Genomic DNA, 288,358 nt, shown 5'->3' on the forward strand with positions numbered 1-288,358 from the left:
GGTCTGTTTATTAATGGTGCTGAAATTGATCAATTTAATATTATACAAGTTAATTGGAAGGGAAATTGAGTGGACTACTAAATTAATTATTTATGATAATTGGTTAACTAGCAGCAAGTATTGGAAGAACAGATAGGGGAGGATAGAGTGAAAGCCAGGTGAGGATAATTGGGAACAACTGTGAGGAGTATACTGCGAGTCCACTCCAAGTGAGTGCAGATGTTGGCCCAGGGGATTCCAGTGCTCCTGGGGAGGGGAAGATATGACGGTGGGAATAGACAATTATATAAGGGAAGGAGACAGAGACAAATCAGTGCTCGGCCACCTTCCAGTCTATTGCCCATCCCAACGGTGGCAGGTAGTGGGCCTAAGAGGAAATGCTCGTCTCCGTCACTGGTGTTATGCAACGCCAGGTCCATTAATAATAAGACCTCGACCCTTAAGGAGTTCCTGCTTAGGCAGGACGTGGACCTGGCTTGCGTGACCGAGACCTGGGTGCGGGATGGAGAGACAGTAGCTCTCTCCCAGATGACCCCCCCAGGTTACTCGGTCTTTCACCAGTCACGGAGTAACGGGCGGGGGGGAGGGGTGGCATTACTCATACGGGAGGCTTACTCCTTTAGGGCTCTCCCGGCCCCAAAGATCGATGGCATCGAGTGTGTCGGTCTGTGGTGGGATGTTGGAGAGGGGTTGGCGATCTGGCTGGTGTACCGTCCGCCTAACGCACCAGCCAGCGCCTTACCATCACTATTGGAGGCAGTGGTGGGCTGGGCATTGGAGAGCCCAGGACTTATGGTCCTGGGTGACTTCAATGTCCATGTCGACGACACGGCCTCCACTCAGGCGATGGACCTAGTGTCTTCCATGGCGACACTAGGACTCTCTCAATTTGTCACAACACCCACGCATCAGGCCGGACACACACTAGACTTGATCTTTGCGTCTGGGATTTTGGTGAACGATATCGCAGATGAAGCGGTCCCATGGTCGGATCACCTAGCCCTTAAGGCCCGTATGGAGATGCCGCCCCAACCCTGTATGGGCGGAGAGCCTATTTTGGCTCGCCTTCGGGGCCTGATGGACCCGGAACGGTTCCAAACGGCCCTGAGGGACCCCTGGCCCACTGGCGATTCCCTCAATGACCTGGTGGAAGTCTGGCAAGATCAGCTATCCAGGGCCATCGACGAAATCGCACCCCGGCGCCCTCTGCGCCCTCGTATGAAGCTGGCTCCATGGTATACCTTGGAGTTACGCCAGCTGAAGCAAGGGCTCAGACGACTAGAGAGGCGGTGGAGGCATACTCGGGACGAAGTGACAAGAACATCCTATAGAACGTTTATGAAGTCATATGAGATGGCAGTCAAGACTGCAAAGAAACAATACTTTGCAGCCAAGATTGCATCTGCAAATTCGCGCCCAGCACAATTATTTAGGGTAATTGGAGATCTTACAACACTGCCACAAGGCAAACCAAACGTTAGAGAATTGGAGATAGGCTGTGAGGCATTTGCGAAATATTTTGCAGATAAAATCTCATCACTCCGCCAAGACCTACCTATCACATTAGATACAGTAAGTCAGACTGAGGCTCCGCGCCTGTCTTTGGATTTACTGCTGGACCACTTTGACCCACTCAGCCTGGAAGAAGTTGATGGAATTCTCTCCGCTGCTCGCCCAACAACATGCGATCTGGACCCTTGCCCCTCCTGGCTGATTAAATCTTGCCAGAGGGAGCTTAGATGTCCTTTACGGGACATCATAAATAGATCCCTCCTAGAGGGGCGTTTTCCAACGCCTCTGAAAGAGGCCTTGGTCCGCCCCCTCTTGAAAAAATCAACAGCAGACCCGGCCGAATTGGCGAACTATCGACCGGTGTCTAATTTACCATTTTTAGGTAAAATCATCGAGAGGGCAGTGGCGTTGCAGCTACAGAGATTTCTAGATGACGCTTCTGTCCTAGACCCGTGCCAGTCTGGCTTCCGACCGGGCCACGGGACGGAGACGGTCTTGGTCGCCTTGGCAGATGACCTCCAACGGCAACTGGATCTGGTGTAGCAGTGCTGATGTTATTAGATCTGTCGGCTGCATTTGATACGGTCGACCATCGGCTACTGATCCACCGCCTCGCCGACATTGGGGTTAAGGGGTCTGCTTTACAATGGCTCTCCTCTTTCCTCATGGGTCGGGGACAAAGGGTGGCGATCGGGGGTGAACGATCCCAGAGGCGCACACTAGATTGTGGGGTGCCTCAGGGAGCAGTCCTCTCCCCGATGTTATTTAACATCTATATGCGCCCCCTTGCCCAGATTGCCAGGAGGTTTGGGCTGGGCTGCCACCAATATGCAGATGACACCCAGCTCTATCTGCTAATGGACGGTCGGCCCGCCTCCCCCCCGGAAGGCCTGGATCGGGCGTTACAGGCTATCGCAACGTGGCTTAGACTGAGTGGGCTGAAGCTGAATCCGGCAAAGACAGAGGTTCTCTGTGTGGGTCGCGGCGCTCCAGGGGGGGAAATATCCCTCCTGACCTTCGATGGTGTGCAGCTAAAGGCGGCGCAGCAGGTGAAGAGTCTGGGTGTCTTACTGGAGCCTTCATTATCAATGGAGGCCCAGATAACAGCCACTGCCAAGTCAGCATTCTTCCATCTGAGGCGGGCAAAGCAGTTGGCCCCTTTCCTGGAGCGTCGGGACCTAGCAACGGTGATCCATGCGACGGTCACCTCACGATTGGACTACTGTAACGCCCTCTACATGGGGCTGCCTCTGTGCCGGACCCGGAAGTTACAGCTAGTGCAGAACGCGGCGGCCAGGCTGTTGCTCGGTCTCCCAAGATGGGAACATGTACGGCCGGGGCTACGCGAACTGCACTGGTTACCGATTGTATACCGGGTCCAGTACAAAGTGCTGGTTATCACCTTTAAAGCCCTATATGGCCGAGGACCAGCCTACCTGAAGGACCGTCTCTCCCCGTATGAACCCCAGAGAGCACTGAGGTCAGTAGGAAAGAACAGACTGACTACCCCTGGGCCAAGACAAATTAAACTACAGAACACTCGCTCTCGGGCCTTTTCGGCCGCAGCCCCACATCTCTGGAACCAACTCCCAGAGGAGGTGCGGGCCCTGCGGAACCTTGATCAGTTTCGCAGGGCCTGCAAGACCACCCTTTTTAAATTAGCTTATGAATAACTGAATTATACCGACAACGAAGAAAATCCGCCATCAGCACCAACTAGAAGAGCGTCAAGGATAGCGTTATAATATGTTTAGTTAATTGTTTTAATTAGGTTTTTAAGGTTAATTAATGTTTAATTTAATGTTTCTAATGTAACTGTTTTATTGTTGGTGCACCATTGGTCACCGTATTGTTAGCCGCCCTGAGCCTGCTTCGGCAGGGGAGGGCGGGGGTACAAATAAAAATTTATTATTATTATTATTATTATTATTATTATTATTATTATTATTATTATTATTATTATTATTATGTTGCACAACGTTTTACAAATTCCTCCAAATCTCTAATGGCACAGACCACAGTGGTTGGCAAAATTCTGGCATGTCAGGGATGCAGCAACTGAAAGTGACATCAAAAACCTCCCCCCTACACCTCATTTCCTGCTGCAAGAATAGAGCAGAGCCAGTGGGTGTGGGAGATTGCAAGCTGCTGTGGATACCTTGGCAAACCCAGGGGTCATTTTGTAGAAAAATAGGTGGCAGAGCTCATTAGCATAACTCATTAGCATACCCCTCCCAAAGCAACCTGATGCAAGAAAGGAGAGCCCTGGGTGAGCAAGGCCTGCTTGAGCTAGCTAGAGACCCAGCCAGCCCACACAAGCCTCACTTTCCTGGGGCTCTCCTGGGCTGCCCCCCCTCTTCAGTCAAAAGGCCAGCAAGCCACCCGCTGCACAAAATCACATAAGAAGTCAAGAAAGGGTGACATGGGCTTCTCCAGGGGTTAATGGCTGCTGGGGTCGTGGCAAAGCCCCTGGTGACTGGCTGGCTGCCCGCTCTCCTAATCCAGGGATTGTTATGCAGGTGTGCCTACTGTTCAATGGACAAGGTAGGTGGGGAGAAAGAGGGGGACCCTCAAAAAGGTTCAGGAGCTGTGCTCCTGTGAGCTCCTGCTGAATCCGATGCCTGAGCAAACATATCCTAAATCCTGGTTTGTTGACCTGTGACCTCTTTGTCGTTATATTTGAATGACACTCAAATGCCACAGAACTTTGCTTTTGGTAGCAAACACTGGCAATTAGTCTCCGCTTTGAGTTTCCCGTCATTCGTTCCAGAGTACGGAAAGGGTCATAAAGCCTCTGAGCTGAAGCTAAGAAGTTCTAGGAACATAAGAGAACATAAGAGAAGCCAAGTTGGATCAGGCCAATGGCCCATCCAGTCCAACACTCTGTGTCACACAGTGGCCAAAAAATCTAGGTGCCATCAGGAGGTCCACCAGTGAGGCCAGGACATTAGAAGCCCTCCCACTGTTGCCCCCCCCCCACCAAGCACCAAGAATACAGAGCATCACTGCCCAAGACAGAGAGTTCTAACAATAAAAAGGCAAAGGTAGTCCCCTGTGCAAGCACGTCGTTTTCGACTCTGGGGTGACGCTGCTTTCACAACGTTTTCACAGCAGACTTTTTACAGGGTGGTTTGCCATTGCCTTCCCTGGTCATCTACACGTTCCAACGATATGCTGTGGGTAATTGCCACTGATGGAACTCTGCTCCATATGCTTATCCAATCCAACAGGACTAAAACAGGACTGTTTCCAGAAGGTCCTTTTGCTCCACCATGGCTTCCAAACAGGAGTGGTCTTTTTTCTAATTGTCTGCACGACATCCTGATGCATTCATATGTTGTCAGGCTTTGCCCCCCACCTTGCTGTGATCTCTCCCAGTCCTGCTTTGTGAGGACCTCTGCCTGGAACCCTGAAGAGCTGCTGCCAGTCAGAGTAGACGATACCAACCTTGACAGGTCAACCATCCGACCAAGGATAAAGCAGTTACACGTGCTGGTGGATTGTCCCGATTATCAGTATTTTTAAAATAATAATAATAATATAATAATAATAAATTTATTTTTGTATCCCGCCCTCCCCCGCCAAAGGCGGGCTCAGGGCGGCTCACAGACATGGCATTCCATGATTCAAATAAAACAATATAAACAACAATTTTAAATATAATAAATTACATAAATAACTTAGTTAAAAATAGATAAAATAGGTGCTATAAAATACTATAAGTCATAATATACACAAGATGGCTAGGTGGCTACAAGTCGGTTTAGCCAGGTTCTGTCTCAAAGGCAAGCTGGAAAAGAAATGTTTTGCAAGCCCTGCGGAATTGGTTCAAGTCCCGCAGGGCTCGCACCATCTCTGGAAGATGATTCCACCATCGAGGGGCCATTACTGAGAAGGCTTGCTCCCTGGTTATCTTCAGTCTAGCCTCTCTTGGCCCAGGGATTGTTAAAAGATTTTGAGAGCTGGATCTCAGTGCTCTCTGGGGAACATATGGGGAGAGGCGGTCCCTTAGGTAGGCAGGTCCTCGGCCATATAGGGCTTTAAAGGTAATGACCAGCACTTTATAGCGAACACGGTACACAACCGGCAGCCAGTGCAGATCCCGCAGCCCAGGCCGCACGTGTTCCCACCGTGGTAGTCCCATCAGCAGCCTGGCCGCCGCGTTCTGGACTACCTGAAGTTTCCGTGTTCGGTATAAGGGCTGTGTGGAACGAAGTCTGAATATGTCACAGCCAGTGTTCCCTCTAAGCTGAGTAAGCCTCCAGCTCACACATTTTTGTCTTAGCTCAGGAAGGATAACCCGGGAGCAGAATAATTTATGCATTTGCTCAGAACTTCAATGCCAGTAGCTCACAGCGTTAATGCCAATAGCTCACAAAGTAGAATTTTTGCTCACAAGACTCTGCCGCTTAGAGGGAAAATTGGTCACAGCATGTATTCCCCCAACAGTTCTCCACTCTATGCTGCCATTGACACACTTACTACTTGCAAAGGTGTTCTGCTATTATAATTATATCGGTAGCAGAATGCACAAAGGCTTGTGCAGCAGAGTCATCTGGACAGTGTGTGTGTGAGCGAGAACAAAGTTACACAGAGCCATTTTATATTTGCAAACTAATAAGAGTCTTTTCATTTTAGAAGAAGAAATTGGATTTATATCCCGCCCTGTACTCTGAATCTCAGAGTGTTCACAATCTCCTTTATCTTCCTCTCCCACAATAGACACCCTGTGAGGTGGGTGGGGCTGAGAGAGCTCTAACAGCAGCTGCCCTTTCAAGGACAACTCCTGTGAGAGCTATGGTTGACCCAAGGCCATTCCAGCAGCTGCAAGTGGAGCAGTGGGGAATCAAACCCGGTTCTTCCAGATAAGAGTCTGTACACTAAACCACTACACCAAACTGGCTCTCAAGAGACAGAGTCTCTAATCTAGTCTAACTAGCTAGATGGATGGAGTGCCAAGAGGGGGAAGTCATGGCATTGTGTGGAGAGCGAGGCAGAAGCTGGAAGAAAGAAAACTTCCCCTAAGAGTAGCAATGTATACTTCAAAGGGTTAGCATGAGAGAGAAAAGGAAAGGACAGATTCAGGCAGACAGCCGTGTCGGTCTGAAGCAACAGAACAAGGTTAGAGTTCAGTGGCACCTTTAAGTCCAACAAAGTTTTATTCAAGGTCTGAGCTTTTATATGCATGCACACTCCCTCAGGATGTTTATTGTCCTAGCCTGTCTTTCTCTCTGACTCTCTTGTAGTCCTCCTCTGTAGCCAGGGGCAAGAGACAGTGCAGAAATGCTTCACTTCAACAATTATCAGTTCGTTCCATGTCTACATCTGCTATGTGCCAGGCCATCAATCCTTCCACGTCTCTGTTAGCAGCAAGGCTGGAATGGGAGAGAGAAAATAAAAGAACTGTCACATGGTTTTCTAGTAACTAAAGGTAAAAGTAGTCCCCGTGTGCAAGCATCAGTCATTTCTGACTCTGGGATGACGTCGCATCACAACGTTTTCACAGCAGACGTTTTACGGGGTGGTTTGCCATTGCCTTCCCCACTCATCTACACTTCCCCCCCCAGCAAGCTGGGTACTCATTTTACCGACCACGGAAGGATGGAAGGCTGAGTCAACCTTGAGCCTGCAAAAGGGATATACGTCACATCACCTAAAGGAGACAGGGACCACGACACAACACTGAAGACTTCATTCCACTGAGACACTAGGAGCAAAACAAAGTTCAAGTCAAGGGGCACCTTGAAGACTGAAAAAGTCTGCACCCTTCTCAATTGTGGAATGCTGACAGTAGTTAACTGAGACTCTGCTGTTGTGCTCCATCCATCTCCATCTGTTACCTCCATGCTTGAGAAGAAACAGATGGAGCGTAACAACAAGGTCTCAGTTAACTATGTTGGAACTCCCTGTCTGAGGCAGTGATGTTCTGTATTCTTGGTGCTTAAGGTAGGCACAGGGTTCTAGTGTCCTGGCCCAACTGATGGGCCTCCTGATGGTACCTGGGGTTTTTGGCCACTGTTTGACACAGAGTGTTGGACTGGATGGGCCATTGGCATGATCCAACATGGCTTCTCTTATGTTCTTAACTACTTTCAGCAGTCAGCATTCTACAATTAAGAAAGCTGCATCTCCTTATCTCTTTCCAATTTTGATATATTTATTTCCTTCCCTATGTTTTCCCCTGCAATTAAATCAAAACAAATGGTGACCTTATAAAACTATGCTTGTTAATCCAATCTGCATCTGTTAAACGCCTTTTATTATGCTTATGCTAACTTGCTGCTCACCTTCTACCTATCTGTATGGACTGCCAACTTCCACTGAAATGTATCTGAAGAAGTGTGTGTGAGCACATGAAAGCTTACGCCTGGAATAAAACTTTGCTGGTCTTAAAGGTGCCACTGGACTCGAACTTTGTCCTGCTGCTTCAGACCAACATGGCCGCCCACCTGAATCTAATCAGGAACAAGTCCACCAGAAAACACAGACTTCCCAAACTCTTCATTTTAAATAACGTTACCTAAACTTATTAACAGCTCATTCATTAATAGCAGATTGATATTAATCTGATTAATGATCAGATTGATATTAATCTGAATAATGATCAGACTGACCCCATGCTCTTTAGTATCCTTCCCTGAATAGTGCTATTGTGGGATCATATCAGAATCAATTTAAATATGTTCGAAATGTGGATTCTTCTGAAAGTAACTTCGCCAAAGGGGTCAATACACTCCTCCCTGTGTGTCATGATCCCAGTCTAAATTCTTGAGAACTGAACAGGAAACTGGGTGTATTTCTGCCCTAAATGAGTAATATTTGTTCACATTTTTCTTCCCACGTTATCTCTTCTTTCTTGAATTCTGCTCTTCCCCCTTTTTGTACAGTGTAAACATAGCCTTCTTTCCCATCATTTGAAGAAAAATCCCATGACATTTTTGTTTTTGCATTCTGTTCCAAGATGAAGTTGTTCCTTCCAATGCACTTTGTTGTTTTTCAAGGTTTCCTGGGCAGAGACCCGTCATGCCACACCCCAGTTCCTAAATGTCTGATTCCAAGACACAGCTCTCCTCCAAAGTTTCTAATCAGCATGAACCCATCTTGGGGTTCCAAAAGACTCTAAGCTAAGCCAGGGATCCAGTCTAAGCCAGAGCTATGCTACAACATACCCCCAGAGGAATAGATTTGACAACTCAGATTCCTTACATGGGGACTTTTAATCTGGCTTCACCATCTCACCATCCAAGTGGGGCACTTTTAACCTCCAGTGAAGACAACAGGACATAGCTGAAGGCTACCAGTGATACCAGAGCACAACACCTCCAGTGCAGACTTTGAGCCTTTAAATTTCTATTGTCTATAGATCCAAGTGGGCAGCCGTGTTGGTCTGAAGCAGTAGAACAAAGTAGGAGTCAAGTGGTACCTTTAAGATCAACAAAGATCAGAATGTACGGTTTCGTGCTTTCCAAGCATCAGACGAGGAATCAGGAATGAGAAAGAAATGCCCTTTTTTTGGCCCAGGCTTATAACAATAGAGTGATTAACAGACATTCTCACATTTTGACATATTACTGTTTTATTGCTTTCTCATACTCATGCTACCCAGATCAAAGGTTTGCTCAATTTGTTAAGTTTACTATTCTGTCACTGGATCTTAAATTTGTGCCATTTTGCATTCTAAACCACTGCCTACCAGCTATATGTAGCTCTGCTCACTGTACCTGATTCCTCGTCTGATGAAGTGAATAAAACTTTATTGGTCTTAAAGGTGCACTAGACTCCTACTTTGTTCTATTTCTATTGTCTGTAAGCAAATATGTAGGGCTTGAAGCTGAGCGAGCACACGTACATATCAAGCAACCTCAGTCTTGCCTGAGATCTCTCACTGAGAGGTCTTCCAGCAGAACCTGAAGTCTTCCTGCTCTGTGGATTCCAATATCTGTTATCAAATACACACCGCTCCACTCTGAGAGGACTAGTATTAAATAGTGGGTTCAATGCATGAAGAGGTGAGTTTGCAGTGATCAAAGCTCTTTATTGTAATAACAGCATGGCGGTAAAGGTAGTCCCCTGTGCAAGCACCAATCGTTTCTGACTCTGGGGTGACGTTGCATCACACCGTTTTCACGGCAGACTTTTTATGGGGTGGTTGGCCATTGCCTTCCCCAGTCATCTACACTTCCCCCACAGCAAGCTAGGTACTCATTTTACCGACCTCGGAAGGGTGGAAGGCTGAGTCAACCTTGAGCCGGCTACCTGAACCCAGCTTCTGCCGGGATCAAACTCAGCTAGAAGGAGCAATACCTTCTTCTGTGCTCCTGAGTCATGCACAGAAGCTTAGAATGCAGCCAAAATGAAAGCAAAACAAAGAGTCACAGTGACACAAGCGGATCTACTCAGGGGTGTCAAACTCATGAGGGCCGAATCTGACATAAATGAGATCTTGTTGGGCCAGGCCAGGTTGGGCCAAGCCATGTGTGTACCTATTTAAGATTAGGTAGCAATGATATAAACTTTTTAAAAGACACAGACAAACATGATTAAAGATTTAAAAAAAAAAACCTTTAAAATAAAACATAAAACACTAGCGCTCGTTGGTCTTAATGGTGCTTTCTTTGTATTTCTCCAATGGGATCCAGGGAACTGGGCAAAGGACGCTCTGGCTCTTTCCCTCCCTTCCCAGGTGACCAGGAGGGGGAGGGAAAGATGAAAATTGAGGTTTTGCTCTGTAGCTCTTGTGTGATTGAGCAAGCCTTGCAAAGCAAGCTCTTACGCAAAAGGAAGCAAAATATAAGGAGAAGGAAGCAGATGACAGCCAGTTGCTTGGGGGCCTGATTCGGCCCCCGGGCTGCATGTTTGACACCCCTGGCTTACATCATTCAAAACGTATTTCCCAAGAAGGGTGTAACGGTAACCAAATGCAAATGTGGACTTCCAATTTCAACACTGGGGAATTTTTGATCTGCAAATATAGAACACAGCATGCACTCGCCCTCTCAGCTTCCTTTGGAGCCAAAACAGAACAAGTGAGTCAGCTAAGAATGGACAGCATTGTGGTAACGGAAAGTGAAGCTGAATCCAGGCAAGAGGTAATGCTGATTGGGAAGGCTAAATCAGCTTGTCCTGAGATGAAGTAAATGTTCACATAGTCAGAGCAGGTTAAGAGCTTAGGGGTGTTCATGGACCCAGCCTTGCTGCTGAAAAAGCAGGCTGGCACAATGGCCAGAAACAGGGCTTTTTTTGTAGCAGGAACTTCTTTGCATATTAGGCCACACACCCCTGATGTAGCCAATCCTCCTGGAGCTTACAGTAGGCCCTGTACTAAGAGTCCTGTAAGCTCTTGGAGGATTGGCCACATCAGGGGTGTGTGACCTAATAGGCAAAGGAGTTCCTGCTACAAAAAAAGCCCTGACCAGAAGTACCTTATGAACATATGAAGCTGCCTTATACTGAATCAGACCCTTGGTCCATCAAAGTCAGTATTGTCTTCTCAGACTGGCAGCAGCTCTCCAGGGTCTCAAGCTGAGGTTTTTCACATCTTTTTGCCTGGACCCTTTTTTGGAGATGCCGGGGATTGAACCTGGGACCTTCTGCTTCCCAAGCAGATGCTCTACCACTGAGCCACCGTCCCTCCCACCTTCTATCAGCTGTATCTGGTTTGCCAACTTTCTCATTACCTAGTCTCAGCTGGTCTGGTCGCACTGATCCATGCTTGAGTGACCTCAGGGTTGGATTACTGCAAAGTGCTCTATGTGGGGCTGCCCTTGAGGAAAACCCGAAAACTACTACTGGTCCAGAATGCAGCAACCCGACGGCGGTCAGTGGCTAGCTGCAAGAAACGTCTGCTGTCCATTTTGAAACAGCTTCACTGATTGCCAGTCTGTTTCCAAGTTCAATTCAAGGTGCTGGTTATGACCTTTAAAGCCCTTCATGACCTGAGACCAGGGGTGGAATTCTAGCAGGAGCTCCTTTGCATATTAGGCCACACACCCCTGATGTAGCCAATCCTCCTAGAGCTTACAAGGCTCTATTTTGATAGATCTAAATGGGCAGCTGTATTGGTCTGAAGCAATAGAACAAAGCAGTAGACAAGTCACACCTTTAAGACCAACTAAGTTTGATTCAGAATGTAAGCTTTCGTATGTTCTACGCAGACTTCAGCAGACAAAACTGGAATGTCAAGCCATCCTTAAATTTTTTTTCTCATGGCAAACTATAATGATGTTATAACCTCTTGAGATACTAATGCCCTTCATTTAAACCCACAATTAAAGCCAGAATGACACCCAGATTTATGGCACTTCACAGCTATGACATCAATCTGCTTTTTATCACCCTCCACTGTTGTTTCAGCCCAGTTAACAACACTAACTAACAAACACAGACCCCAATTTGTGATTCTTTTAATCTGCTAAAAACATTCCCATGACTCTTCATACCAGCTCACTGCCCACTTTCTCTATATTGAAGGATGGCTTGCCATTCCAATTTTGTCTGATGAAGTCTGCTTAGAGCATACGAAAGCTTACATTCTGAATAAAACTTAGTTGGTTTTAAAGGTGCCACTTGTCTACTGCTTTGTTCTAAGGCTCTATTTTGTAAGCCCCAGGAGGATCGGCTACATCAGGGATGTGTGGCCTAATATGCAAAGGAGGTCCTGCTAGAATTCCACCCCTGCCTGAGACCCATATAGTGGAAGGGCTGCCTCCTTCCATTTGTCCCTGTGCAAAAACTACAGTCATCAGGCAGCCCTTAGGGTGGCCCATCTGGCAATGACCAGAGCCTGGGCCTTTTCCATCGTGGCTCCAGCTCCATGAAGAGGTGAAAGAGACCCCCTCCTTGGAGATCTTTAGGAGGCACTGCAAGCCCTGCCTGTTTGAACAACAGGCATCTTTTAAGGGGGGGAGGGATTTAAAGCTTGTTATTTTGTTTTTGGTTTCAGCTGGGGATGCTTAAACTATCATTGTAAGTTGCCTTGAACCAAGGGGAAAGGGAGGAGAGAAATGTTATAATTAAAAAAAAAATGAAAAAAGTTCCAAAGAAATAAAAAAAAAATTAGACTCTTTCTCACAGGCAAAGCTTGGTCCGTGCATTCTTTAGCTCTTCACTAGAAAGGTGAGCTCCTGCTTCCCGGAGGAGCTGTATTACTTCCATGTGCCTTTACGGGAAAAAGGAATAAAGTTTCAGAAAACTCAGATTCAAAGTCCAGAGGTTCTCTTGCTTAATAAGGCAATCGGAGATGTGACTTGACCCTGATCCACATTCAAAGGGAAGCAAGCCAGGATCTCCTTCTTGATGAGGAAGGAGTCCTGTGCTCAAGGGACACTTGTCACAGACTGTTTACTCAGCTGAAAATAATGGTACCAACAACTCAGCAATGTTAACTCAGCAATGTTAAAGATTGTAGATCTTCCCTCCTTTCCCTCTCATTCACAACCATCAGTGCCTTCTGCTGAGGACCACTGAATCTAGCCCTATCTGTCAATTTATCAATTCCTATGGAAGGGATAAACCATACCTGTAAACTGTGCATTGAAGGTATGATTGGATTACAAATACAGTTAAAAAGATCAAGTATTCAGTAGCTGAACATACAATGATGACCGAAGATGCCCCTCATCTCAGGAAATTTTTAGTTCTAGGGCTAGCCCTGAGTTGTCCAGTGAACTCTCCATTTGCCCTTCTTCATTATCCCATTATGTTATAATGTTAAAGATGATGATGATGATGATGATGATGATGATGAAGAAGATAGATAGATAGATAGATAGATAGATAGATAGATAGATAGATAGATAGATAGATAGATAGATGATAGATAGATAGATGATAGATAGATAGATAGATAGATAGATAGATAGATAGATAGATAGATAGATAGATAGATAGATAGATAGATAGATAAGAACATAAGAACATAAGAGAAGCCATGTTAGATCAGGCCAATGGCCCATCCAGTCCAACATTCTGTGTCACACAGCGGCCATACACACACACACACACACACACACGCTGTGGCTAATAGCCACTGATGGACCTCTGCTCCATATTTTTATCTAACCCCCTCTTGAAGGTGGCCATGCTTGTGGCCGCCACCACCTCCTGTGGCAGTGAATTCCACATGTTAATCACCCTTTGGGTGAAGAAGTACTTCCTTTTATCCGTTTTAACCTGTCTGCTCAGCAATTTCATCGAATGCCCACGAGTTCTTGTATTGTGAGAAAGGGAGAAAAGTACTTCTTTCTCTACTTTCTCCATCCCATGCATTATCTTGTAAACCTCTATCATGTCACCCCGCAGTCGACGTTTCTCCAAGCTAAAGAGCCCTAGGCGTTTCAACCTTTCTTCATAGGGAAGGTGTTCCAGCCCTTTAATCATTCTAGTTGCCCTTTTCTGAACTTTCTCCAATGCTATAATATCCTTTTTGAGGTGCGGCGACCAGAACTGCACACAGTACTCCAAATGAGACCGCGCCATCGATTTATAGAGGGGCATTATGATACTGGCTGATTTGTTTTCAATTCCCTTCCTAATAATTCCCAGCATGGCGTTGGCCTTTTTTATTGCAAACGCACACTGTCTCGACATTTTCAGTGAATTATCTACCACAACCCCAAGATCTCTCTCATGGCCAGTCTCTGCCAGTTCACACCCCATCAACTTGTATTTGTAGCTGGGATTCTTGGCCCCAATGTGCATTACTTTGCACTTGGCCACATTGAACCGCATCTGCCACGTTGACGCCCACTCACCCAGCCTCAACAGATCCCTTTGGAGTTCCTCACAATCCTCTCTGGTTCTCACCACCCTGAACAATTTAGTGTCATCCGCAGATTTGGCTACTTCACTGCTCACTCCCAATTCTAAATCATTTATGAACAAGTTAAAGAGCATGGGACCCAGTACCGAGCCCTGCGGCACCCCACTGCTTACCGTCCTCCACTGCGAAGACTGCCAATTTATACTCACTCTCTGCTTCCTATTACTCAGCCAGTTTTTGATCCACAAGAGGACCTGTCCTTTTACTCCATGACTTTCTAAGGAGCCTTTGATGAGGAACTTTATCAAAAGCTTTCTGGAAGTCAAGGTAAACAACATCTATCGGGTCTCCTTTGTCCACATGTTTGTTCACCCCCTCAGAGAAATGTAACAGGTTAGTGAGGCAAGATCTTCCCCTACAGAACCCATGCTGAGTCTTCCTCAATAACCCGCGTTCATCAATGATGAATAGATAGATAGATGATGGACAGATGGACAGATAGACAGACAGACAGACAGACAGACAGACAGACAGACAGACAGACAGACAGACAGACAGACAGACAGATAGATAGATAGATAGATAGATAGATAGATAGATAGATAGATAGATAGATAGATAGATAGATAGATAGATAAACTGGATTCACAATAAGAGTATTTTCAAGGCAGCTTGTAACGTCCATTAAAAGAATTGTAATGTCCATTAAAATGTCCATTAAAAGAGTTGGGATAAAAAGTTTAAAAACAGTAGCATAAAAATACATAAAACAGAAATAAAAGCATTGATAACAGAGAAGGTGGATCAAAATATACAAAGGTAGAAGTACCCTAGAAACACTAGCAATAAAAATAGCAGGAAAAACCATGAGAGAGAAAACATGGCAATATTGCAGTTTGTATGCAGTTCATATATAGTTTTTAATAATAAATAGTATAAATAAAAATAATAATGATAATTTTATAAAGTGAAGCCAATGTATGATAAGTAGGGGGGATTTTTTAAAAGTTCGTTTGAACATCGAGCAGTGTTGTGTTTCCCTTTTTTTCTACCTGAATTCAATGGCATTCATCAAGGGGGTTGCTCTGTACCTGTCTTTGGCATAAACACTTGCCCCTGTCTTTAACAAGTACTCAACTAGTTGTATGCGCCCCTCACTTGATGCGTTAAGTGGGGTGCGGCCATCATAATCTTCACAGCTCAGGTTTGCACCCTGAAAAAGGGATATACGTCACATCACCTGAAGGAGACAGAGACCACGATACAACACTGAAGACTTCATTCCACTGAAACACTAGGAACAAAAGAAGTCTGTACCCTTCTCACGTGGAATGCTGACGGTAGTTAACTGAACAAAAGAGGAGTCAAGTTGCACCTTTAAGACCAATTTAGTTTTATTTAGAACGTAAGCTTTCGTGTGCTCTCTAAGCACACTTCATCACAGAATGGAATCCGGTACAGTGAGCAAAGCCACACATAGCTGGTAGTCAGTGGCTCAGAATGCAAACTGGTACAAATTTAAGATCCAATGACGGTATAGAAGAAGAAGAAGAAGATATTGGATTTATATCCCGCCACTCCGAAGAGTCTCAGAGCGGAGTAAAATTATCTGGTAGGGAGTGGTTTAGAATGCAAAATGGTACAAATTTAAGATTCTTAAATTTGTACCATTTTGCATTCTAAACCATTCCAACAGTGATGGAATCAGTGGAAATTCCATATCTAGTTTTGGATGAGCAGCCTGGATAGCTGGGAAGACACTTGACAGTAGCTGACAGATGTAAGAGTCCTGCAATTTGTCTTATCTTGTTGATAGAAACAGTCTCCCCCAGTGTGTGGAGAAATCACCTGAAGGCTTGGAAATGCCCGGAAACTGTTGTGTAATGTTGGGGCTTTATCAACACTGACTAATTACAGTTATTTGACTTCTTGCCTCCCCTCCTCCCTCTGATTGTTTCTAGGAACTACTAAATAAAGAAGAAGAAGAAGAAGAAGAAGAAGAAGAAGAAGAAGAAGAAGAAGAAGAAGAAGAAGAAGAAGAAGAAGAAGAAGAAGAAGAAGAAGAAGAAGAAGAAGAAGAAGAAGAAGAAGAAGAAGAAGACGACGACGACGACGACGACATTGGATTTATATTCCTCCCTCCACTTAAGAGTCTCAGAGCGGCTCACAATCTCCTTTATCTTCCTCCCCCACAACAAACATCCTGTGAGGTGGGTGGGGCTGAAAAGACTCTCACAGCAGCTGCCCTTTCAAGGACAACCTCTGCCAGAGCTACGGCTGCCCCAAGGCCATTCCAGCAGGTGCAAGTGGAGGAGTGGGGAATCAAACCCGGTTCTCCCAGATAAGAGTCCGCACACTTAACCACTACGCCAAACTGTTTGTTTAATTGAATGATGAGTCTCCTTTTTGTGCAGCAAATAGCCCTTAGCCCATAGCCGGATTGAAGAGCTTTATTGGAGTGGGTTCCTGGAGTGGCAACCTTCTTTACAGTTGGATCCCAAATAACGTGTCCACATGCATGCACTACTGGAAGCTTTAGGACAGGGGTGTCCAACTTTTTGGCTTCCCAGGGCCACATTGGAAGAAGAATTGTCTTGGGCCACACATAAAATATACAAACACTAACGATAGCTGATGACGAGCTAAACCGGGTTTGATCCCCCACTCCACCACTCACACCTGCTGGAATGGCCTTGGGTTAGCCATAGCTATTTCAGGACTTGTCCTTGAAAGGGCAGCTGCTGTGAGAGCCCTCTCAGCCCCACCCACCTCACAGGGTGTCTGTTGTGGGGGGAGAAGACATAGGAGATTGTAAACCGCTCTGAGTCTCTGATTCAGGGAGAAGGGCAGGGTATAAATCTGCAATTCTTCTTCTTCTAAAAAATGTCCATGCATAATTTCTGTAATATCCGCCACCACATATAAACAGAAGGGGGGGGGGGAAATCAGTAAAAAAAACCACAAGGAGGGGGGGGATCCTTTGCCTGATCCCAAATTCTGTAGCTGCATGCTTCTCTCTGCACTGTGTTTGTTTCTTTCAAATAGGTGAGGGTGGGTTCCTTACACAAAGTATCAGTGGGCACTTAGGTTAGCAGGAACAAAGGGAAGAGCATACTGCCTATTTGAAGGTGTGAGGCAGTCTGTGAGAGGCTCTGCTCCTCCCTCTTCCTGATTTGTCATCCTCCCTGCAGCCTGTCCCAGCCCAATTTAATCCAGCATTCAGTCTGCTTAGCACCAACAGGTGATACAAATCAGGGGTCCAGAGGGGGCTGGGGGAACTGAGGCTGCAAGGGGGCCTATGAAAACTGCCAGGCAGGAAGGCTCCTTGGTAGCTATGGGGCTGGGTGGAAGAGACGTTTGTTTTGCTCCATTCCCAAACCATGTCTCTAAATTTCCAACAAAGGGGGGAGGGAAATCATTGCTCCCTCTCCATACCCTCTCTCAGAAGCCTGGAGCAGAGGAGGGGGGAGGTAGTAGGCAGATTTTTTTTTCACACCAGCCCCTGCTTCCCAACTGAAGCTGGCTTTTTGCTGACAGACACAGGCCTACTTTTAAAGCTGTCCTGAGTGCAGAAGACTCACTGTCAGGAGCAAAGGGGAAAAAAAGGAGGTGGGAGTGTCCTTGATTTGTTTTTAAAGCAGGAGACCTGTTTTTTCTACATGCTTTTTTAAAAACCCAAAATAGTCCAGAGGATCTCTTGCTTAATAAGACAGTCGGAGATGTGACTTGACCCTGATCCACATTCAAAGGGAAGCAAGCCAGGATCTTGCCTGGGGTGTAGGTCTTGATGAGGAAGGAGTCCTGTGCTCAAGGGACACTTGTCACAGACTGTTTACTCAGCTGAAAATCAACAGTTGAAAACAATGGTACCAACGACTCAGCAATCTCAGCAATCGTAGCATATGGAAGACTGCAGATCTTCCGCTTTTCCCTCCCATTCACAACCATCAGTGCCTTCTGCTGAGGACCACTGGATCCAAACCTTCCTGTCAATTTATCACTTTCTATGAAATGGATGAACCATATCTGTAAACTGTGCATTGAAGTTATGAATGGGTTACAAATCAGAACATAAGAGAAATCATGTTGGATCAGGCCAATGGCCCATCCAGTCCAACACTCTGTGTCACACAGTGGCTAAAAAACCCAGATGCCATTAGGAGGTCCACCAGTGGGGCCAGGACACTAGAAGCCCTCCCACTGTTGCCCCAACAGGAACCAAGAATTCAGAGCCTCACTGCCTCAGACAGAGAGTCCCATCAATATGCCGTGGCTAATAGCCACTAATGGACCTCTCCTCCATGTTTATCCAATCCCCTATTGAAGCTGTCAGCACCACTTCCTGTGGCAGTGAATTCCATGTGTTAATCACCCTTTGAATGAAGAAGTACTTCCTTGTATCAGTTAATACAATTAAAAAGATCAAGTATTCAGAAGCTGAATATACAATGATGACAGAAGATGCCTCTCATCTCAGGAAATGTTTAGTTCTAGGGCCAGACCTGAGTTGCCCAGTGAACTTTCCATTTCCCCTTCTTCATCATCATCCCCACAATGGTTATTATGTTGTAATGAGATAGATAGACAGACAGATGATAGACAGACAAATAGATATAAATTAGATAGATTAGACACATGGACGGATGACAGACAGACAGACAGACAGACAGACAGACAGACAGACAGACAGACAGACAGACAGACAGATAGATAGATAGATAGATAGATAGATAGATAGATAGATAGATAGATAGATAGATAGATAGATAGATGGATAGCTAGATGGATGGATGGATGGATGGATGGATGGATGGAGGGAGGGAGGGAGGGAGGGAGGGACGGTGGCTCAGTGGTAGAGCAATTGCTTGGTAAGCAGAAGGTCCAAGGTTCAATCCCTGGCATCTCCAACTAAAAAGGGTCCAGGCAAGCAGGCGTGAAAAACCTCAGCTTGAGACTCTGGAGAGCCGCTCTGGTGGCTCAGTGGTAGAGCAATTGCTTGGTAAGCAGAAGGTCCAAGGTTCAATCCCTGGCATCTCCAACTAAAAAGGGTCCAGGCAAGCAGGCGTGAAAAACCTCAGCTTGAGACTCTGGAGAGCCGCTGCCAATCTGAGTAGACAATACTGACTTTGATGGACTGAGGGTCTGATTCAGTATAAAGCAACTTCATAGATAGATAGATAGATAGATAGATAGATAGATAGATAGATAGATAGATAGATAGATAGATAGATAGATAGATATACTGTATTTACAATAAGAGTATTTTCAAGGTTAATCAGTTAGGATAAAAAGTTTAAAAATAGCAGCATAAAAATACATAAAACAGGAATAAAAACACTGAGAACAGAAAAGATGGATCAAAATATACAAAAGTACCCTAGGAACACTAGCAATAAATATAGCAGAAGAACCATGAGAGAGAAAACATGGCAATATTGCAGTTCGTATGCAGGGCATATATAGTTTAATAAAAAATAATATCAATATAAATAATAATGATAATTTTATAAAGCGAAGCCAACGTATGATAAGTGGAGAAAAGTTTTTAAAGTTCGTTTGAACATCGAGCAGTGTTGTGTTCCCCTTTTTCCCTACCTGAATTCAATGGCATTCATCAAGGGGGTTGCTCCGTATCTGTCTTTGGCATAAACACTTGCCCCTGTCTTCAATAAATACTCCACTAGTTGTATGCGCCCCTCACTTGATGCAACGTGAAGTGGGGTGCGGCCATCATAATCTTCACAGCTCAAGTTTCCACCCTGCAAAAGGGAAATACGTCACATCAGCTAAAGGAGACAGGGACCACGACACAACACTGAAGACTTCATCCCACTGAGACACGAGGAGCAAAACAAAGTTCAAGTCAAGGGGCACCTTGAAGACTGACAAAGTCTGCACCCTTCTCAATTGTGGAATGCTGACAGTAGTCAACTGAGACTCTGCTGTTGTGCTCCATCCATCTCCATCTGTTACCTCCATGCTTGAGAAGAAACAGATGGAGCGTAACAACAAGGCCTCAGTTAACTGTTGTTGGAACTCCCTGTCTGAGGCAGTGATGTTCTGTATTCTTGGTGCTTAAGGTGGGCACAGGGTTCTAGTGATGGACCTCCTGATGGCACCTGGTATTTTGGCCACAGTGTGACACAGAGTGTTGGACTGGATGGGCCATTGGCATGATCCAACATGGCTTCTCTTCTTAACTACTTTCAGCAGTCAGCATTCTACAATTAAGGAAGTTGCATCTCCTTATCTCTTTCCAATTTTGATATATTTATTTCCTTCCCTATGTTTTCCCCTGCAATGAAATCAAAACAAATGGTGACCTTATAAAACTATGCTCGTTAATCCAATCTGCATCTGTCAAACGCCTTTTATTATGCTTATGCTAACTTGCTGCTCACCTTCTACCTATCTGTATGGACTGCCAACTTCCACTGAAATGTATCTGGAGAAGTGTGTGTGAGCACATGAAAGCTTACGCCTGGAATAAAACTTTGCTGGTCTTAAAGGTGCCACTGGACTCGAACTTGGTCCTGCTGCTTCAGACCAACATGGCCGCCCACCTGAATCTAATCAGGAACAAGTCCACCAGAAAACACAGACTTCCCAAACTCTTCATTTTAAATAACGTTACCTAAACTTATTAACAGCTCATTCATTAATAGCAGATTGATATTAATCTGATTAATGATCAGATTGATATTAATCTGAATAATGATCAGACTGACCCCATGCTCTTTAGTATCCTTCCCTGAATAGTGCTATTGTGGGATCATATCAGAATCAATTTAAATATGTTCGAAATGTGGATTCTTCTGAAAGTAACTTCGCCAAAGGGGTCAACACACTCCTCCCTGTGTTTCATGATCCCAGTCTAAATTCTTGAGAACTGAACAGGAACCTGGGTGTATTTGTTCACATTTTTCTGCCCACGTTATCTCTTCTTTCTTGAATTCTGCTCTTCCCCCTTTTTGTACAGTGTAAAAATAGCCTTTTTTCCCATCATTTGAAGAAAAATCCCATGAAATGTTTGTTTTTGCATTCTGTTACATTGGGTTGCCAAGTCCCTCCTAGCAACTGGGGGGTAGGGGTGGGGGGGGGGGCTTACCACGAGTGACAGGGAGGCCCAGCTAATGCACAGCGACATGTCTCCATCACGGCCAACATGACTCAGAAGTGACATCATCTAGGAGACGCTCTGGTATTCGGGTGAAAACTCTATGGTGAATCTGGCTTCTACCATAGAGTTTTTGCCCAAATACCAAAGTGTCGCCCTGATGTCCCAGATGTCATTACATCACTTCCAGATCACCGGGGCAGTGATGTAGACACATCACTGCACACGGGATGGATCTCCCTCTTTTCCAGGGTAAGTTCCCCCCTCTCCTGCCAGCCAGCTCAGCAGCAGCAGGGAGGTGGGTCTTCGCCATACAGGAAGGTCACAATTACAGGTCTGGGCTTTACCCTGAATAGGCTTCATAACTTATATTTACCACTTCTTCAATGGCTTTCAAGGCATCCAGATCACCAGTTTTAGCTGCAGCGCATGCCAAAGACGGAATTAACGCTCCAAGCTCCTACAAAATCAAAAAGGGGTTAAAAACAGATCATTTAGTGTATACTAAACATCAGAATGACCCCAGAACTATCAAGTGAGTGAAGTGTACCTGGAAAACATACGTGCAATTTTCTCTTTTGTCATATAATTTTTTTAAAAAAATACTAGATGTGCATTGAAAGGAACACAGGCATATAGAGCATAAATCCCTCCAAAACCCAATAGGTTGGTGTAAAGAATGAGGAAACTCGTGTGTATGATTTTGGGTTGTGACAGCAGGTGCAAGCCTTCCTTGATTTCCTTGAGGGAGTTAAGTTAGTCTGAATCTTCACCCTTGCAGGATAGAGCTGGCAGCTGTAGCGAATTAAGTGGGGGGTGGCTTAATAGGCAGGTTTGAGGTGGGGAGACTCAGAGTCACAGCAGAACTCAGGGAAGGAGAGCTGGGAGGACACTCTTGGCAACCAGGTAAGAGTCCTGGAATTTGTCTTATCTTGTTGATAGAAACAGTCTCCCCCGGTGTGTGGAGAAATCACCTGAAGGCTTGGAAATGCCCAGAAATTGCTGGGGCTTTATTGACACTGACTAATTACTGTTATTTGACTTCTTGCCTCCCTTCCTCCCTCTGCTTGGTTCTGAAGAACTGTTTGTTGAATTGAATGAAGAGACTCCTTTTTGTGCAGCAATCAGCCCCCAGCCCACAGCTGGATTGAAGAGCTTTACTGGAGTGGGATCCTGGAGTGGCAATCTTCTTTACAGTTGGACCCAAAAAAACGTGTCCGCATGCACGCACTAGTGGAAACTCTAGTATTACTCCTTGTTCTCTGCTTGTGCTAATTGAGAGCAATTTGTACCCCTGTTACCCTTTCTCCATGCACAAGATAGAGTACAAGGTAGCCCCATTACCCTTTCTCCATAAAAAGATACCCTTTCCCCATGCACAAGATAGTTACCCCGTTACCATTTCTCCGTGCACAAGATAGAGTACAAGGTACCCTCATTACCCTTTCTCCACACACAAGATACCCTTTCCCCATGCACAAGATAGTTACCCCTGTTCCCATTTCTCCATGCACAAGATAAAGTACAAGGTACCCTCATTACCCTTTCTCCACGTACAAGATACACTTTCTCCATGCACAAGATAGAGTACAAGGTCCCCCGTTACCCTTTTTCCATGCACAAGATACCCTTTCTCCATCCACAAGATAGTTACCCCTGTTATCCTTTCTCCATGCATAAGATAGAGTACAAGGTACCTCATTACCCTTTCTCCGTGCAGAAGATACCCTTTCTCCATGCATGAGATAGTTACCCCAGTTACCATTTCCCCATGCACAAGATACACTTTCTCCATGCACAAGATAGTTACCCCCGTTACTTTTCTCCATGCACAAGATAGAGTACAAGGTATCCCGTTATCCTTTCTCTATGCACAAGATAGAGTATAAGGTACCCTGTTACCCTTTCTCCATGCATAAGATAGAGTACAAGGTATCCCGTTATCCTTTCTCTATGCACAAGATAGAGTACAAGGTACTTTGTTACCCTTTCTCCATGCACAAGATACCCTTTCTCCGTGCACAAGATAGTTACTCCCGTTACCTTTCTCCATGCACAAGATAGTTACCCCCCCTTACCATTTCTCCATGCACAAGATAGAGTACAAGGTACCCCCCTTACCCTTTCTCCATGCACAAGATAGAGTACAAGATACCCTCATTATCCTTTATCCATGCACAAGATAGTTACTCCCGTTACCTTTCTCCATGCACAAGATAGTTACCCCATTACCGTTTCTCCATGCATAAGATAGAGTACAGGGTACCCCGTTACCCTTTCTCCAGGCAGAAGATACCCTTTCTCCATGCACAAGATAGTTACCCCCTCTTACTATTTCTCCATGCACAAGATAGTGTACAAGGTACCCCCATTACCCTCTCTCCATGCACAAGACAGTTACCCTGTTACTCTTTCTCCATGCACAAGATAGAGTGCAAGGTATTTCTCCCAACACAATCTCAAAAGCAAGCTGAACAGAATAATTGGAACTACCGCTTGTATTTTCCATGGGTGGAAAATGCTATCAAGTTGCAGCTGACTTATGGTTTTCAAAACAAGGAGAGGAACAGAGGTGGTTTGCCATCGTCTGCTTCTGTTAGGCAGCCCTGGACTTCCTTGGTGGTCTCCCAACCAAGTACTAACCAGGGCTGACCCTGCTTAGCTTCCAAGATCTGATGAGATCAGGCTAGCCTGGGCTGCCCAGGTCAGGGCATATCCCATTGCACATTGTTCTTTTAACTGCAAAGCTAGCAAAGCACTATATGTTACTTCATCCATCGTGCCAAAGTTTGCACAAGCAGAACTGTGCGATGTGCATTTTGTTTTTGGCTCACACATTGTATATGTGACAGATACAGCACCTATCCTACCCAAGAGTGATTATAAGATTCAATACCCTTATTGCAGTTATTAGAACCACAGAAACGTACACCTTCCACATTTAGTGAACTCAGGCTACAGGGACAAACCTGTCAATCATCCTGTAGAAATGCTAACACCTTTGTCAGTACATCTTCCTGTAGTTTAGGAAGGAAAGGTCCCCTGTGCAGGCACCAGTCGTTTCCGACTCTGGGGTGACGTTGCTTTCATAACGTTTTCATGGCAGACTTTTTACGGGGTGGTTTGCCATTGCCTTCCCCAGTCATCTACGCTTTCCCCCCAGCAATCTGGGTACTCATTTTACTGACCTCGGAAGGATGGAAGGCTGAGTCAACCTCGAGCCGGCTACCTGAACCAGCTTTCGCTGGGATCGAACTCAAGTCATGAGGAGAGCTTAGGACTGTAGTACTGCAGCTTTAGCACTCTGTGCCACAGGACTCTTATTCCTGTAGTTTGAGCCTACTCCAATGCAGTAGAAAAGAGCAAGAGTCCAGGAGCACGTTAAAGACTAACAAAATTTGGATCTGGAGATGAGCTTTCGGGAGTTGCTTCTGACTTCTTCAGATACAGCAAGAATGTGAGTCCATTTGTCCTATACATTGGAAAGCAAAGTGTTCAGATGCCGAATAAAAATAGCAGGTGAATGACAATAGCGGGCATGATTGGCTTAGATGTGATATGCAGAGAGGTAGTAGGTGTGCAGAAATCAGCATTAGTCATGAGACAGGAAACCCAGGTCTTGATTCAGTCCAGGAGGATGCATTGTCTTGATCTTCATTATCAATTGCAGTTCAGAGCCTCTCTAATCTCCCTTTGAAATTACTTTGTAAGAAAACTGCTATTCTTAGGTCAGCAACTGAATGTCCTGGAAGATTTTTGAATGTTGTGATTTCTAATGCCAGACTCCTGTCCATATATTCATCGCCATAGAGACTGGCCTGTTTGTCCATTGTAGAGGGTGGAAAGACATTAATGACAGCAGATGGCATAAATCACAATAGAGGATGAGCAGGAGTAGGAACCTGAGATGGTATGGCTGATGTTGCTGAATCCACTGATGGTGTTACTAGGATCTAGAAGGCAACGTTGGCATATTGGTTTGCAGCAGGTCTTGGTGCCAGAGTCCATGTTACTGTTAAGTAGTTTATCATTGTGGGTGAGAAGTTGTTTTAGGTTAGAAGGCTGTCCGGAAGCAAGAAAAGGTCGGAGCCCCAGTGCCTGTGTGAGGGAGGTGTCACTATTACTATCCAGCATGGGTTGTATGCCATTAATAACTCGCTTGAGTTGTTGTGAGCTGTATGCAAGCACATATGTACGCTGGACTCCCACTCTTTTCTACTACTATAGACATACTAACACAGCTATCCATCTTGACCTACTCCAACAGTGAATAAATTCTCCACATACCAGTCCAAACAAATCCAAGCCCATCCAAAATTAGAAGAACATGCCATTGAGGAGCAATCATCTCACGGTGGCCCCATCCACAAGGCATTCCAGGAAAGAGGAGCAGAGGTGGCTTGCTATTGCCTTCCTTTGTGTCTTCTTTGGTGGTCTTCCATCCAGGGCTTTTTTTGTAGCAGGAACTCCTTTGCATATTAGGCCACACCTCCCTGATGCAGCCAATCCTCCAAGAGCTTACAGGGCTCTTAGTACAGGGCCTACTGTACGCTACAGGAAGATTAGCTACATCAGGGGTGCGTGGCCTAATATGCAAAGGAGTTCCTGCTACAAAAAAAGCCCTGCTCCCATCCAAGTACTGACCATGGCTGATCCTGCTTAGCTCCCAAGCTCTCCCGAACTTGCTTTGTTGGGCTAACCAAGTTGCTCATCCACAGGGGTCATTTTGTAGGGGAAAAGGTGGTGGAGCTCATCCAGGGATTGTTATGCAGCTGTACCTGCTATTCAATGGACAAAATGGGAAGAAGGAGGTGGGGCTGTCAGAAAGGTTCAGGAGCTCTGCTCCTGTGGGCTTCCAATGAATCCGAGACCAGTGATTCCGCCACTATTGGAATTGCCTGGTTTGACAACCAGACTTATGCTTGCATAAGTCCACACGATCTATTTACCTCTTTGCAGTTAAGACTTAAAAACTTGGTGATTACTTTAATGAAGTGGCTATTTTTTAAGGAGCTTTGGGCTCCTGTGAGCGTGGAGGACATTTCTCCCCTAAGATTGTCAGCCAGCATCTGAGGGAAAAACAAATAAACAAAATATACATTTTTTAAAAAATCAGGAGAAGAAATAATTTCCCTTAAGCCTTGTGTTAATAACCCCAGCGTACAACTTACTAATTTGTACGCTGCTGATGTTCTTCTACTGAGGCTTTGCAAAAGTTCACTGAATTATCCACCTCCTTTAAAATTAATCTATCAACAGAATACAGTTATCCAGCGAAGTCAGAAGCTAGTTCAGTTGGAAGGGACCTTCATTAACTCTTTCTGTGCAGAAGGACTTGCTCAGCAACAAGAGCAATCGGCCTTTGCTTGGATGTTTCCTGCACTGTTTGAGTCCAAATGGACTAGCCCCATGCTCCTGGACCATTTGACCTTCCTAATTTGCCCCTGCCTTTTCTGTGCCTTTTCCTGTTCTTTGCTATCCTTCTGAGATGGGGCAACTGGAACTGTTCAGAGTGTTCTAAATGGGGCCAGGGCCAGCTCGCCCACTAGGCAAATTAGGCATTTGCCTAGGGCACCAGCAGGGCGGGGGACGCCAAATTGGCCCTTTCCCCCTCTCCATGCCCTAGACAAATCCCTATTTTTTATTTATTTATTTATTTATTTATTTATTTATTCGGGATTTGTATCCCGCCCTTCCCACGAGTGGCTCAGGGCGGCTTCCAACAATAACAATTTAACAATTTAAATATAAACAATTAAATACTTCACATTTAAACATTAAAACCAATACATTTCAATTCATAAAAACAATGCAGCTTAAAACCAATAACATATCATTTTATATAAACAGATGGACGGCCAGTTACGTCAGGTTCCATCCCGGCTAGGTGTATTTTGCATCTTCCTCCACCCTGAGGGAGGCAGCGGGCCATGAGTCTGCCTGGGGCACCATGCACCCTAGGGCCCGCCCTGTATGGGGCACATTTTTCTATATTGGCATTGCAGGTGTGTTTTCTAATGAATTCAGACAATGAATCTGCCCTTTTCTCCATCGCTGTATGAATGTTATCAGAGAACTATATACCAGGTCCCCTGAGATCATTCTGCTGCATGGCTCCTGTCCCGACATGGTCCTGACTTTAAAAGTCATATATATATGGGCATCCCTAGAGTCCTGATTCTATCTTCCTTTGACAAGTATCAGCAGGGCTTTTTTGGTAGAAAAGGCCCAGCAGGGACTCATTTGCATATAAGACCACACCCCTGATGTCACCATTGCTTCACATAGGGCTTTTCTGTAGAAAAAGCCCAGCAGGAATTCATTTGCATATCAGGCCACACCCTCTGACACCAAGCCAGCCAGAACTGCATTCCTGTGTGTTCCTGCTCAAGAAAGCCTTGAGTATCAGGGCTTTTTTTTGTAACAGGGACTTATTTGCATATTCGACCACACCCCCTGTTGCAGCCAATCCTCCAAGAGCTTACGGGGCTCTTAGTACAGGGCCAACTGCAAGCTCCTGGTGGATTGGCTACATCAGGAGGGTGTGGCCTAATATGCAAAGGAGTTCCTGCTACAAGAAAAGCCCTGACTTGATCTTGCAAGCCAACAATCCAGTTCATTGGGGTTTGCCATTTTATTTTTGGTTTAATTGCCTCATTATTGTTAGCCATGAGGAAAAGATGGTGTGTAAATGTTTTAGGAAATAAATACATTTTCCATGAAACCCAAGTTGCAGCATTTTCAGGACGATGAAGTCAAAATCAAAAGAGAAGAAATAAATTGATAATGTATTGTTGACCTTCTTCTTCTCCTTCCAACTAAGATGCTTCTTTCCGAGCACGTAAGACAGTTTTGCTAAGGATGCTTCAGGCATCATGTCGCCTCCTGAAATTACTCCAACTTGTGCAAGATCCTAGAAGCAACAACAAATGAGAGTCTAATATAGCGGGTTCTATGCATGGCAGAGTCTCAGAGTAAGTGATAACAAGCTCTTTAATAGGAATCACACAGTAAAAGGTCACAGTACAAGACTGGTGTTGGGGCCCATGGGCCGAACTTATATACATGTCTGAATTCCCGCGCAAGCACGTTATTGGGTCATTCAAACCAGTGGGGGCTTGTGATTGGTCCTGGGATGCAGGGATTTGAATCCTACAGCTCTTTGTTCCCAAGTCCCCAAGCTCAGTCCGTGTGGCTCCAATGAGCCAGGCGGAAACACCCAAAGTCTTCCCTTGAGTCCACATACATAACAGAGAGCTACAGTATAGGTAAGATGATTAACATGGTTGGGTACACGTGAAATAGAGACAATACAGTAGCCATGGTTATATACCTAAGGATGATCTGGAAGAACCCCTCTTCAGTCAGACCCAACAACAAAGCACAAAGATTGCTATGTCTCCCACACACAAAAGGGGCTGAATCTTTCCTATGGTCCCTCACCACAGCAGTCCTCGGGATGCCAGCCTCTAGGTGGGACCCCCAGAATTACAGCTCATCTCCAGACTACAGAGATAAGTTGTGTTATATATTTGCTGTGTTATGTATTTGCTGTGCTCACTGTTAGTAGGCCTGAGTTTAAGGCAGGCACTCTTTGCAAACCAGGATCCTGAAGCCTGCAAGAATTGGCCAGTCAGCATGTAACAACTTGTAACAAACAGATGCGAATGAAGGATTCTGGAGTGAGCCAATAGGAGTAACTGTTGCCTGCTAGGGGGGCATGGCTAGCCATGGCCAGACTGTATATAGTTCTCCCTGAGCCTGTGTTTCCTCTTGCAATAAAGTGTTCTTGATTAATTCAGAGCTGGCTGAACTCACTTTACAATAAGTTGCCTTGGAGAAAATGGATGCTTTTGTGTGTGGACTCTGGCACTGTACCCCACTGAGGTCCCAGACTGTTCTCCTCAGGTTCCATCCCCAAATCTCCAGGAGCTTCCCAACTAGATCTGGCAGTCCTACCTCCTATCTCTTGCCAGTGGCCAGAGAGGACCTGCGTTAAATACTGGGTTCAATGCATCTGAGTAAAACAGGAGCCATACTTTATTGAGAACTACATACTAAGACAACATGGCAGGGCTCTGACCCCGCTTATATACGTGCACCAAGAACCACCCCCCAGATCCCCATACCCAGGGCTCTTTTTCTAGCAGGAGCTCCTCTGCATATTAGGCCACACACCCCTGATGTAGCCAACTCCAAGAGAAGAAGAAGACATTGGATTTATATTCTGCCCTCCACTCAAGAGTCTCAGAGCGGCTCACAATCTCCTTTATCTCCCTCCCCCTCAACAACACCCTGTGAGGTGGGTGGAGCTGAGAGGACTCTCACAGCAGCTGCCCTTTCAAGGACAACCTCTGCCAGAGCTATGGCTGACCCAAGGCCATTCCAGCAGGTGCAAGTGGAGGAGTGGGGAATCAAACCTGGTTCTCCCAGATAAGAGTCCACGTACTTAACACTGCACCAAACTGGCTCTCTTAGAGGAATCTTAATATAGGGCCTACTGTAAGCTCCAGGATGACTGGCTACATCAGTGGGGTGTGGCCTAGTATGCAGAGGAGCTCCTGCTAGAAAAAGAGCCCTGTATACCAAATCATGGCAGTCAAGCTTCGCGCCGTAACTGTTCATTGGTTCCAAACTCATCAGGTATCCCAGAGTCCCAAGCGTTCCCACAGTAGCCCACGCAAAAACTACCTGCCAAACATCAAGTCCAGTACCTAACAACCTGGCAACTCTAATGCACCCCAGCCCTGGGAAAGTCAATTCCTTTGGTTAAGGAACTGCCATGCAAGTTGGGAAGGGGGCCATGGTGAGGCGGGCGAAGCAGGCCAAAATGGTACTCCCCTCCCTCTTTTGCAAGTGCCAGCTCCACCAGTACAAAAGACAGGAGAACGATGTGTTCCCCTCCCCCAGTTGCGCAGCTTCAGTTCTTTATTCCCGGTACCTGTCCAGTTGCATAGGTCAACGCCACAGAACCCCGCAGACACTGAGTGCAATTAAGGATCACCACATTCCTCTCTGTGGCCTGCCTCAACTCTTCCAGCAAATCAGGGCGGTTGTTTGGAGCATTTCCACAGCCATAAGTTTCCAGGACGATCCCTTCCATTGGCGGCTGAAGAAATGCCTTCACCTGTTCAGATGGAGATAAGAAACAGGGGCATGAAAAATAAAACTCACATTAAGGAATCTTCAAAAATGTTTTGCAAAAAAATACAGCTAATGTGTATCTGGCCTGACCTGGATGGCGCAGGCTAGCCCAGTCTCGTTAGATTTAGGAAGCTAAGCAGGACTGGCCCCAGTTAATGCTTGAATGGGAGACCACCAAGCAAGCCCAGGGATGCCACACAGAGGCCAGCAATGGAAAACCACCTCTGTTTGTCTCTCCAGGGCCAGCTCTAAACTGTCTGGCATCCTAGGCATGGTTAACTTCTGGCGCCTAGGATCCCCAAGTTACTTTGGGGGCACCCAATTTGGTGCCCCCCAGAAGGCCAGCGCCCTACGCAATCACCTAGTTTGCCAAATGGCAGGACCAGCCCTGTGTCTCTTACCTTGAGAAGAAGATGATATTGGATTTATATCCCGCTCTATACTCTGAATCTCAGAGTGGTCACAATCTCTTTTACCTTCCCCCTACCCACAACAGACACCCTGTGAGGTGGGTGGGGCTAAGAGAGCTCTTACAGCAGCTGCCCTTTCGAGGACAACTCCTACAAGAGCTATGGCTGACCCAAGGCCATTCCAGCAGCTGCAAGTGGAGGAGTGGGGAATCAAACCCAATTCTCCCAGATAAGAGTCTGCGCACTTAACCACTACACCAGCACTTAACCACTACACCAACCCCTCCAGGGTTGCCAAAAGTCATCCGTTACTTAACACCACTTTCCACCAATGTGTATATAGCGTGGTGGATCTTACCCCTATCTTCCCACTCCATTGAGCAAAGTTTGAAGCCTCCACCTAGTAGCTTAAACAATTTGCCTTTCTACAAATTAAGTCACTCTTCCTCCTTAGTCTGGAGACGAATCATAAGTCAGTAGCAAGGTGTTTGTGCGCAGATGGTCCCTGTAGGATTCCAGGGCGTTTTCAAGACAGTAGCTGCCTTTCCAGTGAGCAGGCTATCATGCTTTTTTTGCATGTGTTTGTTGTTCACGTGCGCTGAGGCACTGCAAACAGGAGATGATCACACTGAAGGAAGTTCTGGATTCCCCTTTCCACTCACAGTAGGTTCCCTTTTCCCCCTTTGCATCTGAAGATATTCTGCCCCTCTTCTGATGAAATGGCTCCAAGGGGTTTTTTTTTGCTATTGAATAAGAATCTGTGATTATCAGTGGTTTCAGTGAGGATTAACTGAGTTGCCTAGCCAGGCATGCCTTTTAATTTGACCCTACACCTTCAAACCATCTGCGCTACATATGCTCATCAGATTTACCCGATCTTGCTGAGAAAGACTAAAGAGTGATACTAAGATGTATTTGAAGATTGCACCCAGGGACATGCGATAATTTGCTCCGGAGTTTGAATTAAATAAAGAGGGCAAAGATTGGTTGTTGGTGCCAGCCCTCCTAATGGGGATGATTGCTTGTTTCAGGTGCCTTCCAACCAGGCCTCAGATTCAGCGGGAGCTCACAGGAGCACAGCTCCTGAACCTTTCTAAGAGTTCCACCTCCTCCCCACCTACCTTGTCCATTGAATAGTAGGTGCAGCTGCATAACAATCCCTGGTTGAGCTCCACCACCTATTTTTCTACAAAACGATCCCTGTTTCCAACACTAAAATGTTTTGCTGCTGGCATGCAATTTTTTTTAAAAAAAACTCACCCAAATCCACCCTTTTTAGGGGTTTGGGCAACAATCTTCAAGGCAGGGGGGGAAATGTTCAGATTTTGAGGACAAGACTTTCTTGTAAATTAATTTCACAATGAAAATAAAAAGTGCAGGAGAAACCAGTTTTAAAGGGAATGGGAAGGGGTTGAAATGGAGAAGAACTGGGACAGTAGTGGGATGTTTACAAAGTTGTCTAACCCAAGGGAAAAAATGGTAACATCAGGAAATGAAAATGGAACTTTAAGGCAGTCTGGAAAGTGCCCAGGTCATTGAGAAATCTGGATTTTAGGGAAAGGCGATGCAGTGCAGATGATGAAGTGAAGAGCACAGGCACAGGCACAGGCACACATGAACGGAAAACAGTGCCAACCAGAGAAATTCTGCTCACATTAAAAGTGGACAAATCTCAATGTTATTTGGAGTTTCCCAACACTTCTTCAAGATGATGAAATGATGCATCCAATATAGTTTGAGGTGGACCCTATCTGTACAGAAACTAAACTCCTGGGAATGTCTATGGATTATTACAGCCTTTACCAGTGGTTGATGTAACAGTTTAGTAAGTAATCTATTTGTTGGTTTTTCATCAAGATTTTCAAAGCCACTAGTAAATGGCCAATGCGTGGGAGTAGGCCAAGTAGACGGCCGCCTAAGGTACCATCTGGTTTAGCGGCGCCCTTTCCTCATGAGCAGCGTGTGCACTCCTTGGAGTCTGCCTTCCCCAATGGAAAGCAGGGTCCATGGAGTGCAGACGCTGCCCCGCTGGTTTTGCAAAACGGCGCCTATGCAGTGGGCTCATTGGAGCCCAGCAAGGATAAATGAACCAATTGTAAAAGCTGAAGAAAAACCAATTACAGATTCTAAAAACTGGCTCCTGATGAAGTTGTCTGCTGCCACTCATCCTTCCTAGTCTACTTGAACAGAGCCCTGGGGTGGGAGCCATAGCTCAGTGGTAGAGCATCCCTCTCGCATGCACAAGGTCTTGTCCCTGGCACCTCCAACTAAAAGGCTCAAGTAGTATTCTCACAATTTTTATTGCTTAATCTCACAATTTTTCTAAAAAAAATTAAAATTTAACATAAAAAAATTGTAATTAAAAGTGTAATTAGTTTCAAGTTTCTTCATTTCTCCTACAATTCTGGGTTTTTTTGTTGTTGTTTTTTTGGGGGGGGGGACTGGTGGGCAGCTCAGCTAGGGCATCAAAAACCCTAGCACCAGCCCTGCACTGGTATGTATAAAGATATTTGAAACTTGTGAACCTCTATCCTTTAAGATGACCTTCTGGAAATTATAGAAATTTTCCTTCAGCAGCACCTGCTGGAATGGCCTTGGGTCACCCATAGCTCTGGCAAAAGTTGTCCTTGAAAGGGCAGCTGCTGGGACAGCCCTCTCCAGCCCCACCCACCTCACAGGGCGTCTGTTGTGGGGGAGGGGAAGGTAAAGGAGATTGTGAGCCGCTCTGAGACTCCGGAGTGGAGGGCGGGATATAAATCCAATATCTTCTTATATTTGAGGCAGTAATCGATCTCAATTTGCCTGCTCAAAACTTTACAATACATCTGTCTTTTGGAATGTAATTATATTTCAGTAAAATCTTATTTTAAAAGATGATGAAATGATTACTGGCATAGATGCTGTAAAAAATTTAGACAGATCCACAGGTGTCTGCATCAATGCCCTCACTAGGCATAATTTTCCTTTAGCAGCACTACATAAAAGTGGAAGAGTGGGACCCAAGGACCCTGTTTTTTATTTGTTTGTTTTCATTTCGTTTTTGCTCTTGACTGCAACTTGGCCATGTGCCTAGGTCACATTTGGGGAGGGAGGCACGCACGGTGGCAGCTGTAATCCCTGGGAAGATCCTCAGCAACCCCACGTTCCTATTCATATCAGTGTGGACCTCAAACTTTTTCATGGTATTGGCTCGCCATACGATTCCCCAGTCAACTGTTAGAAAGAAAATAAATGGGGAAGAAGGAAGATGAAACATTACGGAGTACCAGAGAGTACCAGCACTGCAAAGAAAAAAGAAAAAATCCATACACAGTGTCTAATTAGAGCAAAACACCCCTTGTTTGAACGGGAAGGAGTTGCAAAGGCCTCCAGATGTTAAGTTTCAGTGGAGGCTACTGGATCACCCAGAGGTACAAAAGGGCTTTTCTGCACGAGGTTTTCTCATCAGTTTTGGCCCCTCATTGCTACAGTTTATCAGATTGAATGCTGGGGTTTCCTGCAATCATATCATGTGAGCATCTGTGATTACCTGCTGGTTTCTGATTAAGCTCATGGTTCAGGTCTCCTTTGCAGACCTTTATGATTTAGGAATTTTGAGGCAATTTTTTTTGCTCATATATACCTTCCCATTCCTTGAGATCTAGTACAAAGTACCCCCATACTCCAGAAACCCTGGCTCTTTTGTTCAGTGATAAGGATCCTAGGAACACTCTCTAGCAATCGCAAAATTTGTCCCAGTCCTTTTAGCTCATAGAAAAGAAAGAAAGAAAGAAAGAAAGAAAGAAAGAAAGAAAGAAAGAAAGAAAGAAAGAAAGAAAGAAAGAAAGAAAGAAAGAAAGAAAGAAAGAAAGATCTGCTGCTCAAGATTTGTGAATCCATGAGCTTCTAAGGACACAGAAGGACAAAGGATCTGCAATGGCTGAGTATTTGATGTTTCCATAATTTATTAGTATTGTAACCAAAATGGTCAGGGCATTCTCAGTGTTGGCCACCAAATCAGGTGCATAGCTGTCTCTTAAGAAGTAGCTGACTCCTGAGAAGTTCAGATCTTGTCTTATTAAATTCTTATTGTCCAGTTTCAAATCTTGTCTTATTAAATGGGTTTCAGAGACTCTGCTTCTGTGGTTTTCTGTGGATAACATGCCTGCTAGGTTGAATTTATTAGATCTGTATCCTATTTTGTACTAGAGTCCCAAAAAGCAACTTGCAACATTTATAAAATACTAGCAAATCTATTTCATTTTTTTTCAGTTTTAAGATTAAAACTATAAAATAGACTGACTCCTCGAAAAAGATGTGCATGGGGAGAGAAGACCACCAATTGGAAATACATATTCTAAAAGGCTGAATGTAAAAAAAAAAAATAAACCTCTTGGGGAAACTAAATCTATCAAAAGTAAATTTTTTAAAAATCCTAAATATGGAGAAAATTTAGTTCCTCTAAACCAGGAGTCCCCAGCCTTTTAAGATCGTAGACAATGTTGTGACAAATCTGCACAGTCAATCAGGACTCCGGTGGCCAATCAGAAGCTGAACTGAGCAAAAGCTCACCTGGCCCCACCCACTTTCTAGTGCCATTTGGCAGCCACAAGAAAAGGTATCAACACACACCAACGTGCCCCCGGGCCTCATGTTGGGGTCCTCTGCTTTAAACTCTGTGGAGTGTCAAAGGAGAAGATAGAGGAACAAGCAGGCCCTTTTTTTGTAGAAAAAGCCCTGCAGGAACTCATTTGCATATTAGGCCACACCCCTGACATCACCATTGTTTTACACTCAGCTTTTTTATAGAAAAGGCCCATCAGGAACTCATTTGCATATTTGGCCACACCCCCTGATGCCAAGCCAGCCAGAACTACATTCCTGTGCATTCCTGCTCAAAAAACGCCATGGAAACAAGCAAAGCGACAGTATCTTCACTAGCCTTCTGCCCTCTTCTGTCTCTTATTTGCCACAGAATTGTTTCTGCTTATAGTTGTGTTCTGATCAATTTTATTGATTCTTTACTTGCTGCTCCCCACTTTCAGACAAAACATGGTAAAATAGTTTTTCTGAATGAACAAAAGATAAAAGGACTCTAGACAAGGCCTCAGATAAATCTACCCGACACTAAAACCACACAAAAATTAAGAATTGTCCTTTCAGTGAGGTCCACCATCTCACTTACTTTTGATATCCACTTCAGCATTTGCAAGGGGAGGCAAGTTGGGTGAGGAAAAGGCATCAAAACTCCCAGTGTCCACCTTGGTTACCCGGTTTCCCCGGTACAGTTTATGGTGAAAATAGAGGCACACCTGCATGGAACATTTAAAAAAATAGCCTTGAGGAGGCTTTTTTGGGTTGCCATCTGACAAGGAAGGATGGAAGGAAGGAGCCCAAATGCTAAAACATTAGTCAAAAATTGTGAGGGGTTGGATCCCAAAGGAGTGATTTTTGGATGCCCTAGGAGGCTCCTTCTGCCACTAGCTCACCCCTGATGCCACCCTACTTCCCACCTTGAACCCAGGGCACGCTCTCTCCCTCTTTCCTTGTGACAATCCAGGAAGTCCTATTGGGCAGGCAGAGCTTGCCAGCCTCAAAGTAGGGCCTAGAGATTTTCCAGAAATACAACTGATCTCCAGATGACAGAGGCATCAGTTTCCCTGGAGAAAACTGCTGCTTTGGTGAATGGACTCTGTGGCATTCTATCCTGCTGAGGTCCCTCTTCTCTCTCCTCTGCCTTGCCCAGGCTCTGCCCCTAAATCTCCTGGTAGAAAAAGCCCAGGCTGAACTCGTTTGCATATTAAGCCACACCCCCTGACACCAAGCCAACTGGAACCATGTTCCTGTGCGTTCCTGCTCAAAAAAAGCAAAAACTCTGATCTTTTGGATTTCCCAATCCAGATTTGCCAACCCTTCTCTAAGAAAAGAGAGAGAAGGAGCGTTAAATAATCTTGTTCCTAGAGGGTGGAGTGGGCAGGGCTTTTTTGTGGCAGGAACTCATTTGCATTTTAACCCGCACCCCCCCTGGTGTAGCCAGTCCTCCTAGAGCTAACAGTAGGTCCTGTACTAAGAGCCCTGTAAGCTCTTGGAGGATTGGCTACACCAGGGGGTGTGGCCTAAAATGCAAAGGAGTTCCTGCTACAAAAAAAGCCCTGGCAGTGGGAAAGGAGGGAAGTGACTATGGATGACAGCCCCTTCTGGAGTTGCTGCTGGCCTTCTTTTCATTCTTCACTTGTCCTTCATTTATTTTCTCAGCCTTCAGCTTTTGGTCTGACCTAAACCTGTAAGGCATCCTATAGGATAACACTGAATAAACTAATATGGGGAGCTGTTTTAGTCTGTCTGGAGCAGGAGAAAAGAGCAAGAGTTCACCACCTGAAGAAGTGAGGTACCTGAAGATCCCTGAAGAAATGAGCAGTGACTCACAAAATCAAATATACGAATAGTACGATAAATACAGCCACTATTTTAAAAAAGAAGAAGCAAGCGATCATGTGAAACAAGCAGCACAGAACATGATCAACAACTGACCCATCCCTGTCTTATAATCTTATGTCAGAAATGCCCGGGCTTCAGTTGCCTCTGAAAAGGACAAATAATTAGGCCTGGTTTACTTGTCCGACACAAGATGTACAGCCTCAAAATGCAGGTAGGTAAAGTTGCATTTTTAATGCTTCCTTATGTAGAAAAATATCCCTTCAAATTAAAAATTACTACCTAATGGAGGAAGGTTATAGCCAACTTCCTCAAAGCTGTGCTAGTTTTCCACTCCCACTTCTGACTTACTCCATGCTGTATTGGGGGTCTCTTAGGAGCAGCATGAGGGGAAAAGTGAGGAAGCTGCACTCCCTTTTGTGAGAATTAACCAGTGGCTCCAATCTAGGGTTGCCAGATCCCCCCCTGGCAACTGGCTGGGAGTGGAGGAGGATTTACCAGGAGAAAAGAAAGGCCCAGGCCACATCACTGGTGTTTCACAGGAAGTGACATCATCATGCCAGTGTGATGTTCTGGTATTTGGGCAAAAACTCTATCATAAAACCAGCTTCTACCATAGAGTTCTTGCCCAAACACCAGAGTATCACCTGAAAGAGTATCACCTGTGATGATGTCACTTCCTGTTCAATGCCAGCAAGGTGGCCTAGGCCTTCCTTTTTCTACTGGCAAATCCCTCCCACCAGCCAGCTGATTGGCAGCTGGGGGACAGGACCTGGTAATGGTGGACCCCCTCCTCCATTGGGGGGGGGGGAGTCTGGCCACCCTACTCCAACCCCGTGGTAGAGCAGGCCTAAGGTATACCACAGACCGTATCACTAAATCCTGCATTGTGACTCCATTCCTTCTCATTTAACAAGCCATAGCAATAGAAGTGCCAGCTCTGAGTTGGGAAATCCTGGAGATTTTGGGGGGTTGGAACCTGGGGAGGAAGGGGTTGGGGAATGGTGGGCCTCAGTGGGCTATAAGGCCATAGAGTTCACTCTCCAAAGCAGCCATTTTCTCCAGGGGGACTGATCTCTGTCACCAGGAATTCAGTTCTAATTCTGGGAGATCTCCAGGCCCCACTTGGAGCTTGGCAGCCCTACCTAGTTCTCCTTTCGAGAAGAGAAAGCTGTAAGATACAACAGACCTCAGGGATGATGAACTGTCCAGCAATCAGCAGCGCCCCCAGCAGGTTGGAACGCCCATCGTTCCTCAGTTCATAAATAGGAACCTAGAAAGCAAAAAATGAAAAAATGCCTCACAGACAGCAAAATATACTTTTTAAAATGTAACGATTTTAAGCCTCCAGACTGGGAAAACAAAGCTCCAATTCATGGAGGAAGAGTGCAGCAGTTTTATAGGAGGACTCATCGTGATCCTAACCAAGCATTGTAACAGGAAAAACAAACCCATGGCATACTGGGCCCGTTACCTGAGATCCTGTCAGGACAATGGTTTTACCAACGTTCTCACACATGAAAGATAAAGCAGCAGCTGTGTAGGCCATCGTGTCTGTCCCATGAAGAATCACAAAACCATCGTATTGTTCGTAGTAAGTCTAGCAAGTCAAATACACCGACATAAACCATCTTTTAAAAAATAATAATAATTAAGAATTTGGCTTTTGAATAAACAGACACATTACTATACAAAATGGCTCGATCGTGACTCTGTTCATTAAAATGTTGAAAATTTAATATTTTAAAAAAATAGTGTATAACTTTCATGACCCTTACGATAGAATGGAATTTAAAAAAAAAAAAAAGATCAAAACTGGATAAATTTATAATCTAAACAACCACACCTGCTGTACTAAGGGTGCCAAAAGGAAATTCTAATATATTTATCAAAGATTTGATAAGTAAAACCAACAAAACAATATATTAAATACCGATAACATTTTACAAAACATAATAAAATACAAAAAGGCAGGGGACAGGATGGAATCCTGACTATGTAGTATGATACCTCAAGATCTTTGGCAATTTTAGCCCAGTCTTCAGTTGTCATGTTACAGGAATCAAGCAACGGTGAATATTCCAGAATTCTGTAGATAATTCTTTTCTTTCTTTTAGATAGACTGAATAAGGCAAAACATAAATAAATAACAAACACACAAACCTGAATACACACAACTTCTTCATTCTCGTAATCACACAGTTGCACCTCCAGCTCTGGAAGCATCTACATTCTTGGACAGGTTCACACTGGAGTTGCCAACCTCCAGGTGAGGGAATAAAGGTTATTAAACCTCTGCAAAAACCAGCCTCCAAAGATAGCCTGCTTCGGCGGGGAGGGCGGGATATAAATAAAAGTTTATTATTATTATTATTATAATATACAAAGTTATTTACTGAAATTGTTGTGATACGCTACGCAGTTGTACTTAGTCCGTTTCGTATTTGCTTTGACAAGCTGTACACAAATAAATAACAGTAACCATACACGACGTATGTCATGTAGGGTTACTGTTATTTATTTGCGTACAGCTTGTACAGCTAAGTACAACCGCGTAGCGTATCACTTCTTGTGCCTTGCTGTACGGAGAAATATCGTCTGGAGCGTTGGTCTCCATGGAAAACTTCTCCATTGGAATTTCTACCTGCACCCATTGGATATTAGAGTTGGACATTAGTTTGTTTTTTGAGTGACTTTGGGTGAAGGGGTGATGTTCCTTTAGTGTCTCTTTTCGTATATTTAACATGCCAGGAAATGTTAAAAGCATTTTTATATGCGACAATTTTAGTAAATAACTGTATATCATTGGAGGCTGGTTTTCGCGGAGGTTTAATAACCTTTATTCCTGCTCCATTATCCGCATTGCTCTTTGTTGGTTGTACAACCTCCAGGTGAGGCCAAGAGATCTCCCAGAATTAGAAAATCCCCAGGCAACAGAGATCAGTTCTCCCTGGCAACTTTGGATGCTGGCCTCCATTGCATTATGCCCTGCTGATATGCTTCTCCTCCCCAAACCTGTCCAAATCTTCCAGGTATTTCCCCACCCAGAGCTGGCAACCCTAAATTAGTCCTTCAACATGCACAGGGCTGATGCTTTTACTTACGGAAGCACCAAGGTGCTGTCTGCAAACTCACAGGAATCATAGAGTTTTGTTTCCTTTGCATACTCTTCATCATGTAACATGGGCATTTTTTTCAAGGCTTTGACTAATTTATTAGCCTCAGGAGCAAGCCCTGGAAACAACATACAATGAGAAAGCCATTGGCTCAATACCTGGTTTTACTTTTTCATAGAATAGTGTTTCCCAGACAGAGGAGGAAGAGGAGTTTGAATTTATACCCTGGTCTTCGCTCGAAGTCACCTTACAATCTCCCTGCCCTTCCCCTCCCCACAACAGACACCCTGTGAGGTAGGTGGGACTGAGAAGGCTCTTTCAGGAACTGTTCTTGAGAGAACAGCTCTGTTGAGTACTGTGACTGGCCCAAGGTCACTCCAGCAGCTGCATAGGGAGGAGTGGGGAATCAAACCTGGTTTTCCCAGATTAGAGTCTGCACACTTAACCACTGCACCAAACAGGCCTTTAGCTGCACTGGCCATAGTGGAAACTGAACATCAGTCTGGACCATATCAGAGCAGTTGCTCGACAGACCGATGCAAATGACTGATAAACTTGGGAAGAGACAGATCCCGGAGAAAGAAGGCATACCCAAGAGAGAAAATGGAATCATCAGAGAATCTGGTTAGTGGAATACTAACACTAATTTATTTTTTTAGGAATGAGAGGGCTAATCAGGATTATTCCAAAAGTGTATTTCCTGTCCCTCATTTCTCCCCACATGAAAGGGTATTGGGGGATTCTCAGGGATTCTTATAGAATGGGTGAAGATCAGTATTCCCTCTAAGCTGTGTTGGTGTGAGCTAGCTGACAGATTTTTAGCCTCCAGCTCACACATTTTTGTCTTAGCTCAAGAAGGATAACCCCAGAGTGAAGTAGCTCACCACTTTAATGCCAGTAACTCACAAAGTAGAATTTTTGCTCACAAGACTCTGCAGCTTAGAGGGAACATTGGTGAAGATGTATAGAACCCAGTGGGGTCAGTCAACAGAAAAGGGAGGGGGAAACCAAGCTGCACAATAAACCATGCTTTATTGCAGGGACTTCCTGTTATCTAAACCTGAGGCATTCTGCTATTCAGAACACATTTCAGCACTTAGCAACGACATTGAGTCATGTCCTCTCTGCAAGATCAACACCACCTGCTAGCTTTAGAAGCAAGGGTATTCTGCCAAAGGGTTAAAGTTACCCAGGATCTCTCTTCCCCACAGGCTTCCAGCAGTTGTCCACTCACCTCCACCGCACTCTGTGCCCCCCATGCCAATGGTGCCCCCAGTGCTGAGCACCAGCACCCAGGCTCGGCCTTCTTCTGCGGTGGGCCCAGTCTCTGGCGAGCCCCACAAGCTCTCATGGCTCAAAGAAGAGCTCCTCAATCGCTGGAGCCGGGGGGTAGGGGTTGCGGCCATATTCTCTGCCCACGGGAGAATCCACCTGCACAGTGGATCCCCCCCCCCGCCTCCTTTCTAATATATCTGTGCCCTTTTCTATTTTTATCCCAAACACATCCGTCTCTCATCTGACATTTAAGCTTAGGCTGTGATTTCATTCTGGACTTGTTGCTGCCGCAAAGGGTTGGCAGACGATTTGCCGTTATGTGAACTCTCAGCCCGCAAACCTGTGCAATAGAGCTGTAATGGGAAACTCCAAGAAGGAAAGTCCCCGAGGGGCTGGAGAAAGGACTCCGTTTTAATAAATTATCCCAAAACACTGGATCATGTATTTCAGGCCTTGCCAGCTAAAAAAGAACCAATAGTTTTCACCATCACAAAGTCATTTCACATGGTATTAAAACACATTGCAATACTCCACAGATTGCTTTCCAGTTAAGAAGTGCTGTATCTGTGGCTGTCTCTGTTGTCTGCAAAGAAAACATGGGCCAGCAGTGTTCCCTCTAAGCTGCAGGGTCTTGTGAGCAAAAATTCTACTTTGTGAGCTATTGGCATTAAAGTTGTGAGCTAGTGCATAAATTATTGTGCTCTGGAGCTATTTTTCCTGAGCTAAGACAAAAATGTGTGAGCCAGAGGCTAAAAATCTGTGAGCTAGCTCACGCTAACTAAGCTTAGAGGGAACACTGGGGTCAAGTAAACCCAGTCAGCACAAACTAACAATCACCAGACCCCAACTTGTGATTCTTTCAATCTGCTAAAAAACATTTCCATGCTTTTGCATATTAACTCACTGTCCACTTTCTCTATATTCAGGACTGCTTGCCGTTCCATCCTATAGTCTGATGAAGTGTGCTTCTAGCACACGAAAGCTTACACTCTGAATTAAACGTTGTTGGTCTTAAAGGCGCAACTGGACTCCTGCTGTGTTCTGTGAGCCAAGTAAGCATCTTGTGAATCATCTGCTACGATTCTAACTCTTTAACTGTCAGATATTTTAGGATGAATGTTGCATGTTGAGATTTTTACATGCACAGTTAGAATCACAGAGTTGGAAGGGGCTATACAGGCCATCGAGTCCAACCCCCTGCTCAATGCAGGATCAGCCAAAAGTATCCCTTTAATTTTTAAATAGTGCATTCTTTTTGCTGCTGTGTACAGACTGACTTTTACCAGAACTCTCCTACTAAAAATAACAAGCAAGCAACAAGAGGAAGCCATGGGAAACACACGTGCACACACAGAGCCAAAAGGCTCATGGCTGAAAATTATCGGCAAGAAATCATTAAACAATGTAAAGAGTATAATCATTCAAAGATTCCTAAATACATACTAACAGGGCTTTTTGAGCAGGAACGCAGTTCCGGCTGGCTTGGTGTCAGGGGATCTAATATGCAAATGAATTCCTGCTGGGCTTTTTCTACAAAAAGCCCTATGTCCGGGGTGGCCAATGGTAGCTCTCCTGATGTTTTTTGCCTACAACTCCCATCAGCCCCAGCCAGCATGGCCAATGGCTGGGGCTGATGGGAGTTGTAGGCAAAAAAACATCTGGAGAGCTACCGTTGGCCACCCCTGCCCTATGTGAAACAGTGGTGACTTCAGGGGGTGTGGCCTAATATTCAAAGGAGTTCCTGCTGGGCTTTTTCTATCAAAAAAGCCCTGCATACTAATAATTTCATCATGTGGTTTGTTCCTATGGTTTTCACTTTGACCCAATAAACTCCCGGTGAGCCCGGGAGTCCACAAACCAGCCGTTCAAAACCAATTCAGTCCACTGCAATAATTCCAATCATTCTGAGGCAAAGTCCAGTGCCATTCTTCAGCGATTGTCAGTGGCATCAAAGCTAAACCCCAAATCCATGAGTTGATCACAGGGCTGCAAGCTGGAGACAGCCGTTTCACACGGAGGCTTCATCAGACATTCTTATAGGGGTTGTGCAAAGTTTCATATTTGAGGTCATTTCTTGGCTGAATGGGGATTCGAACCCTCACTCCTAGCTGGCCACTCTGACCACTGCTCCACAGTGCTTGTCTGTGGGAGACACTAACAAGCCACCACTGCTAAAAAAACATGCAAAAGAGCTCCTGCTAGAATTCCACCCCTGGCAAAAGCTTCAGAGAAAATAAGAAAATAGGGTTGCTCCCTGGCCGTCAGTGACAATGCGGGTGTGGGTAGGGTTGCCAGATCCATGGTGGGAAACTCCTAGAGATTTGAGGGTGGAGCAGGGACCTCAGTGAGGTTTAATGCCACCCTAGTCCAAAGCATCCATCTCCTCCAGGGGAACTGATCTCTGTAGTCTGGAGATGAGCTGTAAATCCAGGGGATCCCCAGGTCCCACCCGGAAGGTGGCATCCCTATTAGACTAAGCTCCATGTTTCAAATCAACAGAACATAAGTACATAAGGGGAGCCATGTTGGATCAAGCCAATGGCCCATCCAGTCCAACACTGTCACACAGTGGCCAAAAAACCCAAGTGTCATCAGGAGGTCCACCAGTGGGGCTAGAAGCCCTCCCACTGTGCTCCCCGCCCCCTGCCACAGGCACCAAGACTACAGAGCATCACTGCCCCAGACAAAGAGTTCCAACAATACGCTGTGGCTAATAGCCACTGATGGACCTCTGCTCCATATGCTTATCCAATCCCCTCTTGAAGCTGGCTATGCCTGTAGCTGCCACCACCTCCTGTGGCAGTGAATTCCACGGGTTAATCACCCTTTGGGTGAAGAAGTACTTCCTTTTATCCATTCTAACCCGACTGCTCAGCAATTTCATTGAACGCCCACGAGTTCTCATATTGTGAGAAAGGGAGAAAAGTACGTCTTTCTCTACCTTCTCCAAAACAGAACAAAAATAACTACAATGAAAGTAAAAGCAGAAATTTTCTTTGGCAATACAACAGTACAGTACTAGGCAGAGTTACACCTTTCTGTTGAAGTCAATAGGCTTAGAAGGGTATAGCTCTGTTTAGGATTACACTGTTACTTAGGAATTAGTACCATTGAACTCAATAGAAATATCAAGGGGATTTTTATCTTTCCTTTTGGTTCAAGGCAGCTTACAACAGTAAGGCTGCATATAATATTTGTTGTTATTTAGACCTGTTAATTGCCCCATCCCAGCTCACACTGGGCTCTCTGAGCGATATACAGCATATATCATAAAAACATCTAGTCTAGTTGGACTAAATGACTCTGTAATTCTATGATATACAAATTAAAACCTGCATAACAAATTAATTTTAAAAATCTTCCAAAAATTGCAGTTGGCGCCCTATGAGGTTTTTGTTTGTATTCTGGACTACCAGGGCGTCATACTGGGGTAGGGTAGGGGAGAAAAACTTACAAAGTGTCTGGGAGTCAAGTAGAAAAGGGGAGGTGCTAGCCGATGACAAATGGTTGCTGTCCTCAACCAAAGGCTTGGTGGAACATCTCTGCCTTACAGGTCATGCAGAATTGTATAAGATGATGATGAAGAAGATATTGGATTTATATCCTGCCCTCCATTCTGACTCTCAGAGCGGCTCACAATCTCCTTTATCTTCCTCCCCCACAAGAGACACTCTGTGAGGTGGGTGGGGCTGAGAGAACTCTTACAGCAGTTGCCTTTTCAAGGACAACTCCTACAAGAGTTATGGCTGACCCAAGGCCATTCCAGTAGCTGCAAGTGGAGGAGTGGGTAATCAAACCTGATTCTCCCAGATAAGAGTCCGCACACTTAACCACTACACCAAACTGGCTCTCTTTCAATTTAAAACCAAAAACAAAAGAACTAGCTGCACAGAGGATTTTTTGTGCAAATATATTGTGTTAAGGTCTTTTTTAAAAGGAATAATTAAAAAATGATTACATATCCCCAATCAAACGTGATGGGCAGGTGAGCTATTGAGGTCTAGATACCTAGCTGTATCTCATTTTTTGTGGTTTCCGAAAATCTGCCCGGCATACTATGGATTCCCACTTGATACATGTGCTTGGAACTTAGATCCAACTCACGTACTTAAGAATTATTCATGTTTATGCGTTCAGTGCAGGGAATCCCAGTGTTCCATATTGCTGCTTCAGCGATTAACCTCAGGGTGAGGCCTAGAGTTCTCCCATAATTCCAGCTGATCTCCAGGGCACATAGATTGGTTCCCTTGGAAGAAACAGCAGCTTTGGAAGGCGGGCTGTATGACATCACATCCACAGTGGACAGCTTGCCCTCCCTCAATACAATTGTAGAGTATCGGACTCAGCGCAAGCGCCGCGCGACCTGAGGGCGCACTCAGGTCGCCGTGCGCTGCGCGGGAAAAGCCCCGCCAATCCAGACCAAGGGCGGGAAGTTTAACTGGCCAGGATTGGGCTGGCCAGCGAAGGGGATGTTCCGGGATGCATGTATAAATTAGCGGACCCGGCTGCATGTATAAATTAGCGGACCCGGCCGCCAACCGTCAGCGTCCCCTGTTCTGTAATGTACCAGCGAATAAAGAATAAGCTTCCACCACGGCTCGTCTCCCAGTACATTACACTGGCGACGAGGATGGGATCTAGCTAGGTCCGGCCGCCCGAGGGGAACCAGACCTGGCCGGAGACGAGGAAGGTGGGGACCGCAGGACCGCACAGCCCGCCGCCACCATGGCGAACCCGAGTGTAACGACGGGCCATCTTGCGGAATTCAACCCGGAGCACCCCGAGAGATGGGAGACCTATACGGAACGAGTCGCGTGCTACCTGCGGGCGAACCTGATCGACGACGACGACCGAAAGAGAGACGTCCTGCTGAGCGTCTGTGGAGAAGAAACTTTCGAGATCGCACGCGGTCTCTCCGCTCCGGCGAAGCTGACCGAGAGGACCTACGGAGAGGTCGTGAGGCTCCTCACGGGCCACTTTTCGCCCCAACCGTCCATCGTCGCCCGCCGGTTCCTCTTCCACAAGAGGGACCAGAAGGCGGGGGAGACAGCGGCGGTCTACCTGGCGGCCCTTCGGCAGATCGCCGGAAACTGCAGTTTCGACAAGAGGGACGAAGCCCTGAGGGACCGATTTGTCTGGGGCCTCCGGGACGAGCGACTACAGCAGAAGCTCTTCGCAAAAGAGGAGCTCACCCTACAACAAGCCTTCAACGAGGCGACGGCGTTCGAAAGGGCCACCAAGGCGTACGGCCAGCCACGTGGGGAGGCAGTCCACCAGGGAGAAACGGAGCCGGAGGACCGAGCAGAGGAAGAAGCGTTCCAGCTCCGGCGGCCTCAAAGAGCGGACACACGGGCCCCCGCGAGACAACGAGCGACGGAGAGGGCCACCGCCACCACCGGTTCCCGGTGCGCCAGCTGCGGCGACCCCCACGAGCGGAGGGACTGCCCGTACCGAAACCTGGACTGCCGCAGCTGCGGAAAGACAGGCCACATCGCCCGGGCTTGCCGGGCCAAGAACAGCCGCCGCCAACCGTCAGCGCATCACGACTCCATGGACACACACACGACGGCATCCACCAGTCTGCAGGTATTGAGCTTGCCCCTCTCGGCCCCAGACAAGGTCAAAATGTCAGTCCTAATCGAGGGCGCCCCCTGCATCATGGAAGTAGACTCGGGGTCCTCCATCTCTATCATTTCGGAGGAAACCCTCAAGAGACTATGTCCCAGCCGCCGCCTCCAAACGAGGCCAGTGGACTTCGTACTGAGGGACTTTCAGAAGAACCCAGTACACATCGTGGGGTGGGCCCGGGTGCATGTAGAAAGAGGGGGTTTTAAGGGGCCCCTAGACATCCTAGTGGTCAAGCGCCAACTGACCACACTCCTCGGATTGGCTTGGTTCAAACCACTGGGGATCCAGCTGGTGGGGGTGGACCACGTGCAGACCAGCCATTTCGACGGGGTCTGCCGGGAGTTCCCAGAGGTTTTCGACGGGTCCCTGGGGAGCTACAAGGGCCCGCCCATCACCCTACCGATCGACCCTATGGTCAGGCCCATAAGGCTCAAAGCGAGGCGCGTTCCGTTCGCCCTCAAACAAAAAATAGAGGCAGAGCTGGACCGCCTCACAGCCCAGGGCGTCCTAGAACCGGTAACGTATGCAGAATGGGAGACCCCCATAGTAACGCCGGTCAAGCCCAACGGGGAAGTAAGGATCTGCGCTGACTACAAGTGCACGATAAATAAGGCACTGCAAGACAACCCCTATCCAGTCCCGGTAGTCAGCCATGTCCTGGCAGCACTAGCCGGGGCGAGGGTTTTTGGGAAGCTGGACTTAGCACAAGCATACCAGCAACTGTCGGTCGACGCTAAGACAGCGGAGGCACAGACGATAGTGACCCACAGGGGTGCGTTCAGGGTTAAACGGCTGCAGTTCGGGGTTAGCGTAGCTCCGGGGATATTCCAGAGCATAATGGACTCTCTTCTCAAAGGGATCCCCGGAGTTCAACCCTTCTTTGACGACGTTTTAATCGCCGCCCCCACCGATGGAGAGTTCGGCTGCCGCCTGCGAGAGGTCCTCAGACGGTTCCAAGCGGCGGGGCTGAAAGTCAAAAAGGAGAAATGTTTGTTGGGAGTTCCGCGGGTGGAGTTCCTGGGGTTCGCCGTGGACGCGGCTGGAATTCACCCAACGGCAGACAAGACCAGGGCCATAGTTCAAGCCCCTGCCCCCAAATGCAAAGCAGAACTACAGAGTTTTTTAGGTTTATTGAACTTTTACCACGCATTCTTGCCCCACAAGGCCGCCGTGGCGGAGCCGTTACACCGTTTGCTAGATAAACAAGCCCCGTGGGTCTGGGGTAAACACCAAGCAGCGGCGTTCCAGGCGGTGAAAGACCTCCTGGTCTCTAACGCGGTACTTCATCACTACGATGAAAACTTACCCCTGATCCTGGCTTGCGACGCCTCTCCCTACGGAGTGGGAGCGGTCTTAGGGCACCAACTCCCGGGCGGGGGAGAGGTGCCAATCGCTTACTACTCCAGGACTCTGTCCGCGGCAGAGAGGAACTACGCCCAGATCGATAAGGAGGCCCTGGCGATCGTGGCGGGGGTGCATAAGTTCAACGACTACCTCTACGGTAGGCGCTTCACCATCGCTACTGACCACAAGCCGCTCCTCGGCCTCCTAGCCCCCGATCGTCAGACCCCCCAAATTCTGTCTCAAAGGGTTTTAAGGTGGAACCTGTTCCTGAATTCTTACACGTATACGCTGATACACCGCCCCGGTAAAGCAATGGGTCACGCAGACGCCCTCAGCCGCCTCCCGCTACCCGCGACGGACCCAGATCCCGCCCCGGCACACGGAGTGATGCTCATAGAGTCGCTCCCCGAGCGCCCCCTGCACGCGAGCGAGGTGGCTCGGGCGACCGGGAGAGACCGCGTCCTCGCACGGGTCAGGGACTGGGTGGGAAGGGGGTGGCCCTCGGGCAAAGCGGAAGAAGCCTTCCGGCCGTTCGCGTCCAGGAAGGACGAGCTATCGACACACAAGGGGTGCATACTCTGGGGTAGCAGGGTGGTGGTCCCCCCCCTTGCGCAGGCAGGTATTGGAGGATCTCCACGAGACCCACCCGGGCATCGTGAGAATGAAAGCCCTGGCACGGAGCTACGTGTGGTGGCCAGGCATGGATGAGGAAATAGAAGGGTGGGTAAGAAGGTGCCAACCATGCCAGGAGTCCAGACCCAACCCGCCGTCCGCCCCGACCCACAGGTGGGAATCGAACGGGCGGCCATGGTCCCGCCTCCATGTGGATTTCGCGGGGCCGCATCAGGGCCAGATCTTCTTTATACTGGTGGACGCATACACGAAATGGTTGGAGGTAATTCCGGTGGCCTCGACCTCCACCGCAGCAGCAGTCCGGGCGCTCAGAAGGGTCCTCTGCACACACGGGATCCCCGACACACTAGTAACGGACAACGGCACGGCATTCACCTCCCGGGAATTCCGGGAGTTCACCGACAGATACCTTATAAGGCACATAAGGTCCGCCCCATTCCATCCAGCCACCAACGGCCAGGCGGAGAGGATGGTGCGGACCACCAAGGAAGCCCTGGGCCGTATAGTACAAGGGGAATGGGACTACCGCCTCTCAGCCTTCCTGTTCCACAACAGGATCACCCCAAACCCCATAACCGGTTTCAGCCCCGCAGAACTGCTCATGGGGAGGAAACTGACCACTCGTTTAGATAGGCTACACCCGGACAGGGCGCCAGAGGTCCGCGGGACCCCCGAGGTCAGGGAGGCAGTGAGAGGGTTCTTCCCGGGCGATCCAGTGTATGCGAAAAACTTTTCAAGCGGCCCCGAGTGGTTAGCGGGAAGGGTTTTGAGGGTGACAGGCTCCCGGTCCTACGAGGTAACCACCGCCGGAGGCCAGGTGCTGAGACGGCACATCGACCAGCTGCGCCGCCGCACCCCACCCGAGGAGTCAGCAGAGGGAGAAAGCAGGGAACCGCCGGTCACGGTACCGCCAGAAGAGGCGCCGCCAATACAGGAGCTACCAACGTATGATGCCCCCGGAGCCGCGGAACCAGAACCGGAGCCAGTACCCGACGCGGGCGGGCAACAGCCAGAAACGGCGCCTCCCACATCGGGATCGGGCCCCCCACCGACGGCAACCCCGAGGAGATCAACACGGGAGCGCCGAACACCAGGGTACCTAAAGGACTATGTCGTTTAAACTAGGAGGGGAGGAGTGTAGAGTATCGGACTCAGCGCAAGCGCCGCGCGACCTGAGGGCGCACTCAGGTCGCCGTGCGCTGCGCGGGAAAAGCCCCGCCAATCCAGACCAAGGGCGGGAAGTTTAACTGGCCAGGATTGGGCTGGCCAGCGAAGGGGATGTTCCGGGATGCATGTATAAATTAGCGGACCCGGCCGCGTCTCCCCTGTTCTGTAATGTACCAGCGAATAAAGAATAAGCTTCCACCACGGCTCGTCTCCCAGTACATTACAACAATATAGTGGGTTTCATGCATCGAAGAGGCGAGGTGGTAGTGAACATCAGCTTTTTATTGAGTACAGCATAAGGTAGGACTGCACTTCAAGCCTGAGGAACTTGGTCAATGGGGCCAACTATATACAACTCAGGGTTCCCGTGCAAGCACGCTATTGGATCATTCAAACCAGCAGGGGGCCTGTGATTGGAGCAGGGCAGCAGGGATTTGGATCCTGCTGCCCATTGTTCCCAAGTCCCCAAGCTCCGTTCATCTGGCTCCAATGAGCCAGGCAGGAACACCCGTTTCAGTCTCCCCTTGAGTCCGCATACACAACACTCAAACTCCTCCCTCCCCAGGAACCGCCTCCCAATCTCTAAGAATTTCCCAAGCCAGAGTTGAACAGCTCTAATAGGACTATCAAGCATGGAGCTATTTTTTGCAAAAGAACTGATAAGGGCCTGAATTGGCTCTAAGGGTTCAGCCAATCCAACCTGTGCAGATTTGGATGTGTTCCCTGCTCGTTGTGGGTCACTGTTGTTGCTAATAACGGTGGGAAGAAAAATGTTTCCACATCTGTCCTGCACCCACTTTCCTGACGGTGTTTGTGGGATTTGTTTCATAGCTCCGATAGGGGAAGGCACCGACAGTGTGAATGCCTTCAGACCGTTCACAATGGCATTAAAGGTGACCTGCTGTATGGCAGGCTGCAGGGACGCAAGCAAAGCAAACGAGGGCAGCGTCCAACTCAATCAGAAGGAAGCAGAGAAATAAGGAGAGACAGAGGCCCACAGGGAAAGGGCTCACTTTCAAAAGGAAGGCTCCCCAACCCCAACCCCCCTCCATGCTTCATAATGGCAGAAAGGAAACAGAGTGGAAAAAGGACTTGAGTTACCTCATCCTCCCACACCTTCACCTCTAAGGCTCAAGACGGATGTGAGATTTCTAGAACCGTAGGGCTGGTTTAAGATTGCATCTATGGATGGCATTTTGGTGCAGGCCTCCAGATGACTTCTCTAAGCAGTTTCGTGAAAGCATGAAAACAGTGAAGCCGGCAAACTGCCTGTCACACACAGTGACATTTCCCTGCGTAAGATATAACGTAAGAGATACCTGCTGGATCAGGCCACTGGATTATTGAGCTCAGCATCCTGTTCCACACACTGGCCTGCCACTTTAAGAACATAAGAGCCCTGCTGGATCAGACCAGTGGTGCATCTAGTCTAGCATCCTGTCTCACACAGTGGCCAACCAGTTCCTCTGGAGGGCCAACAAAAGGGCATATAGACCGAGGCACTCCCTTGATGTTGCCTCCTGGCTCTGGGATTCAGAAGTTGTGTCTCTGAATGTGGAAGTTCCCTTTAGTCACCGTGGCTAGTAGCCACTGACAGACCTCTCCTCCATGAACCTAATTCCCTTTTAAAGCTTGTCTATGCCTGTGGCCATCACTGCATTCTCTCACAGTGAAATTCCACATTTTAATCACCGGCTGTGTAAATATTTCCTATTGTTTATTCTGAATCTACTGCCATCAGCTTCATTGGGTGCCCATGGGTTCTAGTCTTTGGGAAGAGGGAGAAAAAGCTGTCTTTGTCAAGGAGAGCCAGTTTGGCATAGTGGTTGAGTGTGTGGACTCTTATCTGGGAGAACCGGGTTTGATTCCCCACTCCTCCACTTGTACCTGCTAGCATGGCCTTGGGTCAGCCATAGCTCTGTTGGAGAGCCAGTTTGGTGTAGTGGTTAAGTGTGTGGACTCTTATCTGGGAGAACCAGGTTTGATTCCCCACTCCTCCATTTGCACCTGCTAGCATGGCCTTGGGTCAGCCATAGCTCTGGCAGAGGTTGTCCTTGAATGGGCAGCTGCTGTGAGAGCCCTCTCCAGCCCCACCCACCTCACAGGGTGTCTGTTGTGGGGGAGGAAGGTAAAGGAGATTGTGAGCCGCTCTGAGACTCTTCGGAGTGGAGGGCGGGATATAAATCCAATATCGTCGTCGTCTTTTTCTCTGGCAGAGGTTGTCCTTGAAAGCGCAGCTGCTGTGAGAGCCCTCTCCAGCCCCACCCACCTCACAGGGTGTCTGTTGTGGGGGAGAAAGGTAAAGGAGATTGTGAGCTGCTCTGACTCTTCGGAGTGGAGGGCAGGATATAAATCCAATATTTTCTTCTTCTACTCTGTGCACAATTTTATAAACATCTATCATGTCTGCCCTTAGTCATCTTTTTTCTCAACTAAAAAGTCTCAGACTCTTCAACATTACCTCATAGGGATCATCTTTAAGTTTAAAGAACAAAGTTTGATTCAAGTGGCACCTTTAAGATCAACGAAGTTTAATTCTGGGTATAAGCATCCATGTGCATGCACACTTCTTCAGATACTTGGTTGTATCTGAAGAAGTGTGCATGCACATGGATGCTTATAACCAGAATTAAACTTTGTTGGAATTAAAGGTGCCACTGAAATCAAACTTTATTCTGTGGTAGCAATAGTAAGATTATCATTCTACTCTGGAGCATGTGTGGAACAGCAAGACAATAAAATTACTAAGTAAACCCACAAAGCCCACCAGGGGGCAGCAGATTTCCAGAAATGAGGTACAGTAGGATGACGGTATGTGATTGGTCTGGGAGGATATAGGGCTTTCCTGCCTTGTTTTTTCTTCCCGGAATGATTTAAATAAAGAAGATTGAGATTGCGCTTATCCATCTCATTTTTTAGCTATTTTATGCGGGGTCTATGTTTTTATAGTTACCAATTAGCTTTCAGAGTGGGAAATGGGTTTCACATACTTTTAAGTTTTATAGATAAGGAGATTTCTTCTCTCATTATGTCTGTTTTATTGACTTTTGTTGTATTGTATCCTGTTTAGTACACATTGGTACCCTGATATATGTATTCGTTTTTGAAACTTTTTTTTTTAAGTCCCAAAATACAGATTCCCTCCAGAGCCAACAGCTATTGTGAACCTTGATGAATCTGAAACTTAAAAAAGTACTTAAATCTGAAATTTAAAGACTGAAAAGAGATTTCCAGGTAGGTGGACCGTGTTGTATCGAAGTATGGATGTATTTCCTTGTCAAAACTCTAACAAGCAGGGCTTTTTTTGAGGAGGAACACATAAGAACTCAGTTCCAGCTGGCTTGGCAGTAGAGGGTGTGGCTTAATATACAAATGAGTTCCTGCCGGGCCTTTTTACAAAAAGCCTTGCGTGAAACAATGTCAGGGGTGTGGCCTAATATGCAAATGAGTTCCTGCTGGGCTTTTTCTACAAATAAAAGCCCTGCTGACAAGTGACTTGAAGAGCCAGTTTGGTGTAGTGGTTAAGTGTGCGGACTCTTATCTGGGAGAACCAGCTTGATTCCCTGCTCGTCCACAACTGCTGGAATGGTCTTGGGTCAGCCATAGCTCTCGTAGGAGTTGTCCTTGCTGTGAGGGAGGAAGATAAAGGCGATTGTGATCCGCTCTGAGATTCGGAGTGAAGGGCGGGATATAAATCCAATATCTTCTTCACAAACTCTTGCCAGATTCTAAAAAGTCCTGTGTAACAATACTTAATATATCAGAACAAGTCCTTAAGCCAAGTCAGCTTCTCTGGAAGTCCGACTACTTAACTTTAAATAAGAGAAAGATCCTCTGCACACGCTACACAAAGATTTTGGGAATCAAGGGACATTTTACACTTGGACATAAGTTTTTCAACCACATACATGGCAGGAGGCTGTGACCAAAACCAGGCTCTTAAGCCTGGTCTAATTCAAGCACCCAAACTTTTTTTTGGTTACATAGTTATATAGAAAATTCATCTTCTGTCTTTGCAGACCGCCTCAAGGCAGCTCAAAGCAATCAAACAAAACCCAACAGGCAAAAAAAGAGAAAAGAACATATCAATAAAACAAACCAAGGTAACATTATAACTAGAATGCAAGCGTAACATTTTAGACATATTTGGAAGTATAGTTCAAGATGGGTAGCCGCGTTTGTCTGAAGCAGCAGAAAACTACCAGAGTCCAGTCGCACCTCAGAGACTAACAAGGATGTGTCAGGGGGGGAGGAGCTTTCAAGAGTCCCTGCTCTGAAGAAGTGAGCAGAGACTCACAAAAGGATCTACTCTCCCAAAAACTTTGTAAGTCTTTAATTGGTCTCTTGCTCTTGTCTACTGCACCAACATAGAGAAAAGACCCTGAGACTTAATAGAATGTAGCCCCCTCATCTTCAACGCCACTATGGGGGTCAAAAGCATCCGTGCTCAGCAGTCAAGGAGTTTGTCCAGCAGAGCTCCATCCCACAGCATTTGGTTTCATCGAAAAGCCCCACCCAATCGCCCCCAGTCACACACATGGCATTGTTAACACAGAGTCAGATGGCAACAAGCTTAAGACTTCTGGGGGCACATGTGAGAAGTGCCTGTATCACCCCAGCAGCAGTGAGGGTAACTTGAACACATGCAGCTGCCTTATACTGAATCAGACCCTTGGTCCACCCATCAAAATCAGTATTGGCCAGGGCTTTTTTCTTTTTTTTTTTTAGAAAAAGCCCAAGAGGAATTCGTTTGCAAATTAGGCCACACCCGACATCCCCATTGTTTCACGTGGATTTTTATAGAAAAAGCCCAGCCAGAACTTACTTGCATACTAGGCCGCCCCCCCTGACATCCCCATTGTTTCGCACAGGAATTTTTTTGGTAGAAAAAGCCCAACAGGAATTCATTTGCATTAGGCCACACCCCCTGACACCAAGGCAGCTGGAACTGTGTTCCTGCTCAAAAAAAGCTCTGGTATCGTCCACTCAGATTGCCAGTGGCTCTCTGGCAGGGGTCTTTCATATCCCCTATTGCCAAACCCTTTCACGGGCAGAGCCGGATTATCCATTAGGCAAGGGAGGCAATTGCCTATGGGCCCCGCCCACTTAAAGGGCCCCATGCAAATGACACAAATCTATCCCCTCTCCACTCCCCAGGCTTGGCTGCTGTGCTGCTGTACAAGACAAGGGAAAGCAAGGCAACAGTTTGTAACCACAGTTAGGGGCCCTGCCTCCACGCACAATGTCAGCCTATACCCAGGGTGCTACGCCAGCATGGCCCTCCTCTTCCCACTCAGCCCGGTGCCTGACTCACCAGGCTGTGCAGCCTCCTGGCTGGTCTCGTGAGGTCTGGTGCCAGCGGGCAAGCAGGCCGCACACGTGGCGTGCGAGAGGAGGCACAAGGCAAATCAACGACGCTCACACCCGCTGTGCAGTCACAAAAGCCGGGAGCCTCCTGCCCCTGGCCTCGTAAGCTCTTGGAGGACTGGCTGCATCAAGGGTGTGTGGCCTAATAGGCAAAGGAGCTCCCGCTAGAATTCCACCCGTGGATCACAACTAATTTAAGGTGCCCCAGGACCAAAGGATGTTCAAGGCAAGAGATGAGCGGCGGTGATGGGCCATTGCCTTCCTCTGCAAAGCAACCTGCTTTCCTAGGCAATCATTCATCCGAGTGCTGATTGGGACCAACCATGCTTAGGCTCCCAAGCTCTAGCAAGCTAGTTTGGGTTATTCCAGTGGCTACTAAGCTCTAACTGCCCCAACCGACGCTAGCCTGATCTCATCAGATCTCAGTAGCTAAGCAGGGCCATCCCAAGTTAGCATCTGGATGGGAGACCACCATGGATGGGAGACCATCCCAAGTTAGCATCTGGATGGGAGACCACCAAGGAAGTCTAGGGTCACGACACAGTGACAGGCAATGGCAAACCATCTCTGAATGTCTCCTGCTTTGAAAACCCCAGGAAGGGTCACCGTACGTTGGCTGCTACTTGACGGTGCTTTCCACACACACCCTCCGCTAACTCCCCTGCTCCAAAACCTTGTATTGCATCATGTGAAGTGATGGTATCGCTTTACTCTGCTCTGGTAAGACCTCACCTGGAGTACTGTGTTCAGTTTTGGGCACCACATTTTAAGAAGGATATAGACAAGCTGGAACAGGTCCAGAGGAGAGCGATGAAGATGGTGAGGGGTCTGGAGACCATGAGGAAAGGTTGAAGGTTGAAGGGATGTTTAGCCTGGAAAGGAGGCGGCTGAGAGGTGATACGATCACCATCTTCAAGTGCTTGAAGGGCTGTCCTATAGAGGATGGTGTGGAACTGTTTTCTGTGGCCCCAGAAGGTAGGACCAGAACCAGCAGGTTGAAATTAAATCAAAAGAGTTTCCGGCTCAACATTAGGAAGAACTTCCTGACTGTTAGAGCGGTTCCTCAGTGGAACAGGCTTCCTCTGGAGATTGTAGGCTCTCCTTCCTTGGAGGTTTTTAAACAGAGACTAGATGGCCATCTGACAGCAATGAAGATCCTGTGAATTTAGGGGGAGGTGTTTGTGAGTTTCCTGCATTGTACAGGGTGTTGGATGAGATGACCCTGGAGGTCCCTTCCAACTCTATGATTCTAGGTTGTTGATTTCCGATGAAGATAAAACAAGCCTGAAAGCAGCTTTATTAGATCAAACTGTGAATGCTGGAGTTTAGTAACAAATGGTATTTTCAAAAGGCTTTTCCAGAGGGCTAGGAAAAGGCTACACGATTTTCCACTTTACCGTGTGGATGGAAAACAGCAAGACAAAACTGATTCAATCTAAGTGGATATTTTGCTAGGGAAAAGTACATATAATTTTCAACACAAAATCACCAAGGCACAGCTTATGATGTCTGTTTACTTTATTTTTGTAAACAAAACTAGAAGTTGTTATACATCTGGTAACAGGAAAACAAATAGTGTAAACGTCACACTTGATCAACTGGCATATGTTAATTGAAAGGCAAAACAGCCAGACCGAAAGACAGAGACTTAAAAACACAAACTCCTTAGCTGGATTTGTCAGTTTGATCATTTGAAGAACAGTTAAGCAGAATCTTCTTAGCTACAGCCAAATGTGCATCTTCTTAAACCTTTAAGGAGAAAACCAAAGGCCAAACTAAGCAAGGCAGTGTGGGTAAAATCACCCATCTCTTTAGATTTTGTTAAAAGTCAGTAGTGCGTCTGTGCAGGGTGGGGGGGGGGCAAGGGGACAGAAGATGAATGATTTTGGACTGATCTAAGGCAGTTCAACACATTTCCAGAGGTGCCATTTGCCCCAGTAGAAGCATAAATTTCCCCCTTACTGGATAACAGTGCTTCAAGGGGGCCAAATTCACAGAAGGGCCAAATCCTCTTTTCTCCCAGGACCACCATTCCTAACAAATCTCTCTTCTCTCCCCCCCCAGGCCCTCCCCCCAGCTATTTAGAAAAGTTTCAAGAAAAAGGAAATGAAAGAAGATATTGGCAGATCCAGCTTTTGCCCCAAGTAATCCCAAATTCAGGTACAGTGCACATACTTGGGTTTTTAAGATCAAAAAGATGAAAGGGGGGGGAGGGGAGAAGATACAAACTAAGAACTTCAGATGGATCTCTTAAAACATTTCTTGCATTCCTTTCGTCTTGCTCTTGAACAAAGATGACTTCAAAACCAGTCAACGTTCTGAACTTAAAAATGCATTTATTAGGAAATAAATCCTGCCAATTTCAATGGGACTTCCCTCCAGTAAGTGTACCTGGGAAGCAGAGACTCAGGCATTCAACAGAATCAAGTTATGCAACTGGTAAAGCAACGTGTTGGTTCGTCTTGTGTCCTGCACTTCAGACTGGTCAATGACAAACTCTGTCTTCAGCTGATGAAAAAAAAAATTGGAAAGATTATTAACCAAATGCCCAAGTGTTAAAAAGGTCATAGCAAGCAGTGAAGATCTTTAAGTTCTGAGAAAGAAAGCCCATGGTGAGGAGGACTGCGATATCAGGAAGAGATCATAGCTTTATGCAGGGCTTTCTTTGTATCAGGGACTCCTTTGAATATTAGGCTACACTCCCCTGATGTAGCCAATCCTCCAAGAGCGTACAGTAGGCCCTGGAAGAAGAACCCTGGAAGCTTTTGGAGGATTGGCTAGATCAGGGGGCGTGTAGCTCACAACTTTAATGCCATTATCTCACAAAGTAGAATTTTTGCTCAGCAAGCCTTGAATTCGGCAGGAGCTCACAGGACCGCAGCTCCTGAACCTTTCTGAGGGTTCCCCCTCCTCTTCCCCACCTACCTCCCCACCACCCTTTCTCCACTCCTTATGTGATTTTGAGTGGTGCGTGGCTTGCTGGCCTTTTGACTGGGGAGGGGAGGCCCAGAAAAGCCCCAGGTGAGTGAAGCCTGCTTGGGCTGGCTGGATCTCTAGCCAGTCCAAGCAGGTCTCGCTTGCCTGGGGCTCTCCTTTCTTGCATTGGGTTGCTTTAGGCTGGTGGGGGGACAGCATATGCTAATGAGCTCCACCACCTATTTTCCTACAAAACAACCCCTGCACCACAGCTTAGAGCATTGGATGCAAACCGTTCGACAGGCATTCAAGGCTGCTTGGCATGAACCGGGCAGACTTTGTGCACAGTTGCCACCTTTGAGCACAGTCGATTCAACCACGGAACATGTTCACAGCAAAACCTGCAGCATCCCTAATCGCAGTGTCATGTTACTTTTAAAAGTCATTAATTGTTTTGGCAAATCTTACCTGGCCCCACTCATATGGCTTTGCATACCACTTAGGAGGAATTACTTCCCGAGGCTTAGATTTGCAAATCAAGCTGGGGGAATACAAAAATAACGAGTAAGAAACACACAAATAAAAGCCCTCTCCTTATTCAGAGAACCCATTATAGCTACCAAATGCTGAGTGAATGAGACCCAATGGCATTGTATTTCAGGATCAATGTTTACAAGAATCATGGCACAGAGCTTTCCTTCTGCAGATGAGATCTGGGCTGCATCCATGCATTGCACTATTTGCTGAAAGTAAGACTATGCAATGTCTCTTTATACAAAGCACACTCAGACTTCCAGAAGGGACGGTAGAGCTAACACTTGGATAAGGGCTTTCTGCAGACTTCTTTTGGTCACTTGTGTGCCCATATGGCTTCATTTTGCTCTTTTTCCTCCCATGTTTTGCTCCCTCTAGTGGTCACTTAAATATTACATCTCTGTAGCTCCAGAGAATTTCCCAGCACGTTGATGGAGGGAAACACACCAGAAATACAGGAATGTAATATCTTAGCTGGAGATGGAGAAGACTCTTGAGAGTCCCTTGGACTGCAAGAAGATCAAATCAGTCAGTCCTAAGGGAAATCAACCCAGACTGTTCCCTGGAAAGTCCGATGATGAAGCTGAAGCTCAAATACTTTGGCCACCGAATGAGAAGGGAGCACTCACTGGAGAAGATCCTGATGCTGGAAAAGACAGAAGGCAAAAAAAGAAGGGGACGGCAAAAGATGAGATGGCTGGACAGCGTTACTGATGTAACAAACACGGATTTGAGCAGACTTCGGAGGATGGTGAAAGACAGGAGGGCCTGGCGTGACTTCGTCCATGGGGTTGCAAAGAGTCGCACTCGACTGTGCGACTGAACAACAACATCTTAGCTATCACTAAAGGGAGCAACACATGAGCAGAAGAGGGAGGGAAAAAGAAAGCAATATGGGCATACAAGTGATGAAGAACAGAGAATGCAGAAAGCCACGGTCAGACCATTGATCCACCTGGCTCCAGTACACTCTACTCTGACAATTCTCCCAGGCATCAGGCTGAGAAAGCTTTCCCAGCACCTGACATTTAGATGCTTTCAAGTGCAGACTGCATAGGGATTGATTCTGCAAGTGATCTTGGGTTTGAATCCCTTGGAGAGCCAGTCTGGCGTAGTGGTTCAGTGTGCAGACTCTAATCTGGGAGAACCAGGTTTGATTCCCCATCCCCTCCACTTGCAGCTGCTGGAATGGCCTTGGGTCAGCCATAGCTCTCGTAGGAGTTGTCCTTGAAAGGGCAACTGCTGTAAGAGCTCTCTCAGCCCCACCTACCTCACAAGGTGTCTGTTGTGTGTGTGTGGGAGAAGTTAAAGGAGACTGTGACCGTTCTGAGATTCAGAGTGTAGGGTGGGATATAAATCCAATTTCTTCTTCTTCCTTATGCCATGGAAGCTCGCTGGGTGATCCTGGACCAATCACACACTGTCAACTTACCTCACAGGGTTGTTGTGAGGATAAACAGATGAGAGGAGGAGGTAAACTGCTTTGGGTCCCCATTGGAGTGAAAGTAAATAAATAAATTAAATATATGTTCTACCATTACAGGAGGGAAGGATTATGCATACTTTAAGGTAAAATACAGGGAGGAAGAAGTGGACTCTCTACCCCGCCCCTTCAGCACTTGGGGCAGACCCAGGTTCAAAGTATTTACTTTGGGTGTGTGACCCCTTTGAATGTGAACCCACAACACGAAAGAAAAGTGGCTGAGATGCAGGAGGAATGAGGAAGGGAGGGAGAAGAAGAAGAAGAGGAGGAGGAGGAGGAGACTGGATTTATACTATGCCCTTCACTACCCAAAGGACTCTCAGAGCGGCTTATGATCTCCTTTCCCTTCTCCTCCCCACAACAAACACCCTGTGAGGTAGGTGGGGCTGAGAGAGTTCTGACAGACACTGTCCTTAAGCAGAACAGATTCTGACAGAGTTATGACTGACCCAAGGCCATTCCAGCAGCTGCAAGTGGGGAAGTGGGGAATCAAACCTGGTTCTCCCAGATAAGCTCTGCACACTTAACCACCACACCAAACTGAGTGAGGCTACACACGGGGACTGTATGAAAGTACCTATGGTTTGGATTAAGCTGTTGGGCCCACCAGTGGCCTAATCTGCAGTATCGTGGCTCTGTTGAGAGAGCAGCATCACACTGACATTATCTATTCAGGCCATCCTTGACCTCCAGTGCTAATGTTTGTACAAAGCATGGAATGCACATGGATGGGCATTCATTCCACTACAGATATACATCCTAGCTATTTTTAGAAATGCCTCGACAAGTCGATTCCTACAGACTCGCTGCCTGCCATCTCCTGTCTCCCCGAACTCCACAAAATGCAGCAGGGATATATTTTAATTCATTCTGTCCAGAGCTGTTTTTCAAAACGCACATTCTCCTCTTAAGTAGTGGCGACATATGGTAAATACAATTAATTTAAAACACTGCAGAAAAGGACGAGACAGATTTGCCCTGCATGCATAATGATGTATTATGTATTCAAGTATTTTGTTTTTCCATTACTGTATTTGGCAAAAAAAACAAACAACTGCTTTGGCTTTTTAAAAAACACAGCATCGGAGTGAGTGGAAACATTTAAGATCAAGTTTTTTAAAAAGGGTGTGTGTGTCAGAGAGGACCACAACTGATCATTGTCTGTTGTGGGGGGTGTCTGTTGTGGGAGAAGATATAAGAGATTGTAAGCTGCTCTGAGTCTCTGATTCAGAGAGAAGGGCGGGGTATAAATCTGCAATTCTTATTATCAGAACAATAATTCATCAAAAGATCCAGCGTTACAGAAGGATATCAGAGACTTGGAGTTTAAAAGATAAGGAAGTGACCTCTGAGAACACCTCCTGGTCTATAGCCTCACTTCTCATACTTAGGGCATAAAGTAGCGGTTCTTGACCTTTTCAGTATGGTGGCCCACAAGTCCAAATTTACTCGGTACAGTGACTCATCCAAGGCTGATCCATGAGTTTTTAGCGCCCCAAGCAAACTATGACCTTGGCACCCGTCTAGCTCAGCATTCCATTTTCTAGCGGCTTAACCAGATGTTTTGAGAAACCAACAAACACCACACAAAGGGCACAGCTGCCCTCAATATGAACCCCAAGCAAGTGGCATTCTGACACACGCAAGCTTTGACATATGGAAGTTAGATTCCAGCCTCTGACTACCCCCCTCCTTCTCCACTACTGTCTCTAATAAGATTTGGAGAAACTCAATCTAGTAACTGACAGGACCCATTTTACCTGATCAACGTGTATATGCAGTGAAGGAAAAAACACCAACTAGTATATGATAGGGATGGCAGATCCCACTAGCTTGCCGGTGGGGCGATCCTGATGCTGCCCCAGAAGTCTTCTGGAAGTGACATCATCACGTCGCCAATGTTGCATGTGTCACTCTAGGTTTTGGGTAAAAACTCTATAGTTTTTTTTGCTGCAAAACTATAAAGTAAAAACCAGAGTGTTGTCTTGCAATGTCCCCATGCAATGACATCACTTCAAGGTGACATCATCATGTCAGGGACGTTGCATGACAACATTGCTGCTCAGGTGTTGAGTTTCTCCCACCAGCCAGGTGGGGGCCTGGGGATTGGAGTCCCCCCAAAGCAGGGGAATCCCTGCTGGGAACTGGGGGTTAGCAACCCTAGTATATGACATGGAAGATACTATTTCAAGAGTCTGATCTTGGTTTCCAAAATACAGAAGAGAGCAATGGAAAGGACAGGGGCAATCATTAGGAAGGGCTGGCCCGCAACCCACTTTCAGAGGCTTCATGACCCACTTCTGGGCCCTGACCACAGTCTGGGAAACACAGGCATAAAAAGGCACTGCCAAGAGCATAGCAGGCTTTTCCACACTGGGTTTTTATTCCAGCTTGGCTTCTGTAACTGCATCAGGATTCAAGAGAAGACCCCCTGTGCTCTCAACGAACGATCACTGTCAGGGCTCATTTTGTAGCAAGAGCTCCTTTGCATAGTAGACCACACCCCTCTGATGTAGCTAATCCTCCAGCAGCTTACAGTAGGCCTTGTAAGAAGAGCCCTGTAAGCTCCAGGAGGATTGGCTACATCAGGGTGTGTGTGGCCTAATATGCAAAGGAACTCCTGCTACAAAATAAGCCCTGACCAACGTTAGCAAAGTGGAATCTGCAGAACATAACCCACAGTCACGAAAACTAAAAGTGGTCCAACAAATGGGAAAAAGGCTAAGGCAAAAAAGCTTACCTTAACAGGTTCTGGCGAGCCTTGTTCTGTAAATCAGCAATTCTCTCTTGACCCAAATGTAACAAGCCGTTAGGGCCATCAGAGACTAACTTGTTAATGGACTTTCTTAGGATGTTTATCTGTGAACAGAGAGGAGCTGCGTTTGAGAACACTTAGACTGACAGCCAAATAGAGAAATGTTAAAAAATGAATTTATTGTCGAAGAAGACTGCAGATTTATACCCCACCCTTCTCTATGAATCAGAGGCTCAGAGTGGCTTACGATCTCCTTTATCTTCCTCCCCCACAACAGACACCCTGTGAGGTGGTGGGGCTGAGAGAGCTCTCTCAGAAGCTGCCCTTTCAAGGACAACTCTGTGAGAACTATGGCTGACCCAAGGCCATTCCAGCAGCTGCAAGTGGGGGAGTGGGGAATCAAACCCGATTCTTCCTGTTAAGAGTCCACACACTTAACCACTACACCAAACTGACTCTCCCAGCAAGTTACGCGGAGGAACAGTGGCTCAGTGGTAGAGCATCTGCTTGGTAAGCAGAAGGTCCCAGGTTCAATCCCTGGAATCTCCAACTAAAAAGAGTCCAGGAAAATAGGCGTGAAAAACCTCAGCTTGAGACCCTGGAGAGCCGCTGCCAGTCTGAGCAGACAACACTGACTTTGATGGACCGAGGATCTGATTCAGTATAAGGCAGCTTCATATGTTCATGTTCAATGGTTAGTGTATCCAACTACAATCCTAGTTCTGCTTCCACTGACTCCATGCTGGGCTATTCCCCTGGCATGTGCCACTAGTGGGATATTTGCCAGGTTGTTCATTTTTAAAAAAAATCAGTTAGTGTGTTGCTATTGCAGAAACCACCTTCACTGCTGAAACCGGCCATCAGCTATAGCTGATATTGTGTGGTGTTAAGAAGAAGAAACTGGATTTATATCCCGCCCTATACTCTGAATCTCAGAGTCTCAGAGCAGTCACAATCTCCTTTACCTCCTCCCCCCCATCCCCGCCCACAGACACCCTGTGAGGTTGGTGGGGCTGAGAGAGCTCTCACAGCATCTGCCCTTTCAAGGACAACTCCTGCGAGAGCATAAGAACATAAGAACATAAGAGAAGCCATGTTAGATCAGGCCAATGGCCCATCCAGTCCAACATTCTGTGTCACACAGCGACCAAATATATATATATATATATATATATATATATATATATATATATATATATATATATATATATATATATATATATATATACACACACACACACACACACACACACACTGTGGCTAATAGCCACTGATGGACCTCTGCTCCATATTTTTATCTAACCCCTTCTTGAAGGTGGCTATGCTTGTGGACGCCACCACCTCCTGTGGCAGTGAATTCCACATGTTAATCACCCTTTGGGTGAAAAAGTACTTTCTTTTATCCGTTTTAACCTGTCTGCTCAGCAATTTCATCGAATGCCCACGAGTTCTTGTATTGTGAGAAAGGGAGAAAAGTACTTCTTTCTCTACTTTCTCCATCCCATGCATTATCTTGTAAACTTCTATCATGTCACCCCTCAGTCGACGTTTCTCCAAGCTAAAGAGCCCTAAGCGTTTCAACCTTTCTTCATAGGGAAGGTGTTCCAGCCCTTTAATCATTTTAGTTGCCCTTTTCTGAACTTTCTCCAATGCTGACCCAAGGCCATTCCAGCAGCTGCAAGTGGAGGAGTGGGGAATCAAATCCGGTTCTCCCAGATAAGAGTCCGCACACTTAGCCACTACACCAAACTGATTCTCTGTTTGGGCCAGAATCTGGCAGAGCCAGGTTTGAATTCCCAGTCATGCCATGGAAGGTGAGTGACCCTGGGCCAACCACTCTCTTTCAAGCCTAACCTACCTCACAAGGTTGTTGTGAGTATAAAATGGGAGGGGGGAGATTGATGTATTAGCCACAAGGTATAGATGGAACTCTCCTTCTGGGGCAAGTGATGCTCTGTATTCTTGGTGCTGGGGGGGGGGGCAACAGTGGTAGGGCTTCAAGTGCCCTGGCCCTACTAGTAGACCTCTTGATGGCACTTGGTTTTTTTGGCCACAGTGTGACAGAGTGTTGGACTGGATGGGCCATTGGCCTGATCCAACATGGCTTCTCTTATGTTCTTACGATATAAGCTACCTTGGGGGTCTCCACTGGGGAAAAAGAGAATGTTTAAGTGAATTCAATAACTACATAAATCTGCCAATCTGTTACAATCCAAAAAATTAATGCATTGTTGGGTTGTTTTTTTTACCTGCGTTATATCATCAGCGTTAATCTGCACATCAAATGCAAGTTCCATGTCATGTTCTGGAAAGACTGGGGTGCCCAGAGAATGGTTCCATCCCAGGCCACAAAGGACACCAACATACCTCCTCCTGGTCTCATCAACCCTAAGCAAAGTACATCACATTTAAAGATGATGATGACGATATTGGATTTATATCCCACCCTATACTCTGAATCTCAGAGTCTCAGAGCGGTCACAATCTCTTCTACCTCCCCCCCCCCACAACAGACACCCTCTGTGAGGTAGGTGGAGCTGAGAGAGCTTTTAACAGCAGCTGCCCTTTCAAGAAGAACCTCTGCCAGAGCTATGGCTGACCCAAGGCCGTTCCAACCGCTGCAAGTGGGGAATCAAACCCGGTTCTCCCAGATAAAGAGTCTGCACACTTCACCACTACACCAAACTGTCTCCCAGTTTGGCCAGCCGTACAGAAAATACATCTACTTTTTGAGCCGATAATCTGGGCAAACCTAATGCTTAACCCTAGCCTAGGGCTTTCCTCCTAACCAAGGCTAAACACGAGGGCGACGGGAAAGACGAGAGGTGCCCCATTGCTGCTTTGGTATGTTCAATAAGGTTTCTCGAAGACCAGGAAAGGAAGTTGTCCGAGCGATTCATTTGTTATGTTGATGACTGGGTTAACGCACAGAAGCAAGAACATACCTAAGATTGATCACGGGAGCAAACAGCATGCTAACCAAAGCCGGTAGTCCTGGGATACGAGGCATGATCGAAGTCTCCCTCAGAAACATGGTAGATCCTGTTATCGACAAGAACACATAAGCCTGACGAAGGTAAACCAACGACACGAAATGGAATTATAAAACAAACGAGTGATTGTTTTATCACCAAGCTTGCTCAAAGCCGCTTTTAAAATATCTACCTGTGGCGTTTACGGAGATGGATGCAGCAACCAACATTTGCTGAAATGAATCCTCGGGAGCATCATCGACGATCACGGAGTTGATGCTCTTTTTCTCTGCCAAGACAGTTCTAGGCGGAGGGGAAATAATAATGACAACAGCAACGACGATGATAACAATGTGTCTTCAAATGGCAGGGGACCCCCAGCGACCCCAGGACCGTAGGGTTTTCAAGACAAAACATAAGCAGAGGCGGTGTATTGCCCATAGTTCTAGTGATTCCTACGAGCGATAAATTGTGGCCAAAGAAATGCAGCTTTATTCAGCTTTAACGATGATAACAAAAGCTCTCAAAATCCTCTGGCTGTCCCTGGGTTAAAATGAGGCTAGGCTTAATTCCACCAGAGCAGGAGCCTTCTCGGTTGTGGCCCCAATACTTCGGAACACCCTCCCAGGAGCCGTCAGGGTCCTGCGGGATTTATCGCGCTTCCGCAGGGCCTGCAAGACTGAACTGTTTCGGATGGCATAATACATCTAATGGGAGAGGGCTGCCGCCACATCTGGATCTATTGCGCTTCAGTACTAACTGCCTAGGATCTGTGCGCGTGAGAAAGAAAATATTACACGATCCGCCTAAAGTAGCACCATTGCCATTTATCTGATCATTTTATTGTCTCAATATTGCTTTTGTTTACCGTCTATTTTATGTTGTTAGCCGCCTTGAGTCTGTATAGAATGGGCGGGATATAAATATAACGTAAATAAAATAAATAACAGCGAAAATATCTCCCACCCAAGTGAGCTTTATAAGGAGAAAGAAAAGTCTACTTCACAAGGCTAGCAGTCTGTCCTGGAAACTAGGCTGGAGTGCAGAGTTTCTCTACAGCTCGCACACAGCTTACATGGGGCTGCCCCTGTGCCGGACCCGGACGTTGCAGCTAGTGCAGAACGCCTCCGCCCGGCTGTTATTAGGGCTCCCTAGACGGGAGCACATTCAGCCGGGCCTTCGGGGACTGCACTGGCTGCCAATAATATACCGAGTCCGGTACAAGGTGCTGGTTATTACCTTTAAAGCCCTATATGGTCTAGGACCTGCCTACCTTAGGGACCGTCTCTTCCCATATGTTCCCCAGAGAGCACTGCGATCTGGTTCCCAAAATCTGCTCGTAATCCCTGGGCCAAAGGAGGCCCGGTTGAAGTCAACCAGGGACAGGGCCTTCTCAATAACAGCCCCTTGCTGGTGGAACCAGTTACCAGAAGAGGTCAGGGCCCTGCGGGATATTGGACAATTGGTTGGCCTATAACTGACCGGTCCCAAGCCACCAAACTACCAAAATACCGAAGGAAGTGTATAGATGGTATGTTGTGGGACTGATGCACTGTTTTTAATGTTTTAATGTTTTAACTTAACTATGTAAACTGCTACTATATTTAAAATGTGAATTCTATGTTAGAATCTCTGTATTGTAAGCCGCCCTGAGCCCGCTTCGGTGGGGTAGGGCGGGATATAAATCAAATAAATAAATAAATAAATAAATTTGTCCTCCCTAGCTGAGGCCTCTTCTCTCCCAAGCTGTCTTCTGTGCTTGAAGCCATTCTCCCTCTGCCACCTGAAGCTGCCGCTGAAGCCGCTGCCCTCTCTCTAAAGTTGCCTGCTTCTTATCTACACAGCTCTCTCATCCCAGGTGTTCTTCATTTACAGTGCTGTGTAGGATTTAACTCCCTGCTGCCCTGGGACTGCCATTCACATACAGAAGGGCTGTATGGCTCATCACTTATCTCCTCATGTAATTTCCACTACAGCTGGTTAGCCACTGTCTTCCTCTGAGTAGCAACTACAGTCTTCCTTGGTGGGTCGCCTGTCCAAGTATTGACCGCAGCCAACCCTGCTTAGCTCCAAGTCCTGAGACGGTACCGTAAGAGTTGCCAAATGAACGAATGAATCTCTTCAATCCCATGGCAGCCCTAATAAAGAGGTTACAACGATCCAGCAGAAGTTTGGATTCGGTCTTGCTAGACCTGGTTGCAAACTCCAAGCTTGGCCCTGAATGAGGCACGCTTCTTCAGCTGAGCTCGAGGATTCCTCCTTAACAGGTGTGGGTTTCCAGAACTTCATTCTGGAAAACTATCTAGAGCTGAAAGAAGGGCAACTGGGGCCATGGAGAGTTCGCACAAGAGCTCTGTTACTAATATAAATGAAGACGATCTCATCTGGACCATCTCAAAAATTCAACTCCACGCTCACGTGAGCTTCACATTCAATATTCCAGTGCTCTTTGAACATAGGCTCTTCCCCAGGGCTTTCTTTGTAGCAGGAACTCCTATTCCACGTGTTCCTCAGAGAGTACTTAGATTCGGAACACAAAACTTGTTATCGATCCCTGGGTGAGGGAAGCAAGACTGAAAATGATGTGAGAAAGAACCTTCTCAATTGCCGCCCCTCATTGGTGGAACCAACTGCCTGATGAGGTCAGAGCCGTGTGGGACCTGGCCCAGTTCCGCAAGGCTTGTAAGACGACACTGTTTCAGTTAGCGTTTAACTGAAATGCTGACCACCACCAAGACGCTACACCCAATGGATGCTAAGACCATTGAACGCCATCTTAAATTTGTATCGAAATCAGCACCAAATTATTTTAAACTGTTTAACGCGTTTAATGTGTTGTGAGCCGCCCTGAGCCTGCTTCGGCAGGGAGGGTGGGATATAAATCCAATAAAATAAAATATCAGGCCACACACCCCTGATGTAGCCAATCCTCCTGGAGCTTACAGTAGGCCCTGTAAGAAGAGCCCTGTAAGCTCTTGGAGGATTAGCTACGTCAGAAGGTGTGGCCTAATATGCAAAGGAGTTCCTGCTACAAAAAACCCCTGCTCTTCCCCACTGCTCCATAGTACAGAAATGGTGGCCTTTCATGTACCAATTATTTTTCCAGCAGAGACAGTTTAGTCATTAAGGGCACAGGGGAAATTAACTTGTCACTTCTGAAACAGGCACACAAACCACAGGCAGGCCCATTCTTTCGAGGCAGGAACCCGACAGGCACAATCCTTTGTGTGCAGAGATCAGGATTCCCCTGTTGAAAGCGAAAGACTATCTCTTGCTGACAGAGAAGCTCCAGAGACACACAGCCATCCTCCATATCCAGAAATAATCACTGGCTGAACAAAGTGTATGTTTTTGCTGCCATGGGCAAAACCCCCATATTTCTAGCTGCATCTCAAAGAGTCAGGGATGGCCATTCCCAGAGGCGGAACAGGAAAGCCCCACGTTTTCCCACGAGACATGCCGGGACGCCATCCTACCTGAAACGGGAGATCCTGGTCATGCTGCTGACCTTCAAGAAGTACGGATTGAATGGGCCAAGCAGGACCGCCTTTGGGAACAAGAGAAGGAGGCACGAATCAAATCAACGTCTGAATGTGTCTTAGTAAAAGTATTAGCAGTGAAGTCTAGAGGACTGTCTGTGGAAAGGCTGGGAGGGGTCAGGGAACAGTGGAGCTTCTATCCTTGTGGAAAAACTGGAGGGGGGGGGGCCTTAAAAAAACTTGCCCTTTCCTAAATCCTTTAACCTGGATCCGATTACAGGTGATCCACGTACATTCCGCCGTTACTGCTGGGAAATATGTTTGGCAGCAGAGTACCGAGTATAATGAGAGAGGAGGACTGGTTCTTCACGAATTGCTCCACCCCGTTCTGCTCCTGCTTTCCCTGGCTCAGTCAATAAATTCCCACCAGTTGCCGCGATGGCGCATCTTGACACCCAGCTCCCTCCAATATCTCTCACAGCTTTCAAAGCTCTATAAAAACAAGAGCAGGAAGCCACAAGGAAAATTGGAGAGAGCTGTGGATCAAAATGCACCAGTGTGGCATCTGGGTGAGGAATTTATCACTTGAGCTGGGGAAAGCAGAAGCCTGGGGTCAGTTCTGAGCTGGAGTCAGTTCTGCTCATGAGCATGGATGAGGGGGAGGGACTTCAGCCTTCCCTCCTATGCTGTTTTCTCAAGTCAAAGTCGAGGAAGCAGCTTGGGAGGGAAGGCTGAAGCCCTGCCCACCCCCCACCCCCGTCCTCCCTATGCCAAACTCGCAAAAACTGGCCTTGCAACGCTTGGAAACAGCAAGGGAACAGCTGACCCAACCCGCATTATACATAATATTTAGTTTAGCTCCCAGCAGTCACCTTGAGACGAAGGGAGGCTGACTGAACCTCCCCTTCTAACTGTTTTCTTTAGAGGAGAAGGAAGGCTTCCTTTTGTCACTATGGAAAGAACCTCCACGCCAACCAACCCCCACATACAGACACTTCACTTCTCAGAGCCAGTCTGGGCCATGGTCACACTCACCATTAAATCCATCCCTAACCCGTTGCTATTATACCCCGCAGCTTTTTTACAACGAATTTCCTGATCAGACATCCCTCCATCCTTCAGTTCTAAGCAGCGCTGGTCCCGTCACTGGTTGATCAGAGGTCTCAACCGGACTTCATTTTTTGAGATGGCATTCCATTTAAACACCCAGAAAAGAAGGGGAAGCCCAGGAGCTCTCTTTGCTGTGGAGTTTAAATGGGGGGGGGGGCACGGCAACTCTCTTTCTGTCTCTCCGCCTGGCGGGGAGACAGCAAAGGTGGGTGATCTTCCTCCCCCCCCATTTCAACACCCCACCGTGGTGTTTAAATGGGGGGGGAGCACGGCAACTCTCTTTGCTGTCTCTCCGCCTGGTGGGGAGATGGCAAAGGTGGGTCATCTTCCTCCCCTGGCAGGGAGACAGCAAAGGTGGGCGATCTGCCTCCCCCCTCCCCCATTTAAGAAAGCACCAGTCGTTTTCGACTCTGGGGTGACGCTGCTTTCACGAAGAACATAAGAACATAAGAGAAGCCATGTTGGATCAGGCCAACGGCCCATCCAGTCCAACACTCTGTGTCACACAGTGGCAAAAATTTTTATATATACACACACACTGTGGCTAATAGCCACTGATGGACCTGTGCTCCATATTTTTATCTAAACCCCTCTTAAAGGTGGCTATACTTGTGGCCGCCACCACCTCCTGTGGCAGTGAATTCCACATGTTAATCACCCTTTGGGTGAAGAAGTACTTCCTTTTATCCATTTTAACCTGCCTGCTCAGCAATTTCATCGAATGCCCACGAGTTCTTGTATTGTGAGAAAGGGAGAAAAGTACTTCTTTCTCTACTTTCTCCATCCCATGCATTATCTTGTAAACCTCTATCATGTCACCCCGCAGTCGACGTTTCTCCAAGCTAAAGAGTCCCAAGCGTTTCAACCTTTCTTCATAGGGAAAGTGCTCCAGCCCTTTAATCATTCTAGTTGCCCTTCTCTGGACTTTCTCCAATGCTATAATATCCTTTTTGAGGTGCGGCAACCAGAACTGCACACAGTACTCCAAATGAGACCGCACCATCGATTTATACAGGGGCATTATGATACTGGCTGATTTGTTTTCAATTCCCTTCCTAATAATTCCCAGCATGGCGTTGGCCTTTTTTATTGCAAACGCACACTGTCTTGACATTTTCATGGCAGACCTTGAAGTTTTCATGGCAGACCTTTTACGGGGTGGTTTGCCATTGCCTTCCCCAGTCATCTATACTTTCCGCCTCAGCAAACTGGGTACATATTTTACCCACCTCGGAAGGTTAGAAGGCTGAGTCAACAATTGCTGGCGCAATGATATCATTTGGAGTGGGCTCTTGTAGGGAAGCGCATGTGCGCTTGCAAGGAGTCGGCTACAACAGAGTGTTCAAACATAGAAAGTTGGAAGCATTCTTATTCCGGATTTAATGTACTATCAAAAAAGTCCGCGTCTCAGTCATGGCAGTTCGGGACATGAACGAGCCAACGACCATTGCCAGATGCTGATGTTCGGACAACCGCATAAAATCCGACATGCATCTGGCTTTCATCCATGCCCATCTCAGTTTATGTGTGTCTGACCTGGGCCCTGGTGTAGTGGTTAAGTGCGCAGACTCTTATCTGGGAGCACCAGGTTTGATTCCCCACTCCTCCACTTGCAGCTGCTGGAATGGCCTTGGGTTTTCAAGGCAAAGTTCTTCCAGAGGCGGTTTCCCATTGCCTGCCTTTGTGTAGCGACCCTAGATTTCCTTGGTGGTCTCCCATCCAAGCAGGAAGGACAGGTTTCTTACCTGTAACTGATGATCTTCGAGTGGTCATCTGTACAGTCACACATATGGGTAATCCGCAGGATCGGGCCCGACCTCGGAGAATTCAAAGCAATCTTTAAGCGTTAAATTTGGCGCGCCTTCTCCTCGTCCTGGGGAGGAGGCACCGTCTGCGCATACCTGGACGAGGGGGAGGCGCTAGCCCACTCAATTTCTTGCCGCCGCCGAAAAGGTGGAAAATTAAAGTTGAGGAGTGTCCAGCAGTGGGGAAGGCTGGGTGGGTATGTGTGACTGCACAGATGACCACTCGAAGATCATCAGTTACAGGTAAGAAACCTGTCCATCTTCATCGTGGTCTCTGTGCAGTCCCACATATGGGTGATTAGCGATCTATTCCATCAGGAGGAGGGTGCTGGATCTGCAAGAGTAAATCTGGTTAAGAAAGGTAATAGAGAGTGAGGTACTCACGGTAAAGAGTGGAGAACCATTCAGTCAAAGATGGAACGTAGTACAGCCTGCCCGAAAGATGAGTCACGCCTGGCACGAACATCAAGTGTGTAGTGCGAGGCGAAGGTAGATGGGGAGGACCAAACTGCAGCAGCACAGATGTCCTCTATTGGGACGCCTCTCAGGAAGGCTGACGAGGTAGCGACGGCTCTGGTGGAGTGAGCTCTTATGTGCTCCGGGACTGGCTGTTTCGCTAATTAATAGCATAATTCAATGGCAGCGACAACCCACTTCGAAAGTCTTTGGGTAGAGATTTTACTGCCCTTGTTATGAGTTGCATAAGCAACAAAGAGTCTTGGATCTTTACGAAATTGTCTAGTCCTGTCTATATAAAAGGCAAGGGCTCTACGTGCGTCCAGGTTGTGTAACACCCGTTGACCTGCATCCGAAGGATTTTGGAAGAAAGCCGGAAGGGTTGAGGGTTTCCCTAGATGAAAGGGTGAGACGACTTTAGGCAGGAAGGTGGGATCAGGGCGGAGAACCACTCTGTCATGATGGAAAGTGGTGTACGGTGGATCTGCCCTGAGTGCACAGATGTCACTGGCTCTCTTGCCTGTAGTGAGTGCAGTTAACAGTGCCGTTTTCCAAGATAGCAGATGAAGAGGGATAGATGCCATAGGCTCGAAAGGAGGCTTCATGAGTTGGCTTAATACGAGAGAAAGGCTCCAAGTCGGCAGGAATTGTCGAGTTGGGGGGTGTAGGCGAATAATGCCCTTGAGGAAAGCTCTTGTAGCATGGTGGGAAAAAACTGTCACGCCTTCGATGCGAGGATGGAAAGCAGATATTGCTGCAAGATGGACCTTCAGAGAGGAGTAGGAAAGTCCAGCCTTTGAAAGCTCTAGAGTGTAGGATAGAACCTGAGAGATGGTAGCTCGGGCAGGGTCAAAGTTATTCTTGGAAGCATAGACAGAGAAACGTTTCCACTTTAATGAGTAGGATTTTCTGGTGGAAGGCTTCCTGGAATTCACTAGGATGTGACGGACATCGTGAGGAAAGTCTAAAAACTGATTTTCCAGGCCGTCAGTTTCAGCGGAGCTGGGTTGTGGTGCCAGACTTTGCCGTGTTGCTGGGATAACAGGTCCTGTACTTGAGGGAGCTGAAGGAATGTGTTGTTGGACAGAAGCAAGAGGGTGGTGAACCAGGGTTGACGTGGCCACCAGGGAGTTATTAGGATACAGTTGGTGTGGTCCACTTGTATCTTCTGCAGGACTCTGGTTATGAGAGGAATGGGAGGAAAGAGATAGTGAATTGCTCCTTTCCAGGATTGGAGAAAGGCGTCCCCTAAGGAGAGGTGGGACGGGGGCCCTCTCATGTAGAAGCGGGTGCACTGGGCATTGGACGGGGATGCAAACGCATCTATCTCCGGGGTGCCGAAGACCTTGAAGACCAGTAGGAGGTACTGTTTGCTGATTGACCACTCGTGGTCGTTGACCAGTTGACGGCTCAGGGCATCTGCCTGTACGTTCTCGATTCCTGGTAGATGGACTGCTGTGAGAAAGATGCCCTGGCTGATGCACCAGTGCCATAGGGTCAGTGCTCTCTTGCATAGCCTGGTGGAGGCGGTGCCGCCCTGTCGATGTAAAAGACAGTGGCTATGTTGTCCGAGGTTACATGGACATGGGAGTTCTGTAGAGATGGAAGGAATGACCTCAGAGCTCTGTGGACTGCTAGAAGGTCTAGGCAGTTGATATGGAGCGAGCTTTCGTAGTTCGTCCATTGGCCTTGAACTGTGAGGGCTCCCAAGTGGGCTCCCCATCCCCACTTGGAAGCGTCGGTGGTGACGATCACGGAGGGAGGTGCCTGTTTGAATGGCATTCCCACAGAGAGGTGATGTTGTATCGTCCACCATCTTAAGGATGGGATGATGTGAGACGGAAGAGTCAGTAATATGGACTGATGCTGCCTCTGAGGGTGGAAGGTCCTGATAAACCATAGTTGTAGAGGGCGCATGTGGAGCTTTGCAAAGCAGAGGACTGCAGTGGTAGCTGCCATTAGACCTAGCATTTTCTGGTAGATGAGTGCTGTTTGGGAGCGGTGAGCGATAATTGTGTTGGCTAGAGACTGGATGCTGTGTATTCTGTCTTGAGGCAGAGAAGCTGTTTGGGAGACCGTAGAAATATTTGCTCCTATGAACTGTATTGACTGAGTTGGGATTAACTTGGACTTTGATGTGTTGACTTGGAGGCCGAGAGTGGCTAGAAGAGAGAGAGTGGTGGAGACGTCCAGTTGGAGTTGTTCTCTCGTGGGGGAGACGATCAGCCAGTCCTCTATGTACGGAAAAATTGATATTTTTCGTTGACGCAGAGCTGCGGCCACCACCGCCATACATTTGGTGAAAACTCTCGGCGCCATCGAGAGACCGAAAGGGAGAGAGCGGAATTGGAAATGTTGGTCCCCGATGGCGAACCTCAGAAACCTTCTGTGGTGGTGAGTGATGGTTATATGGAAATAGGCATCCTGTAAGTCTATTGATACCATCCAGGCTTGTTCTGGGATAAGAGGCAGGATTGACTGAAGAGTAATCATGCGGAATTTCTTGTAGGTGATATGGAGATTGAGCTTGCGGAGATCGAGGATAGGGCGGAGTCCCCCATCTCTTTTCGGCACCAGAAAGTAACGGGAGTAGAATCCGGTACGATGATACTGAGGTGGTACCGGTTCTATCGCACCCTTGTCCAGCAAGGATGAGATTTCCGTTTGGAGAGGTATGGAAGGTGGTGTGGTGATGAATCTGTGATGTTTCGGGGTGGATCTGAATTCTATTGTGTAACCCCTGTGGATGATCGCCAGGACTCATGAGTCCGATGTTATGGACTCCCATTTGGGGTAAAAGGGTAGGAGACGGATGTCTGAGTGATGGTGTGGCTGAAACAGAATATCTGGACGTCTTAGGGGGGTAGGGGAGTCAAAGAGACTGTTTGGTGGTAGGAGTAGTCTTCTTTGATGTTTGTGGGTGAGCCCTTTGTTGATATGGCTGTTTGGATTGAGGAGGCTTACGTTTCCATCCTTCTGGTTGTCTAGGAGATCTTGAGTTTTTATAATTGTATGGTCTCCAATTTCTTTGCTTGGCAGGTTGAGGTTGAGTGACTCCTAGTCTCTTGGCTCTCTTACAACTATCGTCTACGTTGGTGAGGATGTCATCTGTGGTGGCATTAAACAGTCCAAGACCATCGAAGGGGAGATCCTCGATCTTGAACTTAATATCTGGTTGGAGCGAAGAGGATCTGAGCCAGGCATGCCTACGTAGAGCTATGGCTGAGGCGAGAGTTCTTGAGGAACATTGGGCAGCGTGGCGTGCTGTATTAATTTGTTGCTTGCACACTCTGGCAATCTCTTGTAGGGCGTTGGCAGCTGGTTTCTGTGTCGCCTCCGGTAAGGAGGGGATCAGGCTGTTCAGATAAGATGTCAGGTTAAATGTATAGGCTGAAAAATATGCCATGTAATTGTGGATTTTAGTCGTGGCAGTGGTGAGAGAGTAAATCTTCCTCCCGATGGTGTCTAGTTTCTTGCCTTCTTTCTCCGGAGGCACAGGGTGTCTGGTTTGTTTAGATTTAGAGGAGGAATGAACTATCATAGAGTTCGGTGCAGGGTGGTTAAACAGAAACTTAGATTCTGGAGCATGGACCTTGTAGAGTGCTTCGACCTTTTTGGAGGTTGGTGGTACCGATGCCGGCTTGTCCCAGGCTTCCTTGAGAGTTTCGAGATGAACGGGAAGCATGGGAAAGGATGAGCCAGCAGGAAGGTCAGCATTCACCAGGTCATACACAACGTCAGAGACTCTGGGGGCATCAGAGGCGAGTTTGATATTAAGCGAGTTGGCCATATTAGCCAAAAGGTCCAAGTAGGATTTAGGACCTTCAGAAGGCGATAATTCTGCCGGTTTAGCTATGTCAGAGAGTGGAGAGTGTGGGTCCGAAGTCGAAGAGTGAGAGGAGTCGGATTGCTCAGCTTCGGAGTCGATATCGGGTTCGTCCCGAGGTTTGGGCGGAGGAAGGGTAGGAGGCTGTTTCTTTGAAGCCGAAGAAGTGGACCTCGCTGGAGAAACCGGTTTGGGCTTAGAGATGTAATGAGCCAGTTCTTCTCTGTATCGAGGTCGATCCTCATAACAGGGGTAGCGTCTGTGTGGAGAGGATTCGTAATATCGAGCTCGATGATTTCTGTAGGCTCGATCATGGTGTCGAGGAGAGTCTTGTCCGAAATCCTCACAGTACCTAGGCTCTGCCGGACGATAAGAGTCTAGAGAGGGAGATCTTCGATGTCTCCGACGGTCCCGGGGAGACGGCGATCTGGACCTCGAAGGGGAATAGTAATAGTAACGTTCCCTATGACGGCTTCGGGATCATTGTGTTCTAAGACGGAGTGGTACCTCTTTAGGAGTCGAAGGTTCCCTGGCCAGGGAAAGAGCCAGCGGTTGTGGAGGTACTTCGCGAACGGAACGTACGTCGAGAGTATTGAGACGCTGGCTTTTAGGTGAGATGGGTGAGTCAATGTCCAGTATTTTCTCCGGTGGAGAGCCCTGAATCGAAGGTGATTTAGATGAAATACGAACTATCTCGAGCGGCGTAATGGCTGGGGTCGAAGTCGATCTCGAGCCTGGCGAAATAGGGATCGAGGCGGTGGAGGTCGTCATCGGGTTCGAAGTCGAAGGTCTAGATTCAGAAGACTTATGACCGATCTTAGGCTTCTTCAAAGTTTTAAGGCCGGTCGAGTCCGTATGAGTCGAGTCGGATCGATGGCGCTTTTTGGCGTCATCAGATTTTTTAGAACGTTTTCCGGTCTTAAGCTTACAGGGAGCCCGTGCCACGGAAGCTGCCGGCTGCGCCACTCCCGTAGTAGTTAGGGAAGCTGGCGTAGATTGTTGGGCCGCGTGAGACATATCTGGTCGGAGAGAGGATTCCAGAAGATGGCTCTTGAGCTGCGCGGCGCGGTTTTTACGGGCCTGCTTGCCGAACGGAATACAGTGATGGCAGGTATCCGTACGATGCGCCTCAAGGCACAAGGAATGTCCGTCAGAAGACGGGATTTTAGCAGAGCAGCGAATGCAGCGTTTGAAGGTGATTTTGTCTCTTCCTTCCATCCGCCCGGAGGGGAAGGGGGAAGGGGGGGTAGAGAAGGGAAAGATCAAAAATAGCAAGAGTTTTTTTTTTTATAAACGATACCAGAAGAAGGTGTAAAGTGGTGAAGAAGTTGAAGGAAGCTGGAGAAAAACGTTGAAGGTAGATTGCGATGAAGAAGTAGGAGACTCAACGAGGTAGGTATGATCCGGACGGCGGTAAAAAAGAAACTGAGTGGGCTAGCGCCTCCCCCTCGTCCAGGCATGCGCAGACGGTGCCTCCTCCCCAGGACGAGGAGAAGGCCGCCAAATTTAACGCTTAAAGATTGCTTTGAATTCTCCGAGGTCAGGCCCGATCCTGCGGATTACCCATATGTGGGACTGCACAGAGACCACGATGAAGATCTAGGGCTAACCCTCTTTAGCTTCTGAGATCTGACAAGGTTAGGCTAGTCTAGACCATCCAGGTCAGGGCTGCCTTTAAAAGGGGATTGTACAGATTCATGCAAAAGATGTTCACCCATGGTTTCTAGTCCTGGTGACTAAAGATAATCTCCACATCCAGAGGCAGTAAAACTCCAAAGACCCATGTCAAGAAGGCAACATTGGGGAAAGGCCTTGAGCTGTTACCTTGTTGTTGGCCCCCTCAGAGTAACTGGTTGGCCTCTGTATGGAACAGAATGCTGGTCTACATGGACCACTGGTCTGATCCTGCACAGCACTTCTTATGTTGATGCGTATGCACAAGTTCCATTTTCATTGGACCCTCCCATGTATCGGATAAACAAAGTCTTGCTTAAGCAAGCTCCTGTGGCAACAACATATTAAGCTGTGGCATTTTGTGTGTCTTCCCCAAGAACTTCAGACAATCTTAAAAAGGCATAAAAGGTAAAGGTAGTCACCTGTGCAAGCACCAGTCATTTCCGACTCTGGGGTGACATCGCATCACATTTTCACGTCGGACTTTTTATGGGGTGGTTTGCCGTTGCCTTCCCCAGTCATCTACACTTTCTCCCCAGCAAGCTGAGTACTCATTTTACTGACCTCGGAAGGATGGAAAGCTGAGTCAACCTTGAGACGGCTACCTGAACCCAGCTTCCGCTGGGATCGAACTCAGATCGTGAGCAGAGAGCTCGGACTGCAGTACTGCAGCTTTACCACTGCACCATGGGGTTGGTAAAGGCATAGCTAGATTCAAGCCCTGTAGTACCTTACAGAAGCAACAAAATTTTGGGGGTAGAAGCTTTCAATGCTCAATGCTGATCTGATGAAGGGGAGCTTTGACACTTGAAATGCTGTTCATCACTTTGGGGCCAGGCAGCAATGTTTCTCCAGGCCAGTTTGGCCAGGGATCCTGGCGGGGTTTTTTGCCATCTTCTGGGCATGGAGCAGAGGTTACTGGGTGTGTGTGTGGGGGGGAGGTATCTTTGAATTTCCTGCCATTGTGCCGGGGGTTGGACTAGATGACCCTGAAAGTTCCTTCCAACTCTATGATCCTATGAAAAATTATAATCTGAAAATCTTGTTGACCTTTAATGTGCTACTGGACTCAAATCTAGGCTGTTTTCCTGCAGACCAACATGGCAACCTGACTGTCAGGAACAAGTTCCTGACAGTTATGGCCTCAGTGTCTTACTGCTGTTTGTATTGCTGGTATTATTATCCTTGCTCGTTAATGGTTTACAATTATTTCACTGTATCTTAGCCTTCGTGATTTACTAACCACATACTGTAATTTTAATCACGAGTACTAACACCCATTAATTTTCTTTAGGGATTTAGTCTTTCATGTGTAGTGGGCCTGCAGGTGGAAGAGGACTGTGGGGAAACAGCTCTAATCTGGTCTCCCTGGGCAACGCTGATGTGGACCGACCGGAAAGGGAAGAGTACTTGAAATGTGACTTTGATGGGAGATAGCCAAAGAATAGACTTTATATTAATTCAAATAGCCACAGCTTATCGTTAGAACTCTCTGTCTGGGGCAGTGATGCTCTGTATTCTGGTGCTTGGGGGGGGGGGGATAGTGGGAGGGCTTCTAGCTTCACTGGTGGACCTCTTGATGGCACTTGGTTTTTCTGGCCACTGTGTGACACAGAGTGTTGGACTGGATGGGCCGCTGGCCTGATCCAACATGGCTTCTCTTATGCCTGATAACTTTTGATCCATTTCAGTCTGGCAAGACCTGGTCTTGTGAATGCTTGCCATTAACGTTTGCTGCAAGCCTCATCATTAAAAGCTTCTTTCAATCCAACCTAAGAGGCCTCGTGATTGAACTTGGGCAAAGCCTTAACTAAAAGGCATCAGCACTGCACAAACGCTGACTAACGGCTAACCAGACTCGCTGCTCCATTACAGATCATGCAAGCACAGTGCATTTCATTCAGATGCCATTTCTGTTCCCATATTTCTATGAAGGTAGAGGAGGCCAAGTTTCGACAAAGTCAGAAGTTGCCAGCTTTCAATGCTGATCCTATTAACGGATTTGGATGGAAGCACAGCCTATGTCCTGCAATACTAACTTTATCACACGGTTCTGAAACTGAAAAAAAAAAAAAGCCCTATCTCCTCAACTCACCTTGCAGTTCGGCGCCCCGAGCCTGCCGATGGTGCAGCTATCCAACAGCGCTCTAATCAGGCGCTCCTCTTCTTCCTCCCTTGAGTTAGTCTCAGCACTTGTGACGCTATTTCCCTTGTTCGTATCCGGCTTCGCAAACAGCTCCTTGAGAGTTTCATTGCTTAGCTAAAGAGAAAAATTAAGACAGGTACATGCGGGAAGAGAAAGAATGTCGAAGGCACCATTAGAAGTTTTCCCTCTTTGTGGAGGAACCGAGGCCAACCTGGAGTTGGCCATTCCGAAAGGGGGCCTGGAAACTTCTCTCCCCAAACCACTGCTAAGAAGCCCTCCTCCACCTACTGGTAAGAAGCCCTCCTACTGGTAAGAAGCCCTCCTCCACCATCCCTCCCCAGTTCAGGATAATGACAATGACATGAGGGGAGAAATAGCCTGTTGCGAAAGATCGAGAAAAGCAAGATTCAAGCCCAGTAGCGTCTTAGAGACAAACAAGATGTTCGGGGTATAAGCTTTCAAAAGTCAAAGCTCCTTTCGTTAATATCTGACAAAGGGAGCTTTGACTCTGGACAGCTTATACCGTGAAAATCTTTTTCGCTTCTAAGGCACCACTGGACTCAAATCTAGGGCGCTTGGCCCTTTTACGACCATCGTCAACGGAAGACAAGACCTCATCAGTGGAAGCATGAAAGAGGCCCAGGCCGTCGAAGGGAAGATCCTCTATCTTCTGCTTGATGTCGGGTTGAAGATTGGTGGATCTTAGCCAAGCATGACGACGCAAGGCAACTGAGGAAGCGAAGACGCGGGAGGAACAGGAGACCGCATGGCGAATTGAATTAATCTGTTGTTTGGAAACCCTGGAGAGCTCAGAAACCAGGGCTGATGCTGTTCTCTGAGAGGAATCAGGAAGCGAAGGTATCAGTGGTGTGAATTGGTTCGCCAGATTAAAAGTATAAGCAGCGAAATAAGCTAGGTAATTGTTAAGCTTCGAGTTGGTGGAAGCAAGTGTGAAGATTTTCCGTGCCAAGGTGTCTAATTTCCTCCCTTCACGATCTGGAGGCGTGGGATGTCTGGAGGGCTTGGTCTTCATGGCAGAATGAACAATAATAGAGTTCGGAGCCGGATGTGAGGCGAGGAACTTAGCGTCGGGGGCATGGACTCGATAGAGGGAGTCCAGCCTCTTTGAAGTGGGGGGTACTGAGGCAGGCTTGTCCCAAGTCTCCTGAAGACCCTCCAAGTGCACCGGTAACATAGGAAGCAAGGACCCGGGCGGAAAGTCTGACTGCACCAAGTCATGTACCATGTCCGACACTTTGGGGGAGTCCGCCTGGAGAGGTATTTTCAGTGCCTCCGCCATCGAAGTAATTAGGTTGAGGTACGCCTTGGATGCATCCGACGGAGAGAGCCGGAGCTGTTGCGCAGGGTCGGAAGGGATAGATGGAGAGTGGTCTTCCGAATCCGAAGAGGCTGGGGACTCCCTGCCCGAGGAAGAGCCCGCCGTGGAGGGGGAGGGTGGATGAACGATCGGTTCCGAGATGGGAGCTGCAGGCTCCGAGGTCTTGGGAGGAGACCGAAGTCGAGAATCCGGGGCCACGGATACAGTGGCAGAAGCAGTGCGGGGTTTGGTCACGTCTCGGTACCGAGGGTGCTCCCGGTGTTGACGCGAGGAGCCAGCCTCTTGCTCAGATGATAGGAGGCGGTTAAGGAGTCTGGGTGAGTACTCGAAATGGCTTCGAGGGTCACGAAGTCGAGAAGGGCGGTCGAAGTGGAGTTGAGGTGAGTCCTCGCGTCGGGTTGAGCGTGCGTAACGAGGCCGAGGCGAACCGCCATAACGGATCCTTGGAGTAGCGGGATCACGATGGTAGTAAGAGCCTGACTCCTGATATCTATGATGGACGTCCCAATCGGAGTGCGAACCGGAATGGTGACGAGACCGACCCTGTCGAGGTGAGGGCGATCTGGAGAGAGGAGAGTATTCATATCGCCGTCTGGAGTAGTAATCTTGCTGTTCAAAGTAGACAGAGGAACCGGAGTCGTGGCGGCTACGCGGAGAGCGTGATCGGATTCGAATCCGATGGGAGGAGACTTGAGTTGCCGATTCACGGTACAGCGGAGAGAGTGCAACGTCGTGGAAGGAGTCAGGTCGCAAAGATGGGCGTAGGTAGGTCTGTGTCGGGTCGGTGGTACGGTCGGGTTCAAGGATCTCAGAAGGAACCACGCTATGTACTGAAGGTGATCGAGATCGAATCGGAATCACCTCCACGGCCGTGGAGGTGTGAGGTGTAAGCCGAGGCATGTCGGTGATGACGTCAGCCGGGGTCGACAATTCGGACGGCAGAAGTGGTTGAGTCGGAGTCGATTGAGCAGTCGAGGCCATGGTGTTACGGGGCTTTATGGGCGCCGAGTCCGCCGATTCGGAATGGCGAGCCGATTCGGAATGGTGAGGTTTCTTCGGCGCCGAATCCGAGTGTCGAGGCTTCTTAGGCGCCGACTCCGATTCGGAATGACGCAGTTTCTTCAAAGACTTGCGGCCGGTTTCGGCGTGCTTCGAAGGTCGTTTCCCGGACTTGTGCGTCTTTTGAGACTGAGGCGCGGCCGGGGAAGCCGAATCTCCCGCTCGAGGTGGGGGAGGCGGCGAGTCGGAGGTGGGCATAGCCCGCAAGGACCGTTCTAAGAGGAAAGCCTGTAGTCGTGCAGCGCGGTTTTTGCGTGCCTGCTTGCCAAAGTTCGCACAATGCGGGCAAGCGTCGACTCGATGGCCTTCCCCGAGGCAGAAAAGGCAGTGACTGTGGCCGTCTGTGGTGGGGATTTTAGCCCCACAGTGCCTACACTTTTTGAAGGTAACCTTCCCTTCCATACGCCCCGGACGGTGGGGGGGGGGGGAAGGGAGGGAGGGAACGGTAGGAAAAGGAAAAGAAAAGCGCAGAAACGGTGTTTTTTTTTTTTTTCGTTTTTTCAGGACGAAAAAAAGGGGGAAGAGAAAACGATACCAGATAAAGCGGAGAGTGAAGGCCAAGAAGGAGATGAGCTGAGGAGAAGACGAGCTAAGGAAGAGCGCAGCGAGGAAGGTGTTGTCCGGGCGGCGGAAAGGAAGAAACTGAGTGGAATGGGCACTCCCCCCCCCGCTCCAGGCATGCGCTGTCGCTGCCTGCTCCCCAGGGCGGGAGGGGAGCGCGCCAAAAGCGCTATAGGCGAGCTATTGGAACTCCGAGGAATGGATTCATTGCCTGCGGCAAGACCCATGTGTGGGACTGCACAGAGACCACGAAGAAGATCTAGCTGTTCTATTGCAGACCAGCATGGCTACCCCTCTGGAAGTATCAAGAAAAGCAGGAGACTCCAGCCACAAATGAACTACTTCTTTACATGGAGAGTGATTAAAATGTGAGATTTGCTGCCAGAGGATGTAATGATGGCCACAGGAATAGACAGCTTTAAAGGGGGATTAGATAGATTCATGGAAAGTAAGTCTAGCAATGGTTACTAGCCATGGTGACTGAGAGGAACCTCTGCATTCAGAGGCTCTGAATCCCAGAGCCAAGAGGCAACAGGATGGGAAGGTCTCAGCCTCTATGTCCTGCTGTTGGCCCTCCAGAGGAACTCAGCCCCAGTGTGAGAGAAGATGGTGGACTAGATGGACCACAGATCTGATCCAGCAGGGCTCTCCTTATGTCCTTAAATGAACCAAAAGGACAAAAAAAGAGCTTTGTAAGCTCTTGGAGGATGGGCTACATCAGGGGTGTGTGGCCTAATATGCAAAGGAGCTCCTGCTAGAATTCCACCCCTGCAAATAACTATTCTCTGGGAAGTTTGGACTTTGGAAAATGGCACAGTGGAAAGGCAGAAGCTCCTCCTCCTCCAAAGCTGCAATTCTCAGCTGAACCAGTCTCCTGCAGAGTTTCAAAATGACATTCTGCTAGACCTGACTCACCAATAAAAGCACTGTATCATTTGGCCTTACAACAAAACACAGCCTGCCCTTCTTGGTTAACTCTTCCCTCCTTCTGGTTCCACATTAAAAATAATAATAACAAAAAAATTTAAAAACCACCTAGCTGTAGTAAAAGTTAAAGAAGGTAAGGCATACTTTTGATTCGTAGGAGTCTTCCGACAATTCTGCATAGCATTCTTGAATCAGCACGTCTCGGATATTCACAACATCCATAATCCCAGAATGCCGGTATACATCCACATGCAAGATACCGTGCACGACTGAAAAGACTTTCACCATCAGTGCATAGTGGTTAACCAACGAAGCAAACCTTTGGCTCGCTGCATAGCTCCACTGCTCTCCACATACCAGAGATTGTGCAGAAGGACGCATTCTGCGCACCTTAAATTCCAAAGCCTAAGGTGCACAAAAAGACAAAAATGTTTAATTTCCCACCCTGGAAAATGGGGGCGGGGGGGGGGGGGAATATGCAATTTAAATGATTAAAGAACTTGATTTTTTTCCTGCTTTTTAAAGAACTCATCAATTACGAAGAAAGGGCGGAACTGCTCAATTCCTACTTTTCCTCAGTCTTCTCTTCTGAGGGGAACGGTGCTCAACATGGCAAAAACAGAACATATAAGGAGGGTATGAAGTTCCAACCAAGGATCAGCGTAGGGGTAGTACATAAACACCTAGTTTCTTTAAACGAAACTAAGTCCTCAGGGCCAGATGAGTTGCATCCAAGGGTTCTAAAAAAGCTTGTGGATGTAATTTCTGAGCCTCTGGCTATTTTTGAGAATTCCTGGAGAACAGAGGTGCTGGAAGATTGGAGGCAGGCAAATGTCGTCCCCAACTTCAAGAAGGGGAAAACGACCCTTGGCACTTACCATGAGGGGTCCTTCTCCTAAGAGGACAGGAGGACATCTTGGGTGTTTTCCCACCGTCCAATCAGGGAGGCAGGAATCAAAAAGATCTTCCCCTTCCTGTGACTGTGGGAACCACCCCTCAGTTCGGGTGACTCCGAGAAGCAGTACGAAAAACCTAACATCTAATAAAAGAAAGAACTTCTCATGCGAACAGTTAACAGTATGTCAGCCACAACTGCCTTAACGCGGCAGGCTGACAGTCAAGGTAAACCCTAAAAAGGTAACGAAAGAGGAAAACAGGTCAATGTCAATGAGCATAAGTGGTAGACAGTACCAGTATTAGGGTGTAGTATGAAAGAATAGGAACAGGCTGCCCCAAGGTAGGGCAATAGATGGGAGGGCAAGATGTCCTCCTGTCCTCTTAGGAGAAGGACCCCTCACGGTAAGTGCCAAGGGTCGTTCTCCCTAAGAGGCGGAGGACATCTTGGGTGCTCCCAGAGCAGTATGTTAAGCAGGGTGGGGTCGCCCTACTCGGGCAGAACGTGCTGAAGGATTCGCCTGCCGAAGGCCGCGTCTGCTGATGCGTAGGCGTTCAGTTTATAGTGTCGAATAAAGGTGGATATAGATGACCACGTAGCTGCCTTGCACACCTCCTCGACAGAGGTGTTCTTATCAAAGGCTGCATTGGCAGCTGAGCTTCTGGTCGAGTGTGCCGTGATTCCTTGTGGAACCTTGAGGTGTAACGCCTTGTACGCCTCCGTTATGCACTGTTTGATGGCATAACTGATGGCAGACTTGGACATTTTCTGTCCCATTCTGGGCTCTGCCACGTTGACAAACATGGCGTCAGATTTACGGAATGTCTCTGTCCTTACCAAGTGGATCTTGATTGCCCTGCGTACGACCAAGGTATGCCACGTGCGCTCCTTCGGGTGCTTAGGATCTGGGCAAAAGGATGGTAGGTTAATCTCCTGGCTCTGGTGGAACCTAGAAGAAATCTTCGGGCGGAAGGTAGGGTCCGGATAAAGAACGACCTTGTCCTTGTGAAACACGCAAAGCTCCTTCTTGACCGACAGTGCACCGATTTCAGAGACCCTCCTGGCCGAGGTTATTGCCACTAGGAAAATCGTCTTCATGCGCATTATCCTTAATGGCACGGACATTAACGGTTCGAAGGGTGGATTGGTTAGGGCCGAGAGCACCGTATTCAGTCTCCAAGTGGGAAAGCGGTGCGATTGTGGTGGAGAGCTCAAGGAAGCCCCTCTAAGGAACCGCCGGAGATGTGGGTGAGATGGTAGATGTACGCCATCTACCTGCTGGAGCACTGATGCCAGGGCCGCAACCTGTCGTCTGAGTGTAGCTGGTTTCAGCCCGGACTGAAGGCCGTCCTGAAGAAATTGAAGGATCCTAGGGACAGTAGGCTGTAGCGGGTCCACTTGCTTTCTCCTACACCACCTGTGGAAGGCCTTCCAAGACGCGTTATAGATCCGTGTGGTGGATTCTCTTCTGGAAGCTAGAATTGTATTGGTCACGTCGCTAGAATAGCCTAGATCTAGCAGTGATCTCCTCTCAACTTCCACACGGTCAGACTCAGCCATTCGGGATGGGGTTGCCATACTGGTCCCTGCGATAGCATGTCTGGTTGAACTGGCAGGTGGAGAGGTTCTTCTACCGACATCTGCTGAATTGAAGAAAACCAAGGACGACGCGGCCACCAAGGTGCAACTAGTATGACCTCGGCCCCCAGCAGCTGATCTTCCTGAGCAGCTTCGGGATGACTGGTATCGGGGGAAAAGCGTATAGGAGGTCCTGCGGCCATGGAGATGTTAAGGCGTCTGTGGCCTCCGCCCGACTGTGGTAGTACCTCGTGAAGAACCGAGGGAGTTGGTGATTCTGGTGAGACGCAAAGAGATCTAGTGCTGGTGGGCCGAAGTGGTCCACTATCTTCAGAAACAGAGCCCTGTTGAGAGACCACTCCCCTGCCTGGATGCTCTCCCGACTGAGCCAGTCTGCTTGAACATTGCAGGACCCTTTGATGTGCTCCGCTCTTATTGATTTTAGATGGAGTTCCGCCCATTCGAATAACTTCGCGGCCTCCTTGTGGAGGGGACTGGACCTGGACCCCCCTTGATTGTTTAAGTAGGCTTTCGCCACTATATTGTCCGTTCTCACTAGCACGTGTTGCCCCGAAACTTGGACCTGAAAGTAGAGTAGTGCCAATCGTATGGCCCAGAGCTCCAGAAGGTTGATTGGAAGGGTCGACTCCTTGGTTGACCACTGGCCCTGTGTGGGAACCTCGTTGAGAGTTGCCCCCCAACCTGAGAGGCTGGCGTCTGAGAACAGTTGTAATTCTCTCTCTGCGGCGTAGATTCTTCCCTGCCGAAGGTTGGTGGTCTTGGTCCACCACAGAAGACTCTCCTTGACCTTGATAGGTACCGTCAGTGAGATGGAACGTCTCTCCATGATGTGGAGTTGATAGGGTCGTAGAAACATCTGTAACTGCCTGGTGTGAAAACGACCCCACTGTATCGCTTCGAGATTCGAGATCAGGAGGCCCATGAGCCTTGCTAGCGTCAGGAGCGTCGATGATGATCCCTGAATCACCTGTTGCACCAGCGTCCTGGTCTTTGAAACCTTGTCCTCCGGAAGGAATATGGAGTTCAAGTTGGTGTCGATTATCATGCCCAAATGTTCCAGTCTCTGAGTCGGATGCAGTTGGCTTTTGGATAGATTTATTAAGAACCCATGCTGTTGAAGGCAATTGACAGTGCGCTGGACGTCCAATTCTGCATCCCTTCTCGACGAAGATCTTATCAACAGGTCGTCGAGATAGGGGTACACGTGGATTCGGCTATCGGGTTCACCAGGAGCTTGGTGAACACCCGCGGCGCCGGCGCCAGGCCGAATGGGAGGGCTTTGAATTGGTAGTGTGATCTGTTCACGCAAAACCGAAGGAATCTGCAATGCGCGGGGAGTTTCGGAATATGCAAATAGGCCTCTGTTAGATCCAGTGATGCCATGTAGTCTTGATGACGTAGAGCTTCTGTAAAGGATCTGATGAACTCCATTCTGAAGTGCCGAAGTTTGATGTTCTTGTTCAGGAATTTTAAGTCCAGGATCGCCCTCCAGTCCCCATTCCTTTTGGGCACTGTGAAGAAAATCGAGTAAACACCTTGATATCTCTGATTCAAGGGAACTTGTTCTATAGCTGCGATCTCTAGGAGGTGGTCTATAGCCCTGAGGGTAACATCCCTCCGACCCGGGTTCGAGCGAAGAGGAGAAATAATGAAGCGGTCTGGGGGTGAGCGCTTGAATTCTATCGGGTAGCCCTGAGAAACAATGTCCAGAGTCCACGAGTCCGCCCGCGACTCCCTCCAGGCTTGATGGAAGTGAAGCAAGCGGCCCCCTACTGGGATGTGCTCCCAGTCATGCCTTACTGGGCTTGGGGCCCTTCTCAAACTTGTCCGATCGGTTGGGCTGGTTCCTCTGGAATCGGGGGTTGGAGAAGTTTTTGCGGAAAGTTTGTTTGGGTTGACTCCAGGATTGTCTTCTGTATTCTTGTTTAGGCTTGGAGAAGCTGGTTGAGGAACGAAAGGAGCTAGGGCCGAACCCCCGTCTGTCGGAGCGTCTCAGAAACTTTGGCATTGCCTTCTTTTTATCTCGCGTCTCCACTAGGATCTTATCCAGTGAGTCCCTGAATAGCTTCTCTCCTTGAAAGGGATAGCCGGACACAATCGACTTTGAGTGGGTGTCAGCTGGCCAAGCTCTTAGCCATAGGCCCCTTCTCGCGACGGTGTTGGCTGCCATAGCCCTGGCTGAGAAAGAAAGGGAGTCTAGGGAGGCGTCCGCTGTGAACTCTGCCGCCCGCATGAGTCTGCTGGTGCCTTCTAGAACCCTCTTATCCGTGTCTGGTACTAGTTGTGTTAAGCGTCTGACCCACACTATTGCTGCCCTAGCCACAATAGAAGTAGCGGCAGCTGCCTTGATGGCCAGGGCTGTAGCCTCGTGGCTCCTCCTCAAGGCCAGGTCAATTTTCCTGTCCCAAGAGTCACGGACTGAACCCTGACCGTCCTCAGCTAGTAACCCTTGGGACTGTAGGGCTGCAACAGGAGCATCCACCAGGGGTACCTGTAACATGTCGTTAGCAAAGGGGGGAAGTTCATACAATTTCTTGACAGAATTGGGAACCTGCTTGCTGACGCTTGGCTTAGCCCATTCTGCTTTGAATTGACGTTCAAAGAATTCTGGAAAGGGGAAGACATTGTCCGAAGAGCGGTACCTCGGAAAGAACTCTGTGTTCCCCTTGGGCTTGTTTTTGGGATTAGCCAAGGGACTAGTTGTCTCCTGTTCATCGGGAGACCCCTGAAGGTCCAGTGCAGCTAGCACTTTGGGGAGAAGAGTTTGGAACTCCTCTGGTTTGAAAAAACGTGAGGAGGGTTCTGGCACCGTAGTGCTCTCTATTTCTTCATCTGAGAGGAATTCGCCCTCCTCCCGTTCTCCCTCATAAGACTCCTCCGATAGAGCCTCATATTGTGGCCTCTCACCCTCCAGGAACTCGCTGGCAGAGGAACCCCTTGGAACCTTAGAATGCCCCCTGGATCTCTTGGGAGATGGGGATCTGGAGGAGGAAGCATGGCTAGGGGACCTTGGTCTCTTGTGGGTGGCTGCTAGAACTGCAGCACCTACAGTCTGCTTTATAGTCTCTAAAAATTCTGTAAGTGAAGAAGGTCCCATGGTGGGTACGTTACCAGAGCCCCTCTGGGGCTGGTAGGTCTGCGGAGCTTCCTGGGTTGGCTGGTCATTGAAGGCGTTGGGGTCTCCCGCCTGGAGATTGGCATCCGTCGTCCCCCGCCACTGGAGGCTGCCGGCCTGCCAGTCCACTTCTTTTCGCGCCTTTTTGTGGCGCTCAAAATGGCCGTCGTGGTCGGGACGCAGCTCTGAGGAAGCCTCCTCGGCTGCAGAAGAAGACCAGCGCCACTTCCTTTCACTCTTTCTGCCCCTACAGGGCACGTTGCCGGCAGCCGAGGCAAGCCCCAAGGTCATGCCGGCTCCGGGAAGAGGCCTTTCGGCCCCGCGCGATGCGTCGGGCGGCGAGTCGTCATATAGGAAAGGATCTCTCCCCCGACGTGCCATCTGGCCCCTCTTCGCGCCGCGGCTTGCACTTCACTCGCGGTTTCCGCGGCGCCGCTCCTCTTGCAGAGGGAGAATAGGAAAGGGGGTCGGGGAGGAACAGAGAAGACGAGAAAAGCTGGTGAGTGAAGAGTAGAAGGCTGTAGGCTTCAGATGAAGAACGGAAAAAAGGTAGCTTAAGTAGATTAGGATAGGAAGGAGAAGGAATGGATCTGAGGAAAGATTTTTTTTTTTAAAGGAGAATAGTCCACTCTCAAAAAAGAATAGGAGCCTATTCTAAATGCTAGCTCTCCCTGTTGAGGCAGGAACAGAACTGAGGGGTGGTTCCCACAGTCACAGGAAGGGGAAGATCTTTTTGATTCCTGCCTCCCTGATTGGACGGTGGGAAAACACCCAAGATGTCCTCTGCCTCTTAGGGAGAAAAGAGGATCCGGGTAACTACCGACCCATCAGCTTGACGTCTATACCTGGAAAAGTTTTAAAACAAATCATCCAACAGTCGGTCCTGAAACATTTAGAAAGAATGGATGTGATTACTAAGAACCAGCATGGGTTTCTCAAGAACAAGTCATGTCAGACTAACCTGATCTCTTTTTTTGAGAAAGTGACTACCTTGTTGGATTGGGGGAATGCTGTAGACATCGTTTATCTTGATTTCAGTAAGGCTTTTGATAAGGTTCCACATACTATCCTTGTTGACAAGTTGGTAAAATGTGGTTTGGATCCTGTTACCATTAGGTGGATCTGTAACTGGTTGACAGATCGCACCCAAAGAGTGCTTGTGAATGGTTCCTCAACCTCTTGGAGAGGAGTAACAAGTGGTGTACCTCAGGGATCTGCCTGGGGCCTGTTTTGTTCAACATCTTTATCAATGATTTGGATGAAGGAATAGAGAGAATGCTTATTAAATTTGCAGGTGATACTAAATTGAGAGGGGTTGCAAACACAGAAGAAGACAGAAACAGGATACAGGATGACCTTGACAGGCTGGAAAACTGGGCTAAAACCAATAAAAAGAATTTTAGCATGGATAAATGTAAAGTTCTGCATTTAGGTAGGAAAAATCCAAAGCATGGTTATAGGATGGGAGAGACTTGTCTTAGCAGTAGTATGTGCGAAAAGGATCTAGGGGTCTTAGTGGATCATATGCTGAACATGAGTCAACAGTGTGATGCAGTGGCTAAAAAGGCAAATGCAATTTTGGGCTGTATCAACAGAAGTATAGTGTCCAGATCACGTGATGTGATGGTATCGCTTTACTCTGCTCTGGTAAAACATCACCTGGAGTATTGTGTTCAGTTTGGGGCACCACATTTTAAGAAAGATATAGACAGGCTGAAACAAGTCCAGAGGAGGGCGATGAAGACGGTGAGGGGTCTGGAGACCATGAGGAAAGGTTGAAGGAGCTGGGGATGTTTAGCCTGGAAAGGAGGTGGCTGAGAGGTGATACGATCACCATCTTCAAGTACTTGAAGGGCTGTCATATAGAGGATGGTGTGGAACTGTTTCTGAGGCCCCAGAAGGTAGGACCAGAACCAACGAGTTAAAATTAAATCAAAAGAGCTTCCAGCTCAACATTAGGAAGAACCGTTAGAGCGATTCCTCAGTGGAACAGTCTTTCTCAGGAGGTGGTAGGCTCTCCTTCCTTGGAGGTTTTTAAACAGAGGCTAGGTGGTCATCTGACAGCAATGAAGATCCTGTGAATTTAGGGGAAGGTGTTTGTGAGTTTACTGCATTGTGCAGGGGGTTGGACTAGATGACCCTAGAGGTCCATTCCAATTCTATGATTCTAATTAAAATTTGTTAATTAATAAAATAAGTTCCAATTCCAATAACCTTTAATGGTGTAACAATAGCTTACAGAAAGGAATGAGCATACGATCTGCCCAGTTTGGTGCAGTGGTTAATTGCAGTGTTCCCTCTAAGATGAGTTAGTGTGAGCTAGTGCACATATTTTTTGCTTCCAGCTCACACATTTTTCTTAGCTCAGGAAGGATGAACCCAGAGCACAATAATTTCTGCAGTAACTCACAACTTTAATGCCAGTAACTCAAAACTTTAATACCAGTAGCTCACGAAATAGAATTTTTGCTCACAAGACTACAGCTTAGAGGGAACATTGGTTAAGTGTGCAGACTCTTATCTGGGGGAACCGGGTTTGATTCCCCACTCCTCCATGTGCAGCTACTGGAATGGCCTTGGGTCAGCCATCACTCTCGTAGGAGTTGTCCTTGAAAGGGCAGCTGCTGTAAGAGCTCTCTCAGCCCCACCAACCTCACAGGGTGTCTGTTGTGGGGGGGGGGAGGAGGTAAAGGAGATTATGACTGCTCTGAGACTCTGAAATTCGGAGTGGAGGGCAGGATATAAATCCAGTATCATCATCTTCTTCCATATGTCAAGATAAAACAATACAGATACATCGAATTGTAATGCCAATTGATAATAATAATAGGGATAAAAAGGACAATAATCTTAACCTTGAGTATCAACATACAACAAAAAATGAAATTTTGCAGTAAAAGGGCTTAACAGGGGACATGATTAAACATTAAAAAATAAGTTGCTTTTTAATCAAAGTGGCACAGCGAAAAAAAGGTTAAAATATAAAACATCAACACCGAGAAAAATAAAGCATCATTCATCTCAAAAACAAAACCAAATGAAAAACTGACAGAACAAACGATAAGAAAAAATTAACCTATTTCAGATTTCTGCAATCCAATCCCTATTGCTCTGTTTAAGTTATGCTATAATCCACTTTTTTAACTACTTGCAAAACTCTTATAAACACAAAGCAAACCCACAGTCTCAAGGAAAAGGCATCACAGGGCAACCACCAAAAAGGACCTGCTGAATGTTTTTGGCCAATTATGACCTTCCCGTAACTTGGAAGGCGGGCCTCTCCGTCTGAAATTAAACTTCAGGGAAGGGCAGTTCAAGGAAAAGAAAAAAAAAACACTACCTGGAAAGGAAGCTTTCGAAGGTGATCCGGAATCTCTCGTAGGTGGTCCAGCGCCACTTTGGATCTATTGCCATAGTCTACATAGAAAACCTGTGCAATAAGGCAATAGCAGCTTAAAGACTGACACATCTTTCAAAACACAAAAGGAAACGGTCATGTGGCAAATGCAAGACAGCAACCTCACACCTAATAATAAGAATTAAGTGCTGTCAAGTCATAACTAATTTAAGGTAACCTCTCCTGGGACCTTCAAGGCAAGGCACGGCACAGAAGTTTGCCATTGACTTCCTCTGCATAGCAACCCTGGTCTTTCTTGGTGGTCTCCTAAATACCAACCATGGGAGACCTTTACTTAGCTTCCAAGCTCTGACTAGCCTGGGCTATTCAGGCTCCTACAAATCTTTCCAAGGAAGCCTGTTCCACTGAGGAACTGCTCTAACTGTGAGGAAGTTCTTCCTAATGTTGAGCCGGAAACTCTTCTGATTTAATTTCAACCCACTGGTTCTGGTCTGACCTTCTAGGGCCACAGAAAACAATTCCGCACCATCCTCTATATCAGGGGTCCCCAACCCCCAGGCCATGGCCTGGTACTGGTCCGTGGAGCGAGGCAGAGGCGCCGCCCTTTCACCCGGCCAGAATCTCAGAGCGAGGCAGAGCAGCCCTGCCGCCTCTTCCACCCTCCTGGGACCTGGACAGATGAAAGAGGCAGTGTGGCCTCACTCCGAAGCACCACCTCTTTCATCTGCCCGGGTCCTGGGCGGATGGAAGGGTCAGTGCGGTAGTGAACTCTGCCTACCCCTCATTTAAAGATCCCCATTAGGGGTAGGGATGGGGCATAGGTGGTGGCAGCAAAACCCCCAGCACCGGTCAGTGAAAAAATTGTCTTCCACAAAACCAGTCCCTGGTGCCGAAAAGGTTGGGAGCCACTGCTCTATACGACAGCCCTTCAAGTCCTTGAAGATCATGATCCTATCACCTCTCAGCTGCCTCCGCTCCAGGCTAAACATGCTCAGCTTCTTCAGCCTTTCCTCATAGAACTTGGTCTCCAGACCCCTCACCATCTTCGTTGTCCTCCTTTTGTCTATATCCTTCTTAAATTGTCTATATCCTTTTAAAATTCTTCCTTCTTTATAAAGTTTATGATTTGATCGCAAGTTATATTTATTGTAGTTTAAGAACCCAGATCAATTAAAACATACAGGCACACCAGCATTAAGAATGAAAAGGATACCTCGACACTCTCCCCAGACACATACAAGATCTGGGCTCTGTAGAATTTCTCATTTTCCCAGTCTTTAAATGGCGCCATACAAACCAAGTCCGGATAGGGACTGATCGACAGAGGCTTCAGGTTTAGCTGGTTAATTTCTGCAGACAGGTTTTTTAATAAAGTCATATTTTTTTCATCGATTCTGTAACCCCAGAAGTGTCCAACCTCCACCACCTGAAAGAAAAATAAGTACTCTGTAACCAGGCTTCAGATTCAGTGGGAGCACACAGAAGCGCAGCTCCTGAACCTTTCTGAGAGTTCCACCTCCTTGTCCACTGAATAGTAGGTGCAGCTGCATAACAATCCCTGGATGAGCTCCACCACCTATTTTTCTACAAAATGACCCCTGCTTGTAACAATATGACTTTGAAACATTCAAGTACCAGAAATGAGACAATTCTAGAAGTCTCCTAAGGAGGAGAGAACCTGGCAGGATTCAAGACACAGCTCCAATATGCCTTTGGTTACGTTCACACATCCCACAGTTGTAAAAGAAGAGTCTCGGAGCAGCTTACAATCGCCTTTATCTTCTCCCCCCACAACAGACACCCTGTGAGGTGGGTGGGGCTGAGAGAGCTCTCACAGAAGCTGCCCTTTCAAGGACAGCTCTGTGAGAGCTATGGCTGACCCAAGGCCATTGCAACGCTGCAAGTGGAGGAGTGGGGAATCAAACCCAGTTCTCCCAAATAAGAGGCCAACACTTAACCACTACACCAAACTGGGTTGCCAGCTCCAGGTTGGTAAATTCTGGTAGATATAGAAGGTGTAGCTTGAGGAGGGTGGGGTTTGGAGAAGAAAGGGACTTCCGCAGGTTGTAATGCCATAGACTCCACCCATCAAAGCAGCCTCCAGGGGAGGCTGATACATGTCATCGAAAAATTAACTGCAATTCTGAGAGATCCTCAGGCCCCACCCGGAAGTTATATCAAGAAAAGCGGTGGAAATTACCTAACTGAAGTCAACAAAAATTACAAATTGTGCAAACTCTATTTCTCAGTACAATACAAACTGCAATAGTCGATCATACAAAATTTTAATCAATGCATATCCATCCCATAAATAAAAAGGTAAAGGTTGTTCCCTGTGCAAGCACCAGTCATTTCCGACTCTGGGATGACGTCGCATCACGACGTTTTCACGGCAGACTTTTTAATGGGGTGGTTTGCCATTGCCTTCCCCAGTCATCTACACTTCTCCCACCCCAGCAAGCTGGGTACTCATTTTACCGACCTTGGAAGGATGGAAGGCTGAGTCAACCTTGAGCCGACTACCTGAACCCAGCTTCTGCCGGGATCGAACTCAGGTTGTGAGCAGAGAGTTTGGCTGCAGTACTTGAGCTTTACCACTCTGTGCTGTGCGGCTCCTATTCCATAAACCCAAAGGTCCATATTCAGTTCATTTAAATATAGGCCCACCTTTCCATTTCTGATCTTCCTTTTCCTTCTCTTTAATAGAGCAGAGTGCTTGTGTGATCCCCATTCTCAATAAAGATGATTTATAAATCCAAACGTAGTCTTATCTCCTTACTATTTATGGTGCCCAAACAGGCACCATAATTCCTTGCAGATTTGCAAACCCAGAAGCCAGCAAAGACAAGGCAGAAGGAGCTGAGAATGTTGTAGGCAACCTCAGAGCTTCAAAGGGTGAGGACAGGAGGGGGAGGAGGGGGGACAGAAGAGCCCTGGGCAGGCTGGGTGTGGCCCCCAGGCCGTGTTTGACAGCCCAGAGTTTGATCTGAAACAGAAGGGACTGACCCATTCCCAAACGCTGAAGCCCAAACCTCCTATTTTCAAGCCGCAGAAGTATAGTTTTTAATATAAAGACATCCCTACCTCTGTGACATTGATCGACAAATCAAGGCTTGCAATGGTCTGCATTTTTTCTGAAATGCTGCAAAATTTTTGCATGGGAGCCACTGTGTGCTTCTGAAAGTCCACCTTCACACTAGTCAAGGAGAAACAAGCACAACAACAAATACATCAGGGTTTTGTTTTGTTTTTTACCAGGAACACAATTCCGGCTGGCTTGGCATCAGGGGGAGTGGCCTAATATGCAAGTGAGTTCCTGTTGGGCTTTTTCTATACAAAATCAGCCCTGACAAACATAACATGCTCCTTCTTTGTGTGTATGGGGAAGACAGAGGGAGGGAGGAATTCCTTAACAGCATCAGTCTACACATCAAAAGGACAGAGGGAGAAGAATAAACAGGGAGGAAACCCCCTCCCTCCTGGGCACTGAGGTTAAGAGACAGCATGTGGTCCTTCTCTTCCAACAGTGTGTTCACAGTGGAGACTATATATGGGATTGTACATTCTCATTTTCTTTGCTTGAATGTTTCTGCAGCTTCAGGAGATGGGAAAGGTTCCGTTCTGCATGTGTTTTGTGCCCTCTAGTGGTTGATTCAATATTACATCGGTTTACATCCGGCAAATCTCCCTACAGGTTTTTATGCAGGAAGATGAAAATGCACAAAACCGCTATTATCTAGCATACGTGGAACTCATTCACAGAGTCCAATCCTGTGTTTCACTGCATTCACTTGAAGTGTAATTCAAATAATGAATTATTTTTTAAAAACCTGTCTTGGCATTTGGATACTGTACAACCTCATTCAAGCAAAATTCAGTGTTCACAGTATATAATTCAGCACACCCTTCTCTTTCATTTTTTAAAAAGATGTTTCTAGTCCTTATTACTATAATTGCCTCAAAGGGTATGGATGGTGTCTAACAAAAACCTCCAAAGCCACATGGTGAGCCAAAAAGAATTTTCAGTGGGCAAGGCTCCAGTACTACACTTAACCTCATACAACTAGCAGAACAAATTATGCAAACTAAGGCACTATAAGGACGCTTTTGGTTCATTTGCAATACTGGTTGCAAAACCCAGGCTTGTCTTGGGAACACACACCCCCAGCTGTGAACTGTTCACTAAACACAACTAAAACTGAAACACAAATCACTGCTCGTTCTTTCCAGAACCCAACCCATTTACATGATACCATACCGTGCGCCCCTAACTATCACACTTGATTCCATGTCCATTTTCTCTTCAATCTCTTCTGAAAAATGTATATTAAGTTCAAACCGATTACGTAGTTGTGCCATCTTCAAGGCTATGTACACAGCAGGAAGTGTCTTAAAGTGTTCGGTTGGATTCCGGGAAAACTCAACAAAAGCTCTGTTTAAAAACAAGAATTTGGGAGAGGTGTGTGATCAGAACTGACGAAATAGTGTGACAGTCCCCATAATGCTTCTAGAAATGAAATATAATTCCAAAACAAAAATTCTGCTGGGAAAATTTCAGGACTTTTCCACTTTAGAACATTGCACCGTTATTATCTGAAGCATAGAATTTGTAAGCAAAGAACAGCTTATGACTATCCACTTTATCTACAAATGTAGTCATCTTCAGGTACTTCTAAGTATCCCTTGAAGAACTGAAGGTGGCTTATGTAAAACATTTCTTATATTCATATCACTGGCTGAAGAAAGTTGTGATATGCCTATTTAAATTTTTTAGTACCGTAATGTAGTTTAATGTAGTTAATAGATTTTAATCATTTAAGTGTTATTGTTTTACATTTGTAACCCAAAATCGTAATTTTAAATGATTGTTAGCTGCCCTGAGTCCACTTGTGGAGAGGGCGGGATAAAAAAATCCAAGGTAAATTATAAATATCATTGTAAAACAGCCCAGAAGTTATCACCAATCTTTAAATATGTTAAAACCTTATTTTGACAGGGGTAATTTGGTTTTAATTGCAAAGAAGGGAGAGTGTGCGGGAACTAAGTGTCAACTAGATTGGCTAGTTGACACTTAGATGCTTTGATGGTGAGACCCGCATCTTTCACTCATTGTAACACAATGGCCACATGCTGCAAGTGTTCCTTCCATGTAGCACTGTAAATAGAAATATCGTCAATATATGCAAGAGCAAATTCTTTCAGTCCCACTAACATCTTATCAATTACTCTCTGAAATGTGGAGGGAGCATTCCTTAACCCAAATGGTAACACAGTAAACTCAAAGAGTCCCTCTTTGGTTACAAACGCTGTTTTCTGCTGATCCTTAGGATCCATAGCTACCTGCCAATAACCTTTTGTCAAATCTAAGGTGGTAATAAAATTGGCAGCTCCAATTGTCTCGACCAACTCGTCTATGCGAGGCATTGGATACACATCCGGTACTGTGATCTTATTCAGTCTTCTGTAGTCCACACAAAACCTCATGGTTTGTCCGGTTTGGGTACTAGGACTACAGGTGAGGCCCACGGACTTTCTGATGGTACAATCAAACCTAATTTCAACATTTCTTCTACCTCCTGCTGTACATACTTGGCATTCGGGCCGGCCACTCTATATGGTTGGAGTGCTACACGCCTCGAATCCCCTGTGTCAATCTTGTGACACGCTAAGTTTGTCTTCCCTGGTACATCTGAAAAAATTGTTTTGTACCTTCCCAATATTGTTTGTAATTGGCCTCTTTGTTCTCCAGTAAGAGAAGGGGCGAACTGAACCTCATTAATGGTCTCTTCCTGGGATATTTTCCCCCAACCCGACAATTCAGTTCCCGCACACTCTCCCTTCTTTGCAATTAAAACCAAATTACCCCTGTCAAAATAAGGTTTTAACATATTTACATGGAACACTTTACATTGTTCACCATCTTCACTTAAATTCACTACATAGTTCACGTTGGAGACCTTATGGGCGATGGTATAAGGTCCCTCCCAGGCCACATCTAACTTGTTCTTCTTCCTGGGCTTTAAAACCAGTACTCTATCTCCTGGCTTGAACTCTCTGTCTCTGGACTTGGAGTCGTACCACTGCTTCTGCCGTCGTTGCGATCTTCTCATGTTGTCTGCAGCAGCCGTCCTCACCTCCTGCAGATGCTGTTGTAGTTCGTGTAGGTAAGAGATGACATCTGTCTCCTGGATGTCCTCGTTCCCGGACCACGCCTCTTTCAGAACATCAAGGGGTCCTCTGGCTTGCCTTCCATACAACAGTTCAAATGGACTGAACCCGGAACTTTCTTGGGGTACCTCCCTGTACCCGAAGAGCAGGTGTTGCAACCTCTGGTCCCAATCGTTGGGATGCTTGTATGCGTAAGTCTTTAGCATATGGTTCAGGGTGCCATTAAACCTTTCATTGAGCCTATTTGCTTGTGGGTGGTATGCTGTAGTGGTCACATGCCGGATTCCACAATATCGATGCCAGCACTCTAAAACCAGCAAGCAAGCAAACCTGATATTCGTGTACTATCAATCTTAGTAGACTATAAAAGTTGACTTACTTGGTTCCGTCATAGGAAATAGATTTTACTTGGCCACACTGTCGAAACAGCGACTGCAGTTGTTTATAGTAGAGGAAGCCATAGGGGGGCACGCTCTTTAACTGTTTAAAACAAAAAGAGATGACTATAGATAGGTACCATGTTGGCATTTCAGAACATGTGAATCTCTGGGTATGCCAATATATATGCACAGCTTCAGAACCTCACCATTTAATTGACACTGGTGAGTGAGTGGTGATAAAAAATTTGGATGGGCTATGGAAGATCCAACTCTTCCCTTCCCTACGTAGGAAGATCTGACTCCCTGGTATATAGTCCACTAGCACCCAAGACTGCTACAGACTTACAGAAGCCATGCTTCCCCCAAGTGCAGAAAAGGGCAACTAGAATGATTAAAGGGTTAGAACACCTTCCCTATGAAGAAAGGTTAAAGTGCTTAGGGCTCTTTAGCTTGGAGAAACGTCGACTGAGGGGTGACTTGCTAGAGGTTTACAAGATTATGCATGGGATAGAGAAGACAGAGAAAGAAGTACTTTTCTCCCTTTCTCACAATACAAGAACTCGTCAGCACTCCATGAAATTGCTGACCAGTCGAGTTAGAACATATAAGAGGAAATACTTCTTCACCCCAAAGGTGATTAAGACATGGAATTCACTGCCACAGAAGGTGGTGGCAGCTACAAGCATAGACAGTTTCATGAGGGTACTGGATAAACATATGGAGCAGAGGTCCGTCAGTGGCTATTAGCCACAGCATATTGTTGGAACCTCTGTCTGGGGCAGTGATGCTCTGTATTCTTGATACTTGGGGAGAGCACAGTGGGAGGGCTTCTAGTGTCCTGGCCCCACTGATGGAACTCCTGACAGCGCTTGGGGTTTTTTGGCCACTGTGTGACAGCCACTGGACTGATCCAACATGGCTTCTCTTATGTGCTTATATTTAATCAGATGCATTCTGGGAGTTTCCCCACTTAGAAATTTAATTTCCACATGCCATAGTCCCAACCTAAGTCAGGCTCCCGAGTGCCTGGAAAAGGAGTTCCCAGCATGGAATTCCAGAGACAATGCTGATCCAAAGTCCTTGTGAGGGTCACGTGGACTTGTAAACATTGACAGCAGTCCCTAAGTCTTCCATCTACTGAGTTTTCCCATCTCATCTGTCCATGGGTTCTGTGTAAGCTTTCTCTTCATCTCCTTTTTGGCTTTTCTGCAGCTTCCTATCTCCTTGTAAGCTACTGAGGAAGAGTATCTCAAACCAACGATCTCAACAATCAACCTCTACCGTGTTACCATCTGTGCCGCTCATCATCTGTAGCCTCTACAAGCCTGGTGCTTAGTTTCTTAGATCCCACCTTAACTACAGTTTCAGCTGTACAGATAAGATTAGAATTTCTATAGTCAATCCATATACAAAAGAACCCCCTTAGGTAAGCTCCTCCATTAGCATGTCACAGCCTAGGAAGCTCCCATAAGATAATGACTCGGCCCTACCCCACCTGACTGGATAGATATAAATTACCTGCCTACCAACTTCTTCTCAATTTGACCCAGAGAGAACTCCAGTTTCTGGGTGACACCTCTGAGGATGCCAGTCACAGTTGCTGGCGAAATGTCAGGTCTCACAATACCAAGACCATGGCCACACACACAGCCCAGAAAATCTACAACAACCAGTTTCAGCTCTGTCTCTAAAACTCTGAGGCAAACGACATGTTATCTTTTCTAACATGCAGTCTCTGGATTCCCTGATCCCACTTTGACTGAGATAGTCAGGCATCAGGTGGGAAGGAACTCATTTCCCAAGCACAAGGAAGAAGCCGTGTGAGAGAAAAGATTGAACACCACCCCCCGCACCCAATCCCATAATCCTACATGGAGCTTCACAGCAGGGAAAATATGTCCACTTGCGGCAGTTTCAACTTGGTAAATGGCATGGGAGGAAAGGGTGAGGAGGTTCCTTCTTCCATTTTATGCTCTTAAGGTGAATCAGGCCTCGACACATTTGGGAATGTTAGTTCCTCCACATCACAACTGTCTGTACACGGTCCCCTTTTGCACCATATGTAATATTAAGTGGTATCTGACTTGTTCCTAGGCAGAAGAAGAAGACTGTAGATTTATACCCTGCCCTTCTCTCTGAATCAGAGACTCAGAGCGGCTTACAATCTCCTATATCTTCTCCCCTCACAACAGACACCTTGTGAGTGGGGTGGGCCTGAGAGGACTCTCACAGCAGCTGCCCTTTCAACTTCTGCGATAGCTATGGCTAACCCAAGGCCATTCCAGCAGGTGCAAGTGGAGGAGTGGGGAATCAAACCCGGTTCTCCCAGATAAGAGTCCGCACACTTAACCACTACACCAAACTGGCTCTCCCAGGCAGTATTTCCTGAGCTTCCAGTTATAGAAGTCACCATCTAAACAAGCACTGAGCAATCCCATTAACAAGATAACAGGGGGGGGGGGGGAAGGAACCCTCCTCAAGAAGCAGACAAACTGTCAAGCTTGAAGACCAAGTCCCAGATTCTAAAGTTTACTGAATGAGATCGCACCGATCTACCTTACAAGGGTTACTGGGAGGACAAAGCAGAAAATGAGTCACATCTGCCAACCTGAGCTCCTTGGTGAAAAAGGAAGATTAAACTAAAGGCCAAAATAAACGATATGTACAGCCCAACTCACAGTCAGATGAACACTGAGGGAATTCACCTTAAATTTGAAGTTTTTATCATTGTACCTCATGGGTGATCACCAGAGCTTTTTTTGAGCAGGAACGCAGTTCCAGCTGGCTTGGTGTGAGGGTCTGTGGTCAAATATGCAAATGAGTTTCTGCTGGGCTTTTTCTACAAAAAAGCTGTATGACACAATGGTGACATCACAGCCTGATATGTAAATGAGTTCCTGCTAGGCTTTTTCTACAAAAAAAGCTCTGGCGATCATGTAGTAGTAATGCTTGTTTGCTCAGTGTTGCAAACAGGGGAGAGAGTGCTTCCAGTTTCCTTCCTGTGCCATTTTTGTCAGTGGAAACAGCAGCAACAACATGGGGCAAAAAGCCCCCCTCCCGTGTCCCTGTTTCCTTTGGCAAAAAATGGCTCAGGAAGGAAACTGGAAGCTCTTCCTCCCCCTTCACAGTGTTCCTGTACAGCACCCAGCGAACCAGTGCTGTCTAAGGTGAGTTTCCCTGATCTAAATCTGTGAGTTAGGTTGTATACCAGAGACCCAGCTCACAAACACACATGAACCTGCCCTATACTGAAACAGACCATCTGTCTACCAAGGTGAACATTGTCTACTCAGACTGTCAGCAGCTCTCCAGGGTCTCAGGTAGAAATCTTCCACATGATTGATTGCCCTTTTGACTGGAGATGCTGGGGTTTGAACCCAGGGCCTCCTGCGTGCCAAGCCACAGCCCTTTCTACTTGTGTTAGGCATATTGTGTATTTTGGCCCTGAAGCACAAAAGAGTGCAAGCCATAGCAGTGGTTATCACATGCAGACTGGGTTGCTCAAACGAAATTAACCTACCATTACTGTCGTTTTGGGATCTTTGCCTGACAGCTCCCTGGCAGCAACTTCTTCATCACATTGCCCCAAAGCAAAATAATTTGGGTAGAAAGCACCAGCGATGATAACCTGAGGAATCAGAGAAAACAAACTGCTGGAGTCACAATTCCCTCTTACAAGCCCATTTTCTCCACTGCGGGGATGTACAATTGATTGGGAATCAGAGCAGGCGGAAAAAGCAACCCCATTAAACTGCATTTTTATTATCTCACCTAAGCCACCCAGGGGATTCTTCTAAACAGGAGGACAGCGTAGAAATCAATTAAAAAAAAACTACATCAACCAAATGATCCCACACTAGTTTCTCTTGATGTTTTGTGGTTCTCTGAGGCACCCTGCACAAAAAAATGTATCCCCCTGGACCACATGGGCCCACAGTAAAGCAGCACTGACAGAAATGATATTGTGCTTTTCCTTATTTCTCTAGTAATTGGGATGGGGCTCTGCGGAAACAAGCACACCAGGCCCAGGATAAAAATAAGAGACATTTTCAAGTTCTTGTATCCTTAATTACAAAAGCGCATGGACACCAAATGCTCATTAGATTAACATAAAAGCTACCCAGAGGAGCACTGAAGGGTTGTTGTTGTTTTTTAACTGTAAAGTCTTACGGATCTTTAGCAGACACTGGCTTTCTGCGAGTTGCAGTCCGTACAGCTAAGTGCGCCCGATACCTGCAAAATGAAGCGCTGTTTGTACACGTAGTCGCGGTCCATGGCAGGGGGTTGCGGATTAACATGCATGTTGAATTCGCTGATTCTCCTTTTTAACTCCTCATACAGTTCAGCCACCTAAAAGAAGTTTTCACTCTAGCATTAGCCATAATTTTGCAGGTTACCAAAGTACACATATGAAAGATTGCTTGGTTAAAGAGAAAAAAGGAGAAAGCACTTTGCATTTACCAGCAGTCAGGCCCTCTCTTGCCTTCCAACGAATGTGCCCCACCTGCCTATACATTATTCTTCTGCCCACCACCCACAGTCACAGCTGCTCATGCTGCCTCCATGCCCTTTTCCTGATGGTGCCAGGTGGTGGGTGCCGCTAGGAGTGCTTTCTGCACCACCCACATTTTGAAATTCTGTGAACTTGAGGACCAGGTGATAGAAAACTGGACATTTATTTGGGACTCTAATTACTTACACCAAGGTTCTCTCTTATTGTTCCATTGTGTTAGGGTATGTTTATGAGTGTGTAATTTGATGAGAGTGTGATATTCTATTTGATATATTTGTAGAATTTTGGTGACACTGATTCATTTGTTTGAGGCTGGTTTTCACAGAAATCCTTGGTTAATCTCTAGTCACTCTCTGCTGTGATTCTCTATTGTGGTTGCACATGCTGAACAGGAGCAAGCAGCCAGGCCTAGTTAAGTCATGCTAGTCAGGTGGCATCAAGTCACCCCGCCAAGGGTGCTGCCAGGCCTAGGGTAGCCAATCTCCAGGCAGAGGCTAAAGAACTCTTGGTATCACAACTGAACTCCAGACAACAGATCTCTCTCCCCATCCTAGAGAAAAGAACTGCTTTGGAAGGTAGACTCTATGGCATTATATTCAGCCAAGGCCTCTCTCCTCCCCGAAGTCTGGTTTTCATAGATTCCACCACAAAATATCCAGGAATTTCCTGCCAACCTGCAGTTGGCAATTGTAGTCAGGACTGGGCCCAATGAGTTCTCCCTCAAAAGCCAAAATAGGCCTGGGAAGGGCCTCCTTCCCTGTCTTTTACTGAGAGAACCAAGCTTGGTTGCATTTTACTGACAGAAGCAACAGCTTCTGTTGGTTGCCTAGCAACAGCTATTGCCTACTAGCTTCCATAGTGGCTCAATGCTCATCTGCCCTGGGTCCGGCAGTGGGTGGGGGACAGGGGAGTCAGCCACTAGGAACACAGAGGTGGTGGCTGGTGCACGATGGGCCAATGGTTTCTTGAGTGCACTGGTTTCAGTGCACCTATCAGTCAATGTGAGCACTCCATTTGGTCACCACTACATGGAATTACTAAGTAATAATGATAATCATTGTATAGCAGTGTGTGTAGTAGAAAAGAATAAGCGATTGGATCTATACCCTGCCCTTCACTCAGAGTCTCAAAGCAGCTTACAATCTCCTTCCCTTTCTCTCCCTACAACAGACACCCTGTGAGGTAGGTGGGGCTGAGAGAGCTCTCAGAGAACTGCTCTTGAAAGAACATCTGAGAGAACTGTGACTCACCCAAGGTCACACCAGCAGCTGCATGTAAAGGAGTAGGGAATCAAACCCGATTCTCCAGATTAGAGTCCATTAATCCTAACCACTACACCATATGAGCTCTCAGTTTAGCTAGAGAGCCTACAATTGTCTTGGCAGCCAGAAGTTCTTTTTATATATTAAAAAAATCCCTGACCTGATTCTTTCCTTCCTTTCCCTCCTTCCCTCCCTTCCCCACCTACCTACCTACCTACCTTCCCCTGGCCCAGGATAGGCCAATCTTGTCAGATCTCAAAAGCTAAGCAGGACAGGCCCTGGTTAGTCCTTAGATGGGATACCACCAAGGAAGTCCAGGAGTGCTACACAGAAGCAGGCACTGACAAAACCTCCTCTGTTCATCCCTCTCACCTTTAAACCCACACGAGTTGTCGTAAATCAGCTGTGTGAGATAAATGGGGGGGGAGGGGAGAACACGGGAACGGAGCTGGAGGGAGAGACACAAGACACCTGGTTAGCTTACCTCTCGAATTCTTTTTATATGAATATACTTGGAACGGCCCCAATCAAGTTCATCCTGGGGGGAAAAAACCCTGGCAATTATTTTTTTAAAAAATGCTTCTTGTAGTTCACACACACAAAAAAACCCTATAGCAACCCTCCCTCTCCAGAGAGCCCTTCTGGGATCTATCCAAGAATAGATTCATATGCCTCCACCACTATTAGAAGTGTTGCAGTATTCTGGCATCAGGAAGTAAGCCAGCTAACTGTGGTGTGCCACTGCTCCCTCCATACTGCGGAGATTCTCCCTGCCCCGGCCGCAAGATCATCTCTGCCCACAGACCGATACATGGAGGAAATTTCTACATGGTCACCCCGTCTTACAGGACAGCCCAGGCCTCATAAGAAGAACCTACTTAGAAGGAATCAATCTGTCTTCCTAACCTTTAACTTTAAAAAAAAATGTCAGGGAAAGAAGGTAGGTGGGAGAGAGTCACCACTAAAAATCAACTTTCTGGTCTCACAATTAAACAGACCATGCTGAGCCCTAAATCGTAAAGCAGAGCTAACCTTGGGATGTCTGAGCTTTCCTTTTTGCCTGCTTTCCTGCCACTCCTGAAATTAACAGAGAGAGAAAGGATTTAATGTATACACAGTGATTTGTACTTGAGAACAGAGACTCTAAAGCAGCGGTCCCCAACCTTTTTGGCACCAGGGACTGGTTTTATGGAAAACAATTTTTCCATGGACTGGGGAGGGGGGTGGATGGTTTCACGATGATACAATTGTGCACTTTATTTCTATTATTACATTGTAATATATAATGAAGTAATTATACAACTCACGGCCCGGTTGCTAACAGGCCACGGATCGGTACCAGTCCACGGCCAGGGGGGGGCGGGTTTGGGGACCCGTGCTCTAAAGTGCAAGGAACACATCAGCACAGGATTTTTACAAACAATCCTCTATACAAAAGCCAGTCATCCAGTTCAGTTTTGCGCATGCACAGTCCTTACAAATGCAGTCGTTTCCCATGTCCCAGCTTGCCCTCTTGCTCCAGCAGAATCTCGTTGATCGGACACGCAAACACACACATAACGCGGAGCAAGCCAGTGCTGTTTAAATATTAGCAACTATCTGCCACAATCTGCAACAACCATATCTCCCTCCCAGTTATCAGCCAGATGGCAACACAATGTGAAAACCTTTAGGCTTGTTTAACCTTCCCTGGCATCCCTGCTAGAGGTGGGAGGGTGGAGGGGTGAGATTACCTTAAATGCCATGACGAGCGCAATGCAATCGCTCTTGCTGTTCCCAGAAAAATGCATTTTATTCCTGCAAATCAAGAATTGGTCACAAGAGCTTTTAAAAAGGTGGTGCGTCGCCTAGTTGTTGTTTAAAACATTATTGCTTTTAAGTATTTGCTAACATACTTTTTTCAAAAAAATGAAAGAGTAAGGTGTCAATCACGCTATAAGACACAAGGGAGTCAAGTCACATTTCCAATATTTTTTTTCCGCCAAAGAAAAAAGAATCAACCTTGGCAGCAGGCAGAAAAGATTAGCATGTACTCTGAAAGTTAAAAATATTACTGCTGCCCTCAAAGTTAACTGGGCAAAAAGTTTTAAAAGTTGCAAATCAAAGCACACGAGGTGACCCTGGCCCACTTAATTTCAGAGGGGAAGCCATGTTAGACTTTTGCTGGCAAAATTAACACGAACCTTGTGGTGCCTTAAAGACTAACAAGATTTTATCCCAGCACAGCCATGACCTGGATAGCCCAGGCAAGCCTGATCTCATCGGGTCTTGGAAGCTAAGCAGGGTTGACTCTGGCAAGTACTTGGATGGGAGACTTCCTTAGAATACCAGAGACAGGAGACAGTGGCAGGCTTTATTCAGTCACCTCTGAATTTTCTCCATGCCACCAGTAGGGGTCAGTCACCAGAACTTCCAGGTGCATGAACATAAAAATACAAAAAGAGGGGGGGGGGTTATTCCATAATAAACTTTTGTGAACTAGAGCCCACTTTGTCAGATATGTGTAAAGGTAAAGCCAGTCCCCTGTGCAAGCACCAGTCGTTTTCGACTTTGTGGTGACGTTGCTTTCACAATGTTTTCACGGCAGATTTTTTACGGGGTGGTTTGCCATTGCCTTCCCCAGTCATCTACACTCCCCCCTCAGCAAGCTGGGTACTCATTTTACCGACATTGGAAGGATGGAAGGCTGAGTCAACCTCGAGCCAGCTACCTGAACCAGCTTCCGCTGGGATCAAACTCAGGTCGTGAGCAGAGGGCTCCGACTGCAGTCTTGCAGCTTTACCACTCTGCGCCACAGGGTTCTTCAGATATGTGTAGTGAATCCTTACTGTCAGAAAAAAGTCCCTGACAGTTATTTCTTTGCTGTTTGTATTGCTGGTGTTATTATCCCTGCTCATTAACGGTTCACTATCATGTCATTTTATTTCAACTTTCATAATTTACTAACCATATATTGTAATTTTAAGCACAAGTACTAACACCCATTGATATTCTTTAGGCAGTTTATATTTTATATGTAGTGGGTTGTTTTGGGCCTGCAGGTGGGCTGCAGGGAGACAGCTCTAATCTGGTCTCCCTGGGCAATGCTGATATGGAACAAGTGAAAATGGAAGAGCACTTGGAACGTGACCTCGGTGGGAGGTAACACTGAGGCCTGAGAAAGGACTTTATATTAACTCAAAAGACTTCTGGCGGGCATGGGAAAGAGGGGAGCCATTATGTTGTAACCTACAATTGCTTGATGACTTTTGATTCATTTCAGTCTGGCAAGACCTGGTCTTGCAAATGAAGAAGAATTGCAGATTTATATCCCACCCTTCTCTCTGAGTCAGAGACTCAGAGCGGCTTACAATCTCCTATATCTTCTCCTCTCACAACATCCTGTGAGGTGGGTGGGGTTGACAGGGCTCTCGCAGCAGCTGCCCTTTCAAGGACAACTCTTGCGAGAGCTATGGCTAACCCAAGGCCATTCCAAGTGAAGGAGTGGTGAATCAAACCCGGTTCTCTCAGATAAGAGCCCACACACTTAACCACTACACCAAACTGGCTCAAAATGCATGCCACTAATGTTTGCTTCAAGTCTTATAATTAAAATCTTCCTTTGAACCAACCTAAGGTGCCTTGTGATTGAACTTAGTATATAACAGGCGTGGTGGAAACTGCTGTCAAGTCACAGCTGACATGGCAACCCCATAGGGCAGGGGTGGCCAACGGTAGCTCTCCAGATGCTTTTTTGCCTACAACTCCCATCAGCCCCAGCCAGAATGGCCAATGGGTGGGGCTGATGGGAGTTGTAGGCAAAAAAACATCTGGAGAGCTACTGTTGGCCACCCCTGCCATAGGGTTTTCAAGGCATGAGAACATTGAGAGGTTGTTTGCCCTTGGCTGCCTCTGTGTAGCAACACTGGTTTTCCTTGGTGGTCAAGTACTAACCAGGACCAACCCAGCTTAGCTTTCAAGCTGTGATAGGATTGGGCTAGCCTGGGCTATCTAGGTCAAGGCATATATCTGTGTTGTTGTTCAGTTGCACAATCAAGTCCAACTCTTTGCAACCCCATGGACAAAGTCACGCCAGGCCCTCCTATCTTCCACCATCCTCCAAAGTCTGCTCAAATCCGTGTTAGTTACATCAGTAACGCTGTCCAGCCATCTCATCTTTTGCCGCCCCCTTCTTCTTTTGCCTTCTGCCTTTCCCAGCATCAGGATCTTCTCCAGTGAGTGCTCCCTTCTCATTCGGTGGCCAAAGTATTTGAGCTTCAGCTTCAGCATCTGACCTTCCAGGGAACAGTCTGGGTTGATTTCCCTTAGGACTGACTAATCAACCCAGACTGTTCCCTGGAGGGTCAAATATATATATATAGGTCATATATCTGTAAACATCATTAAAAATATGTGCGTGTATAATACAGGTGCAAACATAATTTTAATATCCTGGTTAACACTGGAGAGGAAAGACTGGCATATCCCCATCACTCCTCTCTTAGCCTAATTTAGTAGGTTTAGTAATTCAGTAGGTTAGAGAGAGGTTGTTGTGAGGAAAAGTGGAGGAAGGAGAAGACTGTAAGCAAACCTTGGCCAGACAGCGCATGGACTCTAATCTTGGAGAGCTGGAGTTGATTCCCAACTCCTGCACTTTGGGTCAGCCACAAGTGCTCAGCAGAGCTATTCTCTCTCGCAGTCCCACCTACCTCACAGGGTGTCTGTTGTGAGGAGGGGAAGGGAAAGGAGATTGTAAGCCGCTCTAAGACTCTGAGTGAAGGGCAGGATATAAATCCAATCTCTTCTTCTTGGAGGGAAGGTCAGGATAAAATGAGACAGCCAGCCAGTATTTTTTAAAAAAACAAAACTGAAGGGGGTGCCAGTAAGAAGAGGCACTCTCCTTCTCTCACACACAAGTGGGAATACGTCTTCTAAGATCATGCTCACTGTGATACACGAAGTTATGCCACTGCCCACAGTACTACTGTTTTTATTAATGTGCACATTTAGTCAATTCACAGGAATAATCCATTCTCTTTAAACAAGGGACAATCTAAGCAAAACTACCTGTATCCATCCAGATGTTGTCTGAAAGGTATTGCAAAGAAGTTGTTCAACGAAAGGGCTGCAGCTGTTGAAGAGGAACAGAAGTTTAGTTCTGAGCTTATGGATCTTGTTTCCCTTTCACAAAAAGGACCCACCAGACCACTTACAGATATTAATCGGACAATAGCTAAATCATGTAAGTTATCAGAGAAACAAATATAATGATTTTTAGTGTAACATATGGGGCAAATCGTCAAGGAAAAACCCTGAAAACACAACTTATTTGGATATTTGTCACAAAATAAACTTTATAGGAGTTGGTCATTAGCTCTTCAGCCTCAGTCCTAAATTTCTTCCCAGAATACAGCAGAGCTACTGGAGGGCAGCACTCAAAATGTTGAATTGCAGAGAAAATGCATCGTTCCCCCTGCAGCTGGTATGCTGTTTGTTACAACTATAAATACTGTATGGAAGGTGCCCATGAAGATGTCTCAGTCCATACTGGACAGGGCCTATGATGTCACTCGTGATTGTCAGGTTTCCTGACAAATTGTTCTATTGGTCAGGTTTGCATTGCATTGCCCTGTATTGATCATTCAGTTGCATTGCCCTGTATTCAATGTATTGATCATTCACTGCATTCGCTCCCTTGGTCATATACTCATCGTATTGTCTTGCTGTGTATTTACACATTCATTCTGCACTGTAGCGTCTGCTTGTTTGCAATGTTTTCCTAAGTGTTTCAGGAGGGCGGCTATCGGAGTGGACTGGCAATCTAGTAGTTATGGCAATGCCTGGAATTAGCAGAGTAACCTTGAGCACCCAGGAAAGACGTTCACATCAAAGCCTAGGAATTGTAACGGACTTTGGGGGGAGCTTAACTTTTGCGCGCCTTTTTGTTTCCTATATTACTTGACTTGTTTGTACGTAAGCCAAACTCAGCAACGGCCTCTTGGCAGAAGGTCATTGCTCTGTAACTGATTTCCATTCAAACTTAACCATCTTCATATGTGCTTGGCTATCTTGGGTCAGTAACTGGCCAATAAGCAGACAGTAACTGGACAATAAGCAGACAGATTAATTACACTTACGCTCAACCTTGTCGGCTTGCTTACCTATTATGAGACATTCTTCCAGACACCCAAAGACATTGCCAAGGACTATCAGTTTGCCAAGGTGCTGGTCTACAGGTAATTGTGCCAACACTCTTCCCAGGAAGGTCAGCTCTCCATCGTAAGGATTGGTGTCGTCAGAAGGGGCACCAACTGCAAGGGCTCCTATCTAAAAACGAAAGCGAAGGAGGATACTGATTTATCAACAGCCAAGAGGGCTGAAATTAACTTTTTTGCTTAGAAAAATAAATATTCAAACATTACTCCCACAAGCTAATACTAAGCCTAGACAGCTTGTAAGCTACCAAGCTAACCAGGAAGCTATTCAAGTTGTGATCATGTGGAACATCTCAGTTTCCAGTGCGTTATGTGGCCTTACTCCCCAGAAACGCTGTTGAAATGTATTTTGTGCTTCTCTTGTTTTGTTTTTTATGGCATGGCAGGTATTGTAGGTGTTTCTGGCTATGGACCCTACTTGAAGTTCACCAATACAGTCACACCATTTTTTCCTTCAAGGGCTCCTATCTGCTTTGGCGATTGCCCAGTTAAAACAAGACCACCTGGTAAGACTAATTACAGCTGTCTTAGCTGACAAAGGTCATCTCCAGGGACATTATTTCCAGTGCTCCCACCAGCTGAAGCTAAGTGCATGGCACTGCCAAAAATTTGAGACTCTCTCCCCATGGAGATTCTGTCTCCCTTTGTCATTGTCTTCTGTCGGCAGGTGAAGACTTTTTTTGTTTGGCATACTTCTCCAACCCAGGTAAGATTTTATTGTCCCTTAATCCGAACAAGCTGGGTTTGATTCCCCACTCCTCCTCCACATGAAGCTTGCTGGGTGACCTTGGGCCAGTTACAGCTCTCTCAGAACTCTCTCACCTGTCTGACGTGTCTGTTGTGGGGAGAGGAAGGGAAGGCAATTGTAAGCTGCTTTGAGACTCCTTCGGGTAGAGAAAAGCAGAGTATAAAAACCTCTTCTTCTTCTTCCCTTCTGCCTGCTTGTGTTGTGCTTGTATGTTTTTATTGGCACTGATATATATCTTTATCCCTCTCTCTCTCTCCCTTTAATGCTTGGCTGTTTAAAGACTTTGAAACCTTATCTGGGCAGAAAGGCATCACATAAGTGTCTGAAGTAACAATGTCAAGGGCCCTGTGGTGCAGAATGGTAAAGCTGTAGTACTGCAGTCCTAAGCATTGCTCTGCTCACGACCTGAGTTCAATCCAGGTGGAAGCTGGGTTCAGGTAGCCGGCTCAAGGTTGACTCAGCCTTCCATCCTTCCGAGGTCAGTAAAAAGAGTACCCAGCTTGCTGGGGGTAAAGTGTAGATGACTGGGGAAGGCAATGGCAAACCACCCCGTAAAAAGTCTGCCATGAAAATGTTGTGAAAGCAACGTCACCCCAGAGGCAGAAACGACAGGTGTTTGTATGGGGGACTACCTTTACCTCTTTTTTTTTTTTAACAGTGTCAAGGAGAAGTGCCTACCTCCTTGAGCAGTAGAACAGTGCGTTCAATATCACCGATAGTGGGTGGAGTAAGGGCTGTCGCCAGCAAAGCTCTGGGCTCCCCCATGTCAAGCAGCTTTACCTTCAGCACAGTATTCTCCAATGGGCAGCGCTGACAAGATGAAACAAAATGGTAACCAGCTGACAAAATCCAGTTTAAAAAAAATTAAGCGCATCAGGCTTTTGTTAAGAGTAGGGATGGGCACAATCCACGTTTTTGTGGTTTGGCTCAGTTAGTGGTTGAACAACGAACCAAACCACAAACTGATATGCCAATTCTGGAACTGAATTGGTTCATGAACCGTTTAAACCGAACAGCTGAGCAGCAGGGAGCTCCCTGACGCTCAGCTGTTTTTCATGAAGAGCAGAAAGGAGGGGTTTAAATGTCTGAGTAATTTAAACTACTGCTTTCTGCTCTTCACGAACTGCATAAAAATTCATGGAAATTCATGGCGGCTCTTCAGTTCATGAACAATGCTTCGCAAACCACAGACCAGTCAAAATTCATGATGAATTTTAGTTCATGAGCCACTTCATGCCCATCCCTAATTAAGAGACTCTCCACAGTCAAGCAGATGGTGGGGATTGCCAAATGCTGTCTACACCAAAGTATACAATACATGAAATGTGCATCAGTATTAGTTCAATGATTGATTTCTCTCTTTCAATAAAAAGCATCAAAGGCTGAAACAAGAAGCAGAAGAACAAAAACGGCTGAACTCTTTCCTTCTTGTAATTAATTAATATAATTAACTATGCTTCACTATAAGTACTTTTCCAACTAACAGGGGGGCTTATTTGGGCTCTTTGTACCCCAAAGAGCTTTTCTTTCCTGGAAAGAGAGGTGCCAGAACTCTCAAGAAGGAAATGAAGGAGGAACACATGGGTGCCCCTCATGAACTTTTGAACATTTTTTGAGAAGTTTATTTAAGTTTATTTGATTTATATCCTGCTCTTCCTGCCGAAGCAGACTCAGTCAGGGCGGCTCTTTGTTTCCACAATGAGGTTCTGGAACTCAATTCCACTGCATTCCCCCAGAGGGAAATGCCCTGTTTATACCTTTTTCCATGTAAGGAGAAAAAAGTACAAGGTAAGAAATTCTGAGCAGACAGGAAAAGAGAAAAATGCCATCTTCCTTGCCCCTCAGTTCTTCCCTTGAAACTACAGTGTTCCACAACTCCTTTTTGGGGGCAGGGGAAGACTTTCCATTTCCTGGTTATCATTTCATCTGGCCCTGTGAACTGAAAGAAAGACTGTTGCAAAACTCTGTTATCTAGAAGGCACACAGACGTGGGACCTTTCTTATTTTAAGAGTTCACGAGTGGAATAAAAATTCAGATAGTGATCTGAACTAATACGAAGTGAAACGTGTAAACAAATAAGAAGCTTTACACGGCATGTTTGTATGTTTCCGTGACATATAATTCTGCCTGGTTATTAATTAAGCCAATATAACAAAAGGTATCAGGATCAGATATGAACATATGAAGCTGCCTTATACTGAATCAGACCCTTGGTCCATCAAAGTCAGTATTGTCTGCTCAGACTGGCAACGGCTCTCCAGGATCTCAAGCTGAGATTTTTCACGCCTATTTGCCTAGACCCTTTTTGGAGATGCCAGGGATTGAACCTGGGACCTTCTGCTTACCAAGCAGATGCTCTACCACTGAGCCACCGTCCCTCCCCTCCTTCCTCCTGCATCATCACCAACTTTATTGCCACGGGTCACTTCCCCGTACACAGAGGTTACTTTTTTGTCATCAAGTAGCAGCCAACTTATAACAACCCTGACTGGGTGTCAAGGCAAGAGGCAGGTAGCAATAGCTTGCCTCTGTGTAGCAACCCTAGACTTCCATGGTAGTCTCCCATCCAAATATTAACCAGGGCTGACCTTGCTTAGTTTCCAAGATTTGACTAGCCTGGGCTATTCAGGTCAGTTGTTACTAACCCATTAAAACTATGGAGCTAGCCCTGAGAGAATGGTCCCAAAGCAATTTGGCTGTTGCAGGTAAGCTACAATCCTAATTATTGGTTGCACCTTTCTAAGTGCACTGAAGTCAATGGCTCAGAAAGACGAGGATTTGCTTAGGATTGCACCATTGGTACCCCAACATCTTGGACAGGAGGTTAACTGGGAGGCAAATACAGGCTCCTCTGCTTGCTCCTTGCATACGGAAAAACTGGAAAGGTTTTCTGAGAGCTGGAGGTCATAATGATAGCACATTATGTACACTCTTTTTTCAGCATCGTCTCTGAACAAACAGCATTCATAGACTTTTGAAGCATGACCAAAACCTCCAAAACCTGGTTGACCAGGAATGATAGCGGGATATGGGGGAGGGGGGGGTGAGAGGGAGATGAGCATTCTCATCATTAGCAATAATGGTTGCATTATACCACCTCATACAAAAAACTACACATCCGTTCTCAAATACACAAACACTACAGGTAACATTTACCGCCATCTCAGGAACAGAGCTCTCGGGTATGCAGTCTGCCCAGAAGTCTCTGGATACTAGCCTGTAGCAATATCCTTTCGAAACACGACCTGCACGACCTTTGAAGAACAGAAGCAGAATATGCAATTTGTAGGTTGCTTTTACCGCTTAAACTGGCATCCATGCATTTGCCTATAGAAAAATAGATCTCTGACAGGCTAATTATTACTTCCAATGTGCTATTAAAACTAAGGACGGGCATGAACTGAATTATAAACCAAAGTCTGTCACGAACGGGACCAGGTTTGTAAGTCTACTTGGTTCAGTGACACATCCAAGGCTCGCCAAAGGTTTTTAAATGCCCTAGGCCAAGGGTGGCCAATGGTAGCTCTCCAGATGTTTTTTGCCTACAACTCCCATCAGCCCCAGCCAGCATGGCCAATGGCTGGGGCTGATGGGAGTTGCAGACAAAAAACATCTAGAGAGCTACCGTTGGCCACCTCTGCCCTAGGCAAATTATCACTTCGGCATCTATCTAGTTCAGCATTCCATTTTCTACAGCGGCCAACTAGGTACTTCTGAGAAACCAACAACCACCACCCAAAAGGTGCCAGTTCCTCCCACCAGTGTTCCCTCTAAGCTGAGTTAGTGTGAGCTAGCTCACAGTTTTTAAGCCTCTGGCTCACACATTTTCGTCTTAGCTCAGGAAAAACGGCCCCAGAGTACAATAATTTATGCAGTAGCTCACAACTTTAATGCCAGTAGTTCAACTAAGTAGAATTTTTGCTCACAAGACTCCACAGTTTAGAGGGAGTATTGGCCCCCACTACGAACGTCAAGCAAGAGGCATTCAGACTTTGCAAATGGAGGTTACATTCTGGCCTCTAACCGCTCTTCTCCTCCTCCATTACTTCCTTTAATCTCCCCCCCCCTAAAATTCTCAAAAACTCACTCTACCTACTTGATCAACATGTACATGAAGTGAAGAAAGAATGCCAACTAATGTATCAGGAGGAAGTTGCTGTTTCCAGGGTCACATCATTGTTTCCAAAAAACAAAAGAGAATAGAAAGGGCAGAGGCGGCTGTATATATGTGTGTTCCTTTAATTGTTATATACAGGGCTCTTTTTTTGAGCAGGAATGCTGGTTTGGCATCAGAGGGTGTGGCTTAATATATAAATGAGTTCCTGCTGGGCTTTTTCTACAAAAAAGCCCTGGCTATGTATGCACATTCCTTTATCAGTTTCGCAGGGCTTGCAAAACCACCCTCTATCAACTCACGTTTAAGATGGAACCCGGAAATGACACCTAGCCATCTTATACATATATTGAACTGTGGCACTTTATTTTGTAGCTGTTAATAATCTTAATTGTTTATTTAATTTAATTGAATGTATTTAACTATTTTAATTGTCTTTTATTGTAATGACTGGATCTTAGTGTAATCATGGTGTAAACCATGTCATGTAAGCCGCCCTGAGCCCGCTTTGGCGGGGGAGGGCGGGATATAAGAATAAAATTATTATTATTATTATTATATTATTAATTGCTGGTAAGCTACAGTAGAGAAAGGGGGGTGGAAAGAAGGGGATAAGTGAGTGAGGTGATTGGCTGGTGACTGAAAGAGTCTGAGCAGAGCTAAGAAGTGTGTGTGGAGAGAGGGGGAGAGAGAGAAGTCAGTCAGCAGTTAACTCTCAGCAGAGTGTCAGCAGTTTTGACCGTCAGCCGTGGTCAAACAGCAGTCTGTAGAGTCTGAAACCACAGCCTCCTGGTTAGAAACCCAGTTCATGCTGTGATATGCATTAAAGTTTCTAAAGTAGAGATTGATAATACTAAGAGGACGTATTAATGGCTAAAGAGAGTCAACCGTAATACTGTCAAAGTAGCATAAGAGTATGAGTGAAAGAAGGAACTGAGAGTGAGAAGTGTTAGTGAAATGAACGAGTGTGACACCTCAGTTAGTAGTTATTCATTTTATCCACTGAAAATATAAGTAGATGTATATCCTGAAACCGATATGATTTCTGCACAAATGAGGTTTTATTTTGTTTTCATGAAGTGTCAAACTTATTTGTTATTCATCCTCTCATCCTCAGGGCCACAATGTTCAACAAAGAAGCCTTAGGGCAGGGGTGTCTTTGCCAGGCTTGCTCAACTGCACAGGAGCTACAGAGCAAAGTTCCTCCCTTGAGGAGGAAGTGGGGGAAGGAGAGCTTGCTTTCCCAGGCTCTCTCAATTGTACAGCAGAGATACTGAGCCAAGTTTCTCTTTCTTCTGTTAAGAGAAGCCATGTTGGATCAGGCCAATGGCCCGTCCAGTCCAACACTCTGGTCGTTTTCGCACTTAGCATTTGCTCCCCTTATTCCACGGCGCAATTATGTCCGGCTCATTTTCCTCGTTTTCGCACATGGACTCATTTGCGGAGTCGCTTTCCATGAAGCCCCGGCTCAAATCGTTTTCCCACTGGCATCGACTTGAGTTCGACGCCCTGTCAATCATTTTTTTTTTTAAGCGCAAGTCTGGTTGCGTAAGGACATAATAACGTAACATCGAGCAGTCACAGCTGTTCCTTCCCCTTCTTTTCGTGGACAAACCGCATCACGTGTGCTGCTTCTGCTTATGGATTGGCTGCAGCTGTAGTATCCTCCACAGCCCTTTATGTATTAACAGAAGCATTCACATTGGAGAATCCTAGCACTAGATTCCCCCCCCCAAATTCTGAAGTTGCGAAATATCGCAATAACGAAGAGAGAGAAATCGAGGGGGTTGTGTGTGTATGTGTGTGTGGCAGCTTCTTCCTTTCCCAGCCTCGCTCCCTCCCGGGTGGCGAAGCTGGGATTTCCTCCGCGCTCTTCCCCCTCCCCGGCTGGCGCTTGCAACGGGGACCTGACTGATTCCTGCCGCCAGAGCTCCCCCTCCGCCCCATTCTCTCCTTCCCCTTCTGTGGCGCGTGTGAAGAGCGAGCTCGCGTCTATTTTCTAACCGAGTGGAATGTAGCCAGGGAGAAGAATGCAGGACTCCAACTTCCCATTTTATACATGGCGATTTTGTGCAGGTCCAGAAATCCTGGTGGCACAGCTGAGGGAGGCATTGCCTTTTTAAAACACACACACATGAACGCTTTGGCCCGTGCCGGCACTAGATTCCCCCCCCCCAACAATGTATAATGTAGTTGCGAGATAACGCAACAGCGAAATAACGCAACTAAAGTCAATAATAATAAAAAAAATTCTAACGAAACCAATTGAAGTGGCAATTGAGGCTATTCCAGGAGGGTTTTTTTTTCTATTTGTTAATTTCGAACTATCGCTATTACGCAAGAAATATGAAGTTTAAAAAAAAATGGCCGTGCGGGCACTTTTGGGAAGCGCCGCGAACGGCTGATGATTGGCCAAGGGGGTGGATGGGGTGGGAGGACGGAAAGGGAGAGGGTGACGCCCACAAAGCAGTCGATCCGGCATGGATGGATTTCCCACAGCAAACTCCGAGGAGTGGATCCGGAGGTTTTCAAAAACTCCGGAAGCATGTTGAAAAACATACTCCGGCGTGAAACCCCTGAAGCGCTGGAGCAAACCGCAGCGCCGGAGCAACAGGTGCGAAAACCAGGAAAAGATCCGGAGGTAAATGGGGTGCTACGCCGGAGTAAACGCTAGTGCAAAAACGCTCTCTGTGTCACACAGTGGCAAAAAATTTTATGCATACACACACACTGTGGCTAAGGCTCAACAAGCCAGTGAGGTAGATTAGGCTGATTGTGTTTGTCTGTGTTCTTTATAAAGTTTATATCTGCCCTACCTGGCATTACATTTTGTGACGCACATGGCCCAGCCCAACACAGTCACGATACAGCCCTCATAACAAATGAGTCTGACACCCTTGCCTTTGGGCTTGGGCACAATTCCATGGAGAACATTAAATAAAGGGTTTGGAATTAAATTCCTGGTGGGAGCATTACATACGTTAAGAGGAAAGTCATGCCAGAAGCCATTAAGGAGGGCTAGCCAGTGACCCACTTTCAGAGGCTTTGCAGTTCACCTCTGGGTCCTGACTAGAGGTGTGCAAAACAAAAACAAAACAATCAGGAAAAAATCAGATTTGGGGTTATTTGGGGCTTTAAATTTCAGTGGGCAGAATATCTCCGAAAAGCAAATTTGATAGCCAAATCTGATTTGGTAGATATTCGGCTATTCCCAAATATACGACCCCATTACACCCTATGGGCCATTGAGGTCAATGGCAAAATAGGGTAAACTGAATGCCAGCTGGGGTGGAGGGGGTTTGAGGTAGAGGCTCAAACTTTGAAAAGCAGCTGCAGGAGCCTCTCCCTCACAGAACCCCCAAGTTTCAAAAAGATTGGTCCAGGGGTTCCCATTCTATGGGGCCCCAAAGTGGTTGCCCCCCTTTCCTATTGTCTCCTATGACGGGAAAAACTAACACAGGCAGCAGTCAGATTCTCCTAGGGCATCTCTGCAATGGAAATCAACCGTGATGAGGATGCTTATTTGCAATAACCATAGCAGTGCTATGTGCCCAGCAGACAAAGTGCCGCTGTGGCAGTGCCAGTGCCACACACAAGACCTTAGTTCAAATCTGAGAATCTCTCTGAATTACAAACCTGGGGGGGGGGGAGGGTTCCTGCAAGAACTGCAGCACAGAAACACTGCACTGAACGCAGCAGAGCCCTGTGCCAACCTACCAGTGAGCAGCCCAGTGGCACAACCTACCAACCACTGCCCAGCATCTGAACTCAAGTGCACTTGTGACCTGGGGTATACTGAAAATTAAATGGGCACAAATCTGAAATCAAGATTCACAAAACTAAGCAACCTGTTTTACTGCAACATCATTTTAGAAACAGACTGGAATTTCCTCACTTCTATTAACCCTGCCCTCCACTCCTGTTCCAGTCTGTTTCTGAAATGACGTCGTAGCAAAACAAGTTGCTCAGCTTTGATCTTTGTACTATCTGTTTTCAACAACTGTTTTAGGTATTTATACATAATTGCTTAATGGTCTTGGGAAATTGTTGTCTGTGACCTGCCCTGAGTCTGCTTATGTGGAGGATGGGATACAAATCAAAATAAACAAATAAATCATTCAAATCCAAATTTGCATAGGCCTGCCTTTTGAGTGAGCATGTGGGGTACAGAACTGCTGGATAGCATTTTGGGGGGAGGGGAGCCCAATATCTGAAATCTCCCATCAACAAATATCTTACCTCTCCTCTGATTACAGCTGTTTTTAGAAGTCCAGCACAGCCGCAGGCTTTGATAGTTGGTGTCTTCATCACAAACCAGCATTCTGGTTAGGCAGAAATCTATGACTGCGGTGGGTTGGGGGGGGGGGGTTTAAAAAAAAAAAAGGAGAGGGGAAAAGAGATGTTTCCACATCACAACTAAAATGTTTATCAGTTTTATATAATTTAAACAGCTATCAAACTTTTAAAGGACTACAAGCAACAAAGGAAATTCTAAACACAAACCCGAAATGGGATGTTCTCAGTAATCGGCACGGGCTTGGAAACAAGCTTTGGAGTTTATCTTCCCCCTGAAAACACAACTTAAACTCTCCGATTATTGGAACAGAAAGACCAGGTTTTTTGCATTCATGATAAGAGAAAAGTGAGTAAATGGAAGAAGAAGAAGATATTGGATTTATATCCTGCCCTCCACTCCGAAGAGTCTCAGAGCGGCTCACAATCTCCTTTACCTTCCCCTCCCCCACAACAGACACCCTGTGAGGTGGGTGGGGCTGGAGAGGGCTCTCACAGCAGCTGCCCTTTCAAGGACAACCTCTGCCAGAGCTATGGCTGACCCAAGGCCATGCCAGCAGGTGCAAGTGGAGGAGTGGGGAATCAAACCCGGTTCTCCCAGACAAGAGTCCGCACACTTAACCACTACACCAAACCGGAATAAGGCTAAGCTAGACCTTTCTCCATGATGGGCTTGTTTACTACATGCAGGGATTTTAAGGGGGAACCACTAATAAGTCTGGACTTCCCAACTGCAGCCTGAAAGTTCAGTCCATTTCAGACAAATGAAGCTGTCTCCACCCTTTTTGAGCCTGTGGGCACCTCTGGAATTTCAGAGGGGGTGATTAGCATCATCCCAAAATGGCTGCCACGGAAGGAAGAGCCAAACCCGAAATGGCTAGTACAGGAGGCTGAACAAAATGGAATATGTTCCTGGTCTCTTTGCAAAAGAACTGCAGGGCAATCACACTAAATGCATTAAGTTGTCTTATTCAGAGACTATGTTTTCATACACTATGCTTCTCCTTGTTATGTTTTAATCAGAATCTGGTCGTTGGTCCTAAAACATTAGTATTGTCTGTACTCTGTCTGGAAGCATGGTCCAGCTACTGGGAAGACAGCAAGCCCAGAGAAGGAAGCAGATAGGTTGATATTCCTGAACATATATCTCCACTCATGCAATCGCCCAGTTCTATGGACTCTAAGACTAGAACAAATTTTCCTCTCTGCTTCACCATCAAAACTGAAATGGGGATGGAACCACACACTAGGTAAGGGAAACCAGGTCCCTGCTCCTCATCTTTATCCTCTATGGACTGCAGCTGCTATTACAGCTCTGAAAAACTCTTTCATTAGAATGAGGACAGCCAATTAGAAGACCTGCCTTATGGAGACCTCACAGGTGTTCTGAAAAGTCTGGCACACATCATGATGGGGAAACGAGTTAGAATCCAGGGGTGATGGAATGTGGACTATATCACTTTAGGACAGGATGGGGGGGGGGGTGAAATTTTTTGATTGTACCCAGTATTTTACAAAAAGACTCCTTGCTAGTAAAACAAATCAGGATCAACAAATGGGATACTAGCCCAACCCACTCCCTTTTGTATTAAGTCTATTTGTAGAATGCTATTTAATTATTACAAAATGTGACATCTGAGTCTGAAGTGGTACAGTCCGTTCTAACACCTCATTTCACTTCATGAGGAGAAGCAGCTAACATCTCAAATATTTATTCAATTTAGATCCTCAATTTGCAACCATAAGGCCCTCAACACAGCTTACATTTTAAAACAATATTTGTACTACTTCCTCTACCCAGTATAATTATCTTCTTTTGGCTGATTCGGGGAGCTCTCTGTTTCTCCACCGCAGATGCCTTCAAAATGGCAGTTGCTGGGTAATGTAAGCTCTAGACTCTTCCTCCCAAGACTAGAACGACTGCGAGTAGATCTCAAATGTTCTGGAGAACGAAAGCAGATCTAAAACCTCACAGGAAGTATGTCCTTGAGAGCCTTTCTGAAACCCAAATGGCTCCTGCTGATGCCACCCCAAATAAATTGTGGCGGAAAACAATGTGATTGAGGTGACATTCTCTCTCATCCCTGGGCCATGCCTCACCAAGAACCAGAATTACCACAAGGGTCAGGAACTGGTAACCCTGAAGCGACAATCAGAGAGCACCAGCAAGGGCCCCCTGGAACAACCCATGTCAAAGCCTAGGTGACAAGATCAGGCAGGACAAATTGTGTGTGGGAAGGGGTGGAAAGGCCTCAAAGGTCAATCTAGACGTCTATTATTGTTCAAACTCATTAAGGACAATGTAAAGAAGGAGTGGGTGGCTACCCCAGGAGAATAAAGCACAAACTGAAGAGACTAGGGAGGGCTGAATCTGATGTCTGCGTAATGAACAACTCTGGAATAATGGTGGTAGAAAGTGCCGTCAAGTCGAAGCTACTAGACTTCACTGTTGGAATATAAGATTACCAAGCGGATACAGTCACAGCAGTGAAGGAAGCAATCGCCTATACTTATTTTTCACCTATGGCAGGGGTGGCCAAACTGTGGCTCGGAAGCCACATGTGGCTCTTTCACACATTGTGTAGCTTTCGAAGCCTTCACTGCCCCATCCACTGCTCCACTCCCACATGAGAGCAAGTTTGGTGTAGATGAGAGCCGGTTTGGTGTAGTGGTTAAGTTTGCGGACTCTTATCTGGGAGAACCAGGTTTGATTCCCCACTCCTCCGCTTGCAGCTGCTGGAATGGCCTTGGGTCAGCCACAGCTCTGGCAGAGGTTGTCCTTGAAAGGGCAGCTGCTGTGCGAGTCCTCTCAGTGCCACCCACCTCACAGGGTGTTTGTTGAGGGGAGGGAGATAAAGGAGATTGTAAGCCGCTCTGAGTGGAGGGCGGAATATAAATCCAATGCCGTCGTCTTCTTCAGCTGACTTGGAGAAGGCATTTCTCTCTTTAAATCTCTTTTCCACACCAAGCCAGCCAGTGGCTTGGAGAATGCATTTCAAGTTAAAAGTTGCTTTCTTTCCATCCATCTCTTCTTCCCCAACTTCCTTCCTTCCTCCCTCCCTTCAAGTCTTGAGGCTCTCAAACATCTGATGATCATGTCTTGCAGCTCTCAAACATCTGATGTTTATTCTATGTGGCGCTTAGGTTAAGCAAGTTTGACCACCCTGGACCTATAGGCACATTAACTTCATTTTATTGCACCTTAGTTTACTACAGAGAGGTGCTCATTGGATCAAAGCGAAAGAAACAGGTGCTTGAAAAGAGTAGGCCATATTCTGATACAACACGGAATATTCACAGAGACTTCACAATTCCTCCGCTTTGAGTCCTGCTGAACGGGAGCAAAGCGCAACACAAGTAGTTTTTAAGAAATAAATAAGTACAGATCTCCTAGTTCAGCCTGCAGCCAGTGTGGTATAGTGATTAGACTGTTAAGTCTAGGATCAGGAAACCAATACTCAAAGCTGACCTTTTTATGAAACCATGGGTGACCTTGGGCCAACAGTTATTCAACCTCACCAGGAGAAAGAAAACCATGTTTGTTAATTAATTAACCGATTTCACGTGATTTGTATTCCATCCTCCACCACAAGGGCTCAGGGCAGATCACAACAGAACAATAAAATGATCGAACAGTTTCCATAAAATCTGAACCAGTTTAATATTCAATGATGGCAGCCCAATAAGATCCCCAGGCACTGGGTTTATAACTGTCTGTGAACTTAAAGGTTGAGATATTAATAAGAACATAAAAGAAGCCATGTTGGATCAGGCCAGTGGCCCATCCAGTCCAACACTCTGTGTCACACAGTGGCCAAAAAAAACAGGTGCCATCAGGAGGTCCACCAGTGGGGCCAGGACACTAGAAACCCTCCCACTGTTGCCCCCCCCCCCCAAGCACCAAGAATACAGAGCATCACTGCCCCAGACACAGAGTTCCAACAATACATTGTGGCTAATAGCCACTGATGGACCTCTGCTCCATGTTTATTCAATCCCTGTGAGACTACGTAACATTGAGACCAGACCACACCCATAGAACAGATGGTAACACAGAAGATATGACGACCAGCCACAGTGGGTTAGAGCAGGGGAGGCCAACAGAATTTGACACCTGCAGCTTCAATTGAAGGCGTGGCAGAACAGCTCCATTTTACAGGCCCTGTGAAATTGTAGTAAGTCCTACAGGGCCCTCATCTCACTAGAGAGCATGTCTGGAACTTCTTTGAAGGGTGGAATACAAAACATACTAAACGCATAAGGAGGAAAACGGGGACGGCAGTTTGTGAATCAAGAAAGTCTGGTTTTATTTACTACCCTCAGAAACTAGGTATCTGCACCTTCTTGCGGGCTACATTTTCCAGCCATTGAAAATGGACTCGATGCAGAGCTGTTCTTCTGAGGATAAGCTCTTGAGGAGAAAGAAGCTTCTGTCCGCCAAAGCGCCTGTTACGCTGTAATGCTGCAGCTGAGAATTGATCGGGACAAGGGCATGCAACTTTTGCCTCACGGCTGCTGTGACAGAGGTCACAGGAACACTGCGAACAAGGCCTGGGGCTTCTGCCAACGCAAAGGTCAACCCTGATACTCAACCAACAGGCAAGCGCCTGTGAGCGGGAAAATGTGAAAAGAAGCGCCTTCCCTTCCTCTGAGGGACAGAGAGCTCCCTTTGCCACGCCAACCCAAAGGTCTTCATCTTAGATTTGTATCTCTTTGCATAATTGTTTAGATGCTTTGTGCCTGATGCAGCTGCTTAACCCCGAGTTTGCCCCTCCTCAGGCTCAGAGACCAAATATCTGCTCTGCAGCCCTCAGAAGTTGGTTTTGTTTCAAAAAAACCCTTTGCTTTAAATTTTTTATTTGAAAGGAACGTCATGTTAAAAAAAATAAGTATAAGTTGGTCCTCAAAACAGGCTTCTAGTTTTGAGGGCTATGAACACCTATTCCTAAGTATTGAAAAGGCATTCCCAAATCATTTTTTGACTGTTTTAATTATTGAATGTGAAATTTTATAATATTGTATGGATTTTAATTGTTTGCTGTGGTTTTATGCTGTGAGCCGCCCTGAGCCTGCCTTGGCGGGGAGGGCTGGATATATAAATCAAATAAAGTAAGTATGTATGTATGTAAAAGCAGCAAGTCTGTAAAAGCCTTCTCCAACTCACAGTGGATTTAGGATTATTTATTCTCTTCACTTGTACCTCACCTTTCTACCCAATGGGGACTCGAAGTGGCTTACATCATTCTCCTTTTTCCTCACAACAATCCTGTGAGGTAGGTGAGGCCTAGCAAGTATGCGACTGGCCCAAGGTCACCCAGTGAGCTTCCACTGCAAAATGGGGATTTGAACCTGGATCTCCCAGATTCTAGTCTGACCACTATAACCAGGGCTTTTTTTGTAGCTGGAACTCCTTTGCATATTAAGCCACACACCCCTAATGTAGCCAATCCTCCAAGAGCTTACAGTAGGCCCTGTACTAAGAGCCCTGTAAGCTCCAGGAGGATTGGCTACATAAGCGGGGTGTGGCCTAATATGCAAAAGAATTCCTGCTACAAAAAAAGCGCTGACTATAACCACTGCGGCACACTGGCTTTCTTACCGTAGTGACAAGATATACGAGATGGGTGAAGATTTACACATGCTAACTTTTGTCAAAGGGTCCATAACTGTTGCCTATCATTCCTGACATTTCTCCTTTTCTGACTTCTACGCCTTCAGTATCTGCAGAAGTAGAGCCCCCAAGGATGGCATTGGGAATTATGCAGATTGCAAGAATCACAGCAAATTAAAAGACTATGCGTGGTTTAATCTGAACCGTTATTGCTAAAAGCCATAACACTCTCTCAGCACAGTATATGAGTTTTCTTGGGGCAATATATATTTTTCAACGATATATATATTTTGCACAAGGTACATGCTGTTCTAGCTCTGAACAGGACTAAGGAGAGAGTTATGAGAAAAATTCAATCTGTATCGCAGCTGGCCTCTGCAATAGAGAGGACCCCAGGAACCTTATGTTTGAAAATTACTACTAGTAAAAATTGTGCAATTTATTTATTTATTACGTTAAGCTTATATCCTGCCCTCTCCACAAGCGGACTCAGGGAGGCTCACAACATCACATCACAATGGAAGGATTTTAAATGCTGGAATATCAATACATGATAATATGAAAGCAGAGGAAGCAAAGAAAATAAAGTATTTTCATGAACATTAAACGCTCACCATATTTGACATCGGGAACAGTTACAGAACTCTCAGCTATGTTTGTAGACAGAAGGATCTACAAGGATTTAGAAAAAAATTAAATATTCAAAGAAAGAAAAGTTTTTTAGTTGTAGAGTCTGGTAAGTGTTGTCTGAGTGATTAATGCCAACAGAGGCGCACAAACTGATTGAAGTGTAGAGAAAGATTTATTCAGGAATTAGCATACTTGATAGTGCAGAGCAGGGTTTTTTAGCAGGAATGCAATTCTGGCTGGATTGGCATCGGCGGGTGTGACCTAATATGCAAATGAGTTCCTGCTGAGGTTTTTCTACAAAACAGCCCTATGTGAAACAATGGTGATATCAGGGGATGTGGCCTAATATTCAAATGAGTTCCTGCTGGGCTTCTGGGCTTTTCCTACCAAAAAAGCCCTGGGGGAGATGGAGGTGAGTTTCTAGCTACATCACGAGCTGAGAGAAATGGAGATAGAGACCTATGGAGCTTCTGAGAAGAAGCGGGATACTGCCCGAAGAATAGCAATCTGAGTGATGATTATCAGGTAGGATAGTGCTGACCTCACTATCTTATCTCCAGGGAAGAAGGCAGTGGATGAAGTTCCACTTGTATCCTACTGCCATCTGTAAAGTGCCAAGCAAACATAAGCACTTACTATTTAAAAGGTTTTTTGCATCTCGAAAGGGGTGGGGAGAGAATGTAGGAGTCTGGTGCACAGTCTTCTGTTTATTTTTTTTACTGCTTTTCTCTACATAACTGTTGCTGGTTTTGCCCATTGCACCGTCCATCCCCCAACCAACATGCTGCATGCACTACTCCACTCCACCCACCCACTCCCCATTGCCCCTAGCCCACCTACCCACCACAGTGCCACCTGAACAGTTTTTAGGAACTCACTTTCCGGTAACCAGGAACTGGAGCCAAAAACACATTACTCTGTTCTTCCAGCGTGACACTGGAATGGAGTGGGTAGACTTGTAATCTAAGAAAAGACAGTTGAGAAAACTCTTGTCTTTAATTCAGCTCAGTAAGTTGAAAGGCATTCCCAAAGCACCTGGCTGAAAAAAAATTGAAAACTACAGCCCTAAAAATAATAAGACAGTAACAGGTAAATAAACCTTTAAAAATGTTAAAATAAAACATCTGATTGAAGGCCATCTGGAAAAGACAACGTAAGCAGGGCACTGCTGGATCAGACCAGTGGTCCATCCAGGGGTGGAATTCTAGCAGGAACTCCTTTGTATATTAGGCCACACACCCCTGATGTAGCCAATCCTCCAAGAGCTTACAGGGCTCTTTTTTGTAAGCTCATGGAGGATTGGCTATAGGAGGGTGTGGCCTAATAAGCAAAGGAGCTCCTGCTACAATTCCACCCCTGGGTCCATCTAGTCCAGCATCCTGTCTCAGATGCTGGCCAACCAGTTCCTCTGGATATGCAACAGCAGGGTCTTCCCTTGATGTTGCCTCCCAGCAATGGTATTCAGAGGTTGATTGCCTCTGAATGTGGAGGTTCCTCGTAGTCAACACGCATGGGAAGGCAAGCATATTTACAGAAGAAACTCAGAACCTGGAAAGTGACGCCACTTCAATGTTCCCTCTATTTTTTTTTTCTCTTTTGAGCAAAGCATTTTACATTCTGAGCAGAATGTAACGGCTCTAATCTTAAAATGGGCAGTGGGCAGTGCAAGACCCTGCGGGGCCGCTACTAAGTAGGGCTTTCTGTGTCAACGAGTGGCCGCTCACCCACGCAGCTTAGAGGGTGTGTTCAATGTATGGGTTTTTTAAAACAAAATTATACCACTGTTCAAAATAATTTCATTTAAATGTCTGCAGGAATGCAGCCTGCAAATTATTATGTAAGGCAAATTATCATGAGCAGTTCTGGGAATAATGGCTGTGGCCTTTTAAAACAGAACACATTCAACAAGTAGAACTAAATTCATGGCTCGAATTCAGCAGGAGCTCACAGGAGTGCAGCTCCTGAACCTCCAAGCCAGGGTCTGCATGCAGTGGGGAGGTCTCTCCCCGCTGCACACAGATCCCAGAGCATATGCAAATGAGATATGCTATTGAGCTCCTGCACTTTTTTTTTTTTTTAAACAAAACAACCCCTTGACTAAACTGATAACAGAAAGTCTGTGAGAGGCCAAAATGAGCAACAGGAAGAAAAAAAAGAAAGAAAGCTGTTTATTTGTTCATTTTGTGGAATGTCTAAAGGTACAGCCTGTACTAGTTTTTGAAGAGGGAATGTTTAAAGTTTAGAGAAATGTACCGACACAATAGCTGCATATTACCTTCATATATGCTTTTTTAAGTGCCGGAAGGTCTACAGAGAGTGGGTCAAAATGAATGTCCTGGGGAAGGGAGCTGTGCAGTTTGGAGGCAAAAGGATTTCAAAAAGGCCTTCACCTGAGTCCCCACTAAGTGTACTTGAAACAACATGGGTTTATGCAGGGGAGGAATCCTAGCAGGAGCTCATTTGCATATTAGGCCACACACCCCTGATGTAGCCAATCCTCCAAGAGCTTACAAGGCTCTTTTTTTGTAAGCTCTTGGAGGACTGGCTATCAGGAGGTTGCGGCCTAATATGGAAAGGCGTTCCTGCTAGAATTCCACCCGAGTTTCTGTAACAAAACCTCCTTGGGAGGATTAGAGCTGCCATACTCCTGGTGACACTTGATCTTCCACTATTGTAACTGATCTCCAGACAACTAAGATCAGTTCCCTTGGAGAAAATGGCTGCTTTGGAGAATGGACCCTATGGCATTATACAGTGCTGAGTTCCCTCCCTTCCCCAAACTCCGCCCTCCCAAGGCTCCACCCCTAAAACTTCCAGGTATTTCCCAACTCAGAGCTGGTAACCCTGATGATACTGATGATACAGTCAGGAATATATCAGTGGAAGTGGCTTTTCAGGTATAATTTGAACACAAGAGCTTTATATCTTAGAACCAGCATTCCAAATTGAGCTTGGAAACAAATGACAACAGAGCCTTGACCCCTCCCAAAATTGGTTCTGTAAAATTGTAATAAAACTATATTAATAATAATATTTTATTTATATCCCGCCCTCCCCGCCGGAGCAGGCTCAGGGCGGCTCACAACATATAACAAATACAAATTACAATATAAAACATTGTCTCAGTACAATATATATAATTTGCTAATTAAAACCATTATAATTAAAACCATCAAATTACAATTAAAACTAACATTTACAGTGCTACGTTCTAGATGTTCTCCTCAGTAGTTTATGATGGCCGTATATAGTAGACTAAAATCCACATTAAGCGAAGGCCAGTTGGAAAAGGGTAGTCTTCCTTCCCCCTCTTCCTCCAATTTCAACCCTCCCCCTCCCCACTTGAGCAAGGAAAGAGAGAACCTGCTCTAGTTCTACCGAGTTAGAAACACCGCCCCTGTGGATTTCTATGTCAAGCCTGAAACAGATTGCAACCCACCTTTTATGGACCATGTTTGTAAGCAGTTCATGCATGTAGTTTATTTCTGCCAAACCTAGAGGATAAAAAAAAAGCAGCAACAATTTATTTGAATTGCTAAACACTGATGAAGGAAAACTAGGCTGCACCCTGCAATGTGCCAACAGAACAAAAAAGGAAAAAATACCAGGTGATAGATGAACATATGAAGCTGCGTTATACTGAATCAGATCCTCAGTCCATCGAAGTAAGTAACCGTTTTCGCACACAGTTCACCTCGCAGTCACAATCATGTTCCCTCCACAGCGTCTGGTCAGATTTCCCACCATCTGCGCCGAAGTTACAGGAAGTGCCGCAGCTTTTGCATAGCAAACGTAAACCGCTAAAACCCAGTTTACGTTTGCTACGCAAAAGCCGCGGCACTTCCTGTAACTCCGGCGCAGATGGTGGGCAATCCGACAGACGCTGCGGAGGGAACAGGATTGTGACTGCGAGGTAAGCTGTGTGGGAAAACGGTCAGTATTGTCTACTCAGACTGGCAGCGGGTCTTCAGGGTCTCAAGCTAAGTTTTTTCACACCTATTTGCCTGGACCCTTTTAGTTGGAGATGCCAGGGATTGAACCTGGGACCTTCTGCTTACCAAGCAGATGCTCTACCACTGAGCCACCGCCCCTCCCCATGACTGATTTATTATACAAAGTCCCTACATGTTTTGCCATGCAGACTTCGTCAGGGGGAATTTGAACATCCACCTAGTGGTGGAACTATAAATATTCTGATTCCCACTGACAAAGCCTGCACGGCAAAACGGGTAGGGACTTTGTATAACAAATCAGTCATCTGTCACCTGGCATTTTTTCCTTTTTGTTCTGTTAGTTAAACACTGCACATTTATTCTGAGCTATTAAAGAAGAAGACGTTTTCACAGTCATCCAGGAGGTCCTTTATGTGCAAGCAATTCTCCTACTACAAACATTCAGTTGTCTCCTAGTTGGTTCCACAGAAATTGTTGCTTTGATGCTCCAACAAAGTGCCTGAATTGTGGCTTATATCTGTATTTCCCATCTTGGCTATCAGGATTGTGTTACCTCCATTTTCTTCAGTTCTCACACAACTGGCGTAGGTCAATTATTCACTAAACCTTAAGGGAGAGAGGAGAAGCCAGGGATGCGGACAGATATATTTAAATTTAGATGAAGGGAGAGGATACACACACACATAAGAAAGTTTACAAAATTATATAAGGAACGTCAAATGTGATCCCTCCCCATGACTCACAAGAAACCTCTTGAGAAGCCATATACAATATAAACAACTGATCTTGCCTGATGGGGAGAAAATGGATAGACAACTCCCTCCTCACCAAAAAATACTAGAACCCGCGGGCACCCAATAAAGTTCATGGGCAGTAGATCTGGGATAGGTGAAAGGACTTTCCCCACAAACTAGTTTCAAGTCTGATCAAACCTTAGAGACCAGCAAGCTTTTTGGGGTATAAACTTTTGAGAGTCAAATCTCCCTTCCTCAGATACAAGAACTTTGATTCTTGAAAGCTTATACCCAAAAAAAAATCTTGTTGGCTTCTAAACTGCTACTGGACTCAAATCTAGCTGTTCTACTGCAGACCAACATGGCTACCCTCTGAAACTTTCCACACACTGTTTGATAAACTTGTAAAACTCGATGAGAGAACGCAGTGATGACTGTTATCTTAGGTATTCTAAAAGAGGGACCAGACATGCACATGGAGAATAGGTCTATCAATGGTTAGCAGCTGTGATGGATCAATGGGACCTCGATGTTCAGAGGCAGTATACTTCTGAATACTAGTGCCGGGGGACAACAGAGGAGTGGAATACAAGAGGAAAAACAAGATGATAAGCCAGTTGATTTATATCCAGCAGGACTCTTCCTATATGGGAGCGAGAGGTTATCTGAAGTTTTATTTTATATGTCTTAGATTGCAATTTTTTTATTGATTTTGTAAGCCACCCTGAGCAGCATGGAAAGGTGGCATAGAAATATTTAAATGCATAAATAAGGCTTTTAAAAATGTATCTAGGCCTGAGAAGCTTTTTTCCCCTAATCCACGAAGCCAAACAGCTGCCAGCAAAAGATCCATCTACTGTTTTATGCAGGCTTGGCTAACCCGGAAGCATTCTATCAATCACAGGGACTGATAATTCACATCACTTCCTCCAAGGCCTAAGCATGTGCAAACCATGACAGCTTAACCAGATTCTCAGTCTGAAACTTTCTGCTTCCTGTTTCAAGTCCTAAAGTGTACCTAGGAGCAGGACTTTTTCTGAGCAGGAACACACAGGAACGCAGTTCCGGTTGGCTTGGCATCAGGGGGTGTGGCCTAATATGCAAATTTCCCACTTCCTGCTCCGCAGGGCCCCTCTGGAGGTGCCTGGAGCAAGCAGCACCTGGGACAAATGTCCCCTCTGCCCCCTCCCCAGATCCAGCCCTGGGTACGAGCTTTCGCGAGGCACTGCTCACTTCTTCAGATACCTGTATTTGAAGAAGTGAAGTGTGAGCAGTGATGCATGAAAGCTCATACCCTGCCACAAATTTTGTTAGTCCAGTACTACTGGACTCTTGCTCTTTTCTATACTGAAGTAGACATTTTAATAAAGGCAAATGGCTGGTTGTCAGAAAAAAAAATTCAGAACTTACCTGGTAAGAACACCAACACACTGCCACGATCTGACATAAGATCCAAACAGTGTTGATCCATCCTGATATTCAAAAGGTACAACTTGGATTAATTTCACACTACATGGCTTAGAAAATAGATAGACTGGCCACTAGAAAACAGTTATTCATTAATTTTTTTTAGTTGCCACTCACCCAAAGGGACTTGTGGTAACTTACAACATTAAAACCAATAAGGTATTAAAGCAACATAAAAAACAAACAGCAAATATAAAATATTAACATTAAAATATTAAAATACATGGCTATCACTATACTGTTGCTGTTATTCAGTTAATTGAACAAATGTGTTTTTATCAGAAACACTGCTTTTAAAGATCACATGCACAAACACTAAAAAAACTAGAAGCCTCCTACAACCATGCCGGTAGGAAAAGTGTACTTACTCTACTGTGCAGAGTTACGAGCGTTCACTAAACATCATTTGTTCTCCTGTATCTACTTACTATATGACCACTTACGCTTGGTCCAAACTAGAAAAAACTCTGTACATGACAAAGAGGAAGGTAGAATAGTACCAATTCCACGGGATCAATTCTAACAGACTTTTAAAAACATACTCACACAGAGTAAACTTTCAAACTGAGTTCCCATAAGATAATGTTTTAGATACATAAATAAGTTTTCAAAAAGTAAAGGTAGTCCCCTGTGCAAGCACCAGTCATTTCTGACTCTGGGGTGACATTGCTTTCACAACGTTTTCACAGCAGACTTTTTTTACGGGGTGGTTTGCCATTGCCTTCCCCAGTCTTTTACACTTTCCCCCCAGCAAGTTGGGTACTCATTTTACCGACCTTGGTGTAGGACGCAGATTCAGATTTGCATTAGAGGATGGACAGAATGCCAAAGAGAAATGCACTAATCCAGATCACAGAACTCATTATTATTATTTGCTCTAACTACCTTGCACTACCGTTGCATTTGAACTGTTACCTTCAAAGTATTATATTTGCAGGGCTTTCTTTAAAAGTACATAGTGCTTTATCTCGCTCTATCCCAGGCCTGAAGTGGTCTGGAACAATGGACAATAGGCCTCTCTATTAATAGCCCTTGCTAAGCATAATATATATAGGAAAGAAAACACATTTCCCTAGCAAGAGAACATTATCAGAAGTCTGTTAGCATCCTTTGATAAGGGAAGCGTTCCTCCCTGCCTCAAGGAAGGCCCTCCTAGTCTGAAAGGAGCCATCTCGCCCACGCAGTAGAGATTGGGAGTACTGACACATTCTCTGGAACGAAACCAGAAACCGGGAGGATGCTGGATGCCTGGAAGACGGGAGATTGGAAGTAGAGAACAAAGACCTCCCTAAGGAATTATCTTACCCTGGTAGAGACGGGTTTCTTTAAGCCAATGGGACACCATAAAAGGCCAAGAGTGAGGATTTGTAACCAATCAACGAGACCTGCTTCGTTATCAGAAACTGTATAAATATGAATTATATGCGCAAATGTGGAAACAAGACAAAATACCAGAAGTAATGGAATGGACTCTGAAAGTCATGCACTGGAGTGAAATGGACAAACTTACAAGAATCTTAAAAGAACAAGATTTAGAGAAATTTAAAAACCACTGAGGAAAGTTTCAAAAATACATTAAAAAAACAATGGAACGTTAAAGGACATTTGGTGACCTTTGACAAGGGTTAATTTTTAAAGAAACGATATATGGATTACAGTTTAAAAAATATGATTACTGAATTATAACTTTTTCTTTTTTTTCCAATGATTAAGAAGAAATACTATGAAGATGGATTATAATTATACCTTTGGGTTTTTCGGAGAAAGATTCTTTGATAAGAGTTTATTACCTTATAACTAATTAGACTAAATAGTAATACAGGGACGTTTGCTAAGGGGGCATGCACTGTTGGGGGGTCACAAAAGGGGGGGTGGAGAAAATGTTATATATGTGTACTAAAATTTAATGACAAATGATGACACGTTATTACAATATATTACATTACCATAAATTGTTTTAAACAGAAACTGTATAAATATGCTATGTTTTGTGAAGATGAGTTTGAGGAGAGACGCAGGAAAGATGGTGGTTGTCACGGCTGGGGCCGGGTCAGGCAAAGTCCAGAGGCAGTCCAAGGTCTGTAGCCAGCAAGCAGGAGTGTCCAAGGTGCCAAATCCAAATCACTGTGCAAGTATCGCAGGTCCAAGGTCCAGAAGCCGAGGTCAGGGAGTCCAGAAGTCAAAAGCCAAAGTCAGGGAGTCAGGAACCAAAGTCAAGCCGGAGTGGATGCTATAACGTCAGGGAGATGACTAGTTGCTTCCACAAAGCCTCCTCCCAAAGCCCACAGCTATATAGCCCTCTGCTGGCTGTTGCCCATTTGGGCTAATTGCTGGCTCTGGGAGGCAGCCAGGATCCTGTTACAACTCAAGCATCCTTGCTCTTAAGAGGGCCAGAATCCTCTCAAAACTCAGGACTCAGGGAGCGTCTTGCTTGTGAGCGTGCCGCCCTCCTCCGATCCCTGAGGTCCTGACGGAGGCAGTCACGCACACGAGCCACCCGAGAGGGCGAGGCAGGGGGGCTGGGATCTTCTTCAGCAGGAGGCAGGGGTACTGGTGCAGGTGGCAGGGGCACAGTTTCCTCGGCAGACTCGTCTTCCTCTGCAGGGTCCCCAGCACCCATGACAGTGGTATAGAGAGATCTGGGTCTTTCCTCCTGCCACTAGTGGTAATAAAGGAATCTCTGGATCAACTCACTTGAAACTCTGGCTGTTGAGTCTCTTAATTTGGGCTGCAGGGACTCAACTCTTGGCACAGATGGTGTGTGCAACATCGGAAGGATGGAAGACTGAGTGAACCTTGAGCCGGCTACCTGAGCCCAGCTTCCGCCAGGATCGAACTCAGGTAGTGAGCAGAGTTTAGGGCTGCAGTGCTGCAGCTTAACTTTCTACAGTCAGGTACAGAATTACTCTCGGCCCTGATTAACAGATCGGGAGTGCAGTGTAAAATTTGACACATTCCCCTGTGAAAGAACGAAGTAAGAGTCCGGTGGCACCTGTAAGACCAACAAAGTTTTATTCAAAGTGTGAGCTTTTGTGCGCAAGCACACTTTGTTGGATAATGAAATGGAACTAGAAATATCAGGTGGACATATAGAGGGTGGGTAGCAAACCAGCATGCAAAACAGTGAAGGTGTTTTAACAGATTCCTCTCCCCACAACAGACACCCTGTGCGGGAGGTGGAGCTGAAAGAGCTCTGAGAGAACATGTGACTGACCCAAGGTCACCCAGGAGGCTTCTTGTGGAGGAGTGGGGAATCAAACCAGGTTCTCCAGACTAGAGTCCACCACTCTTAACCACTATACCACATTGGCTCTCCTGTGAGGATTAACAGCCATGCCGGGTCCCTATTAGGGAGAAACATGTGGTATAAATGGTTAGGCCTCCTATTGCAGACCCCCTGTTCCTCAAGGGTCCACTAACTCAAGGGGGGGGGGGGATTTGGCAGGCAAAGCAGGCGACAAGAGGAGGAGGGAGGCCAGAAAGTTGCTTTCAGGAGTGTGGTTGCACTTGCACAGTTTTATTTTATTCATTCGTTTACTTCATTCATACATCCAGCTTTTCCCCCCACTGGGGACCCACCATTCACCTCTTTACCATTTTATCCTAACAATCAGCTGAGAGAGTGACTGGCCCAGGGTCGCCTAACAAGCTTCCATGGCAGAGCAGGGATTTGAAACTTGGATTCCCAGGTCCTAGTCTGACACTCTAACCCAGGGGTGGCCAAACTGCAGTTCAGGAGCCACATGTGGCTCTTTCACACATATTATGTGGCTCTTGAAGCCCCCACTGTCCCATTGGCTGGCTTGGAAAATGCATTTAAAGTTGCTTTCTTTCCATCTCTCCCTCCCCCCTCCCCATCTGTTTGCCTCCCTCCCTGTCTTTCAGCTCTCAAACATGTAACATTTATTCTACATGTCTCTTATAGAATCATAGAGTTGGAAGGGATCTCCACAGGGCCATCTAGTCCACCCTCCTGCACAATGCAGGAAACTCACAAATACTTCCCCCTAAATTCACAGGATCTTCATGGCTGTTCCACTGAGGAATCACTCTAATGGTCAGGAAGTTCTTCCTAATGTTGAGCCGGAAACTCTTTTGATTTAATTTCAACCCACTGGTTCTGATCCTACCTTAAGTTAAGCTAGTTTGGCTACCTCTGCTCTAACCACTACACCACACTAGTTCTTGATAATGTAGGAGCCAAGCCACTGCATCCATGTCAGAGTCTGTTAGAATGGCTGCTTTCCACCCCTCAAAAGGAGCTACCAGCAAATTAATTTTTGCATCAGGAACTGAGGTTTTAAAAAAAGAAAAAGTACAGCATTTGTTCTAATTTCCACATTCCGGAAAGTTTAGTGTTATAAAACCCCATCCTCAGTCAATGGAAAACAGTATTTAAAATTATTATTTTAATTAGAAGTATTGGTTTGGATACTATTTTATTCCTTTCACAAGCCACCCAGAGTGCTTTGTAAGCAGGGCAGGGGGATATATGTCTTCCGAATACATCATCTGATCCTTTTTGCTGGTTTTTAAATAGGACACAGAACTCCATTCTGACAAATTATGAAGATAAATCCCTCTGACAAAAGACATTTCCCAATTACGATCCTTACTGAGAATTTCTTGAAGAACTACCGCTGGCTGGCCTCATTATACCAGAGTACAAAATAAATCAGTTTTAGAGAACAGCAAACAGAGTCCCTTCACTTCTGAGGAACTATTAAAGCATGACATAAAATGCCATTGATATTATCTCACTTATGTGTTAATTGATGGCAGTCCAGAAGCAATGATGTCTAATGTAATGTATAAACTTTACACTTCACAGCACAGGCATAGAGTTAGAATAAATGCTACATTTAAAAAAAAATACTATCGGAATGGGGGAAGTAAGGCTTGATAAATATAAACTACTGGAGGTGGTTTTTTATTGGTAAAAATAGAAAATGTGATCAGGGAAGATACATATTGGAAACAAAAGCACAAAGACTTCAAAAAGCTACAGACCAGACTGAAAAATAGCAAGGGCATTACTCTGGAAATCAGAATAGTACAAACGTGTTCAGTCCAGATGTGGAGGTCCAGGTTCAAATGCCCATTAGGCCACAAAAACCCCTGGGCAAGTTCAGGATACTGACCTTTTCTCAGACTAATATACCACACAGGATTATTCTAAGATGATGATAACAAGCTAGAGCATCACGCAGCATCCTAAATGCCTTGGGTAAAAACTATGACACAGCGTCCACAATGTATTCAAATGGAAGTTTTAACTACATTTAAAGTAAAGTTTCAGGAGGTTTTAGCTCCTGATGGGTGACCTTACAAGCAATAGCCTGTACAGAAGTGCTAGAACAGCAGCCTTCAAAAGGGCCACAGAGTCCTTTCAGCTCTGACCATTTGCTCTGGAACCCCCATACTTGTTGCAGAGGATTCTGGGACACATAATAGGGCACAAGTTCACATGAGGCACTCACCAGGCCTACTGGGTTTCTCACAAATCCCCAATAGGCATCAGGGTTTCCTTGAGCATAGCTTAGAAAATCACCATGTTAGATGGGGTTGCCTGCTCTGGGTTAAGAAATATGTGGAGATTTGGGGGGGTGGGGCATGAGGTAGGAAGATCCTGGGTAGGGGAGGGACCTTGGCAGGTTATAATGCCATAGAGTCCACCTGCCAAAGCTGCCATTTTCTCCAGGGCAGCTGATCTCTGGAGATCAGTTGTAGAGATCGCCAGGCCCCAAACAAAGGTCAGCAAGCCTATTCACACAAGTAAACAGACAGTGAATGGAAAATACTTACAGCAGCTGTTGAAAATCTAGAAAATTGATCAGCTTTAGGATGGCTCTAAGGTTTAGGGTGGTTCTATGCTTTGGGGTATGCAGTCCCAGATAAAGAACTACATTAAGACCATTTTCACGGCTGTAATCTGAATGCTATTAATCTCATTTACATATTCTCTTGTCTCCATGACACTAACGGGAGGGGGGAAAGCTAGTTCAGAGATACCAGTTCATCCTAACCTATTATCATTATCACCACCATCATTATGGCTTTTTTTGTAGCAGGAACTCCTTTATATATTAGGCCACGCACCCCTGATGTAGCCAATCCTCCAAGAGCTTACAAAAAAGAGCCTTGTAAGCTCTTGGAGGATTGGCTACATCAGGGGGTGTGGCCTAATATGCAAGTATGATGATGACTGCGGATGATTGATGATGATGATTTCCCACCCTCCCCACAACCATGCTCAGGGCAGGTAACAACAATTGAAACATACAAGTTAATAAATATATAACATACAAGTTTTAAAAGATTTAAAACCAACATCACAAAACTCCATTTCCAGCACCCACAAATGCCTCTGACAAGAGCAGGGCATATGATGATTAGAATGAGATCTCTTTAAAGAGGGCAGTTCTCCCAGGGAGTATAGGCAGGTATAAGCCGTAGCTATTTTATACAGTATTTTGTTCTGACAAAATTAAGTCAGAGATATATGGGCATGGGGGGAGAGTTAGGGGGAGAGAGAAAGCACATCAAACATTTTCATGATACAAAGTGATTGTTTGTGTATGAGGGCTTTTGTCTCTGTTTGCTGTTCTGTGTCATGGCGCAGCTCAGGCACACAACCATCAACATTACTACAATTTTTTTAAAAAATACACAAAGTCCTTCCAACATTTGAACTGCTTGTAATTATAAGACAGTCCACCCCTCCTTTTTACCAAGTTATCTTCTCCCTGATGCATATTTTTATTACCAGCCTAGTGAATATGATTTCTACTTGGGAGCCGTCATGATTGAAAATTCCTTTAATATTATGCTCTAAATTTCTGTGCATGCCTACCCAGATGAGAAACTATGCTGCAAAATGCTACAGCACGAAACAAAATCAAATTGCTTTAATCTGTTCTGCACTCTGAACTAAAACGGACATTGAGCATAAAAGCCAGATCAGAGAAACAAGAGAAGCTCCAACAGCAAGACTTTCTGTGCTGCATCTCTTTAAAATGGCTCTTAGTCCATTATGATTATTTCATACTACACATACAGAGTTTTGCCCTGCCGTAATGTAACACTACACTTTCATCCAGTATGGCTTGGAGAGTCACCCAAGCTGTCCTTGAGAATCTTTTAAATATCAAAAACAATTTTTTAAAGAATAGTCAAATCCAGCTGCAGATTCATCCAAGCAGAATTCAAAGAAGTTATGCAGAACCAAAACCGAGCACAGAACAAATATCGCAACATGTCTTGGAATGGAAACAGTAGGACTGTAAAGATCTGTGTTGCTTGATTTGGACTTTAGTGTCATAGTAAGATGATTTCTTAATGCATAGAAGAGGAATATATTTCAGGGGCCACATGCCGAACAAAGACCTCTCTTCCTAATTTCTTGCACTCGCCCTTGATCAGTATGGTTTTTAAAAAAAAAAAAATCAAATGGAAGGTTCTTCCTAAATAAATATTACTATAAAAATTACACATAAAGCCGCAGTGTTGTGTACTGGACTTTATGTTTGGTGGGAAGCTTTTGCACGCACCCGGGCAGCAGCGGGAAATGCTAGTGACATTTTGATTCATCTCAGGATTTGGACGCTAGCAGTAACCAATGAGCAGTCATTGTGCGAAACTTGACTGCCGTGATGTTCTTATTTGAACTCCAATGCATCAAATCCAGTATTTAACACTGGCGACCAGGATACACAAACCTACTTGTCCAGAATGGGAACTGAATGGAACAGGTCATTTAGCTTTGAATAAAGCCAAACCTAAGAAGAGACGTTTTGGAGCAGGCTAGGAAGGAATTCTTAATGGGTTTCTGGCTAGAGAAAGATGACACTGGCCACAACACTACTGATTACAGATTCCTCAGGTCCTGGCACCTCATAGGCCAACTATTGTCCCCAACCCGCTTGTTGGGGTAACCAAGGGCAGAGGGGTCGTATTCCTGGAAGCGCTGTCAGTCCTGAGGATGGCTGTCCTGTGCCCCGGAGCCCCTGATGGGACTCCCCGTTTAGTCATGCAAGCAGACCACCCTGTGCATGTTCCTAAACTCCGCAAGAGGCAGGAAACTTAGCTTGTCTGGCTCCACCACTAAACCAAACCAAAGGAACCTGCAATACTTGCACCAATACAGTTGAGAATCCACAAGTCATATGTCATTGCCCTCTGTGGGGCGGTATACTCCATCCAGGTGGTCTGTAAAGATCACCTGCATTGTGGGAAAATTCCAGGCACTCAATCAGCACAAACCATGGGCTAGAACAAGGCCGAGAGTGCCCTAAAGAGGCGCACTCCATCCAGCTGACTTAGGGCAAAAGTCCTGGATGTTCTCTAAGCTGCAGAGTCTTGTGAGCAAAAATTCTACTTTGTGAGCTCCTGGCATTAAAGTTGTGAGCTACTGCATACATTACTGTGAGCCGGAGGCTAAAAATCTGTGAGCTAGCTCACACTAACTCAGGTTAGACTGGCTCACACAAAGCAAAAGTCTGTGTACCCCACCCATTCCATGATGGGCTGACCTCTGGGGAGGGCTGCAGGAAGCTGCTTGAGAGCTGACTGGCTGACAACGAGTGCTGAGTCCAAATGTCCCAAATCATCCTTGCTTCCCCCCCACCCACGCACAAATGGCCCCTCTGGCCTGTGGCTGGAAGTCTGTGTAATAAATTGCAAAATGCACAGGTATACACTGGTGCACCCCATTCCGGGTAACAACTAGTTTAGACTTCCAGCTTCTCCTCAATCCCACATATATGCTGTTCAGTTTGGGTCAGCATATGTAGGGGCTCAGCCTTACCTGGGAACCATTTTCCTGATCTGAAATTATTGGGGGGGTGGGGGTCAACGTTAGAGATACCCATATTTATCCTAGGGGTGCTGGTCAGACATTGCAGCAGCTCTGGATCTGCCAGTCCCATGCCTGAGCCTGCCTCAGCGGGGAGGGCGGGGTATAAATAAAATTATTATTATTATTATTATTATTATTATTATTAATTATTATTATTATTATTATTGATTTCAGCCTGATCAACCTGTATATTTGCTTACTGATTGCATTGTCTTCTTACAAGATCCTAGCACGAATACACAGGTATGTGGGGTGAAAAAACCAAACCAGGGATCACTCCATTCTTTAGAGCTGTGGAGAAAAGCCATTTTGGCTGGTCTTTCACTGGGAGTTGGCTGAAGGAGTCTATTAAATTCTAAGCAGGCTTTGGGCCTAGTCTCTTCCTCCTCCCCTCCCCCTCCTGTCTGGAACCAGCAATTCTGGGGGGAGCCTCCTAGAGAGACAGAAAGTCCTTGAGGCTTGCCTCCCAGAATGCTGCAAGAGAGGAACTGGATTTTATATTGGAGATTTTGGGCGGGAAAACAGACAGCAGTCAGTCAGTTCAGTCTTGGAGTTCAGTTAGCTCAGAAGGTATGGTCAAGCTTGCAACAGTCCAAGTAAGGTGTTCTGCCCTGCATGTCATCTAGTTACGGCAAGTATTATAACGGAGAGAATGAGTGGTTTTTTCCCTGATTTGTTTCTTCTGTTCACTATTTTAAAATACATGTACATAGTTATATCCTGTACATAAATATTTTGTGTAAAGTGGAGTCCTCTGTGCCACATAGTTGCCCCAACCACTTGGAATGCTAGGAGTGGGTTGGGAAATCCGTAGTGTGGAGAGAAGTGGTGAAGCAGATGGTTGCCAACTCTCCAGGGGAGCCCCAAATATTCACAGGAAGGTGAGTTCAAAGGGAGGTTTGGAGGCTGTCCCACCTAACTAGCACCCTGGACAGGGACAGTGGTGGCAGCGAATACCCTGAGGCAGTAAAGTGAAAAAGCAGGTTAGGAGGCTGTCCCACTTAACTAGCACCCTGGATAGGGACAGTGGCGGCAGCGAATACTCTGAGGCAGCAAAGTGCAAAGGCAGGGCCGGGGGCAGCTAGCCGACGCAGGACTGGTCCACCACGAGAGCTATCTCTCTATTCAACTGGGCAGGAAATGACCTATCTTAAACTAGAAGCTCTGTCCCTTTTCTTCAGCGAACATCCCACTCCTTGCCACCTTCCCAGTCCTCAATCGGTGCTAAAGCAAATTCTCTTCAGCAGTCAGTTCCCAACTCTTTTTCTCAACTGACGCTAGCCAATAAAAGCCTTTGGAGCAGCCTGTCACTCAAAGGCATTAATCCTCCACAGGCATTAATCCTTCACAGTCCGTCACATGTTTATACAGCTCTTATGAGCTTTCAAAGCACAGTCCGTCATGCACACAAAATTAGCGTTCTCCTGCTATATGAGCTTCTTGCTTGCAAGCACTTTTTCCATCTGAAGAAGTTTCCTACCTGAACTGAACAATCTAAAACCAGGATTTCTACTTGACTGCTGTCTGTGATTAAACTAGTCCCCAATTTCCATTCAGCACGTTGCACGAGTCTGCAACGTGCCATCAAGACTATATAAAGCACGGACCATCCTGAAAAGGGTGGAGCAGCTTGGTAATACAAGCCTTGGCTTAGCTCTGCTCTCATTTTATTGAAATAAATTTTATTTTCTTCCTCCTTAACCAGACTTTGCTGAGTGTTTCTATTGGGCTTGAGGATCTGAGGAATCTGAGGAACAAGCACTTGTACAGAACTCTAATCTGCCAGCATCCAAATTCCATTCGTTTACCAAGGAAACAGGCAGTATTTAACAGCATCTTACTTGTTCTCCTTCATTTCCAGCTCGTCAAACCACTGGATCAGGGCGACAGCAACTTTGTACATCTCATTTCGTATCAGTGGCTCCTCGACAACCAGTTGAGGAATCTAGGGAGAGAAAACAGTTTAACTGCTGGGTTATTCACAGCACTTTACCAGCATGATGCACAGAACCAGGGCTTTTTTTTGCAGCAGGAACTCCTTTGCCTATTAGGTCACACACCCCTGAGGTAGCCAATCCCCCTGGAGCTTACAGTAAGCCCTGTACTAAGAGCCCTTTAAGCTCTTGGAGGATTGGCTGCATCAGGGGTGTGTGGCCTAATAGGCAAAGAGTTCCTGCTACAAAAAAACCCCCTACAAAGACCACAGAAGTGACTGGCAAAGAACAACAGAGATGGATGAATGGAATCGGGCAAGAAAATGGAAGTAAGATGAAGAAGAAAGTTAAGGAAAAGCTTTGGTAACGGACATAATAAAAGGTGGGTTTTTAGAAAAAAGATAAGCCTCCAGGGAGGAAAGGGAATAAAAAATGGATTTACAAACTACTGCGGCAGCATGGAAGGGTCTGCAGTGCTTCTCCTGCGGGGATGGGGAGGAGGACGAGATTGAATTTTGTTATGTGTGTGGACTCAAGGGAAGACTTTGGGTGTTCCTGCCAGGCTCATTAGAGACATACGAACTGAGCTTGGGGACTTGGGAACAATGGGCTGCAGGATACAAATCTCTGCAGCCCTGGACCAATCACAAGCTCCGCCAGTTTGAATGACCCAATAACATGCTTGCGCGGGAACCCAGGGATGTGTGTAAGTTTGGGCCCATTGGCCTAGTTCTAAGTCTTGATTATGCAGCCTATACTATGCTGTAACAAATAAAGAGCTTGTTATCACTCATACCATGGCTCATCGATGCACAGAACCCACTATATAATAGATATATACCCCCACCCCTCACCACCTGAAGGAGTCTCAGAGTGGCTTACAATCTCCTTTCTCCTTCCCTCCCCACAGCAGACACCCTGTGAGCAATGTTCCCTCTAAGCTGTGGAGTCTTGTGAACAAAAATTCTACTTGCGTTAAATTGCTACTGGCATTAAAGGTGTGAGCTACTGCATAAATTAGTTTGCTCTGGGACCATTTTCCCTGAGCTAAGACAAAAAATGTGTGAGCCAGAGGCTAAAAAACTGAGTTGGCTCACACTAACGTAGCTTAGAGGGAACACCGCCTGTGAGGTAGGTGGAGCTGAGAGAGCTTTGACAAAAACTGCTCAAGAGGAACAGCTCTGTGAAAACTTGCGACTGACTCAAGATCACATCAGCAGCTGCAAGTGGAGGAGTGGGGACTCGAACCTGGTTCTCCCAGATAAGAGTCAGCACACTGAACACTACACCAAACTGGCTTGAGTTGACTTAAAAGGTGCCTTCGAAGAAGAGGCCACCCAGCCACCCGGCAGGACATTCCCACATTGACAGCGTTCTTCAGAATCATGGGTGGCACTGGCTTGGGAAGGGGGCTCCCATGGCTTTCCCCATTACCCTGGAAATTACCCCATTACAAAGGAAAGAGCAATACTACACCAAGTCCTACTCTGCTGGCACAGCATGATAACCCAGTCTAACGGTGGAAGCAACTGCGTGCATAGCAGGGCAGAGATATGAGGGGGAGGACAGTAACTCAGGGTCAAGAAGCACGGAGATGCCAGCAAACAGAGGAAATTGCATACTTAGCTCACAGGATATGATATCCTGTAAAGTAGAAGCCAGAAAGGTTAGCGGGAGACGGGATACAGGGAGGACAAAGGGCAAAACTAGACACATGCAGGGGTTTTTAGCAGCAGGAACTCCTTTTCGTATTAGGCACACACCCCTGATGTAGCCAGTCCTCCAAGAGATTACATTAGGCCCCGTACTAAGAGTCCTGTAAACTCTTGGAGGACTGGCTACATTAGGGGGTGTGGCCTAATATGCAAAGGAGTTCCTGCTACCACAAAAACCTCTGGGCACAAGTGATGCAAGTTGGGTTGGGTGGCACATGTCAGATTGAGGAACTAATGTTCCTCAGGGCACCAAAGCCCGAATTGGTATGGGAGTGAAGTAGAGGTGCAAAGGGGGAGCCTCCAGCTATTCCTCCTGCACCATGTTCACAAGCCAACACGGTCACAGAGGAGGGGTTGAACCACTGTGTGACTCCGTGTAGAGTGACTGAAGCACGACATCCCACAGCAGGCAAAAAGGGCCCTCCCTGACCATTCCATCTCAGGAAAATGGCGCAGAAAGGAAGACTGAAGTCCCACCTTCCCTCTCCGTGTCCAAAGCCAAAGCAGGCGCTGGGGTACTTGGGAACTTTAATCCTCTGATGTTTGCAAGTCAGGACAGGGGATGCCTGACCAGACTTGTGTTACAGATATCATCAACTTTGGCCCTTTAAAGAAGTTGACGCAGGCCCAGATGTTTCTCATTAGTGAAATTCTATTAGCTAATGCTTGCTCCGCTTCTCTGAGTGCTGAGAAGCTCCAGAGGTAGCATCAATCCAGGTTGGTCCCCTCTAGAGTAGAGCAGGCTGGAGACATTGTTGTACTGTTTGCTTTAATAACAGATATACAGGTAAAGCAAAGGTAGAGGTATATCCAGAAGCAACGGAACTGTTCCAGTGTCAGATCCCAGAAAGAAACTGCGTACCCTTCAAGGTGCTTTATCTAACTTACAGCAGATTCCGTCTCTTCCAGCCTATCAATTGCATTTGCTTTCCGTACAAAGACACACCTGCCCTCCAGCCAGGTGGGAAGCTCACCTCTTCCAAGCCCCTCATGGACACCTGAACAACCCATTTACTGAAGTTTCTTACGGAATACGGTGAGCCATGCTCTCACTGTGTCACAACATGTCAAAAACCAGAAAGTTACAGTGATTTCACATCACTTCAATGTGGCTGTTTGAGGTGACAAAGCAAATTTTTCCACCCATGCGCAGAAGACAGAACAGCTGCAAAGTATATTTTATTACCAATTAAATTCCTGACACTATCCAAATTCAGTGCTTCTTCCAGGGGGATGCTGGTGCGATGGCATGGTTAGAGTGTCAGACAAGGATTTGTGAGATCCAGGTTCGAGTCCCCCCTTCAGCCATGAACCTGGGGCCACGCATCTGCTTCTTAAGTCTATTCCACTTCACAGCATTATTGTAAAAATACCATGAGGACAGAGAACCATACAGCCTTCCCTTGGAGGAAAGGCAAGATAAAAATGTACCAGAAGATGGAGAGACACCCATTACTATGATTTTACTCTCATCCAAAGTTCCAAAAGTGATTAACTGTTTCAGCAACACAAAGAGAAAAACTCTAGTCAACAACAAAAATAAGCAAACTAGGGTTTAAAGGATCCTCATTGATTCCATTCCTTTGTTAATGTTACAATGCTGAGATACCACAGTAAAACAAATTCACACTGATTTATCTGTATGTTCACCCTTCACATCCCTTTACAATGGCCATCATCTTGAAAAGCTGATGTGCACATTCATCAGAACAAAGTGAAAGCCCTGTGCAGCACACTCCAAAGAGATATGAAAATAAGGTAGACTGCATTTCCACCAACTACAAAGCTCATACTGCAGCTCTCATTAACCCCAACTACAAAGCTCATATTGCAGCTCTCATTAACCCCAACTACAAAGTCCATGTTGCAGCTCTCATTAATGTGTGTGTACTCATTCTTCCATTAAGCTTGTTCTTCCTTTAAACAGTACACGTTTATCTCGAAGCAGCAAGAGCATTAGCCTATGGCTCTTTGTATAAAGCCTGCAGGATCATCTTCTTCAAGCAATTTTCCACTCTTCAGAGTAAAGTCATCAGCTGAAGTTCCTCGGCTTTGAGAGCTTTCAGATCTCATCTTCTCACCTGGCTGAAGTGCCTCTGCTGTCCTCCTTTGCCATCCCTTAACATGATAGAGCTGCCACACTGCTTTATGAAGGAAGGCTGCGTTCTGACAAAAACGAAAGTCCACAAGTTTTAACACAACTGTCTGAAGCGAACCCATCCAAGTCACAACTGCTCCTGATGAACTCCGTTTCACCCTTTATGCAGCTTTTGTACTGATACAGTAGAAAAATCGAGGGAGTGGATGACAAGGAAACAGAGTGAAACTGAGCAAAACTCTCCTACCTCCCAAGATACCCCAAAATATAGTTGCTGTCCAAACCAGCCACTGAATTCCCAGATGAGATCACAGTCAATTAATGTATATAGAACTGGGGTGAGTCCTACTCCATTCTTCCACTCCACAGAGCAAAATGTATTAATAAAAATATTTATACCCCACTTTCCCTTTTGGTTGCATTTGAAGCCTTCCTTCAACTTAAGTTGGAGGAAGACTCATAGGAAAACTGCTGGATCCCCCCACTATGTAGTCTACTGGCATGTGCTTCCCAGAACAAGCCATGCATATACTGTATTGTCCAAATCCTTAAACCAGGGGTCCTCAAACTACGGTCCGCAGGCCAGATGCAGCCCGCTGAGGACGTTTATGCGGCCCGCCGGGTTATGGCAAAATTAGACCGGAAGTGACATTCGACCTAAACTCGCGTTAGCAATGCACACTTCCGGCACTGGGCTGAGGCGGCGGAGACAGAGTGTGAGGTGATACCGAGGTGAGGTGAGTTCCCAGGCCGGGGTGTGTGGTGTGGGGAAGGGAGAGAGATGCAGAAGACGGAGAACTGACGGCCCACGGCCTTGTACAGTAATGGCAGTCCGGCCCTCCAACAGTCTGAGGGACAGTGAACTGGCCCCCTATTTAAAAAGTTTGAGGACCCCTGCCTTAAACCAAAGCATTTCGCATGCACTATTAAAACGAGTTAAGACGCCACACACATAACTACAGTTGAAAATGGCAGCTGTGCATCTAGTCCCTCCTCCCTAAAATTCAATTCACATTGTCCTTTTCTGTATTTCTGCGCTCCCTCCCGATATCCTTTATTGTTTGCTGATAAAATGATATATGGTAAATTCTTCTAGATAGAAGCTAATCAAACTGCAGTTTTCAGCAGCAAGTCATGCATTTTCCATTCGCAGCGCGACTAAACCCCAGGTGAATTCATGATTCGAACCAGGGGTGCTCTCCAGCTGAAACTCTTAGCTGCTGTGCTATACAAGTCAACAAGGAGAAAAATAGATTTCAAGGACAGCACCTTGCAAGTAGCTTAAACACACAGCCACACGCTTAAAGCTGCAACTGTCTTAAGAAAAAGAAGAAGACTGAAGGTTTATACCCCACCCTTCTCTCTGAATTAGAGATTCAGAGCGGCTTACAATCTCCTATATCTTCTCCCCCCACGACACCCTGTGAGGTGGGTGGGGCTGAGAGAACTCTCACAGCAGCTGCCCTTTCAAGGACAACTCCTGCGATAGCTATGGCTAACCCAAGGCCATTCCAGCAGCTGCAAGTGGAGGAGTGGGGAATCAAACCCGGTTCTCCCAGATAAGAATCTGCACACTTAACCACTACACCAAACAGAAGGAAGGGAAGGGAAGGGAAGGGAAGGGAAGGGAAGGGAGGAAAGAAAGAAAGAAAGAAAGAAAGAAAGAAAGAAAGAAAGAAAGAAAGAAAGAAAGAAAGAAAGAAAGAAAGAAAGAAAGAAAGAAAGAAAGAAAGAAAGAAAGAAAGAAAGAAAGAAAGAAAGAAAGAAAGAAAGAAAGAAAGAAAGAAAGAAAGAAAGAAAGAAAGAAAGAAAGAAAGAAAGAAAGGCAGTACAACAAACAAAGGTGCTCATCATCCAAGGAGGAATAGATGAGAATGTTTAGAGCAGCGGTATCAAACATGCAACCCAAGGGCAGCTCAGGTCCCCAGAAGACTCCTATCAGGCCCACCAGCAACTCACTGTCATCTACTTCCTTCTCTCAATCTTCCTTCCTTCTGCATCACAGCTTGCTTTGCTAGGCTTGCTCAATCACATAGGAACTACAGAGCAAAGCCTCCATTTTTTTTCCATTGGCTGACCAGCACATGAAGCAACTTCTGTACAAAAGCTCGTAATGCCCAGCCATTCCATATTTTCCCCTGGGTCTTAGGTGAAAAGCATTGACCATGAGATTTCTGTAATGAATGTCAATAAATCAAAAGTAGGTTTGCAACTAACAGATACACAACTGAACAACACCCGAACAGCATACTCAAGGCTGCTACAGCACAGACATCGTCTCCAAATTTTGATGCAATAATTCAGAGCAAGAGGTGTCAGTTATCAGAAACTGTTACATAAACAAAATGTTGAAAGAGTGCTAATCTTTTAAGCACATTTTTATTTTTATTTTAAAACAAATCTTTCTGCTTGCCTGTGTCCTTTATAAAGTTTACGTCTTCACTACCAGGCGTTACATTTTCTGACACGCATGGTCCGGGCCCCACAAAGTCCCATTTGTGTAAGATCCGGCAAATGAGTTTGACACCCTTGGTTTTAATGAATAAATAATCCAACTTTAAGATGCCACCATTCAACACTGGTGTAACAGATGAACATGGCTACTCCTCTGGAGTCTACTGAACTTACCCAACAAGGATCATAGAATACGCATTACTGCGCATTGTCCTTTGGAACATATGAAGCTGCCTTATACTGAATCAGACCCTCGGTCCATCAAAGTCAGTATTGTCTACTCAGACTGGCAGCGGCTCTCCAGGGTCTCAAGCTGAGGTTTTTCACACCTACTTGCCTGGACCCTTTTTAGTTGGAGATGCCGGGGATTGAACCTGGGACCTTCTGCTTACCAAGCAGTTGCTCTACCACTGAGCCACCGTCCCTCCCCAAGAGGAAGAGAAAAGGCCTTCTGAGTACTGGTGAGAATGCCATCTATTTTAAACACTTTTACACTATCTACAAATCTGGGTGCAGAAACCAAAGACATATACCATAGCTGTGGTGGTGGACAGTGCTGCCATGTTGCAGCCCAGTTATGGTGACCCAAAGGCTTTTCAAAGCAAGAGACACTCAGAGGTCATTTGCCACTGCTTGCCTCTATGCCACAATCCTGGACTTTTTTGGTGGCCTCCCATCCAAGTACTATGCAGGCTGACCCTGCTTCGCTTCCAAAGATCTGAATACTTTCTTAATACTTTCAACACCCTATATGGAGCTACTACTTCACACTCAAATCTGATTAGTTAGTGCAGCATCTCTTTCTCTTTGTAGTACAGCAATGGTCCCCTGCTAGCTTTCTGGAATTCAGCTTGTTTAATGTACTTTACTCCCTGACCCAGATAGTCCAGGCTGGCCTGATCGCATCAGATCTCAGAAGCTAGGGGCAGAATTCTAGCAGGAGCTTCTTTGCATATTAGGCCACACACCCCTGGTGTGGCCAGTCCTCCAAGAGCTTACAAAAAAGAGCCTTGAAGGATTGGCTACATCAGGGGGTGTGGCCTAATATGCAAATGAGCTCCTGCTAGAATTCCACCCCTGTCAGAAGCTAAGTAGGGTCAGCTTAACTTGTATGCAGGGGCAGGCAATGGCAAGTCACCTCTGTACGTCTCTTGTCCTGGAAACCACAGAAGGGGTCACTGTAAGTTGGCTGCAACTTGACAGAGCTTTCCATCACGACCAATGGACTTTAATAATGTTCATTTCACTGTTCTGATGATCCACAAGGACTGACTCGGCTTAGCGGTGGTGGCCTTACTGCACCTGTGCCCGCCCATCCATGGGACCTGGCTGCTGGCATCATGTGACCTGGTGTCATGTGACCCGGGGGGGGGGGTGACTGTGCTACCACAGGCACAGTGAGGCCACTGCTGTCAAGCCAATATAGTTCTCGTGGACTGCTTCCTGCTGGTTGTGGAGGCAGCTCCAGGGTGGGCTGTCCAGCTCCACGTTCCTCCAACAATGCCACTGCTATGGTCAAAGAGGAGATGCATTTCAGTTGAAGAACAGACAAGGTCACTTTATGTTGTTGGGGGGGGGCAGGAAGCAGCTGCACGCTGAGTCACTTCCCTCTTGCCTTTCTGAATGGGAAAGTGGGCCCTCTAGTCCTCCAGCCCAGGCTGAGGAACGGAAAAAAGGCAGCGGCTACAGGCAACCTGACAGGTTCTTTTATTTTAATTTTTCAAGATTTTTGTGACATCAGAAGTGACATCATGCCAACTGGTCTCCCCCCCACCACCACCACCTGAAAAAAATTCTCTAGCTACAGGCCTTCTTAGCCTTCTGTTTTGCTAGGCTCAGGTTTTGTCAGAGAGAGATCTTGGGGCCGTGGTAGATAACTCACTGAAAATGTCAAGAGTGTGCGACTGCAATAAAAAAGGCTAACATCATCCTGAAAATTATTAGGAAGGGAATTGAAAACAAATCAGCCAGTATCATAACGCCCCTGTATAAATTGATGGTGCGACCTCATTTGGAGTACTGTGTTCAATTCTGGTCACCGCACCTCAAAAAAGATATTATAGCATTGGGAAAAGGTTTAAAAGATTATGCATGGGATAGAGAAGGTAGAGAAAGAAGTACTTTTCTCCCTTTCTCACAATACAAGAACTCGTGGGCACTCCATGAAATTGCTGAGCAGTCGAGTTAGAACGGATAAAAGGAAGTCCTTCTTCACTCAAAGGGTGATGAACACATGGAATTCACTGCCACAGGAAGTGATGGCAGCTACAAGTATAGCCAGCTTCAAGAGGGGATTGGATAAACATATGGAACAGAGGTCCATCAGTGGCTATTAGCCACAGCATATTGTTAGAACTCTCCGTCAGGGGCAGTGATGCTCTGTATTCTTGGTGCTTGGGAGGGGCAACAGTGGGAGGGCTTCTAGTGTCCTGGTCCCACTGATGGATCTCCTGATGGCACCTAGGATTTTTGTTTGTTTGTTTTGGCCACTGTGTGATACAGAGTGTTGGACTGGATGGGCCATTGGCCTGATCCAACATGGCTTCTCTTATGTTCTTAATCTTTCCGTAGAACATCAAATTAACATGACCTCTTGGCACAGAGAATAGGATCGTTCTGTGGTTCTGGAGAAAAACAATTCTGGAGAAAAACAACTCTAAAAGGGAGGTAAATGCTTTCAAGAACCACTGCCGATAGCATTTTATGCAAACCTTGAGCTTGAATCCGAACCCACTGTGATGCATCAGCAATAGACGAGTCTGAATTAGAACAACAGGACTTAATTACGTAAACAATAGGATTTTTAAAACTGGAAAATGAGATCTTACAATAAGGAGCTATTTGACCTGTACCAGATGGCTCAGCACCAGATCTGGTGGCCCCTTTTCATTAACATAGTACCGGATTTGTCCCCTAAGTCTTTGAGGACAATTTTTTTTAAAGTTATCAACCCTTTAGTTAGTTCCCTAATCATCAAAGCCATTCTCTACCTGACTTTCAAAACATTCTGCCACAGGAGCTGATCCAGTGCTGTTCAAAATGCATGACTTTGATGCATGACTGCAAAAAAAAAACCCCTCTCCGCCTCCTTTTTCTCAGGAATTCCAAGGGTTTTTTCCGCTCCCCCCTTCAATGTATTTCACTGTTCCTGAATTGCCCTAAGGTACAAACACAACAGCCTGTACCTTCGCATTTGCTCTTCCCTGCTAAACAAGCAAAAAGGATGTACAGCCACAGGAAGGGTGAGAGAGGGATGAAAATACAGCGGGAAGATTTAAAAAAAAACAACAACCAACAACCCACCCTTAGAGGATTAACAGTTAAATATGTGTGATCTTGAAGAAAAATAAAATCTGAAGGATCAAAACTCTTGTGCACTTTCACGATGTTGGAGGGGATGTCACAAGGTAGGGCAAGCTACTGACTGCAGAAACAGAAGTGCAAACGACAGATCTAACCTGAAAGTAAGAAAACTTCCTGGCTCTCTTTTAGTGCCCACCCCCCATCATCAAGAACCTTTCACAGACATCACATATTATATAATCTCTCCCTCCATGCCGTACATGGGAGTTGACATACCACTAGCACTTATATGAACACTGACAGGCAATTGTTATAACAAGAGTATTCCTTGAGGTTTTTTAAAAAACATATCTCAGGACTTCAGCAGCTGTATTCCTTTGATCGTCACTGCGTGTGTAAGCTAATGCATCTCCTGATGCCCCTTCCGATAAATTATCGATTCACTTATAAATCTGCATTAAACTGACAGTCTAGATTTTTAAACCCAAACTGAGAGAATTTTCTTTTAAAAAAAAAGGGGGGTTAAGAGAGGGAAATCCCTAATTTGCACCTCATTGTGATGACACAGCACTACGAGCAGGACACGCTTCTAGGAAACAGATGGTTTGTGTTTTGTTAAGGATGAGAATCTGTCCGGTTGCAGATAACCAACAGCCATTTCAAGCATTAAAAGCATCTGTAACCCCTCCTTCTTAGAAGGCCCTCAAAAAAAAAATACTCTGTGCATGACGAACACACATATGAATACATGCAGATGCTTTATAATGAATCAGACCCTTTGGCCCATCAAGGTCAGTTTTATCTACCCAGATCAGCAGCGTCTCCAGGGTCTCAGGCAAAGCTCTTTCCAAGGGTTTTTCCCCCTCCCCCCTTCAATGTATTTCACCGTTCCTGAGTTGCCTTAAGATACAAACACAACCGCCTGTACCGTCGCATTTGTTCTTCCCTGCAACTCCTCCCTGCAAACTGAGAGCCAGTTTAGGTGTAGTGGTTAAGTGCGCGGACTCTTATCTGGGAGAACCGGGTTTGATTCCCCACTCCTCCACTTGCACCTGCCTTGGGTTAGCCATAGCTATCGCAGGAGTTGTCCTTGAAAGGGCAGCTGCCATGAGAGCCCTCTCAGCCCCACCCACCTCACAGGGTGTCTGTTGTGGGCAGAGAAGATACAGGAGATTGTAAGCTGCTCTGATTCAGAGAGAAGGGCGGGGTATAAATCTGCAGTCGTCTTCTTCTTCTACATCACCAATTGCCTGATCCTTTTCACTGGAGATGGCAGGGACTGAACTCGGGGGCCTTCTACATGCAAAACAGATATGCTTCCACTGAGTCACGTCTCCTCCAGACCATTTCACAAATTGTGCTTGACAGTCTGGAAGCCTTTATTTTTGCAAATAAAATAAAACCACCAAAAAAGAGAGAAAGGCTTCTGAAAAACTGGTTTGCTCCTTTTGAACAGGTTCTCAGTTCAGGCAATGCACTTGAAAGCGTTTCCTAGAATCATAGAGTTGGAAGAGGCCTCCAAGGCCATCTAGCCCAACTCCCTGCACAATGCAGGAAACTCACAAAAAAAAAAAAGGTAAAGGTAGTCCCCTGTGCGAGCTTCCACAATGTTTTCATGGCAGACTTTTTACAGGATGGTTTGCCATTGCCTTCCCCTAAATTCACAGGATCCTCATTGCTGTCAGGTGGTCATCTAGCCTCTGTTTAAAAACCTCCAAGGAAGCCCACCTGAGCAACTCCAGACATCAAGCCAAACAAATCTTTTAAGGTCATGAGAAGCCATCGTGAATCAGGCCAAGGGCCCATCCAGCCCAACCCTCTGTGTCAATGGGTGGCCAAAACCCAGGAGCCCTCAGGAAGCCCACCAGTGGAACCATTTGTTTCTGATCGGAATGATCCAAAGCAGGGCTTTTTCCCTGCAGGAATCCTCAGCAGCGGAGCTCCACCTGGACCAGTCAGGGCTCCAGCTGGCCCGACCCGCCATGCCACATGCTCCCATGCCAAGTGGTGTGGTCTAATACGCAAATGAGTTCCTGCTGGGCTTTGTCTACCAAAAAAAAAGGACTGATCTAAAGTAGAGGGAGACTTGATGGAATTGAGATTGAATTTTGGTTTAGAATCCCAGTTCGTAAGCAGGAAACAAAAGAGCAATTTGTTCAAGCGCCCAGATCTGGATGTCACAACAAATTGTGGCTTACTGCATTCCTGGTTTGCTGTTTTAGCACTTTGTGCATAAGAGCAGCAGAGGGAGCATCTGAAGGCAGCCAATATGTTGTAACTGCCGGCTGGGAGGATAAAGAAAAATGCTGGGAGGGATGGCCGTTAAAAGAGAATGAAGTATTTATTTAGGAAGCTACATTACCAGAGGTGGGGAGGAGGAGGAAAAGGAAGAGTTGGTTTCTATATTTCACTTTTCTCTACCTTACGGAGTCTCAAAATGCCTCACAATTGCCTTCCCTTCCTCTCCCCACAACGGTCACCTTGTGAGGCAGTGAAACTGAGAGAAGGAAGAATTGATTTCTATATTTCATTTTTCTCTACCTTAAGGACTCTCAAAATTCCTCACAATCCCCTTCCCCTCCTCTCCCCACAACAGTTACTTTGTGAGGCAGTGGGACTAAGAGTTCTGCGAGAGCTGTGACTGGCTCAAGGTCACCCCAGTAGGTTTCATGTGGAGGAGGAGTGGGGACCCAAACCTGGTTCTCCATATTTAGAATCCATTGCTCTTAACCATTACTATAAGCCACAGTGTGTGTGTGTGTGTGTGTGTGTGTGTATATGTGTTTGTGTGTGTGTTTGTGTGTGTGTATATGGATGTATGTGTGTGTGTGTGTATATATACACACACACACACATATTGGCCACTGTGTGACACAGAGTTTTGGACTGGATGGGCCATTGGCCTGATCCAACATGGCTTCTCTTACGTTCTTATCATGCTGGCTCTCAGGAAGACTGGGATGAAGCAAACAGGCATTTTAAGGACAAACAAAATACCTGGCCCTGCTCACTTTTTAAAAACACTTGGTGGGCCCCAAGAAATGTATTAGTGGGTGCTATGGCACCCATGGGCTACCTTCTAAGACAATTATCACTGTGTCCTGAGAGATGCTACACATAGGTTATGCATATAATGTATTCAAAGGACAGGAGAAACAGGTAAATCATTAAAAAGTTCCAAATACTGAACAGACTCCTCTGTAAGGTGTTGTCCTGGTGAAGCAGGTTCTACAGTCCAAATCACAATGTACTCAAAAAAGCAACGTACAGCTTTCCTTGTGGCTCAAGTCTCCACACTCATATCATAAAGACAAAAATACAATGTGATTATTTGCCAGAGCCCTTTGTCAGGTAGGTTTGCTTTCCAAAGGGGCAAGCCTCTCATTAAAAAGCCCCTTGCTCCAATAAATGTTACACACAGAAAGAATTTTTCTTAAGGGGATCCCAATGAGAAATTTCCAGCAGCACAGCTCACTTGATTCAATGTCTTGAGTGTTGTCCCCAACACAATGAGGACCTCTGATCAGGGCTGGCCCTAGACTGTCTGGAACCTTCGGCAAAGCTAACTTCTACCTCCTCCCTCCACCCCTGCACAGATAACGTCACCAAGTCACATGGGGGGGTACCCAATTTGGTGCCCCCAGAAGGCCAGCACCCTAGGCAATTGCCTAGTTTGCCTAGTGGCAGAGCCAGCCCTGCCCGATATCATAAAATATAATAGTCAAGCCCTATTCAGGCAACAAACAAGATGCAGCACTATTCAGGAGACCCTGTACAGAAGAATAATGTCTTTAATCCTTTCTCTGCCTGCCAGACACAACACCACTTCTCTGCTCCCAGTCAATACCGACCCCTCCGCCAAAAGCGGATTTAAAAAGAGAGAGAGAGAGAGGTGGCTGGGAATTAAAGCCATGCAATTTGCACGCTACACCTAGATGCACCGAAAGCATGAAAGAAAGGACACAAAATAATACAGACTACGCAAAAGGACAGAGAACACAAAAGGAAGCACCCAGAGCTTTTTTTTTTTAGCAAGAATGCACAGGAAGGCAGTTCCAGTTGGCTTGGTATCAGGGGTGTGTGGCCTAATATGCAAATGAGTTCCTGTTGGGCTTTGTCTACAAAAAAGCTTTGTGTGAAACAATGGTGATGTGGGGGGGTGTAGCCTAACATGCAAATGAGTTCCCGCTGGGCTTTGCCTACAAAAAAAGCCTTGGAAGCACCCAATACAATTTGGCAGTCAATGACCAAGGGGGCAGGGAAGCAGAACTCCATGTTAACTCTTTGCCATACCCTGATGTGACGGAAGATCGGCTTCAATTCATCCAGATAGTATTCTTCAATTGCGTGGGGCTTGCCTTCCACTTCGAACATGTAGGCAGGACATAGTTTGTTGCGAACTGGAATAGCAAAATAGTCAGCAAACTCCTGGCAGTTGATGGTTGCAGACATTAGAATCACCTAAAAAAGAAAAAAAAAACGGGAAACCAGCAAACCCGATTTATGATCCACAGAACTCCCAAGATGAGGTTTAATTCACTGGGGAAGAAAACCTGAACTGTCTTCTTGGTTTTCGATTACAAAGTCCAAGTTAATACAAGAAAAACTTAGTAAGCATCTTCTGGATTCATAAGGGAATACAGTGCGCAGCCTATGTTTCTGGAAGCAACCAAATACGGCCCTTTAAAAAAAGAGAATGCTGTATTTCAGTTCTGGAGGGACTGGTGGGACTCTAGAATAAGCAGCATGTGAAGGGAATGGCAGGCAAAAGATTTTTAGAAATGCTTTACAGAAAGGAAAAGACAGTCTATTTATTTACAGCATTTATAGCCCACCTTCGTGCCCAATCAGTATCATCAACACCAGGGCCAGCTTGCCCACTAGGCATTTGCCTAGGGCACCAACAAGGTTGTGGTGCCAAATTCGGCCCTCCCCATGCCCTCTAGACAAATCCCGTTTGTCTCCTCTGTCTCCGGCATGTCTTCTTCTCTTCCATCCGCCTGCCCCTTCCTCTGTCCCCTCCTCCGTCACCCACCCCTTTCCCACCTCCATTCCCACACCCCTTACCCACATCTTCCCTGTCACTTGCCCACCTGCCTCTTCCTCCACCAGCCCCCCCCCCACCTCTGCAGCTTGCCCGCCCACCTCGTCCCCGTCACTTGTCCGCCTGCCTCTTCCCCAGCCTCCTCCTCCCTCCCTCCCTCCCCCACTATTTCAATGCCCAGGAAGGGACGGTGGAGTGGCCATGGATTCTTGGGCTACTTTAAGCCCCCCTGCCGATCAGCTGATCAGCAGGTAAAATGGTGCCAGAGGCTCACGGCTCCTATGCCAGCCCTCCGGCATGATTGCTATTCAGTGCGGGGTGAGGGGGCAGCAAGCAGTGGGAAGGACAAGCTGCCGAAATAGTGGCCACGGCCACCATCTCCCCCCACCCTTTCTTCCTGGATTGCATGGGATGGAAGGAGGCAGGAGATGGAGGCAGCAGTGACCACTCTTTTGGTGGCTTGTACTTTCCACTGCTTGCTGCCCCCTCACCCCACACTGACAGTGATTGCACCAGAGAGCTGGCATAGAAGCTACAAGCCTCCAGCACCATTTTTCCCGCCGATCAGCTGATCAAAGGGGGGGGGTGGCTTTCTCAAGTTCACAAATTGGTCCAGACACAATACACACACACAAGCTGAGGTGACATCTTGATGTTACAAAACGATGAGTTGAAGCGCTTTGATTTTCACATCTGGTTTTGCATAGCTGCTCCAGAGGATCAGACTGAGGATCAACCCAGATGAGCTGAAGCGCTCTGATTTTCACATTTGGTTTTGCACAGCTGCTCTAGAGGATCAGACTGAGGGATCAACCCAGTTAAAAATCCATTTCCCGCTCACCTTCACAAATCGTGAATTGGTGCGCAACAGTTTACGAACCACTAATAGCAAGAAATCCATCTCTTCTGTGCGCTCGTGCACCTAAAATGAAAGAAAGAGAACACAAGTAGAAAGTCAGCTTGCTTTAATTCTCAGAGCCCAATTTAATATACAGTGTTTACAATTTTCCTAACCACCGTCTGCACCTACCTTAATGCTAACCATGGTTAGCTTTAAACCAGTGTTATTGGGGCTGGAACTCGCCTGAAGGTTCTACCAAACACTTTGCTGAGCTTCAGGCTCCATAATAATAGCCACCTGGATTCTGGGAGGAGGCCAATCAGGAGTCATTGGGGCAGCCCTTGTACCTATAGTTATGTGTGTTGGGTTTTGGGTGAGGTTATTTGCATGTATATAACCAGGGCCATTGACCCTTCCTGTCAGATCAGTTTCTCTATTGCAATGCTGTAATCACTGACTAAAGAGCTGAAATCACTCTCTCATGAGCGTCCTCCTGCATCGAACCCAGTACTTTTCACAAAGCTTGCAAATAATTAAAGGTCACCTGAAACCCTGAGTTAGAAAACCAACTGTGATGAGTGTACCACAGCAACTGTAACTTTTTACTTTGGTGACCTTCAGATGGCCCATTTATACATGCTCACTTATGTGCAGGAGAGGAGGGAGCTTTCAGGATCTTCTGTAAATCTGCTTAATAATAATTCAAGTTTGCAAGACAGTAGTTGTTACATTCTATTTGTTACACACAGGGAACTCATAACAAATGAGTTCAACATCCCTGGTGTAACCCACCCCAAACAGCTGTTTCCAAGACAAGAGGAAAAATACAAACGCTTTCTAATAATCAACCTGTAATTTCAAATATGTAAATTTCCAGTGCCTAGAAGACTGGCTAACAAACACAAATGATCTGGAAGATACCTGGTACCTGTGGTCAACCCATTTTTTAAAAAAGAAATGCACATGTAACACCTCCCCCCCCCCATAATACATTTTCCTTCTTCACACTGGAAGTTGGGTTTCCCACCGCACACCCAGAGGTAACATAACCTCTCACGTTAGAAAGTGATGGCCATTTGCTTTTTAAGAGCATTAAGGTTTGAGGATCCAAGTATTTATCAGAGTGAAGCCCTTTTGGGCAGTACAGCAAAGAGATGAATTTTAAGCATCTCCTAAGGAGAAAACAAACAAACAGCCAGACTTAATCTGATCTTTTTTTCCCTTTACCCCCCAAAACTTACCTCGTCTATGAAGATGTGAGTGAACTCTGCAAGGCTTTTGGCCGCAACTATTTTCCGAAGGAGAACTCCGGTCGTCATGTAAATCAATCTTGTGTCATTTGATGCCACTTTTTCTAAACCAACCTAGAAGAACATCAGAGACCACGCTTGATTTCAAAAGTCTTTAGAAGCTAACGTGGGGGAAAAGTGAACATGCGCAATATTCCCGTTGCTCACATTTCAAAGTGTTAAATAGAGCCAGTTTGGTGTAGTGGTTAAGTGTGCGGACTCTTATCTGGGCGAACTGGGTTTGATTCCCCACTCCTCCACTTGCACCTGCTGGCATGGCCTTGGGTCAGCCATAGCCCTGGCAGAGGTTGTCCTTGAAAGGGCAGCTGGTGTGAGAGCCCTCTCCAGCCCCACCCACCTCACAGGGTGTCTGTTGTGGGGGAGGAAGGTAAAGGAGATTGTGAGCTGCTCTGAGACCCTTCGGAGTGGAGGGCGGGATATAAATCCAATATCATCTTCTTCTTAAATATGAATCCAGGTAGCAGGAAGGGTGGTTTGAAAGACAACACAGTCTCAGGAGTCATGTTATGTCAGGGGTGGCCAAACTGTGGCTCGGGATCCACATGTGGCTCTTTCACACATTTCAATTCAATAATTTTTATTGGCATGATATCGAACATAACAGGGAACCAATCCATCCATCAAACGGCAATTTGCAAATACATTAAGTGCCTCCTAGATGATAGATATAAAAAATTTGCAACACTTTCAATTACCAATTGGTTCCGAGTTGACAACAAGAAGAAAATTTTATATTTGTCAGGCTTCGCTGTTTGCTCACTCAAACAGGGATCAATGAGTATGGAGCGCAGGTCAGAGTAAAAAGTACAGTTTAAGAATACATGTTCTAAAGTTTCTATCTCTGGACACGCACCAGTGCACAGTCTGTTGGCATAGGGAGTTTTATGGAATCTTCCAAGAGGTATTGCAGATAGTAGCACATTGAACCTGTCTTTCACACATACTGTGTGGCTCTCAAAGCCCCACCTCCCCGTCAGCCAGCTTGGAGAAGTCATTTCTCTCTTTAAATCACTTCTCCAAGTCAAACCAGCTGGCAGCTTGGAGAATGAATTTAAAGTTGTTTTCTTTCTACCTCTCTCTCCCTCTTCCCTCCCCCCCCAGTCTATTTTCCTTCCTTCCTACTCTCAAACAGCTGACATTTATTTTCTATGTGGCTCTTGCATTAAACAAGTTTGGCCACCCCTGAGTTATATAGTTTGAATTGGTAACATATGATTTTTATTAATAATCTCCTCTTGTTTACTGCCAGGAACCCCGTGGCACAGAGTGATAAGTTGCAGTACTGCAGTCCAAGCTATGCTCACAACCTGTGTTTGATTCTAGCAGAAGCTGGGTTCAGGTAGCCGGCTCAAGGTTGACTCAGCCTTCCATCCTTCCAAGGTCAGTAAAATGAGTACCCAGCTTGCTGGGGGTAAAATGTAGATGACTGGGGAGGGCAATGGAAAACCACTTTGTAAAAAGTCTGCCAAGAAAGTGCTGTGATGTGATATCATCCCATGGGTCGGTGATGACTCGGTGCTTGCACAGGGGACTACCTTTTACATCTATTGTTTACTACAGTGGTATATGATTGCAGGTACTACCAATGCAAAAAAGCAACTAAAAGGTTTAGAAACAACAAGATTTCTTGAGATTAAAGAGAAGCTTTGGTTCACAGGCTGTCAGCTTCCAAATATCAGTGCCAGGAGGAAACATCAAAGCAAAAACCAGTGCCAGAAAGAAGGCCTCAGCCTCTATGCCTTATTGTTTGGCAACTAGTAGGCCAATGTGTGAAACAGGATGCTGCATCAGGCAGACCACTGGCAATACTCCCTCTAAGCATGCAAATAACCCCACCCAAAACTCATCGCACACAACTATAGTTTCACAGCTGGCCTAACGACCCCCTGATTGGCCACCTCAGTTTCCTTTATTCTGAAAGGAATCCCACAGCATGGTCTTCTTTTCCTCTTAGGGAGTCAGTCCAGTTTCTATCTTGCTATGCTGAATTCTCTGAACAAAGAGCTGAATTCACTATCTCCTGAGCGTCCTCATGCTTCGAACCCAGTACATTATACAAACTTTCAGTGCCACTACCAAGATGGTCCTTTCTTAGGTTGCCACCCATGTAGCCTCAGATCACAGGACGTGGCTGAACATGTAGCACAGAGGTCCCCAACCTTTTTGAATCTGTGGATACCTTTGGAGTTTGGACACAGGGTGATGGATGCTAGTATAAAACAGCAGCCGCTTTAGGCAGAGCCCATCACAACATTTCAGGGAGTGAGGTTATGGAGAACTCTAATAGTTAACTCTTTTAGTATTTCAGGCAGAAGCTCTGCTTAGCGAGACGCCTTTTTAAAATGAACATATTGTTCATTTGCTTATGCAAAGCCTACCTTCAGTTAGACTGAACACCTTAATGCTGTGGTGGCGGCGGCTGCCAAAGCAACAATTGTCCCAGTGCAAGGAATGAGAAAGGGAAAGGGAGGCGAGGAGAGATGCATTTTCCATCTCAGGGTCCCTGAAAACTTCAAATTGTGTACACTGCACAACCGTACCTGGTATCCTACAAGCTCCCCCAGAGGCCATGACCGTTGCTTGCTGATCCACCTTGCGATGCTGCTGGCACCAATCTTCCTGGGCTGAGTAACCACAACGTTGCAGTAGAGAGAGCGTTGCGCACAGCGATCCAAGACAAACTGAGGAAGCTGAGTGCTTTTGCCGCTGCCAGTAGCTCCGCGCACAATTACCACAGAGTTGCTTTCAATCAAGGAAATGATCTGAATAAATCAAAAATTTTAGAAGATTAAAACTTACCGACACATCAAAAAGTTCACAGACCACATCTAAAAAACAGTTCCTAGTCCATTTTTGTCCTCTTTTCTACATTTGAACACCACCTCAGTTTCCTTTATTGTGAAAGGAATCCCACAGCATGGTCTTCTTTTCCTCTTGGGGAGTGATTAATAGTGATGGGCAGGGCTTTTTTTGTAGCAGGAACTCCTTTGCATATTAGGCCACACACCCCCTGCTGTACCCAATCCTTTTGGAGCTTACAGTAGGCCCTGTAAGAAAAGCCCTGTAAGCTCTTGGAGGATTGGCTACATCAGGGGTGTGTGGCCTATTATGCAAAGGAGTTCCTGCTAGAAAAAAAACCCCTGGTGACGAGTAAGAAAGGAATATTTCCAATGCTTCCGAGTGTGTACTGAACTGGCTATTTCTTTGGAGACTCAATTTATCCTACATGATAAAAGGAATTTGTAACATTTCTTAACTATGACAAATATCTTTTCAACAGCTGTGGTTCAAGAAGGAGGCGATTTCACTCTTTAGCTGAAGGGAGGAGGTGAATGTGAGTCTCCATGAAAAAAAAGTACAGGTTAGATTGGGGTCTCCAATGTGGTGCCCAGGAGCCTGCCAGCATGATTTCTGGACCACAGCAAATGTTTTCAGAAAGAAGATGAAGCCAGATGGTTCTCCTCCCAACAGAACTTGTGACTGGCTATTGGAGATCTGATCAGCTGTGCAGATTAAAATCATGTTGTTTTTGGTGGCGATTGCCACCAGTGTTGGTTTTATTCGCTCTCTCACTCCTCATTCCTACCATATTTTTTAAAGTTACTCCTCTTGTCTCCTCACTTAGGCTTTCTCTATGTGTCTTTGCACACACATGCAGGTTTAGAACAGATAAAAGGAAGTACCTCTTCACCCAAAGAGTAATTAACACGTGAAATTCACTGCCACAGGAAGTGGTGGCGGCTACAAACAGACAGCTTCAAGAGGGGATTGCGTAAACATATGGAGCAGAGGTCCATTAGTGGCTATTAGCCACAAGGTACACTATATCTGGGGCAGTGATGCTCTATATCCTTGATGCTTGGGAGGCCACAGTGGAAGGGCTTCTGGAGTTCTGGCTCCATTGGGGGACCTCCTAATTTTCATGTTCACGCACACTTCCTCAGATACATTGAAATGGAAGTTAAAAGTTCCATTTCAACGTACCTTAGGAAATGTGCGTGCATGCAAAAGCTCATACCTTGAATAAACATTTGTTGGTCTTAAAGGTGCCACAGGACTCAAAATTTATTCTACTGCTTCAGACCAACATGGCTGCCCACCTAGGTCTATCTTTATAGGTGAGGAAAGTTATACATTTTTCTATGGGAAAAGCCCAACAGGAACTCATTTGCATATTAGGCCACACACCCCGATGCCAAGCCAGCCAGAACTGCGTTCCTGCTAAAAAAAAAAGCCTCAAGACACATTTTTTTCCCCAAATTCCTATCACAGATAATCAATACATTGGGGAGCGGGAGAGACAATGGGGAGAATGGTCACAGTTCAAATTTACAACATCAAGATTCGAACCGGACAAACACTATTTACCTCTTCCTTGCACTTTAATATGGGTAAATTGGGGTATGTGTAATTGTCAACTGGTTTGCACATCACGGCGTTGGATTCACTCTGGGATGGCTGAAGTGGAGCTGAAAATAGACACACAAAAACATAACCCCTCCCAAGTATTATTATTATTATTATTATTTATTAGATTTATTTATCGTCTCATTCTGGCCAGCGCCAAGCTCTAGGTGATGTACAACGGCATAAAATACATATAAAACCATAATGCTCTTCCAGGGACATAATGTCAGAGTCAGACTCAAGTTTTCAAGATGGACACAACAATTCAGAGAAAACAATTCCCAAGAAGGCAACCAATGGTCACTGGGAATAAGCCAGCACACAGAGATGAAAGGACACATGACAATGCCTAAATTAAGTAGCCCTGTTCCTGTTGGATATTGTAACTCTGAATGCAAGAGGAACTGGGGAGGAGGGGGTAAGAGAATTCTCTCACTCAGGTACACTTGGCTGTTGGCCCCACCCTCTCATCAGGTAGATGTTGAGCCCTTTGGCCACTGATTGCCTTCTGTTGCCTCTTATATCGGACCTCACCTCTCTCTTACCTGGGCTTGCAGCTACAGCAAGTTAAATTTTTTGAAGTTAATCTGTTCACAATATGTTAGAAGTACATACTTCATGTAAGACGTGCTTCTATTTTTGTACGTAAAATTTCTTTCTCTTCTAACCACTGGAGTCAGATCACCTTTGTAATTTGTTTGTACAGCATTGTTCCCTTAACCAGGAAGCATGCAGAATTGGGGATACTGTGAAAAAGCTTTTGTGCTTCCAAGACAAATGACTTTTTTTAGCAGTTAACCTGAGAGTCTAAACACTACAGTAATTGGAAGAAGTGAGCAGTGACTCACAAAAGCTCCTGCCCTGTCACAAATTTTGTTAGTCTTTAAGGCGCCACTGGACTCTTGCTCTTTTCAAATGAGGAGGAGGAGGATAAGAAGACTGGATTCTTGCTCTTTGCTACCAACGACGATGGATTTATACCTCACCCTCCACTCTGAATCTCAGAGTGGCTTACAATCTCCTTTACCTTTCTCTCCCACAAAAGACACCCTGAGAGGTAGGTGAGGCTGAGAGAGCTCTCACAGCAGCTGCCCTTTCAAGGACAACTCTGCAAGTGCTATGGCTGACCCAAGGCCATTCCAGCAGCTGCAAGTGGAGAAGTGGGGAATCAAACCCGGTTCTCCCAGATAAGAGTCTGCACACAGCCACAGGGGAGCCCCCAGAGGGCTCCGATCAGGTCCCCAAGCAACTGCCTCATGTCTGCTTCCTTTTCCCTCTCTCTTGCTTCCTTTTGCATCTCAACTTGCTTTGCAAGGCCTGCTCAATTGTACAGGAGCTACAGAGCAAAACTTCTATTGGTTTTTTCTATTTTTTCTATTGGTTGAGGCTCCTCTCCCTCCTGGTCCCCTGGGGAGGGAGGGAAAGAGCCAGAGCTTCCTTTGCCCAGTTCCCTGGATTCCACGAGAGAAACGCAAAGAAAGTACCTTTAAGAACAAATGCTAATGTTTTAAGCATGTTTTAAGTTTCTTTAAAAATCTTTGTGTTTATCTGTGTCCTTTAAAAGTTTCTCTCTCTGCTACCTAATATTAAATAGGTACACACATGGCCCTGCCCGACACGGCCCAGCCCAACAAGGTCTCATTTATGTCAGATTCGGCCCTCCTGAGAAATGAGTTTGACACCCTTGCACTACAGCAAACAAGTGACATCATGATGTCAGGGGAAGCACTCCAGGATTTGCAAATCCTAGAGCACCCCTCCTTCCAACTTCATGACAACGCTGGTGTACGCCCTTATTTCTTCTGGCACTAATGGGCAACTAACACATTTTTTCTGAGAGGTCTTCTGTTATAATAGAAGACCTTGCAATTATTCTCACATACCCATCATAATGAAGTCTTGCTCTATCTATAAAGCATCTGAAATTATCAGTTGCTTATCATTGGTAGCAAATATTGTTCAGATAAGATAGCCAAGACAGCATTTTGCCAAAAAGAGTCAACAAGCACATTCTGTTTTCACACTGATGTCTTCCTGTTCTGTACAGAGAATCTAATGAGACTGGGAAATAATGGTTGCACCTTCTGTTCACTGTATGGCATGCATTGTTCAGAGTTGAGCTTGCACAAGGTTTGGGGATTTTTACTAAAATCAGATCCTTCACACAATGTATTTTGCTTATCCTGGTTTAGAGGAAACTATAATCTGGATCTGTTTCTATTTGATGCATGTTTTCATATACAGATGCAGGAAAAAAAACCTTCACTTTGAACTGGGATTTAATTGGACTGGCGCCTCCTTGCCGAATGCTTAACATTCACCGTTTTCTCCACAATTCCAGCGCTCTGCCAGCAAAATGTGGACTTTATGCAAGCTTCACCCACACACACAGCCTCAAAATCTTTTACCCCTGCTGATATAACGCTCTACTGCTTCAATTATTTCAGAATACAGATAGGATTAGACAGCAGAAACGGTTGGTGGACTTGGCCAGCTATTTTTACAGCCCCTCTCTTGTAGACAGAATTTCTCATTTGAAACGTGAAACACCAAAGATCGGCTTTCATTTAGGCACTCGAGTTTTCAGGGCTGTTATCCTCACTTATACATAACAACTACAATGCAGACTGACCCTCAGTCATGTGACAAACTAAAGGCATGTAAAGTTATAGGGTTTTTTTAAGGCAGTCATATATAGATGAAGCTGTCATACTGAAAAGTACTGGGTTCAATGCATGGGGAGACTCGGGTAGAGTTGATCAAAGCTCTTTATTAGTTATTAAACATATGAACATATGAAGCTGCCTTATACTGAATCAGACCCTCGGTCAATCAAAGTCAGTATTGTCTACTCAGACTGCAACAGCTCTCCAGGGTCTCAAGCTGAGGTTTTTCACGCCTATTTGCCTGGACCCTTTTTAGTTGGAGATGCCAGGGATTGAACCTGGGACCTTCTGTATTATGTATTGAACATAACTGATCAGGCCGCATGGCGAGCGCTATGGACGGCAACCCCTGGGTCCCTGGATGTAGCTCGCCAGTCGCCCCGCCCATCAAGTTCTGTGGCGGGAAGTCTGACCGACCAGGATTGGCCTGGTCAGAGGAGGGGGCTGTTCCGGGTAATGTATATAAGCGGGGCCCGGCCTGCGTGTTGGCTCTCTTGTAATGGGCTACTGAATAAACTATGTTGCCTTCACACCGTCTCGGTTCTCAGTACATTACATTCTGCTTACAAAACAGATGCTCTACCACTGAACCACCATCCCTTCCTATTACAGCATGGCAACGGTTAAACTAAGACTGGAGAACTGGGCCAATGGGGCCAACTATACACACTACAAGTTCCCACCTTAAAACATCATTGGATCATTTGAACCAGCAGGGGGCTAGTGATTGGTCCAGGGAAGCAGAGATTTGAATCCTGCTTCCTATTGTTCCAATGTCCCCAAGCTCAGTCCTAAAGGCTCCAGTGAGCCAGGCAGAAACTAGCAACCCACATTAGACGCAGAAACACATACACAACACATACTGAATCAGATCCCCTGGTCCATCGGTTAGAGATAGGCACAAATCAAATTACAAACCAAATTTTGTCACGAATCAGGCCAGTTCACTGGACTGTGAACCACCCATGAACTGACCCGGTTATTGGCAGGGATGGAGCCAGGATTTTTTCTCCTTTGGGGGGCATTTAAATATGTCAGGGGACAGGCGATAGGGCAGTAGGCAGGTGAGCAAGGAGTCTGCTGTGCTGCTTGTCTGCATTGCTTCAGACCAAAATGGCTGCCCACCTGCATATGGTTGATGATCATCATTATTATGAGACCTGCCTGGTACCAATCCTAAAGAGGAGCCTGCAGGGTTTGATTTAGCATGGCTGGAGCCGTCCTTACCTTCATTTAGCAGAGTGCTCCTTTTGAGCTTCAGCACAGCAGCGTGGCCTAGTGTAATGGTTACCACACTCTCTCACAAACTGCACAGGGAGCCTTTGCTTTAAGTAAAGAAACCAATACTGGGGATTTATTTAAAGAAACATAAAATACAAGTGTGGTGGAGAGAAAGAGTGACTATCTATTCTAGCTAACGATGGATGGCTTTGGATTGATAGTAGCAGGCCCGGGGCTATTTATTTTATTTAAAATATAAAATCTAAGATTACAAAGATTAAAATGGCAGATTCTGCCTCACAGATGTGACCTATTGTCCAAGTCCAACAGATCTTGTAGCGCTGAGATGGAATGAGGGGGGGAGGCCGGTAACAAGTGACGCTCACTGTCTCAGCTGAAAGCCTGGCAAAAGAGCTCTGTTTTACAGGCCCTGCGGAATTGAAGCAGATCCCGCAGGGTCCGGATCTCCAGGGGGAGCTCATTCCACCAGGCAGGGGCCAAGGCCAAAAAGGCCCTGGCCCTCGTTGAGGCCAGATGGACGGCTCTGGAGACGGGTATTACCAGAAGTTGTTGGTTTGCTGACTGTAAGGACCTATGGGGCTCATACAGGGAGAGGCAGTTCTAAAGGTATGCTGGCCCCTGGCCGTATAGGACTTTAAAGGTAAGTACCAACACCTTGTTCCGGTACTCAATGGGTAGCCAGTGCAGTTCACGCAGCACAGGATGGATCCATGCCCATATAGGCAACCAAGTCAGCATCCGTGCAGCAGCGTTCTGCACCAGCTGGAGTTTCCGGAGGAGGGTCAAGGGCAGCCCCACATAGAGAGAGTTACAATAATCTAGCCTGGAAGTAACCATTGCATGGGTTACTGTGGCCAAGTTGTGGGGGTCGAGATACGAGACCAATTGCCTGACCTGCCTCAGATGGAAAAAGGCCGATCTGGTAGTGGTGGTAACTTGGGCCTCCATAGTTAGAGAGGCATCCAGAAATACCCCCAAGCTCTTCACCCTCGATGTGGGCATCAATGGAGCCCCATCTAAGGATGGGAGCCTGATTCCTGATCGCAGCCCCCTATAACCTAGACACAGCACCTCCATCTTTGATGGATTCAGTTTCAGCCGGCTCTGTTGCAACCAACCAGCCACGGCTTGCAATGCCGTACCCAATTCCTGTGGGGCTGAATCCGGGTGGTGATCCATTAGCAGATAGAGCTGGGTATCATCTGCATATTGATGACACCCCAGCCCATACCTCCGGACGATCTGGGCAAGGGGGCGCATATAGATGTTGAATAACGTTGGGGATAGAGTTGCTCCCTGCAGCACACCACATTGTAATGAGTGCCGCCGGGATAGTTCACCCCCAAGCGCCACCCTCTGTCCCTGACCTTGGAGAAAGAAGACCATCCATTGTAGAGCCAGCCCCTGTATCCCTGCATCAGCGAGGCAGTCACTTCATGGTCAACCATATCAAACGCTGCTGACAGATCAAGAAGAATCAGCAGCGCTGAACCGCCTCGATCCAGATGCCTCCGGAGATCATCCACCAAGGCGACCAACACTGTCTCCGTCCCATGGGCAGGGCGGAAGCCGGACTGGAAGGGATCCAGGACAACAGCATCCTCCAAGAAAGCCTGAAGCTGCGTTGCCACCGCCTTTTCCACTACCTTGCCCAGGGATGGCAAGTTTGAAAGTGAGCGGTAGTTTGCTAGGACCGTAGGGTCCAGAGACGGTTTCTTCTGGAGAGGACGGACCACTGCCTCCTTCAAGGCCCCTGGGAATGCCCCTGTTGAGAGGGACAAGTTGATGATCTCCCTCAGGGGGGTTCGTATGCGTCAGCTCCAGGCTTTAATCAGCCATGACGGACAAGGATCAAGGGGACAAGTGATAGGTTTCACAGCAGCCAGTGTCTTGTCAACTTCATCCTGGGAGAGCAGGCTGAAATGGTCCAAAACTGGACCTGAAGACGGGCAAGGGGCTTCCAGTTCCATTATTGTATCAATCGTGGCTGGAAGGTCGCGGTGGAGTGACAAGACTTTATCTGCAAAATAATCCATGAAAGTCACACAGCCTATATCCAATTCCCTAGCATTTGGCATGCCCTTAGGCAAAGATGCTAAAGACCAAATTAATCTAAATAATTGAGCTGGGAGCCATTTTGCAGAAGTGATGGAGGCAGCATAGAACTCCTTCTTTGCTGACTTCGTCGCCATCTCATAGGTCTTCATAAACGATCTATAAGATGTTCTGCGCCCCTAGGTGGAACCCCACTCTTCTGTCCTCCTGTCGGTATTTTCACACGCGCAAAGCATGCCGCCAATGACGTCACAATGACATCACTGTCACACACACACCCCAATTTTGCCGAGGCAAAGTCCGGAAGGGCAGCAGGCATGTTTAGAGCCAGGCTCTCAGTGCACTCACTACCATACCCCTCCCAACTTTGCTGAGACCTCCCGAGCCTTGGGAAGTCTCGGCAAACTCAAGATGCAGGGCGTGGGGAGAGGGGTTGCCTCGCAGTGCCCCTAGGCCAGGTGGTGCCCTAAGCAGTCGCCTACTAGGCCTACTCCCACGCCCCGGCCCTGGATAGTAGGTCATCTGCTTAGTTCAGTTCCGGAGGAGAAGGAAGAAGAGGAGGAGAACAAAGAGGAAGGGAGTTCCCTGAGTAACATTCTACTGGTTAAGGAGGATGAGTGAAAGCAAAGCAGACAGGAAGGAAACTGATATTGTCCTAGCTATTTAGCTTGTTCTATGGTGTTTGTAGTCTTGGAGGACTAAGCAAGAGACATCGCCAGTCTGTTCTTCTAACAGAGCTGAACCCAGCTCACTATGTTGGTAGAAAGATTTTTTTTAAGTGGGGGGGACAGGGCAAAGAACCATAGGAACCCTGAGCTCCTCCTTGTAGTCTGGAGTTCCTGCAGCCATTGTAGACGTTATTTGAGATTCCTCTTAGTTGCTCCCCCCCCACTCTTTAATAAGAAGAAAGTACAAAACATAACATCCTCAGGACCACTTCTTCCCGTATGAACCCCTCCAGGCTCTGAGGTCTGCTGCTCAACAACTCCTCATAGTCCCTGGTCCTAAGGACACCAGGCTGGCTTCAACGAGGGCCAGGGCCTTTTCAGTCCAGACCCCTACCTGGTGAAATGAAATGAGCTCCCTCTGCAGATCCTGGCCCTGCGGGACTTATCAAGGTTCTGCAGGGCCAGTAAGACTGAGCTCTTCTGCCAGGCTTTTTTTTTTTTTTTTATGTCCAAAAACTTTTTTATTGAATTTAGTAAACATACAAATAAAGCAATCAATGACTGTATCTGCAATCATTCTTTGTGTATAAGCATAGCATACCAGTAGAAAACAGAATATATATATATACACAAAATACAAACAAAACAACACATACATACATTCACACATACATACATACTTGGCAGCTGAATTAAAAAATAAGTACTCTGTCCATATGTTAATTACATCAAATTAATAATGTCATAATATCTACCAGGAATACATGTACGCATCTGATCTACAGGACTAAAAGAAAATTTAAGAAATGGAAGCCACTTGTACATCAGAGAATCATTACCTTCTGAATTATTTATATTGCATAAACTATCTGCTATCTTGTCCATAGCATAGACCTCCCAGATTTTAGCATACCAGGCTTTAACTGGAGGAATATTGGGAGATTTCCAAAATTGGGCTAACACCATTTTAGCAGCAGCTAGTAAAAGGGATATCAGGGATTTATTGAGAGAAGTAATAGAAATACCTTTCCAACAGTCAAGCAAAATGAGTTCCAATCTTAAGGGTAAACTATAGCCCGTGATATCCTTGATTTTTACCACAATTACTGCCCAAAACGACTGCACCCTCGGGCAAGACCACCAGCAGTGTATAAATGTGCCCACCTCTCCACAATTTTTCCAACATTTGGAGGATTGATTTATCGCCATATGGCTTAATCTCTGAGGTGTTAAATACCACCGGAACAAAATTTTTTGAGTTTGTAATTGTATATTCAATGATTTTGAAACAAACGAAGGAGATGACCAGATTTGTTGCCAAACATCCTCCTGAAAATTAATTGAACTATTCCTTTGCCAAATTTCTTGATAGGATAACAAATCAACAGCATCAATGTCTAGCAAACCCTTATAGATAAATGAAATCAGTCCCTTCCGCTTTAAAAAAGGAGATTGTAGCAAGGATTCAAAGAAAGTAAGAGATCGATTGAAATTGTATTTCTTTGAGAGTGATGTCACCAAGTTGTTAATTTGCAAGTATTCAAACCATGGGATTTTTGTCCCACCAGTTTTCTCTTCTAAAGATTTTTTGTCGAGCACTTTTCCATTGGACAAAATATCCACAAACCTATAAAGATTATATTTTTTCCAAATTGGAAAAGACTTGTAAAAAAAACCCGGTTGAAACCAAGAAACATCCATAAAATGAGATAGTGGAGACATAGGAGGGGCTAAAAAGAGGCGGCGTTTGTCCCAAATCTGAAAAATCTGCCAGGCTTTTAATTAATCCAGCAGGCATCCTTTGAAAGTCATCACTTCCCCCAGCATTTCACCATTATGGTGTTATGCTGTTAGCCATCAGCCGCATGCTGTTTACCGCCTATGTCTGAAAGTTTACTGTGCTGCTTCTGTTTTGTAATATTATTCTGTTTTATGATATTATTTTAACTCTGTTTGTTGTAAGCTGCCCTAAGCCCGCTTGCGGGATAGAGTGGGATATAAATCTAAAAATTAAATTAGATTAAATCAAAATACCATTCAAATTAGAAGAAATTACATCAGAAAATCACCCAGCTAAAATGAAATAGTCCAGTGACTTATGTAGTACTCCAACCCATTTAAAATTTCTATTTTACACCAATATCTTTGACCAGAAGATCAAGCTGTCCCGTGGCGCAGAGTGGTAAAGCAGCAGTACTGCAGTACTGTAGTCTGAACTCTCTGCTCACAACCTGAGTTCGATTCCGGCGGAAGCTGGATTCAGGTAGCCGGCCCAAGGTTGACTCAGCCTTCCATCCTTCCGAGGTCGGTAAAATGAGTCCCCAGCTTGCTGGGGAGAAAGTGTAGATGACTGGGGAAGGCAATGGCAAATCACCCCGTAAAAAAAGTCTGCCGTGAAAACGTTGTGAAAGCAACGTCACCCCAGAGTCGGAAACGACTGGTGCTTGCACAGGGGACCTTTCCTTTCCTTGGGGAGGGACGGTAGCTCAGTGGCAGAGCATCTGCTTGGTAAGCAGAAGGTCCCAGGTTCAATCCCCAGCATCTCCAACTCAAAAGGGTCCAGGCAAATAGGAGTGAAAAGCCTCCGCTGGAGACCGTGAAGAGCTGCTGCCGGTCTGAGTAGACCAGACTGACTTGGATGGACGCAGGGGGGTCTGATTCAGTAGAAGGCAGCTTCAGAGGTTCTTTGGGTCACTGCTGTGAGGGAAGCTTTGTGTTGAGCTGAAGAGGACAGAGATCATGGAAAGGGGGTGGGGGGTGAGAAAAAAAGAAGGAAGATTTATTCATATTGCACAGGAAGCTGCTCCACAAAACAACAAATGAGCAAAGAAATTGTAGGGGAGGGACGGTAGCTCAGTGGTAGAGCATCTGCTTGGTAAGCAGAAGGTCCCAGGTTCAATCCCTGGCATCTCCAAAAAGGGTCCAGGCAAATTGGTGTGAAAAATCTCAGCTTGAGACCCTTGAGAGCTGCTGCCAGTCTGAGTAGACAATACTGACTTTGATGGACCAAGGGTCTGATTCAGTATAAGGCAGCTTCATATGTTCGTATGTTCAGGAGGGATAGAGATATCCTTTAACTGTAAATGAGCCATCCAAGTTGTAGAGAAAGAAAATTTCAGCAGTGAAGGGAGGCAGCTCCTCCCAATAAACGGACAGGCAGAAATGAGGAAGAAATATATGTTCAAAACTTTGTACCTTTTGCCTCACTGTCCCCCTTCAGCTCCATAGCCTGTTCATGCCGGTTGCCAAGCAACCAGCAACTCTAAGATTTCTGGGAAATGTAGTTCCAAATTTTACCCCGGATTTACACATACTTCAGACATGGAAAGGAAAGAACTTACAGAAGCAATGTTGAACTCTCTATGGCGGACTGGGCTGAAATTGCAGTGCATACTCAGTTGGGAGGAAATCTCACTGAATGCAATAGCACTTTCTTCCAGAGTACAAGGAATGTATGTAATAGCCTAGCAACAGGTCAGAAGTAGGGTAGGGTGTCACCATGCAAGCACAACGAAAGGATTACTGGGAAGGCGAAGTTGTGAGGTGTAGACAGTTAAGCTGGGGGCATGGCCACGTGGGATAGGGCGGCTGCCCACCTGCATATGCCCATCATTGCTACAGGCTATGTTATTGGTTTGTTTGGTTTGGGTTCATGGGCCAGACATGCTGGCACTCAAGACAATGGTAGGTTGCAGCAGCACGACTCTCTAGTAAGCTCAGAAGAATGCCTTCTGAGTTCACTTACAAGAGTGCCATGACTTCCGGAGGGGGGGGGAGTTTGATGCAGAGGAAGGAAGCTGTCAACAAGAAAAAGGGGATAAAGTGGTTGCAGAAGTCATGCTGGCTGGCAGATCATTGGAAGTGGTAGGGGAAGGCCAGGAGATGCAAGCAGTGAAAGAACGGGGTCTCTAGCACCCCTATAAGGTGCTTTTGCAGGGGAAAAAAGGGGAACGGGGGGGGCTTGCTCATGGTAGCAGCAAAGGGAGGGTCAGGAAGTGGACTCCTGAATATTGGAGAGGGTCACAGAATCATAGAGTTGGAAGGGACCCTCCAGGGTCATCTAGTCCAACCCCCTGCACAATGCAGGAAACTCACAAATACCTCCCCCTAAATTTACAGGATATTCATTCATCCTGGTGCCCAGGAGCATCTTTTGGATACTCAGTTTGGAAAACCGAAAAGCATGTGGAGGTTCACAAACCATGGTTCATAGTTTCTCACGAACCGTCGCTTTCCCAGTTCATGCCCATCCTTAATCAAGATCAGTATTGTCTACTCAGACTGGCTGCTGCTCTCAGGCAAAGGTATTTCACATCATCTACTACCTGGTCCTTTTAACTGGAGCTGCTCGGGATTGAACTGGGACCTTCTGTACGCCAAGCAGAAACTCTACCACTGAGCCATGGCCCCTCCCCTAAATGCTTTCATCCCATCTAGTGTAGGGGCTAAACACACTATTTTGAAAAAATGGCGTGCATACCACTTAACATACAGGGAATGTGGTGTTGTAGCTGGACCTATGGACCAGCATGTTATCTGGCTTGGAAGCCTCTGCCAGCAAAGGCATTACAAAGAGGTCATCAAGGAAACTGCCTCACAGCTCTGGCCCCACTGGTGGGCCTCCTGATGGCACCTGGGTTTTGGCCACAGTATGACACAGAGTGTTGGACTGGACGGGCCATTGGCCTGATACAACAAGGCTTCTCTTATGTTCTTCTGTCGTTGAGGGGCAAAAATCCACTCCAGTCTTATGCATCATCAGTGACAAGCCTGAATTGCATCCCTAGACTGTCTGGCACCCTAGGCAAGGCTAACTTCTGGCACACACACCTCACTGATAACCAATTCTCAAAAACAGATGAATTGTAGTGCCAAATTTGGCGCCCCCAAAAGGCCGGTGCCCAAGGCAATCACCTAGTTTGCCTAGTGGCAGGCCCAGCTCTGATTGAATCTGAGCTGGTCTAGGATCCATCCCTTCTAAGACTTAGAAGTATGTTGTAGGATAAAAGAGAAAAGGAAGGAATGTTTAAGCTCCTCAGTATCTCCTTTGGGAAGAAGTGGAGTAGAAATGAAGTAAATAGAAATCCGCTAAATCAGGGGTGGCCAAACTGTGGCTTTTCAAGGGACCTTCTAAGATACAGTACCTATGTTACATGGGCAAGCAAAGCAAGATACTTAGTCATCCAAGTGGAACCTGAACAACCAAGTATTATACTCGGAATGAAGGGAATTTGTAAATATTAATGCAAACACTTTGGAATGTCTTTTTTTCTTTTCTTTTTGAAGCTAAGACAGAAAGTCTAGGGAGATATTTTGACTGTTTCAGATGATTTAAGTCCCAGTTTTATGAGCTGGGGGAAATGGCACAAGTCACTGCAAGAAGGGCAACAGGCATTCTCTTGCTCTAAAGCTTTTTTAATTTGGGTATATTAGTTTAATTCTGAATTAGATCTTTACACAAATTAACCACCCTGAAGGTAAAAAGGGTATAAATTGCATACAGAAACACACACACACCACTGCTGTAACTGAATCATTTAGTCCTCGGGCAGCCAAACTCACTTAACATAAGGGCCACAGTCACTGGGGTGGTGGGGGCTTCAAGAGCCACACAATATGTGTGAAAGAGCCACATGTGGCTCCCGAGCCACAGTTTGGCCACCCCTGATTTAGCGGATTTCTATTTACTTCATTTCTACTCCATTTCTTCCCAAAGGAGATACAGAGGAGCTTAAACATTCCTTCCTTCTCTCTTTTATCATACACTTTTCTTCAGGGAGTTCAGGGCTGTGCGCCTCATTCTCTCATCCAGTATACTGTCTTCACAACAACCTTGTGAGGCACATTCAAATAAGAATGAACGACTGGTCCAATGCCACCAAGAGAGCTTTCACGATGAGTGGAGAGTTGAACTTAAGTCTCTCCCCCCGCCACAGGTGCAGCCCAACATTCTAACAATGAATACTGGACTGGCTGTCTAATATGAAAAAGGGAAACAAGATTGTTAAGAACTCCTGAGATGCCCTGACCTGGATAGTCCAGGCAAGCTCAATCTCATCAGATCTTGGAAGCTAAGTAGAGCCAACCCAAGTACTTGGACAGGAAGTCTCCAAGGAATACCAGGGCCAGGACACAGAGGCAGGCAATAGAGCTCTCTGAAAATCCAAGTGCCACCAGAGGTCACCAGAAGTCAATCATAGCTTCAAGGCACGCACACACACAAACAAACAAAATAGTCACACACAACCCCCCACAAGAAGTAGAGAAAGAAGTATGTACTTTTCTCCCTTTCTCACAATATAAGAACTCGTGGGCATTCAATGAAATTGCTGAGCAGTTGGGTTAGAACAGATAAAAGGAAGTACTTCTTCACCCAAAGGATGATTAACATGTGGAATTCACTGCCACAGGAGGTGGCGGCGGCTACAAGCACAGACAGCTTCAAGAGGGGACTGGATAAAAATATGGAGCAGAGGTCCATCAGCGGCTATTAGCCACAGTATATTATTGGAGCTGTCTGGGGCAGTGATGCTCTGTATTCTTTGTGCTTGAGAGCGGGCAAAGTGGAATAGATATTTAAAGGTGCTTCTCTTTGGCTGGACTGTACCCTTAAGAGAGCAATATTCAGTTTTACAAGAATTTCTTGCCAGGTTTCTGAATATATTCCTTGGGAAAGCTCATGCACACGACGGTGCTCTGTCACCACATGGCATTGCTGGCTGTCTAGCTACCCTCTGGCAAGTGCAGAGATGTCAGTACGGAGACATCAACAGCTCTGCATGATCTGACCAACGCTAGAGGAGATTTCAAGATGCTGGGGAGGAAATAAGTTTCTGGCAGAGTTGAAAAAAATTCCCAGGAGCCTTAATGCCAGGTGCTGGGAAGTTTGTCTGAAGCACCTTGGAATCTGAAAAAAAGAAAAATCTTCTTTGCACTGAACAAGACCAGTGCTAATAATTTAGACATTTGAAATTCTTGGCAAGGTAACCCTTTTTCTACTGCCTTTTTACAAGATAACCCTTTTTCTACTGCCTTTTTGCAAGGACATTACATGGTCTGTTCATTTCACTGGCTGCTCATCATTTATCATGCTCAATTTAAAGTGTTGGCTATCAAACACAAAGCCCACCATGGCCTTGGAACCTCATCTTGTGAGTTCGCCTCTCCTCCAATGCCCCATCAAGACAGCTTCACTCACCCAAGCACGGCCTTCTGTAGGCACCAATCCACAAATGGGCAAAATCAACAACTGCCTATTACACGTGCCTTCTCCGCTGTGGCCCCTACCTTGCAGAATGGCTTACTGGAAGAGAAGTGTGGATTTATACCCTGCCCTTCCCTACCTAAAGGAGTCTCAGAGCAACTTACTATCTCCTTTCCCTTCGCCTCCCCACAACAGACATCCTGTGATGTAGGTGGGGCTGAGAGAGCTCTGACAGAAACTGCCCTTCTGAGGACAGCTCTGTGAGAGCCATGGCTTACCCAAGGCCATTCCATCAGCTGCAAGTGGAGGAGTGGGGGAATCAAACCCGGTTCTCCCAGATAAGAGTCCGTGCACTTAACCACCACACCAAACTGGCTCTCACTCTCCTGGCTTTCCGCAAACTATGCAAAACTAAATTAATCAAGAGGGCTTTTCTATGTAGGCATTAGGGTAGCACTGTACAAAAGGATTAATGAAGTTACTTGGATAGATTATTAGGGACTATAGTACTGTGGGCTGTTTGCTGTACACTGGATCCTACTATGTACTTTTGCATCATGTTAACACTCTTTGCCTCTGAAAGCCAATTTAGTGTAGTGGTTAAGTGCATGGACTCTATTCTGGGAGAACCAAGTTTGATTTCCTACTCCTCCACATGTACCTAAGTGACCCTGGGTCAGTCACAAGTTCTTGCAAAGCTATTCTCCCAAGAGCTGTTCTCTCAGAGCTCTCCCAGCCCTACCTACCTCACAGGGTGTCTGTTGTGGAGAGAGGAAGGGAAGGAAATTGTAAACTGCTCTGAGACTCTGAGTGAAATCAAAATCCAATCTCCTCCTCCTCCTCCTCTTAGTTCTGTTTTTTAAATTTCTGGCTGGTTTTACAGCCAAAATACTACTTCACTGTTTACTGAATGTCTCATCCTGTTAACTGTACTGATTCACTCTGCTTACTCCACCATAACTCCCAGTGACAAAGGAGGTCTATACAAAACACAAGAAAATATTAAAATCCACCTCAAGAACCATAAATCATAGTGTTAAAATAATTTTAAAAATATATGCTACTGTAGTTATTTTTATATAAAAGAACAGACATAGTTATGACATTTTGTAAAAGGATCACTGAGAAAGACATGAAGCACATTTTCATCTTGTATAGTTTACAACACAAATGTTCTGCAGATCATACACCTGTCATTAATTTACTGAAAGAAATTTATTTAGATTGTATTGATATATAGTAATGGGGTTGTTTTTTATCAATGTGTTGGTTTAAAGGAAAACCACACATAAAGGAACAACTTTTTAAGAAGATTGGAAAAGTAAACCTGTAACCAATGCATAAACCCAACCAGAAAATTATGAGGGAACAGACACTCTGAGGTAAAGATTTTACCTCAGAAAGCTGAGATAAAAGTTGGCTTAGGAGTACTGCGCATCAGATCTCCAAGTCTATCCCTCCCTGCTTTCTGGTCCTTCAGCAGTTTTTTCCTGCCTTGACAAAGGAAAATGCCTCTTATTAGCTGTCACAGGAAGCTGTACTGGGCACCATCTCTCGTTCCACTGTGGGGAATCACCCCACAGTCAAGGATGCCTTTTTTTCCCAGTGAAAAAGTTCTGCATGCCCCATTTTAGTTAAATTTCATCTTTGGACCCAGAACAGGAATGCCCCATTCTCCAGCCCCCACTCTCAGCCAAATACAAAATTGAGACTTCTTTCTTCCTTGCATCTCTTCAAACTGTACTCTCTCTTGCCAGACAACAGGAGAACATTAGCACTGGTCCCACCATAACTGATAGGGAGGTCCTGGCTGACAGCTGCTTTGAGCCACTGAAGAACCATCTTCTGATTGTTTTGGGTTCATTAGTAGGACATTGACTGATCGGACCATTAGCAAGTCATGGAAATAAGAACAGAAAAAGGAAACGGATGGAAGTGCTGTCTACTATCCAGCATTGCTTACAAGTATCTAGCTTTTGCAGAAGTGTATGTAAGGCGTGAGGATTTCTAATTGGTGTCCCAAACCATCCCTGAAATTCTATGTTTCCTAGAAAGGCATATTCTCCTCTCTGCCCAAACCACTTAAATGGGCAGAGAGGGACTGGACTGCCCAAGCCCTCTGCTGGCCCCTGCTTCTAAGGTTACCTTTGGAAGTTCCAACTGACTAGAACTGGAGGGGAAGGAACGTTCCTTCCCTTCCCTCCCACCCACAGTATTCCTGTTCTGGGTCCAAAGATGAAATTTAACTAAACTGGTGGGATGGGCAGAGTGAAGCAGGACAGGTCTTTCATGTGTGTATGTGTGATTTTTTTTTTTGGCCCGCCCTTCCCATAGGACAGGCTCAGGGCGGGTTACATCATAAAAACAACCAACACTAAAAAACAATAAAAGACCAATTTAAAATATATAAAATCTAAAACTGCCGAGTGACAATAGAGACTAAAACGGCAGGTTCTGCCTCACAGACATGGCCTATTGTCCAGGTCCAGCAGATCTTATATAGCATTGGGATGGAATGAAGCGAGGGAGGCCAGTATCAAGTGACGTCCACTGCCTCAGCTGAAAGCCTGGCGAAAGAGCTCTGTTTTTAGTCTATACCAATGTTTACAGTTTACTTACAGAATAAAGGCAAAAGGTGCCACTGGACTCAAACTTTGTCCCATTGCTTCAGATCAACACAGCTACCCCTCTGAATATGTATTTCCCTACCCATACTTTCACCCTGACCTGGATGACCCAGTCTAGCTGGATCTTGTCAGATCTCAGAAACGAAGTAGCATCAGCCCTGGTTAGTATCTGGATGGGAGAACACAAAGGAAACCCAGGATTGCTACACAGATGCCGGCAATAGCAAACCACCTCTGAACTTCTCTTGCTTTGAAAAATCTATGGGGTCACTATAAGTCAGCTGCAACGTGCCAGCACTTTCCAGCACCACTTATACTTTCACTGTGATCATCTATGATATTTCATGATCCATTCTTAGAATGTATGCAAGACTGCACTGATAAAATTTACCTGGTTCACATGGAGGACAATTGTTGTCTGATGCACCAAGTTCATTGGCCTCCAGCTGTCTGTATCTCTCCACATATTCTGTGCCAGTACTCAGCTCAGGCTGTATGCTAAAGGGGAGGGAAGAAACAAAATCTTACTCTCTCTCAAAAAAAGTACACATCCTTAAGAACCTCCCAAAAAATGAACCAAAAAGCTTTCTCCTGACCCACGGCACCAAGCCTTTCCCTCTGCCACGAAAAACAGAACCAAAACTGAAAACAGACAGCCCATCTCTTAAGCAACAGAATGCTCCAGGTCTCAAGCACACCAGAATTACTTACCGAGTACAAAACTTTAGGAGATTAAACATTTCTTTACATCAATATTTATTAATAGCAAGCTTGAAGTCTGGCAACAATCCCAGCGACGTGACGCATGCCAATTCCTGTTCACCCCTGTCCACTTGCCTTCACAGGTTAATCATAATGTTCCCACCCCCTGGGTCTGCTTTTCCACCTGCAAAAGCAGAACTGCTATGGCAATACTATTCTGACACATCTCAGAGGAGACCGAGGTGTGACCTACAGTGCCACTTTCATACCATCATCGTGAAGATGTGATAGTCCTTAAGGAAGCATGAGAGCTGGGACAGGCTACAGTGTAGGGTTTTCAAAGCAAAAGACTTCTGGAGGTAATTTGCCATTGCCTGCCTCTGTGTAGCAACTCTGGACTTCCTTGGTGGGACTCCCATCGAAGTACCGGCCAGTGTTCCCTTTAACCTGAGTTAACGTGAGCTAGCTCACAGATTTTTAGCCTCCAGTTCACACATTTTTGTCTTAGCTCAGGAAGGATGGCCCCAGAGCACACTGATTTATGCAATAGCTCGCAACATTAAGGCCAGTAGCTCACAAAGTAGAATTTTTGCTCACAAGACACTGCAGCTTAGAGGGAACATTGGTACTGGCCATGACTGATTCTGTTTAGGAATACTGACCATGACCAATTCTGCTTAGGAATTCTTAAAGGAGTTTTTTTCCAACTACTTCATGTTTGTTTATTTAAATATTTACATAACGTCTTTCTCTTCAGGAGTGGACTTATTTATTTGATTTGATGGGATTTCTATCCCACCGATCCTGCCAAGGTATGTAAATGAAAAAACCACCAAGAGACACCATAAATTTTAAACAAGACAGTGTAATGTAAAGGTCAGTGGTGTTCTGACAAAGCTTGCACACAGAACTTCAAATAGAAAACAGCATGTAGCAAAAAAAAAAAACATTAACAGAAGACAGTTCAAAAGCAGTCTTTCCAATCACAAAGGAGTGACAATAGTCCAGTATTTAGTTCATGGAACTAAAAGAAGCCCTTCCAAAGTCATCTGTTCTAGATATCAAGACATTTCATCCGTCTTTCTTCAGTTTGGAGACTTATTTATCACTGGAATCCAATCTTTACAATACATTCACAGGAGACTAACAAGGTAGGCTCAGGGCAGGTTACAGACATAATACAATATAATATTACAGTAAAATCATAAAAACCTCTATTAAAAACAATGTGTAACATACAAGTTGTAGAACAAACAGATGGCAGTATCTCCACATCTGCTCACTGTCATCCAGTTTCCAGATTTAAAGCATAGTACTATGAATAGTGTGAGTAGATGAGAATAGGTCTGGGCTGATTTACAACAGGGTTACAGTCAGAGGTTTGAGCAGATTTCAGAGGATGGTAGAAGATAAGAGGGCCTGGCGTGACTTTGTCCATGGGGTCGCAAAGAGTCAGACTCGACTTTGCGACTGTACAACAACAAACAGTAGGAGCGTTGATCATATTCTATGTTCATGGCTTTAATCCAGGGTCGTTTTGTAGAAAAATAGGTGACAGAGCTCATTAGCATACCTCATTAGCAAATGCCGCCCCCTCACCAGCCAAAAGCAACCCGATGCAAGAAAGGAGAGCCCCAGGCAAGTGAGGCCTGCTTGCGCTAGCTAGAGACCCAGGCAGCCCAGGCAGCCCTCGCTCACCTGGGGCTCTCCATAGCCGTCCTTTCCCCAGTCAAAAGGGCAGAAAGCCACCCACCACCCAAAAAAACATAAGAAATGGAGAAAGGGTAGCGTGGGCTTCTCAGGGGTTAATGAGGGCTGCTGGGGTGTGGCAAAGCTCCTAGTGACTGGCTGGCTGCCTGCTCTCCTAATCCAGGGATTGTTATGCAGTTGCACCTATGGCCAAGGTAGGTGGGGAGAAGGAGGGGGAACCCTCAGAAAGGTTCAGGAGCTGCACTCCTGTGAGCTCCTGCTAAATTCAAGGCCCGGCTTTAATTAAAAGCCTGGCGGAAGAACTCCATCTTACAAACCTATGTATGTCAGAGATCTGCTAAGACTGCAGATCTTTTAAAAACTGATCGAGTGAACACCTATTTCAGACTAATAACTTTCAGAACCTTAAATAAACACCACATACTTAAATAAACCAAACATACCAGATTAGCCCTTCTACAACACGCAAGATACTGATCTTCACTTATAACTGTCTGAGAAACATAAAGTGACAGGGTGTTAAGAATGACAAGCGAACGATGAGTGTTTAAGTGGAAAAAATAAGATGTACCAAAACCATGGGAAATCACTCTCCAAACACAAGCGCTTGTGACAGTGTGCCCTCTTTTCACAAGCCCAGCTTATTTCCCAGGCCTTTATTTTTCCACTTTAATACCCGATTTGCCATTCCTTCTTAAACGTGCTTGTTAGTGATGAGAAGGCAGCTTCACTTAAAAGCCAATTGTGTAACCCAGAAGGCAGGCTCTCATCTGTACGAATGCTTGCACAAACCCCATCACACCCTCCTTGGCCAAGGAGCAATGTCTCTCTTTTGTCTCAGCTCTAACAACCCCATGTCATGTTATGACGCATGCTGCGCCCCACACAGCACTGCTGCGGAAAGCAGAAGCCCCATGCCAAGTCCTCTCGTTTCCTCATTCTGTAATATGTATATGCGCTCTTAACTAGGTCATTGCTTCTATCAGTGATGCTCATTCAGTGATTCAGGAGCTCCATGTGGCTTTGACACAGCACTGCTTTATGCTGAGGAGACAGTAGGAAGGCGGATAGGGCAGCCTCTCCTCTCACTCCAGACCAGGGCTTTTTTTGTAGCAGGAATTCCTTTGCATATTAGGCCACATTCCCCACTGCTGTAGCCAATCCTCCAAAAGCTTACAGGGCTCTTCTTACAGGGCCTACTGTAAGCTCTTGGAGGATTGGCTACATCAGGGGTGTGTGACCTAATATGCAAAGGAGTTCCTGCTACAACAAAAGCCCTGCTCCAGACACACATGAGACTGGCTAAGGCTCAACACTGGTGGAAAGGACAACCCTCCATGCTCACAAGTTTACTGGTAGCTTAAAATGTAGATGACTGGGGAAGGCAGTGGCAAACCACCCCGTAAAAAGTCTGCTAAGAAAATGTCATAATGTGACATCACCCCATAGGTAGGTAACGACTCAGTGCTTGCACAGGGGACTGCCTTTACCTTTAAAATGTTATAGTCAGGGCTTTTTAATAGCAGGAACTCCGTTGCATATTAGGCTCCACCCCACCCTGATGTAGCCAATCCTCCAAGAGCTTACCATAGGCCCTGTAAGCTCTTAGAATATTGGCTACATCAGGGGGTGTAGCATAATATGCTAAGGAGTTCCTGCTACAAAAAAAGCCCTAATATATTTAATAAGAGTTATAGCTTATTATTTTATGTGTGTACTTGATCAGGTGGCACACAAAGCAGTCACGTCACTCTTTTGGTTGATGGTAAAATGCTAATGTAGGTCTCACATAAGCCACAGAGTTAGTACTACATTGGCTAACCTGTGGCCAAGAAAAGGAAACTCCATGACATCACAGCTCAAGTACAATGGGAAATCTTCAACACGTGGAATGCCATTTTTAGCAGCAGCCTATTGTTGAGCATAAGTATCAATAGAACAAGTTAGATGTGTGTCTAAAGACACATATATAAAAGAGTACAAGCTCATCGATGAGCTACACATACCACAAAGACCTACACATACCACAACCACTTCGAGAACACCTGATACTCTCTTAGATCAGTCTCTGTATTCTAAATCCCATTCTGGGATTATAAAATTCTTTCATCATGGATCTAAACTCACGACAAAGTACATATGCCTGTAGCCCAATGACTCCATGGCTTCCCCCATTGCATTTGAGACACAACTTTTAAGCTACTGACCTGCAAAATCTTGAACAAAATCTTGAACTCTATAAAATTATACAAAATCTTGAATTCCATATGCCATACACAACATCTATATACCATACACTACATCTCTCAATATTAAGACCACCATTTTATGGTGTCTTTGCACCACATTCAAAATAAGGGGCTTTGACAAAGGAATTTATGCTTTTCCCTGTCAAGCATGCATATTTCTGAGTGCCATTATAGTCCACAAGACAAAGAGCAAAATACCAGGCTCTCCTGCTCCCCCCTCATTTACAATCTAAGGGCAATAATAAATCCATCTGGCCCAAGGATGTTTAGGTTAGCCTTGCTGGTAACAGTGCGATGTGCCTCACCCCCAGATTCACACAGACAGGTCTTATCTACTCACAGAGAAAGTGCGAGAAAGGGAGATGTTTTTATTAACCTACATTCCTTAGTAATAAAAGAGATACAGTACTTTGTAGTAACCTTTGAACCCATGACTCAAATTGCATCTGTATGTTATCCTTTGACGCTATCTTATAAAGTAACTATGTAAGTCTGTATACGTCATTACTTCCAAGGATTTTGTCCTTGGTAAAGCTATGGAGTTTCTACAATAAAGCAACTTTGATTCAATAACAAAAGACTGATTATTGGGAAATATCGATGCTTGACATTCCCAAAGGATCATGAACAAGTTGTACGCCTTGCCCACCCCTCTTCCCTCCCCCCATCTATTTTCCTTCCTTCCCTCCTTCCTGCAGATAAACATCTGATGTTCATGTCTCGCGGCTCTCAAACATCTGACGTTTATTCTATCTGGCTCTTAATCAAGTTTGGCCACCCTGGCTTATCCAGACCCTCCTTGGGAAACTGATTCCTCATCAGCAATTCTGCCAGTTTTTCATATTCCCCAGGAACTATACATTTCAGATCTGCTCTTAGAAACTTAGAATCATCTTAGAAACCAGACACGCTCCATCACAGCAAGTTTCTGCAAGCAGAAAACCTGATACAGCAGAGAGAAGCAAGGTTGAGCTACTTTTCTGCTTGCAGGCAATTTAACACAGCAATGCAATACCACAAGCAGCATTTCTTTCCTCCTGAGACTTAATGATAGCCTAGCCTTTTCCCCACCATGCAACTTCTACATTTATGGAGGAAAGTAACATCAAGTCACAGGCAACTTATGGCAACCCTGTGTAGGGCTTTCAAGGCAAGAGATCCCTTTCTCTCTATCAGGTCTACATAGAGCTAGTAAAGTAACACAGACAAATCCACAGACAGCCAAAAAGAGAGAAAAAATTCAAACAACAGGTCTGCCTCTAGCAACATGGCATAATTATTTTCCTCCAGCTTCTAATTTACTTATATGAGAACACAGGATCATTTCTCTCCAACATTCTGAAACATCCAAAAACCACCCAGAAAGCCTTGGTTTAAAACTGAAATGAACATAACATAAGAGAAGCCATGTTAGATCAGGCCAATGGCCCATCCAGTCCAACACTCTGGCCACTGATGGACCTCTCTCTGCTCCATATTTTTTATCTAAACCCCTCTTGAAGGTGGCTATGCTTGTGGCCGCCACCACCACCTATGGCAGTGAATTCCACATGTTAATCACTCTTTGGGTGAAGAAGTACTTCCTTTTATCCGTTTTAACCTGCCTGCTCAGCAATTTCATCGAATGCCCACGAGTTCTTGTATTGTGAGAAAGGGAGAAAAGTACCTCTTTCTCTACTTTCTCCATCCCATGCATTATCTTGTAAACCTCTATCATGTCACCCCACAGGCGACGTTTCTCCAAGCTAAAGAGTCCCAAGCGTTTCAACCTTTCTACATAGGGAAAGTGTTCCAGCCCTTTAATCATTCTAGTTGCCCTTTTCTGGACTTTCTCCAATGCTATAATATCCTTTTTGAGGTGCGGCGACCAGAATTGCACACAGTACTCCAAATGAGACCGCACCATCGATTTATACAGGGGCATTATGATACTGGCTGATTTGTTTTCAATTCCCTTCCTAATAATTCCCAGCATGGCATTGGCCTTTTTTAATGCAAACGCACACTGTCTTGACATTTTCAGTGAGTTATCTAGTCAGTCAGTCAGTCACATTTTATTTGTATCCCGCCCTCCCCGACCAAGCGGCTCAGGGCGGCTAACAGCAAAAAAACCTCAATAATACATTATACAATAAATAAGGACAGGTTTCTTACCTGTAACTGGTGATCTTCGAGTGGTCATCTGTGCAATCACACATATGGGTAATCCGCAGGATTGGCCCTGACCTCGGAGAGTTCAAAGCAATCTTGATCGTAGATCTGGCGCGCCTCCCACTCGTCCCGGGGAGGAGGCATCCACTGCGCATGCCTGGACGAGGGGGAGGTGCTTAGCCACTCAGTTTCTTCCCGCCGCCGGACAGGTGGAGACAAATGTGCTAGATGAGCGTCCAGCAGCGGGGAAGGCTGGGTGGGTCTGTGTGATTGCACAGATGACCACTCGAAGATCACCAGTTACAGGTAAGAAACCTGTCCATCTTCTTCGTGGTCTCTGTGCATTCACACATATGGGTGATTAGCGAGCTATTCCTTCGGAGGCGGGTGCTGGATCTGCAAGAATATGTATGGTTAGAACAGAAAGGTAATGAGCGCAGTACTCACAGTAGTTAGTCAAAGATGGAGCGCAGCACAGCTTGTCCGAAGGAGGCATCACGCCGGGCACGGACGTCAAGAGCGTAGTGCGAGGCGAAGGTAGACGTAGAGGACCAGACGGCGGCGGCGCAGATGTCCTCTATAGGGATACCCCTCATGAAAGCCGATGAGGCAGCAACGGCTCTGGTCGAGTGAGCTCGTATGTGTTGAGGGACTGGCTGCTTCGCCAGTTGGTAGCAGAGTTCAATGGCGGCAACAAGCCACTTGGAAAGTCTCTGAGTAGATATTTTGCTGTCCTTATTGTGGGCGGCGTAGGTGACAAAGAGTCTTGGGTCCTTACGGAATTGGCGGGTTCTGTCTATGTAGAAGGCTAGGGCCCTGCGTGCGTCCAAGTTGTGGAGCGCCCTTTGTCCTGCATCCGCGGGGTGCTGGAAGAAGGCTGGTATGGTGGATTGTCTTCCCAGATGAAAGGGAGAGACGACCTTGGGTAGGAAGGTCGGGTCGGAGGATCACCCTGTTGTTATGAAAGATCGTATATGGTGGGTCCGCCCTGAGTGCACAGATGTCGCTGGCCCTCTTACCTGTGGTGAGAGCCGTGAGTAGCGCTGTCTTCCATGATAGCAGGTGTAGTGGAATAGAAGCCATGGGCTCAAAGGGTGGTTTCATGAGCTGGCTTAGGACGAGAGAAAGACTCCAAGTAGGTACAATTTGTTTGATTGGTGGGTGTAGGCGAATGATGCCCTTGAGGAAGGCTTTGGTAGCATGGTGAGAGAAAACTGTCGTGCCCCCGATGCGGGGGTGAAAGGCAGAGATGGCTGCCAGGTGTACCTTTAGCGAAGAGTGTGAGAGTCCTGCCCTAGAGAGTGTTAGGGTGGAAGCTAGCACCTGGGATATGGTGGCGCAGCTGGGGTCGAAATTGTGTTGTGAGGCATAGTGAGTGAAGCGCTTCCACTTAAGTAGACAGGATTTTCTAGTGGATGGCTTTCTGGAGTTCACTAGGACCTGACGGACATCAGGGGGAAACTCTAGAAACTGATCTTCCAGGCTGTCAATTTGAATGATGCCGGATTGTGATGAAGAACCCTGCCGTCCTGTTGGGAGAGGAGGTCCTGTGCTTGAGGAAGTTGGAGGAATGTATTGTTGGACAGAAGCAGCAAGGTTGTAAACCAGGGTTGGCGCGGCCACCATGGGGTTATTAGGATGCAGTTCGTGCGGTCTACCTGAATCTTCTGTAGAACTCTGGTGATAAGTGGAACGGGGGGAAAGAGGTAGTGTAGTGCCCCGTTCCAAGTTTGGAGGAAAGCGTCCCCTCTGGAGAGTTGGGATGGTGGGCCTCTCATGTAGAAGTGGATGCATTGGGCATTTGATGGTGAAGCAAATACATCTATCTTCGGGGTTCCGAAGATGCTGAAGATCTGTCGGATGTACCGGCTGTTGATGGACCACTTGTGGTTGTTGGTCGAGTGGCGGCTCAAGGCATCTGCCTGGGTGTTTTCGGCTCCTGGTAGGTGAACGGCCGTGAGGAAGTTGCCCTGGCTTATGCTCCAATGCCACAACGCCAGGGCCCTCTTGCAGAGTCTGATGGAGGCGGTGCCTCCCTGCCTGTTGATGTAGAAGACCGTGGCGATGTTGTCGGAGGTGACCTGGACATGCTGGTTCCTCAGCGATGGAAGGAAGGACCGTAGAGCCTTGTGCACTGCGAGGAGCTCTAGGCAGTTTATGTGGAGGGAGCGTTCGTAGTCTGACCATTGGCCCTGCACCGTGAGGGCTCCCAAGTGGGCTCCCCATCCCCACTTGGAGGCATCTGTGGTGACGATCACCGAGGGGGGTGCCTGTTTGAACGGCATGCCCCTGTGGAGGTGATGTTTCATTGTCCACCATTTGAGGGATGTCACGATGTGTAGCGGAAGGGTGAGTATTGTGGACTGGTGCTGTGTGTGAGGATGGAAGGTCCTGACGAACCACATTTGCAGGGGTCGCATGTGCAGCTTCGCGAAACATAGGACTGCTGTGGTTGCTGCCATTAGGCCTAGCATTCTCTGAAATGTGAGAGCTGTTTGGGAGCGTTGGGCGATGATGGTGTTGGCCAGAGACCGTATGCTGAGTACTCTGTCCTGAGGTAGGGAAGCTGTTTGAGAGACTGTGGAGATGTCTGCTCCTATGAACTGAATTCTCTGGGTAGGAGCTAGTTTGGACTTTGATAGGTTGACTTGGAGGCCTAGGGTGGCCAGGAGAGAGAGGGTAGTGGAGACGTCCAGTTGCAGTTGTTCCTTTGAATGGGCGACGATCAGCCAGTCGTCTATGTATGGGTAAATTGATATCTGTTGCTGACGTAGTGAGGCGGCTACCACTGCCATACACTTGGTGAAGACTCTTGGGGCTGTGGAGAGGCCGAATGGGAGGGAACAGAACTGGAAGTGTTGTTCCCCGATGGCGAACCTGAGAAACCTTCTGTGATGATGATTGATTGTAATGTGGAAATAGGCATCCTGAAGGTCTATGGACGCCATCCATGATTGTTCTGGGATGAGCGGAAGAATTGCCTGGAGTGTGATCATACGGAATTTCTTGTAGGTAATGTGAAGGTTGAATTTGCGGAGGTCGAGGATGGGACGGAGTCCTCCGTCCTTTTTCGGCACCAGGAAGTAGCGGGAATGAAACCCGGTGCGATGGTATTGAGGTGGAACTGGTTCTATCGCGCCCTTGTCCAGCAAGGACGCGATTTCCGCCTGCAGGGGTGTGGACGGAGGTGTGGTGAGGAATCTGTGGTGTCTCGGAGTGGATGTAAACTCTATTAGGTAGCCCCTTTGTATGACGGCAAGGACCCAGGAGTCCGATGTTATGGCTCTCCAGGCATGGTAGAACGGTTGCAGTCGAGTGTGTGTGTAAGGGTTTGGCTGAGGGGGGGAGACTGGACGGCTCGGGGCAGGGTGGTCAAAGAGACGGCTTGGAGGTAGCTGCGGGTTTCTTGGTTGTCTGAGGGCGTGATCTGTGTTGAAAGGACGGTTTGGACTGTGGTGGTTTACGTCTCCATGGTTCCTGCTGTCTTGGAGACCTGGTTCCCTTGTAGTGGCTGGACCTCCAATTCCTCTGTCTACTGAATTGGGGTTGATGTTGGGAGACCCCCAGTCGTTTTGCCCTTTTTCTGCCATCGTCTACTGATGTGAGTATGTCATCCGTAGTTGTGTTAAATAAACCAAGGCCATCGAAGGGCAGATCCTCAACCTTGTACTTGATGTCAGGTTGGAGGGATGAGGATCTAAGCCACGCGTGTCTGCGTAGGGCTATGGCTGAGGCCAAGGTTCTGGAGGAGCACTGTGCAGCGTGACGAGCTGTATTGATTTGTTGTTTGCTCACTCTGGCCAGCTCCTGCAGGGCATTGGTCGCCGATTTCTGGGATGCCTCAGGTAAAGAGGGGATCAATGTGTTGAGAAAGGTCGTCAAGTTATAGGCGTATGCTGAGAAGCACGCCATGTAATTGTGTATCTTAGTCGTGGCCGTTGTGAGGGAGTATATCTTCCTCCCAATAGTGTCGAGCTTTTTGCCCTCCCGCTCCGGAGGCACTGGGTGTCTGGTTTGCTTCGACTTCGAGGAGGAATGGACGATGATCGAGTTCGGAGCCGGGTGGGTGAATAGAAACTTCGAATCAGGTGCGTGTATTTTGTAAAGGGCTTCAACCCTCTTGGATGTTGGCGGTACCGATGCCGGTTTGTCCCATGCTTCTTTGAGCGTTTCAAGGAGGACGGGGAGCATGGGGAGGGATGAGCTCGGTGGAAGATCTGCATGCACTAGGTCGAATACGACGTCCGAAACTCTGGGTGCGTCGGTATTTAGTTTAAGGTTCAGTGAGTTTGCCATATTCGAGACGAGGTCGAGGTAGGACCTTGGGCTCTCTGACGGTGATAGGTCTGCTGGCTTGGCTATATCGGACTCCGGAGATTGTAGGTCCGAACCCGAAGAGTGGTCGGAGTCGGAGAGTTCCGCTTCGGAGTCGTCATCGGTTCCTTGGTGCGGTTCAGGCTGGGGTTGGAGGGGTGCTGGCTGTTTGTCGGGTGCAGCGTGTACGGGCCCGGGTGGCGAAGGGGGTTTCGGTTCGGCGCTGAGGCGAGTGGAGTCGTCACGGTGCCGAAGAGGTCTCTCGAGATCGGGGTGGTGTCTGCGCGGAGACACGTCACGGTATCGAATTCGGTCGGGTCTGTCGATGCGATATCGGTACCGAGGAGATTCATGATAGCTGCGGTAGTGGCGGTCTCTCGGGTCCAAGTAGTAGGCGTCGAAGGAAGGCGATCGTCGGTGCCTTCTTCGGTCCCATGGAGACGGAGACCTGGACCTCGACGGGGAGTAGTAATAGTATCTCTCCCTGCGGCGGCTGTGGGACCGGCAGCAACTGCGGGACCTTGGTCTGGTTGGGAGAACCCTCGAGGTCGAGGGTTCCCTGGTCAGAGAATGGGCATCCAGCGGTTGCGAGAGGTCTATGAATTGACGGGGGTCGAGAGGACGGTGGCTCGTAACGGATATAGGAGAGTGGGTCTCCAGTATCTGGTCAGGTGGAGAGTTCGGGATCGACGGAGACTTGGACGAGATGCGCACGATTTCTATTGGTGTAATAGATGGTGTTGCTGTCGTCTTCGATGTCGGTGTTTTCGGGATCGAGCCGGAGCCGCCTGCGGTCGGGTTCAGTGTCTTCGGTTTGGTTGTGGTCGAGCCCGTGGTCGGGTTCGAACTCGTGTGTTGCCCGGTTTGGTCTGAGGGTCGATGTCTGGTCTTAGGCTTCTTTGAGCTGGCATTGCCCGTCGGGTCCGCGTGGGCGGAATCGGAGCAGTGGCGCTTTTTGGTGTCGTCCGACTTCTTGGTGTGCTTGCCGGACTTAGGCTTGCAGGGACCCTGAGCCACGGAAGCTGCCGGCTGCGTCTCTCCCGCGAGAAGTGGGGAAGATGGCGCGAGCTGTTGTTGTCCGCCATGCGGCATGGTCGGCCGGAGGGAGGTTTCCATAAGGTGGCTCCTGAGCCTCGCGGCGCGATTCTTGCGGGCCTGTTTGCCGAATTGGCTGCAGTGCACGCAGGAGTCTGTACGGTGGGTCTCTCCGAGGCAAAACAGGCAAAGAGAGTGACCGTCGGACGAAGGGATTTTGGAGGAGCAGCGGGTGCAGCGTTTAAATGTTATTTTGTCCCTTCCTTCCATCCGCCCGGGGGGGGGGGAGGGAAAAGTCCGGGAAAATAGTAAAGAGAGGTTTTTTGGGGGTTTTTTATACGATACCAGGAGAAGTGTTGAAGATGAAGTGAAGAAAAGGTGGATTGTGAAGATTGCAGTGAAGAAGTTGGAGATCAACGAGAGAGGTGCGATCCGGTTGGCGGTAAGGAAGAAACTGAGTGGCTAAGCACCTCCCCCTCGTCCAGGCATGCGCAGTGGATGCCTCCTCCCCGGGACGAGTGGGAGGCGCGCCAGATCTACGGTCAAGATTGCTTTGAACTCTCCGAGGTCAGGGCCAATCCTGCGGATTACCCATATGTGTGAATGCACAGAGACCACGAAGAAGATCATTTAACTACAATTAATTAAAATCCATTAAAATTCTAAAAAACATTAGTGCATTTAGTGCTATATTCGCTGGCAAGTTTACTTGGTAGTTTAGTAGTTTCAGCTGGTGAAGGCTGTTTGGAACAAGATGGTTTTGCAGGCCCTGCGGAACTGTTCAAAGTCCCGCAGGGCCCGCATTTCTTCTGGGAGCTGATTCCACAGCTGTGGGGCCATAACAGAGAAAGCCCGAGTACGGGTACTCTGGAGTCTTACCTCCTTTGGCCCGGGGATAGTCAGCAGGTTCTTCCCTGCTGACCTCAGTGCTCTCTGGGGTTCATACGGGGAGAGACGGTCCCTAAGGTAGGCAGGTCCTTGGCCATATAGGGCTTTAAAGGTAATAACCAGCACTTTGTAACGAATCCGGTATATAACTGGAAGCCAGTGCAGTTCACGCAGCCCCGGCTGTACGTGCTCCCGCTTTGGGAGCCCCAGCAACAGTCTGACAGCCGCGTTCTGCACTAGCTGCAGTTTCCGGGTTTGGCACAAAGGCAGCCCCATGTAGAGGGCATTACAGTAATCCAGTCTCGAGGTGACCGTTGCGTGAATCACTGTTGCCAGGTCCCGACGCTCTAGGAAGGGGGCCAACTGCCTTGCCGCCTCAGATGAAAAAAGGCTGACTTAGCAGCGGCTGCTATCTGGGCCTCCATTGATAATGAAGGCTCCAGTAGAACTCCCAGGCTTCCGACCCGGCGCGCCGCTTTCAGTGGCGCCCCGTCAAAGACCGGGAGAGGTATTTCCCCTCCCAGAGCGCCCCGACCTAAGCAAAGGACCTCTGTCTTCGCCGGATTCAGTTTCAGCCCGCTCTACCACGACCCCAAGATCTCTCCCTTGGTCAGTCTCTGCCAGTTCACATCCCATCAACTTGTATTTGTAGCTGGGATTCATAGCCCCAATGTGCATTACTTTGCACTTGGCCACATTGAACCTCATCTGCCATGTTGACGTCCACTCACCCAGCCTCAACAGATCCCTTTGGGGTTCCTCACAATCCTCTCTGGTTCTCACCACCCTGAACAATTTAGTGTCATCCGCAAACTTGGCCACTTCACTGCTCACTCCCAACTCTAAATCATTTATGAACAAGTTAAAGAGCATGGGACCCAGTACCAAGCCCTGCGGCACCCCACTGCTTACCGTCCTCCACTGCGAAGACTGCCCATTTATACTCACTCTCTGCTTCCTATTACTCAGCCAGTTTTTGATCCACAAGAGGACCTGTCCTTTTACTCCATGACTCTCAAGCTTTCTAAGGAGCCTTTGATGAGGAACTTTATCAAAAGCTTTCTGGAAGTCAAGGTAAACAACATCTATCGGGTCTCCTTTGTCCATGTCACGAGCTGGGGCCAGGCCAGGCGAAGTCTAGGGGCAGTCCAAGGTCTGTAGCTGGTGAGCAAAGAGGGTTCAAAGTGCTGAAACCAAATCACAGTTCAGGTATCGCAGGTCAGAGGTTCAGAAGCCGAAGTCAGGGGGTCCAGAAGTCAAAGCCAACGTCAAGGGGTCCAGAAGCCAAAGTCAGAAGCCGAAGTGGATGCTAGAACGTCAGGTAAGTGACTAGTTGCTTCCACAAAGCCTTCTCCCAAAGCCCACAGCTATATAGCCCTCTGCTGTCTGATGCCCATTTGGACTAATTGCTGACTCAGTGGGTGGCCAGGATCCTGCTGAGACTCAAGCATCCTCACTCCTAGAGGGGCCAGAGATCCTTTTAGAACTCAGGGCTCAGGGAGCGTCTTGCTCGTGAGCGTGCCACCCTCCTCCGATCCCTGAGGTCCTGACGAAGGCGGTCACGCACACGAGCCACCCGAGAGGGCGAGGCAGGGGAACTTGGATCTTCTCCAGTAGGAGGCAGGGGCACTGGTGCCGGTGGCAGAGGCACTGGTGCAGGTGGCAGGGGCACAGTTTCTTCTACAGGCTCAGCTTCTTCTGCAGGGTCCCCAGCACCCATGACAGTCAACATGTTTGTTCACCCCCTCAAAGAAATGTAACAGGTTAGTGAGGCAAGATCTTCCCTTACAGAACCCATGCTGAGTCTTCCTCAATAACCCGTGTTCATCAATGTGCCTACTCATTCTGTCCTTGATAATGCTTTCTACCAACTTTCCCGGTATTGAAGTCAGACTGACTGGCCTGTAATTTCCCAGATCTCCTCTGGAACCCTTTTTAAAGATGAGCGTGACATTTGCTACCTTTCAGTCCTCAGGAACGGAGGCAGATTTCAATGAAAGATTACAGATTTTTGTTAGAAGATCCACAAGTTCAACTTTGAGTTCTTTCAGAACTCTCGGATGTATGCCATCCAGACCTGGTGACTTATTAGTTTTTAATTCGTCCATCAGTTGTAGGACCTCTTCTTTTGTCACCTCAATCTGACTCGGGTCTTTCAACACCCCCTCCAAAATTAGTAGTTCTGGGGCGGGCAAAAAGTTCTCATCTTCCACAGTGAAGACGGAGGCAAAAAATTCATTCAGCTTCTCAGCCATTTCCCTATCCTCCTTCAGTAATCCTTTTATCCCATGGTCATCCAAGGGCCCCACTGCCTCCCTGGCTGGTTTCCTACTTCTAATATATTTGAAGAACTTTTTATTGTTGGTCTTTATGTTTTTTGCAATATGCTCCTTCAATGCCATTCAAATTATATACTGTCACTAAGTATCTGAACAAGGGAGTGTGAAATTCATTCATCACCAGGGGCAAGATGCTAAATGAATTTACATACTTCAGATGCAAGTAATTAACATACTTTACATGAATTTGAAAGCTGGTGAAAAGATGAAGTCAACCATTTCTAAATAAGATGACTTGTTTACTTAACTTCATTAATACATACCCACTTTCTCTCGGGTAGGAACCCGAAGTACCTTATAACCATCTCCTCTTTTATCCAGTTTGGAGAGCCAGTTTGGTGTTGTGGTTAAGTTTGCAGACTCTTATCTGGGAGAACCGGGTTTGATTCCCCACTCCTCCACTGCACCTGCTAGCATGGCCTTGGGTCAGCCATAGCTCTGGCAGAGGCTGTCCTTGAAAGGGCAGCTGCTGTGAGAGCCCTCTCCAGCCCCACCCACCTCACAGGGTGTCTGTTGTGGGGGAGGAAGGTAAAGGAGATTGTGAGTCGCTCTGAGACTCTTCTGAGTGGAGGGCAGGATATAAATCCAGTATCATCTTCATCTTCTTATTATTATCCTTATCACAACCTTGTGAGGTAGGTCAGGCTAAGAAAATGTGACCAGCCCACAAAATCACCCAGCAAGCTTCCACAGCAGAGCAGTAATTCAAACCTGGCCCAACACTCTAACCCAGGGGGGTGTTGAACTCATTTCCAATGAGGGCCAAATCCGACATAAATGAGACCTTGTTAGGCCAAGCCATGTGTGTCGTACAATGTAATGCCAAGTAGCAGAGATATAAACTTTATAAAGGCAAACGACGTTTTTATTTAAAAAAAAAACAACCTTAACATAAAACAAGCTTAGAACATTAGCTCTCAGTCTTAAAGACGCATTCATTGTATCTCTCCCATAAGACCCAGGGAACTGGGCAAAGGAAGCTCTGGCTCTTTCCTTCTTCCTCCAGGAGACCAGGAGGGGAGGAGCCTCAGCCAACAGAAGGAAGAGAGGCTTGGCTCAGTAGCTCTGCTGTGCTATTGAGAAAGCCTGGCAACGGGTACGAAATATGGAAGAGATGTAATCGAAATAAAAAGAAGCTGGACTATAAGAAAGATACAATATGGAATAATAATGAGGATGGAATGCGTTGGAACGAATTTGTTATGCCCCCTTTACACTGATATTTTCTTTCTATTGTTCGTCTTTTTCTTTTGATGTTTATTTTCTCAATAAAATATATAAATTGTGAAAAAAGAGAAAGCCTGGCAAAGCAAGCTCTCCCTCCCCCCGCTTCCTCCCCAAGAGAAGAGCCAATGGTGAAAATAGAGGTTTTGCTCTATAGTTCCTGTGAAATTGAGCAAGCCTTGCAAAGTAAGCTGAGATGCAGAAGGAAGCAAGAGAGAGGGGGAGAAGAAAGCAGATGCAAAGCAAGTTGTTATGTACAAGGAAGCAAGACAGGGGGAGAAGTTAGCAGATGACAGTCCTCCAGGGGCCTCATCTGGCCCCCCGGCCACATGTTTGACCCCCCTGCTTTAACCAGTACATCACAGGCTCTCATTAATGGAAACTGGGTTCCACTCAAATGCATATTGGAGCTCACAGGCAGGCAGAGTACTCATAGATCAGAACTACAGCATAGATACCAACTGGTACCAGTCTTCTCAATTTTAAATGGCTTTGACAAGACAGTTATGGCTATTGCACACAATAAGCTGCCAAAGGCCAGAAACCTAGTATGAAAAGCTGGGGAATACCTCTCTTTCCTCAAGTTCAATTTGCACTGCAGTGGTTAATGGGATTTTAAAAGGGCAACGATGTCTGTTCCAGATTTCTAAATGTGAAAAATATAATAACGGCCCCTGGCAAAACACAATCCTCTTGAAGGACTGGGTCTCATCTGCAGTTTTAAAAAGAAGAAGAAAAGGTTTACAGCCCCCTCCCCATCAAAACAAGATGACCATCAACTTAACCTTGTCAGTCAGTTGTCATGTCCAAGCCATCACAGGGATGCCCAGAGACAGTACCCAACCAACGTATGCCAATCACAAGCCCCATTCAGGGTCATCACAGCATACCAGTGTACTGGAAGGTTGTGACATCGGCTGAAATAATTTGTCCATGGATTAGAGGTGAAGAACTACACCAGGGACAGGTGAAACCACAGCAAAAAGAGAACAAAACGTTTTATTGACAAAACACACAGAGACTGCTTGCCCGAGCTCCTTCTGCACTCCGATGCAGCTGCACAGCAGAAACAGAACAAAATATCTCATTGACAAAACACAGAAGACTGCTTGCCCAAGCTCCTTCTGCACTCCGATGCAACTGAACAGCCAAAAAAGAACAAAATGTCTTATTGACAAAACAGACTGCTTGCCCAAGCTCCTTCTGAACTCCAATGCAGCTGCACTGAAAGACATTAATCTTAAATGGCAGCAGGCAATGTAGGATGCAGGGGAGGGAATGTTTTATTTTGGCAGCTTTTCAAGTATCTTGGCATGCTGCACCTGTAGTGTAAGCAGGGGTGGAATTCTATCAGGAGCTCCTTTGCATATTAAGCCACACACCCCTGATGTAGCCAATCCTCCAAGAGCTTACAAAAAAGAGCCTTGTAAACTCTTGGGAGGATTGGCTACATCAGGGGTGTGTGGCCTAATATGAAATGGAGCTCCTACTAGAATTCCATCCCTGAGTGCAAGAAAGCACACTCCTGAATACCAAAATTAGAAGTTGGGTTCAGAGGGAGAATGAACCCTTAGAAATTTATCATGAGTGGGCCCCCTCCTTTGAGGAAAGGAGGACATCTTGCCCTCCCATCGTCATCAGGTTTCTTTCCTTCTATGTCACTGTCTCTTGTATCAATATATTCTATATCAGGGGTGTTGAACTCATTTGTTACAAGGGCTGGATTTGACATAAATGAGACCTCCTCAGGCTGGGCCGGGCCATGTGTATCATAAAATGTAATGCCAGGTAGCGGACATATAAACTTTATAAAGGGCACAGACACACAATTAAATAATTTTTTAAACTGAAAATATTAGCATGCTAGCAATATTTTGTTTTACAGTCTCTGATAAATGTCACCTCTTGCTATGAATTATTGAATCAAAAACTGCAGACAATGTCTGTGATGTACCAGTCTTGAATATGTTGGCAGCTTGAATATGTTCAGGTGTGCACATCTGTAAATTGCAAACCTACTTTTGATTCATTGACATTCATTACAGACATCTCATGGTCAATGCTTTGAGCCTAAGACCCAGAGGAACATGTAGCAGCTGGGCATTGTAAGCTTCTGTACACAAGTTCCTTCATGTGCTGGTCAAGAAAATGTGAAGGCACCATGGCACAGACTGAGGGCTATGTACTTGTCTACAAAACTATAATCTTCCCCAGAAAAATGACTACAACTAAAAAAAAAAATACAACTTCCCCCAAAAAACAACTACAAGAACTACAAGAAGCCATGTTCAGTGGTCAGTGTCAGCCTACTATCTGGGAAGTCTACATTCAAGACCCCCAATCAAAGGAAAATGTGAAAGAAAAATTAGGGAAAATTTGCTGGGTAAACCTGGGGTGGAACACACTCTCAGTCTAATGCTGATATTTCTCTTCTAAATAATTCACATGCTTTCCTATTGAGAAAGACTGGAGGGCATGAGTACAGTGAAAAAGAGGAGGGGAACCCAGTTACACCCATAACAAGCCCAACAAATCTCTCTCTTTCTCTCTGTAGCAAGCTCATACCTTCACTAAATCATTGCTAGTCTTAAAAGCACTCTTTGTAGCTCTCATGATGGTGGGGACTGGCAAAGGAAGCTCTGGCTCTTTCTTTCCTTCTCCAGGGCATGAGGAGGGGGAGGCGCCTCAGCCATTCATTAGAAGGAAGAGAGGCTTGTCTCAGTAGCTCTGCAGGGTGATTAATTGAGCCTGGCAAACAATCACCCAGCAGAGCTATAGAGCCAAGCTCCCTCAATGGCTGAGACTGCTCCTCCCTCCTCCTCCCTTTGGGAAAAGGGAGGGGGGAGAGGGAAAGGCGGCTTTGCTGCTCTGACTTATCCGGGGAGAAACACAAAATGGCCACTGAAAAAAGCAGGCAAGGGAAAATTAAGCAGACAGCAGACAGTTGCTGGAGGGCCTGATTGGAGCCCTCTGTGGGCCTGATTCAGCCCGTGGGCCACATGTTTAACACCACTGTTCTATATATTCTATGTGTTCTTATCTGTTTTCTTGTTTACTGTTAACTGTTCAGCGTTTAATAATTCACTATGAGAGGGTAGGAGTCATACTTACTGCTAGCTAAAAACTGCCTTTCAGTTTGAGGCAGGGACAGAAGAAATGGGTGGCTCCCACATAACAGGAAGAAATGAGTTCCAGCCTCTCTGATGCATCAGTGGGAACCACCCAAGATGTCCTCTACCTCAGAGGGAGAATGCCCCAGAACACAGAAAAGGGGGCTGCTAAAAAAAGAACACCAAAAAGGGGGCACATTCCTGCTCACTGTCAGACCCAGAGAACAGATGCCAAATGGACAGCGGAAGCAGCAGCTTTGACAGATTCAAGAGGTAAACAGCCAACACCAATTAAAATGCAAAACAAGATTTTCAGGGACCCTTTTGCAAGGATGTTCCTCTTAAAAGCAGGGAAGGACGAACTCTGGTGCAGGTGTTGGAAAGCGCCATCAAACTGACACCAACTTATGGCAACTCAATAAGGTTTTTGAGGCAAGAGACGTTTACAGGTAGCTTGCCATTGCCTCCCTCTGCGTAGCCCCTCTAGACTTCTTTGGCAGTCTCTCATCCAAGTACTAACCAAGACTGACCCTGCTTAGCTTCCACAATCTAACAATATTGGGTTAGGCAGGGTAGGACAAAGTTACAGAATTCAAAAGGGAATAAAGAATGTGGAATAAAGAAACTCCCAAAATTGGGTACTTTACCACTGAGGAAGGCGGCTCTGTGAGGATCCTGCTCCATCTAGTATGAACAGGCACCTCTGTCACTGTCAGCCATTGCCAGGGCCAGTCAATGCAGAGGGAATGGAGTAGATGCAGACGCCGAGCCTCCAAAATGGCCACCACCAGCTACTGACAGCCCTGAAGGACTGGGCATGCTCTACCAGCAAGCGGCGCTTCTGGGCCTGTCATTCGGCTCCTGCTGCCGCTGACTGCTGGGCTCTGTTGAGACGGACAGCACAAACAAGCCACAAAGGCATGTTGGCCCCACCTGAAAGTAAATGGCACTTCTTGGCCTGTCATTTGGCCACCACTGTCGCTGACTGCTGGGCTCCATCGAGACGGACAGCACGAACAAGCCACGAAGGCATGTCGGCCTCGCCTAAAAGGTATGCAGCAATCACAGCTGCGGACGCCTCTGACTCCTTGTCAGTCAGAAAAGCCTCTGAGTGTTCTGCCTCCACCATTTGGTGAAAGAAAAAAAATATTACACAGGAGCACTTAAAAAGTGCAAAAAAAGTATCGATCCTCTGTAGGCCTCTGAAGAGATAGGGGGAGGGAGGCAGAGGAGAAAAGTGGTAAGATATAGAAAGGAAACACAGAACTTGAAGGAACATTCTCCTGTGAGGGAGAATGCAGCAGATATAATTTATTAGTCTTCACCAAAACGAGTTAGAATATAAGGCAGAACAGTGAAGGAATTAAAGGAAGTATATAAAGGTAGTTATGAGGGAAAATATGTAAGAAAAATCTAGAGTTTAAGAGTTAGATAAAGGCAAGGCCTGATCTAAGCTGCTCTCCCTGTAGAGGCAGGAAAAGAACTGAAGGGCGGATCATTCCGAAGGCGCCAAGAGGAAGTAGAAAAAAGTATTTCCTGCCTCCCTGAAGGATGGATGGGAATAACCCAGAGATAGCCTCTGCCTCAGAGGGAGAAAAGGAAGTTTAAGACAATGGGTGCATTCACACAGACTAATTAACATGGCTTGCAACTGAATTTTTGCTGTGTAAGCAGGGCTGGCTCGACCACTAGGCAAACTAGGCATTTGCCTAGGGCACCGGGAGGGGAGTGCTGAATTGGGTTCCCCCCCTCCTGGTGCCCAAAACAAATGCCCAAATTTGCCTATCCCCGCCGCCACCACCACCACCACCCCTCCCCTTCCACAGCATAGTGCTCCATCCCCCCAAAACTCTGCCACTGAGACTGCACATGCACTTCATAGCTATGACCATATCTCCCCCTTTCTTAATCTCTTCCCTTTTCTTACACTATGCTCCCTGAGCCCTTCCTCCTCATTGTTTTGACAATGTTCCTGGCATTTATCTTTTCTCTCCCAAAGCCCCTCTTCAGACCCTGTAGTTCTACAGCTCCTGCCAGCCTCCGCCCTATTTCTCCGTGTCCCCCGTGTCCCCAGCATAACTCCCCCTCCCCAAGAAAACCTCTTCCTTACATTCTTTTCTTCTCATATCTAGCCCTCCTTGTTTCCACAATCAGGTATGACATTTTTATCTCATCCTTTTTGGGGGTGAATCAGGACATGGTTGTCTCCCATCAATTCTACCCTAACAGTCCCATCGGGAAGATTAGGTTAAAAAGGGCCCAAGATAGAAGACAACAACAAAGGCAATGAAGAGGATATTCGAGTTACGCCCTGCCCTTCACTACCCGAAGAAGTCTGAGCGGCTTACAATCTCCTTTCTCTTCCCTTCCTCACAACAGACACACTTGTAAGGTAGGTAGGGCTGAGAGAACCCTTTCAATAAACTATTCTTGAGAGGAACAGCTCTGCAAGAACTTATGACTGACTCAAGGCCAAATCAGCAGGTTCATGTGGAGAAGTGAGGAATCAAACCCAGTTCTCCCAGATAAGAGTCCGCACACTTAACCACTACACCAGTTTTGAAAGTTTTGAAAACTTTATAGCCAAGAAAGACAGGTTGCTTACCTGTAACTGTAGATCTTCGAGTGGTCATCTGTGCATTCACACTCATGGGATAGTGCGCCTGCGCCGATCCCCGAATCGGTAACTGAAAAAGCCCGGGATTTTTTCGCGCTCGGCACCAGTGAGCATGCGCACGCGACCCACTGCGCATGCCCACCAGCGCCCGCGCGACAATCCCGCCAGTTCCTTCCTGACCGCCGAGAGCCCCTTGTTGGAAGGAGACCGTCAGCAGCGGGGAAGGAGGGCGGGTAGTGTGAATGCACAGATGACCACTCGAAGAACTACAGTTACAGGTAAGCAACCTGTCTATCTTCTTCGTGGTCTCTGTGCTTCACACTCATGGGAGATTAGCAAGCAAGCATACCTGGAGGTGGGAAGACGGTCAGCCCGAAGAAACAGCTTGTAGCACCACAGCTCCCAACCGAGTCCTCTGCTGAGCATGCACGTCCAGCGCGTAGTGCTTCATGAAGGCATGCGGAGAAGACCAGGTAGCCGCCTTGCAGACATCAGACAGGGACACGCCCTTCAGGAATGCCACCGACGTGGCCATCGCCCTTGTGGAGTGTCCACGAACAGGTCCAGGTAAAGGCTTCTTAGCCAACAAATAACAAAGTTTGATCGTCTCAGTGAGCCACTTGGAAAGTCTTTGAGACGAAATCTTGGACCCTAACTTGGGGGCAGAGTAGGAGACAAAAAGCTGATTATCCTTACGAAACCCCCGTGAACGATTCAAATAAAACAGGAGGGCACGCTTAACATCCAACGCATGCAGCCTGCGTTCCTCATCCGAGGAAGGGTTAGGGAAAAAGGTAGGCAACCAGACTTCTAAGTCAAGGTGAAACTGGGAAACCACTTTAGGGAGGAATGTAATGTCCGGAGCCAAAGAAACCCCAGCCTCCCGAAAGGCAAGGTATGGGTAGTCACACCTCATTGCCATGAGCTCCCCCGCACGACGTGCTGAAGTGATTGCAACCAAAAATGCAGTCTTCCAAGACAAAAGTTGCAGGGAACACGTTGCCATAGGTTCAAAGGGACGGCGAGTCAACTTGTCCAGAACCAAAGTCAAGTCCCACAACTGTGGAGGGGATCTAGAAGGGGGATGGAGGCGAAACAGCCCCTTCATGAATCTTTTTGACTGCGGGTGAGCAAAAACGGTGTAACCCTCAACCGAACCATGGAAAGCAGAAATAGCTGCTAGGTAGACCTTGATGGAGGAGAAAACCAGTCCCTCGTCCACCAAAGACAAAAGAAACTCAAAGATTGCCGACAGCCCGACCGAGGCGGGCGGCAACGGGGAGTCAGCTACAAATTTGCTAAACTTCTTCCACTTCCTCTCATAAGAGGCGCGGGTGGAAGGTTTCCTGCTGCTTTGAAGCACCTGCTGGACCCTAGAGGAAAAGTCTAGAGATCGATGAACCACGCTGTCAGTTTCAGGTGAGGCACGTTGTGATGGAGCACGTGCCCGCCCTGGGCCGACAACAGGTCCGGTTCTGCCGGGAACTGGTAAAAGGTCCCCCTCGACTGCTGGAGCAGAATCGAGAACCAGCTCTGACGGGGCCACCACGGAGTCACTAGGATGCAGCGTGGCTTCTCCTGCACTAGCTTGTGAACCACCCTCGTCAGCAAAGGTAAGGGCGGGAACATGTACAGGAACCAGCCCTCCCACCAAAGTAGGAGTCCGTCTCCCAAGGACGCCGGATCCGCACCTCCCCTTGCACAGAACAAGGGGCACTTCTTGTTCTGCGCTGTGGCAAAAACATCCAACTGCGGGTAGCCCCAAAGTTGGAACACTGGCTCTAGGAACCTCCAATGCAGTTCCCATTCGTGTGGGGAGGCTCCCCCCCTGCTGAGAGAGTCCGCCTGTATGTTGAGGACCCCCGGCAGATGTGTGGCCTTTACAAAAATGTCCCACTGGAGGCACTCCTCCCAGAGATCTATCGCCAGCGAGCATAGCCTGCGAGACACAGTCCCCCCCTGTCTGTTTATATAGCACAGGGCAGTGGTGTTGTCCGTAAGCAATGCCACAGTCTTTCCCGCTAACAGTAGACGGAAAGATCGAAGGGCGAAGTGAACCGCCAGCAGTTCTAGATAGTTTATATGGCACCGACTCAGTTTTGGTGTCCACTTGCCTCCCACACATAGATCTTCCAGATGAGCTCCCCACCCCCACATGGAAGCATCGGTAGCGATGGTCACTGTAGGAGTCGGCAGATGAAAAGGAGCCCCTTGGCAGATGTTGCTCTCTACTCCCCACCATTGCAGTGAGCGGAGAGTCCCCAGTGGAATGGTGAACCTCTTTCGAGGTGAGTCTCTGAGAGGTCGAAAATGGCGCAAGAACCATAACTGTAGGCCTCTCATGTGCAGTCTTGCGAAGCGTAGCACGCTTGTCGTCGCAGCCATCAACCCCAACATCCGCTGGAGCTGCTGGGCTGTGCCCCACCGCCGTCTTCGAAGAAGTCGTACCAGATCGATGATGTCCTTCGCTCTCTGCGAAGGAAGAAATGCTCGATGCTGCTGTGTGTCCAATAGAGCCCCTATGAATTGGACTGTCCTTGAAGGAGTGAGATGGGACTTCTCCAGGTTGATCTGCAGCCCCAGGGTGCCGAGAAGACGCAGAGTGATAGCAATGTGAGTTGTTAGACTCTCCCTCGACCTCGCCACAAGAAGCCAGTCGTCGATGTATGGGAAGACGACGACTCCCTGCAGACGAAGATGGGCAGCCACCACACTCATCAGCTTCGTGAACACCCGAGGGGCAGTAGACAGTCCAAAAGGCAGGGCCCTGAATTGGAAATGCCGAGCACCCACTGCAAACCTTAGGAAACGCCTGAACGCAGGATGAATGCTGACATGAAAATAGGCATCCTTGAGATCCAGGGTCGCCATCCAGTCCCCTTGATTGATGAGGGGCAGGATTGTTTGCAGCGTGGCCATTCTGAACTTCTGGTACCGAATAAATTTGTTCAGACTCCGAAGGTCCATGATAGGCCTCAGGCCCCCGTCCCGTTTGGGGACCAGGAAGTAGCGGGAGTAAAAACCTCCTGTCCTGGCCTCCAATGGAACTTCCTCTATGGCTTGTTTCTGTAGGAGGTTGTTCACCTCCGCCAGCAGAGGTGGGGAAGGGGGAGTGGTAACTACCACGGACTGGTCTGGGGTCTGAATAAATTCTATTGTGTAGCCCTCTTTCACGATGGACAGAGCCCACCTGTCTGTGGAGATCAACTCCCAGGCAGGCAGGAAAGGGCGTAGACGGATGGAGGAGTCGACAGTGGGAGCGATGACGCGTGCCAGCGGGAAGTCAAACCCCCTGCTTCTGTGGCCGGGCCCCTTTAGACTTATTAGAAGGCTGGCCCCCGTAACGGTTTCTGCCGTTACCGGAGTAGGATGGTCTTTCGGGCTGTTGAGAACGAGGACGCCACTGCTCCGGGGAGAACTTTTGGTACGGTTTTTTGGACCAGGGTTTGGACCATTGCTTGGATTTAGGGGACTTGGAGGACGACTGGACACCCAAGTTCCTAGACGTCTTGACACTCTTGTCAAACTCTTGCAGCGCCGTGTCAGTTGTGGCGCTGAAAAGTCCATCACCCTCAAAGGGTAAGTCCTCAATAAAGGTCTTGGGTGTCCTGATGGAGTGCCGTTGACCTGAGCCAGGAGTGCCGGCGGATGCAAACTGCCGAAGTAATAGCCTTGGCTGAAGCCTCAACCATATGTTTCGCCGCGGCCAGCTGCTGTCTGGCCACAACGAGGCCTTCCTTCTGCAATTTCATTGCCGCCGTCTTCTTATCCTCGCTTAAAGAGGAGAGGAAGGGGGAGAGCTGTTCCCACACTGCATACTGATATCTGGCCATGCATGCAGCGTAGTTGGCCACCTTAATGCCGAGTGCCCCCGCCGAATAGACCTTGCGGCCCATTACATCAATCTTCCTGCCCTCCTTGTCCTGCGGGGAGGAATGCACCTTCCTGGCCTTCGACGAGGATGAGACCACCACCGAGTTCGGACGTGGGTGGGTAAATAAGAATTCGGCCCCTGCCTCCTGGACCCTGTACATATGGTCCAGCCGTTTGGAAGAAACCGGTGTCGAAGAAGGCTTCTTCCAAGGTTCCTTGATGGCCTGAAGGATCACCTTGGTGACCGGCAGGGCCACTGCAGTGGACGTGTTGCGTTGCATGATGTCAAACACGTTGTCATCCACTACAGGCTCCGGCTGAGTTACAGGCAGTTTGAGGGTAGCAGCAATCCGCCTCACGAGGTCTCCGTAAGACTTAAGATCCTCCGACGGCGAAATCGGGAGATCTTCCGCCGTTTGGGGACCCGGTGAGGGTTCCAACTCCTGCTCTTCAGTTTCCGACTCCGACGAAGAGGAGTCTCGCTGGGTAGAGTGCTCCGAGAACATCGGGGTCGATTCTCGAGGTGGAAGCTGAGTCAGCGGTGGTCTTAGCGGGGTCTCGATCGGAACCAGCTGACGGTCTGGGGGAACCGAAACCGATGCCAACGCCTTTCGGGATCGATGCGAAACCCTCGACATCGAAGAAAACTCCGACGCTTGCTCCCAGTCTGGATACTCGTCGGGGTACCAACGAACGGATTCATATCTGGAGTAGGGAGGCTGCCACCTGCGCTGTTCCCATGGTGGTATCGGGAAGCGCTGGAGAACGGGAAATCGCTCTCGCCTCTGTCGGGGCTTGAACGGCGGGTCTACGACCGGTGCCAAAGCATCCACCTCCGACGCCGAATCACTGATCGACCGCCGACGGGAGCCGGAAGATGAGGACCGTTGTGTGAGGTCGATCTCAGGCTCGTGCTCCGACGCCGACAGCCGACGGACTGATGGACTCCGAATCGGAGAGACCCGCGCCGACTTTGACGGTTTTGTCGAAGTCGATGCATCGCCCGACGGGGAAGGAGTGCAGGGTCGCTTGCGCTTCTCCTTCGACTTCGCCTTCTTAGGAGCTCGGGTCCCCGAGTCCTCTCGGCGTTTCTCAGCGGGCGTACTCGAACCCTCGTGGGAACGGTTTGTAGCGCCACGCTCCTCCGGCAGATCCAAAGTCAATATCGGAGCGGCATCGGCCGATGCGAGCTCCTGTGCCGGGGTGTCGGTCGACTTCGGTGCCGATGACTCCATCGGTCGATGAGGCCGAAGCGCCGATTCAGTCAGTGCCGCCGATAATCGAGCCGCGCGGTTCTTTCTAGTCTGTTTAGAGAACCGAAGGCAATGCGGACACGACTCTACCCTGTGCGTTTCTCCAAGGCACAGCAGGCAAAGGGAATGGCCGTCCAGAGGGGCGATCTTCTTGCCGCAAGCACGACAGCGCTTGAAAAACCCCCAGCGACTTTCCATAAGCAGCCGCCCGAGAAAAAACTCTCAGTTAAAAATGACTGAGAGAAAAATGGGGGAAAGCGAAAGCGGAGCGCCCCAAGGGGCAAGGCCGCCAGACAAACGGAAAAAACGCTTTTTTTTTTTTTTTTTTTTACTAAACACTATCTAACTATCTAACTATACACTATGACTAACTAAGGAACTATCTACACAGCGAAACGGGCAAAAAACGAGAGAAGAAAAATCTCACCGACCGGGAAAGCAGAAAGTGAATCTCTCTAGCGCGGCGGTCAGAAAGGAACTGGCGGGATTGTCGCGCGGGCGCTGGTGGGCATGCGCAGTGGGTCGCGTGCGCATGCTCACTGGTGCCGAGCGCGAAAAAATCCCGGGCTTTTTCAGTTACCGATTCGGGGATCGGCGCAGGCGCACTATCCCATGAGTGTGAAGCACAGAGACCACGAAGAAGATCATGGGTCTCTCCCATACCTTTTCTGATTTCCAATTGGTTATAAAAACTCACTGGACGATCCTGGGACAGTCCCTTAGCCAAACCTACTACTCTTTGCCTAGCCTACTGCACAGTAGTGAAGATAAAATGGAAGGGAGGGGGAATTATGTATGCTATCCAGAGCTTCCTGAAGAAAGGACACGATAAAAATTTACCAACTAACATGCAGAGAAGTGTTTCATTCTCTCATATAGCAATCACCTTCTCTGCTATGATTTCAAGAATTTACTGTTATTTGACCAAAGAATATGGTTAACTGATCCCTGATTTTGTTAAATGCTTATCAATAGAAAGCTTCAATTTGCCATAAAGTGCAAACCAGCACATATCTTTAAAAGGTGACAGATACGGACACGAATGATACGTACAGAGGCCAGGTCTACTTAGTGCTCTTGGATAAAAAATTTTTAAATCTTCCAATACACTTCAGGCCATGAGTCATTTGCCAGCTAAGAGCTAGCAGAAGTATTTTTGTCCAAAATGTGCTATTGAGAGTATCATTTTTTAAAAATCTGGAAAAGGGTGAGGGGGGATATAATTTTTATATGCACCAGATTTGACATATCTTGCTTTACACCCAACTACAGAATCCAAAGAGAGCTAGTGTGATATAGAGGTTGTGTGTGGGGTCTTATCTGGGAGAACCGGGTTTGAAGAAGAAGAAGAAGATATTGGATTTATATCCCGCCCTCCACTCCGAAGAGTCTCAGAGCGGCTCACAATCTCCTTTACCTTCCTCCCCTACAACAGACACCCTGTGAGGTGGGTGGGGCTGGAGAGGGCTCTCACAGCAGCTGCCCTTTCAAGGACAACCTCTGCCAGAGCGATGGCTGACCCAAGGCCATTCCAGCAGGTGCAAGTGGAGGAGTGGGGAATCAAACCCAGTTCTCCCAGATAAGAGTCCGCACACTTAACCACTACACCAAACTGGCTCTCTGATTCCCCACTCCTCCACTTGCACTTGCTGGAATGGCCTTGGGTTAGCCATAGCTCTTGCAGAGGTTGTCCTTGAAAGGGTAGCTGCTGTGAGAGCCTTTTCAGCCCCACCCACCTCACAGGGTGTCTGTTGTGGGGGGGAAGATATGGGAGATTGTAAGCTGCTCAGAGACTGATTCAGAGAGAAGGGCGGGGTATAAATCTGCAGTCTTCTTCTTACATAATTCTCCTCTCCTCCATTTTATCCTCTCAACATCCCTTTGAGGTACACGTCAGGCTTAGACTGTGTGACTGGCCCAAGGACACTCAAGCAAGCTTTCACGGCAGAAGGGGGATTCAAGCCTGGACCTCCCAGATCCTAGCCTTCCGTTCTAACCACCGCACCACACTTCGCTCAGCCTCATCTTCACTCAGGGGGCATGCTTATCAAACAGCGGACATTTGGGGACTCTCATTGACCATAAGAAGCACTGATTTATCAAAGAAGAAGACAATTATGAAGATATTGGATTTATATCCCACTCTATACTCTGAATCTCAGAGCGGTGACAATCTCCTTTACCTTCCTCCTCCCCCACAGCATACACCCTGTGAGGTAGGTGGGGCTGAGAGAGCTCTTACAGCAGCTGTCCTTTCAAGGACAACTCCCACAAGAGCTATGGCTGACCCAAGGCCATTCCAACAGTTGCAAGTTGGCATTGTCTACTCTGGTTGGCAGCAGCTCTACAGGGTCACAGGTCACCTGACCCTTCTAACTGGAGATGCCAGGGACTGAACCTAGAACCTTCCACATACAAAGCAGCCATTCAATTCAGCCACAGCCCCTTCCCCCAGTTGTCTCACACATATATGGTCAGGTCACTAGTCCGTCTAAGTCAGGGCCCGTTCAGCTGATACAAAATTCTTATGGCCGCCATGAGGACTTTATAAGCAGATGGTCTACCATAAAACTATACCCCCCCCCCATCTCAATGGTACTGTTAAGACCACACATAGTGACAATCTAACTTTAAAACAGTGCCACTTGTAAGGTCTTCTTCCTACTTAGAGCAACATACTAGGCTATTACTAGACAAGTTCACTCAAATAACAGGTTTGGGGAATGGCGATCACATCAGCCATGATGTCTAAGTAGAAACTCCCTGTACAATGGGAATAAAACCTCTAAATGCCTGGGACAAACGACAGCAGAAGAATATCATTCTCATGCTATTTTCTGCAAGCATCCCAAAACCTCTGGCTAATTATCACTGAAAACAGAACACAGGATTTTTGATTGATCCAGCAAAGCTATTTTTACATTCACGTGCACAGAAAGAGCCAGTTTGGTGTAGTGGTTAAGTGTGTGGACTCTTATCTGGGAGAACTGGGTTTGATTCCCCACTCCTCCACTTGCAGCTGCTGGAATGGCCTTGGGTCAGCCATAGCTCTTGCAGGAGTTGTCCTGATGTAGCCAATCCTCTTGGAGCTTACAGTAGGCCCTGTACTAAGAGACCTGTAAGCTCTTGGAGGATTGGTTACACCATGGGGTTGTGGCCTAATATGCAAATAAGTTCCTGCTACAAAAAAAGCCCTGGTTGGACACACCCCAACAACAGTTATTGGCTCTCTCCCTGGTTTTGATACTGTATGGTTATGTGTTTTTATTCATTTTTTAAAATAATTTTAAAATCTGTTTAATTGTTCAAATGTTTTAAGGTCTGCCACCTTGAGGTGCCTGAACAGATGGAAAGGCAGCATAAAAATGCTTTCAATAATAAATCAGAAGATGCTGCCAAGTTTTATTCTGCAGTGATCTGTCTGTCATCACCCTCCTGTTTACCTACTTAGGAAAATGTGGCTAGGGAGAAGAAAGGCCGTGACTGGGATGGCCCAGGCTAGCCTGACTTCATCAAATCTCAGAAGCTAAGTAGAGTCGGCACTTGACAGTATGAGGGTAAGGGACTGCCAAGGAAGTCCTAGGTTGCTATACAGAAGAAAACTATGACCAACCACCTCAGAAAGACTTGCCTTGAAAACCCTATGGGGCCACCATAGGTTGGATGCAATTTGACTGGGGGAGGGGGGGAAGAGAGGAGAAAGGAAAACCAAAATCAAAGAGTTCCTTGCATTGCCATCACAAATACAACAGCACAGCAATTCTGCCAGTCCAATCTCTTACCTGAGATTACTGACTTATTTACAGAGAGAAAAGCAGACATTTACCATTCACGTTTTCAAAGCTGAGCAAAATGAGGGATTGCAGACCTGGCATTTATCCCCAGTTTTCTCACTGCATGCTTAACATTCCAGAATTAACCTACTTGATCCTTTTGCAAGCTGTCATCCAAGGAATTATGGAACAGTTTTATTTTGATGCACTAGGGGGTTGTAAATACAATAGAAAGGTGCAGCGACCCAGAATCTGCCCTAGACAAAAGGTGGCATGAATCTCTTTAATTTCATCAGAGATCCTGTGACAGCGGTTCTGTCATTGGAAGTCCAGCTATGTCCCCCCTCCTACCTATTTTCAAGCACCATATACAATGCAACATGAAAACCTCGCAAGTGAGAATTATTAATACTGAAACCTGAATTTTCCCAACATATAAGTAATATCAGCTTTAATAACAACCACACACGTCATCTCTTTACATCTCATGACATCTAGACCAGATCTGCACAACCTCTTCTTCTGCCATGATTCAATGCAACAGTCAAGAGTGGGAGGGGCACTGTTGGATGGGGGCTGACTTAGAGAGGCCAATACATATAAGAGAATATTGTCTCTGAAAATAACAGGCGGGCAAGAAGACCTGAACACATAAAAATGGATCTTAAAGCAGATATTCCTCATCTGACTCATCAGCCTCAAATCAACCAGCCAGCAAAAGCAGATTAAAGAAATGCCAACACTGCAATGAAGGAGGACAAGTCTATGGTAAGATATTAATATTCTATTTCTCAACTGAGTGGAGATCTAGTTTTATATTTACTACCCTGTTTGGGCACCAATTAGGATTTTATTGCAAAAAAAACCCCACACACCTCTGGGGAGAAAAACCTCAAGTGTTTCCCCCCCCCCTCCCATGGAGATCTTACAGGCTGCTTCTTTAAATACCTGCAAAATGGGAAAAAAATGTGTTAACAGCTGCGGACTATAAATAAGACCTGCGCAAATATTAAGAGATTAATTTAATCAGGGAAAGTATAGGCTAAGAATCTCTCTCTGTACAGTGCCTTCTAAGCAGGTAGAATTCGACTGGCACAAATCCACATCGCTTTCGCAAGGCGCTGCCTGGTACCCAAAGAAAAAAAATTATTGGTACAGCTGTGAAGAGGTAAACAAAGCATCCTGAACCAATTTCTCCCCACACCCCAAGGAGAGAGAAAAAAATTCCAGCATCAAAAGACCCTGAAAGTTTAGTTCGACAACCAAAGCGACGTGGTTATTTTTAGAGCACTACAGGAACAAAAATACAGCACTAAACTGTGACCTCCAGCTATGCACATCCAAGCGACGCATCACCCAACAGTCTTAACTTTAGCCAGAAGCCTATCTGGCGTGACTTCAGACTATCATTATTAACCCAGCCACCAACAATACTTTTGTATGCACAGAGCAGCTACAACCGAGCATCTGAAACTGTTATCTTTTCTGTTCTTTTTTTCTAAACCCACCACACAGGGACTACTACTAAAAGGCAAGAACTCTGGAAGAGAGAAGCCTTCACTGGAGTACCTGGAAATATTCTGGGGAGAATCCACGCTCAAGCATACAGGATTTCTGTTATTATAAAGATGTGAATTCAGCAACCCGAGAAGCTGGAAAAGATCGAAAGCTGTAAGCGTGCAGTCTACAACGTTCGAGTGGGTAAAAAAGAGCAATACATCTCTCTCTGTCTTTTGACAAATGTGAGACAAGTACGCAAAACAGAACATGCTGGGATAAACCAACCATCCAAAGTCAAGCAAGCCTTTGGTCACAATCACACTTTTCAAGAAGTACAGTAAGTAAACCAACCATTTCATTCAAAAAGAAACTTATGAAATCATGTTTGCAGAAACTGAGTAGACTAACCACAAAGAACCATTGTTACTTATCCCAACAAACTAGATACCTTGCATGAGAAATTTGGGGACTGCAACAATGTGGGTATTAAAAAGAAAGTTGAAATCCCTGTGTTTCAAATGGACTTTACTGGATTATGCACTGCGGTGTGGATTTTATGGAACGTATTCAGATGTAGTTAACAATATTTCCTAACATTCCAAGACTTAATACCTTAAAAATAAAGACAGAAAAGTGTTTCTGTTACAGATAAATTATCCCATTTTTATTTTTAACTGTCTCATTATTGCATGTGGACATACACACTATGTTTAACTGACAGAATCAGTATTTCTCACAGAGATAAAAATTTGAAGAGATTATGCTCTAAACATGTAGGATTTTATGGTAAATTGATGCAGCAGTCATGAACTGAATTTGAAAGGAAGTTAGAAAAGTTTAGAATGACTTTTCAATTGATCTTAGTAGCATCAGTAGTTTAACGGTCTTTTCCTCTCCCTCCCCCCCCCCCAGTTGTCAAAATGCCATTCTTTGGCTGGATGAAATGGCCAAAAAACTATTCTTATAAAACGGGACAATTCCCAGGCTCAGAAATTGTGACGAAGACTCTCTTGAGGGAACTGAAATGGCATCTGAAAGAGCGTGAGCGACTGGTACAAGAGATAGAAAGTGACCACAGAGTTCAGAAGACCAGCACGGATTACAACTGGCTGAAGAGCTACCAGAACCCTCAGATTACTATCCCGGCTACCGAACAAAAACAGCTTGAAGTTCTTTGCTCCCAAATCCAACCTTGCCAAACCGGAATCATTCTCAGCAGGTAACACTGCTTTTATTGTTCTATGACTGTGTAGGTAAGCTGCCATCAAGTCACAATCGATTTAGGGAAAGGTGTAGGTAAGCTGCCATCTAGTCACAGTCGACTTATGGTAACCCTGTAGGGCTTTCAAGGCTACAAAGGCTCAGAGGAGGTCTGCCATCACCTACCTCTGCACAGCAACCCTGGACTTCCTTGTCGGTTGCTAGGGTTGCCAAGTCCAATTCAAGAAATATCTGGGGACTTTGAGGGTGAAGTCAGGAGAATTTGGGGATGGAGCCAGGAGCAAGGTTGTGACAAGCCTAATTGAACTCCAAAGGGTATTCTGGCCATCACATTTAAAGCGACTGCACACCTTTTAAATGCCTTCCCTCTGCTGGAAATAATTAAGGAAAGGGGCAACTTCTTTTGGGGCTCATAGAATTGGACGCCCTGGTCCAATCCTTTTGAAACTTGGAGAGTGTTTTGAGGAGAGGCATTGGATGCTATACTGCAAATTTGGTGCATATACCTAAAAAAAACAGGGGACCCCTCCCCGCCACAGAAACCCACAGATCAATTCTCCATTAAACCCAATGGAATCAGTCTCCATAAGGAATGGAGTGCCCAACAGACATTTCCCCCCCCCTCTCCTTTTTGATGACTCTGAAGCGGGTGGGGGGGCTTCCAAACCAGGGAATCCCCTGCCCCTACCTGGGGATTGGCAACCCTAGTGTTCACCATCCAAGTACTAACAGGTCATCCTAGCCTGGGTTTTCCAGGTCAAGGCTGTATGACAAAACCATTCTTTTGCAGCTTAAGCAGATTTACCAAAAAAGCAAAACCCACTACATAAGAATGTGAAGAAGAGCCCTTCCTTAGAACTAATGCTGCAATGTTCGATATCTTGGAACAAAGAGATTAAGGCGCTTTATGGTCTTCCAAGGAAATTTAAGAATAGCAACCTTGGATTACAACCTCATGAAGTTCCACTAAGTTCAATAAGGTTTACTTCCAAGCAGGCCTCAGATTCAGTGGGAGCTCACAGGAGAGCAGTTCCTGAATCTTTCTGAGAGTTCCACCTCCTTGTCCATTGAATAGTATTGCAGCTCCACCACCTATTTGTCTACAAAATGATCGCTGCTTCCAACTAATTGCTCACAGAACTGCAGCCTGTATTTTACTAATCAGTGCTGTTGAACAGTGGCGTAACTTTCAAAAAATGTGTTTCCAGAGTATGATAGAAAGACTGCCTCCCAGTAATATTCAGCTTTTGAAAGAGACCATTTTCAGTGACATGCTAAGGAGAGTCACACCTTTCTAAGCCTAATGACTTCAACAGACGTAAAAGGCTGTAGCTTCACTCAAGACTGCAACCTTAGTTTTGCAATTTAATACAATGCATACTGACCAAGGGTCTAGTACAGGGGAGGCCAAATTTGCTTAACATAAGAGCCACATAGAAAAAATGTCAGATGTTTGAGAGCGAGCAGGCAGGCAGGCAAATAGGTGGGAAAGAGGGGAGGAAGAGGTGAAAAGAAAGCAACTTTAAATTTAAATGCATTCTCCAAGCTGGCCAGTGGGGCAGTGGAGGCATCAAGAGCCACACATGTGTGAAAGAGCCACAAGTGGCTCCCAAGCCAGTTTGGCCACCCTGGTCTAGTATGTTCATTTCATAGTCTTAATTGTTCAAGAACTTTGGTATGATGCCTGCATTAAGGAAGCAATCCTACATACACTTACTAGAGAGTAATCCCCACTGAGTTCCAACACCTAGGTTTGCACTATAATTATATTAAACATTAATGCCCCGGCATATCAGTGAATTGCAATTTTACTCTGTGTGTAGAACTCCTCAATACAATTCCCACAGTGAAGTTAATGGCTCAGACCTGCTTCACAATACATTCTGTAATGGATGAAGCTTATACCATAATAAATCTAGCAGTAGAAAAAGAGCAAGAGTCCAATAACACCTTAAAGACTACCAAAATTTGTGACAGGTTACAGAACCATAGAGTAAGAAGGGACCTCAGGGTCATCTAGTCCAACCCCCTGGACAATGCAGGAAACTCATAAATACCTCCCCCCCACACACACACCCAATAACACCTGATCCATCCCCTGAAGATGGCAAAAAAAACCCTCCAGGATCCCTGCTCAAACTGGGCTGGAGACCAATTGCTGCCTGACCCCAAAGTGGCAATAAGCATTTCCCTGGGTGTGTAAGAAGAGGTCACAAGAACTAAACACTGATTCAACCCTTCCTGCCCTCCTTCCCACGATAAGAGGCTATTTTACAAAGATGAGAAAAAGGCTGGTATTTATTATTTATTATTCATAATAAATCTGTTAGCATTCAGGGTGCCCCAAGATTTTTTTGTACTTTGTTGTAACAAATTAACATGGCCACCCTCTCTGGAATTCTGTAAGAATGGCTGTTTTTAAAAAGAATGACTCTTTCTGTAAAATCTCCAGTAAATTTATTTTTCCACGTACCAATTTTTTTCCAAAGGGCAGAATAAAGAAAACAGAACAAACCTATGCTCTCTTTGTGAGCCCAGAAAGAAACTCGAGGGCAACTGTCAGTTCAAATCAACCTTCTCTGATGGCTCAGTACAGGGGGGAGGAAATAGCTTCCATCGTTGTGTAGTGTCTAAACGTATTTTTAAGCGCCTTCCCCCACCCATTTTTCAGTCTTGATTATGCTTTCTAAAAGAAAAAAAGAGAAGATATTCTGCTTCTCCCAACCAAAAGGGTGCATGTGTGGGGGGGGATGCACTGATAATTAAATGCCATTCTTTATTTCCCCCACTCTTTCTAGATTTCGAGAAGTGTTGGCTGAAAATGATGTTTTACCTTGGGAAATCGTTTACATATTCAAGCAAGTTTTAAAGGAGTTCCTAGCCAATCTTGAGAAGGATGCTCCACAGGACAAACTGGATGACGCCTGGAATACAAACTGCTCTGTGAACTTGACAGCGAACGAAGAAGGCGCAAGCGACAAAGAAGAGATCCCGACCGTGTCCAGTTATGTTGACAAACACACTCAAGGCATGTTCCCGACTTTCTCCCACAGAATTTGGAACCTTCCCTATTACTATCCATCAACTTAAGTTCTCCCCTTTGCTCTGTTTCCCAGTTATTTATTGCACCTTTCCTTGCTTACAGTCGTACTTTAAAGATCTGAAACTCCAAAGAAATACATAATTGCCCGCTCCCTTCTCCTCTTTATTGTGAGTTCTGAATTTTAAACCAATTATAGCTTGCATATAATTTACAGTCCTTAGGTACTTAGAATAATGACCTCTTTCTACTGTTTCTCTAGCTTATATTATTGTAAGAGAACCTTCTAACCAAATATATAGTTTTAGATCTTTATAAGATGATATTTAAAGTATGCTATTTATATGACTCCTAAAAGCATGCAGTAAAAAAAAACCCTCAGTTTGCAATACCTTAAAATACAATCACCATGAAAAGCAAAAATGATGGATTTTTTGTTCTGCAATCTGCACACACGCCATCTTTTCCCCCTAAAAGAAGTCGCCAACTATCTGGAATGAAGATTCAACAGCTATCTGTAAAAAGTTAACTTGTCGTGGTTATTTGTAGCACCATTCTACACAGCACTGGCACAGAGTTTCATGAGCAAAAACACAAGTACCTGTCTCAAATAGCTTACATTTGCAAGTACTGACAATGGAAACCATGCCACAAAGAAAGGAATGACAAAGGAAGAGGTAAACAGTAACAAATACAAGCAAACTCTACACCAGGGGTGGCCAAACTTGCTTAACGTAAGGGCCATGTATGATAAACATCAGATGTTTGAGAGTCACAAGACATGAACATCAGATATTTGAGGGAGGAAAGGAGGAAGGGGAGGGAGAGGTGGAAAGAAAGCAACTTTAAATGTGTTCTGAAGTATTTTAAAGAGATAAATGCCTTCTCCAAGCTGGTCGATGAGGCGGTGGAGGCTTTGAGAGCCACACCGTAAGTGTGAAGAAGAAGATATTGAATTTATATCCCGCCCTCCACTCCAAAGAGTCTCAGAGTGGCTCACAATCTCCTTTACCTTCCTCCCCCACAACAGACACCGTGTGAGGTGGGTGGGGCTGCAGAGGGCTGTCACAGCAGCTGCCCTTTCAAGGACAACCTCTGCCAGAGCTATGGCTGACCCAAGGCCATGGTAGCAGGTGCAAGTGGAGGAGTGGGGAATCAAACTCGGTTCTCCCAGATAAGAGTCCGCACACTTAACCACTACACCAAACTGGCTCTCCCGAGCCACAGTTTGGCCACCTCTGCTCTACACATGTGAAGATAGATTCAGCTTGGTAGCCGCGTTGGTCTAAAGCAACAGAAAAAAGTTTTGAGTTCAGCAGCACCTTTACTTCAGGGCACAGAGCCAGTTTGGTGTAGTGGTTAAGCGTGCAGACTCTTAACTGGGAGAACCAAGTTTGATTCCCCACTCCTCCACTTACAAGGCTGGAATGGCCTTGGGTTAGCCCATAGCTATCGCAGGAGTTGTCCTTGAAAGGGCAACTGTTGTGAGAGCCCTCTCAGCCCCACCCACCTCACAGGGTGTCCGTTGTGGGGGGAGAAGATATAGGACAGGGGTGGCCAACAGTAACTCTCCAGATGTTTTTTTGCCTACAACTCCCATCAGCCCCAGCCATTGGCCACGCTGGAGTTGTAGGCAAAAAACATCTGGAGAGCTACCGTTGGCCACCCCTGATATAGATCATAAGCCGCTCTGAGTTGCTGATTCAGTGAGAAGGGTGGGGTATAATTCTACAGTCTTCTTTGAGTTTTTGTGTGCAATGCACAAAAGCTTACACCTAGAATCAAACTTCGTTGGTCTTAAAGGTACCAGTGGACTCAAATGTTGTTCTACAACATGCTTAGCCATGGCTGCAGGATGTATGTGTGTGTATAGATCCAGAAGCGCAGCCATGTTTGTCCAAAGCAACAGAACAAAGTTGGAAGTCCAGTAGCACCTTCAAAACCAACCAAGTTTTATTCAGAATGTAAGCTTTCGTGTGCTAAAAGCACACTTCATCAGACAATAGTATGGGATGGAATTAGCAGTCCTGCATATAGAGAGCGCGGGCCATGAACTAGCATGCAAAATAGTGAAAATTGTTTTAGCAAGTTACTTTTCATGCTAAGGAGGACTGGTGATGTGGACACCAATCTCCAAATCTGACATTTATTGCCTCTGTTGTTTTTTCTACCCAGTCAACTCAAGGTGACAATTGCCAGACTCCCAACTTGCTATTCCTTTAATCTGCTAAAACAGTTTTCACTATTTTGCATACTAGTTCACTTCCCCAACATGTAGGACTGCTAATTCCATCCTGCACTGTTGTCTGATGAAGTGTGCTTTTGGCACACAAAAGCTTACATTATGAATAAGGCTGGAGAGCAAGTTTGGTGTATTGGTTAAGTGTGCGGACTCTTATCTGGGAGAACCAGGTTTGATTCCCCACTCCTCCACTTACAGCTGCTGGAATGGCCTTGGGTCAGCCATAGCTCTTGTAGGAGTTGTCCTTGAAAGGGCAGCTACTGTGAGAACCCTCTCAGCCCCACCCACCTCACAGGGTGTCTGTTGCGGGGAGAAGATATAGGAGATTGTAAGTCGCTCTGAGTCTCTGATTCACAGAGAAGGCCGGGTATACATCTACGGTCTTTTTCTTCTTCACACTGAATGCAATAGGATACATGCATATTGAAGGAGCTCACAGATCTGGGACCATAGACCCTGTGAGCAGTTACAGTCACATGACATTTTTGTATTCACAATTCTCACACATGCTCTTCCTGCTCCAGACTGGGTCCAGGGCAGCATGCTGAAGGAATTTCTACTCCCCACCCCCACGCCATGCTGTTACCCCAAACAGAAACTATCTGGGAAGGGAGATATTTGTCCTGCTGCAGAGGGCTACATGACATCACGTGACTATGTAAACCAGGGGCGTGAAACTCATTTGTCATGAAGGCCAGATCTGACATAAATGAGACCTTGTTGGGCTGAATCATGTCGGGCTGGGCCATGTGTGCACCTATTTAAGATTAGATAGCAGAGATGTAAACTTTATAAAGGACACAAACACAATTTTTTAAAAAAAAAAACCTTAAAGCATGCTTAAAACATTAGCACTCATTGGTCTTAAAGGTGCTTTCTTTGTATCTCTCCCCTGGGATCTAGGGAACTGGACAAAAGAAGCTCAGGCACTTTCCTTCCTTCCTCAGGGGGCCAGGAGGGGGAGGAGCCTCAGTGAATAGAAGGAAGAGAGGTTTGGCTCAGTAGCTCTGCTGTGCAATTGAGAGAGCCTGGAAAGCAAGCTCTACCTCCCCACTTCCTCCCCAAAGGAGGAATCTCAGCAAATGGAGAAAATACAGGTTTTGCTCTGTAGCTCCTGTGCGATTGAGCAAGGCTTGCAAAGTAAGCTGTTATGCAGAAGGAAGCAAGAGAGAAGGACGCAAGTAACAGTCAGTTGCTTGGCAGCCTAATAGGAGCCCTCCAAGGGTCTGATTCGGCCCTCAGGCCGCATGTTTGACATCCCTGAAACTGTTTACAGGATGAGTCCATTCCCTCCCTTGTGAATTTTGTTCACTGCCTTCCCCAGGAACTTTGATTCATGCAAGTTAAGCCTTAGAGTTATGCTTTTAAGGCGCCTTTCAACAGGGCTGTAATCACCACCAGCACTTTAAAATCTTGGAGGTTTTTAAACAGAGGCTAGATGGCCATCTGACAGCAATGTGGATTCTGTTAATTTAGGGGGAGATATTTGTGAGTTTCTTACATTGTGCAGGGGGTTGGACTAGATGACTCTGGGGATCCCTTCCAACTCTATGATTCTCTGATTCTATGAACACTGGAATGTAGGAAGCTCAAATGCTTCTACATCTTGGTGCACACCTAACACCTGTTTGCATTTATTATTTAAATCCTGCTTTGCCCTTTGGTTGGAACTCAACGCAGTTTAGACTATCATTCTCCATATTCTAGAGCCAGTTTGGTGTAGTGGTTAAGAGCGGCAGACTCTACTCTGGAGAATCACGTTTGATTTCCCCACTCCTCCAACATGCAGCTGCTGGGTGACCTTGTTTCATTCCCAGTTCTCTCAGAGCAGTTCTCAAAAGAGCTCTCCCATTTCCACTGTGGGAGAGGAAGGGAAGGAGATTCTAAGCTGCTCTAAGACTCCAAGTGAAGGGCAGGGTACAAATCCAATCTCTTCTTCTTTTAACAGCCACCCTATGAAGGTAGGCCAGGCTATGAGTTTGTGACATGCCCAAGGTCACTCAGCGACCTTCAACAGTAGAAGCAGAGAATCAAACTCAGGTCTTCCAGGATCCAAGCCCAGCACTCTATCCATTGTACCATGTCAGTTTGAGCAGCTAGGAAGGTAGTCCTAACCAGGGCTCTTTTTTGTAGCAGGAACTCCTTTGTATATTAGGCCACACCTCCCTGATGTAGCCAATCCTCCAAGAGCTTACAGGGCTCTCAGTACAGGGCTTACTGTAAGCTCCCGGAAGATTGGCTACATCAGGGTTGTGTGGCCTAATATGCAAAGCAGTTCCTGCTACAAAAAAAGCCCTGGCTAACTCATCTGATGCTGGCACCTGGAAGATTTCAACTATTTTTCCATCTCTATCTTAAATTGTAAAAGGCTTCTGCTTGGAGACAATCCAAGCCAGGGTTCATATTTTTGTTGTGATGATTCAAACAGACTTTCATAACCTTAACGGTCAGGGTCAGGTTTTTCCTAACACAGAATTATTTACATTTTAAAAATCTGCTCTCTATGCAAACACCTGATTAGATAGAAAAGAACAGGGTTGGAATATTCATGCAGCATAATAATACAAATATGTTTTTGCCCCAAGCATCCACTACGAAGGCCATACGGAAGATTTTTTTAAAGCAGTTTTCAAATTGACATGTAGGAACAGTGGCCACAACTGACATAAGTAGAGCAGAAAATCAATGAAAATAGTTGCTAGAATTGACTTTCTGCAAACACATCCAAGCTAAATTTAACTCGTACCATTAGAGAACAAAAACTGTACCCTGTCACGGACTACATTTTGAATTACTCGTCCTAAGGTCACATCACCAGGCAGCAGGGAGATGTATGCGTGTGTATATAAAGGAAGGTTTGACATGGTCTTTACTAAGGTGAATTTTACCAGGATTAAAACCTTGCTTTTAATACTCGGGGTGGGGGGGAGAACTAGATAGCCTTCCAATTTGAAGCATGACTGGGATCCTAACTAAAGTTTCCACAGATGAAAGGATTTCCACCTGCGCACTATGATTTTTCTCCCACTGCAACCCAAAGAGGGGACCCAGAAATGGAGGGTGGGGGCAGATGTCTACCATGGAAACCAGCAAAAACCACCCCTTCCTTTCCTCCACTTTCAGGATGGATCCAAACTCTTGGCCACATCCAGACCTTACAACAGACCTCCATCTGTTTGCAATTGGCAGAAGTCAGGCTTGCTACTGTGTCTCTGTGTTTCCCACCCTCCAGCCCTCCTTCACGCTCAGAGCACAATTAAAGGGACCTGGTTTTGGAAGACTTGAAACTAGGATAGACAGAACAGAGGGAAATCAGATTCAGTGGGCACATTCATAGAATCATAAGAGTTGGACGGAGCCATACGGACCATCTAGTCCAGGGGTCCTCAAACTACGGCCCGCGGGCCAGATGCGGCCCGCTGAGGACATTTATGCGGCCCGCCGGGTTATGGCAAAATCAGACCGGAAGTGACGTTCGACCTAAACTCGTGTTAGCAACGCACACTTCCGGCACTGGGCTGAGGCGGCCGAGACAGAGTGTGAGGCGATACCGAGGTGAGGTGAGTTCCCAGGCCGGGGTGTGTGGTGTGAGGAAGGGAGAGAGATGCAGAAGACGGAGAACTGACGGCCCACGGCCTTGTACAGTAACGGCAGTCCGGCCCTCCAACAGTCTGAGGGACAGTGAACTGGCCCCCTATTTAAAAAGTTTGAGGACCCCTGATCTAGTCCAACCCCCTGCTCCATGCAGGATCAGCCTAAAGCATCTCCGACAAATAATCACCCAGCTGCGTTTTGAAGTTTGAAGACACGATCCAAGGTTTTTGAAGAAGGAATCACACTCCATCTTCAATTTGCTGTGCATAAGTATTGAGTGGCAGGATTGCCAGCTTTTTTACTCATCTCTGCAGCTATGCCTTTAACAGCAACCACTGTACCTGTGTAAAGGTGCCATCAACTGGCAGCCAACTTATGATGACACGACAGGGTTTTCAAGGCAAAGCAAGAGACATTCAGAGGCAGTCTGCCACTGCCTTTGTCTGCATACCAACTCTGGAATTCCTTGGTGATCTCCCATCCAAAAACGTAGCAGGGCCAACCCTGGTTGGTTTCCAAGCTCTAACAAGATATGATGATGATGATATTGGATTTATATCCCGCCCTCCACTCCGAAGAGTCTCAGAGCGGCTCACAATCTCCTTTACCTTCCTCCCCCACAACAAACACCCTGTGAGGTGGGTGGGGCTGGAGAGGGCTCTCACAGCAGCTGCCCTTTCAAGGACAACCTCTGTGATAACTATGGCTGACCCAAGGCCATTCCAGCAGGTGCAAGTGGAGGAGTGGGGAATCAAACCCGGTTCTCCCAGATAAGAGTCCGCACACTCAACCACTACACCAAACTGGCTAACTAGGGCTAACATGGGCTATCCAAGTCAAGCGATAATGTTTTTACCCTCCTAATAGGGGAAAAAAACTGATTTCTGCAAATCAATCTACAATTAAACATACATGGTCATGCCCAGGGCGCTTTTTTGTAGAAAAAGCCCAGCAGGAACTCATTTGCCTATTAGGCCACACACCCCCTGACAGCAAGCCAGCCAGAACTGCATTCCTGCTCAAGAAAAGCCCTGGTCATGCCTGTATTTCCACCCCCACCCCTATTATCAGGATGTACTTGCTACACCTGAGCAAGGTTGTTAACGATAGGACCTCTTGGAAATCATTAATACACTGGGTCACTGGAACTCAGAACAACTAGATGGCACTTCACACACATGCTGTGCAAACTTGAGTCAGATTCTAAGGCTAGACATAGATAACAGTTGTTAAGAGTTGAAAAGTGGTTTAAGAGGGGAGGGGGGGGGCAAGTCCCCTTTCCACTGTTACCCCTGGACACACTGCAGTTTTTGAAGCAATAAAAAACATGCCAAATGTGCTCACCAGTGCCAGAAAGATGAACATACCACCAACTGAGACCCATTTTAAAATATTCTGTTTGAAAAGGCTACGGTGGTATCTCTCCACCAGTTCCCTCTAAGCTGTGTTAGTGTGAGCTAGTTCACAGTTTTTTAACCTCTAGCTCACACATTTTTGTCTCAACTCAGGAAAAACAGCCCCTGGGCAAGCTAATTTATGCAGCAACTCACAACTTTAATGCCAGTAGCTCACAAAGTAGAATTTTTGCTCACAAGCTAAGAGGGCATATTGCTCTCTCCATCTTTGCCCCTTCTTCATCTGACCTGTACTTCAGTTTGGATTTTCTATGTAGTTTCCACAACTGTGAGACTTCAGCATCTTTCTCAAGTGAACTGTAGAGAGTCAAAACCATCTTCTGTTTTCCCTCATGCTAGGATTGCCATGTCCAATTCAGGAAATATCTGGAGATTTTGGGGTGGAGTCAGAAGACTTTGAGGGTGGAGTCAGGAGCAAGGTTGTGACAAGCACAACAGAACTCTGAAAGGAGTTCTGGCAATCACATTTAAAGGGAGCTTGCTCCTTTTAAATACTTTCCCCTCACTGAAAATAATGGAGGATGGGGGCACCTTCTTTTAAGGCTCATAGAATTGGACCCCCTGGTCCAATCTTTTTGAAACTTGAGGGGTGTTTTGAGGAGAGGCACCAGATGCTATGCTGAAAATTTGGTGCCCCCCCTGAGCCCCAGATACCCAAGGATCGATTCTTCATTATACCCTATGGGGACCAGTCTCCATAGGGTATAATGGAGAGCTCAATAGACATTCTGATAAACCTGAAGTGGGGGAAGGGCCTCCAAACCGGGGATCCCCTGCCCCAAATGGGGATTGGCAAGTCTACCTCATGCTCAAGCAAGCTCATAAATGTTATCATTAAGAATGGCAAACAAGATATCACCAGAAGACATTTGTGACCATCAGGCAGCAAAAAGGATTAAGGGTCCACTTCTAAATTACATGCAAATGCATTACATCAAATCACACTGACTTTTCATTTCCCTTTCAGGGTAGGATAATTTAGAAAACAGGGTGGGTGGGAGATTTTCAGCCATCCCCAGTCAAAACCACATCTTTCAGCACAAGATTTCATATATATGTCTACCCTCAGAAACCTAGAGCAGGGCTATAGAACTTATTTGTTATGAAGGGCAGATCAGACAAAAATGAGACCTTGTTGGGCCACGCAACACCCAGGCCAGGTAGCGGAGATAAACTTTATAAAGGACACAGACAAACACAATTTAAAGATTTTGTATATCTCCTGGGTGGTCGAGGGAACTGGGCAAAGGAAGCTCTGGCTCTTTCCCTCCCTTCCCAGTGGATGAAGAGGGGATGGAGCCTCATCCAATAGCTCTGCTGGACGATTGAGAGAGCCTGGCAAAGCAAGCTATCCCCCCCAAGGGAGGAGCCTCAGTCAATGGCGAAAATAGAGGCTTTGCTCTGTAGCTCCTGTGCGATTGAGCAAGCTGGCAAAGCAAGCTGTGACAAAGAAGGAAACGAGAGAGAGAGAAGAAAGCAGACTTGCTTGTGGTCCTGACAGGAAACCTCCAGGGGCCTGGTAAGTCCACACTAAGCAGGCATTGTTTGTTCGCTTCAGGCTCCCTTCCTCCTTGTCTGGTCCTTGGGCCGCACATTTGACGCCCCTGCCCTAGAACAAGGATTTCTTGCATCTGTGGGCATCTGAAATTTTGACACAAGGTAGTGGGCACAAACACAAAATGGCTGCCACATAACTCTATCAGTAAATCTTCAGCATTTCAGACAGAAGCTCTGAAGTTTTGAAACGAAGGTACTTTTTAAAAAATTTCTCTCATACACACACCTTGCCTTCAATAGCACTGTGAAGATGCTTATGCTGTGGTGCCAGCTGCTGCCAAAGCACATCTGTATGGCCAGTCAGATCTCCAATGGCCATTCAAAAGGTCCTCTGGGCAAAAGCCCCATCTGGCCGGCTCCCTTTCTAAAAATACCAGGCATGCACCTGCAAAGGTGTCGCTAGGCATCACGGTGCGCCACGCTGGCGACCCTTGCCTTAGAAGGCTGTTGAAACAATCTCAAATTGAAAGTCAAGTGATAAAGTTTATTTCTCTGCCCCATAGTTGGCAAAATCAAACACTAAGGACTGAATGGAATCAGTCTTGTCAGATGTCTGACAATTCTCAAAGTACAAAAAGAGCCTCCATACAAGGCACCGGAGTTCAGAGTTGCTCAGTGAAGCAACTAGCTTGAGTGGGAGCTAAGTCGACATGTCTAGGTCACTGCTGCCTGAGGTAGAAAAGAGAAATTATCGCTAAGCCTGGCAGCCGCGCTGCTCCCAGGCATTTCTTGCGGTGAAACGGTTTATCACAGCGGATCTCAAAGTTCAGCATCCTGAGGAATTCTGTTTTGATCTTTTGTCTTAAAATGTATAGACCCCACAAGCCTTCCTCTCCCCCCTTGCTGGTAGCTAACACCATGCCCCTGGAGGAGCGCATCCTTTCACACTCTCAAAACAATACAACCAGACGCTTATCGGAAACACTTTAAAACCAAGCTGAAGTAAAACGTTTACACTGTCTCCACACAGCCTACAGAAGTCAGAACTCAGAGGGCAGTATCTACCCTGAAGATACTTAGCACAGGAAACAAAAAATGTCCTTACTCATTAATAACTTTTGGATAGAAGCCAGAGGTGGGAAAGGGTCTGAGAAAATTTTTCAGAGTGGCTGACAGAAACATTAAAAGATTAAAGTTTGAATCCAGTGGCACCTTTAAGACTAACGAAACTTAATTATGGGAATAATCTTTTATGTGCATACAGACTTTATTGTTGTCTTAAAGGAGCCACTGGACTCAAACTTTGTTCTGTTGCTTCAGACTAACATGGCTACCTGCCTGAATAAAAAGACAATAACTGAATTTTTGGCACAAAGTTAAAGTCCAATGGCACTTTTATGACTAACAAAATTTCATTCAAGGTGTGAGCTTTTTTGGTATTCAGCTGAAAATAGGATTATGATCCCCAGTTTGGGGGCGGAGGATCCCCTTGTTTGAAGGCCTTCCCCCCCACTTCAGGACTAGCAGAAAGCGGCGGGGGAAGGGGGAATTGAACATCAGCTGGGCACTCAATTATACTCTGTGGCAGAGGTGTCAAACATACGGCCCGGGGGCCAAATCAGCCCCCCCCCCCCGCAACTGGCTGTTATCTGCTTCCTTCTCCCTCTCTCGCTCCCTTCTGCATCACAGCTAGCTTTGCAAGGCTTGCTCGATCACATAGCAGCTACAGAACAAAGTCTCTATTTTCTCCATTGGCTGAGGCTCCTCCCTTGGGGAGGAAAGGGTGGAGGGAGAGCTTGCTTTGCCAGGTTTCCTCAATCGCACAGCACAGCTACTGAGCCAAGCCTCTCTTCCTTCTGTTGGCTGAGGCTTCTCCCCCTCCTGGTCCCCTGGGGAAAGGAGGAAAGAGCCAGAGCTTCCTTTGCCCAGTTCCCTCGATCCCATGGGAGAAATACAAAGAAAACACCTTTAAGACCTGCAAGTGCTAATGTTTTAAGCATGTTTTAAGTTTAAAAAAAAAAACGTTTTGTGTTTTCTATGTCCTTTATAAAGTTTATATCTCTGCTACCTCATCTTAAATAGGTACACACATGGCCCAGCCCAACATGGTCCAGTCCCACATGGTCTCATTTATGTCAGATCCAGCACTCATAACAAATTAGTTTAACGCCCCTGGCCTATGGAGACCAGTTGCCATAGGGTATAATGGAAAATCAATCTGTGAGCATCCAGGGCTCAGGGGGGGGGGGTCTGTTTTTTGAGGTAGAGGCACCAAATTTTCAGCATAGCATCCAGTACCTCTCCTAAAAAAAAAAAAAAACAAGTTTAAAAAAGACTGGACCAATTCCATGAGCCCCAAAGGGATCCAATTCTATGAGCTCCAAAAGAAGGTGCCCCCATCTTCCATTATTTCCAATGAAGGGAAGGAATTTTAAAAGAATACGGTCCTTTTAAATGTAGCAGCCAGAACTCCCTTCAGAGTTCAATTATGCTTGTCACAACCTTGCTCCTAGCTCAACAAACACCCCAAAGTCCCCAGATATTTCCTGAGCCGGACCTGGTAACCTAGCTGAAAACCAGGACCGGATTTACATGTCTTTTGAGGAAGGGGGATTAAAAAAATGACGCCCCTTATGGGCATTCTGCCTTATGGTCCCATAGAATACAATGGACTCCATACCAAATTTGGCGCCCCCCCCCCCCGTCGGCACCTGGGACAAGCATCCCCCTCTGCCCCCCCTAGATCTGGCCCTGCTGAAAACCACCATTGGAAATTGTTATTTATGGAATTAGAGACCGATGTCCCCCTAGCCTTCTTCCGGTCTCATTGCTCCTTTTCCCACCGGCACTTCTGCTGGATTTTGCACAAGCTGCACCAGGGTAGCGAGTTGCCCCACTTCTCTTCAAGTTCCCTTCACAGCAGGCAGGATCCTCTGTAAACCAGTTTCTGCCTGCCGCGGAGGGAACTTGAAAAGAGGCGGGGCAACTCACCAACCTGGGACAGCTTGCGTGAAATCCAGCAGAAGCGCCTCGAGGAAAGGAACAACAAGACCAGAACAAGGCTGGTGGGGAATTGATCATAGAGGCGTTTATGCATTGCTAATATCTTTTGCAAAATCGGGAAATCAGACTCGCATGCAACAGCCCCACAGCGATTGGGAGCCAAACGCCAAGTGCAGAATCAGCCACAGTCAAATCCAGTTGCAAAGTGCATTGAAAGTGGATTGAAAGTGTGTTATTTAAGGCACTTTCACACACACTAAATAACACATTTTCAATCCACTTTCAACACACTTTGCAACTGGATCTGACTCGTGAAATGGCAAAATCCACTTGTAAACGGATGCTGAAGTGGATTGAAACGGCAATATTTAGCATGTGTGAAAGCACCCTTACTGAGAGCTGTTATCCATTCACAGATCTCCTGATAGGTTGAGGGGAAAGGGAACTGGAACTTGTTATCTTATCTTTGGTTTTAGCTGGGGATGTTTTAACTATTATTGTAAGCCACCCTGAGCCAAGAGGAAAGGCAGAAGATAAATGTTCTAATAAATAAACAAACAACATGACTTAAACTTGACCTTTACTTGCAAGGAGGTTTGGGCAGCAGCCCAAATTAATATGCACAAGATCACGCCATAATTTTTTAACCTCATCTAAGGCAGTTTACAATACTTTTATGGGGTTTGACAAGTACTGGAAAAAGAAAGTCTATTTTTGTTTGCTGAAAAAGGGGATTAGAGAGACACAGAGGGAAGGTCCATCAGCTGCTACTAAAGGTGACTAAAAGGAACCTCCACATTCAGTGGCAGTCAACCTCTGAATCCCAGAACCAGGAGGCAACATCAAGGGAAGGCCTCTAGGCCCTGTTGTTGGCCTTCCAGAGGAACTGGCTGGCCACTGTGTAAGACAAGATGTTAGAGTAAAGGAACCAATGGTCTGATTTTGGAGGGTGGTTATGCTCTCCACCAGACTTCACCCCACCCCTGCACCTTAAACCAGAGAAACCAAATTTCTTGAGAAACATGCCCAGCATTTTAATATTAACCAGTCCAGCCACAGAGACTTCATTTGATCTCCATGCCTGGGTGTGAAAGCTTCATCATCACAGGCCACGCTATATATCCAGTACAGAACTTAAGAGTGCTATCCTAAGCACATTTACACCGTATTGAATCCATTGACTTCAATAAACTTAGAAGAGTGCAACTCAGTTTAAGATCACACAGTTAATGTAAACCTGTTGTGCATGGGTTTTTTTTTTTAAAAGTAGATTTTACTCCTGACTTTCTTTTTTTTATTATTATTATTATTTGTATCCCGCCCTCCCCGCACAAGCAGGCTCAGGGCGGCTCACAACATCTAAATACAATATAAAAAAATCATATAAAACAATAAAATCAGTACAATTACATTAAAATTAACATTAAGGTGCTAAAATAGATCTTAGATTCAGTAGATGAGAAGAAACATACACAGCAACGTTATCTTGGCTCGGCATGGGCGAAGGCTATTTTGAAGAGGTATGTCTTACAAGCCCTGCGAAATTGATTTACACATCGCAGGGCCCGTACCTCCTCCGGGAGTTGGTTCCAGAGTAGTGGGGCCGCAACGGAGAAGGCCCGATCCCGGGTGGTCTTTAACCTGGCCTCTCTTGGCCCAGGGATGTTCAGCTGGTGCTTACCAGCTGACCTCAGTGCTCTCTGGGGCTCATATGGGGAGAGACGGTCCCTCAGGTAGACAGGCCCTCGGCCATATAGGGCTTTAAAGGTCATGACCAGCACCTTGTAACGAACTCGGTAGATCACTGGCAGCCAGTGCAGTTCGCGCAACCCTGGCTGTATGTGCTCCCATCTTGGAAGCCCCAATAGCAGCCTAGCCGCCGCGTTCTGCACTAGCTGCAACCGCCGAGTTCGGCACAAGGGCAGCCCCATGTAGAGGGCGTTGCAGTAATCTAGTCTGGAGGTGACCGTAGCATGAATCACCGTTGCCAGGTCCCGGCGCTCCAGGAAGGGGGCCAGCTGCTTTGCCCGCCGAAGATGAAAGAACGCGGACTTGGCAGTGGCCGCTATCTGTGCCTCCATAGATAGTGAAGGCTCCAGAAGAACCCCCAAGCTCCTGACCCTGTGGGCCACTTTCAGTGGCACACCGTCAAGGGCTGGCAAGGGAATTTCCCCTCCCGGGGCACCGCGACCCAAACAAAGGACCTCCGTCTTTACCGGGTTCAGCTTCAGCCCACTCAGCCTGAGCCAGCCAGCCACGGCCTGCAATGCAAGGTCCAGGTTTTCTGGGACGCAGTCAGTTCGGCCATCCATTAGTAGATAGAGCTGGGTGTCATCTGCATATTGATGGCACCCAAGCCCAAACCTCTGGGCAATCTGGGCATGGGGGCGCATATAGATGTTAAACAACATCGGAGAGAGGACTGCCCCTTGTGGCACTCCACACACTAGTGGGTGCCTCCGGGACAGCTCTCCCCCAATTGCCACCCTTTGTCCCCGACCATCAAGGAAGGAGGAGAGCCACTGTAAGGCCAGCCCCCTAATCCCTGCGTCGGCGAGCCGGCGGGTCAGTAACCGATCGTCGACCGTGTCGAACGCAGCCGACATCAGCACCACCACGCCGCCTCAGTCCAGATGCCGCTGGAGGTCATCCACTAAGGCGACCAGCACTGTCTCCGTCCCATGGCCTGGGCGAAAGCCGGACTGGCAAGGGTCTAAGGCAGAAGTGTCATACAAAAAACTCTGTAACTGTAGCGCCACTGCCCTCTCAATAACTTTACCTAAAAATGGTAAGTTCGAGACTGGTCGGTAGTTCACCAATTCGGCCGGGTCTGCTGTACTTTTTTTGAGGAGGGGGCGGACCATAGCCTCTTTCAATGCTGTTGGAAATTGCCCTTCCAAGAGGGATCTATTTATGATATCCCGTATAGGATATCTAAGTTCCCTCTGGCAAGATTTAATTAGCCAGGAGGGACATGGGTCAAGATCGCAAGTTGTAGGGCGCACAGTAGAGAGAATTCCGTCGACTTCCCCTAGGCTGAGTGTGTCAAAGTGGTCCAAGGCAAGACCAGAGGACAGGCACGGAGCCTCGGGTTCTTGTACTGCATCTAATGTGGCAGGAAAGTCCTGGCGGAGCGACGAGATTTTATCTGCAAAAAATTTCGCAAAAGCCTCACAGCCTATTTCCAATTCCCTCATATTTGGTCTGCCTTGAGGCAGAGTGGTCAAATTCTCAACTATCTTAAATAATTGTGCTGGGCACGAGTTTGCAGATGCAATCCTAGTCACAAAGTAGTCTTTCTTTGCGGCTTTGACTGCCATCTCATAAGACTTCATAAACGTTCTGTAGGATGTTCTCGTCGCTTCGTCATGAGTATGCCACCACCGCCTCTCTAGTCGTCTGAGTCCCTGTTTCAGCTGGCGCAACTCCGAGGTGTACCACGGAGCCAGCCTATTATGGGGGCGCAGAGGGCGCCGGGGGGCGATTTCGTTGATTGCCCCAGATAGCCTGTCGTTCCAGGCCTCTACTAGGTCATCAAGGGAATCGCTAGGGGGCCAGGGATCCCGCAGAGCCATTTGGAACCGCTCAGGGTCCATCAGGCTCCGCGGGCGAGCCAAAATAGGCTCGCCGCCCATACAGGGTCAGGGCGGCGCATTCACACGGGCCTTGAGGGCCAGGTGATCCGACCATGGTACCGCTTCTACAGCGATATCGTCCACCAAAATCCCGGACACAAAGATCAGGTCTAATGTATGGCCGGCCTGATGCGTGGGAGTGGTAACAAGTTGGGAGAGTCCCAGTGTCGCCATGGAAGACACTAGATCCAGCGTCCGATTCGAGGCCATGTCATCCGCATGGACATTGAAGTCACCCAAGACCATAAGCCTTGGGAACTCCAATGCCCACCCTGCCACGGCCTCCATCAGAGCTGGTAAGGCGCTGGCCGGTGCGTTAGGCGGACGGTACACCAGCCAGATCGCCAACCCCTCCCCCACATCCCATGCCAGACCGGCGCATTCCAGACCATCGATCGTTGCGGCCGGGAGGGCCCTGAAGGAGTAACCCTCCCGTATGAATAGCGCCACCCCTCCCCCTTCAACTAAGATTGGGAAGTTCGATAGAACTTCTTTCCTCACAGATAGATCCAAGTCTGTTGGTCTGAAGCAATAGAATAAAGCAGTAGACAAGTTGCACCTTTAAGACCAACTAAGTTTTATTCAAAATGTAAGCTTTCGTATGCTCTAAGCAGACTTCATCAGATGAAAGCTTACATTCTGAATAAAACTTAGTTGGTCTTAAAGGTGCCACTTGTCTACTGCTTTGTTCTTTCCTCGCAAATATACATAGCATTACAGCTAAAGTCTGCTCTGACAATTAGTTACTGAGGCTTTCCTGACTGGCTAAGCCTGTGTGTGACTTTACTTGGCAACAAGCATCAGTTGTTCCTTTTAATTGGCTGTCAAGTGCTTGCCGCAAGTTAAAGAACTTCCACATCTGTTGATTAGTTTACAATATTTATAATCCATCTTTCTCACTAGAACAGATAACATAGGAGTCAATGCTACCAAAAAGATAGGACATTCGATAAATTAAATACGGGCATGTAATAGCTATAGTACAAAAGAAAAAATCCAGAATCCAGTTGTTGGGTAGAATTTGGGTTGTTATAACTTCTGTAACTAGGGAGATCCTATAGAAGGCATGAGCACTCACCAATGGCAAACACATACCCAATGAATACAGTGTTCTCTGGAGAATACAAAAATTCACACTCATTAATTTGTGGAATTTTTCTTGGTCATAATAAAAAGGAAATATAGTACCACAGTAACTGACTTTAAAAATGCCTATTAGTGTGATCCAAGTTGTGTTACAGCCTTTTAAACTCATTTACTGTAGTGTCCTTGGAAGGTATAAGTCTGTTTAGGATTGCAGAGAGAAAGCTTCTTTGTTAAGCACACGTCTCAGATTCGCTTTCTCTCTCACACACACACACAGTAGAGAGAAATAAAGATTGGCGTACCCCCACCCCCAAATACTTGTTCTTTTTAGTACTCTCTGCAGTCCACATACATTTTTAAAATTATATTTATATCCCGCCCTCCCCTGACGTGTAGGCATACATCTACAGCTCCCTAATGTTTTTGTTTCCTGGCAAGATATTGTATTTAGCAGGTTTACAGGGCAAAAATTCAACAGCTACAAATTTTCCTCAGTTACAAGAAAAGCTTCACATCCTGTCATGCCGGTATTATAAAAAAAAGTTAAGCAATCCCACCCACCCACAAGCCATTCTACATATTTCTGCTGTTACAGGCTATGTTCCTCTCAAACCTTTAAAAAGAAGACCTGAGAAATCTATTCCGGCAGGAAGTCTGCAAGATTATGTTGTTAGACCCTATCTCAAAAGTCTGCCAAGAAAACATCATGATGTGACGTCGCCCTGTGGGTCAGTAACAACTCAGTGCTTGCACAGGGGACTGTCTTTAAACTTTCCTTTAGTTAAGCATGTCGGAGTCCAGCCCCGACAATATAATGGTGTGAAAAAGAAAGGTAGACAGGAGACAGATTTAAAGATTGCAAAGCATGCTTGAGTACAGCTGCACAGGGAATGAAAGATTCCTCAGCCTCTCCAGCACCTCCTTTTATTTCCTCATACACGTCATACCCCTTAACCAATAAGGCGTCGAGTGCAATCTGCTCAACAACAAGGAGCACATGCATTCTGTACTTCTAGTTACATAGTATCCAATTATACCAACTGCCAAACCTTACACATAACTTCCCACAAAGCATACACGGCTCTCCCCCTCACCCACCATTTTGTCTTTACAACTCTCTGAGTGTATGCAACCAGGCCTCATCTTGGGCAGGAGCTCACAGGAACAGAGCTCCGGAACCTCTAAATTTTATTGTGCTCTTTCTTATTCCCTCCCTCCAATATTTGCTTCTGGGCTCCATTGCGCAAACCTCCAGTAAGAATTTTGCTGAACTCTAAGATCTAACACTTTCTAATATTTTCCCCCCACAAAAAAATGGAAAATAACTAAAACACATGAACAGATAGAAATCTTCATTATGCCACTATGGCCACATAGGAAAAAGTGATCTTAAAAGTATGATGGGAGTAAGGTTTTATTATGACAATTATAATTCAAGAAGCATTTTAAGATAGATGCTGAGCTGATATAATTTAATACACCTTCTGGTGATGTCAAGGGTGTGTGGCATATGCAAATGAGTTGTGCTAATGAGCTCTGGCACTTCTTTCTCTACAAAATGACCCGTGTGCAACTGTCCCCCAAAATTCTGTTTCGCACAATCTGTGTATGGAATCGAAAGACATGGGGGAGCCTTCCCTGACCTCCTCAGGTAAGCCATCCACAAAATGGAGGGCCACCACAGAAAAGGCATTGTGATGGGCCATTATCAACCTCAGTCACAGGGTGACACCTTCAGAAAACTTTCCTCCGATAAGCCAAAGGATCAAACGCTATGAAGGATTATGTATACAACAATAAAACACTGAATTTGTGGGGAGGGGCTATGGCTCAGTGGAAGAGCCTCTTCTTTGCACACAGAAGGTCCCAGGCTCAATCCCTGGCATCTCCAGTTAAAAGGATCAGGCAGCAGCTGATGTAAAAGACCTTTCTCAGCCTGAGGCTCTGGAGATCTGCTGCCAGTCTCAGTACACAATACTGACTTTGATGGACCATGGATAATTCAATATAAAACAGCTTCATGTGTGTACCCAGTAACACAATAATCAATCACACATAGTCTGGCTAAAAGAGATGAACAAAGAGACTCAATAAACCACCTTCCCTATGAAGAAAGGTTGAAACGCTTAGGGCTCTTTAGCTTGGAGAAACGTCGACTGAGGGGTGACATGATAGAAGTTTACAAGATAATGCATGGGATGGAGAAAGTAGAGAAAGAAGTACTTTTCTCCCTTTCTCACAATACAAGAACTCGTGGGCATTCGATGAAATTGCTGAGCAGACAGGTTAAGACGGATAAAAGGAAGTACTTCTTCACCCAAAGGGTGATTAACATGTGGAATTCACTGCCACAGGAGGTGGTGGCGTCCACAAGCATAGCCACCTTCAAGAAGGGGTTAGATAAAAATATGGAGCAGAGGTCCATCAGTGGCTATTAGCCACAGTGTGTGTGTGTGTGTATATATATATATATATTTGGCCGCTGTGTGACACAGAATGTTGGACTGGATGGGCCATTGGCCTGATCTAACATGGCTTCTCTTATGTTCTTATGTTCTTAACCAGTTTTGTGGGCTATTGGATGAAGGCTGATGCTACCACAGAATACCAGTGATTACTCAACCATCTCTGGAGATGTATTTGAAAAATTATTTGGCACTTTTATCATGTTATCTCAGGAACCAATCTCATTCCTTGTGTATGGGGGTTGGGGGAAGGTCCACAATAGCTTTTCTGTGTTTCCAACCAGAAGCCACTACCAACTACAGCTTCAACTGATTTTAGGCTACTAAAGAACAGAAAAATGTCATATATGACTTGGCTGACTTACATGAGCCACCAAGATTTACTTAACACATAAGCTAGAGAGAGAAAAGGCAGATTTTTTGGGAGAAGGGGCAACATTGTAATCCAAGGGAGTAAAATCCAAGCCATTTATTGGCAGTATAAAATCCATTATTCCTTAAAATGTACATCCTTCTTCAGAAACGTTATGGTTGCCAACCTCCAAGTGGGGACTGGAGATCCCCAGATTTACAACTCATCTCTAGACTATATAGTTTATCGACATACTCAAAATAAGGATATTGGCTGTTCATCTAATTACATATACTTTACCCATTTTTACTATATTTTATTGTATTCTTTTTTTTTCTATCGCAAACCAGAATGATGATTACATGTTAAAAAGTAAATTAGGTGGACTAGAACATCACTATCCAATGTATTTCTCTTTTAGTTGTATTGACACACTCAAACAGGGATATTGGTTGTTTATCCCAATACATATATTGAACCCATCTCCCACTAAATTGTAATGTATTTTTCTCCCAATGACAAACTATATGTATGTTGCATGTTTAAAGGTGGGTTAGTTGGATGGGAAAACATAATAATTCCTTCCTTTTGGCCCAGGTTCATAGCAATAGAGTAATTGACAGACACGCTCACATTTTGACATACTACTGTTTTGTTGCCTTCACATGCTCATGCTATTCAGATCAAAGGTTTGCTCAATTTGTTAATTTTACTGTCATTGAATCTTATATTTGTACCTTTACATTCTAAATCACTGCCTACCAGATAATTTTACTTCACTGTCACTGGTTCTTAAATCTGTACCATTTTGCATTCCGGGCCACTGCCTACCAGCTATGTATGGCTCTGTTCACTGTGCCAGATTCCTCGTCTGATAAAGTGTGCTTAGAGAGCACACGAAAGCTGATGTTCTGAATAAAACTAAGTTGGTCTTAAAGGTGCAATCGACCCCTATTTTGTTTTACTACTGCAGACCAACAAGGCTGCCTACTTGGATCTACCTTATATTTGTTATTTATTTAAAACATTTATTCCATTTCTCCTGAAATGTGTCATCTCTCTACGACACGCTATTACACCCTCCTGAGGTCCTTTTCCCTTCTTAAAGCCCACTCCCCAGGCTGCGCCCACAAACTCTCCGGGAATTTCCTCATCGGAAGTTGGCAACCCTAAAAGCCGTCCCATACTTACACCCTGGCAGGGAGCGGCTGCTGTTTTGCGGATCGGAGGTCGCCCCCCAAAAACTCCACCCCAGAGACTGTCTTGCCAATGGTGAACCAGTCATTGATCTGCTCCACGGTGAGTTTTCGCAACATGGCGAAGTCCCTCACGAAGCACGAGCCTCCTTCCAAAAGCAGCTCCCAAACCCAGACTAATTGGCGCCACGTGCCAAACTCTCGCGAGCTCCTGCAATATGGCGAAGCCCCTCACGAAGCACGAGCCTCCTTCCAAAAGCAGCTCCCAAACCCAGACTAATTGCCGCCACGTGCCAAACTCTCGCGAGCTCCTGCAATCTGGCGCGCTTTTGGGGGTTTGTTTTAAACTGACTCCGCCTGCCAGTGTCCCCGGGAGAAGTTTTAAATTCCTCACGGTCCTAGCTTTGCTTATGTTAGAGATTGTTGGTAAATCTGCACTGTCTTCTTGCATAATTTTTTTTTCTCCAGCATTTACGCCGTGAAAGCTTTGCAATAATAACCGGGCGGTGATCGGATGCATCTGGTTATTTTGGAAAGTATATTTTATGTTTGTTCAGCACTGGCCTTCTTCGTCTTTCCTTGGCTGCAATATTTATTTAAGAAAATCACCTGCGCTGAAGAAGCTGGGATTTACTTCTGCGTAGGATTTAGGAGGAAGCAGTTTGGAGTTGCAATTTGACGGCGTGTAATTCACAATTCTGTAAATGTGGGGGTACTATGGGTGGTACTAACGTAATCCAAACCTGCTAAAGAGAGAGGGGGGGGATCAAATTAACACAAAACCGTCACATGTGAGTTTACTGCTAAAAAAAGGAGTACAACCACACGTGGCTTCTCTTCTGAAACTAACTCCACGCAATGCAGGCTAACACGTATTCAGAAAGTATGTTTTAACAGAAAAAAAAGGTAGCCCAGGGTAGCTAAGGTCTGGAACCTGTGATCCGGAAAGTATCAGGTTCAAATTGCGGTTTTGGTAGAAGTTTAACACGTGATTATGTCAAGTTTCTTTCCCAATCTTGCCCTTTCAAGAGAGCCCAAGCCTTAAGAAAAAAGCCATTGGGGTGCAGTAAAGTGCTGGATTAGAGATCAGGGTTCAAATCCCTGCTTGCCGTGAAACATAGGTTACAACCTGCCACACGGGGTTGTTGGGAGTATAAAACTGAAAAGAGGAGCGTATGCGCTGCCCTAAACTCTTTAGGTAGGGAAGGGTTTTTTAAATGCACGAAATAAATAAGGCTCAAAGGGGTGTGGATGTATCTCATTTCGATAGTACCAGAGCCATCATGAGCGATGGCAAATTGCTAGAGTAATTCGAATTGCGGTCTCAGCAGCGAAAAACGCACACACAAAACTCCCATTTCTGTTAATCCATCCTGCTTTTGGTTCCGGAGCTGCTCATTTGAACTCCGAGGATTAGAAGAAAGAATTAATCTGTTTTTAATATTGGGAGGCTACTTCCTCGGAGGTAAATACCGCCGAGGCTAACTTCCGAGTAAACATGCCTAACATCGGGCTGCATTAGTTGATGGGAGGAGGATTTCCACCTGGTGCTAGTTTCCTAATCCTTGCAATGAAGAAGCTGCAGCCGCCAAAAACAGCTCTTGAATACGTCCTAGGAAAGGCAGCGGAGCGCCCCCCCCCCCCCCTCCTCACTTTCTCGCTGGGTCCCAGTCAATGTTCTCTCTAAGCTGTGGAGTCTTGTGAGCAAAAATTGTACTTTGTGAGCTACTGGCATTATAATTGTGAGCTACTAAATAAATTAGTTTGCTCTGGGGCCATTTTTCCTGAGCTAAGACAAAAAAAAATGTGTGAGCCAGAGGCTAAAAAACTGAGCAAGCTCACACGAACTCAGTTTAGCGGGAACCCTGGTCCCTGTGGGATGGGCGCAGAGTGTGGTGGCTCCGCACAGATCGTAGCAGCGTAACTTGCAAAGTCTGTTTGCAGAGATCCTCCTGTTCATGCCTGTTTGCAAATAAGTGGCATGCCTCATCGAACACTGTAGGTTTTACTTTCGACCAATGAGCAAAGACCAACGCTTTTTTTTAAAGGAGGACCTTTTTAAAAACCACTTCAAACTTGTTTTTGTATAAAAGTGCATTTCCCAAGCAGAATTAAGGCCTGCAGGATTCTAAGGCGGGGAGGGGGTATAGAGATGGGATCGCAGCCTTTCCTTGATGGTGTTGCCAACTCTGGATTGGAAAAGTGGAGATGGGGGGGCCGGGCTGGGAAAATCGGAGGAGTTTGGGTACGGGAAGAGAGCCGAGCAGTGATATCATACCATGGGGTCCATTCATCTCCAAAGCTGCCGTTTGCTTCAGAACTGATTCCTGAAGGCTTGAGATTACGGGAGAACTCCAGGCCCCGCCTGGGGTTTGGTAACCGTGCCAGTTGGGATGAGCCCCGCCCGACAATCAGTTGACTTTATTTCCGAATTTGTTCCTTTAATGTATAGAAAAGGACCTGAGCTAATTCCAAAGGCGATAGCCATGCTGGGCTACAATCCTCATGCATTTACCAGGGAGTAAGCTCCATTTAATAAAATTAGATTTATTATTCCAGCATGAGCTCCTCTGCATATTAGGCCGCACCCCCTGATGTAACCAATCATCTAAGAGCTTACAAGGTTCTTTTTTGTAAGCTCTTGGAGGATTGGCTACATCAGGGGTGTGTGGCCTAATATGTAAAGGAGCTCCTGATAGAATTTTACCCCTGTGCATAAGATTACATTGGAACGAAGTTTGAGTCCAGTGACAGCTTTAAGACAAACAAAGTAATTCTGGGTATAAAGTTCCGTGCGCCCACCTTGTCAAATATCAGATGAACGCACACAAAAGTTTATACCCAAAATTAAGGTGCCACTGGACTCAAACTTTGTTCTCCTGCTTCAGACCAACATGTTTATAAGGTTTGAGTCTAGTGGCGCCTTTAAGACCAACAAAGTTTTAATTCAAAGTATAAACCAGGGGTGGCCAAACTGTGGCTCGGGAGCCACATGTGGCTCTTTCACACGTATTGTGTGGCTCTCGAGGCCACCACCACCAAAGAGGCACTTGTCTCTTTAAATCACTTCTCCAAGCCAGCAGTTTAGAGAATGCATTTAAAGTTAAAGTTAAAGTTGCTTTCTTTCCACCTCTCTCTCTCTCCCATCCAATTGCAGCTCTCAAACATCTGACATTTGCGTCTTGTGGCTCTCAAACACCTGATGTTAATGTCTTGTGGCTCTCAAACATCTGATGTTTATTCTTTGTGGCTCTTACGTTAAGCAAGTGTGGCCACCCCTGGTATAAGTTTTTCGTGCACATGCACTTCTTCAGATAGCGCCTGAATAAGAGTACACGGCTCGTCAGGCAATTCTCGTTTATTCCGGTAAAATAAACTTTCGTGAATCGGAGCTCACTTCGTCAGATGCATCTGGAATAAATAATGAAATGAATAAACTTAGTTTTAGCCATCGAGGTGCCACCCGGACTCCTGCATAATTTCACACGCCCAAAGCAAAAGAGCAATCTGTATTGAAGGCGAGATCCTCCACTGCAGAGGGCGCTGCAACCGGGGAGGAAACGTTGTGGATGGACGCTCTGGGCCGCGCTAACGTTGCTCTCCCGGCAAGCTTTGCGGCGAGGACGTCGGTTGAGCTGGTTGAGACGGCGGTTCTGTGACCTTCGCCGGCGGTTCCCGGGTTTGATTGTCTCCGGTTTCAAGGTGAGGCTGGCCGTTTGGGGCTAGGGGGCCGTGCTTGGCGACAGGCTTTCTTTTTCTGATGTGGTAGTTGAGCCTGGTAGGGAGCTCGGCCTTTGAGGCCTGTGGAAGGAAAGGGGGCCTGAGAGTTTGAAAGGGAAACGTGTTGCCTTGGATACTGCGGAGAGTCGAAGTCAATCTCTGAAGTAGGTAAGGTTGCCAATCCCCAGGTGGGAGCAGGGGATTCCCCGGTTTGGAGGCTCTCCCCCCCTTCAGGGTCATCAGAAGAGGTGGGGAAGGGAAATGTCTGCTGGGCACTCCATTATTCCCTGTAAAGACCGATTCCCATAGGGTATAATGCAGAATTGATCTGCGGTTACCTGGGGCTGGTGGGGGCTGTTTTTTGATGTAGAAGCACCAGATTTTTGGCATAGCATCCACTGCCTCTCCTCAAAATACCTTGCAGGTTTCAAAAGGATTGGGCCAGGGGGTCCAATTCTTTGAGGCCCCCCCCCAAAAAAGGTGCCCATATCCTTCATTATTTCCAATGGAGGGAAGGCATGCAGTCCCTTTAAATGTGATGGCCAGAATTCCCTTTGGAGTTCAGGCTGTGTATTACGAGATCCAGGGCTTTTTCGGTGGCAGCACCAGAACTTTGGAACACCCTCCCAGAAGCCATAAGGGCCCTGCGGGATTTGTCTGCGTTCCGCAGGGCCTGTAAGTCCGAATTGTTTAAATAGGCTTTTGCGGTTTGATTGAAAAACGGCTGCCACCAGACATCCTACAGAATGCTGGCGATCATAGTCGAGAAGTCAATACCGCCTATATTGGACTGAAATAGCGCTATAGAATGGTTTTAAAGTTGATATATGTAAATTATGGTTTTATATGTTTTATTGGATTGATTGTATTTTATGATGTTTTAAGCCGCTCTGAGTCCGCTTGCGGAGAGGGCGGGATATAAATGGAAAGTAATAAATAAATAACAACCTTGCTTCTGGCTCCACCCCCAAAGTCCCCAAATATTTTTTAATTGGACTTGGCAACCCTAGAAGTAGGGGTTTTTTTGAGGGGAGGGCAATGTGGTGCAAGATTGGATTCTTGGGAGGCGTTTTTCTCCTTAACTGGGAGTAAGCCTAGCTGTACATGGGGCTTATTTCCTAACAGGTATGCATATGATTGCTTTTTAAGTTTTTGTCCCCCACCCGTTAGCAGTTTTCAGCTGTAAGTGAGAATGGTGGGAAGCATGTTGTTTTTTCCCCAACTCTGGATTGGGAAATTCAGGGGGATGTAGGGGTGGAGCCTAGGTGAGCAGAGTTTTTGGGAGGGATAGACCTTAGTGTAGTATAATACCATAGAATCCAAAGCAGCCATCATCTTCAGGTGAAATTGAGATCAATTGTAATTCCAGGAGATTTCCAGGTTTCACCTGAAGATTGGCAACCCTAGTTGCTGAACTATCATGTCCTAATTTTTTCATCCTAATAGGATTTGTTTCTAGTTGTGAGATATGCACACACCCAGCTTCTGGCTTCCAGCACGGTGGCCAATGAACAGTGCACAGAAAGCAGCCAGCCACCTATCCCTGTAACCAAATACAGCTTAAGCCTGCTCCCTGGGGAACATGTCTTAGTTAACTGTGATAGATGTTCACGGCTTTGAATTCAGTGAGCTTGTGTGTATGCTACTGTTTCCCTGGAAAGCAGAATATTGTAGGGGTTAAGAGCTCGACAGATCCGGGAAGCCAGGTTGCGGTGGGACCATGACACTTTTAAGCAGTGATTTTGTTGTAATATTTCTCAGTTCTTACTGGAAGTACAAAACAGTTTAGGATTAGGTTTTGAGTAACAATCTTTAAATGAAATGATCATTCATACAAAGCCCTGAAGGATGAAAAATGAGGCTGGCTCTTATAGCTGAACAAAATCTGTCAAGGCCTGGGTTTGACTCGGTGGTACTTGAGAGTTCTCGTTCATACTTGAAGCTTGGGGGGAAGGGGTGATCAGTTATTTTCTCCTGGCCTAACATACTGTGCAGGGTTGTTGTGATAATGAAATACAAAAAGAGAACAGTGAGTGCTGCCTATATCAGATAGTCCATGGAAATAGATGAAAATCATCACAAGTTGTAGAGATTTTGTCTACTAATGTAGAAACAGCCACTAGCTCAGACAGCTTGCCTCCCCCAACAAAAAAATTGTTAATGTATCTTTGAAGTATTGACCTACTTACAAATTTGTTCCACTTCAATAAAATAGGTCTTTGTTGATAATGCGTTTTCTGTTCAGGGTCTTTTTGAGGTAGAAGCACCAAATTTTTCTTTCAGTGACTTTCAGTCAACAGATTTCCAGGGATGGATAATAAAATTAAAAAGAGTAGCAGTGAATTGATGCAAAATAACAGCTGGTTTCATCTCTGCCCTGTTTCCCAGTTATCTGCCTGGCTGCTGTTTGAACAACATTTAAGACTACATGGCTCTTTGGTCCAACAGAACAGATTGTAGTAACAATAAGTTTTCCTCACAGTTCTGTTGGTGGCGAGACTTTCCACATGCATTTGCATTAAAAGTAACATTTTGAAAGTGGACAAATGAAATAGAATCTTGATTAGGGTTATGAATGTTTTTTTTGAGCTAATTTGTAATGGGGCTTAACTATTGGGAGAGTTGGGAACTTGATTTTTTTTTTTCCAGTCAAGCACTACAGTTATTCAAGAGCCCCGTGGCACAGAGTGTTAAAGCTGCAGTACAGCAGTCCTAAGCTCTGCTCATGACCTGAGTTCGATCCCCGGCAGAAGCTAGGTTTTCAGGTGGCCAGCTCGAGGTTGACTCAGCCTTCCATCCTTCCGAGGTCGGTAAAATGAGTACCCAGCTTGCTTGGGGGGGTGGGGGAAGTGTAGATGACTGGGGAAGGCGATGGCAAACAACCCCGTAAAAAGTCTGCCGTGAAAACATTGTAAAAGCAGCAGCATCCCAGAGTCGGAAACAACTGGTGCTTGCACAGGGGACCTTTTCTTTTCCCCTACAGTTATTAATGGATGTGTTCTAATTTAACAGATGTGGAGAGCAGCACTTGCAAAATGGTGGGAACCCCAGAGGATTTACTACACTAAACTTTACCAGGAACTCTATGTTGGACTTGCTTTAACCGGCTACGTCTTTTACAAAATTTCTTACGGGGGTAAGTTTTATGTCTGTTATTTCTCAGACAGGCCCTACGAGAGTGGATTAAAGGAACCACAGTCGTTGAACTGCCAAATCAAGGTTGGCCTAAATTTCTGATCCTGTGTAAATAATTTCAGTTCAGAACCAAGCCCTGCAAGGTTTTTAGTGTTAGCCTTAGAATATTGTTTGACTAAATGGAGACTTGTTTCAGCTATTGGAATGAAATCAGGTTATAGGAGTTGCCCTGACCAAGACAGCTGAGGCAGGCCTGATCTCATCAGATCTCGGAAGCTAAGCAGAGCCGGCCCTGGCTAGTATTTGGATGGGAGACCTCCAGGGAATAGCAGGGTAGTGTCACAGAGTCCAGCAATGGTGACCTCTGAACGTCCCTTGCCAAGCCCCACTGGGGTCCCCAGAAGTCAACTTGACTTGATGGCTAAAACATAATAATAAAAAATCCCAGGTTATAGGAGTTTAACTCATAATCTCTGGGAGAGGCTATGCATGTTGTATATTTGGTGTCAAGTGTCTGAAATGCTGACTTCTGAAAGCAAAAAAAGAAGAAATTGCACCTTATGACAGAATAACATTAAATTACAACTTCAAGGTGATGCAAATTGCATTGCATTATTCTTTATTTACAAAATTTATACCCCACATTTTGGTCCCTATCAGGGCCACCGAGACGGCTAATGGGTTAAAGCCAGACGTAATGAAAACACACCTTTAAAAATCAAAGCTAGAATAAATGTGCAAAAACATAAAGGGAACAATTAAAACATAGGGCATGAAGGAGGGATCATTGAGGGAATGCCAGGTAGAACAAGGAAGTCTTCATTTGCTGGCAGACAATGGCAGCAGAAGTGGACAAATGAGTCTCCTTGGGGAGAGCATTCAAGTTTTGGTGCCACACACTGAAAAAGCCCTCTCTCACATTGGCACCTGCCTGATCTCAGAAAACAGGGGGATCCAAAGCAGGGCCTCAGAAAAAACATAAGAGCCTCGCTGGATCAGATCATTGGTCCATCTAGTCCAGTATTCTATCTCAGTTCCTCTGGAGAGCCAACAACAGGGCATAGAGGCTGAGGCTTCCTCTGATGTTGCCTACTGGCTCTGGGATTCAGAGGTTTAGTGCCTCTGAATGCGGAGGTTCACCTCAGTCACCATGGTTAGTAGTCACTGATAGGCCTATCCTCCATAAATCTGTCTAATCCCCTTTTAAAGTTGTTTTTTTTCCTGTGGCCATCACCACATCCTCTGGCAGCGAATTCCACATTTTGATCAGTCTGTAAAGAAGTAAGTGGTGAGAAGCAGAGTTAAAGTATGTATTGTTGAGGAAATGTTAATGGATATTAATTTTTCAGGGCCTGAAAAACCTCTTTTCTTCACCCCCACCCTGGTAACTTTTAAACATGTAGCTTGAAGAAAAGGTCTAAAAAAAATCAAAAGCCTGTACAATGCCTCTTGTTTCTTTTGGTACAAATCCTAATGGAAGGTACTATATGGCTGTTTATTTTATACTGTTGCCAAGTCTTAGTAATAAACTGTGGCAGAATTCTTAGTGTTGGTAATGATCAGGAAAGGGTAAATTGCTATGAGGAATATAGACCTGGATCTTACACAAGTGCAGCATTTTTTGAAGGAGGGAAATTCCTGATGCTGCTTCCCCCTTGTGTAGCCTATCTTGCCCTCAGCTCCCAGCAGTTACTAGATCCCTAGGAACAGTGTGGAGGCAAAGGTCTGCATTGGGATATGACGGTGTAATTTGGCAAAAAAATCCTTTCTTCTGCAGGCAGAATTTTCATTTGGAAGTGGAGAAGGAAGCCAGAATTATTTTAAACTATGCTAATCTCATTTAAATTATGGCTTTAGTCTGGGGTTTCAGTGTGTTCAAGCTGATTGAAAAAGGTTAATGAGTGCTGTTTTTAATTAAATCTGTTTTGCTTCTTTTTAGGAAAAAAGAAAGTGGCAGACAGTAAGTATTGACAGCACTTGTAACATGAAATACACTTTAATCAAGATGGATTTTTTAAAGGAAACTGGGGAAAAAATAGTTCCTTGTCAGGGCCTCTTAAGTAGCGCATATGGTTCTCCAAAGATTCAGCTATTCCTTCGGAAGGCAATCTTAAAAGACCGAGTGTAAATTGTTTTTGTTTTTTTTTGCAGGACCTAGATCAGTTATATTTTAATTTTTCTATATGATGGCTTGTTTTGTTATCTGGCTACAGTCTCATTTGTATAGAAAGGTAAAGGTTTTGACTATCACTGTTTGTGCATTATATTTCTTCAGAACTTGAGTCACAAAACCATTGCACCACTAACCTCTGAGTCCTAATAATCACCCAGGGCATACCTGGAGTCCAGATGCTGCAGAAACCAGAGCCTGGGCAACTGTTCCCCATGCTGTTGTGACTTGTTGAATTAGTCACTCACGAGAAGCCTTAATCCCACAGACCTCTGTTACATCTCTTTAAGCTAAAAACCATGGAATCCTTCTCAGAAGGCTACCTGGCATTTGCCTTAGGCTTAGCTAGAGAATGGAAAATTTCTGGAAATTGTGAAACCAAAGGGGAAACTTATTAATTAAAAAAAAAATAGAAATTTGGAGGGGGGATTGAAATACATGCAACCCGACTGTTCCTAGCAAATCTAAACTAATTTTATCACTCCATCAACTCAAAATGCATTATTTATAGCTTTCATAGCCAGTGAAATTGCAATATTTGCCCCTTATGGAGTTTTATAGTTATGGATGCCTTAGTTTCCTGCAAGCAGAATTGCAAGTACTCCCAATACTTCTTTGCATTATAGCTTTCAGATCTACCTAAATGCTGTCTTCTTACTTCTGTGGCTAGTGGTTAGAAAGAACTCAGTCTTCAGGGAAACTTTCAGGGTTTTTCTCTGAGGCTTTGATGCAGTCTCTGCCATACATCATTCTGGTCTTTTTTCCCCCTCTTCAGCAAGTTAGGGCAATAAGCTACTTGTTACCCACTTTGTGAGCATATGAGCTAGATATGAGCCCAGTAGCACCTTAAGACACAACAAGATTTCCAGAGTATGAGCTTTTGAGAGTCAAAACTCCCTTCATTGGATACAAGAAGCATAAGCTGTATGTATCTTTGTGGATGAAGGGAGAGATGAAACAGTCAACCACAAGGGAAGTGTTGAGGCAGGAACAACAGAAGGCTGAGAATCAATTAAAGCCCTGCAGGCTCCCCTAATGAAGATTAGGTATCCTTTGTTCTGAAATGCATAGATTTAGGAGCTGTGTACGTCTTCAGTATTCCCACTTTGTCTTTTGAAAGCATTTCATTCCTCATAAGAGACAATATTTCATAAGAGATTCCCCCCCCCCCCCAATTTCTAAATTTCACATTTTTTCCAATTTCTACATTTTTCCAGGTTTTTCCCCAGGTCTTCACATCTTTAGACTTAGCTGCCTGTGTTAGTGGTGGAAAGTGGCTGTGTCAATGCCACAGAACAGTGAATGAAGATTGAGCTTATTCCTGACAAGAAATATAGTTAATGACATAAGGGGTTGGAGCCAGACTTAAGTTTTCCACTAAGAGAACACAGTTCTGTCAGTGGAGCAGAAATTTCCTTCCTCTCCCCTCCCTTTACATCCCATTGATCTCCTTAACCAGCTGCTCCTGGGATTGGTAATTGGGACAAATTGGAAGGTCTTCAACAAGAAGGGAGAATTGCCAGAAACTATACCTCCCTTTCCATCAGCGGAAAACTTAGCCTGGATCTCACCCAAGTATTGACTCCTCTTAGATACATCTGTCAAAAGAAAAACTCTGCTAGAGAAGATTCACAATTAGACTGGACTTAAAAATTCAGAAGTGTTGTCAGACTTTGCATTTATTCCTATTGCAGTAGATAACAGCAGAATGTGCTTCATTGTATTTGATGGACTAACTTGCACAATGTCCCAGTTCTTATAAACTGCTAAATCTTAGCTGTACAGAGTTCCAGGGGCAAACATCTTGCTGTATTGATTAACTGCCTGTGTGTGTTGTTTCAGAATGCGCCCCTGGCCATCATTAAATGGCTTGTTCTTCGCTCTGAAGGTTCGGTGAAGCTGTCATCTTGACTGTAGGCAAAGCAAGCTGCCACCCTGGGAAGTTAATTGTACTGTAAGCAGTGTACGACACCAGCTCAGCGATAATCTGCCATCTGTCATGGACTGAATAAACACGTTGTTCAGAAATTGTGCAGAGTATGTTACTGGTACAACTCCCCTTACTCCTTCTAGGTGTTTTTATCATTTTTAATACATTTCATTCTATTATTTCCTGAAATTATAGTACCGCATTAACAGCACATAGTTTTGACCTCTTGGTAAAACAGTTACTTTTTGCTGTGCAACTCGGGGTGGTTGATATGAGGGGAGGCTAATACCATAATGCCTGATGCATTGATGTAAAATAGAGCTCTGTGTCCACAAAACATTTTAACGTCTGAACTTGTGGAAATGCACTGCTCAGTTTAAATGCTTCCATGTTTTGCTGATTTGTTCATTTGGTAGAGTTGAATGGTAGCCCAATTTTTGCTAATTGTGTACTTTTTGCCCCCTGAGTTGCCAAAGGAAGCAAGAGAAAGTTGATGCAAACCTATGTGGGAAACTGTCACTGGAGTGTCCTCATTGGAGAACCATTTATTGAGATTGTTTCACAAATAACTCAAGCCCCTTTCAGCTTCCTGTGTTTGGAATCTTTTGATAATTTGTTGCCTGACTGATCATTCTGTTCCTTTCCCTCCTCCATTTCTTTTTAAAGATATATTTTGCCATTTGTTCCCATGATAAAAGAAAAACGCCAGTTTTCTTAGCTGGTACCTGTGGGGTGAAAGGGAAGGGAGAAAGGTATAGCATGATCTTGAAAGCTAGGTGGGGTTGGTAATTGGATGGGAGACCACCAAGGAAGACACTGCAAATGATGGCAATGACAAGCCACCCCTGCTTCACATTTGCCTTGAAAGCCCCTTTACTGGGGTTGCCATAAGTTGGCTGCAACTTGACAGCGTTGATGGATGTGTTCGGTGTCTCCTGTGGTTTGAAAGGCTAAATTGGGTGTCAAACTCATTTACTATGAAGGACGGATCTCATATAAATGAGACCTTTCTGGAGCAGGCCACATGTGTCATAAAATATACTTCCAAGTAGCAGAGAGGTAAACTATATGAAGGACACAGACAAACACACAGATTTTTTTAAAAGCTTAAAAATAAAACACAATTAAAACATTAGCGATCATTGGTCTTAAAGGTGTTTTCTTTGTATCTCTCCCATGCAATCCAGGGAACTGGGCAAAGGAAGCTCTGGCTCTTTCCTTCCTTCCCCAGGGGACCAGGAGGGGGAGAACCTCAGCCAATGGAAGAGAGGCTTGGCTCAGTAACTGCTGTGTGATTGAGCAAGCCTGGCAAAGCAAACTGATGCAGAAGGAAGCAAGAGGAGAAGGAAGCAGATGACAGCCAGTAACTCTGCTGTTAAACCTGGCAAAGCAAGATATCCCTTCCTCCCTAAGTGGAGAGAATAGAGGTTTTGCTCCGTAGCTCCTGTGGAATTGAGCAATCTGTGATGCAGAAGGAAGCAAGAAAGAGGGAGAAGGAAGCAGATGACAGCCTATTGCTCCAGGGCCTGATAGGAGCCCTCCAAGGGCCAAGTTTGGCCCCGGGGCACATGTTTGACACCCCTGGGCTAAATATTTTCTACAGATACACAGCAGTTGATTGAAAAGTAGTCCATTTTCACCTAGAAAAGTACATACAAAGAGATCCTTGGAATTTACTTGGGGAAGTGGAGGACTGCAGTTTCTTAAATTATCCCCTTCAAGAGTACAAGTAAAGAGAGAAGTATTACAAGGGTCATGTGCTGATCTGTGGATGTTAAGATCTGGGATGCTCAGATTAGAATCCCCTCTCTGCTATGGAAGCTTCCTGTTCACTCACTGTCCAGTTTGGTGTAGTGGTTAAGTGCGTGGACGGTAATCCGGGAGAACTGGGTTTGACTCGCCACTCCCTCCACATGCACCTGCTGAGTGACCTTGGGTTAGTCACAGTTCTTGAAACAGCTGGTTTCTCAAGAGCAGTTCTTGAAAGAGCTCTCAGCCCCACCTAGCTCACAGGGTCTTAATTGCGGGGAGGGGAAGGGAAAGGAGATGGTAAACTGCTCTGAGATTCCAAGTGAAGGGCAGGGTATAAATTGAATCTCTCCTTGCCCTAACCTTCCTGACAGGGTTATTATGAACGGAAAAGAACAGAATGTGTGTGTGGGGGGGTGAGTGTGTGTGCAAGAGAAGAAATGGTGACTTTCCAGGTTTGGAAACCCCTTAGTCTGAGAGTTCTCTTCCAACACAGTACTAAAGTAATATCAAAATGACATGGTGTGCATGATGATGATGTAAATAAATGCATGAAGGCTGCGTGGCTCAACTTCAAGTGCTATTTCAGGCTAATCAAGGTTTTACCCTGTGAAATATTTTATTCCCACCCCCACCCAAGTTCCATATAATTATACCGTCAGTTTCAAAAGATTTCTCCCCCCCACACACAAACACCATATGGCTGGAAGGAAGGAAATGGATTGTGACTCAAGAGGTTCTTCGATTCAAAAAGTCCTCAAGGCTATTGGATCTTGTTGAGCAGATTTTGGGGCCCTCCCTAGTATTTAAATTTGAGTCCATGCCACATAGGTTATGTGGTATGTCATTCTTGATTGTTTCGATTCCTGTTTGCTAGGATTCTGCCTCGCTAGGTTAGTGGGTGTCAGACAGAAATGTCATCACTCTTTGAGCTAATAACACATAATGCCTGTAGTAAAAAAATGACAAACGTGAGGAAGTCTGCTTATATCACCTCTATTGTTTCAGTCCTGGAAGTTTGCAAATCTTTTTCAGAAGGAAGCTAGTGAGATTGGAGATTTCCCTCTAAGCCTTGATTTGTTGATTACCGAGTTGGCAGATGGAGGAAACTAAATATTAGCAGTTAATCCCCTGGAAACCTCTACATGCAAAGCTTCTAACTGTTAGCAAACTTTGTTTTTAAAGCATTCCTATTTTTTTTTCTTTTTTTTTTACATTTTAATTGTTTTTATTATTTCAGCACATAGAAAAAAAAATCTCTTTTAACAAACAAAATAAGAACATCAACAAACCACCACCACTACAAGAGACATAAAATAGAAAAACATATCCAATAGAGAGTGATTGAGCACATTAAAGTTACATTCAAATAATAAATTGAATATTAACTTATATTAATCTATCAATATATTTTATTTATACAAAACCAATAATTATCACACCTCACTTAGATAAACAATTATTTTCAACCCAAAAATAAAATTTCTCCCATTTTTTTGCAGCATCACATTTCGATAAGCCTTTCACCATATTTGAAAGAATGTCCATTTCTGCTACGCTCCTTATTTTTTGGATTAAATCTTCCCTTTGTGGCACATTGTCCTGTCTCCAGACCGAGGCATAAAGGATTCTAGCCGCCGTCACAATATATATTGTTATATACTCATCTTCCCGTGGGAGCTCATCTCGAACCATCGAGAGTAACATTACTTCTGGTTTCAAAATAAAATTAACTCTTAGTACCTCAGTTATTAGTTTATGTACCATTATCCAATACCTTCTGGCCTGCTCACAACTCCACCATAAATGAAAAAACGATCCTATCCGAGTCTTACACTTCCAACAGTTTTTAAAGCATTCCTAGAAGAGGTTTTATAATGGAGGTTGGCTCTGTAAACCAGAAATTCAGGAATTCTAATTGGAGCCGGTTCAGCCATTTCTGCTTTGAGTGAAGTCACCGGACTGGAATTCTCTTTCCACGTTTCCTTTCTTTCTAGTTTACACCTGAATGTTCATGAGCTGACCCGATGTTACCTAACCCTGGACAGCATGTCCTTACCCAAAGATTTGAATTTACTGTAGCTACCAGCATTCTGTAGCTACTGAAGAAGACGACTGCAGATTTATACCCCACCCTTCTCTCTGAATCAGACTCAGAGTGGCTTATAATCGCCCATATCTTCTCCCCCCACAACAGACACCCTGTGAGGTGGGTGGGGCTGAAAGGGCTCTCACAGCTGCTGCCCTTTCAAGGACAACTGCAATAGCTATCGCTAACCCAAGGCCATTCCAGCAGGTGCAAGTGGAGGAGTAGGGAATCAAGCCCAGTTCTCCTAGATAAGAGTCCGCACACTTAACCACTACACCAGACTGGCTCTGGGGTAGGTGTGAAATTATTTATCCATTACTTGATTTAGGTCAAGGAAGAATTGTAATGAAGATGCAAACTTTTTTTTTTTTAATAAAAGGAGAAACTCTATATAAATACATTAGGAGGAACTAAGGGAATTGAAGATAAGCTTCGCACAGCCTTTCATCTGGCTTTAATTAAAATGAATACACTCCTGGTAATCCAAAACAAAGCTGGTTCATGCACGAATTAATAGCACTTTCGTTGTGACTCTAAAGCTGAGGTCCTCAACCTCCTTGAGCCCTTTTAAAAAGAGTGTTTGCATTTTGAAGTCTCAACTGTGGAAAGGGACTTTTGTATAATATGCTCAGTATGGTGGTTTCGGTCATACTCAAGACCAGGGCTGGTCAAATTGTGGCTCAGGAGTCATATGTGCCTCTTTCACACATACTGTGAGGATCCCAAAGCCCCCCACTGCCCCTTTGGCTAGCTTGGAGAAGGCATTTGTCTTTTTAAATCACTTCTCCAAGCCAGCCAACAGCTTGGAGAGTGCATTAAAAATTAGTTTCCATCTTTCCACCACTCCCTGCCTACTCCATCTTTTTGCCTTCTTTGCGGCTCTCAAACATCTGACATTCATGTTGTGTGGCTCTCAAGCATCTGATGTCTAATCTGTGTGGCCCTTGCCTTAAGCAAGTTTGGTCACCCCTGTTCAAGACTTTTCTGAAGGAACTAGAAAGCAGCAGCATCGCTGAGGTGATTTGGCTAAAAGAACTGAAATATACTGGGTTATTCTATTTTGTATCTTTACTGGATTTATTCTATCTTGACCTTTGTAAAGGTGCTAGATCTTGCTTTACTTGATCTGGAAACTGGCCTAAAATGGGGTGTGTGCCACAAACCCTGAGAGTTCCACTGCAACTGCATTAATATACTCTTGGGATGAGGCCAAACATTTAAAACAGGTCACTTAGTTAAGCATCTTTAAAATGTCATCCAATCAGAATGCAGTAACAGTAGACAAAGGCTCAGAGCCTATAGCTTGTTTCCGTTTGCACACCTCTTTGCTCCAGAGACTGTAGAATACGTTCCTCGCACTGAGCGTGTTTAAAGGACATCTATCTTGCATGTTCAAAAGAGTCTAGCCCCAGAGAAGTATGCTCCACAGCAGAGGACTTCCTCCACAGCACATGAAGAGCAGCATAAACAGAAACCTTGGTCACTATATAGCACAGGGGTGGCCAAACTGCAGCTCGGGAGCCATACGTGGCCCTTTCACACATATTGTGTGGCTCTTCAAAGCCCCCACCACCCCATCAGCTGGCTTGGAGAAGTCATATCACTTCTCCAACCAGCTGTCAGCTTGGAGAATGCATTTAAAGTTAAAGTTGCTTTCTTTCTGCCTCCCCCTCCCCCATCTATTTGCCTACCTTCCTTCCTGGTTTGCGGCTCTTGAACATCTGATGTTTATTCTATATGGCTCTTTTGTTAAGCAAGTTTGGCCACCCCTGCTATAGCAAATAAAATTGAAGCATGAAATAAAGTAAAATAATGAGATCCAACAGTGGTAGTGTGTGAAGAAAAAGCCTTGCTTGCTAGCCTAAAATCTAATCAGTAAATCTGTTTATTTATTGGCCCGATTTATGAGACCTTTTCTACTATTTGCCATTTTAAACTTTAAAAGAGAGCTGTTCCTTGGGTTTTGTGAACATCAGACACTGGTTTTTTAAAAGTAAGGTGGATTATGAGAGACTTGCTACCAGTGTTCTCTCTAAGCTGAATTAGTGTGAGCTACCTCAAAGCTTTTTAGCCTCCAGCTCACACATTTTTGTCTTAGCTCAGGAAGGATGGCCCGAGAGCACATTAATTTATGCAGCAGCTCACAACTTTAATGCCAGTAGTTCGCAATCTTAACGCCAGTAGCTCACAAAGTAGTATTTTTACTCACAAGACTGCACAGCTTAGAGGGAACATTGCTGTCTACCTTGATTACCATAAATAGCGCACGTTAAGGGCAGCATGGTACAAGTGAGGATTTCAGTTCTGATTCAGAAACAGGCATGAATATTAATGGGCACAGTGAACAAAAATAAAATTGGTGCATCTTCTATCCTGGGAAAAGTTTCTTGGATACCACTTAAACTTCATTTCTAGGTTTCTGTTGTTCTGTTAACGGTGAGGTCCCCAAACTTTTTGAGCGCATTTGGAATTCTGACACAGCATGGCAGCTCCCGCCACAAAGTAGCTAATGTAAAATGGCTGCTGCAGGAGTTGGGGGGAGGGGGGGGAATCACAAAATGGTTTCAGTCACCCAGTGAAGATCCTTTATGAACTGAACAAATCAATCAATTGCTTTTATTGAAATTCTTGGAATGTTTACTTATTGATATGTTAGCATTTGTTGACCGCTGCCCTGAGCCCTCCATGGGAGGGCAGTTTATAATTTGAGTCAATCAGTCAAATCAGTCCTCCTGCTGTTGTGGCAGCTGCTGCCAAAGCAGCATTAAATCTGCACAGCCAATCAAATCTCCAGTGGCCAATCAAAAGCCTTGCTGGCCCCACCCACTGTAACAGGTGCTGGCAAAGGTGTCGGTAGGTGCCCTGACACCCACAGACACCACTATGAGGACCCCTAAATTAAGGCATCCTTGACCTATGTGGAGTTAACTGCTGTAATAGGAAACATTAGGCAACACACACCTATTGATATGAAATATCATATTAATAGTTAAACATAAGAGAAGCCATGTTGGATCAGGCCAATGGCCCATCTAGTCCAACACTCTGTGTCATACAGTGGCCAAAAAAACAAGCGTCATCAGGAGGTCCATCAGTGGGTCCAGGACACTAGAAGCCCTCCCACTGTGCCCCCCCCAGCACCAAGAATACAGAACATTACTTGCCCCGGACAGAGATGTCATACAGTGCGTTGAGCTTTGTCTTCTGTCATTAGCAGTGTTGTTCCGGTAACTAATGCCTCCCCCCTACATTCCTGTGTGCAATTTCTTTACCGTGGTTGTAGTTATCTGAGTTCGGTGTAGGAACTTAGTCATCTTGGGTGGTTTTTCACGTTGGAACTGCGCACGTTAAATCACATCTAGCAAGAAACCACATTCCTGAAATCGCTGTGTGACATGGCTCCAGCATGACTGAGAGGCAATTTCTATCCGTGGACTTTCTGAAGGCTTCAGTGAAGAAGTGTTAAGTCATGGGAAGAGCCTGTTCTTCTCCCAAGGATACTTCTAAGCAATGAGCAACAGGTGGCAACAGTTCATCAGACTAGCCCTACTCATCCTTTGCTCTGCTACACACAGCAACGGACTGGCTCTTTGCACTCCTTTGGTCAGAAGCATCATAGTACAGTCAGTACCAGGGGTGCTTAATGTAAGAGCTACACAGAATAAATGTTAGATGTCTGAGAGCCACAAGGCATGAATGTCAGCAGTTTGAGAGCAGCAAGAAAGGGAGGGAGGGAAATAGATGCAGGAAGGAGGGAGAGGTAGAAAGAAGGCAACTTTAAATGCATTCTCCAAGCTGCTGGCTGGCTTGACTAGGCAAAGTGATTAAAAGCAGGGGTCCCCAACCCCTGGGCCATGGACCAGTACTGGTCCGTGGCCTGTTAGCAACCGGGCTGTGAGTTGTATAATTATTTCATTATATATTACAATATAGTAATAACAATAAAAGAAAACATTGGATTTAGTTCCTGCCCTCCACTCTGAATCTCAGAGCAGCTCACAATCTCCTTTATCTTCTTCCCCCACAACAGACACCCTGTGAGGTAGGTGGGGCTGAGAGAGCTCTTCCAGAAGCTGCCCTTTCAAGGACAACTGTGAGAGCTATGGCTGACCCAAGGCCATTCCAGCAGCTGCAAATGGAGGAGTTGGGAATCAAACCTGGTTCTCCCAGATAAGAGTCCGCACACTTAACCACTACACCAAACTGAAATTAAATTCATGGCAATAAACTGAAATTAAACACTAGGCAATGAAAGAAGACGACCACAGATTTATATCCCGCCCTTCTCTCTGAATCAGAGACTCAGAGCAGCTTACAACCTCCTTTATCTCCTTCCCCCACAACAGACATCCTGTGAGGAGGGTGGGGCTGCGAGAGCTCTCACGGCAGCTGCCCTTTCAAGGACAACTCCTACGAGACCTATGGCTGACCCAAGGCCGTTCCAGCAGCTGCAAGTGAAGGAGTGGGGAATCAAACCCGGTTCTCCCAGATCGCGCACTTAACCACCACGCCAAAATAAAGTGCACAACTGTTTCATCCTGAAACCATTGCGTGCCCCCCCCCCCCCCCCCAAATTCCCAGTCCATGGAAAAATTACCTTCCAAAAAACCGGGCCCTGGTGCCAAAAAGGTTGGGGACCAGTAATTTAAAGAACAAATGCCTTCTCTGTGCAGTAGTGAGGGCTTCAAAAACCACACAGCATGTATGAAAGAACCACATAAGAACATAAGAGAAGCCATGTTGGATCAGGCCAATGGCCCATCCAGTCCAACACTCTGTGTCACACAGTGGCAAAAAAATTTATATATACACACACACTGTGGCTAATAGCCACTGATGGACCTGTGCTCCATATTTTTATCTAAACCCCTCTTGAAGGTGGCTATACTTGTGGCCGCCACCACCTCCTGTGGCAGTGAATTCCACATGTTAATCACCCTTTGGGTGAAGAAGTACTTCCTTTTATCCATTTTAACCTGTCTGCTCAGCAATTTCATCGAATGCCCACGAGTTCTTGTATTGTGAGAAGGGGAGAAAAGTACTTCTTTCTGTACTTTCTCCATCCCATGCATAATCTTGTAAACCTCTATCATGTCACCCCACAGTCGACGTTTCTCCAAGCTAAAGAGCCCCAAGCGTTTCAACCTTTCTTCATAGGGAAAGTGCTCCAGCCCTTTAATCATTCAAGTTGCCCTTCTCTGGACTTTCTCCAATGCTATAATATCCTTTTTGAGGTGCGGCGACCAGAACTGCACACAGTACTCCAAATGAGACCGCACCATCGATTTATACAGGGGCATTATGATACAGGCTGATTTGTTTTCAATTCCCTTCCTAATAATTCCCCGCATGGCGTTGGCCTTTTTTATTGCAAACGCACACTGTCTTGACAAGAGACAAAACGCACACATGAGCTGCAGCTCGGCAACCCCTGGTCAATACTGTGGATCTATACAACAAAGCAAGTGAGTCCTGTTCTTCCTAACTCGACTATAAAGATGGGTGCACCAGTAGTTCAAAAATATTTTTAAGAAGAGCAGCCAACAGGATTTCAGCTGTGATATTTCCCACAATGTAGGGACTTGGGTTATGCTTGGTTGAATGCTCACTTGCCAGGCAATCTCCATGAAGCTCTCCAGGCTCACTGGTGAGTCCTACGTTATCACTTTGGAATTACAGGCTTCACAGTGATAGTCTCCAGCCCTATGGCTCAGTATGAAACCAACTTGCAGTGAAAAGTGCCATCAAGTCACAGCCAATTTATGGTAAACAGATGGCTTGCCATTGCACTGTTTTGTGTAGAAACCCTGGATTTCCTTGGTGCTCTCTCAACCCAGAGCTGCCCTGCTTAGCTTCTAAGATCTGACATGAACAGGCCAGCTTGGGCCATCCAGCATGGTGTCATAGTTAAGTGTGGCAGTCTAATCTGAGGACCTGGGCTTGATTCCCCACCCCTCCGCATGAAGTCTGCTGGGCAGCCTTAAGCCGGTCACCATTCTTTCAGAACTCAGTTCCATCTACCTCGCAAGGTGCCTGTCATGGGGAGGAAGAAGAAAATATTGGATTTGTATCCCACCCTCCACTCTCTCAGAGCGGCTCACAATCTCCTTTATCTTCCTCCCCCACAACAGACACCCTGTGAGGTGGGTGGGGCTGAGAGGGTTCTCACAGCAGCTGCCCTTTCAAGGACAAGAGCTATGGCTGACCCAAGGCCATTTGAGCAGCTGCAAGTGAAGGAGTGGGGAATCAAACCCGGTTCTCCCAAATAAGAGTCCACACACTGAACCACTACACCAAACTGGCTCTCTGGGAGACAAAGAGGAGGCAATTGTAAGCCACTCTGAGACTCCTCAAGGTAGAGAGAATTGGAATATAGAAACCTATTCTTCAGATCAGCGTGGAGTCATGGCTGTTCTAAAAAAAATCTCATATTGGAAGAGCAGAAGGAGTGCTAGAATAACAACCAGCATGTGAAGGGGACTGGTAGGCAGATAGGACTTGGCTTCTTAAAGATGCTTTACAGAAAGGGAAACCGGTGAAGAACTGCCAATAATCCAAGTGTGAACCATGTGCAGAGTTATGCCAGTGCACTAAAACAGACATAGGAGCAGCCTGTGTGATTATTTAGTATTGTGAGACCTTGTGTGTGCCATTTTCTAATAAAGGCCTCTTAATGACAGGTGTTCGCACTGTGGAACCTATATGGATTATTAATCAACATGTCGATTATCAATAACGTTCAACTGTGTATTTGCCATTACGCAAATGCCCTTTCTTGCAGTGGCTCTTTGTTGATCTCCTGCTCTGAATTTTGACGTAGTTGGCCCTTTAAACGTAGAAGGTTGCTAACCCCCATTCGAGTAACAGACCAAAACCTGTCTGTTGTTCCGGGAGTGTATTGTCTCAGAACAGATGCCCCTTGTTCCTGAAACAAAATATTCAGCTTGAAAAAAAACAACACTGAGAGCAAGATTGTAGAAAAGTGCGGTTTCGTGTTCTATTAATCATTACAGGAGAACTTAGGGAGCGAATTTACTGTGCCTGTTTAGCTTAACAAACAGGTTTGACCTTCAGCTGTTTGGCAGCCGTGTTAACCTCTTCTGTCTCCTTGCAACAGAAGCGCATTTAACAAAAGCTCTGCTCCAATCATTACATAAGTTGCATGCTAGTTAAAAACACACACACACACACACAACCTTATTGTTGATTCTGTTAGTGATTCTCCCCCACCCCCTTTCTGATTTAGCATTATGCTGTGGTTGTGTAACATGTCACATGACTGCAGGGTTGTGTCTCTTGTCTTGAATGGGGCAGGGGACTAAGTTGAATTTCTGATCTTACATTTTGTCAACGTGGAAGGTTTCTTTGAGTATTACAATATTCTGGGTTCAACTCCCCCCTCCTGATGTCAACTTGACCAAGTAGACTTAATTTCTTGCCCTGAGGCTGTTTAGGTGTATTTTGGGCTGCTATTAAGAACTTCTCATTCAGATATGAATCCCTGCACATTTCAGCATGTGAAGAGCCATCGTACAAACAAATTGCCAAAAGAGTGTAATGAGTAGTGATAAATCCCTTACGCTGTACGAAGCATTAATGCCTGCATACCTTGAGGGATAATTGGGCTGCCACATAGCTGCTGATGTTTAGGGCTCTCAAGGGCTCAGTGTTGTCACCAGAACTATTTAATACCTAAATTAATCAAGGGCAGGGGGATTATCTAGAGCACAACTCAATAGTTCTGTGCCAAAACAGCTTGCTGTGTCTGAGCTGAGCTAGTGTTTGAATGCCACGGTCAGGCAGATGTAGTGCTGGTAGTGTGGTGTAGACAGAGTTTCCAACTCCTGCTTGAGGAATACCTGGAGATCTGGAGGTAGATCCTGTGGAAGGTGGGGTTTGAGAAGGGGAGAGACCACAGTGGGATGCAATGCCACGGAATGCATCCTCCAGAGCAGCCACTCCACACACACACACACACACCAGGAGAACTAATTTCTGTCATCTGGAGATCGGTTGTAATTCCAAGAGGTCTCCAGCTCCCACCAGGAGGTCAGCAATCCTAGATATGGACTTCCCAGTTAAAGACTGGGATGCAATTCGAATGTAAGAGGAACCCTGCTGGATCAGACTAGTGGTGGTCTATCTAGTCCTGCGTCTTGACATAGTGGCCAACCAGTAGCTCTGTATTGCCAACATCAGGGCATGGAGGCTGAAGTCTTCGCCTTGACATAGCCTCCTGATACTGTGATTCAGGGGCTTACTGCCTCTAAATCTGAAGTTTCCCTTTAGTCACCAGGACTAGTAGCTACTGATAGGCCTGTCCCCCATGAATCTGTCTAATCTCTTTTTAAAGCCATCTATGCTTGTGACCACCACTACGTCCTCTGGTAGCAAATTCCGCATTTTAATCTCATTGAGTAAAGAAGTATTTCCTTTTGGTTCATCCAGAATCTACTGCCCACCAACTTCACCAGGTGTCCCAGAGTTCCAGTATCTTGGGAGAGGGATAAAAATATGCTCTGACCACTCTCAATCCCAGTTGTACCATCAGATCAGGCATGAAGAAGGCTAGAGGTTGCCTCTTCATCTGGGACTAAGAACAAATGAAATGCCATGTTGAATCAGGACAATGGCCCATCCAGTCCAACACTGTCACACAGTGGCCAAAAAAACAGGTGCCATCAGGAGGTCCACCAGTGGGGTCAGGACACTAGATGCCTTCCCACTGTTGCCCCCTCCAAGCACCAAGAGCATCACTGCCCTAGACAGAGAGTTCCATCTGTACCCTGTGGTTAATAGCCACTGATAGACCTCTACTCCATATGTTTATCCAGTCCCCTTTTGAAGCTGTCCATGCTTGTAGCCACCAGCACCTCCTGTGTCAGTAAATTCTTAATCAATCTGTTGTGTCCTAGGCTCAAATGGGAGAACTGTTACTTTTGGAGGGAACTGTTACTTTTGGAGGGAAGCCGAACAAGCCAGAGCTTGAACTCCACACCAGGGTTCCAGAGAAGGCCTAAGCGTGCCCAATCAGGGGAAGGATTGAAACATAAGTGGCCAATCAACATCCAGGCTCATACTGTACCCTGATAGGCCCTTAGGGCCCTGTAAATAGCCAATCCGTGTAGATAGTTAAGGACCAATCAGAAGGGGGGTGTGTGTGTGTGTGTGTGTCCCACAACAGACACCCTGTGAGGTGGGTGGGGCTGAGAGGACTCTTACAGCAGCTGCCCTTTCCAGGACAACCTCTGCCAGAGCAATGGCTGACCCAAGGCCATTCCAGCAGCTGCAAGTGGAAGAGTGAGGAATCAAACCCGGTTCTCCCAGATAAGAGTCCCCACACTTAACCACTACACCAAATCGGCTATGAAGAACTACTGCAGCTGGATGCACCTTTTGCCAGTTGTTAAGTACTGGATTCGGAGACGTTCAGCCACTAACATCCTTTATTAACGAACACACAACAACAAGAGAGCATGGCAGGCCCGGGTTTCCGCTTATATGCATGCACCTGGAACAACCCACTCCCAAGGCCAGTCTAATCCTGGCTAGTTAAAGTTCACACCACAGATCTTAATTGGCAGTCAGTCAGTCCCTAGTCAGGTGACTCGTGGTTCCCAGTGGTTCCCCTGTTTGCACTAGGCAGCGCAGTGTTGGAAATTCAGAGACGGTAATGCAGTACACAACACCAGTTATATCTGTAACATCAATTGTACCCTGTCTGAAGACAAGGGATCTTACCACTGTTTATGCCTTTGTAACTTTGCAGGTAGAACCTATTACTATAGTAAATGTAGGCTGCCTTTGAAGCAGGCCTGGAAACTGAAGGGTCTCCTAGGTAGGGCTGGGAGATGAGAACTTGGACATCCAGCTGTGTGATGCTTGCTGGTTTTGACCTTCAAAGCCCTGCATAGGCTGGAACACAGTGTCCTGGACGCCCACACTCTCACTATAATCCGCTTCACCGATCAAGATCTTGCAGAAGAGATCTGCCGCAGCGCCCCTTTGCTTGAGAAATGAAATCAGCAAGATTTGAAACAGTTCTGTTGTGGCTTTGAGACTCTAGAACAGGGGTCCTCAAACTTTTTAAATAGGGGGCCAGTTCACTGTCCCTCAGACTGTTGGAGGGCCGGACTGCCGTTACTGTACAAGGCCGCGGGCCGTCAGTTCTCCGTCTTCTGCATCTCTCTCCCTTCCCCACACCACACACCCCGGCCTAGGAACTCACCTCACCTCAGTATCACCTCACACTCTGTCTCCGCCGCCTCAGCCCAGTGCTGGAAGTGTGCGTTGCTAACGCGAGTTTAGGTCGAACGTCACTTCCGGTCTGATTTTGCCATAACCCAGGGGGTCGCATAAACGCCTTCAGCGGGCCGCATCTGGCCCGCGGGCCGTAGTTTGAGGACCCCTGCTCTAGAATGAACTCTTTTGGAAGGTGCAACCCCCCCCCCCTTTCATGGACAGCATGTGGTACTTTTTTGAAGCAGGCGATTGCTTCTATGCTTGCTTTAGTTAGTACATTTTTATCATCTGTAGTCTGGAGCTCAGGACAGTGTGCATCATTCTTCCCACCTCTGTATCATCCTTACAACAGCCCTATGAGGTTGGTTAGGCTGAGAGAGACCCAAAATTACGCATCAAGCTTCATGACAAAAGCAGGGATTTCAGCTTGAATTTTCCAGAGCTTTGTCTGACATCCCCACTGCAATATAGTGCTCTTTAATCTTGATACAAGTATTGGTGTATTTTTGTATTGACAGTAGAATAGGAATCACTGTTAACGGGTCATTTTGTTGAAAAATAAGTGTTGGAGCTCGTTAGCACAACCAATTTGCATATGCCACTCACCCTTGACATCACCGGAAGGTGTACTACATTAGCTCAGCATCTACCTTAAAATGCTTCTTGAATTATAATTGTCATAATAAGGCGAAAGATTTATGCGATCTGAAGAGAAACCAGAGTATATAATTGTCATAATAAAACCTCACTCCCCATCATACTTTTTCCGTTACTTTTCAAGTTTCAAGTTTAATTTGATATATACTCTGCCCTCCCCGCCACGGTGGGCTCAGGGCAGCTTACAGCAGATCATAGAACAATTATCGGAATCATAAAATAAATAAAATAATTAAACAATATAAATTAAAAACAGTATACAGTTGGTGCTAGATTAGATGTTACTCATTCTCACGATGACAGTTGTTCCAGGATTCTTCCATGATTCTCCTACAGTCAACTGAAGGCGTGCCGGAAGAGAATGTACTTACAGGCCTTGCGGAACTGAGCAATGTCCCGCAAGGCCCTAACCTCTTCTGGCAATTGGTTCCACCGGGAGGGGGTGGCCATTTTCTCCTATGTGGCCACAGTGGCATGATGATTTCCATTTGTCTGCTTTATATGTTTTAGTTTTCCCCCCATTTTTTTGTGGGGGAAAATAATATAAAGTTTGTCAACTCTTCAGAGTTCAGCAAAATTCTCACAGGAGGTTTGAACCATGGAGCCCCAGATGCAAGTATTTTTTTGGGGGGGGGGGGTGGGGAGGAGAGAAAGAAAGAGCACAATGAAATGTAGAGGCTCCAAAGCTCTGCTCCTGTGAGCTCCTGCCCAAAACAAGGCCTGACTGTTATACCTGACAGCAGGTATAAATAAATACAGAATTAGGTGGTCGAAGAGATCTTGAATGGTTTGTAAAGATTATAAATACTATCTCCTAAAAAAATGTCTCACATAAAAGTTGTGGTTTGGAAGTAGGTTTTCTTAATTCCTTTCCCCCACTCTTCAATAGCATTTATTTTTGTGCCGCTGAACACTTTAAATGCATTATATCGTATCCTTTACACAACAACTCTGTGAGGTAAGTCCAGTGTTATCCTGATATGGGCAACATGGATCGGGGAGGTTACAACTGAGAGAGAAGCCGTTTGATAATTTCATGGCAGTGGTGAGATTCAGGGACTTTTTGTAACATTTATTTGTTTTACAAAATTTATATCCTGCCTTTCTGCCCTCATAAGAGCTAACATCAGCTAACAAAAGATAAATAACAAAATGGAATTTTAAAACCATTAGAACCAAACCCTCCCCATCCCACCCCAAAACACAGATTGTTAAAACCAGAGCTAAAATGCAAAGACATAAGAACAACAAAACACTAGTCTGGAAGTGTAGGCTTCAGTCAGAAGAGTACTTTCCTGGGAGTAAGCCCTACTGAATGAAATTACTTACTTTTTGAGTAGGTCTGTTTAGGATTGCTTCCTCTGTCTCTTACTCTGCATCAGATTGCATGCTTTAAACTAAATTACAGGGATTTAAAGCAAGCAGGCTTTACACAGTAGAGTTGGTCACTCGGGGAATTTGTATTTCCTTCCATTTTCCAGCTCAACTTATTTAAATAATAGAGATGGGCTCAGCCTCCCCACAGCACTTTCAATCAATTTGGTCCTAGTGAATAATCCTGCAGGAGAAGTTTAACTAAATTAAGGTCAAGTAGGACTCTCCAAATGGCACGTTCTTTAGGCCATTTGAACATGTCCTTGAACACAATCTGGTACTTTAAACAGTTGTTCATTTATGGCCGAAAAGCTGTAAAAATAGAAAAGAAAAACAAGTTTATGGAAGGAGAGCGTATGTGCTAGTTTTGATTTGATCCTTTCCCCCTTCTTTATCTGGTGCTTGGAATGACACTAAATTTGCCTTTCTATTGAATTGGATCACATTCTTCCAACCCAACACCATCTTTTATAGCAGGCATTGACTTACTGTAGATTTCCTCAACTGATACCTTTCCTGGTGCTTGCCATGTGCTTTTAGAAGGTGGATGGGACTTTTGCCCAGAGGGGCTTCTAGTTACAGTTTAAAAGGCATCCTATTAAACAGAGCTTCCACCTAGGGTTGCCAAGTCCAATTCAAGAAATATCTGGGGACTTTGGGGGTGGAGCCAGGAGACATTAGGGGTGGAGCCAAGATCAAGGCTGTGACAAGCATAATTGAACTCCAAAGGGAGTTCTGGCCATCACATTTAAAGGGATGGCACACTTTTTCAATGCCTTCCTTCCATAGGAAATAATGAAGGATAGGGGTACCTTCTTTTGGGGCTCATAGAATTGGAACCCCTGGTCCAATCGTTTTGAAACTTGGGGGGTATTTTGGAGAGAGGCACTAGATGCTATACTGAAAATTTGGTGTCTCTACCCCAAAAAACAGCCTCCCCAGAGCCCCAGATACCCGCGGATCAATTCTCCATGATTTTCTATGGGAATAACTCTCCATAGGGAATAATAGAGTTCCCAGAAGACATTTCCCTCTCCTTCCCCCCGCTTTCTGACGACCCTGAAGCGGGGGGAGGGCCTCCAAACCGGGGGATCTCCTGCCTCCACCTGGGGATTGGCAACCCTACTTCCACCTGAAATACTGACTTACTGTGATAGCAATGCATAATTTCACTCCCTAAAATTCCATGCTTGGCTCTGCCTCCTGCAGCTGCCATTTTGTGATTGTGCCCACCATCCTCTGTCTGAATTCCAAAACTGCCCAATGGCTTGAAAATGTTGGAAACCCTGTGCTGTGGTTTCTGAGAGACCCAGCCCTGTTTCTAGAGATTGATCTTCTAAGAACTTGGCTTACATTGTCCCATTTCTAAAACTCCATTTTGGCAGCCATTAAAAAAAAAAGGCTAAGGCTTATTGGTATTCATTATGCATCACTATGGCAGTTCTTCCCCACCCCATCCTTCATCCCCAATTAACCTTTTTTGGAGGGAAATAAACCTGTAACTACTGCCTTTCAATTTCTTCAACACTCCATTGATATGCTAATAATTTTGTTCCCAGACAGAGGTGTGAACTATAAATGTGCCCTTTGGTAGCACATAGTGTACAAATCTCATGCCGGCATAGGTGTCTTTCACAAGCCTTGTGCTGGGCTCTGATTTGAAAGATATTGATTGGTTCCAATCAGGGCTTTTTTTGAGCAGGAAAGCAGTTCCGGCTGGCTTGGCATCAGAGGGTGTGGCCTAATATGCAAATGAGGTCCTGCTGGGCTTTTTCTACAACAACAAAAAGCCCTGGTTGTCATATTGCCAGCTGCCCAATCCTGCTATGTTTGGTTTATGTGAAGAGGTAGGCCAATAAAACCCTTTCTTCCCTTGACCTGGAGAGCCCAGGAAAGCCTGATCTTGATCTCTGCAAGCTAAGCAGGATCGACACTGGTAAGTACTTGGATGGGAGACCTCCAAGGAATGCCAGCAGTTGAGAGGACAGAGGCAGGCTTTATTCCGCCACGTCTCTGAATATCCTCCAGGCTCCCAGTAAGTGTCAGTCAACAGGGGTCACCATGACTAGGTGTGCACCCACCCACATATGCACACACCCACACACATATATATAAAAGCAACCCTGGCCCTGTCCCATCCTTTCTTGTTGAATGTTCTTAATGCTTGGATGGGAATATATTGGCAAGGCTTCAAATGTGTGCTTTACATCATTCTTTCTTACTTTGCATTGAATTGGCATGGTGTTGTGGGGGACTTTTTAAAAACATGTGTAGGTTCTCAGCCTTGTTCGATGATCTCATTTTAGCTAAGCAGTAAGGAAAGTAATCTGCTTAAATAAGCTTGCTTTTGATTAAGTTTGTATGTTTCTTTTTTTCATTCCACTTAAATTAATTCCTTGTGATAAATTCAGGTGGGTAGATGTGTTGGTCTGAAGCCCAGGACGAAGTTTGATTCCAGTGGCACCTTTAGGACCTGCAAAGTTTAATCCTGGGTATAAGCTTTAAGGTGCTTCAGATACTTTGAAAGAGCATGCTCAGAATTAAAGTTCTTTGGTCTTCAAGGTGCCACTGGATTCAAACTTTGTTTGAGCCAGTTTGGTGTAGTGGTTAAGTGTGCGGACTCTTATCTGGGAGAACTGGGTTTGAGTCCCCACTCCTCCACTTGCAGCTGCTCGAATGGCCTTGGGTTAGCCATAGCACTCGCAGAGGTTGTCTTTGAAAGGGCAGCTGCTGTCAGAGCTCCACCTACCTCCCAAGATGTCTGTTGTGGGGGGAGAAGATATAGGAGTCTGTAAACCGGTCTGAGGATTGAGATTCAGAGGGGGGGGGATTATAAATCTGCAGTCGTCGTCTTCTTCTTCTTCCTTATGAATAAATCTTTTTTATATGTCACATGAATATTCCTGTGGAAATGAACTTGTACACCTAAACATTGTGCCCCTGACAACTGGATATTTTAGCTTCCATATGAAAATGGTGTTGGTGGGCATCGCGATGTCTGAGGGCATCATGTTGGGGATCCCTGGGAGCATGATAGGATCCAAGTGAAGCTTCAGCTCCACTCCAGAGAGCAAGAAATTTATTTATGTAGCAAATTTCTATTTCCCACGAAGGACTCAGGGCAGAGTACAACATACTAATAGGAACAATAGTAAATCATAATAATTAGCTAATAAAAGTAACCATTAAAACAATAAAATCCATTAACAATAAACTATATCATTCCAGCAAGAGGCAGCTCTGGTGCTACAAATTAAATCAACACTATAGCAGTGGGCTCGAAAGAGGATGGAGAACACAACAAGGGAGGCCAGATTAGATGTATTATGGACACCTGTTACCTCAACCAAAGGCCTGGTGAAACAGCTCCATTATACAGGCCCTACAAAAAGATAGTAACTCGGGTAGGGCCTGAATCTCGGCTGGGAGCTTGTTCTACCAGGCTGGAGCTAGAGCAGAAAAGGCCCTGGTCCTGGTCAAGGCAGGACGGACAAGGGAGAGCAACAGGCAGGGCATTTTTTTAGCTGGAATGCACAGAAATGCAGTTCCGGCTAGCTTGGTGTGAGGGGGTGTGGCCTAATATGCAAACGAGTTCCTGCTGGGCTTTCCCCACAAGTCCCATGTGAAACAATGGCACCATCAGGGGGCATGGCCTAATATGTAAATGAGTTCCTGCTAGGCTTTTTCTACCAAAAAAGCCCTGGGAACAGGACAGGTACTAACAGTTTCTCAAAAGTACCTCAGGAACCTCTGAGCTGTCACCAGGAATGAAAGGGCAACAAATGTTTCCTGTATGACTGAGATAGAACAAGACTCCTTTGAAAGGGGGGGTGGGGCAAGGGACAAACATTGGACGGTATTGATATCATCATACAAGGCAAAATGAAAGCACTTATTTAAATCCCGCAGCAGAAGAAACCCTGTGAGTGTCAGATGATAAAGACTTCCAGTGGTAAGAAGCGGCATAAAGGATAAAGCATGTAGCTGAGGAATGAAGAGTGCAATTTTGGGCTTATAGACTAGAACAGGAGTGGCCAAACTGATGCTCGAGATCCGCATGTGGCTCTTTCATACATATTGTGTGGCTCTCAAAGCCCTCACCACCCCATCGGCTGGCTTGGAGAAGGCAGTTCTCTCTTTAAATCACTTTTCCAAGCCAAACCAACTTTAAAGTTAAAATTGCTTTCTTTCTACCTCTCTCTCCTTCCTCCATCTATTTTGATTCCTTCCTTCCTTCCTTCCTGTCTTGCGGCCCTCAAACATTTGGTGTCCATGTTTTGCAGCTCTCAAACATCTGACATTTATTTTACGCAGCTCCTATGTTAAGCAATTTAGGCCACCTCTGGTCTAGAATAACAGACCAAGAAAAGGGCATAGAGAGAAGAGTAGCCAGGTAAGCGGAAACAAAGACATTGGGAAGATGATAAAGCAGATCTACTTTCCTATCTTCCGCATATAGAGACATGACCAGAATCCTACTGTGCATCATCAAAGAACATTGTGAAGGTCAACAGCAAGGATGTAGAGCTTAATTTCTGCCAGCATATATATAGAAACTAGCACTTAATTGATGCAAAGTGGATAGTGTACCATTCCGTGTGTGGTTACTTCCAGTTGGAGCCCAATTACTTTATGCAATGTTTAGCTGTTTAATTCGTCTGTATTAAAGGGGGATTAGTCAATTTGTATTCAGTCCACCTGCTGTGACTTATATGGAATACCTTTTTGTCTGTGTTCCTAACGCAATCAGGCTTATTTGGAAGGGAAAATCCTTTTCTCTACCACAGGGTGTTGGGCTGTAAGCCAAGTGATAGAATTTTTTTTGGCTCCTTTTAAAAATCAGTATGAGTTTGCCAATTAACTTTAATGAAGGCAAGCTTTCACATTCAGCAAAAAGAGGATTGGGTTTTTTTTTAACTTGGCATTTACTTCTGAGTTACGATGTTCAGTCTTTTTACTCCATGACCTCATAAGAAAAGATGGAGTAGGATTTTAAAAAGGTGTTTATGTAACTGCTCCTGTATTCCTTCTATGCAGTCCACCTACTGAATTTGGATCACTTTTCCATCAGGCTAAGTATCTTACTAGACTTGAAGTAAAATAGGACTGCCCATTGTTCTGAGCATGTGTTTTCAACATCATATGTCCTGGATTATTAAGCATACAGTTGACCTCATTATTTGCAGGAATATTCTATCATCACTGGAATCAGAAAAATTACTGCGCCGCTCTCATGTTTTCTAAGTAGTGAGATATTTTCCTGGAACAGAACTTAACCTGGTTCATTTTGGAGGAAAGAGCATGTGAGATTTAGGTCTTTAAAATATTTTTCTTTCTTTATAAGTAGAGCGGGGTGGAGGTGACGGGGTGCTTCTATAGGGCAGTAAATCCACTGACCCACATAACATTTTCAAAGAGGAACACTGCAAGGTGTTTCAGCTAACTGACAACTCTGTTGGTGTGAGGAGGAGGAGGAGGAGAATTGCAGATTTATACCCCACCCTTCTCTCTGAATCAGAGACTGGAGTGGCTCACAATCTCTTATATCTTCTCCCCCCACAACAAACACCCTGTGAGGTGGGTGGGGCTGAGAGGGCTCTCACAGCAGCTGCCCTTTCAAGGACAACTCCTGCGATAGCTATGGCTGACCCAAGGTAATTCCAGCAGCTGCAAGTGGAGGAGTGGGGAATCAAACCCAGTTCTCCCAGATAAGAATCCATGCATTTAACCACTACACCAAACTGGCTTGAGTAGTAACCCTTTCTTACACACCTAGGGAGTGCTGTTCACCGCTTTGGGGTCAGGCAGCAATTTTCCTGCAGGCCAATTTGGCCAGGGATCCTGGAGGGTTTTTTTGCTATCTTCTGGCCATGGAGCAGGGGTCACTGGGGGTGTGGTGGGGTAGGTATTTGTGTGTTTCCCGTGTTGTTCAGGGGTTGGACTAGATGACCTCGGAGGTGATTTCCAACTCTATGATTCCATTATTTTAAGTAGCTTCCAACTTATGGTTACCCTATGAATTAATGACCTCCAAAACATCCTATTGATAACAGCCTCTTTCAGGTCTTGCACACGGGTTGTTATTTTACCTGTCCCTGCCTTAGCTAGGAGGGGTCACCTCCTCCAAGATTTAGGTACTTCAACAAACCCTCCTGGGAACAAATCTCCTACTGTGTAGGGCAGGGGTGTCAAACATGCAGTCCGGGGGCTGAATTAGGCCCTTGGAGGGCTCCTATCAGGCCCCTGAGCAACTGGCTGTCATCTGCTTCCTTCTCCCTCTCTCTCGCTTCCTTCTGCATAACAGCATGCTTTGCAAGGTTTGCTCAGTCGCACAGGAACTACAGAACAAAACCTCTATTTTCTCCATTGTCTGAGGGAGGAAGTGGGGGGGGCAGAGTTTGTTTTTCCAGGCTCTTTCAATCACACAGCAGAGCTACTGAGCCAAGCATCTATTCCTTCTGTTGGCTGAGGCTCCTCTCCCAGTCCCCTGGGGAAGGAAGGAAAGAGCCAGAGCTTCCTTTGCCCAGTTCCCTGGATCCCATGGGCGCTATACAAAGAAAGCACCTTTAAGACAAATGAGTGCTAACGTTTTAAGCATGTTCTAAGTTAAAAAAACATATTTAATTGTGTTTGTCTGTGTCCTTTATAAAGTTTATATCTCTGCTATCTAATCTTAAATAGGTACACACATGGCCTGGGCCGACATGGCCTAGCCCAACAAGGTCTCATATATGTCAGATCCAGCCCTCATAATAAATAAATTTGATACCCCTGGCGTAGGGCCTCTTGAAGAAATAGTAATAGTTCTAAATGGAAATCAGCATTATTTGGACGGAAGCTCTGCTTGCAGGGCCTGTGGCTTAGTGGAAGAACCTCTGCTCAGCATGCAGAAGGTCCCAGGTTCAATCCCCAGCATCTCCAGTTGAAAGGATCATGGAATCATAGGAGGTGGTAGGGACCATAAAGGCTATCTAGTCCAACCCCCCCTGCTGAATGCAGGATCAGCCTAAAGCTGGAGTGACCAAACTCGCTTAACATAAGAGCCACATAGAATAAACATCAGATGCCTGAGGGCCACGAGACATGAACTTCAGGTGTTTGGGAGCTGGAAGGCAGGCAGGCAAATAGATGGCAGAGGAAGAGATGGGATGAAAGAAACTTTAAATGCATTCTCCAAGCCACCAGTTGACTTTACTTGGAGAAGTGATTTAAAGAGACAAATGCCTTTTCCAAGACTGCTGACAGGGTGGGGGTGGGGCTTTAAGAGCCGCACAATATGTGTGAAAGAACCATATGTGGCTCCAAAGACACAGTTTGGCAACTCCTGGCCTAAAGCATTCCTGACAATTGTTCATCCAACCACTGCTTGAAGGCTGCCAGTGATGCAAGCAGGTAGCGAGTGATGTGAAAGACCCTAGACGCTGCCAGCCTGAGCAGACAATACTGGCCTTAATGGACCAATTCAATATAAGACACCTTTGTGCGTGTTCTGCTGCATTTGCATTGATAGATGGCAGACTTGTAATAATATTATAAGCTGTGGTTACCAGGTTGGCCCATAGGATACTTTGGGGAGGGGGACTAGATAACTTACATATGTACCTAGGGTTTGGAACAAGCCCTGGGAGGGTGCAAAAGGCCTGCAATTAAAACTTGAGAGTTGCATCTCTAGGAACTGTCAGCAGCTGGAAGAACAGCAGCAGCTGGAGATAGGGTTGCCAATCCCCAGGTGGGGGCAGGGGATCCCCTGGGTTGGAGGTCCTCCATCGGCTTCAGGATTCTCAGAAAGCAAGGGGGGAGGGAAATGTTTGCTGGGCACCCCATTGCACCCTATGAAGACAGATTCCCGTTGGATATAGTGGAGAATTGATCTGCAGGTATCTGGGCCTCTAGGTGGGCTGTTTTTTTTTTAAGTAGAAGCACCAAATTATCAGCATAGCATCCAGCGTCTCTCCTCAAAACACCCCCCAAGTTTCAAAAAGATTGGACCAGGGAGTCCAATTCTAGGAGCCCCAGAAGAAGGTGCCCCATATCCTTCATTATTTCCAAGTGGAAGGAAGGCATTTAAAGGGCATGTGATCCCTTTAAATGTGAACACCAGAACTGCCTTTGGGGTTCAACCATTCTTGTCACACCCTCGCTCTTGGCTCCACCCCAAGTGTCTCCTGGCTCTACCCCCAAATTCCTTAGATATTTCTTGAATCAGACCTGGCAACCCTAGCTGGATAGGGTTGCCAAGTCCAATTAAAGAAAAATCTGGGGACTTTGGGGGCGGAGCCAGGAGACTTTGAAGGTGGAGCCAGGAGACATTGGGGGTGGAGCCAGGAACAAGGATGTGACAAGCATAATTGAACTCCAAGGGAGTTCTGGCCATCACATTAAAAGGGACAGCACGCCTTTTTAAATGCCTTTCTTCCATAGGAAATAATTAAGGATAGGGGCACCATCTTTTGGGGCTCATAGAATTGGACCCTCTGGTCCAACATTTTTGAAACTTGGGGGTTATTTTGGGGAGAGGCACTAGCTGCTATACTAAAAATCTGGTGCCTCTACCTCAAAAAATAGCCCCCCCAGAGCCCCCAATACCCATGGATCAATTCCCTATTATTCTCTATGGGAATCATTCTCCATAGGGAATAATAGACTGCCTAGTAGACATTTCCCTCCCCCCCACGCTTTCTAAAGGGGGGGGCCTCCATACCAGGGAATCCCCCCTCCCTGCCCCCTCCCTCTCTCACACACACACACAAATACTTACCGTACTTGGTCTTCTTCCAGCAGAATTTGCTCGCTGTGAAAACGAAAGCAAGCTGCCCAGGAAAAGAAAGGGAGGGGCCGTTCCTGTTTCCTGTGCAGACTTAAAGGGACACATTTTAAAAAACGGATCCCAAGCTGTAAAACAACATGATGCCTACAGGTATGTTCTCTCTCCCCCCGCCCCCAGATTTTTTAAGAGTGGGGGAGGAGGCTGAAAATTTGGGGGTCCCCTGCCAGGGTGGGAGGGTTGGGAAGCCTAGCTGGAGGTGACTTTGATGGGAACTTTTTCTGTATCTTCTCTCAAAGGCCAGAGCAGGAAGACTGGAACTACAGGAAGGGGTTTCTCACTTCCTGTCCCTATCATGAATGCTAACAGCTGACAGGAACATCTGGTCCATTACAAGCATCTAATTTTTTGCTTTGCCACTTGGATTGTAATCGCCTAGGGTTGCCAATTTTTGTAATCTCCTAGGGTTGCCTTTTCTGCCCCTTTAGTAGTAGTTTGATCTGCAGCAAAATATCCGTTGTCATTTAGCTCCATGACATTAAAAGGTTCAATGGTCCAGTTCCATTAACGAAGCCTCCAATCAGGGCTTTTTTTGTAACAGGAACTCCTTTGCATATTAGGCCACATTCCTATGACGTAGCCAATCCTCCTGGAGCTTACTGGGCCTACTGTACAGGGCCTATTGTAAGCTCTTGGCTACATCTGGGGGGGGGGGGTGTCCTAATATGCAAAGGAGTTCCTGCCACAAAAAAAGCCCTGCCTCCAATTAAAGGGCCAGTTTCAGAGGTTAGGTGTTGGTCTGCTAGATTTGAGCCCAGTGGCACCTTGGAGAGCCAAGAAGATTTTGGGGATATGCGTTTTCAAGAGTCAAAGCTCCCTTCATCAGAAAGAACTAAGAATGGAAATCTCTGAGCCTTTATATACCAATCAGAAGGTGGGAGAGGTGTTGTTAAGAAGGAACTCCAGCTGCAACAGTACCCTGCATTTTGTAAGCAGCTTGATTAGCTGAGAGGGGAAATGCTTGCAGGCAGAAAGTTAGCATCTGTAGCAAGAAAACTATCCAATGTCCCTATTCAGCCCTGGGGAGACCGTTGTTTTGAACTTGTGAATGAACTCAAGGACAGCACATTTTTTCCCTTGGCCCTTTGGCAACCATGTTCCAAGGTTTTAATTTATTTACACTCTGCCTTTCTCACAGAGACTCAAGGTAGATTACACAGTGTAAACCAATACTCTTTCATTCTTCCACCTTGCTATATGGTTGGTTACCAACTGACAGGGCTTTTTTTGTAGCAGGAACTCCTTTGCATATTAGGCTACACGCTCTCCTTGATGTAGCCAATCCTCCAAGAGCTTACAGAGCTCTATTTACAGGGCCTACTATAAGCTTTTGGAGGATTGGCTACATCGGTAGTGTGTGGGGGGGGTGTTGAAGCCTAATATGCAAAAGAGTTCCGGCTACAAAAAAAGCCCTGCCGACTGTTATGTAGAAACGGTCTCTTTAACAGAGGATACCTAGAAGTTATTAAGAGTTGTTTTTATACACCACTTTTCTCTACCCTAAGGAGTCTCAAAATGGCTTAAAATTGCTTTCCCTCCCTCTCCCCAAGACAGCACCTTGTGAGGCAGATGGGGCTGAGAAGGTTCTGAGGGAACTGTGACTGGCCCATGGTCACCCAGCAGGCTTCATGGGAAGGATCAGGGAACTAAACCCAGTTCTCCAGGTTAGAGTCTGCTCCTCTTAACCACTACCCCATATTGACTTCCTCAGAACAGGCACCTTGTGAGGCTGGTGGGGCTGAGAACTGTGACTGGCCCAAAGTCACCCAGCAGGCTTCAAGTGGAGGAGAAGTGGGGAATCAAACCTGGTTCTCTAGTTCGCCACACTTAGCCACTACACCATACTGGCTCTCAAGCCTAGTAAGCCCATTAAGGGGACAGCCTTAAACCTAGCCAGTTCCCTTCTTCCTCCCCTCTGTAGACATCCAATGCATAACAGGTACAACATAGGTCACACATGAAGTTTTGTTATACTGAACCATGCCATAAGTCCACAAAGGTCAGTATTATCTACTCAGTCTGGCAGTAGCTCTCCAGGGTCTCAGGTCAGTGCCAGATTAAACCCCATGGAGGCCACTAGGCAGTCAAAATCTCAGGAGCCCCCATGCAAATTACCTCAGAGTTGGAGTGCCCACCCCACCACCTGTAGCCCCCACTGCAGCCTGCAGGCACTTTTCCCTTTGACAAAACTGTGGGGGAGAGGCAGAGAGAAGCGAACTTGGCAATGAAGCCAGCAGCAGCCACACCAAGCAAGTTTGGTAAAGAGTGGCTCAGCTGCTGGCTTCATGTGGAGGCTGGGAGGGCTGCAAGCAGGAGGAAAACTGGGGTGGGGGGAAGAAGCTAGCCCGGGGCCGCTAAAGATATGGGGGCCCATAGGCCAGTGCCTACTTGGCCTAATTGTTAATCCAGCCGTCTCAGGTCAAAGTCATTCTCCCTCCCCTCCCTCTGTAACCCACCAATAAAAATAATCAGGGCTTTTTTTTTTCTGGAAAAACATGATGGAACAGAGTTCCAGAACCTCTTTGTGGAAACAAAGTTCTAAAAAAATGTTTAAAATTCATGAGAGGGCACCGGTGAGTTTCTCCATTTCCCCTCTGAGAGTTCCGGCACCTCTTTTGCCAGAGGGGGGAAAAAAAACCCTGACAATAATTGTTTAAAAGGTTGCATGTGAAGCTGTCTTATGCTGAATCAGTTAATGAAAGTCAGTATTAAAGTTTACACCAGGGGTGTCAAACATGCAGCTGGGGGGGGGGCGAATCAGGCCCCTGGAGGGCTCCTATCAGGCCCTTGAGCTGTCATCTGCTTCCTTCTCCCTCTCTCTTGCTTCCTTCCGCATAACAGCTTGCTTTCCAAGTCTTGCTCAATTGCACAGGAGCTACAGAGCAAAACCTCATTTTTTTCCATTGGTTGAGGCTCTTCCCTTCAGGAGGAAGGGGGGAGGCAGAGCTTGCTTTACCAGGCTCTCTCAATCGCACAGCAGAGCTACTGAGCCAAGCCTCTCTTCCTTCTATTGGCTGAGGTTCCTCCCCCTCCTGGTCCCCTGGGGAAGGAAGAAAAGAGCCGGAGCTTCCTTTGTCCAGATCCCTGGATCCATGGGAGAAATACAAAGAAAGCACCTTTAAGACCAACAAATGCTAATGTTTTAAGTTTTTTTTAAAACAACCTTTATGTCATGGGTGCTGGGGATCCTGCAGAGGAAGTTGAGCCTGCAGGAGAAACTGTGCCCCTGCCACCTGCACCAGTGCCCCTGCCTCCTGCTGGAGAAGATCCCAGCCCCCCTGCCTCGCCCTCTCTGGTGGCGCGTGTGCGTGACCGCCTTCGTCAGGACCTCAGGGATTGGAGGAGGGAGGCACGCTCGCAAGCAAGACGCTCCCTGAGCCCTGAGTTTTGAGAGGATTCTGGCCCTTCTAGGAGTGAGGGTGCTTGAGTCTCAGCAGGATCCTGGCTGCCCTCTGAGTCAGCAATTAGCCCAAATGGGCAACAGACAGCAGAGGGCTATATAGCTGTGGGCTTTGAGAGAAGGCTTTGTGGAAGCAACTAGTCACTTACCTGACGTTCTAGCATCCGCGTCGGCTTCTGACTTCAGCTTCTGGACCCCCTGACTCTGGCATTGACTTCTGGACCCCCTGACTTCGGCTTCTGAACCTCTGACCTACGATACCTGGACTGTGATTTGGGTTTGGCACTTTGGATCCTCCTTGCTACCCAGCTACAGACCTTGGACTGCCCCTGGACTTTGCCTGACCCGGCCCCAGCCGTGACACTTTAATTGTTTTTGTCCTTTAAAAAGTTTATATTTCTGCTACCTAATCTTAAATAGGTACACACATGGCCCGGCCCAACATCTAATTTATGTCAGATCTGGCCCTCATAACAAATTAGTTCAACACCCCTGTTCTACACAGACTGGCAGCAGCTCTCCGGGATCTTTCACATCACTTAGGGCCTGGTCCTTTTAACTGGAGATGCCAGTTGAATCTGGGACCCTCTGCATGCAAAGCAGAGGCTCTTCCACCAAGCCACAAGACTCTCTCCCTAGGAGGTCTCATTGTCTGCTCCCTTACTACCTTTTTACCTTTGTCTCAGAAGGCAGGAATGAGATTGGTGATTCAGCAGAAACCACAGCAATGACACCTGTAGATGCCCTTCGTCTTACATAAGAGTCAGTTGTTGCAACTTCCAAAAACTGAAACCACGCATTACCTTTCATTAGAACGAACCAAAACGTCAGAAGACATGAGTGGGAGCCTGTGAGTTCTCCAGAACGCTATCGCTCACCTTTAACACGTGGGAAGGTGGATTCCCAAGAAATGAGTAAAATGATGCAGAAGTATAAAAAAACCCCCAACAACTCATGAACTGTGGCTTGATTTTTGTTGTTGTTTGCTTCCCCTGGTGAAATGAGCCTGGCTTCGTCTACAATTTGAAATGCAAATAGCATGTTTTTAATCTGTGGATCTGTAGGCCTATCTAGGTTCACACAAAGGTCTTGTTTCCGCCCTGTGGAATTTCTCCACTCCTTCCCCCTCCCCATGAACTTTCTGCCCTTGCCCCCATGCCATGTTATAAATTGCTTTTGAAACTGGTTGTAGCTTCAAACACAGTGTTATTATGTGGTAGGCTTGGGTGGGGGAGACTGCCGAAGCCCCCTACCATTCCTGGAATGATAACACACTTTGATGTAAGAGGTATCTGTTCTTTAGAAGTCATATTACTTTATTTCAGCTTTGCTTAACACCTACTAGTAAATCTGAACTTCTTCCTAGAGCTCCCTGTACTTTATGTTTTCCTGCAAGCGTGTTCTAAAAGTGTGAGCCCTGAGTTTACTTTTCCGTAGCATTATTGTTATCTTGTGGAATGTATTGGCTGGGATCCAAAAAGCTACTTTAGGTGGAACCACCAGTTGAGCCCTGCCCTGCAGAATTGTTGACATTTTTTCATTTCAACTGCAGCAGACACTCCTACCATATTCTTTTTTCCCTCCTAGCAGGGGAAAAAAACCGCTTGGAGAGGATTTTCAGCTGAAATTGGCAGAGGAGGGGAAATAAAGCCATCCCTTCCCCGGTTAATTTCTCCATTCAAACTGTGGCAACCTCTTGAGATTGTTTGGGTTTGAATAGAGTTGCCAATCACCTGGGGGGGGGCAGGGGATCCCCTGGTTTGGAGACCCTCCCCCTGCTTCAGGGTCATCAGAAAGCACGGGGGGGGGGGAGAATGCCAGGCACTCTATTATTCCCTATGGAGACCAATTCCCATAGTATATAATAGAGAATTGATCTGCAGGTATCTGGGGCTCTGGGGGGGGGGCTGTTTTTTGATGTAGAGGCACCAAATTTGCAGCATAGCATCTGATGCCTCTCCTCAAAACACCCTTCAAATTTCAAAAGGGGATCAATTATATGAGCTCCAAAAGAAGATGCTCCTTCCTTCATTCCATCCATCCAATGGAGGGAAGGCATTTAAAAGGTGTGGTGTCCTGATGGTGCTTGGGGTTTTTTTGGCCACTGTGTGACTGGATGGGCCACTGGCCTGTTCCAACATAGTTTCTCTTATGTTCTTAACTAACATCTGTCGTCTGGAGATCAATTGTAAAAGCAGGACATCTCTGAGCCACACCCGGTGGTTGGCATCCCTAGAATTGCCCAAGGTCTTTTAGTGACTGTCACAGCAGAGTGGGGATTTGAACCTGGGTCCCCTGTATCCTAATCTGACACTCAAATTCACTTAAACTTCATTTAAATAGTATATTTTAATCTTGCTTTTAGTGAAATGACCTGTTGTGATCTGTCCTGAGACCGTTTGCTGGGGAGGGCAAGATAGAAGTATAAATAAATAAACCAACATTATTTTTATTCTTTAACCTGGTCTCTCCAAAAAAGGAAACACAGAAGTTTCATAATAGGTCCTTCCAAGTACTACTGGCAATTCCCCATTAGATCCATGCGCCACTAATGAGAAATAGCGGCAGTTCTGAGTCAGCAATCTAACAATGAAGGAAGATCTGTAGAAGACAAAGGTTTCATTGAACAAATATGTTGCAATGCCCATTGTTTCTCTTTTGTTCTTGTGCTACTTTAGTATTTAAAAAGTAATAATGGAATGTTTTTATTGTAATTGTATTTTATTGGTTTTAAACTGTACATTATAAATGTCTGAACTGACTGTTAGCCGCCCTGAGTCCACTTGTGGAGAGGGGTGAGATAGAAATTTAAGGTAATATGTAATAAATAAATAAATAAATAAATAAATCACAGCCAATCTCCACAGCCAGTGGTAACCTTATCTTGTACTTGAGATCCTTGCTGGCTGTGGAGCGTAGCTCTGGTTGGGGTGGTCAAACTTGCTTAACATAAGAGCCACATAGAATAAACATCAGATGTTTGAAAGCAAGGAAGGAAGGCAAGCCAACAGATGGTGGGAGAGCGAAGAGGGAAGAAAGCAACTTTAAATGCATTCTCTAAGCCGTTCACTGGCTTGGCTTGGATAAGTGATTTAAAGAGAGAAATGCCTTTTCCAAGTCATAAGGTGGTGGGGGCCAACGGCTCCAGCCAACATACAAATCTGGAAGCTGAAAAGAGAGCTCTACCCAATAGGACCACACTAAATCACACAGATATTTATTTCTTTATTATTTACTTATTTTATTGGATTTATATCCTGCCCTCCCCGCTGAAGCAGGCTCAGGGTGGCTCACAATATTAGGAGAGGAGCAGACTGTTCCATTACAAACATACACAAAATAAATATACCACGAAACCAGGGATTTTTTTGAGCAGGAATGCACAGGAACGCAGTCCCAACTGGCTTGACCAGGGCTCCGGCTAAAAAAAAAAAGGTCTCCAGCAAAGGGAAGGCACTAGGCAGCCACATGCTTCGAGACCCCGCGCTCCATCCTCTCTGCCATCTCCAGGCTCTAACGGGCTTGTGAAGAGAGCGAGAGATACGGAGCTGCCCATAAGCGTCCATTCCCAGAAGAAGCTGGGCCTGTCGCTGCCTGCTCCACCAGACATGGCTTTTTCTCTCCACCCATGTTGGGGGGGTGGAAACAAGGTATCTGATTGGACTGCGTGAGAACACACACCCATGAAATACAGCTGATGGCACTGTACTGAACAGCTGATGTCATTTCCAGTGATGTCAGGGGGTGTGGCCTAATATGCAAATTGTTTCCTGCTGGGCTTTTTCTTAAAAAAAAAAAGCCCTGCATAAGACTGTCCTCATGGACTGATCATCACTTATGGCAGCATAGAGAGTGTAAGGTAGACCTTTTAAGCTTTTAAAAGTAGACTGTGACGGAACCGGCCCGATTCTGCCTTCAGACCCGGTCCCGTCAGCTCCCTATTGAGTCGCCAACTCCTGGAGGGAGCAATTTCTCCTCCTGCCCCTTGGGCTCGCTGCCACCACCTGCTCAGTCTAGGGGTTCAGATTGAGAGGAACAGGACTCCCAATCCCCCTCTCCAGCTATGAGGCCCAGCCTCAAGGTCCTCTGCCACCCTGCACTTGGGTTTCACAGAGACCTCAGCACTTCTTTGGGGCACCCCTGGAGGATTGGCACCTTATCCAACTGCATGCCTTCCCCCTTCCCCAGGGCCCCCTTCTCAACACAGCGTGGTCTGAGCGGTCGGGGATCTATGTGGTACAGAGTTTGACTGCCAGCATTCAAAACAGAAAAAATATTTATTTACAAGAGAAAAAGAAAGGGAAAGAAAAACAAAACAAAAACAGTTGCATTTTAAAAAGTTAGCACAGCACAGCACCCGTACAGCAAACAGCATGACAAACAAAATGTGGTTTTAAACGCGTCCTACTGTCCCTGGTCTAAACACGCCCTGCCTTTTTGGATGACTTACTTGGTCTTACTGCCTGGGGGCCTTTTCCTCTTGAATAGGCCGCATGCACAAGCAGGAGCCCCCACACTGGCAACCTCTTCCTTCGAGCTGCAGCTGAGAACTGGTTTCTCTTCCTGCCTAACACATGCCAAGAACAAAAGAACTTCCTGCCTCTCTAGGAGGCTTTCCCCCTAGTGTTGTTGGTTTGGCTCTGGAAGGGAGGGGGGGTTTGGAGGGAGGCTAGGCCCAAGCCTGCTTAGGAGTTTCATGTTTTCCCTCCCAATGAAGCACCAACACTGACTAAGATGGCGTTTCTCCACATAGACCTTTTAAGCTTTTATGCACTGATCCCTCAGATGTTTACGTTGCTTGCTTCCTAGTCAGGTTGAGTTCTATCGTGTCGTTTTCCTGCCTGTCGCAATCACTTCTGAAGCTGAAGTTTAGGTTTGGGGTGGCTGACCATTCCCAAATTGAAAAACAAGCAAATCCAGCCACACACGGGAGCCGGAAACCACAGCAGAAATCCAGAGCAGGCTTTGATGTAGTGACGCTGAGAAAGGAATAAAAGACTTGAGAAAGTTTACTCCCGATTGTGATAGTGTTTGTTCAGTAATATTGATGGTATTTTAAACTTGTAAAATGGCCTTCGGTCTCATCCCACAATATTAAGAGCTCTGAAAAATCAAACACAAGTTCAGCAGCACCTTGAAGACCAACAAAACTGAGTTCAGTTTATGCTGGAATGCTGTGTTAGGTTTGAAGGGCCCACTGGACTTCTGACTTGTTTTACTGCATTTGAGCGATCCTAAACAGATTTATTCTGGATCCTACTCAGGCCTATTCAATGGGGCTTACTATAAGGAAAGTGTTTTTAGGACTGCATTGTAACACAGCTACCACTGTGGAATCATGAGCTATGAAAGGATCATTTATTTTTAAATGACACCAATAATCCCTATCTTGTGCTCAGTGAGTTGCATTTCTGAAGCTTGATGGCACCAGGAAATAGGCTTGCCAATCCCCAGATCCCAGTGGGGGATCTCCAGGTTTAACAGGCTCTTTCTCATCCCCCGTTAGCTGGCTGACAGGGAAGCCCTGCCCCCATAGTTACCATGTGCTTTTCCACCTTGGAAGGCTTAGAAGACTTGGGAAGGGCTTGCTTTTTGAAACATGTGTGTGCCTTTAAATCTCTGGAGGAAGGCTGAATGGGGGCGGGGCAAGCCTGCAGTGTGGCTGTTGTGAGAAAAGGAAGGGAAGCAGCCAGCTCCCTCCATTTGTTTTGCAGCCCCTTCAGAAGTCATTTTCAAAGTGAAATAGAGAGAACTTCTGGTTTCCCTGTCTGAAGAATTTGGTTGAGTATAAAGAATTAAACAACTCCCATGGTGAGCAAATTGCCCCAGTGAGACCACAAAGTGGGTGCTTCCAAACTGTGTTTATTTTGGCTGCTGTGTGTGTGTGTGAGAGAGAGGAAGTGGAAGTGCAATCAGCTGCCAGGGGTCGAGGGAATGAAGACTGTATTCAGGGGAACTGCACTGGTGCGCTGGTTCTACCCCACAGGTAATGAGTTTGGCACCTTTGTCAAACATGTTACACTCAGTGCAATACATTGGATAGTCCCCAACCCTCTTTTGCTATTCTACCTTAATATTTTTAATCCCCCCTATTTACATATTTAAACCTATTTTTTAATTCCCCCCTTTTTACATTTTTACCTATTTATGTGGACTTGCTTATGGAAAATCTGCTTACCCTATTAGGGAAGTGGAAAGAATAGTGCCCTGGCTTCCTTACCCTGCTGATGAAGTCTCACGTCTTCGAAACTTACCTGTTTATTCTCTCCTTCCATACACTTTGTCACTGGAGTGTCTCTTAATTTGAAAACCCAACAGAGTTGCCTTAAGTCAGTTGGAACTTGATTGCAAAAAAGAAGAAGTCATGTACAGCTTCCTTAACATATTTTGCTTAATCCTTATGTTTCACATTTCTGTGATCCTAGTCCTATCACACTGCTTATTAGATGTTTCCATTTTACTAATTACATTGATTTATAATCTGTATTGAGTCTCAGTGCAAACACTGGACTATAGATAGCGTAATTAAGAAACATGATGACCATCACAGCCATAGGAGGTGGTGGCAGCTGCAAGCATAGCCAGCTTCAAGAGGGGATTTGATAAAAATATGGAGCAGAGGTTCATCAGTGCCTATTAGCTACAGGGTTTGATGGAACTCTCTGTCTGGGGGCAGTGGTGCTCTGTATTCTTGGTGCTTGGGAGGGCAACAGTGGGAGGGCTTCTAGTGTCCTGGCCCCACTGATGGACCCCCTGATGGCACCTGTGTTTTTTTGGCCATTGTGTGACACACAGTGTTGGATTGGATGGACCATTGGCCTGATCCAACATGGCTTCTCTTATGTTCTAACCTGAATAGCCCGGGTTAGCCTGATCGTGTCAGATCTTGGAAGCTAAGCAGGGTTGGCCCTGCTTGGTTTTCGAACAGGAGACTGCCAAGGTCATGACGTGGAAGCAGGCAATGGCAAACCACCTCTGAAGGTCTCTTTCCTTGAAAACCCTATGGGGTTGCCATAAGTCAGCTGTGACTCGATGGCGACATCCACCACAATGAAATATGTTAGTGGGCTCATGGACCATGCTCCCACCATCTTAGATTTCTGGGCTCCAGAAAAGTGTACTTCTTTCCTCGGGCTTGGGCCTTGCCTGTGGGAGCTTAACATTTCAAGAGCTCTTAATTTGAGAAAAAAACACAGCCTGAATGTAGTAGGTGTAGAACTCACTTTTGGTAAACACAGATCGGAATCAGCTTTAAAATATGCTTTGCTCTGCAGCCTGACTGAACTTGCAGACAGAAGAGCAAACTATCCCCTGCCATGCATGCGGAGAGGTTTGTTTTACCAGATTTTGAGGGTTGGGTTCTCTCTGGGTTGCACCAACCATTTGTCCGATGTGACAGTCCTGTAGGGCAAAAGACGGAATGGAATGTGCTGGAGTTGCCTTGTCCAATGGGCAGCACCCGCAGCTATTTGGGGAGGGAGACAGGCATGGAAGGGGGAGGTAGCCACCTGAGGAAACCTCCCAAGAGCCACAAGCCCCTCCCTTGCCTTTCTTCATTCCAGCTCCCTTTCCTTGCTCTGTGCAAATGAATGGCACTCCATTCACTTCTGTGGAATGGGTGAATGAGGAACGTGATCAGCTAGGGCAGGGGTGTCGAACTCATTTGTTATGAGGGCTGGATCTGACATAAATGAGACCTTGTCGGGCCAGCCCTTGGGCCAAGCCATGTTGGGCCGGGCCATAAGTGTACCTATTTAAGATTAGGCAGCAGAGATATAAACTTTATAAAGGACACAGACAAACATAATTAAAGATTTTTAAAAAACCAACTTAAAACATTGGACTTAAAGATGCTTTCTTTGTATATCTCCCATGGGATCCACGGAACTGGACAAAAGAAGCTCTGGCTCTTTCCTTCCCCAGGAGACCAGGAGGGGGAGGAGCCTCAGCCAATGGAGAAAATAGAGGCTATGCTCTGTGAGATTGAGCAAGCCTGGCAAAGCAAGCTGTGATGCAGAAGGAAAACAAGAGAGAGGGAGAAGGAAGCAGATGACAGCTGGTTGCATGGGGGCCTGATAGGAGCCATCCAGGGGGCTGATTTGGCCCCCGGGCCACATGTTTGACACCCCAGAGCTAGGGGAGTGTTTCCTGATTATGTCCAATCACAGCCCCATTCTTCTATCAGTAAGATTCTCAAGCAGGAATACCAGCTGCACCACTCAACAGGGGAGTGCTAGAATTGCCAACCTCCAGGTGGCAGTAAGTTTGTCAGGTCCCCTCTGGCCACTGTAGGGGGATGGAAGGGTAGGGTTGCCAAATCTAGGCTGGAGAACTCCTGGAGATTTGGGGTTGGGGAGGGCAGGGACCTCAGTGGGTTATGATGCCACAGAGTCCACCAGTTTTGTAGAAAAATAGATGGTGGAGTTTATTAGCATAACTAATTAGCATATGCCCCCCCAGCCAAAAGCAACCCGATGCAAGAATGGAGAGCCCTGGGTGAACAAGGCTAAAGATCCAGCCAGCCCAAGCAGGCCTTGCTCGCCTGGGGCTCTCCTGGACTGCCCCCCCCCCACAGTCAAAAGGCCAGCAAGCAACCCGCCACCCAAAATCATATAAGAAGTGGAGAAAGGGTGGTGTGGGCTTCTCCAGGAGTTAATGAGGGCTGCTGGGGGCGTGGCAAAGCCCCTGGTGGCTGTCTGGCTGCCCCCTCTACTAATCCAGGGATTGTTATGCAGCTGCACCTCCTATTCAATGGATAAGGTAGGTGGGGAGGAAGAGGGGCAACCCTCAGAAAGGTTCAGGAGCTGTACTCCTGTGAGCTTCTGCTGAATTTGAGGCCTGGAGTTCACCCTCCCAAGCATCCATTGCCTCCAGGGGAACTGATCTCTGTAGTCCATAGATGAACTGTAATTCCAGAGGATCCCCAGTTCCCACCTGGAGGCTGGCATCTCTCTGTGGGAGCTGGAACTATCCTGGAATTGTGCCTGGTTTCCAGACTACATCCATCATTTATTGATTAGTTATTTCTCCTGGTGGAAATGACTGCTTTGGATGGTGGCTGCACAGCACTGTACCCTATTACAATCCTTCCCCTCCCATTTCTAAACGTCACTCTCTCCTGGCTCCACCCTCAATTCTCCAGCTGTGGCAAGAACCTGGAGGTGGCAATTCTAGGGCAGGCAAAGTTATATATAT

General features: G+C 46.2%; 3 protein-coding genes across 4 annotated transcripts; 1 reads left to right on the plus strand and 2 right to left on the minus strand.

Annotated features, from left to right (window-relative positions):
* Positions 1-5,970: 5,970 nt before the first annotated feature.
* Positions 5,971-41,879, minus strand: LOC132589041 (60 kDa lysophospholipase-like). Its single transcript, XM_060261585.1, has 15 exons — positions 41,708-41,879; positions 40,462-40,591; positions 39,368-39,479; positions 38,832-38,957; positions 38,547-38,630; positions 36,108-36,234; positions 34,044-34,156; positions 30,331-30,516; positions 28,189-28,302; positions 26,339-26,458; positions 21,766-21,849; positions 19,868-20,031; positions 12,584-12,670; positions 6,820-6,887; positions 5,971-6,026 (listed from the first exon to the last, which is right to left on the minus strand). The coding sequence occupies exons 1-15, from the start codon at positions 41,877-41,879 to the stop codon at positions 5,971-5,973; spliced, it is 1,743 nt and encodes a 580-aa protein (XP_060117568.1).
* Positions 41,880-57,390: 15,511 nt separating this feature from the next.
* On the minus strand, positions 57,391-240,090 carry TDRD9 (tudor domain containing 9). Of its 2 annotated transcripts, XM_060262919.1 has the most exons (37): positions 239,869-240,090; positions 182,781-182,887; positions 165,889-165,989; positions 164,061-164,282; positions 161,452-161,574; positions 160,211-160,291; positions 158,619-158,786; positions 144,663-144,766; positions 133,908-133,969; positions 131,250-131,304; positions 128,689-128,773; positions 127,795-127,852; positions 121,516-121,620; positions 116,319-116,416; positions 113,840-113,971; positions 112,360-112,525; positions 111,266-111,329; positions 107,953-108,016; positions 107,252-107,296; positions 106,704-106,757; positions 104,678-104,794; positions 103,965-104,072; positions 100,444-100,544; positions 98,155-98,328; positions 96,981-97,092; positions 95,110-95,322; positions 93,879-93,968; positions 85,074-85,334; positions 80,993-81,157; positions 70,024-70,094; positions 66,741-66,850; positions 66,521-66,617; positions 65,825-65,963; positions 63,561-63,679; positions 59,272-59,344; positions 58,279-58,395; positions 57,391-57,636 (listed from the first exon to the last, which is right to left on the minus strand). In XM_060262919.1, exons 1-36 carry the CDS (start codon positions 239,991-239,993, stop codon positions 58,294-58,296), a joined length of 4,071 nt encoding a protein of 1,356 aa, XP_060118902.1. In that variant the 5' UTR covers positions 239,994-240,090; the 3' UTR covers positions 57,391-57,636; positions 58,279-58,293. The 2 variants fall into 2 exon arrangements, with proteins under 2 accessions (XP_060118902.1, XP_060118901.1); XM_060262918.1 differs by having other exon boundaries at positions 57,391-58,395; positions 239,869-239,993.
* Positions 214,214-219,478, plus strand: RD3L (RD3 like). The gene is made up of 3 exons (XM_060262920.1): positions 214,214-214,395; positions 216,040-216,346; positions 219,147-219,478. The coding sequence occupies exons 2-3, from the start codon at positions 216,048-216,050 to the stop codon at positions 219,436-219,438; spliced, it is 591 nt and encodes a 196-aa protein (XP_060118903.1). The 5' UTR covers positions 214,214-214,395; positions 216,040-216,047; the 3' UTR covers positions 219,439-219,478.
* Positions 240,091-288,358: the final 48,268 nt, after the last annotated feature.

Source organism: Heteronotia binoei, chromosome 21, assembly GCF_032191835.1.
Source record: "Heteronotia binoei isolate CCM8104 ecotype False Entrance Well chromosome 21, APGP_CSIRO_Hbin_v1, whole genome shotgun sequence".
Lineage (NCBI taxonomy): Eukaryota > Metazoa > Chordata > Lepidosauria > Squamata > Gekkonidae > Heteronotia > Heteronotia binoei.

Coding starts and splice junctions, on each gene's coding strand:
- LOC132589041 (XM_060261585.1), bottom strand. CDS start 41,879: ATGGCCGCAACCCCTACCCCCCGGCTCCAGCGATTGAGGAGCTCTTCT. Junction 34,157..36,107: donor TGCTGAAGTGGATATCAAAA/GTAAGTGAGATG, acceptor TCTTTCTAACAG/TTGACTGGGGAATCGTATGG. Junction 20,032..21,765: donor TGAAAGCCATTGAAGAAGTG/GTAAATATAAGT, acceptor TCCCTTTTGCAG/GGTGGAAACTTGAGCTGTGA.
- RD3L (XM_060262920.1), top strand. CDS start 216,048: ATGCCATTCTTTGGCTGGATGAAATGGCCAAAAAACTATTCTTATAAA. Junction 216,347..219,146: donor ACCGGAATCATTCTCAGCAG/GTAACACTGCTT, acceptor CACTCTTTCTAG/ATTTCGAGAAGTGTTGGCTG.
- TDRD9 (XM_060262919.1), bottom strand. CDS start 239,993: ATGTTGCGAAAACTCACCGTGGAGCAGATCAATGACTGGTTCACCATT. Junction 113,972..116,318: donor GCTCTGTTCCTGAGATGGCG/GTAAATGTTACC, acceptor TCATCTTGTCAG/CGCTGCCCATTGGAGAATAC. Junction 107,297..107,952: donor CGCTCGTCATGGCATTTAAG/GTAATCTCACCC, acceptor TGTTAATTTCAG/GAGTGGCAGGAAAGCAGGCA.